The sequence below is a fragment of the Microtus pennsylvanicus genome, chromosome 14 (assembly GCF_037038515.1).
Source record: "Microtus pennsylvanicus isolate mMicPen1 chromosome 14, mMicPen1.hap1, whole genome shotgun sequence".
Classification (NCBI taxonomy): domain Eukaryota; kingdom Metazoa; phylum Chordata; class Mammalia; order Rodentia; family Cricetidae; genus Microtus; species Microtus pennsylvanicus.
Window position 1 is genome coordinate 39,751,279 of NC_134592.1, and position 205,927 is coordinate 39,957,205.

The following is a 205,927-nucleotide window of genomic DNA, read 5'->3' on the forward strand; positions in this document are numbered from 1 at the left end:
GAGCCCAACTGCAGCTATGTAGCAAAGTGGAGGCTAGCTTGGGAGCTGCTGAAAAGAAGAGCATTAGCCAGGCGGTGGTAGCGCACACCTTTAATACCAGCACTCAGGAGGTAGAGGCAGGCGGATCTCTGTGAGTTGTTTTAGTATTGTTTAAACTATTATTAATGAAATTTACTCATTTATTTTACATCCTGACCACCATTTCCTTTCCTTCTTGTCCTCCTATTCCCTTCCCCCACCTCCCCTGGATCTCTGAGTTTGAGGTCAGCCTGGTCTATAGAGTGAGTTATAGACCATGCCTAGAAAAAAAAAGGAAGAAGAAGAAGAAGAAGAAGAAGAAGAAGAAGAAGAAGAAGAGGAAGAGGAAGAGGAAGAGGAAGAGGAAGAGGAAGAGGAAGAGGAAGAGGAAGAGGAAGAAGAGAGAAAGTGAAAAAGAAAGAAAGAAAGAGGTTAAGGTGCTCAATTTTATATGCATTTAAATATGCATTTAAAAAAACCTTTCTTTGTTTACAATTCTGGGGCCTGAATTAGAGCTTTGCGAATGCTATTAAGTGCTCTGTCACCGAGTCACGTTCACAGGTCTATGTGCATTTTGAGACTATGCTGAGGACATGGCTCAGTTGCTAGAGTGCTTGCCTACATACACAAAGCCCTGGTTTTGACCCCAGCAGGGATAAACTGGTCACGGTGCTGCACACCCGTAATCGCAGCTCTCCAAAGGGGAGGGTCAGAAGTTTGAGGTCGGTCAGCACTGGCTACATAGTCTATTGTATGGCATCAGCCTTGCATATGTTAGACCTGTCTCCAAAAAGTAAACATAATCATGGAAGCGGGTGTGTTTATTCTAGAAAGGGTGGTGAACGGGGTCGACCAGGAGGTCAAGCTGCCAGTCTGACACTCAATTTCTACCTGTGTTATCTGCGTTGAACCTCCAAGGCTTCTGTCCTGACTGACGACGACATAGAGATCATGCCATCTATTGCGGAGTTACAGGAAGTGACGTGTGTGTAAGTCTGGAGACAGTAAAAATGTTCCCGTGGAGGATCCATTGCTAGTGAGGAGGATGAGCTCTTCCCTCACCAGACTGTGCTGCTGTGTGTCTGGCTGCACTGTGCCTTTTATTTTTTAAAATTTTCTTCATTTACTCGTTTATTAAAGTGCATGAGTGTTTGCCTACCTACATGTCTGTATACCGTGTGCGTGCCTGGAGGCCAGAAGTAGGCACTGGATCCTTTAGAACTGGAATTACAAACACTGTGTGGGGGCTGGGAATCGAACCCATGTCCTCTGTAAGAGGAACAGGTGTTCTAACCACTGAGCCATCTCTCCAGCCCCTGCACCGTGTTCTTAAGCTGTTGAGACACCAGCACGAGCATTTGTTCATTTGTCTTCCCTACTTTCTCAGTCTGAGAGCTCCAGACACTGAGAGCAGTGAGCCTGTTGTGGCTGCTGCTCTTCTTCCTACCTTTTGCTTTTCTGATCCTCTCTCTACATCAGGTTGGAAGGGTTCAGAGTTTTGACAGGAGGGAACATCATACACGAACAAATGTTTCTTAGAGAAAAAAAAATCAATAAAGAAAGCTTAGAGTACAGGGAAGAGATACGGGCCCATTTTGCATGGAGATCTTGAAGTATGAGGCAAGCTGGATGCCAGCAGCCGAGCCTGTGGAACTTCATACAGTAAGAAGTTCAGGATATAAAAAGTGCATTAGGCCAGGTGGTGGTGGTGCACACCTTTAATCCCAGCACTTTGGAGGCAGAGTCAGGTGGATCTCTGTGAGTCTGAGGCCAGCCTGGTCTATAAGAGATAGTTCAAATCATTGTATAAGTATAGTAGAATCCCAGTGAATTATTGAGGTGAATTCCATAAAATGACATGAAATTCAGCTAGACGACAAATCGTCGGGTGAGAAAGAGAAGACTGAAAAGTGTGCAGCGAAGGACCCACTTTATCAGCGAATGGCGGTGTGACAACTGCTTATTTGTAAAATAGTCTAGGTCCTTAGCACACAGTACACACGGGTTCCAAAATTAACAATGCACATTAGAATTTAGTGAAAAAACAAATTAGAAAATAATGTCTACTTTCTGTGTGGAAACTTTTTTGTTTTGTTGTTTTTAAGGAATAGACTTTTGTGTATCAGGCCTGGAGAGAAGGCTCAGTGGTTAAGAAAAGATACTGCTCTTGCAGAGGATCTGAGATCTGTCCCCCGCACCTGCATCTGGTGGCTCCCATCACTTGTAACCCCAGTTACATGGCCTACTATCCTCTTCTGGCCTCCATGGTTACCTGTATGTAGATGATACACATAAACCCATGCAGGAACATACACATTTCATAAGTAAAAATAAAGAAATCCTTAAAAAAGAATCTCATGTAACCAGTCAGTGGTGGTGCATGCCACCATAATCCGTAATTCCAGTTCTTGGGAGACAGAGGCAAGTGGATCTCTGTGAGTTTGAAGCCAGCTTAGTCTATAAAGCTAGTTCCAGGACAGTCAGGGCTGCACAGAGAAACTGTGTCTGGAAAAGCCAAACAACAACATTAAAAAATCCAAACAAACATGTATCATTGACCATATATCATCGGTGGGATTATGATTGGTGTCATCATTTACGAAAACAACTCTTTTTTTTTTTTTTTTTGGTTTTTCGAGACAGGGTTTCTCTGTGGCTTTGGAGCCTGTCCTGGAACTAGCTCTTGTAGACCAGGCTGGTCTCGAACTCACAGAGATCCGCCTGCCTCTGCCTCCCGAGTGCTGGGATTAAAGGCGTGCGCCACCATCGCCCGGCCGAAAACAACTCTTGCCTGCTTGCCTGCTTCTTCTTTTAGAAACATACTCTAGAGGAAGTTCAGGACAAAAGAGATGAGTCCGGGAATGCTGATAGCCCCAAGTTCAGAAGTTTAGGATGCAAGAAATATCGGAGCCAGTAAAACAAGAGGCAAGTGAACTTCAAAATCTTTGCAAACTGGATACTAAGTAGCAGCGAGAGGAAAGACCTATTGTTCATGTTAGCATGGTTACATTAAAAACACAATGCTGAAAAAAAAAACTGGTGGTGGTGTCACACTCCTTTGATACCAGCACTCTGGAGACAGAGGCAGATGAATCTCTGTGAGTTCAGGCCTGCCTGGTCTACAGAGTGAGTTCCAGGACAAATTCCAAAGCTACACACACAAAAAAACCCCCCTGTCTCAATAAACCAAACCAAACTAAAGACAAACCAAAACAAACAAAATGAAACAATGAAAACCACAGTGCTGGGGATCTGAGAGACCACTTGGAGGTTAAGAGCACTAGTTCTTAGGACCCATGCCCAGTTTCCAGCACACACATGGCAGCTCACAGTCTGTAACTCCAGTTCTTGAGAATCCAACGCCCTAAAACAAACCAAACAAATGAAATAATATTTACTGAAAGCCAAACATCTGAAGCTCACATAAAAGTTCCATGTTGTATATTTATTAAAATTGTGACACCTTGGGAATAGAAAAGAACCAGACCCAGATTTTGGTATCTGTGGCAAAGAGGGAATATGGGCGAAGGTTACATTGGAAGCATCATCCATGTTTTCCGGGCTTTATTTCTAGAGCTATGTGGTGGGTATGTGGCTTGTTATTGTGGCTCTCTGTAAGTCTAAGATGGCTCGTGAAAAAAGAAAAAAGCCTGGCAGTGATGGCACACACCTTTAATCCCAGCACCCGGGAGGCAGAGGCAGGCGGATCTCTGTGAGTTCGAGGCCAGCCTGGTCTACAAGAGCTAGTTCAGGTCAGGCTCCAAAGCTATAGAGAAACCCTGTCTCGAAAAACTAAAAATAAATAAATAAATAAAAGGATAAAAAAAGAAAAGAAAAATATATAAGTATTAACCTTTACAAAAATTAAAACAACATTTAAATATGAAATCTAATTTCTGCCACTAACATCTCCAACCCATGCGGAAAGCTATTCTCCAGTAGCAGTTCCGTGTCCTTCATTCTACCCAGAGCCCTTTCCACATATTTACGTTTCCTCCTAGCATCTAGGTTTGTTTTATAAATGTGTTTATTTATTTTATACACATTTATACCAATGAGAGACCACTCTACCCATCATTCTGAGCAGCCTTTTTCCACTTGCTATCTAGACATTTCTCCATAAGACAGAGAGTGCCTTCTATGTAATGGCTGCACTCCCTCCCACAGCAGGGCTGAACTACGATCTCACTAGCGTTCAGCTAATACCTACTTAAATTGTTTCCACTTGCCATTAAAATTCGACAATGAATGTCCCTGGTGAACCTTAAAAGTATTTTTGTATGAAAGATTTCCAGAGGGATGAATTTCAAGAGAAAGAGTTTCTGAGAATTTATGCTTCAAAATGAAAAACGTCCCAAAGGAAATAGAGTATATTCTTTTATGTGAAATTAATATATAAAATTCATGTACATAAATCACAACCGCACTAAAAGTGGAATCAGAAAAATGAGCAAAAAAGCACCAATAGTTTTCAAAAAAGGAAATATAAAAGACTAATAAACATATAGAAGATATTTTGACTCTTCTACCTGTGTAACTAAAAATATTAGTAATTTCAGATTTTTGGTCCATAAATTTAGACAGAATGAGAGAGTGGGTAATGAGACTGGTAAGATGGCAGAACCTTATCAACAACTTAAAACATATTTTAGGCTATGAATTCTGCTGTAACTTTAATCTGAGGAAATAAAGACGCTGTAGACAACAGCTGGGTGCATGTTAGGGCTGTTCTATTTTCTCTTTCCCCCCCTAAAACACACTCGGGAATATCAGAAGGCTCCCCAACATTCCATCTGTACAGCTCCATACTGACTGAATCAAGCACGGGAGCCTGAAGATTCCAGTAGTAAGTTCGGCAGCGGCTACACGGCAGATCTTACTGTGCTGCCTTGGGAAACATAGTTCTGCCTGAGAAGAATGACACCCAGTCACCCCAAGGGACGAGGGAAAAGACCCGAGGGCTTGCACAGCCTGCTGCCAGTCCTTGCTTGGTCATAATTCTCACAACCTGCCGCGTTCTGCTTACACCGGCTCAAGGAAGTCTTGGCTGTGGTGAGAAACACCAAGTTCTACCGTGTAGCTTCTTATCCCTTGACAGAGGAAGGAGGAAATGAGCTTTCCTTTCCAGCACTGAAGGTCTACTTGGAGGAAGCAGCGTGGAGGGGAGGATTTGATCCTGGGGAGCACTTCGTAAAATGGAAACAAACGTCCCGTGTGACCCATTTTGCGTAGTTCCTAGTGCACAGTAAAGAGTCCCATAGTGTTCATTTCAGCCACACATACACCCACTGAAATTGAAAGAGAACAGCATGACCACAAGCCAAGAGGCTGCCACAAGTTTGTGAAGCAGTCTATAGTTTCCTCAGAAAGAAAAATCCTGAATGTTTTTTTCTAATATGTGAAATCTGGATTTTAAAAGCGATGATGCCATAGACGTGTGAAAAGGCCATGACGACATGCAGGCATTTCCCAAGAGCCGGGGGGCATGCACTTAAGCGTTTGGGGTGAATACACGATGCATGACTGAATAAAATAATGAAAATTTAGTGCAGAAAATTCTCTTGATTAAGTGTGTGGAGGGCTTGCCAAAATGTCCTGATCATCTCAGGAAGGCAGTGACTCCTGAGGGTGACCGTTGGCCATCACTTGCCTGTGAGACCACTGGCTTTTACCTAATTATAACTTTTTTCTTCTGCAAGGTCAAGATAACTGGCATTTTATATTTCCAATGAGTCTCTCCCAGTGTTTGGTTTTCTTTTTTTTAATTTGTGTGTGTGTGTGTGTGTGTGTGTGTGTGTGTGTGCATGCACATGTGTGGAGGTCAGAGGACAACCAGCAGGGGTCAGTTCTTCCCCTCCGCCATGGATTCTGGGGATTGAACTCAGATTGCCAGACTTTCACTGCAAGCTCTTCAACACTGGGCCAGCTCTCCAGCTACCAGTGCATGTTTTTAGAATTTCTTTCTTTTTTTTTTTTTAAATAAATACTTTATTCTTTCTGCCAGTGGGTTTTTAAAAAAATGGGTCAGCAACCTTTCAAATCTGAGGATATATACTTTCTTCACTTAGAAATACCATCAAAAAGAACACTTTCAAATACTGTGACTACAGCTTCTACCTTTCTTTTCCAGGCTCTTTAAACCCTACTTCTCCAGAAAGCTTTCTGTTCAATAGAGGGAGGGTGTTTGTATCCGTGCTATGATCTTACTCCACCAGCCAAGAGTCTTTTCCACCAAAGATAGAACGGGTGTTCTCTGTGTTTTTAGAAAAAAGGAATATCAAGAGAAGCAGCTGCAAAAGCGTCATGGTTTCTGGTTTCATTTTTTTTTTCCAAGACAGGATTTCTACACAGTCCTGGCTGTCCCAGAACTAGCTCTGTAGACCAGGTTGGCCTTGAACTCAGAGAGCCACCTGCCTCTGCCTCCCAAGTGCTGAGATTAAAGGTGTGTGTCACTATTGCCTGGCAATCATGGTTCTGTATGTTCTACACAGCACCACGTTCAGAGCAGACTGTGAGGAGCCTAGGGAGAGGGAGGCAACAACATGGGAATTCTAGCATCTTTCTTCTACCCAAGTACTGAGTGGGTAGATGACCTTGGAAATGAAACGGGTTTTCTGTCTCTTGGTGTCTGCATCTGTAGGGCAGGACACGGGTGCTTACACAGATGGGATATTTTTAGGATTAGACAACTCAGTACATTCAAACTGTAAATTGTCTGCCGAGGTCACTGGCTCATAGTGTTCAAAGATTATGAGAGAGTTCATGTTGACATTGAGGAGAGATATGGCCCATCATTTCTACTTTCTTTCTGTTTTGATTCTCATATAGGATTTTTTGTTTTGTTTCGTTTTGGTTTGGTTTCCTGACACTAGATTTCTCTACATAACAGTCCTGGCTGTCCTGTGATGTGGGAATACCCCTCTGTATGCTATGAATATGTTTTATTACCGTTGTTTAATAAATAAGTTGATTTGGCCAATAGTCAGGCAGAATATAGCTAGGCGGGAAATCCAAGCAAAGATACAGGAAAAAAGAAGATGGAGTCTGGAAGATGCCAGCAGCTGCTGGAGAAGCAAGATGTGAGGTAACAAGCCACGAGCCTCATGGTAAGATGTAGAATAGAAACAGGTTAATTTAAGATGTAAGAGCTAATTAATAATAAGCCTGAGCTTATTTTTAATTTTAATTAATATTATTAATTTGTAATTAATAGTAAGCCTCAGAGTAATTATTTGAGAACTGGTGAGCAGGAGAGAAACCTCCATTTACAGTCCTGGAACTCACTCTGTAGACCAGGCTAGCCTTGAACTCAGAGATCTGACTACCTCTGCCTTCACTCCACTGAGTGCTGAGATTAAAGACATGCGTCACCACCACCCTGCCCTCATCTGGGATTTAAACTCTATATTTTAGTAGTCTTTCCTCTATAAGATGAAGAAAACATTGTTAACTTTCTCTTCAGTTACTTGCACATGTCATCTGCAAGTCAGATACAGTGTGAAGAAGTTTGATGTTTGGAAGAACTGAGTTCTAGTTATGATTCTATTTATTAAGAACTGTCTGGCATTGGGAGACCTTCCTGAGTCTAAGCTTTTAAATGATAAAATGCCAAAGAATGTATCAATGGAGTTTAGTTAGTGATGCCTATGCAGGTACACTTGTAGTGCATGCTTGTAGTTACTATTACTAGTATTCAAGATTATATGAGTGATCCATGTGTAGTGGTGCATGCCTTTAATTCCAGCACTTGGGAGGCAAAGGTAGGCAGATTTCTGTGAGTCTGAAGTCAGCCTGGTCTACATATTGATACATAGTGAGACCCTGTCTCGAAAACAAAAACAAACACATTATATGCATTGTTTTTGTAGGTTTATTTTATAAAAACATTTTTATTTTATGTGTACAAATTATGTTCATGAATGTATGTCTGTCACTACTTGTGTACTTGGTACCCACAGAGGCCAAAAGAAGGCATTGGATCCCCCGGAAACTGGAGAGAGGTGATTGTGAGCCACCATATGGGTACCAGGGATCAATCCTGGGTCTTCTGTAAGACTAGCAAGTACTTTTAATTACTGAGTCAACTGTAGCCCCAAGCCCATATTTTTAATATATCTGCTTTGAGCCTGAACTTGAAAAAATAATCTGAGTAAATTAGCCTTGATAAATTATACTATAAAAGAAGTCCTGGCAGGTTCGCTTAAACTGATTCCCTCAAGTCTAAAAATAGATTTCATCTAAATTATTGCACTTATTTCAACATGTAGAACATCTTACAACTAAGGCTTAAAAGTAAAGAGAGGCTATGGTGGTTACCAATCTGGTTTGTGTCCCTAGTCTGAATTCTTTTGGGAGTAACTCACAGAAACCTAACTCTAAAGTAACTTAAATCAGCAAGGGAATTTACTGATCTGTATTCCTGAAACGAACTTCAGGCTTTACTGGATCCAGCAGTTCTAAGGATGAAACACGTTTGTCAAGTTTCTTCCAAATGCTTGACTTCCTGTAAGGTAGTTCCTACTTAAGTCACTTCTATGGTTGATGATCACAACAGTTAAAAATCAAATGTCAAAGAAGATGCAATTGGCCCGAGTCATGTCCCCACGTCCCCAGAGGGGATGAAGAGGGAAGCGTTATGGTCAATTTTTCAAAGATCAAGTGACAGGAGGGAGGGTGTGGTCCTCCTAGGGATTGTAAGGTCAGGGAGGGAAGCAGATACCATCACACTAAGGCTGGCTAGACGATCTCTAAAAGTCAGGCTATGCCTAGAAACCAGGGCCTTGGTTCTTCTTCTGAGACACAGTCTCTTTGTGTAGTTCAGTGTTGTGTGACTGTTTCCTTTGTGTTGAAGGTTCCCTTCTGGAGGGAAGAGAAAGTTTGGTCAGCCTCAGGAAGTAAATTAAACAGTTAAAGCCTAGAAAGTAAGTCAAACTCACTAGGCTCAGGAAACTCCTGGAAGTTAGGAGACTCACAAGCCCCTCCCCAAGGTTATAGCTGACAATTGTTGCAGAGAGGAGAGTTTCTGGCTGTTTGTGCTGTCTGCGGATTGTGCAGGTAGCTCCAAGGATGCTGTTGTGTGTTGTCTCCTGAGCTGGTGTAGGGTGTTTTGGCGATGTAGCTGCTTTTGAGTCAGCCAAGTTCTTGTGAACAACCCCTCACTCGTACTCCTGGAAGTAACCCCAATGAACTCACTGTTTTGCTAGGCCAGACTTGAGTGAAAACCAATTTAGACCTACATTTAATTTAACATCTTAAAATTGTCCTCAGGTTTGTTGAAAATACTCCAGGACAGATTCGAATATCTCAACATCATGTTTTGAAACTCATCTCAACTGTAGGCTGAGTGACCTGCAGAGTCTGGAGGCTTCAGCATTTCTGTGGTGTTGGGATCTACCTCAGTGATCTTCTGATTTAGGACCGAGACCTCAAGGACAGAATTATCCCTCTTCCCTCTCCTGCAGCTGGATAGAGATACCTCTCCCAGGACTTGTCTGGATCCGCATCATCAGATGGGTGACAGCTTGCTAGCAGAGTTTCTTTCTAGAGATAATGGTGATCTTGGCACATATGCTGGATTGTGTGAAAGTCATTACCCAGGCACCAGTAGTACTTTTTGATGGTGACCTGGGCTGCCTTCTTCACAGTCTTGGTGTGAATGTGGCCCATGATGGCAGGTTCCAGAAAAAGAACAGATTAATTTCCTTCTAAAAATGTTTTTATTAGCAGATATTAATTATACATAATGGGTTTTATTGTAACATTTTAATATATGTACATAATGAATGTATTTAGATCCTATTCATACATAATCCCACCCTTACCCTTCTTCTTCCATTCCCGCTGCACCTTTCTTTCCTAAAAGAGACGCTCTTCTCATTTCAAAAAAACCTTTTTTGTTTGTTTGTTTTTTTCTTCTTCTTATGCTGCTGCAGTGAGTTTCGTTAGTGTTGTTGCAGGAGCGAAGCCACCTTCCCAGAGCCTATCCCACTAAAGAAAATGCCTCTTCCTTCCTCCAATTAATATAAATTATAAATTACCAGGAGTGCTGGGGCCCTATGCACCCCTCCTCCCAATCCATGATGGTGCAAACATCTTAAAGAGTGTAAGTGGACAAAGGCAGATGTTACATGGCTAATCACTTGACATGGCCATATGACACAATGAAAATGTAACTAGGAGACACGCATACAGTGCGTTCTGATCATATTCCCATCACCCCCCATGGCTCCTCTAGCGTAAGACGCAATGAAAATGTAACTAGGAGACACGCATACAGTGCGTTCTGATCATATTCCCATCACCCCCCATGGCTCCTCTAGCATAAGACGCAATGAAAATGTAACTAGGAGACACGCATACAGTGCGTTCTGATCATATTCCCATCACCCCCCATGGCTCCTCTAGCATAAGACGCAATGAAAATGTAACTAGGAGACACGCATACAGTGCGTTCTGATCATACTCATCTAGCTCTACTTCCCACCCTCTATCCCTTTACCCCATTTTCATGCCTTTTTAATTGTGTTTATAATACCATAAGTCTGACTCTTGCTGCTCATATACTCATGGGTGTGGGGCCGACCAATGAAGCTTGGGTGACTTCCCAGGGGCTACACCCTTGAAGAGAACTGACTCTCCCTCCCCGGGAATTATTCCTTTGTCCAGTTCTGGTGCCCCACCTGGGGTAAATTCCTTCACCTCTCCCTGGAAAAAGCCACCCAGGATCTCAGGCTGGATTCAGACTCTCCCTCTGTAACACAAGCAGGCCTGTACTTCCCATTCTCCCACCTCAGCTTCCCAAGTGCTGGGATTACAGGTGTGTGCCACCATGCCCAGCCCCCTAGTACAGGTCTGGGAGTTACAGGAAAGAAGAGAGAAGCTGAGAACAAAAAACAGTTTTAACCTCTTAGAAATGATGATCGAGATCAACTGATCTTTTTTCAAACAATTCAGAAATGCATAGATATTGTAAAATGCAGCCCTGCTGTTGCTAATGAATGCTCCCACACACGCTCTAACACTTAGCGTGGAAGTGCATGCCGCTCCTCTCCCAGCTCCTCGTCCTCTTCCTGTCACAGGAGGTAAGCTAGAATAAAATTACGAAGGTCAGCAGGGGGAAAAACTTAACAGTTTCTAGATAGATAAAGAGTCTTAAAAAGGGAAAGGACGATTGTGGTAATAGTAACTATTGAATAGATAATATGCCAGGCACTGTAGTAAATACTCGTTTAAGTCTTAAGACTAAGCCCCGAGTTAAAACTGAGTCTGCTTATTTATTTTTGAGGAAACCAAGGCTGGGGCAAGCTGGATGACCGCTGACCCCAGAGTCTATATTCTCATTATGCTCATTCTTAGGTGTGACTTCAATATTATTTAATTGTGCGAACTGACAATTTCACAAGCAAAAGTATTTCTTGATGTATTATTTTGTGGTTTAGTCTCTGTGAAATAAAGTATACTTGAAACTTGCTTTCTTTTCTTGTTTTCTCCTGAGTGTGTGAGTGTGTGTGTGTGTGTGTGTGTGTGTGTGTGTGTGTGTGTGTATAAGACCAGAAGTCAACATCAGGTCTTCTCTGGCATTTGCACCTTATCTTTAGAGACACAGCCTCACACTGGACCCTGTTCACCAGTTGGCTAGACTAGCTGGCTAGTGATGTCTGAGAAATCGCCCTTCTGCCCTTCCTGTGCTAGGGTGGCTCATGCACATGACCACACACAGATTTGTTGTTGTTGTTGTTTTAATTGTGGGCGCTGAGATCTGAACTCAGGTCTTATACTCTCAGGGCAGGCACTTTATGGACTGAGTCATGTCCCTAGCACTTCCCCTCCCCTTCTTCCCCTTTAGTGTAAAGCCTCTCCCTTCCTGAATCCATCACAGAAACTCAAAATAACTGGGCAAAGGTCCTGCGATAGGCGCTTCTATCTGTTTAGATTCCAGCCCAGCTGCTGAGTAGGGAACTAGAGCCCATCGCCATTTAAACCCCAGGCCATAATTAGCCACGTTAGCTGCACAGGAAGCTGTAAAAGAGCTCCAACCTTTCAAGTTCATCTGAAAATGTAACTGCAGTATTAAAATCATGACTCAAGGAAATGTCACCGCCGAAGGAGTTTCCTAGTGGATAAATGCAGCTCAAAGAAATACGACATCAGTTCCACAGGCAACAGTAGCTGTGTGGATTACTCCTGTCCCCGTCCTCCTAAGAGAGCAGCTGTTGTCACAGCTTTCCCAGGCTTCTCACCTCAGTCCATAACCAGCTCTGTGTACTCCTGCCTCCCACCCCCGGCAAATTCAGTTAGTTTATCTCTGAAGAGGATGCCTAATAGGTAATCAATCCCATGATGCTGCAGCTTGTCTTTGCACTCCTGTAGTTTACTAGGTAGCTACAACTTGATACCGGTGTCTTCCAATCACGTGGTCAAGCTGCCAACACCCTCCTGATAAGCTCAGCTTTGGGATATGCATAGTGAATGCTTTCATCTGGTAAAAATGAACTGAATTGTGTCACGTGATCATGGCCTCCCCACGGCTGTAAAGCTTTTCTTCTCATGCCTAGAACAGCAGTATCAAATTTTCTTTGTTCATGCACTTGCATCAGCACATTTTTGGGAGGACATATTCTAAATATATGTATTTGTTCATAAAACAGGCACATTAGCTTCATTATCTTATGAATCAGTCATAACACTTGTACATAGGATATATATGAATCAGTCATAACACTTGTACATAGGATACATAGTTCACCGTTGCTGACAGTGGGACTCTTGTAAGGTTGTCTGCTTTGTGGGTTTAGTTTAATTAAACCTAGATAATACACTAATTGAATCCAGCAAGCACAGGATGCCACAACAGGTAGAAGAGACCCTTTCTACTTTCCTCTGGTGACGGGCACTCCCTGCTTTTCCCTGAGAGCATCGATGTTGCTCTAGGCCAATGGTCCATTCCACGGAGTGCAGGGCCCATTCATTCTGTTTATAAAATATTGAGCTTAATGCCTTTTAAATTTAAACATAGATGCCCTCATTATTTCTTCCTTCTGCATTGCAAGTGGATTGCCTTGCACTATCCTCGGAGTACACCCACTTCCCCTGGGATCTCTTTATGAAATTATTGGTCCAGAGAACAAACCTCATATAAGCAAGGATGCTTCCACATTAAAAAAGACCTGCTCATTTCAGTTGCTCAGCTATTTTACAGAAAATGAAATGACTTTGAAATGGATTGTCTTTATAGACACCCATAATTTGCAAGCACAATCCTCACTCTACAAAATGTGAAATGTTCTAAGCAACAGCTGTGAGCATTTCAAACGTGCACTACTTTTGAACGGTTCAACTGTTGCCAAGGGAAATTGAGTTGGCTTCAAAATCTTCCTTCGTTTTAATTTCGCATTTACCAATCAGACATTGAGGAAACAGGCTCTGCTTGGCTAGGATATTAAACATTTCTAAAGACCGAGGTATGGGAATAGAAGTTACTTGAAGGCAGGAGCTAGACAGGAATTCAGGAGTTCTATGTAAGTATGAAGCCTAGGGTAATGAACTTTGTTAGAGAAAAACAAAATAAAACAAACAAACAAAAAACACCAAAAAAAACAAAACAAAACAAAAAAACCGGACACTCAGCCAGTCAGAGACTAATTGTCTGAAGTCAATAGGGGGAGCCTGCTTTCATTTAAGTCATCTTTCTGTGTTTCCCATTTCAGCTCAGGGCAGTAACATTCTTTTTCATAGTACAGAATTATTTTTCTACCCAAGTGAATAGAAGTTTGCAACAAATAACATAAACAAGAAACGCGAATGCATTGTTATCATTTGTGCATGTGATAGAGAGCTTTATTTATATGTGTAGTCCCTAACTGTCCAGAACATGCGACGTAATACTGAGAGGGAAAACTAGTCTACAGGATGAAGCATTCTAGTTTGAAAGGGAACATACGTATATGTAATAATATATATGAAATAATAAAAATACTAAAATTATAACAGAACGATAGGGGTTAGCTCCGGTTGATGGATTATGAAAATTATTAATTCTTCTGTATGCCCCTTTCCGGTTTTCCAAATTTTGAGCAACTGGTAGTTTGATGCTTGTAGTTAGTTATTAAGGTTTTTTCCCCTCCATAACAAATGTATGCAGCTTGCATTCAAATTGACTGACAATCTAAGAATATCTTCTGGAAATGTACCATTTGGCCTAGGGTTCACCAACGATACAAAACCACATATGTAAGAAGTATTTTAGTACTCGTTCTAGATAGAGGTAAGTCATCTCTATAAACTCAAGGCTCAAACTGTCAATTAAAATCTGTCAAGTTGGGGGCTGGGTATTTCGGAGCCCAGAAACAGCGAATGCGGGTAATCTGAATGCGAGGCTGCAGTCTGGTGACAGCGCTCCCATCTGCAGAAGCAACCGGAGCGCTGGCCTCTACCGAGAACGGCAGGAGAATCAAGGAGCTGATAATCAGAACGGATTTTTTTGGGGGGTGGGGTGGCTAAGAGACCAGGTGAGAGACCGACCCGTGGCCAGGCCTCCCCCCGAATGAGCGCAGGCCACTGGGGTGTTTTCGGCCGGCTTCCAGCTCCGCGACGACACGAGTGGCACAGGGGAGCGCGGGGTCCGTGCCGAGTGGGGTTCTGCGGGCTGAACCGTGAGGCACCGGGGCTGCCGCACTGGGGCCCTAGGAACCCCCAGTGAAGACGCTCGCCGTCCACAGGGTCCCGCCGTGTGGAAGCTCCAGCTTCGGGACGCGCCCGTGGCGCTCCTCTCAGGCCCAGCATACGCCGCAGTTGCCCAGTTCAGACGCCCTGGCGGAAGCGGCGGCCGAGCCGCTCGAGCTCGCGGCTGCATCCGGGTCCCCGGCGCCTCGCCCAATCGAGGGCCTCGTCTCTTCACACCCCTCCTGTTTCTCCGCCCCTCCCCGCGCCGCCAATCCCCGATCAGATCTCAGCCGAACATGCTGGCTGGGGAGTGAAGGCGCTCGCGGACCAATGAGGTCTCGCTTCCCGTTTGAAGTCTCCAGTGGGCGGGCGTCGGAGGCGGGCTCTGCCAGCCAGGAGGTTCGGTTGCGCGTGTGCCATGGACTCAGCCGCCCGGTGATATTGACAATAGGAGAGAGAAAGGGGCACTGACGGGGACCCTGCGCGGGTAGCGAACGGCGGCTCTGGCAGCGGCGGCTCCGGCGGCTCCAGCTTCCTCCTCCCGACTCCCGCGCTCGCTGCCGCTGCAGATCCAGGCTTCCTCCCTCCTCCCCCTCCCCGCGTCGCCGCCGCCGCCGCCGCCGGGTCCGGTGCAACGAGCAGAGGCGCCGCCCGCCGGGAATGTGAACGAAGAGCCGCCGGCCGAGCCGCAACCGGGTCGGTGCCGATTTGATGGGACGGGCCCGCGGGGGAGGCTCGTGAGGCCGCCGCTGCCACTGCCGGAGCGCTGAGGTTTGGGGCCAGTCGAGAGGCCTAGAAGCACCGCCGCCACCGCGGAACCGGAGGGACGTCGTCCCGGACTGCCGTAGCCCGGGGCTCTCCGCCGCTGCCCGGACCTCCCCCTGTGCGTCCCGGGCCCCCGCCCGCCCCCGCCGCGGCCCCTTGCCTCCCGCCCTCCCGGTGCAGCCACAGATCATCTTCGATTCTTCCCCAGGAGCTTCAAGGTAACTTCAGCTCCCGGTCCCGTGGCTTGCCTCTCGGGGAGCCTGCGGAGCGGCGGGTTCGGGAAGGCCAGGCCCGGGCGGCCGAGGGGTGCGGCGGGGTGGGGTGCGCGGGAGCAAGCGCCCGGCCCACTTGTCTGATCTACCTGCAGAGGCTTCGGAGGCCACCACCTCTCTTCCACTCTGCCTTCCCTGCTCCTTTCCCCGCCGCTTCTGAGGCGTTTTCTTGCCCTCCTCCCTTTATCCACTGGCGGGGGCGGGGGGGAGCAGCGAGGAAGATTCTGTGGCCGCGCAGCTTCTCCAGGGCTTGGGGTTTACGTGAACATACCTACAGACAAACAGGCCACTTCCCTGATCCCTTCCTTCCCCTTGGAAAAGCCCCGGTTGCCTGCTGTGCCTGCTGTTTAGAGAATGCTAAAGCTGAGGGCGCAGTGGCCCAGGTGAAACCTGTTTCCTTCCCCCCGTTATCATCAGTTCTGCAATGCTTTGGAGTTGTGGAGATCCTTGACATTTATTCTGAGCTGCGTGCATAAGAGGCAAACGATTAAAAAGAAAGCTACCATTGTTAAAGATAAGGGAAGAGAGAGACAGGATGGATGATGGAAGAACGAGGTTTGCAGAAATCCTGTGTTCCTGGGATTAGAATGAAATCTAAATAATCACATGCGAGATCGCAATACACGCCCCTAAATTTACAACTGTAGCAGTGTGATGTGGGACTTCTTGCTGATGGTGATCATTATATTTGAAAGTAATCTGACATTTTTCGGCAGTATTTATAATTTACAGTTCCTTTTTTTTTTTTTTACCTGTCACGTTACATTTAAGGTCAAATTAGATAGCAAAATAGATAACAAAGCAAAATAACTTTCTAATGAAAAAAGCCAAGAAGTCTTCAAAATTCCAAACGAAACCTTAATATTGCACCCCTCCCCCCTAGGTTTATGTTGTTTTTATTGGATCCAGGTAATCCACATGACTGTTTGGCCTTACAAATTGGGGAGACAACGATCTTACTCTTTGGGAAGTTAGAAAGGCACTTGTCTTAGGTGTTGGTGTGACAGCTGAGTGATTGCGTTTTAGCACTTGAGTGTATGCGTTCTGTCTATCCCGTCGGCCATCAATCTTTCATGGAGCCTCAGTGCCACCTGGATGATGACATCTGTTTAGTTTGGTGGATGAGGCTGAGCTTAATGCTTGGGACTTTTAGCATCTATCCTTTTGAATACTTTCAGAAGATTCGAAAAGATTGCAGAAAGCTGTTCTGGGAGTTCCTTCGGTTTGATGGAACTGAACAATATTTAACTTAAGCTCAGCTTCATCTTGGAGGGCTGCGAAGTTATGTTTTCAGTTCAACTTGGTGCTAGGTTTTATCATAGTTTTGTTTATTAAACTTGAATAACTTAAGATGGATTCATTAAAAAAAACTTCTTTGAAATAATTTTAATTACGCCTCTTGTGTGTTCTCTTTCAAGTAGTGTGTCCTCATTTGCAGTGTGGTAGCTCATAATAGCAATCACAGCACACTGTACTGAAAGTCCTGTTTAGGCAGAGTCAGTAATTGTGCATTCCACCTTGCTGTCAGATACTGTCAGAGTTTTTTTCTCTTTTTCTTTTCTTTCTTCCTTTTTTTTGAAGAGAAAATCTCTCACACTGTGTGTCCCAGGTTGGCCTCAAACTTGCTATGTGTAGCCTAGGCTGGTCTTGAACTCATAACCCTTCCTGCCTTAATCTTTTGGGTGTTGGGATTATTGGCTACATACCTTGCTTCATTTGTGTAGATTCTTGAAATGCAGAAAGGGTTTTAGCCCATTCATAATAATGTTGGGAAAATGTTTCAGTGGACGTTTTTCCAGCTTCCGAATAGCTTCAAAATTACTTCAGGAATCCCAAGATGGGAAGAGCTGTGCAGACAATACAGACACTTGGAGTCCGGCTAACGTCTTCTTAATGACTAGAATAGAGCAGTGATGCGTTAGAGCTCTGATTTTGTTTAATGGCAGCCATGCTACTTTTTATATTTTTCTCCTTGACAAGACTTTTCTTAATTGATTTTTTTTTTGGTACATATTCTCATTTTCATGAATATTGTATATGGGAATTTTAGAACATGTACAACACGAATACTCTGACCTTGGGACCATGTTCACGTCAGTTCTCTCTCTTCAGTAGGGATATGTCCTCAGCACCAACTACTCCTCCATCAGTGGATAAAGTAGACGGATTTTCTCGGAAGTCCGTCAGAAAAGCCAGACAGAAGAGGTCGCAGAGCTCCTCACAGTTTAGATCTCAAGGCAAGCCCATTGAGCTCACACCTCTGCCGCTGCTGAAAGGTAAGGCCCCTGAGCAGGTGACAGCTCCACACTCTCCTGCTTGGTCAGTGTCTGCAGAGCGATTCCTATCTGCTAACCTCAGGCGTGTAGCTTGGAGGGTTAACGGGTTTCAGACCCACAGTTCCTGGGATGGGATTAAGGCTACCTGCTTTTCCTTTTTAAAGGGCTCATCCAAAGAGACTTATCATGCTGTAGGTGAATTTCCCCAGTTGATACGCTGGAAAACGAAATGGCAGAAATGTCTGCTGTTATTTTTCCTCCCAACATTGTGTGTGTGTGTGTGTGTTTGCATATTATGCACACGTGGAGGTCACAGGACAGTTTGTGGGAGTTGATTCTCTCTTTCCACCATGTGGGTTTTAGGGATTGAACTCAAGTGGTTCCATCTGGTATCAAGCACCTTTATCTGCTCAACTGTCTCATTGGTCCCATCTATGTTTTTAAATTCTTGATTTACGTATTGACATCTGTTAATTACACTGTCTTGGTGGAAAGTAGACCCCATTAAAAGAGGTAGTAAATATTGAATTTTAAAGATCCAGGAAGTAGATATTATAGGTAATAACACTCACCTAAAATTTTATTTATTTATTTATTTATTTATGGTTTTCAGCACAGGGTTTCTATGTAGCTTTGGAGCCTGTCCTGGAACTAGCTCTTGTAGACCAGGTTGGCCTCGAACTCACAAAGATCTGCCTCTCTCTATCCCCGCCCCCACCAGATTAAAGGTTCACCACCACTGCCCGGTTTGCATTTGCATGTAAGAGGCATGTATGAGAAAAATATTGACACATGTTTTATTTTATTCTCGCTCCCTCCCTTTTTGAGCACGCCCAATTAAAATAGACATAGGTGTTCCATTAATCACCCTTGGGATTAAAAGTGTGCACTACCAGGCCCAGCTCATTAACCATTTTTAAAGTTTCAGTTCAGTGGCAGGAAATACATTTCCATTGTGTGTGTATCACAACCATCCACCTACCACTTTTTCATGTTCTCTGTACCGTTTTCCCCTGTCAGCCCCTCACAACTTCCGTTCCTCTCTGTGCCTCTGTGAGGGTCAGTATTTGCCCTTTTGTGCGTGGTTTATTTCACTTAGCATGATATTGGTTCATGCATGTTGTAGCATCTTCCAGTGATTTGCTCTTTTCTCAGGCTGAGCAGTATTTCAGTGTATATGTGCATGCAGCAATACTGTTCCTTATTTCTTCAGTCATCTTAGCTGTTAACGTGAGTCTTGTTAACACAATGTGGGGTCAGGGTCTAGCAAGGGTTTCCTGTGTAGGCCTCTGTGTCTCTGGGAAAGAGCAGCGGGAGTAGAGGAAGTGCAGAATTGAGGAGTGTGTGTTCTTGGGCTTTGCAGGAACTGTGAGGTGCTGAACTGATGCCTGCTCTACTCACAGCAGATCGCCTGATTTTTTTTGCCTTATGTTCTTACCAATTTGTGGGAAGTAATTTACAGACTAGAAAGAACATACAGGAAGAATTTCCTTTCTAGGATTTTTTTTATGGCATTATTTTAGGAAAACCCAGAATAAACCCAAGTGAACTAACTGTACATAAATGCTAAAGAATCGATATGGACTTAATTTTCTATAGCATTTCCCTAACTAACTCAGGCTTGTGTGAATACAATATGCACTGTGATCAGATTTTGTTAATATTCTTTTTTGTTTTTAAGATGTATTTTTGATCATATGTGTTAGTGTTTTGCCTGAATGAATATTCGAGTGTGTACCATGTGGGAGGTCTGACTACTTGGAAAATTGTAACAGAAAATGAAGAGAAAGTTTCTGTTTTGCATCTTTTGTTATAGTTGTGTCCTTGGTGTTATTTTTTTGTACAAAGCAACAGTCGTAAGTGGTCCTGTGCTCATTATCTCTATGAAAATGATATGCTGACCTTTACACATACACATTTTTGAATTTTCTCTATTTTGTTATCAAAAGTGTTTTTGGAACCATAAGGACCCATCTTACTGATAAGGAAACTCCCGTAGAAGTTCAGTGCTTATGTATTTATCTCTCTGTGTGTGTTTATGTTTATCTGCTTATTTCTCTATATATTTTTAAATATTTGTTTATTATGTATACAATATTCTGTCTGTGTGTATGCCTGCAAGCCAGAAGAGGGCACCAGACCTCATTACAGATGGTTGTGAGCCACCATGTGGTTGCTGGGAATTGAACTCGGGACCTCTGGAAAAGCAGTCAGTGCTCTTAACCTCTGAGCCATCTCTCCAGCCCCTGCTTATCTATATTAAAGTCAAGATTTGAACGACATCACTGGTAGCACATGGCTGTGACAGCAGCACTGTGAGTTTAAGGGTAGCCTGGCCTTCACAGTGAGACCTTGCTTCAAAGAAACTAGAGAAGCACTGAAGCCTCCCCACAGCGCTGTGGATGCTCTTTGGACCTGCTCCAGTTCAGAGAGCCCTTGACAGTTATCCCGGTGGGCGAACTCAGCGCTTAGTCAAATAGGGAGCAGAGGTAGCTCTGCTTTGTGGTTCTTGCCCCTCACCCTGTCCTTTTCACGCCTTTATTTCCTTATTTCTTCCTCTTAGACGATTGTACAAGTTTAGAGTTGAGTGAAAGAGTTTTGAAAAACTCTACCTCTTTGAAGATGGGATTATAATGAAGGTGGTGTCATTATTTCTGTCTCCATAGTTGTTTTTTAGATTATTTTGTAGATACTTCAGACATTCAAGAACGATGGTGACTGGAGGCACCATTCAACCAAAAGAATTCTTTGTCTCTTTGTGGTAAAATTCTTTTCTAATGAAAATGCCTCTTAAATTTTGTGGTACTGGGAGAGAACCCAGGGCCTTATGTGTGCCGGGCAAGTTCTGTGTCACTGAGCTGTCTCCCAGCTTCCTTTCCTTTTTTATTTATTTATGTGTGTGGGTGTTTTGGCCTGCAGTGTTGTCTGTGGACCATGTGTGTGCAGTGCCCATAGAAGCCGGAAGAAGGCGTTGGATCCTCTTGGACTGGAATTATAGATGGTTGTGAGCTACCATGTGGGTGCGGAGAATAGAACTCTGGTCCTTTGGAAGAGCCATTCCCTTAAGTGCTGAACAATCTCTCCAGCCCCTAAAAAGACTTTATTTCTGTGCATGAGTACCTACAAGTGTCTCTGTGTGTCTGGGAGTGTGTGTAGGTTAGATGACTCTCTTCTTTATATCTTGAGTCCAGAGCTCCCTGATTTGACTGTCTAGCTTTTTTCAGGGATCCCAGTCTGCTTCCTGGGAGCTGGTATGGGCCACATGCTTGCCTGGCTTTTATGTGGGTGCTGTAATCCTGCAAGTGACTTACTCACTGAGCCATCTCTCTAGCCCCTAAAACCACTTAGACTTCAGTCCCAAAAATGAAGCTTCGATTTTTATGTTTAGAGTAACAGTTTGTAAGAACTTCAGAATTACCATCAAGATCTAGTTTTGTGCCTTTGTAATGACTGGATTCTTTTATCTTCTACATCTACCTTGTGGAGTGTAGAGTAGGATGTGGAGTATAATTGCAGGTTTGTTCAGATATATTTGTGAAAAGAACAGTTTTTCATAGGGTTTGCATCTGATATTTTAGTGTTTCCAATGCACTTGTACATTGTACACAGTCCTGTGCAGGAGAAGCTGTGCTGGCCCGCAAGTGTTGGCTTGTCCACCAGTCATGTTATCTCGCACAAGGAGCTCCTTATAAGCCTTCTCTCCTGGCGTATAATGTGAGGATGGCACAGCTCTGGGCCGTGCCATGTTAGTGAGGGCCACTGTTATCTGAGTTGGAATTTAAGAAGACAGTGTGTGAGCAATATGCCAGTCCTAAGATGTTTTCTTTGCAAAAACTTGAAATCGAGTTTCTCAAAATGCTGAAATGAACTTAGTTTTGCATTTTTTTTCCCGAGAGTTTCTCTGTAGCTTTGGAGCCTGTACTGGAGCTAGCTCTTGTAGACCAGGCTGGCCTCTAACTCACAGAGATCCGCCTGCCTCTGCCTTCCAAGTGCTGGGATTAAAGGCGTGTGCTACTACCGCCCAGCAGTTTTGCAATTTTAAACTTCTTTCAAGCCAAAAAATTTAGTTTGTGAATGTTTTCAATATATTGGATGTCTTTGGACTTTTCTCCTGTTACTGGCATCTTGCCATATTATTAAGAGCAAGTCTTTTTTTTTTTTTTAAAGATTCTGTTTTATGTGCTCATGCATATGTTTTATATGTGTATGAGCATGTGTGTACCATGGAGTATGTGTGCAGGTCAGGACAGTTTGTGGGGGTTGGTTCTCTCCTTCCCCCACAGGGTTGCATAGGTCATCAGGCTTGACAGCAAGCACCTTTACCTGCTCAGCCGTCTTGTCTCCCTCTTATCTGTTTTTAGGTGAAAGAATTTTGTAATACCTTCAGGTTCCCAAACAGATATCTGATATAAAACAAACAGAATCATTGATGTTTGTATCATCAATTGCATGTATTCTTTAGGTATTTACATTTGTGTATATATAAAAAAATAACTGAATTCTGCTTTGAGCTAAAGGAATATTTATAATCACTGGAGGGAGCATAGTAGTATTTTTCTTTCAGGGAAGAAATGATAAAGATTTTGCTTAAAATCAAGTGCCAAACTGTATTTTCAAGTGTTAAAGATTTTAACAGTTTATTTGCTTTTAGGTAAGAGTATTTTACTCTTATAATTTTTTTAGATTTATTTTTAGTTCTATGCATGCGCGTGTGTCTGTGAGTGTGTGTGCACAAGTGTCAGAGGCTGGAGGAGGGTGTTAGACTCCTGGAGCTGGAGTTTGAGACAGGATACTCAGTGTGAGTACTGGGACATGAACTCAGGTCCTCTGCAAGAGCAAAAAGACTCTTATCTTAACCACTGTCTCTCCAGCCCTGGGAACATTTTTTTTTAAAAATATATCCTAATTATTTACTTTGTGGCATAGAGATTTATCATACAGAGAAGTGGAAAAAAATAAGTGTTCAGAACTTGGAGCTTAAAAGTAGAGTGCTAGTTTGGGTCGTACATTTCTGTGGTGTCTGATAAGCACAGGCTAAATAGTCTATGCTTGAGATTCTGGATTTTGGAATGTTTGTATCTAGTTATCCCCTGAAGAAAGCAGTGATTAGAAGTATTGCCTCCTGCTTCCCTTGCAGCTGAAAAATTGGAGTAAAAAACATTTGAAGTTTAGTTTTAGAAAAATCTAGTTGTAAACTTTCTTAGCTAGACATGGTGTCACACATCTTTAATCCTAGTGCTTTGGAAGCAGAGGCAGGCAGATCTCTGAGCTTGAGGCCAGACTAGTCTACACAGAGAAACTCTGGCTTAAAAAGCAAGCTAAACTGAAAGAACTTGAATTGGAGACATTCTAGGGTACTTAAAACCTTCTTCTAACCTCTCTGGGCACTAGAAATGCACATAGTGCACATATACACATGCAAGTGAAACACTCATACATATAAATTAATATACACATGCAAGTGAAACACTCATACATATAAATTAATATACACATGCAAGTGAAACACTCATACATATAAATTAATATACACATGCAAGTGAAACACTCATACATATAAATTAATATACACATGCAAGTGAAACACTCATACATATAAATTAATATACACATGCAAGTGAAACACTCATACATATAAATTAAAAAAACCAACCAAACCCCCAAAAACTTAAGATCTCAACTTGGTCAGATAGGAAACAATGTGAAACCTTTGAAAGTGCTTTGAGGAAAAACCAGACTTCAGAAAAGTTACTACTGAAAAGAGACTTGTTTAGATGAAAATAACCAAAACCTTTTTCACTGTAGTTAGTGCAGATAGTTCTTGTCTGATCAATCTCCACAACGCAAGCACTGATACATTAACCTCTGTGCTTTTGTTCATTTCTAATTACTGGAATTTCATGTTTGTTTTTCTTGCTGGATGACCAGATGGTAGAGGTGGTGATCCAACATTCAGCCTTGCCCTTCTCAGCCTCCCAGGTGGGCATATTCTCAGCTGGTGTGTTGTCTGTTTGCCATTGGTAGTTTAAGGTTATCAGAGTGTCTTCATTGGTAATTGGAAGTTGTGATGTGTTGACAGAGATTTTTGTTTCGCCTGGTCCCACATCTGTTCAGCCCCAAAGAAACACACAGAAGCCTACATTAATCATAAACCGGCTTATTAGCTCAGGCTTCTTATTAATTAATTCTTACATCTTAAATTAGCCCATTATTCTTGTCTATGTTAGCCACGTGGCTTGGTATCTTTTATCAGTGAGGCGTTCTCATCTTGATTCCTCTGGCTTCCTTTGTGACAACCGCAGACTGAATCTGAACCTTTGCAGACAACTGCAGACTGAACCTTCCTTCTTCCCAGAATTCTCCTGTTCTTGTTGCTCCACCTCTGTTTTTTGCCTGGTTGCCCTGCCTATACTTCTCCCTGCCTGACTACTGGCCAATCAGCATTTTATTACACTAATACAACAGACAAATCTTTACAGGGTACAAGATCATTGACCCATAGCAGTGATGTATGGTTGTTGAGCAGCTGCTGACTTGGGGGTTTCATCTTGATTTTCCTTATCTTTTTCATTGCTACCTTCTCCAGGATGTCTTCGGCATAGAAGGCCCTGCAGGATTGTAGACCGTAGCTCCTGTGCATATTCTGACTCTCTGAGCTCTCTTGTTTTCCTGCACCCTGATTGTCAGTGTCCTCCATCAATTCTCCTTACACAGGAGGGCTGGGATCCCGTGCTAGAGAGCCATGGAGGGTGTCTCTGCCATGGTAAGGTGAGATTCTCCTCTCTTGGCAGGGACTTGGCCTTTGGAGGCTTCCTCACTCTTTGCTCGCACTTTCACCACTCTAGTAGGTGGAACCCTGTGTGTGCATGGATAGATTCTTTAGTGGCTTGTGCTGCAAGTGTTGGAGGGCCTGTAAGGTTGGCAGCATGGATACCCTATTCTCCCTCAGTGACATGAAACTCTCTCTTTTGTACGTCCCTGCTATTTTCTGGAGTTATTCTTGTAGACTGAAGCCTGGTATACATGTATCAAAAGCTCAAAAGAAACCTTACCTTCATTCTGTTGATGAATGCTACATATCCTTAAAAGTTTTTTTTAAGTCCTGAAACCTTTTTGACCCTGATAGCAGGTGCTCCTTGTGCTGCTGTCTGTGGTGTCATGCTCCTTGTGAGTATTGCTGAGGCCTGGGGCTGGTGGCTGCTAGGTTTTGGTCCTGTTGCTCACAGTGATGTCGATGGCTGGCTCTGAGAAGTGGCTGTGGTAAGGTTGTTCAGGACTCTCAGGTCTACCCTTGTTTCTCATGGAACACTTTGATTTCTCCAGAGTTATACTGCTAGCCTGCTGTTAACCATAGAGTTGAGTAGCACATTTTTATGTGTTGTATGGGTTAAATACTGTAAAAAGGACACGAGAAGCATAGGAGACCATAGCTAACTACGTGCTGTAATTAACCAGAGAGACAGACTACTCACTGGAGGTGCTACATAGCTTTAAGCAGATACCGTCAGGTCTGGAGTTCTCAGCAGGCACAGTAGGAAGTGGGTATGAAATTATAGTAATGCAGTATGGACTGGGGCTAATTTTATGTAGTTAGGATTTAATAATGGGCTTTCTTTTCTCTCTCTCCTTAAGTTACTGGGTCGTACTATTCCAACTTTTATTTTTTTTATTCTGGCTGGTCTTGAACTTGTGATCGATCCCTTTCAGCTTCTTCAGTATTGGGATTATGGGCATGCACTACTACATCTGATTTAAATATTTTATTTTTATGTGCCCTTACATTTCTCTAGTTGTGAGTGGCATCATGTACAATCTGTGTTTCTCTTTCTAAATTTTGATAAATATTGACTTTTTATAAGGTTTATGTATATTTTATGGTAATAAGTGATAAAGTAGATAATGCTGTATTATGTAATGTGCTCATGACATTTTCCCTTAGGTCTTGGTATTTCTGGGCTATGAATTTTGTTTGCCTATTTTTAAAATGTTACAAATTTTTCTCCCCATACCATAAAAACATTTCACATATAAAGTGCTTAAGTCTGGGTTATTCAAGGGTCATCTGTATGTGAAATGTCTTAGAGCTGAGACCTGTGTCTAAGCATGAATCCCTGTTGTTTCATTAATGACTTATAAACATCGCACATGAGTAATCTTAGATAATACTATATATTATTATAGTATTATATAGAGCATATATGTTTTGACTGCAACTCAAATGTTGAATAAGGTCAGGTGGAATTTTCCATTTGTGACATCATGTTTGTGCCCTCAAATTTGTGGATTTTGTAGTGGTTTGAATTTTAGAGTGTTAGGTTATGGATTTTCAGTCTCAGTTCTTTCCTGGAGGAGGTTCATGGGTTTCCATCTAGTTGGGACCTGTTCACTGTGCAGTTTCAAGAACTCCCTAGAATCACAGACCTTTCTTTTGAAAGAAAGAATTTGTTGCTTTTACCAGATTCTCAGAGACTCAGTGCTTCAGTTCTTGCTCCCTCTCACTAGACAAATGCCTTGACTTAGAATGAAGTGTTGAGAGTTAGTGTGGGTATTGTGTTAGTTGATGTGCATGTTTATGTGTAAAACATTTGAAGCTATAAAAAAGAATTATTGCATGGGTCTTCCTAGGATGTAACCAAGACAGGCTATCTAAATACTGCAGTGCCCAGTGATTGAGCCGACTGGTTTACATGGAGAACTTTCTTCCTTGACTGCTTATCTTTCTTCAAGCTTCCCTCAGATGGGTCCTCTTTGAAGTGTCTGCTGCCCTTTTGTCACCTCCCTCCCCACCCCATTTCTGTGGAGACAGGTTCTCCTTAGCTCAGGCTGGCTTCAAACTTCCCAGGTAGCTGCAGATGGCCTTGAATTCCTTATTGACACCTCTCAAGTGCTGGGGGATTGTGTGGTTCTTGACTGTCTCACAGAGCTTTGGCTGACCTTGAACTTGTGACCTTATCCTGAGTGTTGGGGTTGCTGCTGTGAGCCACCATCTCCACTTTCCTATTATTTCTTATAAATTTCTGAAAATTGTTCTTGGTTGATTTGTTGTCTGTCTTCTTTCATGATTAAAATAATTTTTTTGTGTAGAAACCTTGTTTCTGCCCTGTCAGTGGCTGTTAGAGACTTATACATAGTTGGCATTCAATACATATTTCTTAGTGATGTGAACATTGTTAGTTGCTGGGTAGGTTGATATTTGCCTACCCAATAATAGTAAGATTGATGCTTGCTTTTTCTTCCTAAGTAGTGAAGTAAGAAAACTAAGCTATTTTTAATAAAACTAAGATTTAATACAAAATTTATTTTATTCTTGGTACCACTTTATGAACCTCTTTGATGAAGTCTTTTAAGGTTTTTTTTGTTTTTTTGTTTTTTTGGTTTTTTGAAACAAAGTTTCTCTGTTTAACAGCCCTAGCTGTCCTGGTTCTGGTCCTCTGTAGAGACTGGCCTTGAACTCACAGAGATCAGCCTGCCTCTGCCTCCTGAGTGCTGGGATTAAAGGCGTGTGCCATCTTCGCCCAGCTGAAACCATTTAAAATTTTAAAAAAGATTTATTTTGCTTTATGTGTATAAGTGTTTTGCCTACATGTATGTATGTGCACCATGTGTTTGATTTTTCTCCTTCAAACAATGGGATCTTATTTGCGTATTACAGTATACCTAAGCAGGTAGTGAAAATCTTCATTGAAAAATGTAAGTTGTGAGCTTTTGGGTGAGTAGGAGGCCTTCCTCAGTGAGAATGTAGACATGGGTGCCGTGCACTTGGATTGAATTCCCGGCCTACTCCTTGCTGGTATTTGACTCTTCTACCTTGTCTTTTCCTCTTTGGAATTGGGGGAGTATTAGAACCTACTTAATAGAGTCAGATTAAATGTATTTGGTTCAGTGCTGGACGCACTGTAGGAATTCAGAAAGTTAATGGTTGTAATTATCAGAAAAACTGCGCAATGGGAAATGTTTATGCGTGTTTTTCAGTTGACATTTATTCCTTTAATACATTGCATGAATTATTTCCATTGAAGGAAGGACAAATGGAGCATGCAGAGCTGTGAGAATTAGGATTAAGAGCAGAACGGAGAACTGATTCTTACGGAATAATCTCCACATTGTTATGCATGCAGCTTCAGTTTTGGATAAGCACCTGGAGTGGGTCGTTAGTGGACAGTTAGAAGGCAAAATTGTCATTGGGTAAATGAATTTTAGTAGTTGTCTACTGGGACAGGCTCTTAAGCTTAACTTACCTTGGTAATTACTTACTTTAATCAGTAAATATAACTTGAGAATTTTCTTTGTATTTGGGCTGTCAGGCAAATCTATAGACAAATAAGTACACAAGCATAGACCTTTAGGAAGGGGATGCTTGCAGAATAACACACCTGGGTGTTTACCAACACTTACGCTTTGCACCTCCTGTCTCTGACCCATCTACCAGCACCCATTTGGCAGGGGCATAGCTTTATTTTAGACAGAATCTTTGCTTTGGGTTTTAAGCCACAGTAGTTTTGTAGCATTTTGCCTTGAGACAGGAAGGCAGGAGGAGTCCAATGAGAAAACATTTTAAAAATTGTCTTATTGAACTTTTTGTGGTTAAAACAAAGTCTGATTAAGAATTTTTTCAGTATAAGCAGTATCACATGTCTCAGGTAGCTCTAATTGGGAAGGACTTCTTACTGGTGTTGGAGAAGGTCCTTGATCCTCTCAAAATTCCAGTATTTTTGGTTCTTTACAGACTCCCATTTTTGTCTGGGCAAAGTTTAGAGCTTTTTTTCCAGATTTCCAGAGTAGTTCTCCAAAGGCTAGGAGCCGCTCCTGCTCTCTGTGCATTTTGCCAGGGAGGAAAGTTTGTCATATAATCCATCTCTGTACAGGGCGATCTCATGACTAGAGGTTTCCTTTTTTGTTTGTCTTTCCTAAGTTTTATTCCTTTTAACGCCAAACAGAATTATAAAAGGTGTTTTTAATTATTATTTTAATTTTCTAGAAGGTGTTTTAAGGTAGAAAGCACTGAACGACTATTCTGTGCTTGCTTGGAGTTTTTTTTTTTTAACTTTTAATTTTTTTTGTTTTTTTGAGACGGGTTTTTCTGTGTTCTTGTGGAGTCTGTCCCTGTGGAGCCCACTGTAGATCAGGCTGGCCTCAAACTCACAAAGATCCGCCTGCCTCTGTCTCCCAAGTGCTGCTGGCACCACCACTGCCTGGCACTTGGAGGTTTTTTTTTTTCTTTTTTTTTTTTTTTTATGTAGCACTGACTGGTCTGGAACTTGCTGTATAGATCAGGCTGACCTAGAACTCACAAAGCTCTCCTTGCCTCTGCCTCCTGAATGCTGGAATTAAGGGTGTGTATCACTTAGAGATTTTTGTATCATTAGAAAAATTAAGCTGAATGAATAGCAATATAGTTGAATGTGCTTATGAATGAGTAATTTTGCTCCTTGGACCAACTGTGGATCTAAAAGTTGAGAAAGTAAATGCAGATTGTTCTTTCTGGCAAAGAAATAGTGAAGAAGACACAATTTGCTGCTTCTGCTATCTGCCTGCCTGTATACTCTTGGGGTCTCATTTAAGAGAAAAGTGTGTTTGCTGGTAACCAAGGTCAGTAAACCAGAGAAAGAGGGGAGGGGAGAGAGGGAGGGGGAAGGTTGGGAGGCAAGGCTTCTTAGGATCCAATGTCTTCTCTATTATAGCCATTAACAAATGAAGCCAGGTGAGCCCCGAGGCTGACCTAGGATGTCCCTTGTGCTGTGTTGGGATGGTTTACTGACTTGCAAGCACCTTGAAAGTTAGGAGGAGATTACAGTGAGCAGGAGGAGCAGAGCAGGAGAGAGGAGGGGCTGGCCAGCAGTAACACCTTGGGGTGACAGGGAGTGGCCCAGGTCAGTCAAGAATCTGGGAGTTGGAAGAAGGCCTGGTAGGAAGCCTGGGTGACTTGCTGTTTCCAAGAAGGCATGCACAAGAGGGAGGAAGGCTGGCACACTAGAAGGGTTTGCTCTGCCAGTCACCTTTCTCCCTTTGTGGGGAGAGTGTATTGGAGGAAAAGGGTTGGGTTAAGTCTACGTGGTAATCTCAGTTTTCTGAACTAAAATTCAGTTTTTGTAAACCCGGCTGTGAGGAGTAAGAGTGGTAGTCTCCAGTGTGTAACAGTTGCTTAATGAACATTTTTCCTCTTAATCTTCCTGTTTGCCATTGATCTTTCTGGGAGTCAGCCTGATGGATCAGGGTCTTGTCTGAGAATCTGCAGTGTCGTGGGAAGAGATCTGGTAAAAGTTCATTCATTGTGTGGGCATCATGAAAGACATAGTTCACAGTGATGTAGATTTTATTTAATCCAGGGTTACTTGTACCTGGAATACTATTCTAGTAAAGCATAAAATCTTAAAAAGAGCATGGAAAAGATTGAGATTTGGTATTTTTCTAGGAAGGTATTGCCTGTTAAGTAAGGAAATACAATCTTTGTAATTAGGCTCTTGCCCCAGGAGACATGCCTGGCATGTTGTTGGGGTACTTCTCTCTAGATCTTGGAGGCAGGACAATGACACGGGTGGTCCAGGTTCCTGAGAGGTTGTCTGTCTCTGGGTAGATCCTAGGGGCGGGACAATGACACGGGTGGTCCAGGTTCCTGAGAGGTTGTCTGTCTCTGGGTAGATCCTAGGGGCGGGACAATGACACGGGTGGTCCAGGTTCCTGAGAGGTTGTCTGTCGCTGGGTATGAATCATAGCTGTTGCATGTCTTGCAACTTTTTGACAGAGTGGTTTGAAATTAAGAATAGTAAGAACAGAAAAGAAGAGTATTGTGAGGGCAGAGAGACTGCTTTTAAGCATTTGACTCATCCTATTAATGTTTCGTAAGCATGCATCAAAAAGACTGATACTTATCCCTGATTTGTGAACAAAAGTCAAAATGAATTGGAAACAGATAGGGGACTTTGGAAGGGAGTTTTGTTTTCTCTTTCATGCTATTTTCAGTCCATCCATCCATCCATCCACCCATCTGCATACTTTGCCCCTTCATCCTCATCTACAATTGATAGAACTAGCTAGTGGTTTGTTTTTGGTATTTTTTTTTAAAAAATGAGATTATATTTCTTCCTTCCCTTTCTTCTCTTCAAATCCTCCCATATACCTCTCCCTGCTATCTTTCAAATTCATGGGCTTTTTTTTTACTACTTATTATTGCATGCGTATATGTATATAGACATACATGTATATTCCTAAATGTAACCTGCCTAGTCCATATAATGCTATTTGTATGTGTGTGTTCAGGGCCAACCATTTGGCAGTGGACAAACCCAGCTCTTCCTTGGGGAAGACCACTTCTCCCATTCCCAAATTTGCTTAGCTTAGCTGCTTTTCTTTGTGTAGGACTGAAACCTCCTGGGCTAGTTAGTGCTTTAAAAAAAGTTTTTTTTTTTTTTTTTTTAATTCTAGGTCACAGTGGCACATTCTTTTAAGTAATCCTAGCACTTGGGAGGTTGAGACAGAAGGAACAGGAAATCAGGGCCATCTTTTGCTACACAGTGAATTCTGGTTCATCCTAGACTGCATAAGACTCTTCAAAATGCAAAAAAAAAAATAATAATAAAGGACTGGAGAGATGGCTCAGGGGTTAAGTGCACTCGCTGTTCTTGGAGAGGATCCAAGTTTGGTTTCCAGCACCCACATAGAATGGCTCACAACCACCTGTAACTCCAGCTCTAGGGGATTTGATGTCCTTTTTCTGGCCTCTGCAGGAATCCCCAGTACATGTAAATAAAAGAAAATAACTCTTAAAAATGTTTACCTTGCTATATCCTGCCAACATGAAAATTAGAATAATTTAGCTAAGAGCTTGCTCCTGTTCTTTTCAGTTAATTATAATTTTTGTTAGTGTGTGTGCGCGTGTGGTTTGTGTTACACAATGTATATGGAGATCAGAAGTCAGTTTTGTGGAACTGCTTCTCTCCCTCCACCTTTGCATTGGATTGAACTCAGCTTATTAGGCTGGCAAGTGCTTTTCCTGATGCTGTCTCTTTAGCTCTTTGTTTTGTTTGTTTCTTGAGACAGAGTTTTGCTATGTATCCCAATGTGGCCTGGTCATAGACTTTCTGTCTCAGTGCTGGGATGGCAGGCAGGTACTGCCATGCCAGACTATTGTGTCCTATGGTTTTTAGTGCTCACCTTCCAGCTTCGGGAAGCTTAGTTCTGTCAACCTGTTACAAGCTAGAGTCATCTGAGAAGAGGGAACCTAGATTGAGAAAATGCCTCCATCAGATTGGCCTGTAAGCAAGCCTGTGGCACGTTTTCTTGATTAATGATTGATGTGTGAGGGTCAGTCCATGGCTGGCAGTTCCACATCTGGACAGGTGATCCTGGGTTGTATTAGAAAGCAGGTTGAGCAAATCTTGAAGAGCAAACCAGCATGTTCCTCCTTGGTCTCTGCTTCAGTTCCTACCTCCTAGTTCCAGCCTTTGGTTGCTGCCCTGACTTCCCTCTGATGGACTGGAACCTGTAAGCCAAGTAAACCCTTTCCTCCACCTGTTGCTGTTCATGGTGTTCATCACAGCAACAGAAAGCAAACTAGGATAGGGAGTAATCTTGGGTTATCAATAACTCTATCACTGTGCTTTTTTTGTGGTTATGGAACCCAGTGTCTTACACAAGCAACCTGCGCTGGAGCTCCATTACTGAGCTGTCCTGGCATCATCGTGTTCTCAGAGGCTTTAAAAACACGTGCTAACAAAGCCATACAAAAGCACTGCTGTTAGTAGTGGTGACTACACATCATTTAGAAATAATTTGTAATGGTGTCTTCTGGACAAAAAGCCAGATGTTATCTGCAGAAGACCTGCACAAGATTGGGCCTGCCAACATTCCATTATATGTGGGGGAGGGGCACATGCGGGGCCCCACCCCTTCTCCATGGATTATGGGCTATTATTTAATGGTTGTTTGGAGAGGGGTAGCATTTTTCTTCAGTGGTGAGGCCACTGATAAAGTTGCCTGTGTTCCAGTAAATAATGCCCTACCCATGTTCATGCAAGTAACCAAAATTAAGCTGTGAATGGTTCACACCCACACACAAAAGACCTCAGAGTAGGAATGGGGCTTGTTGGGAAGAAACAAATGAGTCTTTAAACTTTTTTTCCCTTTGTTTGTAGCTACATATATGTGTCTGAGTGCAAGTGTGTGCTTGCTGTGTATTAATGTGGAGGTCAGAAGATAACATTGGTCCTTGCTTTTCATTTTGTGTCAGAATCTCTTGTTCACCACTGTATATATCAGGCTACCTGATCGGTGGACTTCTGAAGAACTTGGTTCCACCTCCTGTCTCAAATGTGAGCTTTAGATTACTGATTGAAGTTCCTGTATCAGGTGTTATGTGTGTTCTTGGGGTCTGAACTCAAGCTTTCACAGCAGAGTTTCTTGTTTGTGTGAGACGGCATCTCTAGCCCAGCCCTCCTGGTGTAGACCATTCTAGTCTCTACTCAGAGATCTTCTTCCCAAGTGCTGTGCTCAAAGGTGTGCACCACCACACCTGGCTCACACAGCGTGCTTTTTAACTACTGGTCCATCTTTACAGCCCAGAAATAAAGTTTCAGTATGAGAGGGAGGACAGCAAAACAAGGTAATGGTATGAAAATGATCAATTTATTTATTATGTACATAAATGAAATTGTAAAGACTTAAAAAAGAAAAGAAATAATGTGCAGACTGTTTTAAAAAAGCTTAAAGACACTTTAATCAAAAGCAAGTTAAGATGAAACTTTAAAACACAATAGCCTCAAGTTGGTATGTAGCTGAACTTGGGGGAGCTATCTGTAAGTTTTCCATTGTGTAGATCCCTGTTGTTGCTGAGAAAATATTGCTCAGAGTTTGTTCTGCAAGACTGTTGTGTAGAGCTATACTGTATTGTATTTAGTTTATGATTTGATGTTGTTAAAGATAGTTCAGCTAAACTGGAATTTATTTGAGGTTTTCTGGTTTAGTGGAGGATTCTGGGAATGAGATACTTTACGAATATTTAATTTCCCCCTACTTTATTTATGTGTTGTGTGTACACATGCATGACAACTGCTGGCAGTAGACTCTTTCTTCCCACTGTGTGTTTTCTGGGGATTTGAGTGGTCAGCCTTGGCAGCATGTGTCTTTCCCCACTAAGTCATTCTGCTAGCCCTACATACTTTTGTCTTAGGAGTGCACTATACTTAAACTCTTGAATTAAGGTGAGGCTTCCATGACACAAATTGAAAGTTTTTTTTTTTCATAATAACATGTTTGTTATGTTGCCACAAAAGGAGCCTATGTGACCTTGCTAACTCGGTTCTTCCAGGGACTTCAACGTCTCATTGAAATATTCTTGTGGACTGTGGAATTCAACTCATTTGTTCAAAAACTTTTGTTGAGTCCTCTGATGGACCAGACACTCTCCTGGAGAATGTAGTGGTAAGCAGAACAGCATGGGTCTCTGCTTCTGCAAGTGACCAAAAGTTACCAGTTCATACAGAATTCTGACAGTGATGAGTTCTGTTGGAAAATTAAGGGACTTCTTGGAGAAAGTAATGTTTATGCTGAGATATAAAGATGGAGGAAGACTGATGAATATTTTTCTTTCTTTGAGACAGGGTCTCATAACTTACTATGATGCTGAAGCTGGCCTTGAACTCCTGATCCCAGTTGCTGGGATTATAGTCATATTACTATGCCTGACTGAGATTGGTCTTCTAAAAAGGCCATTAGGACCAGAAATCACATTGGATGAGGTTATTAAAGTTGTTAGGAGCCAAATCATGTAGACTATGGAGTTTGTCCTTCTTCTCAGGGTAGTTGTATTTCCACAAAAAACATAACTCACCCATAGAACCCCCTCTATAGACAGGAAGAAGAGTGTTTTCTTTTCACTTTTGTATGTTTTGTATGTATGATGTGTGTGTCGGTGTGTGTGTGTGTGTTTGTGTCCATATGGTTGGTTGATGGGATGTTCAATAGCATGATAGAATATTTCTTTGAGATAGCCTTATTATTGGGTTTGAAATTTGTTAAAGTTTATTTTCTCTTTTTAAAAAATAGTACAGGTCATCAAACTGTGTGTGGTAGGCAGTTGCTCTACCTCTGAGCTACATTCTTAGCCTAGAGTTAGGATTTAAAAAGTTGTCATGAGCCAGGTGGTGGTGGCCCATGCATTTAATTCAGGCACTTGGGAGGCAGAGGCAGGCAGATCTCTGTGAGTTTGAGGCCAGCCTGATCTACAGAGTGAATTTCAGGACAGCCATGGCTACACAGAGAAACCCTGTCTTGAAAACAAACAAACAAAATTTGTTATGATAACATTGTATTTGTTATCTTTTATGGTATTGAGGTGTCTTTGAAAACAAATCAGTTAATCAATTGTTTTTTTAAAAATATTGCAATTTTCAATCTGAAAATATAAATAAATCATGTCTTTCTAAAATTAAATCCAATCTATAGTTTTTATTTTATGCTGTGTTGATGCTACAAGTTGTTAGCTACCAAGCCATTATATTTTATACTCTTAGATTTCATGTGGTTATTTAATTTTTGTAATTTTCTTTTTATTTTTGAGAAAGGGTCTTACTCTGGGCTGTCTTCAAATGCATTTGTGGCAGTTGTCCTGCCTTTCTAAGTGCTGAAACTGTAGACCAGAGCCGCCATACTGGCCTCAGTGTTTTAGAACTGTCTTAGCCACTTCTTGGAAAAATGAGGCACATGATACAATAGTATAATAGTTGATTCATTTGGAAAGTAAAGGTTTTAGAGGATTTCCTGCCTGCCTGCCTGCCTGCCTGCCTGCCTGCCTGCCTGCCTGCCTTCCTTCCTTCCTTCCTTCCTTCCTTCCTTCCTTCCTTCCTTCCTTCCTTCCTTCCTTCCTTCCTTCCTTCCTTTCTTTAGAGCTAGAGTTACTGGATGGGTAGTGGTGGCTTAATTCCAGCATTCGGGAAGCAGAGGCAGGCAGATCTCTGTGAGTTCGAGGCCATCCTGGTCTACAAGAGCTAGTTCCAGGACAGGCTCCAAAGCTACAGAGAAACCCTGTTAGCATTTGTCTTAGTTAGGGGTTCTATTCCTGTGCTGAAACACCGTGACCAAAAAGCAAATTGAGGAGGAAAGGGACTCAAACAGGGCAGGGACCTGGAGACAGGAGCTGATTCGGAGGCGATGGAGGAGAGATGCTTATTGGTTTGCTCCTTATGACTTGCTCAGCCTGATTTCTTAGAGAACTCAGGACCACCAGCCCAGGGATAGCAACACCCATCATCCCATCAATCACTAATTAAGAAAATTCCCTACATGCTTACTTATAGCCTGGCCTTATGAAAACATTTTCTCAATTGAGGTTTCCTCTTCTCAGATGTCTCTAACTTGTGTCAAGCTGACGTGAAACAAGCCCGCATAACATCCTAGAAGTTCACTCCGTAAGACCTTAAATATCAGTAAACCACAGCTAGGCAAGGTGGTAAACATTGGTGCTCTTATGATTATTGTGCAGTTTAGAAATAATTGAAGATTTTAGATATGACAAAGTGGAGAAGTTAACTTAGCTCATCTTATCACTAATTTAAGTTCTTCATATCATAGCTGGGTGTTGTGGCACAAACCTTTAATCTCAGCACTTGGGAAGTGGAGGCAGATAGATCTCTGTGTGCTGTGGAATAATGCTCCTGTATACTGTAAGGATTTGTCACTGGTATTAGTTTAATAAAACACTGATTGGCCAGTGCCAGGCAGGACGTTTGGTGGGGCGACCAGACTCAGAGAGTTCTGGGAAGAGGAAAGGCAGCCAACACAGAGGAAGCAGGGTGAGGATGCTTTACTGAGAAAAGGTGTACCAAGCCCCATGGCTAAACATGATAAGAATTATGGGTTAATTTAAGTTGTAAGAACTTGTTAAAAATAAGCCTGAGCTAATAGGCCAAATAGTTTATAATTAATATAATTCTCTGTGTGTTTCTTTGGGACTGAATGGCTGCGGGGCTGTGCGAGACAGAAACTTCCATCTGCATCTGTGAATTCTGGGCTAGCCTGGTCTATGTAGAAATTCCAGGCCAGCTAAGGAAACTCTTATCTTTCCCATCTCCCCCCAATTTTTTTTCTGTTACAACAAAAATTGTCAAAACTTTTCTGTAGATATAGTCTGTGTGTGAGTGCTTTCCTGCTGGAATTGGAATTGAATTTTTGACATTTTACCTGAGGTAAAGAGATCACCTTAAATCATTTCAAGCTCTGACTTTTGGAAGGTTCTAACCAGGTAAATAAAAGGATTGTAAGATTTGGAGCTTTTGACAGTCAATGCCTAAATGATTAGTGGATTTCAAGAATGAGTTTAATCATTTTTATAGTTAGTCAGATTGCATACCTATGACTGTGAATCTATACTTGATATTAAAATAATCTTTAAAAGTTTATTAACTTCTTATGTCAGACATAGAGCAAACAAATGAGTGAGCATAGTTGCATGTATGCCATGGTGTGCATGTGGACGTAAAAGGACAACTGTTTGAGTTAGTTCGTTTCCGTGTTGTTGAAGCAGGGTCTTTAATGTTGCTGATTGGATTCACTCTTGTGTATTCAAGCTAGCAGGCCTCTGAGGCAACTCCTCTGCCTCCCACCTTGCTGTAGGAGTGCTGAGATGTTAGATAGACGCGACCACATCTGTCTGGCCTTTCCTGTTGTTTCCAGGAATTGCATTTAGGTTGTCAGGTTTCCCAGCAAGAGTTTTACTCACTGACCTATCTTCCTGAATTTGGATGATGCAGTTCTTCAAAGTTTTAGTTAATGGTTGTTTTTTTTTTCCATTTGTATTAATTCTCTCCTTCCCACCCATTTTCTCCAGATTTGTTTATATGCTCTTTTCAGAAAGTAATTTCTCTGTGAGAAAGTCTTTGAGACTCTTTTCTGTCTTTCAGTGGGAGCAAATAGGATTTGTTTCTTTCTTGGTGGCTAGTCATGAAGTTTTGTCTGACTTATTTGGAGAACGTTGAGTGGTTAATAACATCCTCCAAAAGTATGGCAGTTGTGAGGGCTGTTGTGAGTTAGTGTAGCTCACACTAAGAATACTGGTAAGTGTTATAAATACTATATTTACATATAATAAATGTTATATATAATATTAGCTGTCTTTTTTGGTTGTCATTTATTTATAGATGCTATTTGTTACCTGATCTTATGACTTGGATCTCAGAGTTTGTGAATAATATCTTTTTGTGTGCTGTGTTTAGAAATGTGGGTGTTTGTTTTTAAAAATCTATTTAGCCTTCTTGATTACATCAAGTAACATGATAAATCACTTTATAACATTTGCTTAGTGAACTTTACAAAGCAGTTAAAAAGAATTTTTGGCTAACATTTGGAGGCTGTCAAAATTAGTACATTACTAAACCTCAAGACTAATCTAGCCAAGCGTGAGCTCGATGTGTTATGACAGATGTTAAAGCTTTGTGTTCACCTGTCTTCTCCAGCTGGTGTGGCAAGTTCGAGTGGGTGGAGACCGGGAATTGGATGTGTGTCATGACACTGGTTATCATCATTGTGAAATGGCAGGGGCCACTGTTGGTGGTTGCCAATTACAGTTATGTAGCTAGTGGGCGCCACCTGGACAGAAAGGAACTAGCTATTATCCTAACATTTTATGTTAAGTGGGAACATTGAAGCATCTTTAAAAAAAATCTACAAAGTATTTAGGAGTTGTGCAAAAGTCTTTTTGCAGCAGGTGGCCTAGAATATGTATTTCATGTGCTAACTTTTTGATCATCTGTGAATTTTTACTTAAGAGTTATTTTTAGGAGAAATAAGGATTTGAGCACGTGGTAATTTTGATTAGCGTTAAACCTGTGTTTAGTTAAATACCCTTAGATGTGTTTTCCTTCTTCCCTCTAGAAGTTACGGTTATTACAGTATCCACTTGTAATGAGAATTATAAAATATACTTGTCTTTAACCAGCCTTTAGCTTCTGCCAAGATGAGAAAAGGCATAGACCCTGTTCATTTTGTCTTTTCTCTTTGGACAAATGACCTCAGGCCTGTTTGCCCATCTGTGAAGTGGTGAGAGCGTCTACCTTGCAGGACTCATGGATGAAGGGATAAGTGTGGAGTGCCTTCAGCAGTACTGACCGCTGGTAGGTGTTAAACTTGGTCAGGACAGTGGTGATGGACAGTGCTCAGGTCCTATCCTTGAGGTCAGGATCCAAGGCTACCCTTGCTAGTGTATTTCTGATATCTGGGAAAGTTCCCCACTCAGTTCTTGCTGAAGAGGACAGCGGTTCTTTGTGTGTGTGAACCAGTGCTGATTCTTACTACAGTGTCTCTTTCTTTGTATGCCTTCATTTTCTTGTCTGCTTTCACAGTGCCTGCTGAAGGTGTGGAACTAGCTCAAGTGTCTCTTATAAATACAGGGACTTGCGGTTGTGATCTCTGGTTAGCCTGAGAGGTGGTGTTTTGTCAGAGCGCAGTCTGAAAGGCCCTGGTTCTCCAAGGTTGCCAAGCACTGTGCAAGGTGCTGGGTGAACGTTTCCTTTTCTGGTTTTGTTTTCCATCTCTTCAGCTGTGTGTGAAGCTGACAGCGCCTGGGATGTAGGAGAATCAAGATCAGCATTTATTGAATGAGTGGCAGTGTGCAGATATCAAGATTTGTGGGGTCTTTATTGGCTAACATTTATTTGACTGCCTTGAGGACAGACTCAGCTAATCTCATTGCAGCCTTGGCAATAAAACCAACTCCATTTCCTGTCACATTTGTGGCTTACGCTGGATAGAGATTGTTATTCCACAAGAATTGCTGCTAGGATTCACCTGGAACCTTTTAGCTCCTTTCCTTGAAAAGGCTGCAGGAGACTGCGGATGGGACATAGGCTGGAGGACATGGGCTTCATGTGGTCTTGGGTTGGCATGGGAGCATGAGTGAGTGGAAGAGGATCCAGAGAGAGAGTGTATTCTGTTCCCTTCTCTTTCCCTTGTTTGAGACAAGGTCTCTCTGTAGCTCTTGCTGTCCTGGAACTCTATGTAGATCAGGCTGGCCTAGAACTCACAGATATCCACCTGCCTCTGTCTCTTGCTAGGATTAAAGGCGAGAGCCTCCATGAAGCCTGGCTTCCCTGTTGTATGAGGCTGCTTGTTTGTTCCTGGCTGCTCAGCCCCCAAATAATCATACAGTAACCATATTTTTGCAATACTGTTTGGCCAATAGCCTAAGCGTATTTCTGGCTAACTCATACATCTTAACCCATTTCTATTAATCTGTGTATCACCATGTGATTGTGGCTTACTGGCAAGGTTCTGGCGTCTGTCCCTGGCCGTCTCACTGACTCTGCCTTCTTTTTCCCAGGATTCAGTTTTGTCCCCCGTCATCCCCCCCCCCCCCAGCTCTACTCTACCCTATGAGGCCGAGCCAGTTTCTTTAGTTATTAACCAATTGTATTCACAGCATACAGAGGGGAATCCCACATCAGTTCCCTTCTGTCATGGCTTCTCACTTGTACCAGGAAAGATTGAACCAGAAAGGTTCTATCTACTTTGGTCTTGTCTAGTCTTTTTTTCCCCCCATCTTTTTTCTTTATTCAGATAGATAACCAGTCTCTTTACGTTTTGTTTGATATGTGCTCAAGAAATTTGTTTGATTTTAGATTTGTTTTATGAGTGTTCACCTACTTGTCTGTATATGCACACATGTGCGTCTGGTGCCCACAGAGGTCAGAAGAAGGTGTTGGATTTCCTGGAATTACAGTTACAGATGGTTGGAAGCCCCAGCAGGATGTGGGTGCTGGGACTTGAACCCAGTTCCTCTGCAAGATCAGTGAGCACTTTTAATCCCAGGTCAGGAAATTTTAAAAGCTGCTTTGTATATTTAAGCAGGTGCAAAGAAAGGGAGGGGGGTTTGAGTTTGCTATTACAGGAATCCCTCCTTCTGTCTCCTGCTTCCTGCCCCTCCATAGTCATTATACTTTTTTTTTTTTAAAGATTTATTTATTTATTGTGTATTGGGCCAAAAGAGAGCACCAGATCTCATTACAGATGGTTGTGAGCCACCATGTGGTTGCTGGGAATTGAACTCAGGACCTTTAGACAAGCAGGCGGTGCTTTTAACCACTGAGCCATCTCTCCAGCCCCGTCAGTATACTTATTAACATACAGGAAGCGTTTTAAGTGACCTGTGCTTTCATTCCAGTGTCTGTGTGAGATTAAGAAGTAGAAGGATTTGATGGGTTTTCAAATTTTTCTGTTTGCTTAATGTTTTTCTTTAAGATGCGTTTATTATTATTTTTATGCGTATAGATGTTTTGTTATTTTTTGTTTTATGTATATAGATGTTTTGTTATTTTTTATTTTTTGTGTATGGATGTTTTGTTTTCATGCGTGTCTTGTGCAAAGTGTGCATGCAGTACCTGAAGAGGCCATAACATAAGTGAGTGTTGGATCCCCAGGAACTGGAGTTACAGAGCATTCATCGTGAGCTGTTAGTGTGGGAATTGAACCCAGGTCCTCTGGAAGAACAGAGTGCTTTAACCACAGTGCCACCTCTCTAGTACCCTCTTCCCCCATTTGAGAGAGATTCTTACTCTATCCCAGACTAGCTTGGAATTCACCACTCTGTAGGCCTGTTCTGGTTAGCAGGGGATGTGGTGCTTTGGGCAGAGCAGGTCTTGAAAGGTCCTCGATAAGGGCATGATGTTATCCATGTAAGTGGTTGCCAAACAGCTTTATATGGGAGGAAGACTTTACTTGGTTCATAATGTTGGCTTGGAAGAGTTAATGTAGGTTTTGTTCTGTGCTGCTGGAGCACAAATCCACTCTGTTGTTAGCCCTCAGTACCTAGGCCCGGACGCCAGTGCTGAGCGCCCACCCAGACCTGCAACAAAAAAATTAATAACACACACACACACAGAGGCATTTCTCTCTTTTTCTCTCTCACACTATCAAACTGAAAGCTGTGGCACCTGACAACTTTGAAAAGAAAGCTGGTCTAAAAGAGACTGAAGGACTGTTAGCAGTTTACCTTTGGGGAGTGGGAACAGAAAGTTTTACTTTCTACCTTAACACTAAACTAGTAATTAAAATGTAGTGTAGTAATGTTTCTTAGATCTGACTGTTTTCCAGTAGGGATGAAAATGGTATCCATGAGCATTGATGAGACACTGAGGTCTTTGTACAGTCACCTCCATTGTGAGATATAAAGAGCATTTCAGTACAGCTAAATGCTTATTCCCTGTTGTGGAGTTAGTGTATTCACACCTATCTTTCCATCCTCAACACCTGCCATCCGTCTACTGTATGTCAACTAAGTACAGTGTGAAGCCTGTTTGATAAAATTGCTTTTATTTTCATGAGTTTAGTTGCTGATCAATCTAGATAATATGTTAGAGAAGCATTATCTATATTATTGTTATTATTATTAATTTTGAGAGAGATTCTCACTTGCTCTGTAGACCAGGCTGACCTTGAACTTCCAGAACTCCACTGTCTTTTGCTTCCTGAGTGCTGGGATTACAGGCATGTGCCACTATGCTTGTCTGAAAGGCATTATTTTTGGTGTTCATGGGAAGGCAAAGCACTTAGTTATTTTCAGAACAGGTATGTGGGGCATTGAATAAACAAACTCTTCTGGTGTGGAAATCTTGATTCTCATTGCTTCTTGAGAGTCTCAGGTTAATGATTTTGCTTCATACTAACTCAACTCCGCTACATTTGAGGGAGCTGAGCTATAATTTGTGCATTGTGCCCTTTTGAGCTTTTCATTGCTACATCAGTGCCATTCCCGTCCCATGCCAGCTTACTTTGCTGTTGGAGCTTGGTATCTGTCTGGTGCCTAGTTGTTTGCATTTAGGTTGGAGCATCTCAAGCTTTGGGGTGGCCTTTGCTGCTTAACAAACCCCTCCAAACTTGGTTTAAAATGACAGCTGTTGTGGGGGTTCTTGTTCTCTCTGGACTCCCTTATGCAAAACATCAGTCAATGGCAGTTTAGAGTCTTGCCCACCTATCTGATGGATAACTGATGGTTGGTCAGCTGTGACTACAGGCATTTGTGGGCTCCAAGAGTCACCTTTTCCAGTTGCTGAGCTTGGTCTTTTCCACTTGGTGGACTGTATGCAGCATGAGATGGCTGCACACATGCTTGAAGTTTGTAGGCTTTTGTATACATCATGCTTGGCATTGGTCTTTGGGCCAAAGCAAGTTACTAGGGCTTCAGAAATTCAAGGGTAGAAAAGGACTCCTTTTTGTGGGGAGGCATAAATCCAAGAGGGAATGAAACTGGCCCCTTCTCCATCCACGAAGGAATGCTGCTGGGCTCAGTCTGTGTAGATAATAGCAGATGCTGTGAGTTTTAGAGTTCAGCAGCCTTATCATATCCAGAAGACAGTGCGAAGCAGTATTTTAGTTTGATAACTTTTCTTCATAGACATTTATCTCCATAGATTTGGGCATGTAATCATTGTATACCTCTAGCTGATGTAAGTGTGTGGCTATGCATCTGTTGTGTATTTTGGAGAGGGTGGCTGATGGGTTAGACGCTCTTAAGTCAGACTTGGAGTAAGCCTCATTGCACTTGTGAAATCCCAACAAGCTCCTAAGTCACTTTTGCTCATCTGTATGCAACTTGCCTGGGTCACACTGGGTAAGGCTTCGGCTGGGTTTTAGCTAGCCTGGGCATACAGTACTGACTTCCAAGTGCAATTTGTTTCTCAAATGGCTTTTCTATAGCTGCCTGTTAGGTCTCATGTCTGAATTCAAGTTCTCAGACAATTACCACTTGTTTATAATGTATAGCCAGAGTCTCATTCGGAACAAGAGAGGATGGGATTGTGCAGGAAGAAAGGCATCTTGGTCTTGTAAAATATCTGAATCACAGGATATTAAAAAATAAAGGCATTTATTTGTTTGTTTTTGAGATGGGGTCATACTATATCCCAGGCTGGCCTTGAACTCACTGTGCCATCAGGCTAGCCTTGAAATCAAAGCAGACCTCTTGCCTCATCCTCCCAACTGTTGAGATTATGGGCATATCACTATGTCCAGTCACTTTTATGTTGTATGTGCATCTTTTTTGGTGTGTATACAGTGTATGTGTGTGTACTCACTGGTAGGCAGTGGTTGATGGCAAGAAGTCTTCTTAATTGCTTTTCCATATTTTTTGAAGCAGGATTTGTCACTGGAACTGGAACTCACTGACTTGACTGGCTGGCTAGTTGGCCCCTTGGATGTCTCTCTTCTTCAGCCATGGGGAACTTTATATGAATTTTAAAGTTAAATATTTGATAAAACTAGAACATAATGAGCCGTGTAAGCCGCTGTAACAGAACTATTTACAGTTCACAGTGGGATGATCCAGAGATTTTAGGCAGTATCTGTGTAAATCAGCAGAAGGGTCATTTGTTTAAGAATTGGAAAGTTAATCTATAAAGAACCGAATGAATTTATTCTTCAGACCTTTGATTTGGAAACATTGCTGGTTTTCATATCAGTAATAAACTTTCAAAGTGTAACTAAGTGTAACTTTGAAAGAAGAGCTGAGACATGGAGCTTTGCTGCCCTAGCTTGCTTCCTTCTTGCCATTCTGCTAGCCCTCTCCTGGAGGGCTTCTGTCTGGAGGCGGAGGGGAGCTCATGGATGCCCACTCTGTTGTGTTGTCCCAAGGCCGATTGGGTTTGAAAGCTGAGAAGAGAAGCAGAAGGGGTTGCAAACACTTGCTGGTAATGATGGGGGAGAGTCTTCTGTTTTGTGTTAATTTCATTGGTTAAATAAAGAGACTGCCTTGGCCCTTTAACAGGACATAAAATTAGGTAGGCAGAGTAAACAGAACAGAATGCTGGGAGAAAGAAGCTGAGTCAAGGAGTCGCCATGATTCTCCTACCGGACACAGACACAGGTTAAGATCTTTCCTGGTAAGACACCTCGTGGTGTTACAGGGATATTAGAAATGGGTTAGATCGATATGTAAGAGCTAGCCAATAAGAGGCTGGAACTAATGGGCCAGGCAGTGTTTAAAAGAATACAGTTTCCATGTAATTATTTTGGGTATAAAGCTAGCCTTGCGGGCGGCTGGGTGGTGGGACACAGCCCTGCCGCTCCTATTACTACAGCCAACAGGAACTACCAGCCTTCTAGACTCCTCTTACTGGAAGAGTACCCATAAGCTAGGTTGTAATCTGGTTTGCCATTATGATTTAGTGCTTTTAAGTTGTTAGCCCTGTTTTGTGTCTGTTAGTGAAAAGGGAGTGTTGAGAAGGCTTACAACAGCTGTAGCTGGTCTAAGGCCTAAGTGGAAGCGCATTTGTTAGAGGTCTGGAAGGAAGGCACTGCGAGCATAGTAGTCAGCACCGTAGTGTGGTGGCGTCCCTCTGGCCCATAGGAAGGGCTCAGTCATGGATGACCACAAACTGGATCAAATCTCTGAGATAGACATTCAGTGGGTTTTAGTAAGCTCCCATATAGAAGAGCAGTGAGCTGTAGAGACAAGCCTCTGGACTTTGGGATCCAAGGTTAAGCAGCTTTCAGAACTGAGGCAGGAAGGATGCTACTGTACCAGATCACAGATACAGGGTTGGCCGTCCGAAATTCACGTGCAGTTTGGGGTTGAATCTCAGTTAGACCCAGGGTGGCTAATGAGGCAGTGTTGGGATTTTGGGATCTGTGCATTAAAGTTCTAGGCTGGATATTAATTAGTGTCTTTGGCAGTTAATGGTTGTAGCCCTAATACCCCTGGGTATCGCAGTGGGTCTCTATATGAAAGGAAGATATGTGGCCTGGTGAAACAGGAAATGCTTTAGGCCCATCAGAACTTTCTTGGATGTATGTACACCTTGCCATGTGTTCTGTCTGGAGGTGCAATGGGCTCCAGATAGTCCACAGCTGCTTATAGTTGACCGTGTTTCCACAGCTCATACTTTTTCTCACAGGATGCATGTGAAGGCAGCTGTGGAGAAGCTGACCCTGACCTGGCAGCTTCACTGAGTCTACTTTGCTATAGTCATTCACCTCAGGATGGGGACATTAATGACCTGTGTGCAGTTGATGACAAGATTGAAGCCAGTGCAGAAGACATGGGAATTGTTATCATGGACTCCTCAGCTTCCTGAGTCATGTGACCAGAGAGAATGCCGTTCTTGAGCACCGGGCGATGGAAAAGGTGGAGAAGGGCCGGCAGCCCAGGCTGCTGTCTGGGAAAGCTCCCTGGCCAGGTGTTCTCGGTACTGCCAGTGCTCTGGAGTTTCTGAAGCTGAGGCTGTTGGTGCTGTAAAAGTCGCACCGTCCTCAGACACATGATAGGTGCAGGGCAGCTGATGTTTAGAGGAGGCAAGCTTTCTTAGCATTGACTCTTTGAACCCTAGAGCAGAGGTTCTCAACCTTCCTAATGCTTTGACCCTTTAACATAGTTCTCCATGTTGCGGTCACTCCCAGCCATTATTTTCATTGCTGCTTCATTACTGTAGTTTTGCCACCGTTATGAATTGTAATATAAATAACCTGTGTTTTCTGATGGTCTTAGGTGACCCCTGTGGAAGGGTCATTCGATCCCACAGGTGTCGTGACCCACAGGTTGAGAAACACTGCTCTCGGAGCCTGAACTATGGTGTGTGAGGGTAGCAGTGTGACTGGTGCCAGGCAGCCACAAGAAGCTTCTCAGTATTCACGAGGACTGTAGCTGGTAGTGTCAGTGGGGTGTCTGGAGTGAAATAGTAGGGCATTGCGTGAGTGGACAGTGCTGCCAAGCGTTGTGTGTGGGAAATGGGCAAAGAGGGAGAAGCATGAACCTGCTGTGCCAGTTACCTGTGCTGGGATCAGACACCACAACTGCTTGTGGGACAGCTTATTGGCCTACAGTTCCAGGGGGAGAGCTAGTGATGGTGGGGAAGCATGGCAGCAGGTCCTTGTAGTGGAAAGCTGAGAGATCACGTCTTTAACCTCAGATACGGAGCAGAGAGTGAGCTATAAACTGAGTTCACTCCCAGGGATGTTACTTCTCCAGCAAGGCTCCACCTCTTAAAAGTTCCATAACCTCCCCAAATAGTACCACCAACAGGGACTAAGTGTTCAAATACCTGAGGCCATCGGGGACAGTTTTCATCCAGACCACCACACTTGGTACCAGAGGCCAAGAATGCAAGAAGAGAACCCTGCAGTTTGTAAGGGGCAGGTGTGAGAAGAGTAGGTTGTCCCACAATAAGCTGGATTCCTTGGAAAACCAGGAGCTACTCAAGCTAGGAGTCTGCTCTCTACTGGAGCAGAAGCGTGGGGTTCTCCACACTAAGTCCCCAGATGGACACTGTTCCAACTGAGCCACTGCAGTGCCCCTCCAGTGACCCTAGGCACAAGAGAATCCATCGTGCCACCAGACTCCTGCTGTGGCTTTGAAGACTTGTTTTTATTTAGAAAATTCAGAGACTTTTGAATTTTCTAATATAGTACAGATCAGCTATCCTTTATTCAGAATGCTTGGGGCTAGAGGTGTTTCTGATTCTTTGGGAGTTCTGATATGCTTCCTCCCCCAATTTTGGAATATTTGTATATACATAATGAGATACTTGAGGGTGGCATTTGAGTATAAACAGGAAATTCAATTCTGTTATATATATACCTTATATACACAAAAAGTGATTTCGTATTTTTTTTTTGTGGTTTTGATGAGGACAAACCTGTCATAGGATTGCCCAGAATTCAGTACTAAATGAACAAGGTTACCCAGTGAACAGGCAGAGACTTTGACTTCTATTGTCCAGTGTGGTGGCACATGCTTATAATCCTAGCATTCAGGAGGCTGAAGTAGAATAGTGAAGCCTGGCTCACAAAAACCTTTAGAATTTCCGGTTAGTCTCAGCCTGAAGCTTTTCTTTCTCAGGCCTGGTGTGTTCAGAAAAGCGATTGTCCCAGTAGGAGGTGCTTTGAGATTTTCCACTGGCTTCTGAAAGAGGACCCCTCCCCCCCAGGTAGCTAACTGCTAATTGAGGGCCAGTGCCAGGAAAGAGTTTACAGAGGGGAAGCTGGAGCTCCTCGCTTCTTTGTAAAGCATTTGGGGAGTTCCTGAAAGCCAGCAGTAGCCGGGCAGTGCCCACTGCTTGCTTGCCTGAGCTGCTCAGCCGTTTCCTCCTCAGCCGGCAGTGAGTGACAGGAAACAGGAAGTGATCCTGAATGTTGACTAGTGCTGTTCTGCTGTGAGCAGTGTGTTTCCTTCTGGCCACTCCCTCCGCTCCTTTCCCATCCCCTAGCATTCATTATCTAAAATATTCAACCTTTTGTGTGCGGTGGTGTGAGTATGGTGTGTGTGTGTGCACGTGTGTGTGTGTATATGTGCACGTGTGTATGTATGCTAGTGGACAATTTGTGGGAGGGAGTAGGTTCTCTTCTTTCACTAGGCTTGTGGCAGCATCTTTATTTCCTGAGCAATCTTGCAGCCCCCCCACCTCTCTTTTTCAAACTGCTACTTATTTATGTGTGTGTTCATTGTGGGTTTTTATTTTATTTTATTTTTTTTTGAAACAGGGCTTCTCTGTGTAGCTTTGGAACCTGTTCTGGAACTCAATCTGTAGATGAGACTAGCCTAGAATTCGCAGAGATCTTCCTGGCTCTGCCTCCCGAGTACTGGGATTAAAGGCGTGCGCCACCACTGCCTGGTTTAACTTTTTATTTTAACACTCTTATTTAGTTATAACTTTAATAGCATACAGTTTTTTCATTTCAAGTATATTGTGCTCTCTTGAGAGTTTTCACCGGACTGTACAAGCATCACAGCTACCCAATTTGAAAGCATTTTCATTCTTCTGAATTTCTATAGCCTCATTCTGATGTCTCCATCACTGCCACCCCCAAATGTAGCTGCCACTAATTTACTGTCTGTATAAATTTGCCTATTTTGCATGTGAAATAAGTTTAATAATGCAAAATATGATTCTTTGTGATTGATTTATTTCACTTAGTACTGTATATTCAAGGTTCCACCATGTACCAATTTTTCCTTTTTATGGTTCAGTAATATTTCATTGTAGCAGATTTTCTTTAGTAACAGTTGGTGGACATTTGGTTTGTTGCTACGTTTTAGCTTTTCGGAGAAATTCTGTTAGGGACATTTATATTCAAGCTTTTATGCAGTTTCAGTTTTGGAGAGTAAATACTAGGAATGGAATTCCTGGGTAACTGTAACCTTTTGAGGACCTGTTTGGCATCGGCAGTTTTTCAAAGAGGCTGTATCATTTGACATGACCACTAGGAGTGTGATATTCCATCTCTACATCCTTGCTAACAGCTTTCTAGTTATTGCCGTGGGATAACTGACACTTCCCTGAGGATGCCGAGCATCTTCTCATATGTTTCCTGGTTACTTGTGTCACCTGGGTATGTTCTTGAAGAAATGTCTGTTCCAATCTTCTGTGTTTGTGAGTTTATTCTGTATTAGTTTATTATTGAGGGGCCAGGATTCCTTTTGTTTGGCTACAGGTCCCTAATCTGAATAGATTTTTGTCAATCTTTTCTTCCATTTAGCAAGCCATTTTTCAATGTTTTTTACTTTTTATTTTGCTGACTATCTATATTTTTCTCACTGTTCTTACATTTCTAACTTTTGCAGAATGCTGGCTAAGACTCTGAACATATAATGTCATGGTTAGTGGGCATTTATTAATTTTTGACAGTTTCATATATTTTTATAAGGAATTTTAGTTGTTTTGACGCCCACTCTCCTCTGTATCCTGCACCCTCTCCTGTTGGAACTCTTCTTAGCAAGTTCCCTCCTACTTTATGGTTTTTGTTTTTGTTGTTTCTTTGGCGGTGTAGGGAGCGTGGGTTTGAGACAGGATTTCTCTGTGGAACCTGCTCTGTAGACCAGGCTGGCCTCTCTAGATGGCCTGCCTCTCCTCCCGAGTGCTGGGATTAAAGGTTTGTGCCACCACCTCCGTGCTCTTTCGGGTCTTCTTCTCAACTGAACTTTCTTCAGGGCATGGGTGGGAGGTTGTAGAGCAAGGGCAACTAAGTTCTCAGTGACTACACCACTGAAGAAATGACAGCCCTCCTCCAACTACTGGTAATTGTCTTTACCCACAGGAAGCGGTGGTCCTCATGGGCTCCTCTGCCATCCGTGAATGAATGTCGTGGGCCCAGTCTTGTACAGCATGTGTGCAGATAGCCACAGCTGTAGTGCAATGGTTATGTCACGGCCAGAAGATGTCTGTGCTGTGCAGGTGTACTGCACCCTTCCCCATCCTCTGACTTTTCAGGGTCAGTGTTCCCTGAGCCTCAGAGCAGGCTTAGCACTCCGAGCTCACTTACTCTGGGCACTTTGGGTTAGTTATGGGTTTTTGCCACCGTCCATACCCACTGCCCAAGAAGCTTCTGTGATGAAGGCTGAGTGCAGCCCTGATCTCCACTGGTGAATCTGAGCTGGAGTGATGGTCAGTGTTGTCAGCTTTGATTGGATCTGAACCCACCTGGGTAGATTAGATCAGCTGAGGTAGGAAGACCCACTGAAGGATGGTGGCACCAGTCTCTGGGCTGCAGTACTGGACTGGATGACAAGCATTCATCTCCCTCTGCTTCTGACTGTGCATTCAATATGACCAGCCTGCCACTCCCCGCCCCCCAGTTTCTGCTGCCATGGTTTCTTTTCTCAATGGACTGTTGTTACATCTAACAGGAAAAGAAACTAAGATACCTCAGTTTTGTCTCAGTTATTCCATGAGGGTACTGTTGACAGTAGGCAGGTCACTGTTTATCCTGCCATACCAGTCCCTCTTTGGTTAAAAAAAAAAAAGTTTTCTCCCCAAAATGTAACTGATTATCTCACGTCCTTCTTTACAAAATCCACCCATTTCCTATCCATAGGGATGAATTTGAAACTTTTGTTTGACATTTAAAACTTTTCCCCAAGCAGGAGGCCCTCTCTGTCCCCTCCTTTTTCCTTTATCCTTTCTCCTCTTCCTTCTCTCCTCCCTCTGTCCTTCTCCTTCCCTCCCTCCTTTTTTTGGGCCAGGGTCCTGCAATGTAGCCCAGGCTGGCCTTAAACTGCTGATCCCCCATCTTGACCTTTTGTGTGCTGGGTTTATAGGTGTGTACCACCATGCCTGGCTAAATTTCTTTACCATGTTTTCCTTGACTGACTTTGCCATGCTGACTGTCGCCTAGGACTGAGACAGTCAGACCTGTAACTTCATGACTGCATGCTTATCTCCTGCATTAAGAACAATGTCTTCCTTACCCCTTCGCTCTCTTAACCCTTTCAAGGTAGTGACTCTCTGCTTGGTCTTTCTGAGTCTAGAGAAGTGTTTATTGTGCTGTGAAGTTCCTACTGTGAAGTGCATGCTTAGTGATAGGTGTGTGTGAGTGTGTGCTTGCCACTGTAGGCGTGCCAGAGGACTAGTTTCTGGATTAATGACCTCAGGTCTTTAGAGCAATAAGTGCTTTTTACCTGTTCAGTCAGTCTCAACTGGCCCAACAATACCTTCCCTCCCTCCTTCTATCCCTCCTTCCATCCTTCCTTTTGTTTGGTTTTCCAAAACAGAATTTACCTGTGCAGCTCTGTCTTAGAGCTTGCTCCGTAGACCAGGCTGGGCTCATGATCTGCCTGCCCCTCTTCCTCCCCAATGCTAGGACTAAAGACCTGTATCATCACTATGCCTTTTTTTTTTTTTACTAGCTTTTTATATGAAGCCCATAAACTTTCCCATTGTAGATTCTAAAGGTGAGTAGTTTTTTTTTATGTTAAAATATTTCTTATTCCTCATCTTTTAAAATTCTTAGCCAATCTCTTGAGTGTTGGAGTTTCATGTATTTTGTAACTAGTTTGTGCTGTTTTCTCCTTTGCCCACTTTACCCCACAGTTGAGGGTTGAGTTTCTGGCATGCACAGGACAGAAGTTGAGTGTAAGGTAGTTAGAAAGGCTGCCCAGGGCATGAATGTCTTTGTGACCACTGTCAAGTTCAAAGGCGAGGCATTTGGTCTAGAGTGTCAGTTTCAGTTTCTGTGGACCAACTTAGACTGATGTGGAGCGCATGTGGTGGCTGTGAGGAGTGAAGTTGTGGAAGGATTCTCCAGCATTGTCAATGACTGCAGATGGACCGACTCCAAGATCACAGCTGCCTGGGGTGCTTGTTGAGTGTGGGAAGGGGGTGGAGGGTTGAGGTAAGGGCAGGGCATTCAGTGTGTCTAGCTTTATGTGTGTTTATAATGTATTCATTATTGTGTGTCTGTTGTGATAATAGTTGTATAGATAATTCCTCATTTTCAAGCAGTCATTAATTTTAAACACCCTTTAGAGCTGTAAAACTGTTTTTTGGCATCGTTAGAAACTTCCTTGGGTTAGAAACCCGACGAGATGATCTTAGTAGACTTTGTCTTCCCTCTGAAGGATTTCTTGATTACTTTAGTTCTTACTAATTTCCAGCTTCCTGGTATCAACTTGTTTATTCAGGTAACCTTGTATTGTAAATTTGCAGAATGCAGATGTATAAATCACCCAAGAGCACCTTAGTAACAATGATACATTAGAATCAACAATAAGAATATATATATTACTTTACATGGTAAGTAAATTGTTCTCAAGAGTTACTTGATTGACTTCTTGGATGGGAAGTTTTTAAAGATTATTTATTTCTATTTTATGTTCATGGTGCTTTGCCTGCTTGTATGCCTGTGTGAGGCTGTCAGAAGCCCTGGAGCTGGAGTCACAGTCTTGAGTTGTCATGTGGGTGCTGACAAGTGAACCTGGGTCTTTTGGAAGAGCAACTAGTGCTCTTAACTGCTGAGCCATCTCTCCAGCTCCCAAGGATGAGGAATTTTTAAAGTTGGTGCCAAGGAAAACTTTTGGCCAGAAAAGCTAAGGGGTATTTAGGGGAATCAGAACTTTGAAATAGACTCCATGCAGTGTGTTTGGGTCTTGTGTGCAGGTGTCTGCTTAGGTAGTGTCTACCTGTGGTAGATTCTTCATTTGGAAGAGAAACTTGGAAGTAGCTTGGAGAGTTATATTTGAAGCCTTCCAAAAGACCTTGTTTCTGAGTAATGAGCTGAGGTCTTCAGATCTGGGGCTGAGAGACTCTCGAATGTGATTTCAGAACTGCATGCTTAATCAGAACTTCAAAGAGCTTGTTTTGTTTTGGCCTTGCCCATCAGAGCAGGCCTTTCTTAGCAAAGCACATTTGGGGTGTAGGGCGGATGCTGCTTGAGTTGTTGGGCTTTTCCCAAATGGCTGCCTCAGATTCTGCCACTTGGACCTCTGAAAATAAGGGCTTTCAAGGCCCTTATGTAATTCTCATTATTTCATTACACCTAAGAGGAGACAAGTTATTTATGATGTTCAGATATGAAAGTCATTAAAATATGTAGTACACTAAAGTGCTTTTGGGCGGGGTAGTAGTAGGAAGCCTTAAGCAATGTCTTCCTGCAGTGTTCACACGTGATTTATATTTCCTGTCTTTGCCCTTACCATGTACCTCATGCCACTTCCTTGCCCTGAACAGTTGTTGGTAAACTGCTGTGTGAATTAAATCTCCTGGGAAGTTGGTCTCGTTTGCTCTTCACCTGTGCTCCCCAGTGGTTCTCATTCCGTGGATCTCACCTGGCATGTGCAGGCCAGATGGCTTGGCTGGGAGCCACAGACCAGACTTGGAGTTGGACTTGGCCCACTGCTTTTTTTAGTCCTGCTTGGACCAGCTGGTCTGGCCCCAGCTTGCTGCCCCACACCCTGTGTTCTTGATGGCTTCAGTGCCTTTGCTCTGTTCATTTCCCCCAGAAGGAACTTCTCTGTCTGTAGGGCTCAGTGCTAGAGGTGGGCTTCCTGATCAACCTTCCTGTACACATCACTGTGTGTGTGTGAGCTTAAATATTGCCAGCTTTCCAGTGTGGTTCTTAGAGGTCTTCATGCATTGGGCCATCCTCATGAATTGTCCTGCTTTACAGCGAGTACTCAGCATTGACAGATTTGCATTGTAGAAGCATGTACTGAGCCTGCTATTTTTGTGTGTTTTGAAGGTGAGGTTTCACACTGTTGCTCTCATTGGTCTTGAATTTGTGAGTTCAAATAGTCTGCTTTCCTCAGCTTACTGACTACCTGGCACTATAGCCTACTGACTACAGTACCTGGTACTGCTTTACCCTTTTGTTTTATTCATTCATTCACTCATTTAATTATTTTTCTCTATGTAGCCCTGACTGTCTTGGAACTCACTAAGTAAACCCACAGAGATCCCCCTGCCTCCCCTGAGTGCTGGGATTAAAGGCGTACATACTCCACCATGCTCTGCTAGTCTTTGTTTTTCAAATAATGTTTTGAGGCAGGGTTTTTTGTTGCTTGTACTTACTGATTGTTAAGGCATGTGCCACCACCACATGGCTGAACCTTACATTTTTAAAAATCAAATTGTATTTCTGTTTTGTGTGTTCACATGTGCATGCTGTAGTGCTCAGGAGAAAATAGAGCACACCTGTGGTATCGGTTCTTCCTTCCACCGTATGGGCCCTGCCCACGGGTCCAGTCCAGGTCTTTGGGTATCCTGACAGCAGGGATATTTACTTGTTGCACCATTTCCTAGGCTTCCCAGTTAGAACCTTTGAGCTAAGTTTTTCTGAATCTTCCATTCTTAAAGAAAGTAAAACAATGTGGTGTGTTAAGTTTTTTGGGGGGCTCGGTGTTCGGATTTTTTGTTTGTATTGTTTTTGGGAAAGTTAGAAGAACTGACAGAATGTTTCTTCCTTGTAGTTTAATGAGAGTATTCATGTTGAACCCCTGCATTTTGGAGACTGGTTTATATGTGCACATTTCTCAAGTTGCCAGGCTGCCTTCTTATCCTTTCTGGCTTTCAAGAAGACAACAATCCACACAATTCCTTGCTGTTTCAGCACATAGAACAGAAATTTGCTGTTTTGTACCTGCATGGGTCCTTCAGCAAGACCCCAACCCCTTTGGGTCATGTTAGTTCCCCAGTAAGATGGGACTGGACCCTAGCATGAAAACATCACTTTGATTGTTAAAATTTACACTCCTACCCTCATTGCATTCCTTATTTTTTTGTTCTTAAGCAGGCACTTAGGTCATCTCTGAATTGTCTTAAACTGTATTCCTATTACTTTAGTGGAAAGTCAACTTCCTGTTGAGTAAATTTCTCTCCACTTCTGTGTCTGGATTTGTCGCTGCTCCCTCTGGTCCCAGATCTGTTAGTCACCCTCCCGTTATCCTGGTGAATTCTTACCTGTCAAAGTACAGTTCCAATAACAACTTTGGAGCATCCTTTGCTGGCCTCCAGGAGGTGCCCTTTTCTGTATTCTTGCAGCATCCTTAAATGTTTTTTTTTTTTTTAAACAAATAACACCCCCTGCCCTTCAGGTTCTCATTGTGTAGCTCAGGCTGGGTTTAAATTCATCATACTTCTGTATTGGCTTCCTTGGTGCTGGAATTGTAGGTGTGTGCCATCACACAGACTGCTGGGAGCTGCACGGGGTGGCACTAACGTAGTGGCTCTAATCTGTAATCCTAGCATTTGAGAGGATGATGTAAAGGGACGATGAGTTTAAGGTTGTCTGGGCCACATAAAAAATTCGAGTCTGGGGTGCATAGTGAGACATTGTCTCAAAACAATAACAGCAATTCATTTTGCATCTTTGACTCCCCCATGTGTGTATATATGCACGTACATGCATGTGTGGGAAGTTTGAAATCAATCATGTGCCATTTTGCAAGACTAGTTTGTGTTTGGAGACAGGATCTATCATTGGTCTGGAGGCCACTGAACTCCAGGGCTCTGCAGGTCTCCAGCCTTCCCAAGACTGGAAGTCCCAGTTTGTGCATCATGCCTGGGCATTTTAAGTGGGTTCTGAGGTTAAACCGTGGCTCTCATACTTGTACAGCAAGCATTTTATTTACTGATCTCTCTCCCCGTCTCATTCTCATGCATAGATAGATGAAAAGTGAGCTCTCCCTCAGCTGCAGAGATGATTTTATCACTTCAGACATGGTGGTGTGTTTTCTTTAAGCTCCCTCTCCCCTTTTCCTGGTAGTGGCAGTGTCTATATTTGTATGTATTAATGGTTTTGAAAATAATTCTAAATAGGTTTTATTTCATTATTCACTATTATAAAAATATAAAGCGTATTATTTTGTAGTGCTGGGGGTGAACTCTGGAGCCTTGCACGTGTTAGACAAGCATTCTACCAATAAGCTACATCTACAACCTCCATCATTATCATTTTTATTTATTATTACCTTATTTAATTGGAATATTGTTCACATGCCACATAGTTCACCCAATTATAGTGTATAGTTATTTAGTTTGTATTGAATGCTGAGAGCGTATACCCATCATCACGGTCCAAATTTAGGATTGTTTTTATCACCTCAAAATGGAATTGTGGCCCTGACTCAGTGGTAGACATTTGCATAGGTGCATAAGGCCCTGGTGTTGTACAGAAAAAGAGAGGTGGGGATGCTATGGGGGGGTGGGGAGGGGAACAAGTGTGCAGTTAAGTGTGCCAGGCACACTACCCGCTCCTGGCCTCAGGCAGTTACTATTCTACTTTCTGCATCCTTGGGTTTATGTGTTCTGGACATTTTATGTAAAAACATTACCATCGTTCTATGATTTGTAAGCATGTTCCCAGCAGACTGCAGGGCTGCAGTGACTGGGTTTGTCTTGGCTTTTTTCTTGCAAGCTTCACCTATGCACTTTGTAAAGTGGGGGATGATAGTGGTTAGTGTGGTAGATAAACGAGTTAACATGGAGCACATTCAAGGCTGTTTTGGCCCTAGTAAGGAATCTGTGAGTCTTGGCTCCTGTTAGGCTAGGATCTGCCATTTCTAATTGATTCATTTCCTGATCTTCCATGTTGGTGTTTATTCTGTCGGTGTTGTTGCCAATTAACCTTCAAGTACATATATAACAATTATTCAGACCAGTTCTACTGTGTAGTCCTAAGTAAATCCTGAGTTTAGAGTTTAGTTATTCTAATAGTCTCTGTCCTGTCACAATGGCTTAAGCTGGAGAAAGAAGCTGCAGCCTTTTGGCAGTATAATTATGTGTCCTCATTTGGCACCTCGGTGTATTTATTTGTGTGAGAGATGGTGTTCTCATCTGATTTAAAGTCAAAGTAAATCTAGGACATTTGCTTTTGAAAGCCATGTTTTTCTTTCATTAAAGTGAGTTTTGTTTCCTCAAAAGTTGCTTTTGAGAGTAATAAAAAAACCCCGCATTTTTCCTTTTAGACTTTTTTTTTCTCCAAGATCAAGGATGTCTTAGTTTTTTAAGAAATATTCCTGGTATCCAAGACATTCCCATTGTTACCACCTAAAAAATGGCCAAGGTTTCATTTGAGCTATTGACGGGGGCTTCAAAGAAACTGTCGAAAATAGCAGTGCATTTTCAAGATAAACTCAACACAAGGTGCTGATCACATCTAGGTTCGCGTGTGAGGTTGCTTAATGCCAGACAAAAACTGGAGCCCCTGGGCTTAGAACCAGAAATCTGGGGTCAGGACTTGCCACCATTCTGCTGAGCTTCCTCTCGAGAACAAATGTAAATGGGTTTACTCTTTCTGGCAGTTGGCCTAGAATACCTGTGGAGCTCATCCAGAGAAGAGCAAGCAGCTGAGTGGCATATGCCTGGAATCTCAGCTATTTTGGGAGGCTTGCGTGAGCTAGAGTGAGGTTAGGCCAGCTTGTGGAACTTAATGAGACCCGGTTTCAAAAGGGTGGTGGTACAGCCTAGTGGTAGATAGAGTACCTACCTAAGATGTGCAAGACCGTAGGCGCAGTCCCCAGGTCTAGACAGGCAGGCAGGTATGTGTGCACGCACACACACACACACACACACAGTCCCTAGGTCTATGCAGACAGGCACACATACACACACACACACACAGTCCCTAAGTCTATATAGACAGGCAGGCAGGCACTCACACACGCCCCCCCCCCCCCCCCCCCCGGTCCCCAGGTCTAGACAGACACGCATGCACAGTTCTTTGCACCAGTAGGAAGACTGTGGAATAGCTGTCTAAATGGGTTCTGTTGCACCCTTTCCACTGTTGATTTCACAGCCCTTCAGTTACATTACATCTGCTATATTTTTACGTTTCTGCCATCTTGTGTATTTTCTTTTTCAGTTAACTTTATTCTTGGTACCTTCAAAATTTTAGCAATTCTGTGTCCTAAGGCTTTTTTTTTTTTTAAGTGAGTGGTTCCAGCTCTGTAAAAATAATGTATAAAAGTCAGGTGTGGTGGCATATAGCTGTAATGCCAACACTTGGGAAGTGTAGACAGGTAAAAGATCAACGTTCAAGACCATTCTTTATTTACATACCACTCAGGGTCACATGAGACCCAGCCCCCCTCCCAATTACCTCTAAAGTAAATGCCTATATATAACTTATTTTTTTTTGTGGCAAAATAATAAATTGTAGTCTTATGGGAAAAAAGTTTCTGCATGTAGCTAGGTGGTTTTCTGTTTCATATTCTGACATCCTGCTCAATTATGGGCCACAAAAGCTGCAGTATTGTAAGAAGTTTTTGTAAGGTCAGTCATCCATCCAAAACATACTCTTAAATTTCAGACTAAATAAATGTGAAGTGTGGAGTGTGAATGTGTTAGCATTTTATAAATGTATATAGGGAGTATGATTAATAAAATTTATTTGAAAACATTTCTATGTTTATAACACTTGCCATTTATAAAGTGGTATTTATAATACAATTATTGTGTAAAGATCTAAGGGTCTAGTAAAATCTTCTCAAGGTTCATATTTGGAAAGTTTAAGAAATACCTTTTTCTAAAACCATGCCAAGAAATCAGTGAAATGGTTGGCGGTATCCGGCCTCTCATCCGTGTGTACTTGCACACTCACATACATGGCAAGTGTGCATGTATGAGGTAGCTTTGTTATAAACTTATATAGCTTTGTTAGAGAACTTAACCAGCTTTGGCTTTTTTTTTTTCACAGAATGCAGGCAAAACAGCAATCATCGAAAAAAAGCCCCCAAGTTCTGTCTTAGTAACTTTTTTTGCTAAAACACAAGATCAAGGAAGTTATATGGAGAGGATCTTGCAGTTTCTTTGGGCTTTACTGTTCCAGAGGGCTAAGAACTCATCACTATCATGGTGGGGAGCATGGTTGCAGGGATGGCCCTGGAGCTCTGAGAGCTCACATACTCACCCACAAAAAGGAACCCTGGAGAATGTGTTGGGGGTAGGAGGAGGCTTTTTAATCCATAAGCGCCCGGCGCGCCCCCCCCCCCATGACATACTTCCTAATCCTTTCCAAGCAGCCGCTAATCAAGTATTCAAATGCCCAAGACTTATGGGAAAGTAGTCATCTCAAGTCCTTTCATCCTACTTAAAAATGCCGTTTAAAAGGAAAGAGTGTAACTTGGTTCCTGATAGGGTGATTAGTTTTGCTTAACTCAGTTGGCAGAGTCAGTAGTTGTCCAAAACGTTACTGAACACCAAATATATTATCTTCTAAGTAAATATGAAAGTGACATTTGTTAATGTTTCTGACAAAGGAAGTATTGAGCAGTAGGGAAATGAGATACTAGAGGCAAACTCTGAGTGCCTCTGGCTAATTAGGGAGGTGTCATGTGACAACTTGCACTTATCTTTGGTTCACCATTACAATCTCCTGGTAAACTGAGCAGATTTGTTTTATTTAAATTGCTTGTTCAATATTCTTTTGTTACTTTTTTTTTAAAATTGTAAAGTTGGCATGGGCCCTGGGTTTCATAAGGACATTTTCATAGAGGCATGTGAATATTTGTGAACATGTTCCCCTGCTCCTGTATCCCCTTCCCCACCCTATTCTCCATCCTCCTCACCTCCCAAGTGCTGGGATGATTGGCATGTGCCACTACGTGTAGTGTAGTTAGTTCCTTTGGGGCCGGGGGTGTTCTTGACCCTGTGGTGCTTTGGTGGGGAGCCCAGTCTGATGAAGTCTCTGGGAGCCAGCCTGCACCCAGGCTCTAAGTAGCTGACGTGTTCAGAGTTCCTTTTCCTTACTCTTTCAATGGAAAAGGAAGACTTTCACATTTATGCGTCTTTATAAAATGCCTTGAAATGGTATCAGATGGGCATTGTATGTTTTGATGATAGCAGCCAGAGTAAAGGTCAAAATGTCATGGAAAAATGGCAAAACAAGCAGGAGGGAATAGTGATAAGTTTATTTTTAGCAGTTTAGAATGTTCCATTTAGAAGCAGTTAAACTGGCTAGAGTTGGGGCAAGGGGAGGGGTGCTGGGCAGTTTAAAGGCCGCAGCTATTATGGTGAGTGCCTGACATTTTGTTTTGAAGTGTGTCAGCCTGTGTATTTTAAAAACCAGAAAATCCCTTGTAATATTGGGTTTTTACAGTGTGTCTTGATAAAACAAGTATTTCAAATGTAGACTTGAGATTTAAATTTTTGTTAATTGTTAGGTTGTCAATCTTTTGGACATTTGGCTTTGGTTATTCTTTCAAGATTTAAGTAGTAAAAGAAAAGCCATGTCAGTAAATTTTGGTCCTTTTGGTCAATAAATTGAAAAAAAAAAAGGAATCACGAAAGTTCATATGCAAAGATTCTATTAATGTAAACTATAGATTATTTATTAAATATTTATTAAAAACAAATATTCTACTAATTTAAACTTCTCTCCTTCCCCACATAGACTGGGGATTGAATCTGTGGCCAAGGCCTGCTCTGCTGCCTCTCTATCACTGAACTGCATTCTTGGCCTTACACTGCTGTGTAGCCAGACCTAAGGTCTCTACGATTTTTATTTTTATTTTTTTGAGACAGGGTTTCTCTGTAGCTTTGCAGTCTGTCCTGGAACTAGCTCTTGTAGACCAGGCTGGCCTCGAACTCACAAAGATCCACCTGCCAACTGCCTCCCGAGTGCTGGGATTAAAGGCGTGTGTAACCACCGCCCAGCTCATAAGATTTTCTTCATCAAAATATTGAGAGATTTGAATTCTGTTCCAGAGGTTCTTGGTTCAATTTCTAGCTCACATGGCAGCTCACAATTGTCTGTAACAACAGTTACAGGGTCACAAGGATGTTTCCTGCTTCCACAGACAGTTTGCAGAAATGGTGCACAGACAAAAACATGCAGGCAAAACACCCCAAAACTTAAAAATACATATTAAAATCTCTCGTGCATACGTGCCCCCATCACCCCACCCCGTGTGTGTGTTTAGTAGTCAAAGGGCAGCCTCAGGAGTCAGTTTTCTCTGTTACTGGAAAATTTGGAGAGTACTGTTTTGGTTGCTAATGATACTGGGAAAATCAGGAACCTTCCTGGGGTTTTTAGATGCATTAGAAAAAAATTTAAGAGTGGACTCATAGAAGCTCAAGGACAAATTTATTAGTGTTTAAAAGGGAACCCAATGGCAGACAAGCCATAAATTTTAGCGGCTGCCTGGAGGAGACTGGGAAAGATTTGGGGTGGGGTATGCAATTTAAGTTAAGTTGGTATGGAGGTCAGCCATCCTATCTGACAGACAAGCCAACCACATGAGAGAGAGAGGAGCTTTAGAGTAAGAAACCCCAAAATACTGGAGAAAACATGCTTAGAAGAGAGAAAGGAAGAAGGAAAACCTGTGCTTGTGTTGAGTGATTCAGAGTAGCAGGCAAACTGACATAGCTGATGGCTGTGTAGGAGGTGGGAATTCTGGGAAGGAAAAGCACGTGATTTCATTAAGGAGATAATTATTCCATCTATCTCTTTAGCATGGCTAAAGGTGAACTCAGTAGTATCTAAGGGGTGGTCCCTTAGCCAGGTCATTGATCTGCCCAACTGGAATGTTAGGTCTCTACCCAGGCCAGAGATCTCTTTCTCTTCACTAGAAGGAAATAGTTGTCTCTTAATGGGCTTCTGTGGTGTCATTTCTACCTTGTGGGTCCCAGGGATCAAACTCAGGATATTAGACTTGGTGGTGAGCCATTTCCTGGCGATACTTGAAGGAATGCTTTGATCTGTAAATGACATTTGTCAAAGTCTAGAGACTTACCATGGCTGTGATACCTGTAGGAGAGCTTGTAGAGGGTGGGAGAATAGCGGTTGTATTGGCATCTAGTAGGCAGGCCAGAGCAGCCCCCACTGCTTAGAATGAGCAGGTTGAGATTATTACTAGTGTGAAGTTCAGCAGCCTGGTGCTGTGGTTTGTGTCTTAAGTATTCCCAAAGATCTGTGTGGTAAAGGCTTTTTTCTTAGAACAGTACAACTGGGAGGTGGGTGGAAGGTTTAAGATGGTGGAGCCTAGCAGGGAGTCTTTGGGCCATTTGGGGTGTGCCCTCTAAGGAGATTGTGGGGTCCCAGGCCCTTCCTTCTGTTTTTGCTTCTTGGCCACAGGTGAGTTCTTTTGTTGCTCTGTGCATTTTGTCATGATGCCTCTCCACGGCCCCTAGCAATGTGTTCAGCGAATTATGAAATGAAACTTGAAGAACTTTGAGGCAAACTTACTTGTTTGTCTTTACAAATGACCTCTGGTGTTGGTTAGAGTGATGGAAAGGAGGAGCTGGGGTACTCCATGGTAGAGCTGTCTGCTGCCTTTACTTGGACACAGCTTACCCCATTTTGTTTGACCATTTATCAGACTTAACCTTTACTATGTCAGGATATTATTTCTACAGCAGTTGGCTACTCCTGGAGACTGGTGTTCATTTCCAGCCATCGTTTCTGGTTTTTTATTTTTGTGTGCTGTCACACATATAGGTAAAATTAGGCAGAATGAACCTTAGTATTTTCTCTGAGACTATAGGAAGAACCTAAGTAAGGACTTACCTTTTGGTTTTGGTAAGGCTCCTGGTAGTTTTTAGGCTGGAAGAATTGGCTGTCATTACTTAGCCAATAAGTACTTTTCTGCCCAATTGCAAAAGTAAAACAAACATTTAGCCTCAGTCTTCACCCCATATATAAACAAAACACATAATACTCTCCAAACAAAACAAAGCACTTAGTGGTCCAGGGAGCATATATAGCTATCCCTATTCAACTTTTCGTGTTTACAGTTGGCCAGGACTAGTTGTGAGAAGCCCAACTGCTGTTGGGTCTAGGGTGGGGGAGGGTGTCACGCAAAGATGGGAACAGACTACCAAAGTCTAATAAACTAGAAGCAAACTTTATTCCAGAAGCCAGATTCCAGGAAAAAAAAAATAAAAAAATCTCCATGGGGGCACAAAAGGCTTATCAGCTAGCTGAGACCACACCCAGAGATGGATGTTGTGAGGCTGTGGCAAAAAAAGGCCCACTTTTTTTTTTTTTAAATAGTAGGGGCACCACGCATTAGGTCTGAACAAAAGAATTTTTACAATCTCAAGGTAAACTCAGATACAGATTACGTTACCTTGCAATCTTTATTAACAGAGTTTTCCAGTTAAACAAGTGTTTGTACTTAACCTATTGTCTTCCTTGGTACTTCCAGGTAGTGTTTACTGAAGCCCTGTGCTCTCCCCTTTGATGCTGCCAGGTTCACATAGCAGGGATAATGCATAACCCAGGGTTATATCTATCTCCTAAAAGTTACTCAGTTCATATCTGTCATTAATCAAGGATGGCTGGGGTGTTAGGCTCTCATTTTACAGAGAGCTGCTTCGGCCTTGTAATCGAGCTATGGGTTGTAAAGCAGAGTAACCCACTGTTAACAGTTAATCCTTAAACTGCTGAGAAAGATGCTGACAGTCTGCTCTCATTCTCCTAGGCTTACAACTTTATATTTCTTTATTTCTACATTCTTACTTTTGGAGTCTACATTTTTATATTCTTATTCTTGGACCCTTCAACTGACATGGTTATCCTGATTGCATTCCAAGTGAAGGCTTGGGGAGTCCAAAGGTTTTGAGTCCTCAGATCCTTTTAAATGCCAGGTTCTTCCAATGGGCTTGATTTAAACCTGTCATGATGCTTTAAAAACCTTCACAAGAGGCTTGAGAGCCATAGTGACATGGACTTCTGCTTGTTTAGTGGGGACTTGAAAAAGGCCAGATATATATTCAACCACATATCTCCAATCTCTATGTGAAAAAACAGCAAGTTTTGAGTTCTCAGTTGGAAATAGCTGCTTGGGGCAACTTCTTGTGAAATTAGTTTCCCAAAAAAAAAAAAAAAAAAAAAAAAAAAGAAAATAAGATATTCTATTCTTTTTCCAAAACAGTGTAGGTTTTGGTTTCATGTAAAGCCTGCATGAAAGTGTAAACATTGAGTGTACTGTTCATTTAGATATATCTGAGGTTCCCGCTGTGTGTGGTGAGCACTGCAGGTCATGCCACAGAGCAACAGAATGGCTGAGCTTACCATCCCAGAGCAGAGAGTTTCTAGGTAACTGCAGGGCTAGAGTGAAGTTTTCCCGCTTGCTTTTGTGTCTGTCTTTGTCTACTTTGTGTCTTTGGTTATCAGTGCTCCACAGTAAGAATATGATGAAAACCACAAACATAAACTACATGCATAATTTAAAAATTTCTAAGCCAGTCCTAATCTGAGGTGCTTGGGTGGGGCAGAGGGAAGAGGATGATAAGTTCAAGCTTTATCAAATAATAGCTTTGACGTTTTAGTGAGAATTGCCTTAAAAAGTACATGGTTATAGGAAAGATTCTTTGACATAATAAATAGTATATATTGATTGAGTTTAGTGTTGTATTTAAAGATGTTTGAAAGCTGAAAGTCTAATCTGTGAAGAATTAAGGAAAAAATTTCAAGACATTAAAAGCCTAAAAATTAAAACCTAAAACATAGACTAGACATGGTGTCTCATGTCTGTAATTCCAGCACTTGAAAGGCTGAGGTAAGATTAAGAGATGGTAGTTAGTTTAAGACTGGCCTGGGCTACATAGTGAGTCCATCTGTTGTGCAGGATGGACTCTCTGAACCAAACAACTGCCATTTTTGTGAGTTCACCTGTGCCTGCTTGCAAAAAGGCCACCCCACAGCTGGATGTGGTGGCCTACACCCTTTAATACCAGTTTACAACAGGCAGCGGCAGGTGGATCTCTGAGTTTCCGACCAGCCTGGTCTATAGATGGAGTACCATCACAGCCAGGACTACAGAAAAAACAAACAAACAAAGAAACAAAAGCCCCAAACAAATAACCATAAAAGGATCAAGCTGAACTTGTTGACTGTTGACATCTCACAGAATGGGAGGTGGGGAGGGTCCGGTGACTCTGGTGTCCAGGCATTGCACAGGAGAGGGGCCCGAGCATAGGTCAGGGGCCATTGGGGTGGTTGGGTAGAACACCATTTGTATGGCTGTGGGAAAGACTGCTGGGTAAAGAGTTTCTACTCTAGCCTTTGGGGGTCATCACACTCCTGGAAGTAATCCTTCGCTTGTGCTCAGTGAGTAAGCCCAGTTAACCCAGTGGTGCCAAGGATAAACTTTGGTGGCGCCATAACTTTGTTTGTTGTTGGGACCTTAGGGAGGGGGAAGGCCTTGTTTACTTCTCCCTTAGGGAAGGAACCTCAGTAACACCATCTTGAACCTCAGTGTGGAACCCTGTCTGAAAACGACAGTCAGCCTCCTAGAACATAGATGCACCTCCCATGTTTAAACAGTAGTTGCCCAGCTGCTTTTCAGAAAGTGTTAAATCAGGTTTTAAATGCCCATATAATTGGCACTGAGGAAGTGATTTAGCCACCCTTTTCTATCCTCTGCACTCCTTACTGCTGCTTCAATCATTCCCTGCTCCTGAGAAGGACTCTCCCTGAAAGAGTCAAGAGCTGTCTCCTAGTGGAGTCCCGTGGCTGTGACAGTGTGTTGAGGACTGGAGCTGCTGGTAGCTTCCCTTTGAAGAACTATGCTTGGTTGATGGCCTTACAGAAACAGAGGCAGTATGTTCTGCTTTTGTTTCTTATTTTTCACTTTTTTTTTTAAAAAAAGAGTTATGTGTGTATGAGTGCTTTGCCTGCCTGCCTGCATGTATACTTCATACATATATGGTATCTGTGGAAGTCAGAAGAGTATTGATTGGGTAGATGTGATTTACCATGTGGGTGCTGGGAATCAAACCTGGGTCCTCTGGAAGAGCAGCCAGTGCCTTTGACCTTTATGCCCATAATTCCAGAGCTTTGGAGGTAGAGGCAGGACTTCAAAGTCATTCTTTCTACATGGTAAACTACCTTGTCTCAAGAAAATGAAATTACTCTCCTATCCCCAATAAACTAAACAAAACCAACCTATTGAGTCAAATTAAGTGCTGTAAGAATGGTGTGAATGGGAAGGAAGGTGGAAATCTCAATCAAACAGCCGTGAGTCTGTTGGTGAACACTGTATAGGCTTTTACAGTGTCTATGTGTGTGTTATAGCATGCAACCCAAAATATAAATAGTGATACATCTACATGATAGATATTTATTTGTGTGTAACTTAAGAATAGAGAATGTTTGTTTTAGTATTTGTTAGATAACCTACTATTTGTACAAATGTTTCTACTCCTGAGTACAATTTTAAAAATAGTTTCCCAGTAGAAATGCTTTAAGAATCTGTGAAAAGAGGGGGAGGGAAGTTGAGTGGGTTTAGGAAGTGAAGTGCTATAACTGAATGTCATTAGGACAGTTCCTGAAGAAAATACCTCTGGGGACATTTTCCATCAGAATTGTGGTCAGTGTGTGCACAGTCACACAGACAGAAATAGATTATTTCTTACATAACACAGAATGGAAATACCTGATCATTTGTCATTTGTTTGCATATAAATAAGGAAGAAGGTTATTCTCATGTCATAGTTGCTAGTATGCTTTTTTAAAACATGAGAGAGAAAGAGAGAGAGAGAGAGAGAGAGAGAGAGAGAGAGAGAGAGAGAGAGAGAGAGAGAGAGAGATTCTCTCAACATCAGGCTTGTGAAGCAAGCATCTTTGTCTTCTGAACCATCTTGCTGGCCCTAGCCTAGGCTTAGTAGTCCAGACCTTTTATGAGTCTGAGTGACTCTAGGCCAAAATTACACAAAATAAATGGATATCATAAGCAAGATATGGGTAGTAGACACGTTTGTAATCCCAGCTGTTAGGAAGTGGAGGCAGGAGCATCAGAAGTGCAGGATTATCTTTGGGCTACATAGTGAGTTGTAGGCCAGCCTATGCTACTTGAGATCCTGTCATAAAAACCAAACCAGACCAAACCAGAAGTATTGTCAGAAGTACACCCTTTGAGGTGAGGTGAGCAAACCTGCCAAGTTTGCTGTGGGCAGCTTTTTTTTTTTTGGTTGCTACTTGGATTTCTTTTAAATTCAAAATAAATGTTTAGCATATATATGCTTATGTGGCTTTTGAAATATTAGATTATAAAAAAATGAAGGCTGTTTCCACCGTTTCTTTTACTAGTTGGAGAAACTTGTAAAGGAATTCCAAATAGTCTATGTATGCAAGGGGGCACAGTGAAGAAACTACGGGCATGGGCACTTCATTGCATGGTTGAAGTTTTTACTGTGGATAAGAGAGCAGAGAGAAAAAGAGGCAGACTGGGCATGGCCAAGGCTGTCTGTGAGAGAAGGGAGAAGAGCACGCAGTGAAAGGGTAAGAGGCTAGTCAGAGATAGAGAGAGGCAGTCCAGAGCCAGCCAACTCTGAGGAAGGTGAGGGACTGTGGGGGGCAAGGGTCTGGGGCCTGGGGCTTCTTTGAAAGGGGTGCTTGTGAGTAGTGACTGTGGGAGCCTGAAGGCTGAATGCACTTTGATTTGCAGTCACAGGTACAGGACAGCAGAGAACTGTGCGTCCCTTCTGCCAGAGGTAAGGGAAATGACTCCCTCAGCAAACCAGAACCAGTTTCTGAGGAATGCTAACTTTTATCTTACTGCCAGGAACCGGCTTGATCTTATTTCTGGAAATTTGGACAGACTGAGACCTAACAGTCTGGGCCTGGCTTTAGCCCCTAGGTTTGACTTTCCTGATTTTTAGAATAAATTTTGACTACTACTTTTTGGCTTGAATTTTAACTGTTTGTTCTTTATTTATTGTGTGTGTGTGTGTGTGTGTGTGTGTGTGTGTGTTTGTGCTTGTGTGCTTTTGAAAATGGTTTATAAATGCACATTCTTGTGATTGCCTCATTCTTAAACTGGCTTTGAGTGTTTGTGGGCAATAGACTCTATATGCTTAACATAAAAATAGGTGAAAATAGGTGGTTTCTTTTGTTTCTTTATTTTTGTTTTTGTTTTTTTTTTTTGAGACAGGGTTTCTCTGTGCAGCCCTGGCTGTCCTGGAACTCACTTTGTAGACCAGGCTGGTCTCAAACTCACAGAGATCCACCTGCTATTTGCTGGGATTAAAGCTGTGCCCCACCACTGCCAGGCAAAAATAGTAGTGTTACTATAGGCAAGTTCTTTATGGAGAAAGAAGTGGCCAGAGGTTCTTGTGCTTCTTATAATCTGTATAATCCAGAGAGAGGTAGGGAAGGGAGGAAAATGTCCATGTATTCTGATATCCTTGACTTCCCTTCATAGAGTCTTTAGTCTACATCTCCAGGTTTAGCTTTTTCTTCAATGCAGTTTTCCTTTTCTAGCTACTGCTGGGCACTTCAAATTTAGCATGCCCCAAATTTCTCTAGGATCTTTTCATTTTAGGGAAAGGCACCGTTTTCTCCTTTATGGCCCAAGTGCCATCTGTTTGGCCCCTAGCTGAGCCCTCCCTGCATGCCCGCCTCTCCCCACCCCCATCCTTGGACTTTTCTTCCTGTTGCAGAAGCCTCCAGGAGGTCTGTGCCCCCATCCTGGTACTTCTGTAGTCACCTTTCCTGGAAGCTGTTAGAGCGTGCCTTCTACGGCCTCTCTGTGCAGCTCCTACTGTTCCCAAGGTCACTGACTACAACCTCTTCCCGGCTAGCTGCAGGGCACTGAATGTTTTTGCTCCTAGTTTCCTTGAAGGCCTGGGAAGCCCTTCTTCCTCTTGTGCTTTTGACCAGCATCTTTGACTCTGCACAGGTGGCTTAGATGCCACCTCCCAGATAGAGAGCTGAGTATCTCTTATCCCATCGGACTTTCTCCTCATCCAGTATTTACTGCACTGTAGTCATTATTAGGGAGTGAGTTGTGAGCCTGTCCCTGTTGTCCCTTGTTCTCTCCTGCTCATATCCTTCTGACATTCTACTCTGGGCTGTTCTTGATGCTTGTCTGTGTACACTCCACCAGAGCAGAGCTTCATCTCTTCTGCTCATTGCTGTAAAGTTGGCACTGTTAACTTTGCCTCACAGTCTAGTCAGTAGTTCTCAAACTTCTTAACACTGTGACCCTTGAATACAGTCCCTCATGTTGTGGAGATCCCAACCATAAAATTACTTCATTACTACTTCATAACTGTAATTTTGTTACTGTTATGAATCATAATGTAAAATATCTGTGTTTTCCAATGGTCTTGGACGACCTCTATGAAAAGATCACTGGACCCCCAAAGGGGTCAAGATCCACAGATTGAGAATCTGTGGTTTAGCGGTTGGGGAAGGCATGACAGGATGCTTACAGTAGCTGGTCGTACATACCCTGTTGTCAAGAGCTTGGGGCACCAGTGGGGCTGAGCTGTAACCCTCAAAGCCTTAGTGACCTGTTTTGTCAGCTAGGCCCTTCTGTACTGCATAAGTTCCAGAACTTTCTGGCATAGTGCCACCAGTTGGGAAGTGTGTGTGTGTGTGTGTGAGAGAGAGAGAGTGAGAGAGAGAGAGAGACAGAGAGAGAGACAGAGAGAGAGAGACAGAGAGAGAAAGAGAGAGAGACAGAGAGAGACAGACAGAGACAGAGAGATAGAGACAGACAGAGACAGAGAGACAGAGACAGACAGGCTTTAGATTTAACCATAACAGTCATTCTTCTTGATATTGTTGGGAGCAGAGAAACTACCAGACTTGTAAAATAATTGGTTTTCTAGGAGTAAACTATTACCAGGATGTCAGTTGGCCCTAGCTTTGGTGAGAGAGGGGAGGACGTGAGCTATGTTGAGGTGGGGATCATGAGCATTATGTCTTCCTTGGTGTGCGTCTCCGTTGTAAAGTTCCAGAACTTTCTGGCATAGTGCAGGGCAGGTTTTGAGAGGTTAACTGAAGGAGGACTCAGCAGTTCAGAGTCAAGCAGTTTTTCAGACAGATGGCATTTAGGTGAGAAATCAGTGCCTTGGAGGTGAATCTCCTTCAAGTTATGTGTGGGGCAGTTTTGACAAAGCTTGGTAGCTTTGGAGCCGGTCGGTCGTGGGGCTGAGGGTTTACTGTGGGATCCTTTTCTGCCTTTTGAGTATAATCATTTATGTAACAAAGTAACACAAGGCACATTTGCCTGTAGAAGGTGCTCTGCCTGTGCCTTCCAGTTGGAAGGTCGTTGTCTTTGGCAGTTTTAACACCGTCTTAATTCCAGTACTTTAACAATGGTTTTGTTGAATTTGTCCAATAACAATTATTATGTTAAGTTGAGACAGAAGAAATTACCAAAATCTGACCATTTTTGATCTATAAAGTTGGAAGTTTTATACAGTTCAACTTAATCTTGGACTGTATGTATTGGTTTATTCTCTGCCAGTTTCTTTTCATTGATGTGAATAGTAATTTGCTGGCCCAGAGATACTTTCTCGGGCTTTTCTGTTCTTTGGGACGGTTGTTTCTAGGCAAGATTTGTCAGGAAGAATTTAAATGTGCTGACAGTACTCTGCTGGGTGCTGCCTAGACTGAGTTAAGTCAGCAGCCACTTCTTGGCTTTATTGTTTCAGCCTTGGAGGTCAGTGTTGCACTTGGTCTCTGTTTCTAAGGGTTTATTTAGCAAAGTGCTGTGTGAACAAATGAACATGTTTGGGGTAGACAGGTGGAGCCGTCATCTTTATAACACCCAGGAGCTTCACTTAAAGAGACATTAATCTTCCAGAGAGTCCTGAGTGCAAGACTGTGCACTTTGGATACAAAGCCAGGGAATGATGGACAGGAAACAGGTGCTGCTCTTCTCTCTTCAGTGAGATCATAAGAACCTAAAGAAGTGAAGAAAGACACCCAGCATGTTTTGGGGCTCCTGGAGGTGCCAGAGACGATTCAAAAGTCTGTGAAGTCATACTTTGTAATAATACAGATAATATATGCTTTTATTTTCTCCTGAGTGTACTGTGGGTTTTCCAGAAGCCATTCAATATAGCAGAAAATTAAGCCAGACTATTTGTACTTTGTAAATGAGCATTGAATTTACAAAAGTACAAACTGATATAACTACTACTAATTTGTTTTGAAAATAAAATTCCTTTAGGACTTATATGGACTGTGGATATAGCCCAGTGGTAGTGTTTGCCTCATTGGTACAAGGCCCTGGTTCAGTTCCTAGCACCACTTTATTTACTTATTTATCATTTTAATTTTGGGGGGACAGTTTAGCTGTGTAGCTCAGGCTGGCCTGTAACTCAAACAGGCCCATCTGCCTCTGCCTCCTGAGTGCTGGAATTAAAGGTGTGCTCCATGGTACCCAGCAAGCGCCATGATGGTGTTAAGTGTATGGGTGAGTAGCTGTTAAAGGATCTGGAGTAGTCCCAAAGGCTGCGTGTGTTTGTTTTGTTTTTCATGTTAGTTATTTAATATCTATGTGTTGATATTAAATATAGGTTTGGTTTGCTTGTCATTTTGTGGCAATGCTGGACGATGGTGGAGCATGAAGAAAGAAGGGCCTACCTGAACAGAGTTAGGCCACTGACTTCTTGTACTCTTATCTCTGCTATGAAAAGCACAAGGACCAAGTAGCCATAGACAACCTTTCTTCCTCTATTACCTCTGATGATAAGAAAACAAATTTTCTTAAAAAAAAAAAAAAAAAACAAAACCCAAAACAAAACTGAGAATGAAATCCAGGGACTTGCATTTGTTGGGCAAGCATTCTGCCACTGGGCCAAGTCCCAACCTCTAAAATAAGCTTTAAAGTTAAAATATCTTAGCTGGGCGGTGGTGGCGCACGCCTTTAATCCCAGCACTTGGGAGGCAGAGGCAGGCGGATCTCTGTGAGTTCGAGACCAGCCTGGTCTACAAGAGCTAGTTCCAGGACAGGCTCCAAAACCACAGAGAAAAACAAAACAAAACAAAACAAAAGTTAAAATATCTTCTTTATTTTGTGTGCATATGTGTGCATGTATGTGGGTTCAGCTATGGTGTGGTGTGAATGTGAAGTCAGAGGACACCGTATGTGAGTTGATTCTTCTTTCTCCCACAGGTATCTTAGAGCTAGAACTAGGGTCCTCTGGTCTGGCAGCAGACACCTTTATCCACTGTGCATCGCACTGGCCCTGTCTCAGGTGTTTTGTCAGAGTGATGGAGAACTACCCAGTACAAATTCCAGGTGTCTAGATGTGTATTTCCAACTCTATCCTTCGGGGGGGGGGTGGTGGTGGAGGGGAGAGGGGAGTGGGGTAGGGGAGAACGACTATGATTTTATTTTTCCTAATCAATAAGAAATAGTTTGTTAGACATTTTTCATGATTTTTAATACACCCTGTACAGCTCATTTAATTAATGCATCTTATCTTTATTGTGAATGCCAAATCACACAAAAATGGAAAGAGCTCTCCTAGGTAATTTGTGAATTTTTTTTGTTTTTTAAAAGATTTTTAGTAAAGAATTGATTTTTGCCTTCTCCACGTGTGAGTATACACATGTACATGTGTGTGCACACACAACACACATACAGAAGTGCAAATGTAATCAGTAAGAAAGTGAAACGAAACAGTGCTGCTCTGCTTCATTTTAAATTCCATGGTGTTGCAGCTCACTGGATTGAATTTTAAGAGTGATATAGAGCATGCTGTTAGAGTACACAGAGCAAAAAGTGCTTTGTGAAAGAAAATTCTCCCATTGGTTACAGTTGCCATCTTTCATTGGTTTTTCTCTGCTTGCAATATATACCAGTGACTGTGTTCAGCTTTGCACAAAAGGCTGGTAAAGGCTGCTGACAAAGGGAGTGTCACTAAGAATGTTGACTGTACCTACTGAGTCACCTACAAAGATAGCATAGTGATGTTAGTATCAGTGGCCGCTGTGTGCAGAGTGCATGCATGCTTCCTACTAAGTGCTCTGTACCCTCCTTATTCCTTGCATGCTCCCTACTAAGTGCTCTGCACCCTCCTTATTCCTTGCATGCTTCCTACTAAATGCTCTTGCTCTCCTTATTCCTTGTCACAGTTTGTTCCAAAATTGGTGTTCTTTCCCCTTGGCTGAATACAGTGAAGTGCCTTTAATCCAGTGGTTCTCAGCCTTCCTAATGCTCCTAATGTAAATATCTGTTTTCCAATGGTCTTAGGTAACCCCTGTGAATTCCCCCACCCCCATTCCCACCTCTTTTCCCCAGCTGAGGACTGCTACTTTATTCAGTGGAGGGAACCAGGTTCTACAGTTCAGACTCAAATTACTATATGTGCTTGTTTCCCCCTGAACTGTTACCTTCGTTGCTGAATTTAACATCTGTGGACCTTGTTTGCCAAAGACCTGAAGTTGTCATTTGATGTGTAGTACCTTAGTTGAAACAGTCTTGGGCCTACTCTACAAGGCAGGTATATATGCATCATTAAACTTTTGTGTGGTTTTCCCCTTCTGCCCTTATTAGTGGTTTCAGCATATGATCAGCTACTAAGAGAAATAATTTATAGTTTTTTTTTTCCAGAATGGTTATTTTTCCATTTAAGGTGAGAGAACAGTGTGGAGTGGTTTGTTCATGCTTATGCTGAGAGCATTTGGGATTTACAACTCTTGGCCCTATATAGATTTATGGGTTTTCTGATTCCTTATTTATTGATTTAGAGACAGAGTCTCACTGTGTAGTCCTGGTTGGCCTCAAACTCCTCATGGAGACCAGGCTGGCCTTGAATTCACAGGTATCTATCTTCTTGCCTCTTGCTTCCCGAGTGCATTTACCAAGAGTTTTTCCAGTAAGATCCTGTATTATATAGACAAGAGACCCATAAACTTATGACCACTCACTTGCAAAAGGAGTCAGTGTATTTATTTACAGTTAATGTATATAGATAAGGTATCTATAATGGTTTGAATGAAATTGACCTAATAGATTCTATCTTTGAAAGTTTGGTTCTCACTCGGTGGATTGTTTAGGAAGACTTAGGAGGCATGGCCTTGTTGGAGGAGGTGTGTCATTGGAGAGGGGCTTTGAGGAACCTCAGAGTCCACACCAGGCCCAGTCTTACTCTTTCTCCCCTGCTGCAACTGTGGACCAGATGTGATCTGTCAGCTCCTGCTCCAGAGCTATGCCTGCCTGCTGCCGTGCTCTCTGCCATATGGTCAGAGGCTCACCCTCCGAAACATAAACAAGCCCCTGATAAAATGCTTTCTTTTATAAGTTGCCTTGGTCATGGTGTTAGAATAGTAATTGAGACACTGTTCAGTTTCCTGTTCCTGCCTTTACCTTATGCCTGCTTTCTCTGCCTCTGTTGCTTAACTTGGTGTTTCCCTTCTTTCAAAAATGAACCAAAACAATAGAAAATTATTTTAATAAATAGATTAAACTAAAACCTTTGACAGGTATCATTTAACTTATTTCATTTTTGAAATTTTATGTGTATGGGTGTTTTGCTTATATGTATGTCTATTTACTATGTGGGTGCCTGGTGCCCAAGGAGGCCAGAAGAGGTTGTTGAATCCTCTGGGACTAGACTTACAGGCAGTTGTGAGCTGCCATGCGGGTGCTGGGAACCAAACCTACATCCTTTGTAAGAGCCACCAGGACTCTTAACTACCAACCTATTTCCCCAGCCCCTAACTTAGTCATTCTATTTCAAAACTTACACTTCCTGTTTTTATTATGGCAGTCTCTATTATTGGTCTTTTCTCTTTTCTCTTCCTTACCTTCTTTTGCTTTTGTCATTTTTTTTATTTTCATTTTATATGATTACTGTGAAAATTGAGTCGTACTGGTAGTAATCTATAACTCACGGAATGTTGTCACGTGCTTGATGTGGCCTATAGAAACTTAGCTCATTTCACCTGTTAATGGCGAGAATAAACAGGCTTTGGTGCTGTGTTTCTCTATAGCTGCTGCTGTGACTTTGGCTAAGATACTTGGTTTCTGTGTACCTTACTTTCTCCATTTGTAAACTGTGATATTAGTAAGTAATTTCTGTAAATGTTGTTTGACTCATTGTAACGGCCCAATGTCTGCTAACTGCTGTTAGCTTTTGTTATCATATCATGGCAAGCTGGCATTTTCAGACATGTATTGGGAATCCTCAGTGAGTGCTAGTTATTCACTATTTCTTCATTTGCTTTTAGAGAGTGTATCAGGTGGGTTTCGCTGAGGTGGATGTCTGCACCACCCCTCGCCCGCTGCCTCCCTCCCCCCCAAGTTTTGTTCTGCAGTATGGCTGTGTAGTCCAGGCTGACCTCACACTTGCGATTCTCTTGTCTCAGCTTCCAGAATATTGGGATTGCAGGTGTGAGCGTCCATGACCAACCTTCACTGTCAGCCCTTAATAGCAGTTGGCACTCAGCAACTGTGTGAGCCTGGACATTTACCATCTCCACATACATCATACATAGTCTAACCATGTATAAAACAAAGTATGGAGCTGAGTGCTCTTCCTTCTTTCCCCCTTCCCTCCCCTTCTCTCCCCTTCCCTCCCCTCCCCTCCCCTCCCCTCCCCTCCCTCCCTCTCTTCTTCCTTGACATTTATTTATTGTTTGTGTGTGGGTGTGCGTGTGCTGTGGCATGTATGTAGAGATCAGAGAATAATTTTTGGTGTCTTGTCTTTCCTTCTAATATTTTCGTCCCAGTGGTAGAACTGAGGTGTTGTCAAGCTTGGTGGCTAGCAGCTTTACCCACTGAGTCACCTCCTTCCTAGTCTGGATGTGTATTCACTTACATGCTCTCTTAATTTAAATGGTAATGATCTCCCTCCCTCCCTCTCTCTCCCTCCGACTCTTTGCATGTGTACGCACCTGTGAGGAGCACAGGTTGACATCAGGTATCTTCCTCTATAGTTTACCACCTTATTTTTAGAGACAGCGTCTTTCACTGAACCGAATCAACTAAGCTTTGTTAGCTGGCCAGAGAAGCCTCTTGTCCCTACCTCCCTAACACTGAGATTACAGAAATGTACTACTAAGCCTGGCGTTTATGGAAGTGCTGGGCATCAGAACTCAGGTCCATGTGTTGTCTAGCAAGTAGTTTTACTAACTGCTTGCTTGTTAATTATTTCTGGTGTGTGTATGTGTTTGTGTTTCTTTTAAAAATTATTTTGTAGTAGTAGAGATTACGGCCTTATGTATGAGAGTCAAGCACTCTGCTACTGAGCTATAACCATGCCCTCCAGCACTTACTTTCTTATGAAATACTACAGATGGTGGTTACTTCGTCTGTGATGTACATATTTAGTAGTTTATATAGCCTTCATGAATGATATTCCTGGGAACAGCCCATTAGTCACCTCTAGTCCTTGTAAATAACTATTTTAAATGAAGATGTATTAGATATGTGTGTCTTAAAAAAATAAGTGACTGCCAGCCACTGTAATGATCTGTGTTTTCATTAAGGTAAACAGTGCAGTAACAGAATACATAAGCTACAAAAAAGTCTCTCCAGTAAGACTGATGAGTAATAGGGCATAGGACACTTCTGAACTGATAATCATCTAGTGGTGAATGTAAGCTTCACTTGGCTAAATAGTTGAATCTGATTTGAAGTCTTAGTATTTGAACCAACTCTAGCAGGGAAACCCTTTGTTAGGGTATAATAATGTACATTTGTGTGGAAGGAGTGATTTTTGTGTAGCCCATAAAATATGCCTTGAATGTTAGAATTTTGAGTAAATCATGCATCCTTGATGAAATGTACATTTCTCCACTGCAGAGAGATCAAACCTAGCCAGCATAGTTTCCATGGTTATTAGGACTGTGAACGACACGTTTTCATTAAGAATGCTTAGAAACCTTGCGGGTCTGCGCTCCTGTTCCTTGTAACCTGCTCACTTGCTCATTCACACTGAATGTCTTCTTGGCCTGTCTCCTTCATGCTTTCCTTAACTCCCGTTACTAACTGGGCATATCACCTATGTGGGTCTTCATGACCTTAGGCTGTGCTGGTGAAAACAAAGATTTGAACAGTCAGACTCACCACCCTAAAACTCATGTGGAACTAACCAATGACAGGTGTTCCAGCACAGAATGAAACAAGGACACACTTATTACCCTTCTGAAACACATGGACTGTGGATGTCTTTGAAGCACCAGTGTAGGTGCAAAGGGAGTGCTAATGCTCGAAGACAGAGATTTTCTTCGAGAGACCTTAACAGCATAGGGGGATCTTTTAAATATCAAGAAATAGCAAGCTGGCTGGAGGTTATGGTCACCCTTGCCTTTTGTCAGGAAATAGATGACTTGGTGCCTGCCTGTGTTGACGGCTACTGAAAACGTTAACTCTCACAGATGCGCCTCCACCCCAGCACATGCTGTGGATTTTAAACTGTTGGAGTCGTTGGCATGACTTTTAGCAGAAGTGGAGTAGTGTGTGGGGGTACCTTTCTAGCTGTGTGCTCGTAGGGATGTCACATTTCTGTGACTATTTCCTATATGCAAAATAATACGTCTTGCAACAGTGGGGAGCAGACTTAAGGAGTTAATACTCTGAACTGCTGCAAATGGAGACTGCAGCGGAGCGAATGCTTAGTAAGTTTTTGCTATTATTATATACACATGAAATGACTGGGAAAGGATGACTCATTCAGGAATTTCAGAAACTGTTCCGAACCAGGAATTAGCTCTTCAGAATGTGAATCCCCCACCTGACCTGTCCTCAGTGACCCTTGTTTATTTTGGTTTCTCATTCAGTAGCAAATGCCTTTGACACTGGTATTACAGATCCTTGAGAGAGGCATGCTGTATATAAAAGATGAGCAGTTTCTGAAGCATCCTGTCCTTCCGACCCCTCTGGATATGTGGGTCCTCTATGCATAAGACATCTGGTTTCATCAGAAGTTTGAAGCATACATTTCCCCCCCAGTTGAGATTTTTAATTTACTTATATTATATGTGCATTGGTGTCTTGCCTGCATATATGTCTGTGTGAGGGTGCCAGATCTCCTGCAACTACAAACAGTTGTGAGCTGCCATGTAGGTGCTGGGAATTGAACCCAGGTCCTTTGGAAGACTAGCCAATATTCCTAACTACTGAGTCATGTCTCCAGCCCTGAAGCACACTTTTTTATTTGTTTTCCATATCCTAGTGAGCCTGGTGCCTGGTGTACAGATAGAAGATAGAAGAATTTTTTAAATGTTTGAGAGTGCCACTTAGAACAGTCTCTTCTAGCCAGGCCGTGGTAGTGCATGCCTTTAACCCAAAACTTAGAAGGCAGAGGCAGGCAGAGTTCTAGGCCAGCCTGGTCTACAGAATAAGTTTCAGTACAGCCAGGACTACACAGAGAAATCTTGTGTCGAATCCCCCCACCCCAAGAAAAAAAGTCTCCCCTGAGCTTGTTGCACTGTTGCCATTGTCAAGGGGCGTTGTCATCTGCGTGCAGTGCTTGATAACTTGAGTGCTTTAACTGCGTGGTGGGGCAAGAAGCGGCCTAGAAGCTATCGCGTGGTTGGCTTCTGCCTGCTGTGACAGCTGGGTTGTTTCACATCCCTTGTTTGCACTGCTGCCCTTTCTCTATCAAGTAAAGGAATCTCAGTGGATCATAATAATTAAACTCTACATTATTTTATTTGAATGCTGCTTGAAAAACTAGACACACCAAAAAAAGGGAGGGGAAATTGATTGTACCAACAAGTTAGAAATACTTGCTTCTTTCTTTCTTTCTTTCTTTCTTTCTTTCTTTCTTTCTTTCTTTCTTTCTTTCTTTCTTTCTTTCTTTATTTTTTGTTTTTTTGAGACAGGGTTTCTCTGTGGCTTTGGAGCCTGTCCTGGAACTAGCTCTTGTAGACCAGGCTGGTCTCGAACTCACAGAGATCCGCCTGCCTCTGCCTCCCGAGTGCTGGGATTAAAGGCGTGCGCCACCATCGCCCGGCTTGCTTCTTTATTTTTATGATGCCGAGGATTTATGTGTACCGGCATGCTGCTGCTAAACCACCCCCTCAGAAAACACATTTAAAGTTTTCTGTACTTGAGTACTGCTTGAACTAGTTTGTGTTGTTTTGTCTTTTGTGAAATTCTTGAGCTGTCATTGAGAATTTTTCATTTTTTAGACTCATTCTGTTTATTAACAGTAATTTAGGAGCTAAAGTTTATTGAACATTATATGTGTTCTAAACGACTTCCAGGTGCCCCTTTACTCGCTGCCGTATTTATAGATAGTACTACAGGGTAGGTGCAGTTCCGCTGCCCTGATTCAAACATCAGAGCCTCAGCCAAGCAGTGCCAGCATGGGATCCAGGCAGTCTTAACTGTTGCACTGCGTTACCCACAGTAGCTCAGCAGGTACATGTGAAGCCCGTGGGAATCCAGCTCTTCTTGTTTCAGACTGGGTGGGCATGAGCTGCACAACCACCTCAGCCACCTGGAAGAATGCAGAATGAATTCATCCCCCCCCCCCCCCGCCAGTCTAATTTATCTGAAATCTTAAATATTTCTGTGATGTTTTTTTTCAGAATTACAGTTGGTAGATTTTTGAGATGTGCATTTAGTTTTCCATTTTAGCTATCTGCTGACTGTGTTTAATCAAATGGGCTCAAATTTCCCACACTTCATTTGGCTCATAAACAGTAATATGTTACCTGAAAGGGAAAGTTGTTTCCAGGGTAACAGAAGAGGGAATGTTTGAACTACCCAGTGACATGTTTAGATAAGTCCTAGGGTCTGACATTGAACATAGAAATGCTGAATTTATGAAAACCTGGGGCTTAGAAATGCATCATCAGTGTGTGTAGCTCCAGACTCCAGCCTGTCTGTCCCAAGGAAGCCAGTAGCAGGAAAGGGGCTTGGGTGTTATATCTGAGCCAAAGCTAAGGTCACATCTTAACCGTTGACTATATTAAAACACCCTTCTATTCTGAAAGTGCTTTCCAGGCACTTTTCTGCCTTTTTAAGAATCTCTGTGTTATTTCTCTCCACATTTTGGTTTTAGAGTTGTACAATTACATCCTGTTTACATGCATACTGAAATACATATATTTGATTTCTCTATTTCAGGTTTGAATAATAATGTCTTTATGTGTACTGGGATTTTAAGTGGATATTATTTCTCCTACTTGATTATTTCAAATTGTAATTCTGGATTTGCTCAACTAATATATGGCTTTACATTCGCATTTAATGTATGTTAAGTAATAGCCATCCTAAATGGAGCACAAGGTGGCTCCATAATTAGGGCCTGTATTACATGCTGTCACTAGGTTTTATTACTCAGATTATGACTTTAATTATAAATGTAAGCTTTGATATTTTTGGGATTAGAGGTCATTCGACTTAGTGCTGTGTCACTTTTAAGAGCTTAAGGTCTAATATTTAAAAGCCCCAGCTGATGAGCACCTATGCTCATCATAATATTGGGTTGATGCTTTATTTTCTCTTTTGGTATTCTAAATCATATTTTAAAAGTTTATGGTGTATATGAGGAGTCTGGACTATATGTTGTAAATTAGCAGCTCAATTGTTCATCTGGTCGTCTGTCTGTCTGTCTTTCTGTACACACTCCCCCTCCCCATTGTTTCTAACCTCATATTGTAAAAACAGTTCATCTCATTCTGGAATAATTCACAATGATGTTAATCCTCCAAACAAATGGAAGTACTTAGACCAGTTTTATCCCTGTAGAAGTAATCTCCTGAGAAAAGGTCTTCAATCAGTGGAATTTGAAAACAGTGTCGCATTTTATTGGGAAGTTATTTTGTGTGGGTCGTGTGTCATATAACCAAATACGTGCTTCCTGCAGACCTTTTATTCTGGTCTTTCATATTTCTTCACCTTACAGGTGTGGCATATGTAAAGTAATCTTTGAAGTTTTTGTTGCTTATACTTTTGGGTGAAAGAATGGGCTTCTGCCACACACATCCGGGAAATTTGTTGTGCTGACTACCTTTAATTGTATGCTCAGATCTGTTGCTGTCGTAAAGACAGCCATGGAAGAGAAGGCAGAGTATGATCGTGTATGTGTCTAGATAGATAGCATTTGGTGTTTGATATTACTAGAATACAATATTAACAAAAATTTCACATTTCTAGAAATACTTGAGAATTTATTTTAAAAATGCTTTTAAAATAATTTTGAAGCTATATTAAAATGTAAGGAATTCCCTGTAGAAATAATCATAAGAGATAAAAGTAGAAAATTTGCTCTCTTTTGTGTCTCATAGATACTTTATAAGTTTTTGTCAAAGAATTTTTTTTCCTAAAAGCACGTCTACCTTTATGGATAGCCTTTCATTTAATCCTCACTCAACTTTGTAAAATATATTTTCTGTTTTACAGATAAGAAAACTAAGTATCACTTAGTAAACAGTAGAGGTGTAAAGTCTAGGACAGAATCCCAAGGTGATCCCATGCTCTCCATTTCTTGCCCCTCTGTCCACTAAAGTTCTATTTAGGCCCATTTGCTTGGCTGACCCCCGGTTCCTCTGCATACTCCCCCCCCCCCCCCCCGTTCCTTTACATACTCCTTCCCCCTGGTTCCTCTGCATACTCCTTCCCCCTGGTTCCTCTGCATACTCCTTCCCCCCTGGTTCCTCTGCATACTCCTCTCCCCTGGTTCCTCTGCATACTCCTTCCCCCTGGTTCCTCTCATACTCCTACCCTCTGGTTCCTCAGCATACTCCTTCCCCCTGGTTCCTCTGCATACTCCTTCCCACTGGTTCCTCTCATACTCCTACCCTCTGGTTCCTCTGCACATTCCTTCTTGCTAAAGGGTCCTTGCATTTGCTGCTTCTTTGAGTAGGATGCTTTCTTGTAGACATCTTCTTTGCTGGTCTCCTGTACCTCCTTTGAGTATTCTTTCTCAAATCAATCTCAATCAATCTATTCCCTCCCTCCCTCCCTCCCTCCCTCCCTCCCTCCCTCCCTCCCTCCCTCCCGTTGTTTTTGAGATAGGGTTTCTCTGTGTAACAGTCCTGGCTGTCTTGGATTTTGCTTCATAGACCAGGCTGGCCTCAAACTCACAGAGATCTGCCTGCCCATGGCATGCACCATCACATCTGGCTTCAAATTCCTCTTTTCAGGTGAATTCTATGCTCAGAACTCTACCTCCCAGCTCCAGCATATGTAGTCTGCTTTGCCTCGTGCACTATTACCCCCAAGCATGCACCATATAATGTAATAAATGTGTTTATTATTTTTAGTCATCTCCCTCCCTACCTCCCCTAGAATATACTGGTTAGGAGTACTACATCTCTAGCCCTAGCTGGCCTTGAACTTGAAGAGATCTGCCTGACTCTGCCTCCTGGGTAGTGGGATTTAAGGGCATGTGCCACCATGCTGGGCTTAGGTTAGGGCTTCTGTGTCAGTGAATTCCCTTGATAGGTGTACAGTGGCTGTTTAGTGAGTGGGTGAATGAATGAGTACATAGGTTTTCTGCAGCCAAGCCCCGCCTTTTCCGTGGGTGCTGGAGATGGGATTTGAGTCTTCACACTTGCAAAACAAGCCATTTCCTTAGCCCACTGTTTAGTCTCTTTTATTTTTAATTTTAAAAGTTATTATTTTTTATTTTTGGTGTGTGTTGTTTTACATTCATGTATAAATGTGTACCATGTGCATGCTTGCTACGTGATCAGGCCTGAAGGTGTCAGGTCTCACAGAACTGGAGTTACACACAATGAGCCAGCATGTAGATGCTAGGAATCAAACCTGGGTCCTTTGCAAGAGTATTAAGTGCTCAAAATTGCCACGCCATCTCTCTAGCCCCGCCCCCAGTATTTATTCTTTTTTAAAAAATATTTATTTACTTATTATATATACAATATTCTGTGTGTATGCCTGCAGGCCAGAAGAGGGCACCAGACCCTCTTACAGATGATTGTGAGCAACCATGTGGTTGCTGGGAATTGAACTCAGGACCTTTGAAAGAGTAGGCAGTGCTCTTAACCTCTGAGCCATCTCTCCAGCCCCCCAGTATTTATTCCTAAAAGTCATCTAGTTTTTAATCATTTTAGAAAATTTTAGAATTTTGCAATTTTAGAAAATGAGGCAGTCTTTTACTTGATGTTAATAGGAAGACACAGTTTTATGTAAGCTGGCTTCTCTACTTTTTACATTCATAAATTTGTATCATTAAAAATTAACATAGTTTTAAAATTTGTGCTACAGGACTACACATTAAAATAGTTTTTTCTCTTAAATATGTTACTTATATTTTTCTCTATTGTTTAGTATAATTTTCTTTCTAGAGGAAAAAAATTTAAGTTACAATTGATTTACATGGGAGAAATAAAGTTCAGTATGTGTACTTGAATGTGGCTAGCCAACTTGCACCAGGGACCCCCTCCCTGTCTCTGCCTCCGGTGTGCGGGGATTCCCAACACTGCCCTTCCTGCCAAGCTTTTTCCGTGGGTTCTGGGGATCCCAACTCTGGTTTTCATGGTTGCACAGCAAGTACTTTATCCACTGAGCCATCCCTCCAGCTCAGCAAGCTCCAGGAATTCACATATGCAAAATGCTGCTGGTGTCTCCATCCTTGGAAATAAGGCCTCAGGAAGTGAATTAATAATGGAGACACTAACCTTGTAAGGGGCTTTGGTGGCTTCTGTCCTGTGGTGAGTTGGTAACAGGAAAGTAATTTATACCTATAATTAGAGGTTGAAGAACTTAACAGTATTTCATTTCTTGTGCCGTCAAGCTTCAGTAATTACCTTGACATTAAAAGGTGAAGTTTACAAAGTGTTGGGAACAAAAATATTTGTCAGTAGTGTGTGTGACCACAGACTTATGTCCGCATCTATTTTTTTTTCTGTTTATTCTGTTAATTTTGCTTCCTAGGTCATTCTAGTGTGTGGTTACAGTAGTGACCTTTGGATTTTGTTTATAAATTAGACCATGTGTATTGGCTTTGCGGAAGAAAACTGAAGAGCCCCAGGAAAGAATAATAAACTCATGTTCATTATCTAAACTGGAGTAATAAATAATATAATTTGAGAACTAAGCTAGGTCATCTCTGTTATTCATTTGTTTAAGACTAGTTGTAGGCTTTTCAGTTTTACAACATACTCGTATTTGAAGGCAGGCCAGTGTAACTCTTCTTAAAGAATTCAGTAATCATGACAGTGAACAGATTCTAGTTCTAGTAATGATGGCGGTGGTTAGTGACTATTATTTGTCACAGCCACCACCACCACCCCTCTTGTGGGCCCTGGGATAAGACTGTTGGGGGCGGGGAGGAAAGGCAGAAACTAAGCTCTTATTAGCGATGTTGATTGTGATGTTGGGCAAGGTTCTCGACTGTTCTAGACACCAGTTCCTTCAACTGCAGTAATGGTAGTGGCTGCTCACAGGACATTCTGGGAGTTAGAAGCTTAATACATGTGTTGTAATGCTAAGTGTTCTTTATTACAGTGCTGGCCCCTCTCTTGTGTCTGGACAGTTCCATATCAGCTCTTTTAGTTTCCTGTGGCTAATAGCTGTGTGCTGAGGGTTTTGGTAGTGTTGTTTTTGTGTAAGCCATTCTATGAGCTAAATTTTGAAGCTGTATAGAAAAGTGGGCACTAGTATCAACAAAGCATTTTGAAAGCTTCCCACTAGATTGGCAAGAGTTCTGAATGCAGCCAACGCTGCCTTCAGCTTTTATGACCAAGGCCAAGAAGAAATGCTTTCACTGGTGTAGATTTTTTCAGGGCCCTTCCTTGGCTAAAGAGACTGAAAGTTTTCATCACTGCCCTTAAACAAACAAACAAAAGGGGTTTCAGAGGTGGAGGGAATAAAAGGATTTTAAAGTTCTTGCTTTAACAACAGTGATTTTCAGCCTTGGCTACACATGAAATCATCTAAAATGCTTTTTATGAAATGAAAATGCCTGACAGTAGAAACTGATAACGGCACCCACTACCATCTCCATCAACAGCCAATTTGAATACACAAATAAAAATTGGAGGTGAAGAATGCAGTGCTTTAGTTACCAGTCTGTTTTGGATTAGAGTCTTGCTTATTTTGTATATTGAATGATTTTGAATGTATCTTGAATGATCACATTATGTCTGGCTCTAGTTCCTAAGGCTGAAGCCTGATTTTATTATTTGATGCATTATAATAGTTGTATCCTAGGCAGTGGTGGTACACGCCTTTAATCCAAGCATTTGCCAGGCAGATCTCAGTGAGTTCAAGGCCAGCCCAGTATAAAAAAGATAGTTGTCTTCTTTTGATGAAATATTGATTGTTTGTGACTTACTAGGTCAAAATGCTTTTTATGAAATAAAAATGCCTAACAGTAGAAGTGATAATGGCACCCAAGTGAACATTTTCTTTATCTTGTTAATGGGTGGCAACTGATGGGGAGATGGATGCAGTGAGATGATGCTAGAAATATGGAGAAGCATCTACTGCTAAAAAGGAAAGAGGAAGGGCTGGAGAGATGTCTCAGAGGATAAGAGCATTCCAAAGGTCCTGAGTTCAATTCCCAGCAACCATATGGTGGCTCACAGCCATCTGTAATGAGGTCTGGTGCCCTCTTCTGGCCTGCAGACATACATGGAAGGAATGTTGTATATAAAACAAACAAACAAACAAATATTTTTTTTAAAAAAAAGGAAAGAGGAAGACTGTGGTTCAGCTTTGCTGCTCACTGCAGTGACTTCTTCAGTGAGAACCCTACCTTCTGGAGATGGTTTAACTTTAGTGGCCTTCCAGATTGATGGAACCTGACCTGGTGGAACCTCATACACTCTAATAACTAGGTCAGTTTATTCTCCCTGAGAGTCATTGTGCTAATGACCTTCATGCTATTATGTAACCACTTATCAATTTCTTGTTATTAATGGTTATGATTTCATGGAACTCTCTGTGGGTCAGGATGGCTTTTGTAGGCCAAAGGATTCCATTGGAAAATAGTGATAAATTTGTTGATTGCCTGCTTGGCAATTCTAAGATGACCTTAAGTTTTAATAATTTATATTTATTTCTAAAGGTTAATATTTTCCTTCAATCTTAAGTTACTTCAGAAGTGTTTAGATGTTGGGTGATTTTGGGAAGTAGGTGGCAACTGTTGGCTTACATATTGTGGTCAGAATGTGCTGGCTGGACACGACCTTCTTTTTGTGATTAATGAGATTTCTCTCTTTTCAAGTGCAGGGGAGCAGTGTACCTAGTCCTCTCCTTCCTTTTAAACTTATTTATTTTTATGTGCATTGGTGTTTTACCTGCTTGTATGTCTGAAGGTGTTGGATCCCCTGGAACTGGAATTGTAGAGTTGTGAGCTGCCATGTGGGTGTTGGGAATTGAATCTCGGTCCTCTGAAAGAGTAGCCAGTGCTCCTAACTGCTGAGCCATCTCTCCAGCCCCTCTCCTCCCATTCAAATAAGTGTTTCTTGAAAGAGTGTATTTGCTTTTGGAGTGATCCATAGATATTAAACTTCTACTTCATCAAAATCTTCTGGACTACCCAGCACTCCTCTGGTCCTTGTTCAGCCTATCTTTACACAATCCACTAGGACTAGGGAGATAAGGGAATGGAGATAGGGGCAGCACAGCTCTGGAGTGCAGTCCCAGGGTCAGGCTCCTTGCTTGGATCACCGGTGTCCCACCAACACCACAGAGAGCAAGAGGGATGAGAGGGGGAGAGAGAATGGGAGACTGACAGACTTGTTCACGTTTCCCAGGCTGTTGGGAATGCTTGAGTTCATGCTATCCTGGCTCTTCAACTGATTTTATAGCTCATTCTTCAGTTGTGATGGGAAATTTTTTTTTTTCAGGCTGTTACTATACAAATTGTTGAAGGGACGCCCCCGCATCTTGTGGTTTGTCCTGCCTGCTTATGTTCTTTAATGAAGTGAGGCCTTGTAAGAAGAATTTAATCTGTGATAAAGGATAAAGAATAGAAAGCGAAGCCTTTGCTCTGTCTGGGAAGCTCTGGAGGCAGCTAAGTAGGAACACAGTGTGCTGCTTGATGAATGGGGTTGTGCTGGGAGCGTACTTGAGATTCTCTCTATTTTCATCTGCCGCTGCCATTACATGCGCCCTGTTTTCTGGAATGTAATCTTTGGCTCTGTGCCTCTGAATGCTGCGTGGTGTGGAAGAGTCCAGGCTCTGGAGCCACACAGCCTGGGTTTGAATCATGTCTCTACTGTTTATTAGCAGTAGGATTCTGGGCAAGATACTGAATTTCTCTGTCTTGATTTACTCATCTATTAAGTTGAAAACAGCACCCATTCATGTATATTGTTGTAGAGATTAAATGAGAGTTAGTGTGTCTAAGTGCCTAGACTAGAACACAGAATATACTCAGTACATCCAATAAATATAAGTTGCTATTGTCTCATCTAGTAGGTGGATAGCCTGCATCAGATTTGTCTGATGGATCAGTTCGCGTTAGTAAAGAATGGATTCCAACTGCTTACCATTAAAAAGCTTCTAAATGCCAACTGCCTGAATGCTTTGAATTGTTAAATATGTAAATCTGTTGAGTGACCACAGACATTGTTTTTGCGTGAATGATAGTTTGCTCTTTAAAAAGCTGTCATTTACTGATGTATCAGACTTCCTATGTACTTGTAAGCCTTCTCCATGTGGACAGTCTGGTTTGGGGGCTTTGTTTAAGCTATCAAAATTTGGATTAATTAAAAATCCCCTGAAGATTTTAACCTTTAGCTGATGTTGCGGTAGTAAGCATTTTCTCTGTTCCATTTACCTCCGTGGTGTTGGGTAAACTGGCCAGGTGCCCTGGAGTCCTTCAGTAGCACAGAGGCCATGTGGGTGTGGCTAGAGACCCAAGCATTGTTTCCACTTCCATAACTCATCATGAAATCTTAATAATCATCTTGCTCTCTTTTTTTAAAATAGAATGCCACCTGCTTACCTCTAAATGTATTCTCAGTATTAATGAATTATTCACTTGGATGCTGGCAGTAGAGCCTGCTCTGAATGTGTCAGTTACTTGTCTATTGTGACAAACACCATGACCAATGCAACTTAGGGAAGAAAATATTTACAGGGCTGAGTTCAGAGGGTGAGTCGGTAGCCATCATGGTAGATTGTGTGGAAGCAGGCAGGCAGGGTCAGTCTGCAAAGAGGAGGCAGAGAGCTGATGGGGGAATAATTTTGGCTTTTGAAACCTCAAGGCTAACCCTTGTGACACACCTCCTCCAACAGGCTACACCTCCTAATTCTTTCCAAATAGTTTCACCAAACATGGACCAAGCATTCAAATAGATGAGTCTCTGTGGGCCATTTCTTCAAACCACTACACCGATCCTAATTCTCATTGCCATTCACGGGAAGCTACAGCATAGGGTAGGGGTGGGTAAAGTAGAAAGAAGTGGGAGAAGAGACTAGCCAGCTGTAGATCATATTCCTTCCTAGTTGGAGAATTTTAACCCCAAATTTCTATTTCACTTTTAGAAATATCTTTGAGCTAAATGTGTGAGCTATTCTCTCTCTCTCTCTCTCTCTCTCTCTCTCTCTCTCTCTCTCTCTCTCTCTCTCTCTCTCTCTCTCATTTGAAATCAAATTGATGGAGTTGGCAAACACTGCTAGTTGAATTATATCCTTAGAGCAATTTGTTATGGTATGGGATTCAAATTTATATTATTCAGGTTCTTGTTTTGTTTTGTTTGAGAAAGAATCATTACAAAGCCCTGTTCTAGGACTCATGTAGTCCAGGCTGGCCTTGAACTCACAGAGATCCACTTGCCTCTGCTTCCCAAGTGCTGGGATTAAAGTCTGTGATATTACTTCCGGCTATACTATGCAGTTTAAAAATATTTTTGTTTATTGTGATTTTCATAAAATGATTTTGAGAACATTCACTCCTCATTTTTTCCTCTAAGTTCTTCCATATCAACTACCTCGCTACCCTTCCCTCAGCTTCAGTTTGTGCTGTCTCAGTATTCCTGGATGTAGGACCGCCCACTCGGTCACTGTTGTCCTACCAGGAGCCACATACTTAAGAAAACTAACTTCCCTCCCCTAGAAGTCATCAGCTGTCCATAGCTCCTCTGTTAGGGAAAAAGGCTTGTGAATGCTTTCTCCCCACTCCATGCTAGACTATTGCCCGGCTTGGTCTTGGGCAGGTCTTGTGCAGACATCTACAGCTGAGTTCATGAGTGCATGGTCCTTTCCTGTCCAGAAGACAGTTTTGCTCTGGTTTTTTCTGATGCCTTACTTTAGAATCTTATTTCTCTTCCCTCAGGGAGTCAGGCTTGGTAATAAGCATATTTAACTGCTTAACTATCTTGCCACCACCTCTGGCGCCCCCTTTTAGATAGAGTCTCATGTAGCCCATGCTGGCTTCAAGCTTGAGGATGCTCTTGAACTCTTGATCCCTCTATTGGCCTAAGTGCAGGGATTGCAGGCCAGTGTTAGCACTTGTGATTTCATGCAGTGTTGGGGATTGAAGCAAGGACTAGTGTAAGCTTGGCAAGTGCTCTACCAACTGAGCTATATCCCCTAGCCCCTAATTCGCTGTATGTTTGAAAAGAGAATAAATATCTATTCTGAAAACACTTAACTATTCTAAAATTTTATTTATTAATTTTACTAATAAACATAGCACACACGTAGAGCTCTGAAGACAACTTGTAGAGTAGGCGTTCTCCTTCCATTATGTGGGTTTCCAGGGATTAAACTAAGATGTCAGGTTTGTGGGAAACGCCTTTCCCTGACTAGCCATTTTGCTGGCCCTCTGAGGATATTTCAATAAAGATGTAAGAGGGTTTTTCTCACTGCTCAAGAAGAACATGGGTCAAAAGATAAAGACTTCAGTGAAATTTTTTCTTATGTTACCACTTCTGATGTGCTCTTTTTGTGTGTCTGCTTGGGTGTGTGCATGTGGAGACCATAGGTCAGCTTTGGGTATGTTCCTCAGAAGCCGTTCACTTTAGTTTTCGAGACAGAGTCTCTCCCAGGGACCTGGGGCTTACTTACCACCTAGGTAGGCTAGCTGGCTAGCAAGGCCCAAGGACACTGCCGCTCTCTGCCGCCTCAGTGAGCTGTTACAGATGTGCATTCCCATGCCTACCAGCTTTCCTGTGGCTGTGGGGGTTAAACCTGGGTCCTCATGCTTGTATGCAAGCACTTTACCAACGGCCATGTCTCTGCGTTGGCATACTTTTGGCATTATTTCATTTTGTTGTTTTTCCGTGTTTATTTCACAAAGCAACTTCATGGAGCCCAAACCTAAATAAAACAAAAACAGAAGAAACTAAAAGCAAAACCCACATGTAGCCATGGCTTTAAACACCAAAGATGTCAACATGAAAAGAATAGACTGGCATTTCTGTTCTGCAGTCTTTTGGTAAATGAATTTAAATGAATCAAAAGCTGGTGGTTTCACTTTATAAGGGAAAGTTTGGCCTTTTTCAATAATTTTAGATATTAAGGATATTGGCATTGGGGTGTTTTGGGCTAAACTTTATATTAACCTGCAGGTGGCTCTTGGGATCTAGTCAGTTGCAGAATAGCAAATGCAGTCATTTGTGTGGGTCTCTGGTGGGGTGTTTACGGTGTCTCCTGCCTGTGTGTATGCTAGCAAGAACACTGTTGTCTTGTTCTTTTGAGTTCGCTTTTGACGTAACTTTCTCAGAGAATTCCTGTTGCCTGGAATTGATGACAGACTTACACCATTTCCTCTTTTTTTCTCAGACGTTCCAACCTCAGAGCAGCCTGAACTGTTCCTAAAGAAACTTCAGCAGTGCTGTGTCATTTTTGACTTCATGGACACGCTATCTGATCTAAAAATGAAAGAATACAAGCGCTCCACTCTTAATGAACTGGTGGACTACATTACAATAAGCAGAGGCTGTCTGACAGAGCAGACTTACCCTGAAGTAGTTAGAATGGTGAGTTGCTTCTTTCGCCGCTGACACTCTTAAGCATCTTCCATAGCCACTTATGGGTGTATTGATTGCAGTGAGGTCACTGAGGTCTCTTCCACAAACAAAGGCCAACCTCCCGAGAGCTAAATGCAAGCACAGCACTAGGATTTGAAGAGCATGATTTCATGGTGATGAAATCCAGACCATCTCACCGACTGCAGCACGGAAGGAGTGACCTCAGAGTGTGAAGCTGAGGCCAGTGTGCGTTGGATCTCTACAAAGACACAGGAGAGAGAATCAACCAGTTTAAGATTTGTTTGAAAATATTCAAGCCTGTTGAGTATCTCAAGTCCTGCCACCCTTTCATTGTGGCATATTAGAAATGGCATTATACCTAATAAAATTGTGATTTAGAGAATCTAGTTAAGGCCTCTCTCGGCTTTCTGATGAATCCCGCTCTCCGTAATTCCCTTGAAGTCAGGAGCGATGCCTTTCATGATGTGAGAACAGTGGCACTCTGTGTGCTCCTTAGGAATTACAGGAAGAAACATTTGTATAATGCAAACAATTATATTCTGACTGTGTCATTAATTACACTAGCTTTTTAAAAATCAAGCCAAAATTTGACTGTTAGGTTTCTGTGGTGTGGTTGCCTTCCTTAGTGTCCGAGAAGATTATGAATTGAGAGGTCATTGTTTTGGGGAGGCGGGTGGGAGGAGTGGAGAAGGCTGGTCACTTGATTCATGCAGTACAGCTGCAGAGGTTCGAAAGCTCCTGAGCATCATTGGGAAGCCCACTAGAGGAGCAGGCATGTGGAATGCCTGCTCAGCATTGGGAGGGGCTCTCAAAGATGAGCTTGTGATAGTGATTGGTATGTAACAACCATATATATCTGAGGGGGAATGGGAAAGAAATATATATGGGGCATTAAATATATATATACATATATATATGAGTTGGATTTATTGTTAATTTACAGTAATATGTTATCAAGAGTGTTTTGTAAGTTAGCTGTTACTGTTGTTGCTTTTTAGCAAAGAACACTTATACCTCACAGGGGACATTTGGCAATGTCCAGAGCCATGTTTGGTAGTCACAGCTTATGAGAAGAGAGTAATTCTAGCATCTGCTAGGTAGAGGCCACAAATACGATGCTGAGCATTTTAAAAGAGGGAAGAAAGCCCACACAAGGAAGGTTGGTCTAGTCTCATATCCCACCAATTACACTGTTGGGCAGTCCTTTCCAAACCTCCCAGCCAGACAGCGTCTTCTCTTGCCCACCTGTCCTCTGCAGAGCGTGCACTCTTGGTGTGAGCTTACCTGTGTTTTCAGAGACACTCAGCTTATAACTTTGTTCTGTGTCTTTCTGCAGCTAGCTTATGAGGACAGAAGCATATGCTGATGGGTTTGCACGAATACTTGTGTAAACACACTAATGATGTGCTGCACGACTTTCTGTACATCCCTTCTTTCGCTGAGCAGTTCATCAGTACATGTAAAGCCACACTGTTTTATAGCTACCTGCATTTCAGTGTATGAATATAATGTGTTTAATTAGCAGTTTACCCTTTTAAAAGGGTTTCTGTATGTTGAGTGATTTTTTTTTTATTATGTTTTTAAGGTTGTAGGCTTTTACTTTTATGTAGACAGCAAAATTGGAAGTGCAGAGATTTCCCATTTGCCCCAGTTCCACTCATGTGTGGCCTCTGCTATCACCATCCCGAACGGCATATTTGTTACAATAGGTGAACTACACTGGTACACCGTAGTCCACCAGAATCTGTAGTTTACTTTAGGCTCGTGCTTGGTTCTGTGCCTTCTCTGGGTTTGGATGAAAGTCTAGTGATGTGGATGGACCATTACAGTATCACATAGCAGCTTCATGCTGCCATTGCTCTCTTAAGAACTGCTGGCCTTGTTGCTGTTTTCATAGTTTTGCTTTTTGAATCGGGAAGATGCCCTTTTCAGATTGCCTTCTTTCCCTTAGTAGAGTTTTTGGTTTCCTCTATGTTTTTTCATTCTTGTTTTGATTTTTGAGGTGGGTTAAATATAATCGGTTGGCTTGGAAGTTGCTCTGTGGCCTGGGCTGGTCTTAAACTCTCAGCAGCCCTGCATCAGTCTCCGTAGGGCTGGAATTAGGGTGTGATGCCAGCTCGTTCTTCTTTGTGCTCAGTTATATCCCGTTGTGTGCCTCAGCCAGTCTTTTCATTCACCTACGAAGTATCTTGGTTTCAAGCACATTTTGGCAGTTACAACTAAAGTGCCCCTGGAAATCTGCATGTTTGTGTGGGGCATACATTTTCAGATCCTTTGGGTAGACAGTGAGGGGTGTAATTCCTGGGTCTTAGGATAAATATTTTGTAAGTCACTGTCAAACTAACTCCCAGAGTGACTGAAACGAGAGCCCCGCTGTGCTGTCTCTTTACCAGCATTTGATCTCCCTCTCTCCCCATCTCACCCCTTCATGTACTTTAGGGTTTGGCCCCTAATTCTAATTCTTGTTTCCCCCACATGGCTGGCTTACAGTGTGCCACTCTTTCTGACAGGCTCAGTGCTTTCTCCATCCTTCAGGTCCTCTGCTTCTTGGCAGTCCACTCTTAGGGAATGTGCTGTCCCCTTTTTTTCCCCGAGTAAGAGATAAAATGTCCTAGAGAGGAACTGTCACGTATGTCTTAGGCTCTGTTATGCCTCTTAGCTGAGCCTAACTGATTTCAGAGATTTCAGGCTCTGAAATTGTAATGAAGATACTCTATCATTCAGTTATATTGAGCCATTAAACATACTATTTAGCATAATGCAAAAATTCCTCGTTTTGTGAACCAGCTTATCCTTCGCCAGCTTTAGTCTCCTAAGAGAGTCCATTGTTTCCTGCCCTTCATTCCCATCTCCTTTAAGCCATTTATATTGCTTTAAGACATTCTTGAGCCCTGCTTTAGGCAGCTTTGAATAGGTTTCATGCTTACTGTTCTAGAGTACTTCAAAGTCACTTTGTGTAGGGTTCTTGGATGTATATTGTCTTTTCATATATAATTTGTAGAATTTGTTAACAACTTATTTGCTATGGCACGTATACAATTTGGAATATGTATAGATAAGAAGTTCTTATGATAGAATAGAAAGTAAACCCCCTTGATGAATTCAAGGGCCACCTTACTTTATGTCTGAGAATTGTTTGTTTTGGGGGTCCTCAGTTTTCATATGGTACTGAGAAGTCTGCCTAAATAAATGACTGTGCCGTGTGCACATTGGTATTCACAGGACTTCAGTGTGTGTGTACAGGCTAAAAATTTAATAAGGCTTGGAACCAAAGGTCATTTTGGTTGTCTCTCCCCACCTCTAAGGTTCTTGTGTGCAGAGATTCTGGTACTGCTTATCTCTCTGTGTCATGCCTCTCTTGGGGTGGGGATCGTGAAGATTACCAATAAAGTGTAAATCTCTTAGACTAGTCCCTATCACATGGCAGAATATTTAGCGTTTGTTTTGTTTTCTGAGACAGGGTTTCTCTGTGTAGCTCTGGCTGTCCTGAAAAACTCACTCTGTAGACTAGGCTGTCCTCAAACTTACAGCGATCCACCTGCACCTGCCTCCCTAGTGCTGAGATTAAAGGCTTGCACCATCACTAGTAAATAACATTATTATGTTTTGCTATTAGATACTTGAATATGCATGGTCCCTGTTTATAGTTGCATTCTTTATCAGCTGGATGTATTCAGTTCCATTGCCTTAGTTTCTCTCAATTTCTGTAGCTCCAAGATGATCCTGCCTGGGGAGTAGTCACCTGCCCCTACCTGCTCCTCTTTCTTGTGATTGTGAAATGAAACCACTTTGCCTGGATAAGGAAGTCGTAGTGTTTTTAATGAAATGCTATCTGGGTTTTGAAAACCAGGATGAGTAATGAGTCAGGATGACATGGCATGCTGTCAGCCTTAAGCTGATCCAACCTGTTGGGACTTATACTTGGAGAGTTGGTTTTCTTATGAGGGATAAATGAAGTAGAAAGGAAGGTATGAGTTTGGGAAGCTACTTTTACCATCCAAATGAAGTCTGGGCACCACCCACAGGCTACTAGAATGAAAAAAACATTTTATGTGTACATATAATCAACAGCATATCATACAACCTACCTTCAGGGGAAGAGTGGTTATATAGGGCAGAGTCCCAGGGAGAGCGTGTGGAAGCTGTTGCCCGTATTTCTCATCTTAACTAGTGATGAGTCTTTGGTAACTCATTTTTCTCCCAAGCTTCAGTTTCTTCTCTTCTTAGTGAAGGGAGCTGATGATATCTCAGAATCTTCCGGTTCTGAAGTGGATGACTTTTGACCGACACTATCCAGGTCATTTAGAATGGCTTTCTCAAGGTTTACTAATCACTTCCCAGAGTAGCTGCTCACTTAGGTAAGTGGTTTCTTTTCTGTTTTTGTGGTGTCTTCTCTAATGGAAAAGGGTATCAGGACCTTTCGTTACTTTAGTTGTTGTATTGCACTCTACATTCTCTCTAGGGTCAAACTTTTGTTTTTATGGCATATTTTTTTTGAGTTACACTCTATTTATAATGTCTTTTGGTTTTGTCAAATTTATCCATTTGAAATATTTCTTAGAATTTTTTTGTCTTCCAGTAGCCTATTCATTTTTATTTATTTAAATTTGATCTCTCTCTCTGTAATTTTTTTTTTTTGTTTTGTTTTTTCGAGATAGAGTTTCTCTGTGTGATAGTCCTAGCTGTCCTGGAATTAGCTCTGCAGACCAGGCTGGGCTTGAACTCACAGAGATCTGCCTGCCATTGCCTCCTGAGTGCTGGGGTTAAAGGCGTACACCGCCACTGTCCTGCTGAACTATGTAGATTTTATATCTATATGTGTATTTGCATATCTTTTCTAAAAGTACTTCATTTGAGGGTACTCCAAATGTGAGATATAGTCTTGTTGGTAAAAGCATTGGCTTTGTTAGTTCTAGGTGGTATTTATTGAATGACTTAATACCATACTTTTACTTAAAAAAAATAAATTGCTGGTGTTGAGTGTCAAACCTAGGACATTATATATTCTAGGCAAACATCACTGCATTATATAGTGGCATTTCATTTGTATTTTAATAAAGAAAGCTTGCCTGAAGATCCGAGAATAAAACAGCCCCACTGATCAGCCCTATAGACCAGGCAGTGGTAACACACACCTTTAATCCCAGTAGCCACACTAGTTGCCATAGAAACCAGGTGGTGCATGCCTTCAATCCCAGTTGTGCACACCTTTAATCCCAGCCCTCGAGAGGAATATAAGATGGGAGGAGACAGCTCTCAGTCTCATTCTGAGATTCCTGGAGGCAGAATCGCCATCTTGGACTGAGGTCAAGGTAAGAGCCTGGCTGCTTTTGCTTTTCGAATCTTTAGGTTGAACCCCAGTATCAGTCTTTGAGCTTTAATTAATCGTGCATCAGCACTGAGCTATATTCCCAGCCTTTGGTTTGTTTGAGACAGGACCTCGGTATGTAGTGTAGGCTGGCAAGAACTTACTTTGTAGCCTAAGTCAGTCTCACTTTATGATGCCTTAGCTTCTTCCCAAGTGCTGAGATTACGTGTGTGTGTCACCTTATCCATATTAATGTTTGGATGGTTAAAAAAAGCAGTTATTTCCTGCCAGCAGTAGAAAGTGTAATATGAACAAATTAAAAGATGTTATACTAATAGAATTATGTATTAGGAATTATGTAGGGAAGGAAGAGAGAGAGAGAGAAGGTTGATTCGAGGTAGGTGTGTGTGGGGTCATGGCAGAGTATCCAGAATGAGGAAAGCTTTAATAGGATGTGAAAAGATTTTCCAGGTGACTGAACTACCAGGGAATCCCCAAACCACTTGCTATACAGGAGATGCTGTGCCATGTTGTTGTAGCATTAACAGTTGTTTGTGTGCATGTGCGCAAGTGAGCACCAAGTTTGGGCAGCTGAAAGATGTTAATGTGTGTCAGTTTGTGGAAGTACCTCGTAGACAGTGGAGACCCATCAGAAGGCTTGAAGTAGAAGACTGGTATATTTGTGTGTGTGTATGTGTATGTGTATATATATGTATATATATATGTATATATATATATTTGTACACATATACATATATGTTTGTTTGTATTTTCTTAATTTTCTTTTTTAGTTTTTCGAGACAGAGTTTCTTTGTGTAGCTTTGAACTGTTTTGTGGAACTTACTCTGTAGACCAAACTCACAGAGATCCACCTGCCTCTGACGACCCCCCCCCCCCCCGTGCTGGGATTTAAGGCGTGCGCCACTACCACCTGGCTAGCATTTTATATTTTAATAGCAGTAGAAAAGATAGAGTGTGGTAAGGCAGTATCCCTAGGGGAGTGTTGCACTGGCAAAGATGTGCAGCCGTAAGCCAACAGCAGGTGATAGGGTAGGAAAGCAAGAAAGGGAGAGAGGGAGGGAGAGAAATTCATGAGAGTCACCTAGAAGTGCAGAAAAGCCACTTATAGTTTATGTGGCTATTTTGAGAGGAAGGAGATTCGATGGCTGTGGCATAAGCCCCTGTGGTGGTTTAGGTGGCTGTGGTCATTGTGGTACTTCGTTAAGGGACAGCAGGTTTTGCTTGGAAGCTGAGGAGTTGAGTTTTTGTGGTTGCTGTTGAAGTTCCTGTGGGAAGCCTAATGTGGAAAAGCAGATACAGAGCTGCTCCTTGTCACCATGGGGATGTGCAGGAGGCAGGTACAGGGATGGGACACTGCTCTCTGTTCCATGGTCTAGGTGGCAGCAAGGTGGTTGAGGAGTGGGCAGAACGAGGAAGTTAAGACCATGGTGACAGACAGTGATTCCTCCTGTAACAGGGACCTTAGGATATGCTGGCTTCATTTGAGTAAAATATTACCATTTTTTCCTACAAAAACTACAGAACTTTAGCACATGGTCACTGCTGTATTATTTTCATATTTTGTTTTTATGACTTGACTAGTCTTGGTTTCAAGCCTGCATTGTTCCCAGTGTGTGATTAAATCTCTATGTATACTGCAAACTGAGGATATTCGAGTTTCAGAGTTAATGTAGCTTTAGTATAAAGTATATTGAATAGTCTTTTCCTTCTCTTGAGATTTTCCTTGAGTCGTTCATATTGTTTCTCGGCCACTAGTCGCCCCCCCCCCCCCTTTCAAATTATATCATGTCACTTGATTATCTAAGTGCTCATTGTTTAAAAATACATTCTTGGTTTAACTGGAAACTATAGCTCTGACTAGCCTCTTACTAGACTAATACAGTTTTGTGGAGAATTAGAAATTCTCAATTAAGGGCCTCCGAGTCTGCCTACAAATTAATTCAGAATGTTTTGTTAACTTCACTGTGTATCCTGTTGACTGAAAGATAAAGGACTTCTTGTTATTAATATAGCATTAGCTTATTAAATGCAGCATTGGAAATGGTCACAGATGGGAATGTAAGAGCTTGTCGCTTGTCATGTTTTGCATTTGATAGTGAATACAATTATACCCTGACTAGATTTTGGAGATAACTAAATGGCGCTATATGAGAAAGGTGTTTGCCAACTAGAGTTATTGGGAAAATTTGAGAATGGGTAAGTTCAAGATATATGTCTGCAGAAGCATATTAGAAATTTAGATTCTTGGTACATAGGAGAGAGGTTACGACTATAATAATGCAGTTACTAAAAGACATTTTTAGAGAGAATAGAGAGAATCAACTAGGCAAGGCCAGAGGCAGATGTTACACTTTACCGTTTGTCCGAGGAACAGAAACTGACAGGTATTTTGCCTTTCCTTAAACTGTCACCCTGTGCTACTCTGGTTAATGTTCCGTTAGCAGTATTTATTGTCTTGAGGTACGCAGATTTATTTCTTGGTGTTACTGAACTCTGTGATATTGACTGCAGTTTTATGTGTGTGTTCTGTGTATTTTTATGTGGAAGGAAAGATTCTCAAATGGCTTAAATTGGATTTTGCCATATGTGCATTAACCATCTGCACTAGATGTCTAGGTGAGAGCGTGAAACTGCCTGGAACTGGAATCTGCTCTGTGAAGAGGTCTTTCTCTTTGTTCCCCAGTGATAGGGACTGAGACCATGCACTTTTTCCACTGAAACTGCACCTTTAGCCCCCATAGGAGGGTCTTTGTTCATGTATTCTATATTGTAAATGTATGTATAACTGTTTAGGTTTTCTGTTTATTTTTATTACTGTGTATTAATTATAATAGGTTTCATTATAGCATTTTCACACCTTGACCTATTTGGGCCATAATTCACTCCTTCCTTCTCTTGCTTTCCATTGTTTCCCTGTCTGCTAATCCTCTTTCTCTTCCCAGCTAGCCCTGCTTCTACCTTCGTGCCCCTTTCCTTTTTGGGAGCATGGGATCCCATGAGTTTGAGTAGTTACAGGCAAATGGGCCAGGATGTAGGGGTTTGTTACACGTTCCTGAGCACCTCCACCACTGGCCATGCCGTTGAAGGAAATGTCTTCTTCCTCCATCAACTGTTAATTACATAGAAATCCTCGTGGAAGGTTGGGGGTTCAGTGAGCCCCTTCTGCTCTCAGGCAGTCTACACAGTCTTGTGCAGATCTTCTGTAAGTAGTACAGTTGCTGGTTGTTGAAGAGTGCAACAGTCATGCCATGTCCCGAAGCTAGCATTGCACACTAGTTCCCACCCACTTTGTCCAGCTTCTTTGGCCTTTCTACCCCTCCTTTGATGGTCCTTGAGCCTCAGAGGAGGTGATTCAGATGTCCTGTTTATGGATGTATTCAATAGTCATTTGACCTACAAAAATACTGGGGCTAGGAAGATGGCTCAGTGGTTAAGAGCATTGCCTGCTTCCAGCCAATGTAAGAGCACTTGGTGGTTTACAGCCATCTGTAACTCCAATCCTGGGAGATCTGTTGCCCTCTTCTGACCTCTGAGGGCACTGCATGTACACAGTGCACAGATGCATATGCAAGGAAACACCCATACATATAAAATAAAAGTAAATAATAAATCTTATGTGTGTGGTGTGTCTGTGTGTCTGTGTAGAGATTTGTATATATAAGTGAATGTGCCTGAGGAGGCCAGAAGAGGGTGTTGGATCCTTTGGAGACAAAGTTCCAGGTGAGTGTGAAGTGTCTGGCATGGGTGCTGAGAATTAAACTTGGATCTTCAGTAAGAGTAATCTGAACTCTTAACTGCTGAGCCATCTCTCTAGCCCTAGTCATTCATTCTTTTTTTTTCTGTTTTCTTTTTTAGATTTTATATGTATTAATGTTTTGCTACATCTATGTGTTTGTTTAGCAAGTTTGTGCTTGGTGCTTGCAGAGGTCAGAAAAGGGTCTTGGATTCCCTGGCATTGGAGTTATAGATGGTTATGAGCCACCAGAGATACTGGGAACTGAGCTCAGCAAGTGCTCTTAACCACAGAGCCATCTCCCCAGCCCTTAATCATTTGTTCTTAATGCTTGACCTTTATTAGTCTCTGTTGTCACTACTGATCACTGCAAAGGGAAGACTCCATGACCAGAGCTGCTGGCAGCACTATCCTAAGGCCATTTGCAGGTGTCTTGAAAACAGTTTGACAGGTGCTTTATGTCCGTTTTTCAAAACAGCAGTGTGGCTTCCCACTAGTGCTGTGACCTCCCCGGCCATGGCCTTTAACTGGGTTCATGATACCATGTGTGGATTCTGTGCTGTAGGACAGGCAACAGTCAGGAAGTGGTTGGTTACTGTCGTGACAGACTGGCCACTGTTGCACGAACAGGCTGATCCTGTGGGCTGGACAGGGTTGCTGCATGTGGTCTACAGCTGCATGAGACTATTACCGCCTATTCTCCCCTTGGAGCCTGCATAGCGCCTTTTGATACCGTGAAGGCTAGGCTGCAGGAGGTTTCCAGGCCGAATCTAGTTTGCTTTCTTTGTGTTCTACCAGAATGGACAACCAATAGCAATGGCAATTGGGTTATTTGGGGGTCTCCAGGAGGCTCCCTGACCAACAGCTTTTAGGGTGGTAGTCCACCCCTGGCACTGGGATTTTCATTTAATAAGCTGTTGCTTCTGGGAGCAACTTTATCTTAATGTCAGTTTGGGTAGGTTGTTAATAACAGTTAACACAATTAGAATTTCAGTTATATATTAATTTGTGTATTTGCGTGTGTGTTGCCTCTGTACTATGCTTTTTCCCTTAAACTTTTTCTTTTTCTTTTCTTTGTTTTTTTGAGACAGGGTTTCTCTTTGTATTTCTCACTGTCCTAGAACTAATTTTGTAGACAAGGTTTGGACTTGAACTCAGAGATCCACCTGCCTCTACCTCTTGAGTGCTGGGATTAAAGATTTTGCCACCATGCCTGGCTCCCTTGAATTTTTCTGAATCTAAAGATCCTCCCTCCCTCCCTCCCCTAAAAGGTTTTGTATTTTGTGTATGTGGGTGTTTTGTCTGCATATGTGCACACCTGAAGAGGACATTGGATCCCAGGGGACTACAGTCATGGGCTGTTGTGAGTCACTGTGTTAGTGCTGAACTTAGGACATCTAGAAGAACAAGCAACCAGTGCTCTTAACCAATGAGCTGTCTCTCCAGCCCTAAATCTAAAGATTTTTAAGTCCTTTCTTGTATTTTTGGTTGCTTTTGACAAGGGCAGCTGATATGTTGATTGTGGGTAGCCATGTTCACTCTTTAATGGAGAAAAACTTAATTGTCTTTTGAAAATTTCATGCGTAGTTAGAATGTGTTGATCATACTTCTCACTCTCTTCCAGCTTCTCTGTAAGTCACCTACATAATTTTTCCTAATACATTTGTGTATTCATGCCCTTCCTGTCTTAACAATTTATTGTCCCTCAAGAATTCTTCAGAACTTTGAGAGGGATTTTAACTATGATTAATTTTAATTTTCTTAAATCAACAACCTGTTTTACTTAGGAAATAAACTATTTGCTTAATTTCCAAATTGTAGCCCTTCTAGCCTAATTGCTTTAACTAGGTTGTTCCATGTTTCCAGTATATGTAATGTTCTTTGAGAGGTGTGGCCTGTCAATCACTGATATCTGATAATATCATCCCACTGTACTGAGAATCTACTTCTGTGTCCCGTCCGTGACCCCCCACCCCCTAAAACTGGCAGCAGAGGCATGCAGAGTAGTTAGAGTACTGCGTTCAAGGTTGTAGTGTCTCTCCCCAGCCTTTTAACTTACCCTTGGAAATGAACACACAGTTTATAGGTATAGCAGTGCTTGAAAGTCCACTCGGAAGGGGGACATTGCAGCACGGATAAGAGGATCTTAAACGGGCCTAGCTCTTGGCATTTGTACGGTATAGTTATTTCTTTGCCGAGAGACGGGAGAGGTGGGAGGAAGGGAGAGAAGGAGAGAAGGATTGATTCTCCCAGAAGAAAGCAGTGTGGCTTGCACCACACTGGTGGGGGATTATCAGGAAAAAGCAGAGAAAGCAAGTGTCCTCAGCATGGAATTCTCAGAGACTGTAATGCCTGAGGCAGGAATTTGGCAGGAAAAGGAGGAGCAGGTCATTTCCAGGAGGGAGCTGGCTCCTGACCAGTGTTTAAAGGCAAACCTGATCTGTGAGGAAGACAAGATGAGATGTGCTGCCCAGTGACTTCTGAGATTCCCCTGCAGTGTGGAGAGAGGATAAGGGCCCTGGAGAGCGAAAGCACACGTGCTCACCAGAGTTGCAGAGCAATGGAAGAGAAAACAGGATGTGTCCTGGCAGAGAGCGGCTATGAGCTCAGGGATGACACATACAAGAAAGATGCCTATGAGTAAAAATAGGACTGGCTATGATTATTTGATAAGCTGGAGAGCAAGTAGACTTTTTAATAAAATGTCTGACCAAGCCGTAGTGAAGATATTTCTGGGCCCTTGGAACTATAGGTAACAGAAGATTTTATTAAAGAATAATTTTGAAAGCCAGGCATGGTGACACATGCCTTTAATCCCATCACTCTGGAGGCAGTGAGTTCAAGGCAAGCCTGGTCTACAGAGCGAGTTCCAGAATAGCCAGCGATATACAGAGAAGCCTTGTCTCAAAAAACCAAAAAAAAAAAAAAAAAAGGGACTAGTTTTGATACATTGTGTGTTGCCTACTGCGCAGGAGTTGAGCCCATTAGTGGGTGAGGCAGAACACTGTCTGGACTAATGCAGGCACTTCCTTTTCAGGGTCTTTGGTGTTTTCCTTAAAAAACAACAAACAAAAATAAAAACCCAACAAAGTTCAAGTTTTGTTACGAAGAGATGATAGAGGTGCTAGAAAATGGAGCTTTTTAGTCTGTGATGCTCTTGATAAGAGTGTGGGACTAAGGGGACCCTAAGGTAGTGATGTTGAAATGGTGTGTGAGCCTGCAGCAGGCTGCTATCTACAGGCAGGGTCTGTGTGGTAGATGGATGGCATGTGTGCATTAATTTCCAGAAACTAGTTTAGGGCATTGTTTGACCAATGAAAGGTCAGAGACCAAGAAACAGGTGCTCAAGAAGAGGTGGTGACAGTTTGTCTTTTTTAGTGTTAGCCTGCCTTCCTTCCTTCCTTCCTTCCTTCCTTCCTTCCTTCCTTCCTTCCTTCCTTCCTTCCTTCCTTCCTTCCTTCCTTCCTTCCATTTTTTTGATTGAATTTTACTTTATGTGTATGAGTGTTTTGCCTGCATGTATGTCTGAACCACATACATGCATACAATGCCCACAGAGGCCTTAAATCCTCTGGAACTGGAGTTACATAGGTTATGATTCACTAATGTGCATGCTGGGAGTTGGACCCAGGTCCCCTGGAAGAACAACCAATGGCTCTTAGCCACTGAGCCATCTCTTCATCCCAGCATAGTGTTTCCAAGTGGGAGGAAGGACCCTTGGCTAGAAGTACACATCAGGAATAGATTGTGCTTTCTTTTAAAATTTCAACTCTCAGAGGCTTTCTTTTAAAATGCCATTTTTTTTCATAGCGTTAGCTGATTTTGAATCTCCATGTTCAAAGGAGTTGTTCAGCATTTGTGTTCAAAGGAGTTGTTCAACATTTATGATCTCAAAAAAAAAATCCCATGTTAAAGCCAAAGAATTCTTTTATCAGTTTGTAGGTTTTGGCTCTCAGTAACTTCCAGTTCTCCAGGTTGAGCATGCCTGTCTCCTGGCCTGCCTGAGGGGGCTGTGGTTGGGGGAATGGGGGGATAGGGCCTGTCTGCAGACGCCAGTGGCACTAGGGTCCGTGCTGTGTTTATGCAGAGTGAACACTGACTGCTGCGGTGTTTACACCTCGATATTTGGATTCTAAGATTTAATATCAACAATCTTCACTTTTGGATTCACTGCTACATTTCCAATTTTGGAGAGAATGCAATATAGTCATGTCTGCGTGAAGTTTTATTTCCCTGTGATGGTTTTGTGTGGGGATGACAGCTAGATAACTAATTCAACATCCTTGTAACCATTTCATCGGGTAAAAAGATGTCCTGTGTTTTGAACTAAGTTTAATGTTGAAATAGAAGCCAATTGTATTAGGGGGTTTGTGGTTGGACTTGTAGCAGTAGGAAAGTCAGGGACGAGTCTAGATCACAGAGAGAGAGCTTAGCAAGCCAGGAAGTCAGATGTGGGCAGGAATTCACGGGTACTCTTGCATAGTGTGTGAAATAGACATATGTCTTTCCTTTTCTAATCTGTGAGGAAGGTCTCTGCTCTCCTAAGGGGGACAAGACAAGCAGTTTAGCACACGATGGTGGCTAGTTAAGTCCTGTTGTCCTGCCCTTGTCAGATGGCCCAGAGTGAAAAGAAGTGGAGAAGACTGTGGAAATTATCTCCCTGTATTTGTTTCCGTATGCACATCACAGAAAATCATTATTTAAATTTGGGTACTCGGTACATTTTCTTTTTTAACCAATTTCATCCCAGTCTTCACTTTCTCCTTTAAAATCTCAAATTTAGGCATAGTTAATGTTTTAGGCAGTGAAAGTTTGATGAATTTAATAATTGTATAAAGCCCAGGATAACTCCAAAGGTCCAAACAAATAGCAGCCTAATGAAAGAGTAAGAAGGTAAGAGGCGCACCCTTCCGGGATAAGCGGGGTCAGGGAAGCAGTTAGTTCTGAGCAGACCCAGTTAAGATGACGTTAGTGCTGTTCTGGACTGAAAGTGGAGGAATGAAGGATATCCACAGGCCAAGGTGAAAATAGTGGCCTGAAAAAAAGCTGAGGACAGTTTGCCAGGGACGAATTCTGGTGCTGACATTTCCTCTTAAGATTCGTGTGCCTTTCATTTAAGGAAAGGGCTACTCAGATCCATTCATTTGAATTCTGTGTTCATCTCCAGACCCTGAATGTGCTTTAGTGTTCTGCTTTGTTCCCGCTAAGACCCACTACGTCCACCTGCGAGGCAGGAGGCTTGTGTGGCTCTCTCATTTTGCTTTGGCTAAGATTAGAACAGCTGCCATTTGGTTTTCTTGCTGTTTCATTGGATTCTTTCCCAATAAAAAGGGATTGATGTATTTGCATAAGGAAATTAAATTATTGGATTAGCAAGAGTTATTGGAGGATGGAAGAAATATTTTAATAGGAAATTAGTTGCTGACTCTTTAGAAAATAAATCGAACATGTGCATAGGTTTATTTCCTTTACCACGTAAAATCTCACTAAATTTGTGAAAATAAGAGGTGAGGACATAGAAAATGGGGAGAGATCACAGAATCAATGTTTTGCGAGCTGGGTAGCAGATGAAGTTGCTTTCACTACCTTGACTGATCAGAGAAAGGTGGATCTGAAGCCGTGGCAAAGGGGCAAAGGTACCCTGGAAGTGATCTAAGTCACTCCCCTTAACAACAAGGAGGAGACACAAAGAAAGGGTGCCTGGGGACAAAACCCAGGGGCTTCTAGAGCAAAGTTTATCTAAGAAGCCATAGCTAATGGTTCTTCACACTCTCTAAACCAGGTAGTAAAGTGGTTTCTCAAATAATCCCCTCTCCAGAGATGCTAAAACTTAAGAGCATTAGCACTTGGGGACTGTAGGCAGTGTCAGAGAAGGGGGATCTTTCGGAAAGTAGGGACTACTCTGAATGAGAAGATCCTTAAGCATCTTTCCCAGCTTCCAGACTACCCTCCTGCCAAGTCACAGCTTAGATTGCCCTTCTCTGGAACATCATTCACTGCAAGAGAAAAGATCCAAAGGGGAATCCACAGAGATAATGGTGAAAAGGAATCAGCCCAGCCATTCTCAGTCCTGAAAAACCCACTGTCTCTGTCTCCTTAGAGGTCCCATTTAAAGTAAAACTATAGTGGTATAGAGAGGGTTAGGGCACAGCTGTGATCTGACAGTAACACCACTATGAGTTCCATAGCTTCCAGCTTAGTGTAAATGGCATCAAAGGCTGTGTGCAAGTGTATACTTTTATACATCTCTGTATATCAGTCTATATGTACATATGCATGTGTACACATACTTATACATACACACGCACATACACACACATTGGTGGGCCTGCTTTCTTTCAGTATACAGATAGCATGTATCTAAGTTCTTAAGAATAGCTGTAGATTTTTTAATTCATGAGTGTTTTTCATTTAAACACTCATGTGTATAAAATGTATTATAATTTTTCTTTTTCACTGTTTATATTCTTGTCCAAATTTGTGGGCATGTCTACCTGCCTCATGCTAGAGATCAGATTTTCTGTTGTTATATGAACATTTAGGTTGTTTCCTTTCCTGCTATATGAATAGTGCCTCTGTGAATTCTGTCCTTATATCGATATGTATTCTGAGTTTTTGGCTTTCTATTCTTGATCGTCCAGGACATGTTCCTTTTTTCTTTGTGATTGACAGGGCTCTTATCCTTCTGAAACCCAGAATATAAAGGGACTAAATTATTTGCCGAAATAATCACATGCTTAATCTAATTGCACTAATCGTCATAAGAATTACCAACTAAACATTTTCAGGAGGCACAGTAACAATGAAAACACATTTTTTGATTTTGTATAAATATGTATGACATATATACCCAACGTAGTCAGAAATAAATTCAAGGATTATTAATTTTTTTGAAGATAGGGTCCATGCTATGTTCTCACACCTCGCAAAATGAAGCACTTGACAACAGAAAAATAAGGAAAAATGGTTTCGTTATTAGGAACTAGGACAATTGGACATGCCCAAGGTTTTTTTTTTTTTATCTCTTTCATACTGTTTTCTGAAAATGTCGATAATATTAAATTTTTCTGATCAGGTAACTTGTTATAGTTTTTTTAAATTGTTGTTTTCTTTCATCATTTGCCTCTCTAGGTTAAAAAACACATTCTATTCTATGATGTTCTTTCTGTGTCTTCAGAAGGTATAACAGAGTTGTGCTGTGTTCTAGAAAGCCTGTAATCCAAGTTTGGTATGATGGTGAATATGCCCCAAGACTGTGATCTTTGGAAATCTTCTTAAATCCACTTACGAAAGATCCTGAAGTTTTTATGAATGCATGTTTCTTTGTCACATAAGCCATGCAGAGTCCTTAGCTGGCGAAGGTCTCCTCACAGGCACAGAACTCTGTCCACAGATATAGTTGTATGCTAAACCGTGGGACGGGAGCCCACTCGTGTAGTGTTTCTGATTGTCTTCTTGTACTTGTGAAACAGTATTGGTAGATACCAGTTGACTTTGGAAACAGGGCATTCATTCATTGGTAGACACCATTTGACTTAGGAAGTCTTGTTTGATGGAAGTTAACATGGTCAGAATAGTAACGTCTTGAAAATTAAAAGTATATTAGTAATATTATTTAACATTAAAATTATAATATTTAGTCATTTCTGATAATTCTTTGAACAGTTATATGCTTTGGGATTTTTGTCCTTATTTTTAAGATTTATCTATACCAATTAAAGGGGCAGAATTAAAGAGATTGTATTATTATTATTGTGTGATTATTAATGATTTTGTGGGGGTTTTTGTTTGTTTGTTTTTGAGACAGAGTTTCTCTGTATCTTTGGCTGGCTGTCCTGGAACTCACTCTGTAGACAAGGGTGGCTGTCCTGGAACTCACTCTGTAGACAAGGGTGGCTGTCCTGGAACTCACTCTGTAGACGAGGCTGGTCTCAAACTCATAAAGACCCGCCTGCCTCTGCCTCCCGAGTGCTGGGATTAAAGGCGTGCGCCACCACGCCTGGCCCATTGATGATTTTTAAATATGGTGTTGCTGCAAGTAACTTGATACTTTATATTTTTATATATTTTGTATATTTATATATATTCATGTTTATTATCTTAATGTTAGTAAATGTATTAGGATTTTAGTTCTTAGTTCAATATTTATTATTAGTACAAGTTTTAGTATGTTTTAAGATAGTTTTACGTGTTCAGACTTAAGTCTGATTTAGAGACTTAAGTCATATTTATATTCTTTATTTTTTTTTACTTCTGATATTATTGTTCTCTAAAATGGCATATATGGGAAATGCTGATGACCTATTATAAAATTTTCCTATTTTTTTCTAGGTACATTATTACTGTATTTATTTGGGTTCATCATTGTTGACAAATGGTTATGAGAATAATGTATAGGGTTTAGGTTCAACATTGTATTTACTGGGTTCTCATTTGGATTGTGGGTGTTTGATTAAATCACTTAGTGACTTTTCAATATATGATTGACTATTGGATGAACAGGTAAGTGAATAAGCTAGAGGAAAAACTCAGGGATGTTAATATTGTTACTTGTATGGGGTCTTACTCTGACTAATGCCAGATAAATAATAGCACCTCTTTATTGCATGAATTATTCTCTAGATAAGACCATCTGGATGGGTTTTCTTTTTAAATATTTACTTTTATGTAACCTCAAGAATCTACTTTATGCTTCTCATGGCATTATTTGTGCTTTTATAGTTGATTCACTTGAGTTTTGATTAAAGGGGGAAGAATGTTCTTACGGTCAACCAGTTCTTCTGTTATTCGATAGTGGTGGTACTCAGCTGTCCAGAAAATACATTATAGAGCACAGAGGTGATGATTTAGGTCAGTTTGTTATATTGTGATACAGGGAGGTCTCCAGAACATGCATCACTTCCTAGTGTACCAGAATGATAAGTGTTGATGGTGCTAAGATATGTGTAACTAAAAGAAATCGAAGTACTCATTCTTAAAAGATTAATACTTACTATGCATTGTCTTTCCCTGCTGTTCTGTTCTGTAACCAACTTGGTCAATGCTTCAGGAGTAGTTACTTCGTGCCAGCCACAATATGTTTTATAATGTACAAGACACAATAACAAAATATCAGCCAAAATCATGTTGTGAAGTTAAGTTTCTATGGTGATGAAAGCGTAGGGGAGTGAAGCATTTTGGGCAAGGGGCGAATAACTTCAGAGTAACAGTTGTATTTTGCTATTATAGGCCCCAAGGTAATAGATTATTTAATTGAAAATTGATTAAAATTTTTTTCTTTTGCTAATCAGGCCAAAAATGGGAATTTTGTAGTCTTCTCTTTTACAGTTGGTCAGTACTTTGAAATCTGTTTTGTTCACAGTGGTCAGCAGTAGCCTAAGTTTCAGAAGCAGCAGCAGAGAGGCAGGCCCTCATGGCCCAGCACAGTCTGAGGAGATTTCCTCTCCCTCAAGGGCTCTTCCTAGCAATAGTGTAATTTCAGGTTTATCAGATTTAGCAACTACAAATACAGAGTATCTAGTTAAATTAGAGCTTCAGATAATTTTTTTAAAAATAAGACTGTCCTAGATATTACATGGAGTTGACTTTAAAATGTCTTATTTATATGAGATTAGGTTTAGCTAAATCTTCTCTTTCTCTTTGTCAAGCCTAGTTATTTCTATTTGTTAGGTGCCAAGCACTGAGAAACTGCTAAGGAGTCCTTGAGGGGCTCAAAAATGTGAGCAGAAGAGCAAACAAGGGATTTAAGGAAGCAACATTAGAGTGGAGAGGCTTGGAAATGCCAAGGATCTGAGCCAGGAGTGGGGACTTCAGGCAGGGACGCTGATGTGTGAGTGCTTGGCGTGGCACTGGTAGGCCAAGAACCCAAGAAGGAGCTTGATGGTGAACAGGTGGGGTGGGGAGGTGAGGTAGTACCAAATGTGAAAAATGTCATCGGGAAAGGGGAAGAAATAAGCCATCCTTGGGAGTGTGGTTGGCGAGGCTGTCTGTGATGTGCCCTAGACACTATTCGAAGACCTCTATGCTCCGTCCACTCAGTCTGCATACTGTAAAGGGAAGAGTCTGGATAAGAATTGCTAATGGTTTGACTGAGGGTTTTACAAGCCCTGAATTTAGTCTCTGGCCTTGTTTTCTCCCTTTCGGAGGGCTATACAGGCTTTTACCCAGCTTCCTTCCATTCCTTAGTCTTGCTCTTGTGTCTTCATGGCTACTCTTTGGAGGTCAGGCCAGGGTTTTCAAGTCTTTAGTTGGATTATAATATTCAATGTTTATTATGTCTTTGGGATGAAGATGAGTTAGACTTCCTCAGAGATTTGTGTTTTATACTTTTGCTTTATACTAATACCGGTATAAATTAAAATAAAATAGCTGAGAAAACCTAGTATACTTTGATTAGCTTATTTCATGTGTGTTTTGCCTGCATTTATGTATATGTACCACATGCATTCCTGGAGCTTGAAGAGGTCAGAAGAGGTCAGAACCTACAGAATCGGAGTTATGGATGGTTGTGAGACACCGTGTGGATGCTGGGAGTCAAACCCAGGACCTCTGCAAAGAGCAACAAGTACTCTAAACCACTTAGCAGCTTTCCAGTTCCCTAATATACTTTGAAAGTTTTCTTGTTCATTTTTGATAATTTATTCCTGAATTAATAAAATAGAAAGCTTACTAGTGCCTCAAGTATCTCATATATTTAAATAGAGAAGGTTTGGTTTTTAACTTTGGAAATTTTCATCTAGCCACACAAGCGCATTATAGATCTTTTGTGTGGTTGAGCATCATCTGGGTGGTTGCTTGTGGTTAGGATCTACTTGTGTGCACATGTGGTGACTGTCAGCTGGACTGTCGGGAGTCACTGCCAGTGGTTATGAATGCTTTAATGGAAGCAAGTTTACAATCTAGAGTAGGGGACTTTCACCTTGTTGGGGTGGGAGCTATGAGGGGCCCTTTTTCCATATTAGGTCCCCCATAAAAACTGGTCCAGATAAATCAAGTGCTATAAAGGTGACCTCTGCTCCCCATCCAGTAATAACTTGACTTCATGGTCAGTGGTGCGGAACTCAACTTTATACTTAAACTCGTCCAGTCCTTAAGTCATTCATGTAGGACCTGAGGCTTTGTTTTTCAACTCTGGATGTTTCCATTCTTGGCACTACAGTGGTATACAGTCTGTTAACATGAGGTGCTGTGCAATGTGCTTTGTAGTGATAATGCAACTAAATTCTTATTAGCAACCTTTTCCTTTCTATTTTAGTGTTTCCCTATAGCCACAGTATTTAAGTTGCACACTATTCCTGGAATTGATGGATGTTTCTAATTAACTGAACAGAAAGTTAATCCCCAATTTTATACTTTAGAGAATGTTGCAAATGAAAGCTTTATGTAGCCCTTTCAGCCTAGTCTTAGATTAGTTTCTTGGAGGCCATGCCATCTTGTTTATATATACTGTGTTCCAGGCTGGACCAAAGCCTTGGCCATTCACTGCCCGTCTTTCTCTTTGCTGGAGAGCTCTTTACTCAGGCTGTGGAGAAAGTGTAGCAGTAAACTAGTGAAACACTGAAGAAACGGCTTCACTTTGCTGTTCTCTTGATGTAGTGGTAGATGAAACTGACCAAACCAGAGGCTTTGAACACCGCTCTGTCATATGTGTTCTTCTGAAGAACCTGCACCTGGAAAACTTAAATTGAAATATGGTTAAAGTAAAACTGTAATCTGTAGCTTTATAAATACATCTAAACTTTTTTTTTTTGGCGCAAATGCTTATTGAATACCTTGGAGGTATTAGGAACACAAGTGTATTGCAAGGTTTTTAGTTCTTATGGCTGGGCTGAGACAGATCAGAAAACAGATGGCTGCTGCAGCAGGTGGTCGGCGCTTAAGAGAGCTGGCATGTCCCAGGCCACACACAAGTTCTAGGGTCTACTCAAGTATTCTGTAGAATAGCCGTGAAGACAGCCAACACTGATGAGAGCCAGCTGATGAATGGTAAAGTTATCAAACATCTCCCCAAAGTCATTTTAAGTATGAATGACTTATTCAGATAAAAATGTGATTTCAAATTGGGTAAAGGATTTTGTGAATTGGAATATGGCTGGCCGACTGAAGAGACATCTCGGTGGCTAGGTGTTTGAAAAGCCATTAGTTTCTTCTTAAGTACACGATTTCATAATTGCTAGAAGAGAAAGTTTTATATAACAAAAATATGTACTCTGATATTTCCCCCTGTCATTTGTGTACAAAATATTGTCAGTCTACCTTCTAGAGTCCTGGGAAGACCTTGACATCCTAGCTTCCATTGCTCCTCTGCTGGGCACTGACTGCCACTAGGAGCCGAGTTCTTCTGCTCCCAGGGGTTATTGGAACTGCTACTTGGCTATGCTTCTTGGCTGCCATGTCTGCTTTGGGCGCATCTTTTCCACCCTCTGAATGGTATTCACTGCTTTTGCCTGCTTCTTACTCTTTAGTTTCCTCTTTTAGCTCAGAGACCTCCCCACAACCTCTCGTTCACCCCTGCTTTCATTGTGCACTTTTTGGTCTACTTTGTTTTTAAATGTTGGGGTGCACAGCCCTTCCCAAAGTGATCCAGTAATGCGATGGCATTAGTATCCATATACACAAGTTCTCACGTGTCTCCAGTCCCGAACTGTCTGCTTCACAAGTTTAGGTTTGTCTGTCTTAATGCCTTTAACACCCCCAAGTATTTCTACCAGAACAAGCAAACAAAACAAAAACACTTCTTGTTTTGCCCACTCTTCATTTTCTGGAAACTCATCCTTTGTTTAAAGATTTATTTCATTTTATGTATGGGGGTGCTGCCTGTATGTATTTTTGTGTACATGTCTGGTGCCTGTGAAGTTCAGAAGAGGATGTCAGATCCCCTGGAACTGGAGCTAGTGATGAGTGTGAACCAGCACTTGAGTGCTGGGAATCGAATCTGGATCCTCTGGCAGAGCAGTAGTTCTCTTAACCAGTGAGCTATCATTTCTGTCAATCCACACACATAGCCTCTTTTTTTCTGGCACCCTCTAGTTTGAGCTATCTCTGTCATTTTTATACTACTTAAACTCTGTGAAGCTATGAGACTGATTTTTTTAAAAACCAAGTCATGTGACTTCTCTGTATACGATCCATTAATGACTTCCTGCTTGCACTTCCAATAAAATTCAGTCACTTTTTCATAGCTTACCCACCTGAGCTGAGTGTTCATAACTGGGCAGTGGGGATATTACTTACAACTTTAACTGAAATAAAATTTTCCTGAAGGAGTGCGTGGACTTTTAACTTTTTCTATTCTTTGTTCATTATTATTTCCCCAGTGCTTAGGACAGTGTGTGTGTGTGTGTGTGTGTGTGTGTGTGTGTGTGTGTGTGTGTGTGTATTATAGTTACTAATAGGTGTTTGAATGAATAAATACACTTATGGGTCTTCTAAAAGCCTTTCTTCCTCTGTGTTCAAATCAGCACATCAATCAGGTGTAGCACTTTAATCCAGGGTAATTTAAGTACTCTGGAGGCAGAGGCAGACTGGTAGATCTCTTGAGTGTAAGGCCAGCTAGGGTTATCTGGGGAAACAAAACAACAGAAACAAAAGCAGCTCCTTACAGGTCAGCATTTGCCCCCTGTGTAGAAAGTCCTGCAAGGCTTCTGGAGTGCTGTCACCGTTCCTTTCTCCCATTCTCCACACGTCTCCATTGTTCCTTGTTTCAGTCTTCAGGTCAGAGGATGTGCTTGATTACAATGTTAGGTGAGTATGGAGGAGGAGAGACAGCATGGAAATGAAAACGGGACCATCAGAATAGCATTAATAAAGCATTTCAGAAATAAGCGTTTTGTGATGGGAATCCTGAGTAGTAGTAGTAATAATAATAATAATAACAATCCTATGTAGTAGGAGAGATATTGAGTTGTCTTCATCCTCAGTTCAACACATTTCTACTTACAGTAAGTATTTAATTTGGATGTTGCCTGTGGCAAAGAAATGCTATGTTCATCAGATTTAGACACAGATACAGTGTATCCTGGACTTCCATAGTAATTTGTAAACCTTTTGAGGCAAGATTAGGTGTGATTTAAAAGGCTATTAGGAAGGTTCTTAAATTTCTTTCCTGATTCCTTTTTTGGGGGCGGGGGTTTGTGCAAATGCCAGAAATTTCATTATGAGGTAACAATAAACATATAAATTGTGAATTGTAGATTGTGAGTGAGGAAGAGAAAGTGCTCACCGGCCATTAGTACTTATTTGTGTGTTAGTGTAGTGGACTAGTTAGAGACACACTTGACTGGTAAGTAAACCATCATCATCAGCGCTGGTGGGACTTGTCCACTCACAGGGGTCGGGACGGCAGTGAGAATGCCTGGTGTTACCTTGGGGCCTTCCAGCTTTGCCTCGAGGTGGTTCCAGCCTGGAGCCCGTGGAAAGAGGTTCCTATTTTCAGTTCTGTGGCATTTCCATGTGCACTGTGTCCCCAGAGCACCTGCCAAAGGTACTTGGAGCTGATTGCTGCTTGTTTATTTTTAGGTATCTTGCAATATATTCAGAACTCTCCCTCCTAGTGACAGCAATGAATTCGACCCAGAAGAAGATGAACCTACCCTCGAGGCATCGTGGCCCCACTTACAGGTACTTTGGCTTTTCATTTACGTTATGAAAGAAAACTCCATTAACTTCCCCTATTAGCATGGGGATTCCTTGAAGGAAGAGACCAAATTAGAAGACATAGTGGCAAACTGAAAAATGCTATATGTGTTTCTTTCTTTTTTAGTATTTTGAGACAGGGTTTCCCTGTGAATCCCTGACTGTTCTGGAACTAGCTCTGTAGATCAGGCTGGCCTCAAACTCAGAATTCTGCCTGCCTCTGCCTCCTGAGTGCTGGGGCTTTTGTGTTGCTTGTGCTTGATAATTAGCATGCTAGAAGAAGGGAACAGTGGGCTTCAGTGCAGTAAGTACTTTTGCAGGACGACGTTTCAGGTCCAGCCACAGGTCCTTTTCAGAGCCTTTCTGTGACCCCGCCCACTGGGATTTCAGTTAAGAACAAAACTGTTTTCATATTAGTATTAGCTGGATATGACTAAGTCATGGGATACTTACCTCAGTTTTAGCAGTAGATGCGGAGATACTTGTATGCCTTGTCTTTGCGATAACAGTGAGTGGGTTTCCTTTCCTTTCTAGTGGTATCAGAGACAACAGAAGCTGTGCTGAAGGTCTGTTTTGGACCACCGGAGCCTTTTGTAGGCTAGTGGCAGGGATCATTGTCTGTTCCAGGGCTGGTCAGGACCACCAGAGCCTTTTGTAGGCTAGTGGCAGTCTCCTACTTTGTGTACTTACACTTTAGCTGACACTTTTCAGCTCCTTGTTTCCTTTTGCCCTTTCTTGAGCACAATATTCCTCAAAAGAAGAAAACAGAAGTTTGACTCTGTTGACCCCCTAAAGCCATCTTTCCACTGAGTTTGATAATAACAGGAAGGAAGGGAGGGTGGAAGGCAAAGGATGTAGCCTTGTCCATCTTCGCCCCTGGGAGAAGCCACTGTGTCTTTGTGCCTGTTTACTCACTGACATTTTGAGGGGTGAGTTGAAAAGGCCCAGAGAGATCTAACAGTCTATGCTCTCCCCACTCTAGAGACTGACGTAGATTTGCCACTTGGCCTGTCCCCTTTGGTACCAATAGGTTGCTACGGGTACACTGTGGGCTGTTTTTCCTGGTTACCGGGCTCTTTCCAGGGCTGTGTTTTTTTGCAACATGTCCTCAGGCTTGTAATACTGTGTGGTCCTGTTAGAGGTGCCAAGGTTGGGCAAATTACGTTAAACACTATTTGATTTCTTAGGCTAGATGTTTCTTTAGCTGCCTGGTGGATTATCTGTGCTCTAAGATCTGTAAGCCTAATGTGCTTTGCATACGTATATCTACAAAATTGGAAAAAGAACAGAACAGAGCCCTTTGAATGGTAGAATTTGTATCATGTTTTATTCTTTTTTTAAAAGAATTCTTTAATGACTTCTTGCATGAGCATAATGAACTTCCTCATCCTCTTATTCCCTCCTTCTGTCACTGAAACTTTTCTTTTTAACAGGTCTGTGGTCTCCCTCCCTCCCTCCCTCCCTCCCTCCCTCCCTCCCTCCCTTCCATCTTTCCTTCCTTTTTTTTTTTTTTTGTTTTGTTTTTGAAACACAGTCTTGTAGCCCACAGATCTGCTAGTCTCTGCCTCTTGAGTGCTGGGATGTGCATGTGCCACTGTGGATTGATTTTTTTTTTTTTAATAAACATGCTGCGTTGAATTAGGGTTGCTTACATGAGCATAGGTCAGGGGTTTTTTAGTGGGACAAGGGCAACTTATCAGTGGCTACACCACTGAAGGAAATGTCATGTCTTATTTTCTTTTCCGAGACGGGGTTTCTCTGTAGTCATGGCTCTCCTGGAACTTACTCTGTAGACCAGGCTGCCCTCGAGAGCCTCCTGTCTCTGCCTCCTCAGTGCTTTCATTAAAGCGAGTGCCACCGCAACTGGTTGTCACATCTTATTCTTGATGCTTGTTGGGCGCCATCTATCCTGGCCAGCGGGGGTACCAACGGTGGTCCCTGATAAACCTAGGGAGAGGAATGAAAGGACAAGAGACACGAGAAATGACGGCAAGACAGGATTTCTGATCAAGCCGTCCCATTTATTATTTCCTCAGAAGCTGTTATATAGCAAATGGGCAAAGGGGGGAAGGGAAGGGTGTCAGGGGGGAGTAAAGGGTGTCAGGAAACTCAGGTCTGTTGGAATTCAGGTCCGAAGACATCCCTAGCTGATAAGAAAATACTGAGGGTCTGTGATTGTTGACTAACAAAGGAAAATGCTAATAGATTCCAGAGCCTGGTGCCTACAGGTCTCTGCTAGGAGATAAGATGCCAGGTTGGTTTCCTAGACCCTGCAGAGGGGATAGAGGTAAATATTTTTCTTAACTTGTAAGCTTACGATGACTGTAAACAAAGTGCAGATCTCAAAATACAGGTCTTTGCTTCCAGCAATTCTTGATGCTTGATGCCAATTGGATTTGACTTTTAGTCTGAGAGAAAAATAATTAAAAAGCTAGTCTCTCTAAGAATGTACTACATCTTGTGGCCTGCAGACCAGCGAAGGACTAGGATTCCCTTGCCCTTTGCAAAGCATTTTCATCACTCTCTTAGACATCAGTTTCCCCTAAAATCCAACATGGACTTATTTCAGTTTATCTTCCTGAACTTAAAAAAATATTAAAACTTCATTATAAAGAGCTTGCAAATAAAAGTGTACTTAATGATATAAAATAGAAGGCCAAATTGATTTCTTAAACTACTGCTTTAATGTGTATACCATATCCTAGCTTCACTGACTTACTGGTTCATATGAAGCTGTAGCAATGCTGAGGACTGACAATGAGACTTTTGCCCTTTTAGATTCAAAGTCAGAAATGTTTACAAAATGGACTAGCTTTATGTGTGCTGACATATTGTTCAAGCCTATAATACTACCGGTTCTTTCTTCGCTCTGAGGGAAGCATGTCTTAAGGTTGGATCCAGTGAAAGAAGCAGCAGATATGGTGACACATGCCTCCGATTCCAGCTCATGGGAGAGAGGCTGGGCAGTCAGGCTCAAGATCATCCTCAGCTATATAACATGTTCAGGGCTACACAAGGCTATATGAGCTTGTCAAAAGATATACAGGTGAGGTCAGAGTGCCTGCTTGGCCTCATTCTCTGCAACTTCGTGACATCCTAGTGCAGGCTCCAGGCTTGTATCAAGAGTCGTAGGTTTCCTTTGGTTAGCCTTACTGCACAAATTAGCAAACTTTCCATTTCTCAAGTGGGTGGCTGTAACTGACGAGATCATTCAGGGAATCTCTTCAGCCTGGAAAGACGGCTGAATGAGAAAGTGCATGCTGCACCTATCTGGGAATCCAAGTTTGGTCTTGGAACTTAACAATGGAAGGAGAGAAATGACTCTTTTGACTTCCATATACAGAGCACATGTGCGCCGCGCGTGTGTGCGCGCACACACACATGCACCCCACAATAAATAAAATTTATTTATTTAAAATTAAAACAACAAATCTCTTTCTCTTCAAATAGATTATTGATGTCATGATCATATCTCAGTAAATTCCATGTTTTGTCTGACTTGTTATCCTTGAAGTGCTAGGGATGAGCCCCGAGTTTTGTTACATGCTGGGTAGTTCTGCTTAGTCAGCATCCTCTGCCTTTGATTTTGTTTTTGTTTTGTTTTGTTTTGTTTTAATGTGGTCTTCCTAGGAAGTTTTGACTGGCCTTGCTCACTGTGTAGCCCAGACTGCCTCTGACTGGCCATCCTCCTGCCTCTGTGTCCTGAGTACTGGAGTTGTGTACCACTACACCTGTCTAATAGTTAACCTTTAAATTATTATAACATCTGATTCTTTTCTGACCAAAGCATAGTGTGGTGTTAAATCTTTTCACTTTTGTGAATTCCATGATTCACCACATGCTTCCTCTTCTGGACCACATTTTAGAAGAGAGCAAAGTGTGACTGTTGGAGGATAATAGTAAGAAAATGACATAATTGGTTAGTTTGTAGGTGGCTATTCTTACAGTCCAGCTAACTGACTGACTGTTCTACAGAACTGTTTTAAATTTGTGGACAGGCAGAGAATTACCGAAATAGACAGCAGAATATCAAGTTCACGTGGTATTTGATCAAATATGTCAGAGGTTTACTTGTATACATGTTATTTAATTTTTTTTCTAGTATTTCTATTGGTGTATTTAAGCTAGTATGACATAGTTGCCATGGTCATTGTTTGTGTGTGTTTTCTGAGATTAGATCTGCCTTCCCAGTAGAATACAATTTTGTAGGACCTGTTTATAATTAAGGATGGTTTTCAGTGCCTTCTTGTGAGACTTGATGCCAAGAATGTTAACTTTTTGCTCATGGACCTTTCTTACGAGACCTCAAATAATAATTTATCCTCGTACCCCTAGTTTTTCCCTTTAGAAACTCTAGAGAGAGTTTTGATTGTGAGGTTCAGTTTTTGCTTATTTCTAAATGTGTCTGAAATGTTTCCACCAAGTCACTTGACTCCGGTGGAAAGGCTGATGGCCAAGAGCGGCCTGGGAGAAGGATTCAGGGCAAGGGTGGTTTGACTGAGTCTGGAATTCTCTATGTAAAATCAAGAGTTGAAAAATGAGTGTTTTGAAAAGAACAGTTGTGTGAGGAGTAAAATTTCAAACCATATTGTGACTACAACACCACCACATCACTGGAGAAGACTCCCCCTCCCCTTCGAATTTATACAACACTCACATCACTTTTTAATAAAAGCTTTTAGTTACATTTATTATTTGTGTGTAAGCGCATGGACACACACACACACGAGTATGTGTTTGGGGGGTGTCAGAGGACACCTTGTGGGAGCTGCTTTTCTCTCTTTTTGCCGTCTGGGTTCTGAAACTTGAACTCAGCTCATTAGTTTTGGCACCAAGCACCTTTTCTCACTAAGCCATTCACAGGTCACTGTTCATTCTTTGACCACAGTTCTATGGTATTGTCCTTTCTCTGTGTTTATTGGTTACTGCACTGTTTGAACTATTCATTATAAAAACATGGGAATTGAATTCAGGACCTCTGGAAGAGCAGCCTGCGCTCTTAACCTCTGAGCCATCTCTCCAGCCCCCCATAGTGAGCTTTTCAGCATGCCAAAATTTAAAGACTGTTCTTGGGAGGGAATAAAAATGTGATCTTAAAAAAAACAAAGATACTGTGAAGTAGGATTCATCAATATTTGAAAAGTCTACATGAGCCAGAGAGCCAATAATTCCTCCCTGGAAAATGACCTGTGTTAGGAACACACACGATCAAGGTCCATCCAGACTGTTGGATAGTTTATTGGTATCATTTCAGACTCTGCATTGCAACCCACTTTCCTACTTTTTACCTTTTATGGTGTGTGTGTGTGTGTGTGTGTGTGTGTGTGTAGTGCACATGGCTTTTGGAGGGTAATATCAGGAATTAATTGTTCTCCATTGTTCTTTAACCTTATCCTTTGAGGCATCGCACCTAGAGCTCAGTGGTACACTAGCCAGGTTGCTCTGATAATGCCCTCATCTTTGCCTTCTGAGACTGGAGATATAGGTGGCCCATACGCCCACACAGCCTGATATGCGTCAGTTCTTGCTTGAAGGATATGTACTCTTAACTTGTAAGCTAAACTACAACTCAAATTTCAGAAATGACAGACAGTTGTTGAGTTTTGATGTTTTCATTAAAGAAGAATATCTCTGATTCTGAGAGAAGACGTTAAAATACTCTTTTCCTGACCTTAAGTTTTTTAAAAGTATATTTCAATAAATCACAGATTGAATAGTCAAGAATATGTAAATCAGTCTTCTAATATACCGGATATTCAAGAGTTTTACAGAAAACATAACCAATGCAATGCCTTATTTATCTTATTTTCTCAGGTCAGTGTTTTCCTAAGTAGACAGCTTGGCCTTAAACTCACAGCCCTCCCGCCCCCATTCTCACAGTTCTGGGAATTCAGGCGTGTGTCAGAACACCTAATTAAGTTCTTTTCTTTATAATACAATTTTAAAATTATATATATATTCTTATGTTAACATGTAATGAGTTTTATTGCAGAAGGAAATGAAAATTTAACAATTTCTCAGCGTTTCCTTATACACACATGAAACACATCTAAATTAAATGTTCACACATACACACATATTTATCTCATAAAGCTTTTTTTGGGTGTGTCTGTCAATTTAAGTGTGAAAGGAAAAACCACAAATGTTGTTTTTGGCAAATTATGGAGATTATGTTTGTCCTGTACAGAGGTTTTGCATGTAGCATTACATTTAATCTTACTATCATCTCCATTGAAAAATGAAAGAAACAGAATTTAAAAGAATGAACACACGTCTAGGTTATACAGTTAGTAAGGGGTATAGCTGGGCTTCTAGCCCAGGGTTCCTCTCTTAAGAGTTTTGGGTCAGTAATGCTGCTGTCTAGTCTGGTGTGGCCTTTAACATAGTTTATTATACAAACAAAAAAATAAATATTGATCCTGCACTGTTTATCAGAACAGTTATTTGAGGTTGCCCCTGCACATGTGACTATGTTGTTTCCAAATGAAGATACTGAGTGACACAGACATTGCTTAGAAGAGTGAAGATGATACATACTTTCTTAAGGAAAATCTGTCAGTGATTATGAACAATCTGGAATGTTTGGGTGTCTTTTGATCTGACAAGTCCACTTTTAAAACTATTAACTCATGAAGTAATTGAAGAAGTGTATGTTCTGTATAATTCAAATTGTGGAGTGCTTTGCTAGAGAAACCCTATAGAAACTACTTAAATACCTGAGCATAGGTGATTGCTTAATTATGAACAGTGGAATTCAAATTATTAGAAATGACTTACTTACTGAAAATGATGGTTTGAATACTGGCACAGATTATTCATAATGTACCATTTAAATGATAAAGGTAGCTTCATCAAAATATGCAAAGATTTATATATAGTACAGATACATGTTTTAGAGAGGGAGTGTACATAAGCTAGCAGTGGACTGACAAAATAGCTCAGCAGGTCAAGTTGTTCTTGCCATCAAGTTGACTTGCGTTCTGTCCCGGGACCACACAGTGGAAGGACTGAACTACCTTCCTACCTACCTGCAGGTTGGGGTTGGGGCGAGAGATGACAAACTGTGAACAGTGGGATTCTCTATAAAAGGTGAGAATATGGATTTTTATTTGCTTTGGCTGTATTTTTTGCTTTTAATTTTAAAAGTTAAATTTAAAAGTTAAAAATTATAACATTAAACTAGGCGGCACATGCCTTTAATCCCAGCACTTTTTTAATCCCAGCACTCGGGAGGCAGAAGCAGGCAGAAAGATCTCTGTGAGTTAAAGGCCAGCCTGGTCTACTCAGTGTGTTCCAGGACAACCAAGGATACCCAGAGAAACCCTGTCTTAAAAAGCCAAAACCCAAACCAAACCAAAAAAAAAAAACATATAAAGCAAAACCCTATACAATACTAACTGTATCACAGGCCAGGCCAGCACGACTTGTGGATTGATAGTTAAACTTAATTCCCTTAGCCCTGTTAGCTTCAGTGTAATGTGCTTCTTGTAGATTTTAATGTTCTTAATGAATTCTAATTTGAAGTTAACTATGATATTTTTGTTACAGCTTGTATATGAATTTTTCATACGATTTTTGGAAAGCCAAGAATTTCAACCCAGCATTGCCAAAAAATACATAGATCAGAAATTTGTATTACAGGTAAGCATTTTTTTTTGTAGTTGTATGCATGTAATTTATTTACCAACACTTTACTTCATTTTCTCAGATACTGTTAAAAACAACAACAATCTTGCTGGTGGTTGTTATTTTGCCTCTTAATTATATGAGGTAGTTTCTGCTCTTGCCCATTAAAAATAACAATGCCTTTTAAAAATTATTTGTGGTGGAATTTACCTCCATACTAAACACCAGGAATACCCATTCCTAAGTCTTTCTAAGTTGCTTTCTTAAAAGTTTAATTATAGAAGAATTTTATTTATATGACTGGTTTGTACAATTTCTAAAATTTATATTTATGGCGGTGGTTGTGGTGCGGTGGTTGTGGTGCATTCCTTTAATCCCACTATTTGGGAGGCAGAGACTGGTGGATCTCTGAGTTCAAGGCCAGCCTGGTCTACAGGGTGAGTTCAGGACAGCCAGAGCTGCTTAGAGAAACCCTGTCTTGAAAAACAAACAAACAAACAAACAAAAACAAAAAACAAAACCCAAAGAAACAAAAGCATTATTTATTTTGTGGACGTGTGGCTTCAGACGGGTATGTGTATGCCACAGCTCTAGTAGAGGGGTCAAAGGACAACCCCTCTGGAGTCATTTCTCCCTTAGTCTTGTGGGTTCTATAAATTAAAAACTCAGTTCATCAGTCTGGGCAATCAGTACCTTTACTGCTAAGTCATCTTGCAGGCCCAGTGTATGAATCTTTATGTTGCTTTAAAACTTACTGTCTAGAAAAGGTTTTTAAAAACAAAACACTTTAGACTATATCTTTATCTATTGAAAGTGAGTAGGTGAGCTGGGGTGCAGAGCACAGGTAATAGAAATATTACAATATTTATAACTATTTAATGACTATAACTGGGAAATAGCTCAATTTAACTCTTTAAAATTTTCCTGTAGGGATTAATTCCAGCCTGTCTCATCTGGGGCACCTTAGGGAACCTACTTTTCTGATTCCTTATTTCACATCTTGAAACTGTTGACCATATCTTCCTTTCTGCCTGGGGTTTGGGGCGCTTTGCTGAGACTGAATTTTCGGGAAACACCTCCTTGCTCCTGTTGTGTTCTCCAGTGGATGACACTGGAGAAGTGTGGTGTATGGACTGCCTCTCTTTGGACAGGGAAGAAAATACCTGTCTCCCACCAGTGTAGGAGGCCGCTTGTTTGTTCCCAGCTGCCCAGACTCGAAGTAACCACACAGAAACTGTATTAATTAAATCACTGCTTGGCCAATCAGTTAAGCATATTGATAGCAAGCTAGCAAGCTCTTACATCTAGAATTAACCCATTTGCATTATTTTATATTTAATCATGAAGTCTGTGGCCTACCGGCAAGGTTCCAACTAGCAGTTTGTCTTTCTCCTCTGTTGGCTCCATGGCGCCTCCTTGCTTTTTCTCCAGTCTGCCGACCGCACAGCTGGCTTCCTGATGCTTTTCCCTCTAGACCTGTTTCTGAGCTGTCTTGTGTGGTTTGTTCCTACCTTGGGGCCTGCTAGGCTACATAATACTTACCAGCCTTTGGGGCTGAGGAGCTCCCTCTAATAACTGCTGTCGCCCCATCCCAGCCCTGCCCCTCTTGCTTTGCTGTGCCTTGCCTGACCCTCATTTGGCCATGCTTCCCACTTCTGATTCAAATCTCCACCCTCCTCTCTCCCTGCTTTTTTATCCAATACCCAGACTACACCTAGCCTTTCTGTGGCTTGCATCTTAAGACATTAAAATATCCTCATCTTCTTTTTCACAAAACAAAATAATATTTTCCTTGTATATTTTCTTTGAGCAAACCTTTTCTTTTCTTTTCTTTTTGTAAGGTCCCAGGTAACATTAGTGTACCAAAATTTAAAGAATTATCATCGAAAGTAAAGGAAAATAGTTGGTTTTTTAATACATTTTTTTTTGACATTTATTGAGCTCTACTTTTCTCTGTTCCCTTCCCTGCCTCTCCCCTTCCCTCTTCAGCCTTCCCCCAAGGTCCCCATGCTCCCAGTTTACTCAGGAGATCTTGTCTTTTTATACTTTCTACTTCCCATGTAGATTAGATCTATGTAAGTCTCTCTTAGTGTCTGCATTGTTGTCTAAGTTCTCTGTGATTGTGGTTTGTAGGCTGGCTTTCTTTGCTTTATGTTTAAAACCCACCTATGAGTGAGTACATGTGATAATTGTCTTTCTATGTTTGGGTTACCTCACTCAAAATAATGTTTTCTAGCTCCATCCATTTTCCTGCAAAATTCAAGCTATCGTTATTTTTTTTCTTCTGCTGTGTAGTACTTTTTTGTGTAAATGTACCACATTTTCCTTATATCCATTCTTCGGTCAAGGGACATTTAGGTTGTTTTCCAGGTTCTGGCTATGACAAACAAAGCTGCTATGAACATAATTGAGCACATGTCCTTGTTGCACTATTGAGCATCCTTTGGGTATATACCCAAAAGTGGTATTGCTGGGTCTTGAGGAAGGTTGTTTCCTAATTTTCTGAGAAATCGCCACAATGACATCCAAAGGGCTGTACCAGCTTGCATTCCCACCAGTAATGCAGAAGTGTTCCCTTTTCCCCACAACCCCTCCAGCATAAGTTGTCATCAGTATTTTTGATCTTGGCCATTCTTACAGGTGTAAGATGGAATTTCAGAGTTGTTTTGATTTGCATTTCTCTGATGACTAAGGATGTTGAACATTTCCTTAAGTATCTTTCAGCCATTTTAGATCCCTCTGTTGAGAGTTCTCTGTTTAGGTCCGTACTCCATTTTTTTTTAAATTGGATTATGTGATCTTTTGGTGTCTAATTTCTTGAGTTCTTTGTATATTTTGGAGATTAGACCACTGTTTGATGTGGGGTTAGTGAAGATCTTTTCCCATTCTGTGGGCTGTTTTGTCTTGTTGACCATATCCTTTGCTTTACAGATGCTTTTCAGTTTCAGGAGGTCTCATTTATTAATTGTTTCTCTCAGTGTCTGTGCTGCTGGGGTTCTATTTAGGAAGTGGTTCCCTGTGCCAATGTGTTCAAGTGTACTTCCCACTTTCTCTTCTATAAGGTTCAGTGTGGCTGGCTTTGTGTTGAGGTCTTTGGTCCATTTGTACTTGAGTTTTGGTCATGGTGATAGATATGGGTCTATTTTCATTCTTCTACATGTTGATATCCAGTTATGCTAGCACTACTTGTTAAATAAGTTTTCTTTTTTCCATTTGATATTTTTTGCTTCTTTATCAAAGATCAGGTGTTCGAAGATGTGTGGATTGATATTCAGGTCTTCTGTTTGGTTGCATTGGTCCTCCTGTCTATTCTTATGCCAATACCAGGCTGTTTTCAGTACTGTAGTTCTGTAGTAGAGTTTGAAGTCAGGGATTGTGATGCCTCCAGAAGTTCTTTTATCGTACAGGAATGTTTGAGCTATCTTGGGTTTTTTGCTTTTCCAAATGAAGTTGAGTACCATTCTTTTGAGGTCTTTGAATAATTTTCCTGGGATTTTGATGGGCATTGCGTTGAATCTGTAAACCTTTTATTTTCTGTAGATGCTTTATGATCTCAAAATGTTTTGGTGGTTTCAACAGGAAACTTACTAAGTTAAAATTTATTCCAGCCACAAGATTTAAACGTGTTTACTGTTGCAATTAAATGTAAATCTTTTTCTTTCCCTAGCTCTCTTTCCATAAGTGAATACAAAAGACAAAATAAGGATGGAACTACTTTACTGTGCTGTAGTGGCCATAAGTGTACCATGCCATAAGAGCTGAGAATGGGCTCTTCTTTGTACTTGCGGTGTGACTGCCAGCAAGTGTTGATATTTGATTCCTAAGCTCTAGTCTACTCATTCACCGTGTAGATTGCAGGAAGAGCAGGATGGTAGAAGGCAAAATAGAGACACAACCCAAATGCTGTTGCTTGATCTGCTTTGTTCATTTGGGAGTCTGGATACAGTGAGTTCTTACCTTCAATGTAAACACATTGTTGATGCCTCTGAGACTTAGTGTCTTCTTGTGTTATGTCACAAGCGGGCTTGCTATGGAATGACTTGTACAGGTCACTTGCTGGTTCCATCTGGGAAATCACATTGTTATGAAATATCCTTTCAGACCCTTTTCATATCACAATGTATGTTTGATTCTAATATTAGCTTAATATTAGAATGAACCTTTTGAATATTCAAACCTTTTGAATATTCTTTTAGTGCTGTGAATTTAACACAAGACCTCACATTGGCTAAGCATATGTTTCACTACTAAGCTGTATCCCAATTTGAAACAAATTTTTAAATCTGTGTGAAACTTATAGTACAAGTATAAAAAGCAGGCTTGAATGAATGTTGGAATGCAATATATTCCTAGGTGGTAATAAATTTGCCATCATTCTGGAATTCATTTTGTAGCCAAAGCTGGCTTCAAACTCAGAGATCCACCTAAGTCTGCCTCCTGAGTGCTGGGATTAGAGGTGTGCACTGCCTTGTCTGGCTAGCATAGTCCTAATTAAAATTCTATTTTTTTTTTCAGTTAAAAACTTCATGGTTCATGGTATACCAATATCCACCAATAGGATGCTTTAGATAATAAATAGTTCTTAGGACTGCAAGAAAAAAAGATAATCTATTAAGGTGTATTAATTTAAACCATGGTGTTGGGACAGGAGAAGGAAATACAGCAGAAGATGGAGGGGAGTCTTCTGAGTAAGCCAAAATCCATCAGAAGATAAGTGCCACTGAGTTGACAGACAGATACACATGGCATCTTGTTACAGGAGAGACCCGCTTGTTTAGCTTAGCCCTGAAATAACCACACATAAACTGTATTAATTAAAACACTGCTTGGCCCATTAGCTCTAACTTCTTATTGGCGAACTCTTACATCTCAGTTTAATCCATTTCTATTAATCTGTGTATCGCCACATGGCAGTGGCTTACCGGGAAAGATTCGGCATGTCTGTCTCTGGTGGCTCCATGGTGTCTCTTCCCAACTCCGCCTTTCTTTCTTCCAGCATTCAGTTCTGTCTTCCCTGCCTACCTAAGTTCTGCCCTATCAACTAGGCCAAGTCCGTATCTTTATTCATTAACCAATGAAAGCAACACACAAACAGAAGGACCTCCTACACAGCATCTGGTCATTAAAATGGTCGAGCTCTGGAGGAAATAGTATTCTGACAAGTGTTGACCCAGCAGTTCCATCAGACACAACCAGATGTGTCTACAGAGATACTGAATGCTCCATTGTTGATGATTACACCATTAGAAAAAAACTTAATAGGTCTTCATCAGGAGTTGGTTGAAAAAACTATAGACTTTCACATAGCAGAATATTCATTAGTTAGTAAAAAGAATGTGAGCAGTGGCACACAGGATATGTTTTGAAATGGTGCGTGCATGTTATAGAATCCCATAGTTTGTACGTCTTGTCTGTTATTTTAGGGGAAAGGCATGTCTGGTTTTTGTCTTAGTGCATTGGTGTGCCTCTGCAGGACCTCTCTCATTTATGTACGTGTTGTACTTCAAGCTCCCCAGTGAATGCTTGAAGCCACAGACAGCATTGACCCCTGTATGCAAGCACTGCGATAGAGTGATGATGGCCACTGAGTGACCCTCCGTGGATAAAGAGCGATTCACGTTTGGGGTCGGAGGCAGTGGGACGCTGAAGCTTTCTTATGATAATCCCTCAAAATGGCTATTTAAAACTTAGGAATTATTTCTGGAATTTTCTATTTACTATTTTTGGATCATGGTGTAAAATTGAGAGCAGATATGTGGTTGAGACAGAAACTGCCTTATTTGAGACTGGATAATTTTTAAAGAGCAGAAATTTGCTTTTCACAAATCTGGAGATTGGGCAGTTCAAAAATCCATGTGCTGACATCTGGCAAGCATCTGTCTGTGTTCTCACGTGGCAAGGGTGGAAGGTAAAGGGTGAGAGCTGGGCCTTCCCCAGACAACATGTGTATCATTGTGTGACTGCACTCATGGGTACTGTTGCTATCTCAGCTCCTCCCAGATGGTTCTACCTCTGTGGTATTGAGGAGCAAGTTTCCAAAATATGAGTTGGGGGGGGGGGGGCACTGTTAACTATAGCGTTATGCACTAACAGTTTTGGAAGGAAATAGACCAGATTGTTGGTAATTGTGGGGTGGGTGTGACTGTCTTCCCACTCTGTGACTTACCTAGCTGGTTTTGCATTTAGAAGAATTGTATATGCCATAACCGTCAGAAAGAGGTGTGACTGTCTTCCCACTCTGTGACTTACCTAGCTGGTTTTGCATTTAGAAGAATTGTATATGCCATAACCGTCAGGAAGAGGTTTCTGCTGCAAGTGCATTCTTACTTTGCTTTGCGTTTTTCATAAACCTCTGCTTACTGTGTATCAGCCTTCCTGAGACTATATTTTTGTAGGATTCTGCCCTTTTATGATGAGTATTCATTGTTTTTTTTTCTTCCTTTCAGCATGTGGGTATGCCTCTTAAAATCTGAGCTTGCTTTCTGTGGTGTCTCAAGGGCTTTTTATCAAGAAACAGAGTGGATTGGTTGTCAAGTGTGGAGGCTGATTTGAGTTCAGTCTTACTTGTTATTTGTTTAGAATAGAGTCTCACTGTGTCACCCTGGCTGGCCTGGAATTTGCCATGTAGACCATGCTGGCCTCAAATGTGTGACCATCTTCCTGCCTTTGCCTCCTGAGTCATGGGAATACATGCACACGTCACCAAGTGTGCTTTGCTGGTTTTCGTTGTATGACCTTAGACAAGTTACACAACTGCTCTGTCCATCCGTTTCCTCTGGAAAGGAGATATCAAAGAGACACAGTATGTTGTATAATGTTGTCAGGATGACTGAGCAAATGTTGTACAACTGCTCAGGACAGTCCCAAGAAGGTAGTAAACACTGCTTATATGCTACTAGTATTTAATTTAGGATCAACTTTGTTTTGAGAGCCTTTTTACATTGTGTTTTCTTTAGTGGCTTCAGGTGTGAAGTTATCCATTATTAGCCTGCATTTGCCTAGCATGTTATAATTATTTCACACCTGACTTTTACTATAAAATTCTTGGGTACCCTATGGCTTAGATGGTTCTTCTTAGTCTATCTTCTTTCAGATGTCATGTGTGTTTTCTTATGTCTCTAAATTCTTTGTCATTTCAACATTGCCAACTGATATATTTTTTTTCTAAACAGTGTTGTATCCGAATGTGTGTTAGGATCAGGAATGGAAGAGTTGGGTTAGCCTGCTTAGATGTTTACAGAGAGGCAGTGTGGGCATGAAGGCAGAGTGCACTGACCCCTCTGCAGTCCACTCCCTCTAGCCTGTGTCGTCTGGACCAGACAGTGAGCCAGGCACATGTCCTGGCTCCTTGGATTTATAAAGAGAAGCTGGAGGTCTGGATTATGAGTGGATTTCCAGACAGAACAACCTGTGTCGTTGAGTTTTGTTGCAGGGTTTTGAAAGTTTTCATCAAGGGCCTTGTTACTCATCCAGGAAATGTTTGACTGCCCTACTTGAGCAACATGGTGATTTTATGAAAAAGATTTACAGAACCTTTATCATTTTTTTTAACTGTACTCATCTACATCTTTGTCAAAGATGGCTACTGCGTAGTATTCCGTGTGTATGGCAGAGTTGCTTTCAGATTTACATAAGCTCCCAGCCTGCCTCAGCTATGGAACATTTGTTCTCAATAAAGATCATTTTCATCTGCTTAAGGGGTCTTGGGAAATGTTTTCTTCCAGCTGCCGCTGCCCTTGCCCCCCCTTTTAGAAGCAGACTGATTGCCAACCTTGGATTGTTTCATCGGGTGAATCACTGGCTCTTTAGTAACGTGTTTCTAAGATTGCCTTCAACCACTCTCTAAATCTGAAACAGTCCATGGTTGCTAAGAGACACACAAGTCAAGTATCCTATAACATAGCTACTGCTGGAGATGGCTGTTTAGTAATTTGTACTTTACATTCGCAGTTATATTTAGACATAATTAGCATGCAAATTATGCAAATCATTAAGTTTGGCCTCAAAAGTGACCTTTGATATTGTATATTTAAAACCTCAAGATAAAATTGGGCATGGCCCAAAGCAAGCTGTGAATGACTTTTAACTTCTTGCCTGAAGTGAGTTCCATGAGGCCTTATCCAAGGCCTTATTGTATTCACTCCAATACAAAGATATTTTCCAAACCAGTTCCCTGAATATGTCACAATGTTTACATTTATCTCCCAGAACCTACAGCAAATAGGACTTTAGAAAATCTATTTTTGCCAGGGGTGTTGTTATCTGTTACCAGCTGACAGTGAGACACTCCCTTCCTGCGTCACCTTCAGTCCAGCATTAGCTCAGAACCTGTAAAAGGGTCAGTGAGGCTTGTCACCAGGCCTGTCTGTACAGAGTTGTCCTCTGATCCTCACAGAAATACGCTGTGGCATGTACCTCTTCTTCCCATCATAACATACAACAATAATAATAAAATTAGTTCTTAAATGTACATTTGTATTTTTAATTACGTATCTGTGTGTGGGTATGACATGTGTGTACAAGTGCCTGAGTAGAGCAGAGCCTTTGGTTCCTTCTGGGAACTGGAATTACAGGTGGTGGGCTGTAGTTGTGGGTGCTGGACTTGAACCCTGGTCCCTTGGAAGAGCATTATATACTCTTACTTGCTAAGCCACCCCTCCGCCCTAGCACAATATCTTTTCACCTGTATTTTAAAGGGCTTAAGACTTTGGTTCCTTCTGGGAACTGGAATTACAGGTGGTGGGCTGTAGTTGTGGGTGCTGGACTTGAACCCTGGTCCCTTGGAAGAGCATTATACACTCTTACTTGCTAAGCCACCCCTCCAGCCCTAGCACAATATCTTTTCACCTGTATTTTAAAGGGCTTAAGACTTGCTGCTCTAGCTGCTGCCTGCAGGGCAGCTTCCCGGGCAGACTGCATCTGCAGGTGGGCTGTCTCTGAGAGCTCAGATTGCTTTCTTTTGGAATTCTTGATGCTTTTCTGAAAAGGAGCACTCCCCCCCCCACCCCCCCGTGAGCTATGTAGCCATTCCCTATGTATCTCCTAGTACCTTATTCAATAAAACAGGCTCTGTGTTCAAATGCTGATCAAAAATCAAATCGGTTATATTAAAATGTAATCACAAGATTTTCTTCAATCAAGGGGATGATGACGTGCTTTTCTCTTTTGGACAGAATGAGTAACATTAGGAGGAGAATGTGATTTGGGGAGTGTCATACTTGAGTGACTGAAACCCATTGGGCCTTGAAGTCAGAGGTGCTCTATGCTGAGGCCAGCGTGTAACCTTGTGATGGCTTGTCTATGCTATGCCTTCTAGTGGTGGCTGCTGATATTCTAGGGGTGGCTGCTGATAGTCACCTCACGTCAATATAGCATTTAGATTCATGAACTCCCTGCTTCCCTGCTGGGGATTGAACCCAGACCTAGGCAGGTACTTCTGAGCTGCTCCTAGAGTCCTGTCCCCAGGCGGCTGTTTGCTTGTTTCTGGCTGTTTTTTCTGTGTGCCTCGCATGGTCCGGGCGAAGTTCTCAGGGATTCGGGTTTTCATTTTAGGATAGCTATTGCCAACAGAGCCAGAAACATGGGGCTTGAATTATAGCACGGTGTCACTTCAGATGAAGACATTACAATACCCATTTTATTCATTGTCTACTTGAACATTTTCTTTCTTAAGGTAATGTATAGAAAACACTTACTATTTTGGTTTGCTTGTGCACATGTGAGGTGCACAGCGGTCAGAAGACAGCTGCAGGAGTCAGTTCCTTCCTGCTACCAGATCCAATTTAGGCCTTCAGAATCAGCAGCATCTTGTGTGCATCTAAATCACCCTCACCCCACTCTACTTTTCTCTATGTGGATTACTTACCTCCCGAGTGTTGAAATTAATAAGCCTGCACCATTACACATGCATTTCTCAAACATTTCTGGTGTTCTCAAAACTGCTACTTTATATGGAGAAGGGCAGGGCAAACGCTTCTTTACAACTGTAATTTTTACTTAATCTCCCTCCCTCCCTCCTTTCCTTCTTTTTTAAAAATGGTTTTTAAAGTTTCTCTGTATAGCCTCGGCTGTCCTGGAATTTGCTTTAAGTCTTAATGATCATAATGAGTATTAGTGACTTTGAAAGTCAGTTTTAAGTATCAAAGTATTGCCTATTTTAATAATTGAAATATTTTATATAGTTTATAATGAAAAGTAGCAAACTTCTATTTCTTCCTTCTCCAAATCCATAGTCTTATACCCTAGAGATAGTGGTATTCATTTTCTAACTGTTTGCGTATATTTATCCCCTAGTTTTTTCAGACCAGGCTGGCCTCATTCATATCGACCCACCAGCCTCTCCCTCCAAAATGCTGAGATTAAACGTGTGCACCACCACTCTCAACTCATGTTTCTTTTTAAAACATCTTAGTTGATTGAGAATTCTGTCTGTGCTTTGATCATATCAACACCCAGTTTCTCTCAGGTTCCTTTCCCACCCACCCAATTTTGTGTTTATCTTAAAAAATATTTAAAACAATTTTAAAATAAAGATTTATTTTAGGGGACTGGAGAGATGGCTCAGAGGTTAAGAGCACTGACTGCTCTTCCAAAGGTCCTGAGCTTAATTCTCAGCAACCACGTGGTGGCTCACAACCATCTGTAATAAGGTCTGGTGCCCTCTTCTGACCTGAACGCATACACACAGACAGAATATTGTATACATAATAAATAAATATTTTTTTAAAGATTTATTTTACTATTTTTATGTATATGTCTACACGTATGGGAATATGTTTGTGGGCACCTGCATAGGCCGGTAGAGGACCTGAGCTGCCTGATATGGGTGTTAGAATTGAACGTGTGCCCTCTAGAAGAGTATAGGCTCTTAATCACTAAGCCATCTCTCAAGCACCCTCCCCTACTTTTTAACCCATAAAGACCATTTCATGCTGCCCACATATTCTTGGATGTGTGGTCTTCCACTGAAGTGTGGTCGCTAGCTACCCTTTTAGATAAAACTAACTTCCTCTTCCAGCATAGAGCTTTCTTTACCCTAAGGATAACAATTGTTGGAGGTTTCACTCGGTTTTATTCCTTTGTGCTGTTCACACATGACCTCTGTGGGGGACACACACGCACGTGTGCGCCAGTCTCTCTGTTCTCTTTTTCTTCTTTGGAGGCCTCCGTCCTTGAAGTCATGCTCATCCTATTCAGATCTGTACTAGTTCCTTCCCTAACTATATCCACAGTGATCATTCTGAGACCTCCTTTGTCAGTCTTTGGGGACATGTATTTGTTCACTTATCTTTGTCTTATTTTCTAAGAAATACACACACACACACACACACACACACTCTCTCACACTCTACTTACATTTGACTAACTATAAACTTACATTAATTTGGTAATCTATCCTGCGTGTTTAAGGAATTGCTTCACTGACTTCTGACTTCCAGGGATGGTACTGAGAAAGTGAGTAGAGTACAATATGCTGTCCTCGTTAGAGACCTTGAAGCTTTTGAGATCTTTGTCTTTAACTTCAGAAATTTCAGAATAGTGTATCTTTGTATTTCTTGTGCATGGCCCTTCATGAGCTCTGTTTAGAGAGGAACATTTATAGCCCTTTCCCTTAGGAGAATTGTACCGAGTTCTTTCTTAGATACTGACCTTCTTTATGTTATCTTCCTGTCTTTCTGGGTTGGTTGGTTGCCTCCTGTCTCTGCCCCTGCTTCTGGACCTGTTATTGTCCAGGTGTTTTCTTCCCTCCAAGTGTTTCTGCTTGCTTGCAGAGGGCTAATTTTGACAGTCTTAATGTTACCATCCTTCTGCCAAAAATTATTTCCATCACATTTTAAGTTTCCAAAATCTCTTTTTGAGATTATTTATCTGTTGTAATATTTTTTGTTTGTTTATTTCAGGAATCTAATATAGTCGTATCTGAGAATGTTGAACGTTCCTTTTTTTGCAAATATTTCCTACCCCTTGCATTGTTGCTGTTTCTTCTGAGTTGCTCATTTTGGTAGAATGTCTACTGATTCTTCGTGATAATCATCATTAATTACCCTCATCTCCCCGAGCCCACTCTCTGCGTGTGCTGTAGGTGGTGTGCATGTGTACATGTTGAGTTTGCAGTGTGATGCTCGGTAGGTGGTGGCTCACAGTAGGATAATTGAGCAGGGCCTTGTCAGGTCCTTCTTCTGCCCGCAGGCCTTTCTTCAGGATCCCAGTGTACCCTAGAAGAGACCTACTGATCTACCTTACCCCAAATTGGGAGCTTAGAGAAAAACACTGGCTAAGGCCTCACTGAAGTATGAAGGGTTTCACTTAATCCTATTACTTCAGTAGTGTTTTGTTTAGTAGTATTTGATATCTGAGACTAGTCCCTTGCTCATGTTCTTTGGCCTTAGACTGGATGTGTTTAGTATACTGCGAGGCACGGGGTGCAGAGGGTATTGACGCCTACAAACTCTGAAGGTGCCCTGGTAGGTGCTTCTCATACCAGAGTCCTCAGAGAGCATGCCTTCCATTCTTAAACCTCTGAAGCAAGTGTCTCTGGTGGGAACTGGCACCCTGTTAGCATTCCTCCCTGCTGGGAAGATGGAAACCCTTGGTGGAATGAGCAGGAGGAAACTTGCTACTTTTTGTCCATTTCCCAAGTCGGAAAACCCACATAAGTCTGACAAGTCCGAATTGTTCTCCAGGTTCCTCTGCTAGGGGAAGGAAGTGGGGGGCGTGGGGTTGGGAGGTGAGAAGTGGGGGTGGGTAAGGGGAGGTAGGGAGTAAGTAAAGTGGTGGTGGCTGAGGTGGGGGTGGGATAAGGTGGGAGGTGAGGTGGGGGTGAGTGAGGGTTGCTAAGTTTGGCAGGTGGTGGTGGGTAAGTTGGTGGCAGGGTCAGGGGAGGTGGGGAGGGAGAAGTCCTTCATTGTTCTCTGTTTCGCTGTAGATTGATTAGTTTTAAGGTTCAAAGCAGGGCTTTTAGCTAAGTCATCACACAATTTATCTCTGTTGGTCTCGGAAGTTGTTTTGTAAAGCTTGGACTCAGCGTGTCGACATGTCTGTCTTTGTTTTGTAATCAATTTGGAAACTCTCGGTTTTCTTCGACAAGTTGCCTGTGATATTGGGGATGTCATGATTTATAGATGTGGGATACGGTGTTTTCTTAAATTGTTTTGTATACATGTTAGGTTTTCGAAATAACTCACCCAACTCCTCACCTCCTTTAAAGGTAATGCCTTTCATGCCGTTACCCTTCCGATGTCTGCTTCCTCTGTCATAATGCTGTCAGAAGCGTGTTGTTCAGGCCAGCAGGAAGCAGCCAGGCCTGTCTTTCTTTGCTGCAGAGGATGGTGCATTTAACAGGACACTGCAGAGGCTTTAAGTCAGGGTCCTCCTTAAAATAGATTTTTTTTTGAGAATCTAATGAAATATTTAGTTAAATAATCTTTGTTTAATTATACAGTTATTAAACTCTTTAAATTAGCAATACAAGAAGCTCAGTTGATTCAGGTTTTGCTAACATTCCACCCCCACAAACCTCTTCTTACGTTGGTTGCATATTACTCATTAAGCCCCGTTGCACCACTTAAAGTAGAAACCAGATTAAAAAATAGAACTTGAAAAGGTTAATTTCCATGACCAAGGAATGGGATGCAGTAGATGGGTTAGATAGCTTGAGTAGTTTTGAGTGTCTCTTACCTAAGAGATAATGAGCACATCTGAGGCACACACCCCCTCCCTCTCCTTTCTGACCTGTTAAGGCCACCTGTTTTTCCTTTCTAAGTAGAATGCGTTCCTGTGCAAGTAAATTGTTAACTCACTGGTTGCCTCCCATAGTTAGCTGGAAGTCTGTGTCCCGAGCAGCAAGGGGCACATGGCAAGAGGAAAGGGCTCACACATACTTGTTTTTTGCTACTTGAGCAGCCATACGACAGTTATTGCAGAGAGTATCATCAGTCGGTTAGGCTGCTGCCTTCCTTACCCCACAATCCCTTGGGAAAATTGCACTGGTTTAGGTGTGATATAAGTGACCCCACCCCCATGGTCTTCTGCATTTGGAGGTTGGCACCCAAGGTGGCAGTTTGGGCGAATGATATGGAAACTTTAAAATGTACGGACTAGTGAGAGAACCTTAGGTCATTTGGGGCACACTCTTGGAAGGGATTATAAGATACAAGTTTCTCTTTTTCTCTGTCCTGGTTGGAGTTGTAATGTAATCACTTCCTTGTCATTTGTAATTGATGACTCCCTTATCAGTGTGGTTAAGGGCAGTCCTGGCTGTGTATGCTATGTCATTTTGGACATTCAGCCTTCAAAATTGAGATAAAAAAAAGCATTCTTTTTCACAAGTAGTTTGTGGTAAGTGTTTTGTTGTAGTGACAGAAAGCTGATCAGTAAAAACACTTGTCCCAGTTCTTTTGTGTCTCTGTTTGGGGAGGGGGTTGGCTAGCTCTCTCCCTAGAAGCCTTCTCTGTTACAGTATTTCTTCCAAATAGAGTAGATAAATCCATTATGCGCTTGTACAACATCTTGAACTACTTATGCTGCTTGTTTATTTTTATCCACTGTTAGACTAGACTCTGTGAAAGCAGATTATGTCTGACTTGCATATCACTATATCCCTGGCACCTCCTTGCCCATTTGTTGGCTCTTAATATATACTAATAAAGATTTACTCAAAATACCCACTTGAGAACAAACTGAGAGATGATAAGCACTGCGAAGTCCAGCTTGTGCACTGTTTCGCTGTCCACTTAGAATACTATCCTTCAGTTTTTGCTTCCTGCCATATTTGAAGGGCTTTATTTTTAATTAATTAATTTTGCCCAGAACTGTCTTTCTTCAAACAAAACCTTGTTTATATGATTATCATCCCCTCTATACTGTGAGACTCAGCCTCACATCTCTGTCACATGGATTTATGTATGAATAACTATATGCAATCATGCTTGCATAACACATAGCCTTTTGTGAGGACAAAGGTAGGCAGCTTTTATTTACATGCTGAGTTGGTTTTGTTTTATTGCAACGGTAATGAACATATTAAGAATTAATAACATTCAGGAGTGCTTCCAAGTTCCACTGTCATTTCTACAAAATAGCAGATTTGTCAAATTATAGTTTATGTAACATAAAGTTGCCCTTTTGAAGTTTACAATTCAGTACTCTGTATCTATATGTTTAAATATATGTATGGGGCGGATGCATAGGGTTCAGGTATGTGTCCACATGTATGTTCATGCATGTGGAAGCCAGTGATCAGTCATTCCACGGGTGCCATTCACATTTGTTTGCTTTGAGACAGTGCCTGTCATGGCTTGAAGCTCACTGGTTAGCTGGCCAGTGAGCTCTACGTATCCTATTGCAAGCATGTGCCCCCTGGCTTTTTACTTGGAGCCTAGAATTGACCCAGATCCCCTGTCTCTCCAGCCTTCCAATTCAGTAATTTTAAGTATGTTTACAGGACTGTGCAACTATCCCTGCAGAATATTATATCATCTCTAGACAAAATCATTCTTACACCAGTTCTGAGTATTTCATATAAATGGAACCGTGCATTTTATGTCCTTTTGTGTCTGATTTCTTTATTTATCACAATGGTTGGCAGTCTCATCTGTATCATGATAATATTAGGATTCTCAACTCTTCATTTTCTTTTTTTTAAAAAAATATTTATTTATTATGCATACAATATTCTGTCTGTATGAATGCCTGCAGGTCAGAAGAGGGCATCAGATGGTTGTGAACCACCATGTGGTTCCTGGGAATTGAACTCAGGACCTTTGAAAAGAGCAGGCAATGTTCTTAACCTCTGAGACATCTCTCCAGCCCCACTCTTCATTTTCTTTATGAGCAGTGTTCCTCCTCCCACCTATTGATGGGCATTGTGTTTTTAGTATTGCTTCTATGAACAAGTGTGTGCAACTTTTCATACTTTGAATCACTTGTATGGATATATGCTTTCTGTACTGTCCGTCACTTACTTGGGAATGAAGTATGGACTGTGGAACTACCAGACAGTCTTCGCCCTGCACCATCTTACATTCTCGCCAACAGTAATGGAAGCCTCCAGTGTCTTTACCAACACTTTCCTTTTGAGGCTGCATCAGATGAGTGCTGTCTTCCTTTGGTTTGCATTTTCATGGTTAATGAAATCGAGCACTTTTCCATGTATCCATTTGCCATTTCTATATCTTCTTTGGGATATATCTTCTCAAACATCCTTTGTCAGTTTTCAAGTTGTTTTCATTTTCTCAGAAATTTTTTAGCATACATTATTTAGACACAATGAACTTCATATAATATATAATTTTATATATTTCTAGACAGGGTGTCTCTCTATAATAGTTCTGGCTGTCCTGGAACTTGCTCTGTAGACCAGGCTGGCCTCAAACTCACAGAGATCTGCCTGCCTCTATCTTCCCAAGTGTTGGGATTAAAGGCATGTGCCACCACTCCCTAGCTCATATATAATACATTTTGATCACTCCCCCCCATTTCCCTCTTTTGTCTCTTTTCCATTTCTGAGTGTCTCCGTCTTCTCAACTGGCCCCACTTGTTCATATTGTCTTTTGGGCGGTAAGCTCAGTGAGCTTAATTAGGATCACTTACAGGAGTGCAGTAGCTCTGCCACTGAAGAAAAATGTCACTCCTCCCCCAGCAACCAGTCACAAACTGTACCTCCTCAAGGAAGGGTGGGACCCCATGAACTTTTCCTCTTTTGCCTCCTGTTATCTTCCAGTTGGAATTGTGCTGTGATTGAGATTTAGTAGTTGATTATATATTGTGGGTACTGCTAGCCTTTTGTGCACATACTTTATTTCTGTAAGTTATCTTTTTTTACTGTCTTTAAAGCACATATGTTTTTAGTTTTTTCCCTCTTTTTGTTTACGCATTTCTTGGCAGTGGTTTTAAAAAAAAACCACTTGATTTGAAGTTGTGATTTATTCTTGAGTTTTCTTCTATTTGTCATTTACTTGTGTCTTTAGGTTGATTATCTATTTTGAGTCCATTTGAATTTGTAGTATGAGCTAGAAGTGTGACTTACTTTTTTATATGTGTTATATGATGCTCTGGTTGACCCAGCATCATAGATTAAAGACTGTTTCTTTCCATACTGAAATGTCATGGCATCCCATGGAACCAACTGAGCATGAATTTGAAAGTTTTTATATAATCTGTCACATGCCAGGAGCACACGCGTGATTACTGTAACTTTTTATTGAGTCTTAAAGCTGAGAAATGTGAGTCCTTTGGTCCTCTTACTACCAAGATTGCTTTGACTCTTTCAGATTATTTGTATTTGTATATAAATTTAGATTCAACCAATTTTGTTGTTGTTGATTGTTTGACACCAGATCTCATGTAGCTCTCTTTAAACTCAATTTCAAGATCTTCTGGACTCAGCTTCCTAAGTGCTTGCATTGTAGGTATGCTCACATGCAGGTCATACCCCCCCGACCCTCCCCACCCCACTGGTGTTTGAACACAGGGCTTTGTGCATAGTTCTTGGCTCTCAGCCATTGAGCTTTCTTCCTGTGTCTTCGGTAGTCAATATAGCAAAAACAAGGCCCCTGTGATTTCTTACAGGGATTGGGTTGAATATGTAGTGGCCCCTGCCACTTGGCCTAAGACTGAACTTGTTTTTTTGTTTTATGGCATGAGACTTGAGACCATGTTATTAGAATTCTGTGGCTAACATTATAAATGATCTAGAACCTAAGGCATGCCATTCATACGTCCAGGCGTAGTACATGTCTGCTTTGAGCTCTTCCACCCTGAGTATACCTGTGTAATCTCCCAGACTAACAAGAGCATTGCTGGGGCATTGGGAATTTCAGAGTCTGCTTTGGGTTAGGTCATTTCATCTTCCTGGGCCTTAACTGAGGGACTTAACTGGAACATGAACCCAGGATGTCATGGACTTAAGGTATTCACTTCCTGGGTTCAAATACCAGTCCTAATGCTTCTCACTCTGACACCACCAGCAGGTTAATTAAGTTCTGTACTCCAGTTTGCGCATCTGTAAGGTGAGGATAAAACCTCCTCATAGAAGGATTGACCTGTGTAGATTGCGTAGGAAATGGTTGGTTGATCGATGCTGTGAGCACTGCTTTGGCTGTTCCTGTTCCAGCTGCTGTTGCGTACATCTCCTCCCTGGCTGTACAGCTTTGACTCAGCTGGCTTCCCAAAGACGACTGCTGTGCCAGGGAAGAAGGGGACAGAGGGATTATAAATAATGAACGATAGAATTTCTAAGTCATTTACCAAAACTGTCTCTGACAGCTTTTTATTCTACCTTCATTTACAACAGCTTTTGGAGCTATTTGACAGTGAAGACCCCCGAGAACGGGACTATTTAAAAACAGTCTTGCACAGGATTTATGGCAAGTTTCTCGGGCTTAGAGCATTTATCCGAAAACAAATTAACAATATTTTTCTAAGGTGAGTGGATGATGGGCAAGCAGGAGAGCAAAACTGATGTTTTTACAAATGTTAAGTAAACCTCCAATAGTTGAAGGAAATGTGCTAACTTCCTTCTTGCTCCCCTGCCTATTCCTCCCTCCCTTCCTTTCCTTCTCCTTTCTTCTTTCTCTTCTCAGGTTTGTTTATGAAACAGAACACTTCAACGGTGTAGCTGAACTGCTGGAAATATTAGGAAGGTAAGCATTTGCTGTGAGTTGCGGATTTGAGTGACTCTCATTCTGCAGGTCATGTTCAGGTGGCAGAATGGAGTGCTGACTTGGATCTCTTGCTCCAAGAACCTTGTGTCTCTCTCATTTGTGCTTAGCCTGTTTCCCAGGTGACTCAAAGACTCACCTTTGCTCCTTTGTTCCACAATTAGATATTGTTAACTACCCCACAATGAGAAGGAGCTCACAGCTTACTCAGAGACAGCGTGTCTGATTGGCTGTCAGGCCAGTGACAGCAAAGGTTCTCATTCGCTAGTCTTAGCTTGTGGGTTACCTGTCCTTTCTCACAACTGTTGAAAGCAGATTTATAATGAATTGAAAGATTGTGTGCCCAGGTATGGAGTTCTAGGCAGCTCCTGGCCTCAGAGGAGGAGCGAGGCAGCTGTGGTGTGAGGTTCAGAGCTGACAGAGCTGGATAGTGATGGCCTAGTCTTTCCTCCTAAGAGGAGAAACGGGGGTGTGTTCTCCCTGCTTCCTCTCAGTGACCTCCCAAGCTGGGCAGAGGCTTCAGGGATGAAGAGAAATGGTGTCTAGAGAAGGGAAGGGGATTTAAAGATATCAGGCAGGTGAGGTAGTGCTCTCTGGAGGCAGAAGGCCTGTGTTTGAAGAACAAGTTATCAGGGTGGGTGCTAGACAGAGGAACAGAGGGAAGTCAAAACATGGGTTTGATAGGAAATTTTGAGGTACTGTCTGCCCGTTTTTGAAAGCACAGCTTGCTCTGTTGGATATTCATAATCAGATTCACTTTCTTTTTAAAATTCCTACTTAGTAAATTATCTTTAGTTGAAGTAACTAAAAAGTCTTGACTGTCAGTGGTGGGAGGGGTTGGCTATGTTTTTTGGACAAATAAAAACTGAGGGGTAGCCAGCTCATAGCAATAGTTTGTCTGGGTTCAGTATGTGGGACGACATTGCTAACCTGCTTTTTCTTTTTTCTAGTATTATCAATGGCTTCGCTTTACCACTTAAGGCCGAGCACAAACAGTTCCTGGTCAAAGTGTTGATCCCTCTACACACTGTCAGGAGTTTATCTCTCTTCCATGCCCAGGTAGGACCTTATAGTAAAACCTTTATTTTTATTTTTTATTTTTGAGACAAAGTCTTCCTTTGTAGCTAAGGCTGGCTGTGAACACGCAATCCTTCAGCCCGCCTTTGAAATAAAATCAAGTTTGTGGACTTAGTGTTTCTTAGGATATTGGTTTTCCTTTTCCTTTTTTTTTTTATTTAATTTTTTTTTTTTAAAGAAAAAGTGTGCTAAAGGTTAAAAATGGTTAAAAACGCTTCCCGGGGAAAATGATAAAGCGTGCATTTTATTTTTTACACACAGTAGAATCTTGGAACTATTTTAAAGGTAGGAATGGCCTTTGTTCCGTCTTATTTCATAGCTGACTTCTGTGTCCCCAATGTTAGCTGCTGCAAAGACTGCCCATAGCAGCATGGATGTGAATGTAGAGTGTAAGAAGGTAATGAGTGGAGTGAGTGTGGCCACTGTGGGCCTTCCCGGTGAATTGGATGTGCTCCAGTACTGGTCCCCGCGCCCTTTGCCCTCGTCTGCTTTCCCTCTTCTCATTTTGTACACACAGTAGACACTTGCACAAGTAGGCAGACCTCTCAGTAGTTTCCCATCTTCCTTTTATAAATCCTTCATTACTTTGAAAATCACCTTGTGATCCCAACACTTATAAGACTGAGGCTAGTGTTGGCAATAGTTAGTTGTCTCAGAGAAGATCAGATACGTCCATAAAAGGAGTAGCGATGGCAATCAGCCTCTGTCACATTCTCCATAACCCTGTTCTGAACACTGCAGTGCATGGTAAGCGTGCCACGGGAAGACATAATTGATCTAGTGATAGTTTTAATTTTAGTCCTAAAGCCTCTGGCTCCTTTCTCTTTTGAGTTTGCATTAAAATGTAACACATTTTTCTAAGTAGTGTTCCTTCTTAAATGTGGAACTCTGTATTTTGAAGAAAAAATTCATGCATATGTTCCAGATTTAGCACACCATCAAAATGCTGGTGTTTTAAAAGGGTAGGTCTCCAGTTCAGGAATGTTTCCGAGCCCTCTAGAAAACATCTCTTTAGTCTGTGCTGTAGGATATAACATTTTGTGATTATTTGAAAACATTCCTGTTGAGACTGGAGCACTCCCCAGATTCTGACTATGGCAAAGTATATCCTGTGGCCCTTTTGGGAAGCTGTGTTTTCAGGTCCCGTGTAGGCAGTTGCCTAGGTTTTTAGAAAAACACTTGCTTCCCCGTAGAAACTAAATCCCATAACCTGAGATGTCAACTGTCTGGCTGTAAATGAGATCCTCTCAGAGTGCACTGTGTCAGCCACTTTCCATCAGCCTCAGAAATCTTAGACCTCTTTTAAGAAAAAAATTCCTCTGGAGTCTTGTTGCTCTGTCATTGACTTGAAACACAGCTTTTAGCTATAGTCCCTGCTACTCAGGAAGCTGGGGCAGGAGAATCATTTACTCAGGAGTTCAGGACCAGCCTGTGCAACATAGCTGGATTCCAATTCTAAATGAATAAAATTTAAAAGCCTTATTTTTCCTGAGAGTTTAAATGAAATGATTGTATCATTAAAACCAGATCCTGGGGCTTTTGAGATGTGTTGTGCCGTGAGCACTCAGCTTTTGCAGTGTGGGATTTAACATGCTGTCCTTTCTCTTTTTTCTCGCCCAGCTGGCGTATTGTATAGTACAGTTTCTGGAGAAAGATCCTTCACTTACAGAACCAGTAAGCTATTTATATCTTTCCATAATGTTAAAAAACTTAAGAAAAAACATTTTTATTAAAATGATGTGAAACATTAAATGTCTCTTGTTTTTTCTCCTTTTCCTTTATAGGTTATTAGGGGTTTAATGAAATTTTGGCCTAAAACATGCAGTCAAAAAGAGGTAAGTATTTAACATCAGAGAATGCCAATACTGAAGGAAGTCTTTGCCTAGTGCTCAGTGGGGCTAAGCATGCACAAACATATGCCTCATCTAAAGCAGCTTTGTAGGTCAGTGGCAGTCAGTGTTCTCATTTTTTTTTTAAGTTATGAACTGATTGGCCCATTAGCTCAGGCTTTTTATTGACTCTTATAACTTATATTAGCCCATTATTCTTGTCTGTGTTAGTCACGTGGCTTAGTATCTGATTCGGCGAGGCAGAATCTTGCTTCTTCTGTGGCTGGGTCAGGAAGGCAGACTGGTGTTCTCATTTTTACTAGATGTAAAAGTAGCATGTAAGTAGATGTTAAGTAGCATACCTAAGCACACTGAGTAAGAATGTGCCAACAAACCAGAACCTGCTTCCCGAACTCTAAACCACGAACTTCTAGTTACTGTAACCCCTGGCCACGCCCCATTGTGTATCCAGTTATTTAGCTTGATCGATAGCACATTTATAGTGACTTTGCGTAGCCTGGAAGGCTACTCTAGTGCTCAGGGGTTCCTGGGTACAGTATCATAATATATAGCAGACGTTGAACTTGTCATGCCTGGGAATGAAGGACCATACAGTCACCTAAACAGGCATGTAAGGAGGAGTGAGTCCCCAAGTAACACCTTGAAGGGAGCCTGACCATCTCTACACCTGTCTGAAGCCTTCTCCTCTGGCCTAGAAACAGAGGCCACCTGTTAGCTTTCTGTTCCAAGACATGGACATGACAAAGGACACAGTAGATGGAAAGAGCCTCTCCCTCACATCAGCTGTGGTCCTAGCCCTGCTCTAGAGCTTCAGGAGGTTACCCCATTTCTTGACAGCATGAAGTAAAGAGAATCTCTTCATCACTGCACCTGTACCTTGAGATAGGATAGAAGCATCCTTCTTAATACTTTAATCGCCTAGTTGCTTTTCCCAGTGTTATTTTTCATGAATAAATAGGTAACTGGCATTTATTTGTTATGTTTCCATTCTATTTATACAAATGTCTAAATCTATTTGTCTCACTCCATTGTGTGATCTTCAAGCTTTCTTGTGCATACAGCCCCAGGCCATGAGATTCACTGTGCTCTAGAGAGAGAGGAGGAGGAGAGGGAGAGAGTATGTACATATGTGTGCATATCAGCATAGAAAACGGGTCAGTGTGTGCTGATGTGGTTCACGTGGTACTTTAACATGAATGAGTTTGCTGTTTGTCTCAGGCTTGGAGAGCATAGCAGAATGAGAGCTTCTTGTCAAGTGACTGTCCTGTGGTGATGGGGACCAATGCACATAAGTCCAGGAGGGTTAGCCATTATTTTTAAAACGTGGGGTCAGATGGAGTGTTGGTTGGTTGTTAGCAGTGGGCAGAGTCCCAAAGGCCTGAAGGGGGAGAGGCCAGTTTGCCTGGGGTCCCGGAGCCTCCATGTAGTTAAGATTCTTGGTGCTATCAGTAATTTACTTTAACAGAATACCCTTGCTCAGTGTGGTCTTTGTGTGTATGGGGTAGGGGTGGGGTTTGCACGTGGAGGCCAGAAAAGGACTCTTGAGACAGTGACTCGCCGTAGAATTTGGAGCTGAGCTGCAGCCAGCAAACCCTGGAGATCCTTCTGTCTCAGCGCCCTGTAGTATTGGGGTTGTAGGCATATAACCCACTTGTCTTTTTATGTGGGGACCGGGAACATGAACTCAGCTTTTCATGCTTTCATAGCAAGCCTCTTACCTGCTGAGCTATCCTCCTGGGCCAAAATGAATAGAATAATATCTGGTTCGCCTTCCTTCCTTCCTTCCTTCCTTCCTTCCTTCCTTCCTTCCTTCCTTCCTTCCTCCCTCCCTCCCTCCCTCCCTCCCTCCCACCCACCCACCCGCCTTCCCTTTCTTGACTTTTTGTGTGAGTTTTTCTTAAAATTGTAAGTAAAATTGATCATGTGGAGTTTTTAGTGATGGATTTATATATATATGTTTTTTTGCTTCTGTGTATAGGTCATGTTCCTTGGGGAGCTGGAAGAAATCTTGGATGTGATTGAACCATCACAGTTTGTTAAAATCCAAGAACCTTTGTTTAAACAAATTGCCAAGTGTGTTTCTAGCCCCCATTTTCAGGTTAGTAGTAAACAGAACATGAGTCAGAATGGTGTGTGCCATGTGAACCAGTTTGGAGAAACTTCGTTTGTGTTGAAAAATAAAGCCACCATGGGCACTAGCTACATTTATTTATTTGCTTATTCATTTATGGGGGGGATTATGTGTATGTGGGTATGTATACATGAACGCAGTGTTCACAGAGGCCAGAGATGTCTTAGATCTCCCTGGAGCTGGAGTTATAGGTTTTTGTGAGCTGCCTAGTGAGGGTGTGGGGAACTGAATTTGGGTCTTCTGCAAGAGGCAGTCGGTACAAATACCGTCTTAGCGACTCAGCTACTTTGTCTTCATTTGGGATTTTCTCACAGGCTGACTGTACTGTTAACAAATAGTCACCCGACCTGAACACCTGTCCCTAAGAGGCTCTATTTCTTAACTTCAATTCCCATAATACCCTGCAAGAAGGCATGATGGGAACACAAAGCCTAGAGCAGTAAAATGTCCTAACTTGGGTAAATTAAATGAAGTGAGCCGCTAGGGTTTTGCCAGTGTGTGAGGAGTATTTGTAATGCTTAGGAGGAGAGAAGCTGAATGTTACCCTATGTCGTCTCTCCCACTGTTTTGGTAAGACCCTTCATGCCTTGCTCAAGGTTCCAAACTAACAAGGAAGTGTGGTTGAATTTTAATTTGAAATGTGGCCTCTTGCTAAAAAGGCTAAATAAAGCCCATGACTTTCCATGGCCTGCTCTGCCTCCTTGTGGCTGTTTGAGGAGAACACAGGGAAGGCGCACCTTGATGTGTGCTTTCAAGGAGGCTGCTGGGCTGTGGAAACTGCTTAGGAGAGAAAGGGACTAAAGTTGAATGCAGTGCTTACTTCTACCTGGTGGCTGCCTCGCTAAATGTCCACCCTGCAAATCCAGCAGACTCACCGTGCTGCCCACCATTTGAAAATACTGTCCAACAGCGCAAAAGCACACTTCTCATTTGAAGGCCAGATAGAGGCCCTGGCTCTTACTGTTTTTAAATCTAAAGACATGTTAGTAGTATATTAAGCTAGTGCTTATACCACTAAGAGACCAAACAGGAAAAGTAGCTGGAGCACCATTCTGTGAAGCGTCGGTCTGGATGCACTAGAAAAAGGTTTAGGACAGTGTGTAGAGATTTTGCAATCTGTCCAAAACATAATTTCTAAATTTACATAAATAAAGCCATTTGAGTTCAAGTCCAAGGTGAGTAGCTCAGCCCACAGATCAAGTTAGAGCATGGCAGCATGGAGGACAGAAAAGAGGGATCCAAGACAATGAGCAAATGACCCGCTTCTCCAGGCAGACACCACCATAGAAGGCCACAGCTTTCCAAGCAGCACCACAAGCTGCACCACAAAGCCTGAAGCCATGAGCCTGGGGACTGGAGAGATGACTCCGGGGTTAAGAGCACTGGCTGGTCTTCCAGAGGACTCAGGTTCAATTCCCAGCACCCACATGGCAGCTCACAACTGTCTGTGACTTTAGTCCCAGGGGATCCAGCACCCTTACACAGACATACGGGTAGGCAAATCACCAATGCACATAAAATAAAAATTACTAATGGATTTAAAACAAAACAAAACAGGCCTGTGGGGACATTTAAGACTCAAAGTGAACTAGACCTAAGCCAGACAAGGAGTTCTGAAAGCTGAGCTGGGCGAGGGTGTGTGTGCAGAGTAAGGATGCGTGGGAACTGTACAGGGAAGAGCGAGGGAATAGGTGGGATGTGTAGACTTGGAGGAGAGGATGATTAACAGGTAGGGAAAACTTTTCCTTCCCAAGCTGGTGAACCGCCTGGCGACTTCCTGAGAGATCATAAATCTTCACGAAATGTAAAGAGTTATTAATATTTAATTATACCTTTGATTGAATGATTTAAAAATAGCCTTTTAAAATACTTTTATTTGAAAGGATTATAATTTGTCCTTTTCTTTCCTCAAAGGTGGCAGAAAGGGCACTCTATTATTGGAATAATGAATACATCATGAGTTTGATAGAAGAAAACTCCAACGTCATCCTTCCCATCATGTTCTCCAGTCTGTATAGGATTTCAAAAGAGCATTGGAATCCGTACGTGTTCAGTTTCCTTCCATCCTTCCCCTCCCTCTCCTCCTGCCCCCCCTTTTGCTCTTCTCTTCCTTCCTCCTCCTCCTCTTTTTCTTAGTAAAATGTCCTGCAGCTCGCTGTGCACCAGATGCTGTGCCCATTGCTAAAGGCGCCCACGTGACAAGATAAAAATCCTTCCTGAAAATTTGCTGGTTGGGAGACTGAAGAGCAAACAAATATTTCTGTAAAGAAGTGCTATTTGGTTAAAATACCTGTTTACTTGAGAGGCTTTCTGGCCTGTGTGAAGGCCCCAGATATATTTGGGGATTGTGCTAGAGCTCCAAAGGTTCCACATTGGCTGGCAGGCCTCAAATTAAACTTGGTCATTTTTCTAAGGCGGATCTTACTGTACTGGCCTGAACCTCAAATTCATGACCCCCCTGCCTCAACCTCTAGAGTGCTGCAGTGTGGCAGTGCTTGACTTCATTTGGAATCCTGATGGAGATGGTGGTGACAGGGATCCCTGTAAAAAGTCACGTTTTAAAAAGGTGTCTGTCACGTTCCGAGGTCTGTAGGCTCCAGAGGGCAAAGGCATGAGTGTGCAGTACTAGAAAAGGGAGCAAGGCCTACATGAGCTTTCTGCAAGGACCTGTCAAGAAATGCTGAGGGAATGTAAGGAGATGGTCTGAAGAGATCTACATTTTATGGGAATATCCATTTCCTAACAGCTAGCTAGGTTATTGGATGGTGGGGGAGACAAAATTTTATAGTGTAGGACAAGTTGAATTTAGCCCTAGAAGAGTTAAAATATTGTATAGCAAGATACGTTTGCATGTCTGTCTATGCAATAAAGTTATGTGGCATTGCAGGATTAGTAAGTGCAGTTCAGTTTATCATATCTGTCTTTTAAATTTTTGCATAGTTATAAAATAATGTTTTCTTTTAGTTTTCTAGCTTGTTCTATATTAATAGAACTCTGAAGAAGAGCTGTTTAACACCGTCATACAGAATTCTCCTGTGGTCTGGAGAGAGCTATAGGTAGTGCCTGTCAGTTACTGTCCAGTTTCCAGTGCTTCTCCAGGGCTGTCCTTGGGAAGAAGACCATTCTTGAGCTTTAATGTAGTTTTCCTTCTTCTGGGCACCAAGCAGAAGCCGCAGCATACACCAGACTTCTTACTAACATGTGGCCTCATTTTTTTAGAGCTGTCTTCTTAGTAAGATTGGGGGGGGTTGTTGCAAAATGGAAGCAACCTTGTATAGTTTTGAAATGGGAGACACCATTCTTTTTGCCGAGTCTGAAGCACTCAAGTCTGTCACAGCACAGTTCTCACGTGGTCTGTATCTAGAGTGCATTCTGCCTGATAAGAATAGTTGAACAGCTTGGCCTCTTAGCTGTGTAGTGCTCCATAGCCAAGAGCATCCTGCACCAGCTTGGCAGCTTTCAGCAGGGGTAATGGGTCAACAGAAGAGCTAAGCAGGAAGGGACAGATGAATGTAACCCCACAACAGCAGCTTGTAGGGGCTTTACCGCCTGTCTTTGAACACGCGGTTTAGGAGCAGTTTCTGACTTGATGTATATTATTACTTTGAAAGTCATTTTTAACCACCTGTTCTTGTTTATAAGGTATAAATGGTTGGTCTGTCCGTCTTTGTTGTTTCTTTATTTTAAGATAATCTCTGTATATAGCTGCAGTGACCTCGAACTCTCAATGCTCTTACTTCTGTCCCCCCAAGTACTGAGATTACAGGTGTACACCATCAGCGTGTGTGTGTGACTACGCGCGCACACACCTGCCTAAGCTATGTTCCCAACCTCTAAAGCAGTAAAGCAGCTTTATTTTTATACTGGCATTTTATTATGCATTGGCCATACAAACATGTTTTAATAATTTGGAAGGGTAACTTTGGGTTTTAACTCTGCCATCCCTCAGGAAGATTGTGAACAGTAAAGAATTCAGCTCCAGATGTGGGCTAGGAAACCAGATGTGGTGAACATGCCCATAGTCTCAGCACTAGGTAGGCGGAGACAGGAGTATCAGGAGTTCAGAATCATCCTTAGGTACATAATGAGACTTAGGCTAACCAGTGCTACATGAGTGTGGGAAATGGATTTGTAGGGAGCAGTGGGGGTAATAAGGTTGGCAGAGAGGAGAGGGTTGGAGGGTTAAGATGATCAGAATGCATCTTATAAGTGTATGAACTTGTTAAAGAAAAACTTCAAGTATTTTATGTATATATAATAGAGGAGAAGCTGACTCATGCCTGCCAGAAATGTCCTGCTTTTCTGTTCAGCGCCCCACTGTGGAAGACTAACAATATATTCTCTTCTCTGCCTCACAGGGCTATTGTGGCGCTGGTGTACAACGTGTTGAAGGCCTTCATGGAAATGAACAGCACTATGTTTGATGAGCTGACAGCCACATACAAGTCAGATCGTCAGCGGTAACTTTTTAAAGCTCTTTTGTCTGCTGTGCATAAGGCTCCAGAGTCCTTTCTGAGCTCTTTGCTGAAGTTGCCTAGTTGCCCTCAGATCCAAAACAGCAGCCTGGTCCTTACACATTCCACCCCTGCGTGCGAGGCTGCGTGCACACTAGCCGTGTCCTCATCAGTGCGCTGCCCAGTAGACAGTCCGTGATGGTGTGGTGGTGGTGGACCTGCTTCTCTCCCCTTGTCTCTGTTGTACTACAAAGTTCAGAAACTGGCACATAACTGGACTTTCAGGCCCACTTCAGGGAACCACTGGGTTCTAGTCAGTTCTCTGGGCTGACTGTTTGCTAACTCACCCAAACTAGAATTGGGCTAGCATACTTTACTCCACCACAGGAGAGACTGGGCACTATTTGTCCAGAACTTACGGTCTAATCTGGAAACCAACAAATGCATTACAACCTAAAAGAAAAGAATACAAACTTTATTGGTCTTGTATTAGCAAATCGTGAAGTAATTAAGAATAGAATGGAGCAAAAAAGTCTTTCTTGATTCTCCCATTGAATTTTTGTTATATTAAAATAAATGATATACTATATAATAATATATTAAATGTTAAATATGATTAAAATTATTTATTATTTTTCAAGGCACGGTTTTTCTGTGTAGCACTGGTTATCTCAGAACACACTTTGCAGACCAGGCTGGCTTAAAACTCAGAGATCTGCCTGTCTCTGACTCCCAAGTGCTGGAAATAAAGGTGTGCACCTCCATGCCTGGCTCAAGTTTTGTTATAAGTATAGTATGTTCAACTTGCTAAAGAATGCTTTTTTAGTTAGGGTTTCGGTTGCTGTGAATTGCTTTCGTTTCAGAAGTTTACTCCATTATCATCATGGCAGGAAGCTTTGTAACACACAGGTAGACGTGGTTCTGGAGAGGTAGCTGGGAGTTTTCCATCTAGATCCCAGGCAGCAGTCAGACACACACAAGGCCTGGTTTGAACATTTGAAACCTCAGAGCCACCCCTCAGTGACACACTTCCTCCAACAAGGCCACACCTCTTAATAGTGCCACTTCCTGGTGATCAAGCATTCAAATCTATGAGCCTGTAGGCCATTCCTATCCAAACCGCCACAGATGTAACGAAGAGGTTAGGGGAACACAGAGCTCTTTGTGGTTGGTTCTTTGACTAGACTCTGATCACAGGAAGGTGAATGCCAGCTTTGTAGGTCTTTAAGACTCCCAAAGTGGGCATGTGGGGATGTTCCACTTGGGATTTTACTGGACCTCATGGAAGGATGTTTCCTGCTATTGTTTTGCCTCTTTGCTTTCCTTATTTAGAATGTGTTACTGGGTTTTACCAAGGAAAAGGGCAATGGATAGAAAGGTTTGAGAACAGAGGACCAAGGCAGAGACCGTTTTTAAGTTACCGGATATGGTTTATGGGAAACTGTTTAATCACAGAATATGGTTTTAATTATAGTATTGTTTTTAATTACAACATTGAGATTAATGTCAATTCTGTATTACCAGTTGTTAAAAATTATTAAGTTTATAATGACCCTCCATGCTCGACAGTTAAGCTAAAATCGTAGAAAAGTTATTTTTTTAAAATACCTAAGGGGGACTGGAAAGATGGCTCATCTGTAAGAGGATTTACTGCTCTTCCAGAGGACCCAGGTTCAAGTATAGTATCCATAACAACTCCCAAAAGTTCAAACTTCAGTTTCAAAGGATTTAACCTGCTCTTTTGGCCTCCTTTAGGATTAGGCATACACACAATGTATAGACATATGTGCAGGCAAAAAATATCTAGACACTTTAAAAGTGGGGAGGGGAATTAAGGGCACATTAGAATACCATGGTGAACCATTAAACAGTTCACAGTGCATAACACTTGCCTGTTAGGGCAACAGAGACCCTATAATCCTTATTATTATTGTAGTAAACAGGGAGTAAGTCTGGGTGAAATCTTAGTAAGAATATTGGAGGAGCTTCAGTGTAAGTAAGTGATAGGGTGTGCTTGACTCAGTACGCTCACACACACACACAGCCTTATTGCAAATTAATTGATCCATCTTTAACGAATTTCCTCAATGAAGTTGTTTTGTGATCTTTTATTATCTAAGCTAAATAGTTCAATCACTTGAAAATAGATGGAATTCACTAAGGGACTAGGAATAGACAACTGTGAGGTTGACCCGATAGAAGGCTAAGGCGGTTGATAGTAAATGAACTTCCTTAATGAAAGTTGATTTTATTTATTTGTTTATTAATTTTTTAAAACAAGAATGATACTTTGCCAATGTGCAAAAGGCTGTTGTGAGCCGATACAAGTATTGGCTTCTCCACATCAGTGAGTCACTGTTAATCAGTAACTGAGCATGGGGTCTGAGGCTGTGGTGGAAGCGAAATAGGAGGTTTTACTTGTCGGTGGCAGCAAGTTGATGCTTTCAGTTCCCAGCAGATTTTTTAAGCATTACAAATCAGAATGGTGGGTGGAGTAAGCTTTTGACACTGTTGCATATGGGTGCCAACACTAGTGCTATGTGAAATGAAATGGGAGGAGAATTTGACAAGATTCCGAGCTTTTCAGGATGCTGAAGTCTTAAAATTCCCACCGACAGAAAAACTGGGAAAAATAAGGCTTGGCACTCAATGCATCAGAGATATTTAGACTTTTGGGAACCAGATGTGGTCCACATCTCTAATCCCAGCATCTGGGATTGGATGCTTCCAGCAACTGGAAGCCAGAGGAGCAGAAATACGGGGCAGCCTGGGCTACATGTGACAACAAAAAAAGAGAAGTATCTAGATTTTTTTCCAGTATATAGTTGCATTTATATGAAAGGGCAGTAAAAGAAAATCCATAGACACATGAGACCTGGGTGCCAGGGTCTGGAGGAAGAAGTGGGCAGCATGATTTCTTTTTTGGGGATGGTGGGAATGTCCCTAAGCTGAGACTAAGTTTAACCTGAGTTGTCAGTATGAAAGTAGTATGGCTGCTCAGCGTCCACTCATCTGGAGAAAGAAAGGACACACAGGACAAATCACATTGCACACTGTAGGGCCGTTGAACTGAGAGAGCAGCTTCCATAGGAGAAGATGATGATGTCATGATGCCAGCTGCAGTTTAGGGCAGTGTGAGCTGCCACAGGATGAGCTGATTTCAGTTGGTGGAAGTTCCCAAACCCTTGTTTCCTCTCTGCCTCTGCCAGACAAAGAAGTCAGAGGCATTAAACCTTATATAAAATTTATGTCTGTGTACTTAAACCAGCGTTCTCTGAGACCATTTGTTTAGACTAATATTATCTTCAGATTGTACTGTCAAACAAGTGATAATTGCCCAGCCGCTTACTTACAACTGAGAGTCTAGAGTCTGGAAGCCAGCAACTTCCCTTTCTAGAGACCGACTCACTCTAGAGTTTAACCCTCTTCAGCCTTCATCTCCTTCTGTCTTACTCTTTATTAAAATACTAGTTGAGCTTTTTGCCTTTTGGGAAGAGGTATATGTTCTCTCTGTAGCTTAGGCTAGCCTTGAACTTTCAAGTAATCCTCCTGCCTCAGCTGTATGAGTGTGGGATCACATGTTAAAATTTTCTAAAATATTTGTTTTTATTTTTTCTGTGCATGAATATTTTGCTTGCATGTATGTATGTGCTATACATGTTTGTCTGGTGCCTGCAGAGCCCAGAAGAGGACTTTGGGGCCCCTAGAACTGGAGTTACAGACATTCATGAGCCACCACCATGTAGGTACTGGGAACTGAGCTTGGTCCTTTGGAAGAGCAACCCTCGGCTCATAGCTGCAAATCCCTCTTTCTAGTACCTAAAATATTTTTCTGAATAAATCTCAACTTAATTTAAAAGTAAAAAAAAAATCCATGATGATTGGATACTTTTCTAATGTCCCTTATGCCCTTGAATGAAGTTGTTCTAGTTCAAATTACTACTTAAGTTTAAAGACAGTTATGCCTGCTGAAGTTCACACTGTGCAGATTGCAGTTAAAATAGAAATCATAGTAAACAAGGTCTAAATTGCCAGAATATTAATTATTAAGTGAAGAAGTGATTATGGTATATGATTCAACATCCCTGCAATTGCAATGGGAATGTCAAATTGCGTAGTTTTCTTAGAACTTTTGTTTCGCTTTGTTTTGTTCTTTAGTTCAAGGAGAATGAAACTTAATTTTTATTGGTTTTCTGCTTAAAAGTTTATTTTTTCTGTGTATATCCATGCACATAAAGGGCACACATGTGTTTGTGTGTGTGCCGCATATCTACAAGGGAGATGGACAGAAGAGGATGTTCAGTTTCCCTGGAACTGGAGTTATAGATGGTTGTGAGCTGCCATGTGGATGTTGAGAACTAAACCTGGGTTCGCTGGAATAGCCAGTGCTCTTAACCACTGAGCCATCTCTCCAGCCTGATTTTCTATTGTTAGAGAATTTAATATAACTTTGCTAAGTATTAGTGATTGCTGAAATAGTGTTTAACATTGGAATTCCATGCAAAATTCACATTATCCATATTAATTTCTCTGAATAAAGAATATGCTGTTGCTGAAGTGGGATATGCAAGGACCAGTTGCTTGAGTCTGAGGCAGCAGAGCTCCCGTGCTTAGGAATGGTTTGAATTTGTGACTTCACTGTGTTATCTTGGTCTACTTTTTACCAGTTTATTGCAGTAAGCTAGCAATGAACTGAATTAGGTTAGTAGATGTGAATTCATGTGATGAAAAATTTTAAATAAGTGTGAATGTGTTTATAGTTTTATGTTCTTTGATTATGTACTTCCTACTTGATTGATATTAAAGCATTTGTTTAAAAATAACACTGAAATTTCCAAATGTCTTTGGCAAAATTCAATTGCTGAACCTATTTTGGCTTATCCAATTGTGGTAAACTTTGCCAAACAATGTAGTCTGAAGTTCTGGAAATCACTGGTAAATTGGTATTTAACCAAGTTTGAAGGCTTGTTCACTTAAAATTTTAATACACCATAATACCAGTATCCACAAAGTTTCATGTAGATCATTAATACATTATATCATAAAATATAAATATACTTTGATCATATGTTTTCAGAAATAACCAGTTTCAGTATGTATTGTATGGGAAAACTGGACACAAATGAAGGAGAAAATGTATTTTCTTGATCTTGTCCCTTTTCTGTCAGTGTTATTTCCAGCATCTCTTTTGAGTATTTATTTGGAAACAAATAGAAGGTTGGGTTCTAACAAGGCTCTGAGCATTTAGAAGCCATCAAACACTTTGGTTTTAAGATATACGATACTAGAAGCCTTCTCTAGTTTTCTCAGTAATTGTGCACTGTATTATAATTTATACTGTATCTGCAGATAAATGGATGTTAATGTAAACCTTAAAAGTCTTGTTTTCTACTCTGTACTATTTCTGTGTCAGTGAGAGTGTCAGCATAGACCCCACATGAGGGAGAACCCCAAAAGGAAATCCCAAGAAGCTTGCTGCCAGGCGCTTCAGAGCCTCTAGGGCCTCTGTGAGGGAAAGGCTATTTCTAGTGGGCAGTCTCACCAAACCCTGTCACAGTTGTTGACACTGTTTCTGTTTCTTCCTCCAGTGAGAAAAAGAAAGAAAAGGAGCGTGAAGAATTGTGGAAAAAATTGGAGGATCTGGAGTTAAAGAGAGGTCTTAGGCGCGACGGGATAATTCCAACTTAACAGCGATCTGACTGCGACATCACTAACCCATGGGGTCACACGCTTATGTAGTAGAAGGATGGAGCAACAGTTTTCTGTATTGTGCAACTTTACAGTAGATTTCACATTTGTCTCATTATTACAGCAGCACTGTATATACCTGTCTCTAAGTAAAGGAAACATAAGGACTTCAATCCAAAGTTTGGACAGTAGATGGACTTCTCAGAACTTTGCAAACATAATCATTGTTCTAACCCTCTTAAAAAAAAGAAAAAACAAAAGGTCTTCAGAGATCTGTTGGTGAAATTGCTATGTTAAAATTCCATTATCAGGAGTTCCTTATTTATCACTAGCAGAGAGTATGATACAATTTTCAAATGTGAACAATCTTAAATTTAGCTTGTCTTTCTGCTAAGCTGTTAAATGTATTTATAGTAAAAGAAGAAAAGATTGTCATTCTTTATAAGTTTGTATAACACCCTCCTCTGGACAGCTTGACTGTAATTTGACATCCTTTCCTTTTGCACACCTTCATGAGTCAAATGTCCACGTGGAATGGGGCAATGAATTACAGAGGTCGCTGGTGAAATTTGTCTGCTGGGTGAGCATCTTCCCAGTGCCCAGGTGTTGCCAGTACTCCTTTAGTTTTCATATCAGGAGTAACAAGAGAGGGGGTGATAAGCATAGTAGCAAAGGGAATGTTGGGCTGTGTATCAGATATGGTGAGTCCAAATCAATGTCTTGAATCCTTTGAAAACGGGCAGCAGGGCGCGCAGGCTCCAGCCCCTGCAGCACTAGCTGGAGTCGTCATGGTGCACCCAGACCAGAGACAATTTAGACATGTCAGAGAAACGTCCTTTCCGACCCTATGAAGTGAGAAAGACAGAACACTAAGCATATAACCATGACGTTGAGCACCAGGACTGCGCATCCAATTGGGAACCGAGTGGAGCAAACAGCACGAACTGTTTGGAGTTGTTGCCTTACTTTCTAATATGTACTTATAAAGTATTTCAGCAAAAGAGGATGCAGCCTCTGGGAGAAACAAAACATGTTCCAGTGTTTTTTGTAGATTCTCGTTCAATAGCTCATCACAGCGCCAGCCCTGTTTTTAGCCAGAAAGGATTCAGGATCAACATTATGCATTCTGATATGGATGCATATTCCTAACTACTGTATTTGTTACCAAAAGTGGTTCTACAAATGCTACTGAAAAAAATCTGGAAATTCCTAATGTCCTGAGTATTAATAATAAAGTTTAAAAAATACTTTTATATCAAAGGTGCATCGTGACCAAATTGTTTAAGAAATAAACACAAAACTAGGGCTATACTCTAGGTGTATCTTATTGGCTCTCTGTTCTGTATTAAAGGAAGAATCTTGCTTGATAGGCAAATTGCTGATGTACTGGTGTGCAGTATATACTTGCCCCATGTGGTTGCATTGCTGTATATTGACAAATAAGTGTTGGGGGATTTGTTTCCTGGGAAGCTCTTGCTCATTCGAGACGGCAGCAGCGAGCCCATAACCCTGAACCATCATGTCCAGCCGTGTTCATGACGTAGAGCTGATTCTGTGTTCATATGTTGAGTTGTGATCGTAGCTAACATGAACACATGAACTGTTGTTGCTCTCGTAGAAATATCGTCTAGATTGGGCTTGTATATTTCCTTCCTTTTAAATGTAAAGTAGAATATGCTGCTTCGTTGTTTGCAAGGAAAAGGAGGGGAAAAGCCATTGATTGACCTTTCTCACTAATCAAAGTAAACTAATGATGGGTGATATTTTCATCTAGGTACCTTTGGGTTTTTTTTTTTTTAATGCCTTTGTTGATTCTCAAAAGGAAACACAGTGTTTTGTTGTTGTTGTTTTTTAAGGTGTGAGACCTCCAAGTACAAGATGGTTCTGAGGAATGACGAGGGTTTTAAAGAGCATTAAGGAGGGTCCCGTGTTAGAAACGTACTGGAGCAGAGGTGCAGGTTCACACATTGATGCTAAACCGTAGCCCATCTCTTCTTTTAGCTTTTCTATTTTAGCCGTTACTTTAGATTTTCATTACACGTATCTTTGATAGTATAAACTCTGCTTGCCATGACCTGTGCCCCTCGGGATGAAATATGCTCATTTGAGACGGGCGAGGTCAGGACCCCTCTCTGCACCACGTCCTTGTCCTCTGCGCTGAGGGCGGACAGTGCCGGCACCCTGTCTGTCAGTTTTGTCTGTTGATCATTCCCAGCTGAGAAGAATAAAGCTAAGCTTTAGACTATTTAAAGATTTGTGATTAGAGCTGTCTAAACTCACAGGGCAACTTCTGAGTAAAAACACTCCTCTTTCTTTTTAACCGAAAGTGACAATATGACCCCTGTCATGTTGTGTGTGGTAACGAGAAGCGAGCCCAGGTGACCTGATTGTTGCACTATGTGACATATTTAAGGACACACTTGCTGCGTTTGCAGCAGCCCCTTGTCTGACCTTCCCTGGGCAATCCTGCTGTCGCTTTCGTGAGTTAACTATGACAAACTCAGCTCTGTGTTCTATTTTGTTTGCTTCATAGTTTCCAGAACTATATATAAATATATTTTTTCAATAGCAAATATTGTAGTTAGTGAGTGGTGACCACTCCAACCTTATCCCTACCATATTGGTTTCAGGGATAAGACTTAGAGTGTCCTTGGGAAAAAAAAAATGAAAATTTAATTTTAAATGTTGTGATAGAATGATGCCGAGGCCGCAGGCCGCAGGCTGCCACGCTGTGTGGGTGAAGTGATCGTCTCCTCTGGACCAAGCGTACGCTCCTCATTGCGCTCATGTCCCTGTGGTCCTCCCTCATTGTCCTTTGCAATTTCCATTACATTTTGTTCTTCCTGACATTGACTGTTTTTTTTAATAAAATAAAAAATAAAGAAATAAATAATCCCCTGAATGTGACTGGATGTGCAGGAGCAGAGCAAGCTCCTCCTCCCTGGGCTCTTTGCCTAGGTAGCAGAGTCATGTGATTCTGTACCTCCTATACGTGCCCGCTGCGGCAGTCCAGGGTGCAGACAGACCTAGAGAGTGCTTGGAATCGCACCTGCTATGCCGAACACACAGCCCTAGGCTCAGTCACATTATGGAAAGGGAAATAAAGTATACTTATAGCTTTAAAAGCTGTTTTATGTCTTTGTGGGCATGGGGGGGATCATGGGGGATGGGCAGTGGGGAGGATGGGAGGCTGCTGTCAGCATTACCAAGTTTTCTTTTCGTGCTTTGTTTTCCCTTTTAATTGGTTGCATCGATCTGGCCCAGGAAATGAGGAGCTTCTCTCCTTTGATGCTATCACAAAGCGATGGTCGCCTGTCACAGAAAGGTGGCGGCAGGTGTGGTCTGTGGCGTTGTGTTTGCACAGGAATAGCTTTATTTTTGTATTCCGGCTCAGCTGCTTCGGAGCAGAGTTAGGGATGAGCCATAAAGGACTTTTGTAATAAGTATATCAGCAATGCCTTTTATATTCCTCCACGTTTAATTTTGAGAACCTGAAAGGATTGTGCATCTCAAGAGGAAGCCGAGCAGACCTTGAGTTTAGCGGAATGTTAATCTGTGCTGCTTCTTGTGCGCGATAGCAGCCGTAGTCTCTCCTGGAAACGAACCCCCATATTATGATGTCTGTGATTACAGGTTTCCTTTGCTCCTTTCCTCTCTTCCCCATCTCCTCTATTTTCTTTATCAGTCCATTCTTCTTTTTTTTTTTAAATTACTTACTGTAAATAAGTTGTAATCTAAACCTCATGTATCAATGGGGGACTTTCAAATATAAATATTACCAATCCATTTTCTGGTTGTTGTCTGGTTTTTGATCGGAGTCCCCGTGAGAATGACATGACCATTCCCTTTGGCTTGAGGATTTCACTCGGCTCCAGCCTCCCCTGGTTATTTCTCAGTTCATTGTTGTAGCAGGAGAGGGCAGCAGACATTCATTTTCCCTGCTAGGAGGCTGCGGTTCTTGATTGGTTTTGAACTTAAATGTGAGCAAGTGTGTTATTCTTATTTTTTTAAACAGCATCTGTTCATGCCTAGGTGTGAAAACTGAACCATGAATATGAAAAATTGCATAAGAAAATTATAAACTGGTTCAACCAGACAATGAAGACTTTTGATCCTCTGCAAAGTTAAAAATGCTCCAAAACGCTTTCAGTCCCGTTGAGCCGTACTTCTTCCTTTTCAAAAGGCAGACTGTAAGTGGAGGCTCATACGTTGGAATTAAGTGTTTATCTTTGAAAATGATTTACTCTCTGTGAATGTTAACAGACTAAGCAATGTGATCTTGCCCTCCATGGCCGTGGAGAGACTGCACTGTGGGTGTCCCCAGTAAATAAGCAGCGAAGGGTGCAGGAGCCTGGCTGGCTTGCTTTTGTGTTGCCCCTGTACTAATGTGCTTAACTGAGTTTTGAGGTGTGTGTGTGGGTGCTATCAAGCTTCAGTTTTGAGAAAGTTTATGTCTAGGCATGTAGGACATTGGGGAGTGGCCCAGTGGCTATTACTGTAACAGTGTTCCTTTAATCTGTTCTCCAGTGTGCAGCGTGGGACAAGATTGGTGGGAATATCCCACCTGATCCTCCAGTGTCACTGGGATATCTCAAGGGGAGGGGAGGGCGGCGGAGGAAATACTTGAGCAGAACTGGCCCACTTTATGCTGGCCTTGCCCTGGAGTTCAACATGACGTTCCATTTCCTCCTCGCAGGAGTTCTCCTTGACCTCCATAGGGCAGCTGGAAGAGGAAGCTGCCCATCCTTTGAGGCCTGGCCCCAGCATCCCTTTCATCATGTCCTGCTGGGCCAGCAATCGCACAGCCTGCTCAGAGTGGGAAGTGATTTGTATGCCTTCTAAACTTGCCGCCGCCGTGGGGCCCTTTCTGTGCAGAGCATTTGCATTCTGTGGGGTTTGCTCTTCTAGCTCATTAGATTGTGTCATATTTGGAATCGTGGAACCATGGTGTTTCATAGTTAACATGAGTTAAAGAAACCGGAAGTCCTTTGGTTCCAGTTTGTGTTTTGAGGTGCAACATTTGTAGCATCTGAAGATTTAAGAGACAATTTCAATGTAATGTTTAGTTCTTTGTATAATATTGTCTCCTCTATAAATTCTTGTCAGAATGGAGGCAAAGCGATATACAGTCTAATTCCCACTTCCTTTGTGTAAGCTGGGTGTCCTGAGGGTCTCAAGTGAGGACAGCAAAGGGAAGTTAAATTTTTATTTTTTTTATGACTATGATACATGGTCATTACAGAGTCCACATTCTTGAAAAGGAAGGGTTTTTGTTTTGTTTAATATAGGATCTTATTATGTAGCACTGGGTGGTCTAAAAGTTATGTAGATCAGGCTGGCCCTGAACTCCAGAGATCTGTCTGCCTCTGCTTCCTGAGTGCCGGGGAAAAGATACACATTGCCACCATAGCGAGGCAAAAGGAAGTTTCCTTAAAATCCAAAGAATAACCTTTGTTTCTCATTTTCTATCTCAATTCCCCTCCCCCCAAAATAGGTTCTCTTCAGAGCTTTTTAATCTCCACGCCTCCATTTAGGTCCACAGCTCACTTTGGATTATTTCCTTGTGTGTAGGTTGTTAAGTGGGAAACCAGATCCTTGTTTTTCCACCCCGAGCTTGTAGTCATTTTAGCAGTGTTGTGGCAGAGTGCACTGATTGTGAACGAGCAAGCCCCGGCCTGGCCTGGCCTTTCTCTGACTCCCTGCTCTTCTACCTTGAGCGGACACAGCAAGAAGGTCATCCCTGAATGGCAGCACCTTCCAGCCTGCAGAATCGTGAGAAATTCCTCTGCAACTGCTAGAAGTTTATTTTCTTTATAAATTAGTGTCTGGAATACTGTGGCAGCTGCACAGGCAGACAAGATACAGTCCAGAAACGTAGAAGATACAGCAGTCCCTTGGTGCCCTTCTCCCTGATGGCCGGGCTGCACACCGTCTCCGCGCTCTGCTCTGCACAGTTCATGTAAGCAGAGCAGAATCATGCAAGGTGTGACCTTCCGGGTATGGCCTTTTCACTTAGCATAATACTTAAATTTTCTTATGTGTAAAGCATGCCCATGTACCATACATGTGCCCGGTGTTGACAGAGGCCAGCAGTTTGGGATGGACCTCCTAGAGCTGGAGCTGCAGGTGGTTGTGAGGCACTGTGTGATGTACGTACTGGCAATCAAGTCCAGATCTTCCGGAAGAACAATTAGTGCTCATAACCACTGAGCTATCGCTCCTAATATTAGCATAATACTTGGAAGATCATTCATGGCTGACTAATCTTTCATGTGATGGTAGCATACTTGTTTTTTTTTATAGGTTGTGAACATTTAGAGTGTATCTACCTTGGTGCTGTCATGAGCAACACTATTGTGGACGTTTGTTTGAACATCTGGCTTTGAATATTCTGGCTACATTGGTAGGGTCAGATTGTTGTTTAACATTATTTATTGTGTTGGAATAGGGGCATACTTGTGGAAGTCGGAGGACAATCTAGGCAAGTGGGTTCTCTCCTTTGACCTGGTAGGTTGTTGGGATCAAACTCAGATCACCTGGCATGCGGCAAGTGCCTTCATTCTCTGAGCTGGCTTCCCAGCCCCGCTGTTTAATGTTTGGGGGAACTGTCAAGCTTTCCCACAACAGCTAGACGAATTCCTGTTCCTACCAGCAACTGCAAGGCTCCACTTTCTCTGCATCGAAAACCTGCTACTTCTGTGTGTGTTTATTATAGTCTTAACGGGCAGGCTGCTCATGGGGAAAAAATGTTTTTTTTAAAAGTTCTTTTAAGTAGATAACCTCAGCTGTTCAATTTTTGAGTTTACTGGCTCCTAGCATCTCTCCTCACTTTTAAGGCCTCATGGTAACTTCCTTCTTTTATAAACTGATTTTACTTTAGAATTTCTGTTTGTTTTAGAATTCCTCTCAGTTGAGATCGCCTATCAATTCATTCGCATTTTCCTAAACATTGCTATGCATAATTATAACTGTCATAAAATTGTCATTTTAAAATGTCCACATCTGAGCCTGGCAGCAGTGGTGCGCATGCCTTTAATCCCAGCACTTAGGAGGCAGAAGCAGGCGGATATCTGAATTCGAGGCCAGCCTGGGCTATAGAGCAAGTCCCAGGACAACCTCCAAAAGCTACACAGAGGAAACCCTGCCTCTAAAAACAAAAAAAGTCAACATCTGATTGGTCTCCGGCTCTTATTTAATTTTTTTTCCTTGAAAATTGGTCACTTATTCCTGGTTCTTTGTATCGTACAATCTGGGGGTTTTTCATAGTTACCTCGAACATTAAATATTAAATGATGATAACTCTGGATTTGTATATATTCCTCTAAAGAATGTCTGTTTTTTTTTCCCAAGCAGATAATTAACCTGGCAGATTTGAGACTGCCAGTTCCGAGACAATAGTGCCAACCCCAGTTCACGTCCTTCACCTTCCCTGGCGTTCAGTGCATGTAGGCGTTGTGGCTTAGCCTTAGAGTCTAGCTGGCTGACACCCAAGATTCATACCCTTTCTTTCTACTCGCTCTTTCTGGGCTACACCTCGGTTTCCGGGCCTGTGAGTATTGCTTCTGGGTTCTTCTGGCCAGAAACATGGGTTTTCTAGTGGTGTTTCACTTAACAGAGTTCAGTTCCCTCTAGTGCCTCCCATTTGTGTTCCCAGGTCCTTCTCACCCGGCCTTCTATGGCGTCGTCTTCTACCACTGTTGGACATTATTCTTAGACCCCGTCCTGTGGCGCCTGTCCCTGCTCCAGTAGTCCTTGCCTTTGATGTCCTTTTTTCTTTTTTTTTTCTTCCAGAAGCCAGCCTAGGCTTCAATTGTTTGCTTAGTTTCTTCAAACCTAGGAGAGTCCCACTATGGAGCATTGCTAGCCAGTAGCTTTTTAGAAAGTGTCTTGCATTGGGTGGTTTTGAGACTCCCCCTGACTAGACTGAATTGTATGATGTTTGGGGAATGCTTTCAGAGGTGACCTGCATGATCAGGGGGTACTCCTGCCACCGTGGGGTGACTGGTGATGTTAGCCATCATTTAGTTAAAGTTGACTGTAAATTCTCATGTTTCCTTTTATGGTTACCAAATGCTTGGGATGCTGTGTGTGTATGCACAGACACTCAGAATGGAACTTAAGGCCTTATGTGTGCTAGGTAAGCACTCTACCACTGAGCTGTAGTCTCGACCTAGGGAAAATACTTCCCAGATTATGTTAATCTCCTCCTCCTCTTTATTTCTTAGAGGTTGAACCTAGATCCTTACGTGTGCTAGGTAAGCGTTCTACCACCAGGCTGCACCCCCAGCTTAAAACTACCCATTTCTACTTAAGTTTTGTTCATTTTTGTTGTTGTTATTTTGTTTTTCAAGACAGGGTTTCTCTGTGTAACAGTTCTGGCTGGCCTGGAACTTGATTTGTATATTAGGCTGACCTCAAACTCACTGACATCCGCCTGCCTCTGCCTCCCTAGCGCTGGGATTAAAGGCATGTGTCACCACCCTGCTTTGTTTATATTTTTTTAGTTGGAAGTTCCAAAAGTGTTTTTCTGTTTCTCTGGTTCCTAATACATCTATTAACTGAAACTTTTTCTGTAAAGCAGAATGGTGGGCAGGCTGCCCTTCTTAACGGACCCCTCTGGTAGCTCCAGCCATAGCAACCACCAGGCCGCTTTCCTGCCTCTAGTTTTCCCATTCCCAGGTGCCATGGTATCTGTAACAAACAAGTGGGCTTAATAACTCAAAAAGAAGCATGCCGATGGACTGTGTGGGAGTCAGAGTCTTGGAGCAGAGCTCATCATCCTCTTCATGCTTGCTCCTTTGGCTCCCATGCTCCACATTCCTCGGTCGCTTCCACTCTGAGAGTCTTATTATTTACAGCTGGCATTGCTGGTTGTTGCTTGGTTGGTTAGAAAATCCCTCAATGTAAGCCTTCTTTTTTTAAAAAAAAGAAAGAAAAACAGTGTACTCCCTGATGAGCTTGCAGCTATACCTTATTTTGAAGGGTGTTTCCAATTCCTGGATTGTTCAGTATGATCTGGAGAATGATCTAGGCTAACTGTACTTTCAGCTTTGAATGAGTTTATTGAGTCTATAGCAAGCAAAAGTCAAAGCGTAAGTACTAAGAAGCAGAGAAAGAACGAGTTCGAGACCAGCCTGGTCTACAGAGCTAGTTCCAGGACAGGCTCCAAAGCCACAGAGAAACCCTGTCTCGAAAAACCAAAAAAAAAAAAAAAAAAAAAAAAAAGAATAAGCAGACAGCAAGGCTTCATCAAAGCAGGTTCTTGAGTGCTCAACAGAGACAACTGGGGTAGCCTCAGGGAGAGAACAGACAAAGGTGACATCATCAAACTAGGGGAATAGAGGCAGCCAGGGGTGTTCCTGTTTGAGCTTTCTTTCCAAGAATGAACTTGAACTTCTGGCTTCATGTTCCTCCTGCAGACACTTCTGCAATGGGATAAATATTGCATAAGTGTTGGAGTCTGTTGGAAATGATTGACCTTCTAGCTGTTTGCAAGGATGCAATGTTTTTTAACACCGCTAGCTATCAGCCCAGGTACCAGCCTGACCCAGGACAGGGGCTTTAGAAGAGACAGGCTTAAACAGCACACGACAATCTGCCAATTTACAGGATGATTATTTGTTTGTTTCTGAGACAGTCTCATGTATCCCAGGCTGGCTTCGAACTCACTTAGTAGCTGTGGATAACACTGAAATTATGATCCTAGGGGCTGTGTATCATCCTTATAGTTTATGTGGTCTTGAGGATGGGACCTAGGACTCTAGTCGTGTTAGACAAGCACTCCATGAACTGAGCTACATCTCCAGCCACAAAACCAGTTTGAGGTTATCTACTGGGTGCTCATCAAAATGAAAAAGAGTCTCATCAAAGTACATTGGTGGGCAGTGTTCACATCATGAAGAAAGAGCTCAGAGCAGATATCCTAAGCTCTCAGTGCGCTCAAAGCATCGTGTTTGGAGGATTAAACATCAGAGTGACTTTGATTTCCCCAAAAGGGACAGTAAAATGATAGTGGGACAGTGCTCTTAAAATTAGTGGGCTGGTGAGATGGCTCATGGGTAAAGGTGCTTGCCACTCAAGCTTGGCACCCTGAGTTCAATGCCCATACATATGGCAGAAGGGATAGCTGGCTCCACGGAGCTGTCCTCTGGCCTCATATACATGCCGTGGCACGTGTGTGCCTGTGCACACACACACACCTGTAAACAGTTAAAAATTTAGGAAGGGGATTTTTCTATTTAGAAATTCTATATACTTTGAGTTCACTTGCATTTTACTTAGGCTTAAATCTGCTTGACGCTATGCTCCAGCAAAACAGAAGGTAAAGCAAGAAAATGGAAGGCACAGGATCCAAGAAACAGTGATGTCCCCTAGGAAGGGAAACGAAATAATATGGTGGGCGGTAGGCCTAAGAGTGGAACAATGCAGACTGGAACAGAGAGGAAAACTCTGGAAGCCAAGAAAACAAGCTACAAGGAGAATAACTTGGAGGCAAAAAAACGGTGTGCCCATTCAAAGGGGTGAATGCAGTGACGATGGCAGGCGAGGAAGAGACCGCTAGCTGACGAAAGACTCCTGGAGAAGCAGGTTTGTCAGAGGGGAAGTGCCATGATAGCCTCAGACCGGCAGGGCTGTCTACCTAGACACACCACTAGCTCTGACTGCTGTTTAATAAAAGTAGCGATGACTATCAGAACAGGCATGGAGGGGCATCGGGAACAAGAGAGCTGCATCCTCCGGAGATAATGTGGTCTGTTGAATGGCCACGTCAAGAAGTAGCAGTGCAAGCAAATTGGAAATGTGGGAGGAATTGCTTTCCACTTAAGTTCAAATTAATTGAAAAGTAGTCAGAAGACGAGAGGGATCACGTGTGTGCATCTGCGTGTGGAGGCCAGCCAGCCACCTCGGCTGTCATTCCTCAGGAACTGCCATCCTCGCGTGGTGACACAGGGCCTCTTACTAATCCTGGGCTCACCAGTTAGGCTAGATCCCCAAGGATCCGCCTATCTCTGCCTCCCTAGTGTCGGGATTGCCAGCGCATGCCACCATGCCGAACATTTCTCTGTGTGTTCTGCGGATTGAACACGGGTCTTCACACTTGTTTGGCAAGCGCTTCACCTGCTGAGTCATCTCCCCAGCCCTGCAACTTCATTGTTTTTTGTTTGTTTGTTTGATTTTCAGCTTGTTTCCTCTAGTGAGCATTTGGAGTATCCAAGGGTCTCTACACCTTTCAACTCATGGTGGCAGTGTTTTTCTTGATAACTTTCTCAGAATCTGTGCATATCTTTCATGGACTTCATATCGTTTAATAAAAGCCACACCTTAAGGTGCTTTAGAGATAAATTCTTCTCAATTTTGGCTCCTGTTGATGTGGCTTGAGTCCCAAATTTCCTATTGGCCCTTTGACTTGATTACAAGGCTGTGTGAGGCACAACAATGTCTCCAGAAGGGACTCCGGTGTACGAAGAGCTGTTTAATGGCGACTGTCTCTTGGATCAAGGATGAAACTGCTGTCCTGGCCTTGTTATCCCATTGCCATGGACACGTGGCTCTGAATGTCTGTATGCCTTTGGGGCCCAGTGTCTCTGCTGAGTAATGAGGATGAATTTTCTGAAAGCCATGGATATAGATTCTGGGGCTTCTGGGAAATATTACCGTGAAGTTGACTTAATTTCTATTTTCCTTTTGGGGGTGAATAGGACACAGGGGTCTTGGAATAATTTTTAGGTGTTGTGTGGATACTGTTGGGTACAAATGGCTTTTGGAGGGGACAGGGAGGGAGCATCTGGAGGTGGTTTTGTGCTTCATGATCGTAACCCATCTGGAAACTGACTACCCAGGAGGACTTTGGCCCACTGCCCACATACTTCTTCCAGCAATCTGACCTTTAGTAGAAGGAGTTGTCCCATGATAACTGTCCCCCGTAGTGGCATCTAGGGCAGCTAACCATCCAGACACACGATAAAAACCCTTGGAGCTGGAAAGCCCTTCTGGCAACCCTGTTCTGCTTCTAACAAGCCAAGTCATCATTGGAACCCCATGGCCTTTGTCCATTCCCGGGGCCACATCTCAAGGATGAGCCTGGAGATTCTGGCTCAGTCATGCTGCGCAACATTTATCCTTGGTCCCTGTGCCTGGAATGGTTTTTCCCGAGCAAATATCAAAAATGGCAAATCTGTAGACATTTATGTTCCCTGAGGAGCGTGCCTATCTAACTTCATATGCATCTCAGGAGCTTAATTTAACATGACGTTGCAAACACCAGCAGCATGACCTTATATCTTGGTGTCCTTCCGTCTCAGTGGACTGACCAAATCATTCTCTGCACAGGACATTGCCACTCTGTCAGTGGTACCATAGTTACTCATTGGTGTGACAGAACACTCGGCAAAAGCAAGGGGAGGGAGGGAGAGTTCGCCTTGGCTCCCATTCCAGGATGCAGTTTGTCCTGATGGGGAAGTCAGGATGGAGGGGTCTAAAGGCTTCTACTCACATTGCATCTGTGTTGAGAAGCAGAGGGAGAGAAAAACCATGCTTACCTCACTTTTCCTTTTTACCCATTCCAGCACCCCAGCCCATGGGATGTGCCACCCACTTCAAGGGTGGGTCATCCAACCCCAACTAATGGAATCAGGATAGCCTCACAGGCATACCCAGAGAGCTGTCCCCTAGGTGATCCTGGATCCTGTCAGGTTGATAAATATTACTAATGACCACACAAACCATCCTCAGAGGAGCTTCCATTTAATTTGTATGTTTCAGTTCCAGGCCCTGAGGTGAGTGTTCCCTCTCTGTGTGTGGCTGTGCATGTGTATTGTGGAGGTACCTGCGTATTTGTGTGTGCATGCATGTGAAGGCCACATAACATTGGGTGTTTGTTGTGTGAGAGGGCTGCCCTGCTAGCTTACACCTGAAATAATCACACAGAAACTGTATTCATTTAAATACATTTAAATGAATGTATTTAATGGCCCATTAGTTCTAACCTCTTATTGGCTAACTCTCACATCTTGATTCAACCCATTTCAAATAATCTGTGTGTCACCATGAGGTTGTGGCTTACCAGGAAAGATTTAGCATGTTTGACCTGGCAGCTCCGTGGCGGCTTTCCGTCTGCCCTTCTGTTTACGGGATCCCACCTCTTCCTTCTCACAGTTCTCAAACTCCTTCTTTCCCCTCTGTTGGTCTGTCAGGAGCAGCACTTTGCAGTTCTCCCTGTCTTGAGTCAGCCTCATTATCATTAGACTCCAGCTTGCCGTAGCAGTGAGAGTGATATTGCACCCTGGAGTCAGGTCCAGAGAGCAAGAGCTAAATTTCATGGGAACAGAAACAATGAGTGAAGAGGAGGGTGGTGGAGAGGGAAGGGTTAGTGTGTGTGTAAGTATGTGTGTGTGCGCATATGTGTGTGTATGTGTGGTCTTGACACATGATCAGGAATAAGGCGCATGATCTTGGAATATATATTTTCATTCTCTCACACACATGCACACACACACACACACACTGGTATAGGAGGTTCTTCTGTTCATGTGTTGCTTTCATTAGTTAAATGAATAGAGAAACTGCCTTGGCCTTTTGATAGGGCAGCACTTGGATGGGCGGAGTGGACAGAACTGAATTCTGGGAAGAAAGGCAGATGGAGAGCCATGGATCTTCTGCCTGAGATGAACGCTGGTTAGAATCTTGCCGGTAAGCCACAGTCATGTGGCGATACACAGATTAATAGAAATGGGTTAAATTAAGATGTAAGAATTATCCAATAATAAACTAGAGCTAATGGGCCAAGTAGTGCTTTAATGAATACAGTTTCTGTGTAATTGTTTCAGGGGTTAAGCTAGCTGGGTGGCCAGGACAAAAAGCAGGTCCTCTCTCGTACAACAGGCATTGTCATTTCTTTTTAAGGTGAGGTCTCCCACTGGCTTGGAACTCACTAAGTACACTAGTCTGGTTGGCCAGGGAGAACGGGGATGTGCAGCATTGGGATTGCAAGTACATTTCACTGTGCTGGGCTTTCTTTCCAGATAGGTTCTGAGGACTGAGCTCAGGCCCTTCCGCTTGGAACGCTCATACTTCAGCAGCTGAGTCATCTCCTCGGTCTCTCTTTTCTCATTAGAAAGGCTCTTTCCATGGTGGCTACTCCATTGTAGTTATTTCTGAGAGTATGTCCAACTTTCCAATCAACTCATCTGTTTCTTTTTGAGGGTTAATAGGAAGCAGGTCTCAGAGACAATGTCATAGGGTAACCACATTCTCAGCTGTGATAGGAAACAGATCATCTTGAAGCATCTGGTTAAAGAGAAAATACCAATTCTTTAAAGAAGGACTCAGACAATTCCTTATTTTTTTTCCTTTGGGTGTAGATTCGCTTTTTGTTAATGCTATGCCAATTTGTCTTCTGATCATCAAGCCTGGAGTGTAGATTGTTGAGAGATCAAAGCAGACTGGACGGCCGAGGCAAACTGTTTCTTTGTCTCTGCCTGTCCTCTCTTCTGAGAACTGGCCTCTCCTCCGTTCTCCCAGAGTGGGGTTGATTTGAACATGGTCTCTCCCTTCAAAGGTCCACAGAGACTCAGTGAAGATGACTCTTCCAGTGTTAATCGTCTTGAGATGAGATCATCCCATTTTCTAATTGACCTAAATACAAGCATAGGTGTCTCTGTAAGAGAGGAGAGAGAAACACACAGAGTGGGAGGGGGTACAGAGTGGAGTTATCCTGCCCAAGTCTCATGAGGCTTGCCAGGAGGTATCAGACATTGAAAATGGGGCCTGAACTGAATCCCACCCAGGCTTCAGAGGGAACACTCCCTGCTGACACTCTGAGTTTGGATTTGTAGCTCTCAGATCTGAAAAAGGTAGATGAAGGTTTGGAATTCTCCAGCAGCTACAAGAAGCAGGTGGCATAGACTTGGGGTGCTATTGCAGTGTTTGGTATGCCGGGAACCTCTGAGGTCCCATCAAGAGAAAAGCTGGAATTAGAGAAAACCAATTAGAGCTGCTGTCACGGGTCCAGGATGGCTATTTCAAGGTCTTTGAAATCAAATGAAGCTAAGACAGGCCAGGGGCTGGAGGCTACCTGAGTGTTTATTTGGCCAGAAGAAGATGGGAGAGAACATATCTCCCCCAATGGGCCAGTCTGAGCTGTCTCAATGAAAAGCCAACACCCACTGGGACAAGATTAATTTGTGCTTAGATGACCCCAGTTATGGCCAGTGGGAGACAACCAGGGCTGGGGCCTTTGGAGTCATCTGAGGTCTGTGGCTCAGAAACACCCATTAGCGTCTGCTTTATAAGGAGGCCCCAGTTCACCAGCCAGAAAGAGGGGTGCGAGCTTGAGTCTCATGTTTCATGGAATGGGAGGTAAGGGTTGTGCATATGGGACCAGCCACTTCCTGGTCTGCCCCAGGAGGATGCCTGCCATTCAGACCGCAATTCAAAAGATTTTTGCTCTTAGGCCAAGCTCAGAACAGGTGCCCTGGCCACTGTGAAAGCGCTTAGGTTAAGAAATGCTCATCTATATATTGAAAAAGTTTTTATTGATTTATTTAAAAATATTTCTTAAATTGAAATAGAATGACACCACTCTCCCCTTCCCTTTCCTCCTTCCAGCACCTTCTAGGTACCCTTCCCCCAGTCTCAAGTTGATAACCTGTTATGTGTGTATGCAAATACACAAATACAACCCAGTGAGTCTACTTTTGTTGGTGGTGTATACATGGTTTCAGTGCTGACCACTCTGCTCTGGACAACCAATAAGGAGGCTCATCCTTGGGAGATGTTAATTCTACCTCTCCCAGAGGTCATTAGCTGTCTGAAGTTCTTTGTCCAGGGGTGGGACTCTGAGTCTACCTCTTCCGCATTGGCATGCCCACAAATATTGCCGTTGTTCTGGTCTTGCTTATGCAGCCCTTTCTAGGAGAGACTGTTGTTTCTCAGTAGACTTTCTGGAATTCTGGCGCTTACAATCTTTCTGCCCCTTCTTCTACCACGTTCCCTGAGTCACAGATGCGGAAGCCATGTCACAGATGCGTCTGTTGGGACTGGGCTCTTTAGGATCATTCCTGTCTGCCTTGTGTCCAGTGGTGGTTTTTTGTGATTGTCTCCGCTTGCTGTGAGCTACAGGAAAGGTGGCTGGAGTGCTCGGAATGCTCATCTGTGCTGCGACAGAGCCCTTTTAGCCTGCAGTTGCCGCAACTTTATTAGATAGAGGCGGGCAGCTCTCAGGGAATCCGGTTTTCCTACAGATATCATCAGGCCTGCCAGGAAGGCCTACCTGACCTGTGCAAACAGAGTGGCAGCTGTTGTCTCTACTGAGACAGACCAGCCATTAACAGAGAAGGCCAGGTTCATGGCTCCGCCTTCATCTGTGCTTCTAATTGGTTTGGCTTGTGCTTATTAGGGTCACAAAAGCCTCACACCTGAAGTACCTTCTGGCCCTTGAGAAGAGGGCTCGTCTCCATTCTGGGAGGTAGGAATCACTTCAGGCCACGCTGAGGCTTCTTCCAGGAATGTGAGTGTCAGGGGTGGGTATGGTGGGACTGTTAGGAACCACTGGTGTCCCCCTGGCTAGGCCAGTTTAGTTTCCCCCCCCACCTTGTTTTTCATGACAAAGTAAGCTTCTCTTGTTTGTACAACTGTATCAGTCTGTAGAAGTTAACACTGAAAACAAAACTTGGTGGAGTTCTAGGGTGAAAGAGGAGAAGCTAGAGGGAAGAAGGGGCTCGCTAGGGGACAAAATAGCGGTGTACTCACAGTTCCCAGTCAGAGGAGCTGGGAGCCCAGGCTGTAAAGCAGCATGGCCCCTAACTCATGGGAGGAGAAGGCTGGAGACTGACGCCACAGGAGAAGATCAACCTGACATAGTTTGATGTTCACATGCAGTAGGTTTATTATTACTTGGGAATGCACTAATAGCTTAGTGTTGAAAACCAATCTTCAGATGTTAATTTGTGCCATAGTAAACACTGAGAGAGAAGACTCTCCTAGGGTCCTCTATAGTTGTTAACAGGATAAAGGAGCCAGAGAACAAAGCTCATGTTCATGAGTGAGGTTAATTTGTGCTCAGCGATTTAATGTGGTCATTTCAAGCTCACTTATGATGTTGATAGACAGAGAGGGATGGAGACAGAGTTGAAATGTCACTCCTTGTGATGATTTTATTGGCATGGATTAACTATACATGATGGGTTTCATTATGACATTTCCATGTGTGTATGTAATGGATCATTCTCCTCTCTTGTCCCCTCCCACTTATACTGATCTCTTTCCCACCTGTCTTCTTCTGCCTTTGTGTCTCTCTCTCTTTTTTTTTTTTTTGATACCCAAATTGTTTGATTAGGCTTCCTTACAGAAGCATGGCGGAGGGTCAAATACCACTTGTGGTAGTTTGAATGTAATTGGCCCCTTAATCTCATAGGGAGTGGCGCTATTAGGAGGTGTGGCTTTGTTGGAGTGGGTATGGCCCTGTAAGAGGAAGTATGTCACTGGGGGCGGGCTTTGACATTTCCTACCCTCAGAATACCACCAGTGTGTCAGCCAACTTCCTGTTGCCTGCAGGATGTAACACTCTCAGCTCCAGCAACACATCTGCCTGCATGCTGCCATGCTCCCTGTCAGGATGACAGTGGACTGAACTCTGAACTGAGCCACCACAACTAAATGTTTTCTTTGTAAGAGTTGCTGTGAGCCAGGCAGTGGCGGTCACAACTTTAATCCCAGCACACCATGGTATGCATGGGAAGTCAGAGGACAATCTCAGGTGTTGGGCTTTCCCATCTACTTTGTTTGAGTCTCTTGTGTCCACAAGGCTAGCTGGCCTTTGGGCTTTTAGGGATTTCCCCTCTCCCTTCCATCTCTATTGGATCTCTATGAGACTGTAGACATGTGCTTCCATGTCATTTTCTGTGTGGGTTCTGGGGATCTGAACTCAGCTCCTCACACTTTCCTGGCAAGTGTTTATCTACCCCGCCATCTCTCCCAAGGTTTAAGAGACTATCTATCTATCTATCTATCTATCTATCTATCTATCTATCTATCTATCTGATTTTTATTGAGCTCTACATTTTTCTCTGCTCCCCTCTCCTCCCCTTCAATCCTTTCCCATGGTCCCCATGTTCCCAGTTTACTCAGGAGATCCTGTAAAAGGCTTTTTATATTTTAATGATATCTAATTGACAGCTTATGGACATGAACTGGTTGAGTAATTGTGTAAAGGGAATTGCAGATGCACCTGGAGGATGTGTCTTTCACATGTAGGTCTGCAGGGGTAGGCCATAATAGCTCGGTTGGTGAAACACTTGCCTAGCATAGATGACAACCTGACTTTGACCAGCAGCAGTACTGATTACTCTGGTATGCTGGGGAAGGGCTGTTAATCCCAGGACTCAGGAGGTGGAGGCAGAAGGACCAGAAATTGAAGGTCATTTTCAGTTATGTCATGAGCCTGAGCTACATGAAATGAAAGCAAAACCAGGTTGCATCCTAGGGAAACCACCCCCATATCCAGTCATGGGAGATGTGAGCTAGACACCTATAAGAGCCTGTGAGAGAAAATCCTAGGAATGGACTTGGGAGCAACTTTTATCGGGCTTACTTCTCTGTATTATGTGATTCTGAGTTCTGGTTAAATAAGTTTTATTGGCGGCCAGGGAGTGGTGGCGCACGCCTTTAATCCTAGCACTCGGGAGGCAGAGGCAGGTGGATCTCTGTGAGTTCAAGGCCAGCCTGGTCTACAAGAGCTAGTTCCAGGACAGGAACCAAAAGCTACGGAGAAACCCTGTCTCGAAAAATCTAAAAGAAAAAAAAAGTTTTATTGGCCTAAATACCAGTTGAACTTGTTATATATAGCACTGGGTTTGGCGGGGGGGGGGGGGCTCTCCCATTGTTTTCTTTGTCTCAGTTTCTGAAGTTTGTATACTTCACTAACATTAACACCAAAGGATGAAGACTATGATGTAGAAGCCACCTTCAGCAAGATGACAGTCTGATGGCAACTTTCAGTGTGACTTCCTTCATTTATAAAATAGATACGGTAATAATCCTTATCTCAGAGTACCGTTCCCAGGTGGAATTAGTGTAAAGCAGTCAACATAGAACCTGGAACTAAGTAGAACCTACAAACATGAACTGCAAACAATTTGATGTGAATTTTTTTTTCTTCTTATTGAGTGCAAGAAGGTGTTGCGTTGTTGGTTGAATAGAAGCTTGGGTTTTATTAACATCATTCTCTTCTGAATTTGACAGCCTCATGAAGCAACTCTAAATAATCACATTTTTGAACCTTCTAACAAATACATAATCTAGTTCTGTCTTAGTGAACTCAGCCGTGGCCTTGTATCATCACAACCTGCCATCAACTGAGTTCTGTTGGTCTCATCATGTCAGATGTCATGGGACTGCCTCAGATAGAAAGCAGTGGCTTGTGTGATGAAGGCATTTATAAGTAATAAGATAGCTGGCAACTGGGTAATTTCATGCTTCACTGAGTTGGGGACAACTGTTCTTATCATACTGGCTTTTATTGACAAGTTTGTCTCCTCCTGCTCTGGGCATCACACTCTCAAATGGTTGAGTCAAGAAAGCAGAGTTTCTTTTATATAGGTCACTTTATTATCAAGAAAATTATTTTCTAGAAGCCTTCCAGGTAGTTAGTTTCCTGTCTTCACTTAAGGCAAAGAGACCTACTGGGAATGGCATGAGATTTTGAAATCTGAAAGCCCATCCCCCAGTGACACATCTCCTCCTAATCCTTTCCAAACAGTTCCACTACCTGGGGATAGAGTATTCAAACCTAGGAGTTGAAGGGACCATTCCCATTCCAACCATCACACATAATGCTTATCGGTGGTTGGATCAAAGTGATTGAATTCTGTGGAATAAGGAGTCCCAATCAGATGGGAAGGAAGATTTATTCCATGACAACAGAGACTGTAACTCATTCTGCCCCTGTTTCTCTCTAAGATACTCACCCCACCCCCTCCCAGAGACAGGAGTTCTCTATGTAGCCCTTGATGTCTTGGATCTCTAAGATCCTTTTAAAGATGTATTTATTATTGTTTATTTATCTTCTTGGATACATAGAGGTTGATTTCGCTCCTTGCCCTGCTGTTGTGACTTGAATTCGAAGCATCTCCCACAGACTGTTTTGATTGCTTAGTTTCCAGGCGATGGTACTATTTCAGGAGTTCATGGAACTGTTGGGAGCTGGGTTCTATTTGACCAAAGTTAGTGGGTCTTTGAAGACTAATAACTGTTCTCTGGTTCTGACTCATCTGGTTCCTCCTGCCATGAACTACTCTGCTCAGCTTTCCTAACCATGGACTGAAAACAACAAACTTCTGAAACCGTGAACCAACATAAACCTGTCTTTAACATTTTCCTAGTACGCATTTTGGTCAGAGCATTGTAAGGTCGTCAATACAGCTTGCTTCCAGTTAGAACAGAGCCTTCAGAGTAAGCTAAAGTCAGTAGAATGTGGATGGGGCTCAGGTACCAGGCTTGCATAACTCTGCGTGTCCTCTTTGTGAGGTGGTCAAGACCGCATCATGAGGATGGATTTCCTGTCTCTCAAATTGCAAAGCCCTGTTTACAGTCTCTGTTGTGCCACAAAGATATCAGGGCTGCTGTTAGCTGGTCCTGGTTGATGACTAAGTCTCAAGCCCATATATCCCTCTGGAGATTAGACTGGCCTCAAACAAAAGCTAATAATCCTCTTGTCTTAGCCTCCTGAATGAGCCATGCTGGCATGTTCTGTTCCATTCTGACCCCCGTTCCCTTGTAAACTATTTGTCTTCCGTGTGAAGATGGATGTGATGGCTGCACATGTTCCCAGAAGAGGAAGAGGAGGCTCCAGATGGAGAGAGCACAGTGGTGTGTGAAAGCAGGGTGTGCTTGAGGAATAGGAAAATTTAGCCAGGAACTCCACCCCCCCGTCTTCCTCCCTCCCCTTCCTCCCTCCCTCCCTCCCTCCCTCCCTCCCTCCCTCCCTCCCTCCCTCCCTCCGTCCCTCCATCTCTTCCTCCCTTCCTCCCTCCCTCTCTCCCTTCCTTCCCTTCTTTCTGTTTTTAACTTTAATTTTATTTGTATTTTTTTATTTATTTAGAAACAGGGTTTCTCTGCAGAGTCCTGATTGTCCTGGAACTCACTCCATAGACCAGGCTGTCCTCCCATGTGCTGGAATTAAAAGTGTGTGCCACTACCACCTGGCTTTTAGCTTTGTGCATATGTATATATGTCTCTGTGTGTATATGTCAAGTATGTGTGTGGTTATCTGTAGAGACCAGAAGGGGGTGACAGATCTCCTGGAGCTGGAATTGTAAAGAGTTGTGATGTGACTGATGTAGGTGCCGAGAACCCAACTCTGCCTCAAGAACAGCCAGGGCTTTTAATCTCGGAGTCATCTCTCCAGTCCCCTGTCCCACCCCATATGTCTGTCTGTCTTTATATAGGGTGACAAATATACCAGGGAAAAGGCTCTGTTAATCTGCATGATAGTGTGGAGTGGAAATGTAAAAAATAAAAAGTAACATTAAAATATTATCAAAGCAATAGAGCGTAATGGTCAAGGGGATAGGATCTAGACACTGACTGAGTTCAGACTCTGGCCCCACCACTTTGGGCCATAAGCCTTTGGACAGGTTATGTAGCTTTAGTTTCTTCATATATGAAATAGAAATGATAGTGTGGGAATATTATTGTGAAGAATGAAAGAGACCATAATGCTTAATAATTGGTCTGTATTGAACATAGAACAAGACTTTAAAAATTTGGGCTGTTGTTGTTGCGCATGGCTTAGCAAAGGCTGACGTTTGGCTAAGAAGGATTTGTTTTAAGCCCTGCCAATGTGCATTTATGTACCATGCTCTGTAGACATTAGAATATTAATTTTAATACTCAGAGACAAAATCTATTTAAGTGCCTTGTTTAGTTTCCCTTAAAAATCTCATTTTCAGGGGACCAGAAATTTTCTTGTAACCCCTTCCAGGGCTACCTTGAAGAATGTGCTGAAGCCCCCCCCCCCAGTTATTATTTTTATTAAGTCTATGTGGCTGGAAAGATCACTGTAATTTGCTACTTTTAATTCCCCAAGGCCAATGGGAGTCAGTGTGAGTCAGCTGCTTCCCTCTCTAACATGTCGTAGCTGCTGTGCTCCTATCCTCCTGGGACGCGTTTGAACACAGGCACAGGACCATGGGCTCTGGGAGCTGGAAGAAACCTTCTGGAAATTCCCATCCAGCTCTCTTGCTTTCCAGATAAACTCTCCCAGGCTCCGAGTGGGTGGTGTCTGATTTCCGTGCTGTGCCCCTCTGACAGTGCTGTTCATGTTCAGGGCTGAGAAGTAAGCATGTTCCATCCCTTCTTCTGAACTTCAAAATAATAGGGAAAGAAGATGCAAGAATCTGACAGGATGAGAGAAAATGCTGGCTTTCTTACCAAGAGAAGCTAAATTAGATTGTATGGCTTGATAGGCAAGCAAACAAACGGCACTTGCTCCGAATTGAACCCCTGCACCCCCAGTCTAGTGGCTGTCTTCCCCACGGCTGCTCTTGCCTTTCTCTCTGGCCAGTGGATTGGATCAACCACTCCGAAAGCAGAAATGCCTGTGCCTGATTCAGCTCCTCTCATAGCCGAGTAACTGGGTGCTGACCAATGTGATTGAAGAGGAAGTCTGTGGGAAACTTCTATTGTACCTTTTCCTCTTTAGGAAAGAGAGATACAAGGCTGGAGAGACGGCTCAGTGATAGAGAGTGCTGGCTGTTCTTTCTGAGGATCAGGGTTCGAGACCCAGCACCCACCTGTTGGCTCACAATTGTCTGTAACTCCAATTCCAGGGGATCTGACCCCCTTGTCTGATCTCAGTGGATACTGCACACATGCACAGGTAAACACACATAAAACTTAATAAAAAAAAAACATTAAAGAGAGATGCTTGCACTGAGACGCCTTCTTTTCTCTCTCTTCTGCTCTGTTTTAAGCACAGTGGCTTAAGTGAAGAGGCCTGTCCCTACTCAGAAGACAGCAAGGCAGAGGGACCTGGCTCCTGATGACCCTATTGAATGACATCCCCACTGTTGGAGCTTCTTGTTACTGAACGATGAGAGGCTTCTGCCCCCTTTTATGGCTTGTGCTTGGAACTCAGCACTGCTACCACCCGAGCTGATAGATCTCCCAGGAATCTACCAAATCAAGGTGTTGAGCCGCCATCTTTATTTTCCAGTAAGAGAGACTGGGAGCAGAGTGTAAGGGTTGGGTGTGTGTGTCACAAGCATTTCATCAGGCCTGGGAAAGTGCGAATGGACCTAAGTTCTTTTCATCCCCCGAATCCCACCATAGCATTAAGGGAAAGATTAGATTGGAGCTAAAAGTATAGGTCTTAAAATTTTTAAAAATAGAGGCATGAGATTCATAATTATGTGATAAATGGAGCTGTTGGTGTGGTGTGAGTGTGTGTGTGTGTGTATGTGTGTGTGTGTGTGATAGTCTTTCTAAAGCTTTCACACTTGGCTCAGTCTGCTGCGGGCTCATCGATTTTCAAGACAATTTAGAAAATAGAGCATTAACAACAGCGCTGGGCATGCTTGAAATATGCCTCTTACTTCCAGGGTCCTGGACATGCACGATGCCAAGAGGATGACGCTGGTGATTAGATCTTGAGGCACAGTAATTTTGTTATGAAGTTTCCTTCTTTCCTTCGCCCCCAAGGGGAGAGGATTATTGCAATTACCCCACCATCCGTCAGGCTGTCAGAAAAGCCAGACTCCCTTTCCCCCAACGGCTAGAGAAGAACCGAGAGATGACAACGCATGGCGGGCTGTCAGTCAAATCGAATTTTCAGACTCTTCATATTTTCCAAAGAGGAAAATACTTCATCTTCTCCTTCTTAGGTAATCAGTTAATCATAGAACCCAACCAGTCAGAGGCAGGCACTAAGAGTCAAGAGGCAGACGTGTGTCCCACCAACTCATGTGGGAAAATCCTGTTCAGACTGGAGGTCCAATGTCCTGTGATAGGAAGGGAGGTAGGGGAATTGAGGCTGACCTGCTGCCCAGGCCAGTGCCTCCAGGGATCTAGTCATCTAGGTATGTCTACTCACACATGGCCAACTCAAAACTCTTGGCTTTTTATGAGGACATCTTACTGACACCCCAAACTCTCATTTAGATATGGAGCCAAATCCTGGGTGTCTTACCATTCACCTTTCTGGAAACATTTGTCAAACTCTATGAAGACTGATAGATTTTTAAGTTGAGAAAAAATGGGTATAAGTTCTCCACTAGCATTAGACGTTTCTGTGTGCACTCCCTAACTGGCACGGCTTTCTCTCCTCAGACACTGGGGATGAAAACATGGGCAGAAGAATCTAGCATAACTGCTTCCAGCTAGTAGAGGCACGTGGATGTTGGCCCTGCAGGGAGGAGGTCCTAGGCACAAGAAGCAAGAGGGGCATGGACTCCTGTGTCACACACGTGAAGGGTCAGGGAGGGCCGAGGAAAGAAAGCATCAACTAAGCCACTGCCCAGATGATAAGTAGAGGGTGGAGCAGCAGCAGCTGAGGAGAGGACAGGGCCCAGCTTGGGAAGGGGTCAGAGGAGGGGCAGGGGCTGTGATAAGAACCTTGCTATGGAGTGTGTTTTATATTAAATTATGGGGAGCAGTGAAAAGTGTCAGAGCCTACAAGGCAGAATGTAACAGGGAAAGATCTTTCTAGCTATAGCAAACCAAGAAGGAGGAGATAGGCACCGGTAGCAAGGTCATCAAGGGTCCTGAACTGGTTAGTCTGAGGGGTGTGTTCATGGTCAAGGGTCCTGAACTGGTTAGTCTGAGGGGCATGTTCATGGTCAAGGGTCCTGAACTGGTTAGTCTGAGGGGCGTGTTCATGGTCAAGGGTCCTGAACTAGTTAGTCTGAGGGGCGTGTTCATGGTCAAGGGTCCTGAACTAGTTAGTCTGAGGGGCGTGTTCATGGTCAATGGTCCTGAACTGGTTAGTCTGAGGGGTGTGTTCATGGTCAATGGTCCTGAACTGGTTAGTCTGAGGGGCGTGTTCACGGTCAAGGGTCCTGAACTGGTTAGTCTGAGGGGCGTGTTCACGGTCAAGGGTCCTGAACTGGTTAGTCTGAGGGGCGTGTTCATGGTCAAGGGTCCTAAACTAGTTAGTCTGAGGGGTGTGTGCATGGTCAAGGGTCCTGAACTGGTTAGTTTGAGGGGCGTGTTCACGGTCAAGGGTCCTGAACTGGTTAGTCTGAGGGGCGTGTTCACGGTCAAGGGTCCTGAACTGGTTAGTCTGAGGGGCGTGTTCACGGTCAAGGGTCCTGAACTAGTTAGTCTGAGGGGCGTGTTCATGGTCAAGGGTCCTGAACTGGTTAGTCTGAGGGGCGTGTTCATGGTCAAGGGTCCTGAACTGGTTAGTCTGAGGGGTGTGTTCATGGTCAAGGGTCCTGAACTGGTTAGTCTGAGGGGCGTGTGCATGGCCAAGGGTTCTGACCTAGGCAATCTCAGGAGTGTATGTGGTGTGTATGTGTGTGTGTATGTGCACACACGTGTATGCATACACGTGTAAGTGTGTATGTAGGGATATGCCACAGGTAGGTGTCTACAATAAATATTCAGTGATATTATTAACAGAGATGGGTAAGGCAAGATGAAGCAAGTGGAATGGAGTCTGGAAAGAAAGATAATGAATTGTCTTTGGGAGACAATGTGCTGGACACCCATGTAGGGAGAAGTAGGCACTGAGGCCCCAGAGTCTGGGATTTACAGGCGAATGCTCACTCTTCAGGCTGTTTCTATCTGTGCTGTGTGTGCTGAACCTCTGCTGCTCTATTTTGCCTCACAATCTTGGGTTAAAGGCCTTCGCTCTGTTCCAGTTTTGAGTCTCCATCGCTAGTCTCTGGCTGGTGTTCTGGGGTTGGGTCAGTAGGGGGATGGGTATCACTGATTCCAGAACCAAGAAGCCATAGGCACAGACAAAAAAGGTCTTAGCCTTACAAATCCTGCTGGTGAATGCTCTCATGGCTGTCACAGCTTCATGACCTTTTACTGTAGTTTCCTGCCCTCAGCCTCTGCCTGGTAGGCCTGGGTTGCTGTTTTCTTGCTTGGATGCTTCGTGATGAGATCCTCCCAATGTCTGTGAGTTTTATTAGCTTCTCTTCTGGAGTTGATTATTATTCTGGCTTCGTCGTTCACCGAATGTCAGGGCTATCTCTACTTGGGAGGCATTTCTCTCTCTGATTCGGTTTGACACGTCTGCTCGGCCACAATTCAGTCAGCCACGAAGGCACATTCCAGAGCCCCAGCCTCTCAGATAAGTCATTTAGGCTCGGCAGATCAGAAATCATGGTTCTGGGTAAATAAGCATTTTGGTAAATTCTTAAAAAAAAATCTTTCCCATGAGCTTTTTGCTACCTTATACGTAAGAGGTTTTTGTGTGCCAGTGGCCTAAGTTCATTGGCAAAGACTTGGTTATTTGTTTTTTAAAATGTTTTATTAAATAAAATTCTTAGACAGTTTGATGGATGAGTGAATATTGGTTGTTTTCATCCCCATTACCCCCACCCCCTCTCCTGCTGACACCCCCTTTTCTCAATGTGCCTCCTTCCTACTTTTAAGTCATCTTTTTGTGTGCTGCCCACTGAGCTGAATTAAGGATGCTTACACAGGCATGAGTTGGGTGTAATTTCCCAGAGCGTGGACAGCGTGTCAGCAGTTAAGCATTGAGGAAAACGCTGCCCTCTCCGTAGTGGCCGCTAACTGAGGACTTTCACCGAGGCCTCCCTCAGGCCCTGGCCCATCCCTGCGTAATCTCAGCATGTCCAGTCTGAGGCCGGCCGCCACATCCAGAGGACATCTTTTGTTTGCATAGCTAAACTCTGACTCTTACATCCCTTCTCTCTCGTGACGTCCCCTGCACCTTGGAGGAAGCGGCACAAGTGTTCTGTGTAGGTTTGACCAATCCACCATCGCTTAGTCTTTACGTCAGGTATGAGCATGCGCATTGGCCTCAGCCAGCTATAAGGAGTGTCTCTGACCAGGGCCCCGTGCCTCGGTTATTTCTTTAAGCTGGACCCAGTGACACCCCACTGCGGGCTGTGGTTTCTCACTGGACAAGTGCCTACAGCTACTCGTGATGGCCAAAATCAGAGCAGAATTTGAATCCCAGTTCTCTGCCTGTGTGGCTGGAAGGCTGGAAGTGGTTGATTCCTTTCACAGGTTTGGGCCTTGGTTTTCGTGTAATGTTTGCGATTAAAACTTCATAGTCTGTTAGAAGATGAGTAAGTAAGTCACAGGAAGAGGGCTTAGACACTTAAACACTCTAGACCCTGTTACCATGGTTGCCAGTGAGGTGCCTCTGAGCCCTTGTGCTGTGGTGAGTTTGAATGTTTGATGTTCTGTGAACTATAGGATGCCAGACAGTTAGCATGAAAACACCAACCCACCAGAGCTTGTCAAAAATTACACATTGAGCTGAGCGGTGGTGGCACACGCCTTTAGTCCCTTGTGAGGCAGAGGCAGGTGGATCTCTATGAGTTTGAGGCCAGCCTTGTCTACAGAGTGAGTTCCAGGACAGCTGGGGCTACACAGAGAAATCATGTCTTGAAAAACCAACCCCTTCCCAATGATATATTGAAGCATAAGCATGTTGGGTTAGATAAATTCAGTTTTATTTCTGGTAGTTAAGACCCTGGGTCAGTTATTGAAATGAATTCCTTCTTTTCACTTCACCCCGACGGTGCAGCTGCTGGAAACCTCAGCATGCCCGTGCCTTGTGCATTTGAATTCTGTCAGCGTCTCTGCCGAATGCGCTGTATCCTGATTGGCACCTGTCGGCTGACGCCAGAGGTGGCGCCGCCTCCTCCGGTGGTCATTTGCTCCAGCTCCTCCGGTCACTGTGCCCACAGGAGACGCTCAGACCACATCCTGCCTGCGGCTCCCATCCTCATCCCGATTCTTCCTTGGCAGGAGTCGGTCTAAGCTGGGAGAAACGTTGAAACTCACCATGCTGTCTGCTGTGTGTTTGGCGATTCATTCAACAGATGGGTTCAGTAATTAATTTAAATAATTGCCCCCCAGGCCATGTTGTCACCACTGAGGAAACAACAGAGGAAAGGAAAAAGACCCTCATTTACGTGTAGTTTTCTCGGCCTCGAATGAATAGCTTCCTCTCCCCTGCTACCTCCCACAATATTTTATTTTTGTCTTTTTAAAATTTGTGTGTATTGTACGTGTCTATGTGTATGTTTGCACACATTTAATTCATGTGGGGATGTCCACAGAGGCCAGAGAGGACTGGGTTATATATTGGCATCTAGATGACTGGATTCTTACTGTAACAGTTTCCTAACAAATTAATATGAAAAAGGTCAGAACTCCAAGTGGAAAATGAGAAAAGGATTATGAGCCACGCAAGAAAAGAAAAGGGAAGTGTGATTGGGTCTTCGGTCTGGAAAGATACTAGAACTCATTCATAAAAGCCTAAAACACCACTGATAAATAAGAAGGATGACTCTGGAGTATCAGCTGCTCTTCTGCACGGAGGGTAAGGCTGTTGATGGGCACACTATGAAGAAAATACTTTGATGGTCTAGCGAGTTGCATTGCCATTCCACATGGCAATTCCAGTTCTTGGAATTTTTTTTTTTGGTATGGGCTCTATAAAGGTAAATGATTCATGCTCAATGTGTTTCATCACAAACTTTATTTAAATAAAATCATTGTCTCTAAAATTGCTTAGTAACTGTAACTCAATCATTCCATGTAGTGCATGCATTTCTTGTATTTCCCATGCTGTCTAACCTGGGACAGGGCCTTGAGAGCCTTGTATGCTTCATTGGTTTCCTGAGTCTGTGAAGTTTCTAGTGACTTTTACGAGCCTGGCGGCTGCCCTGCTCCCCCCAAAGGGAATATTTCAAGTCCAAGGAACAGCTGTGCATCACCAGATTCCCAGATTTATTCATAGCCATACCATATGAACCCATTGGAACTGTACCACTCAGGGAGATGCTCAATAAAACATGGAAGGAAAGAGAAAGTGCTGGCCCACAGTAGGTGCATGATTCATGTCTGTGAATTGAGGAATGGAGAAAGTGCTTGCCACATAGTGGGTTCTTTATTCATATCTTTGAGCAGAGGAATGGAGAAATTGCCTGGCACACAGTAGGCTTTTGATTCACATCTGTGAGCAGAGGAATGGAGAAAGTGCCTGGCACACAGTAGGCTCCTGATTCATATCTGTGAGCAGAGGAATGGAGAAAGTGCCTGGCACACAGTAGGCTTTTGATTCACATCTGTGAGCAGAGGAATGGACACAGTAGGCTCCTGATTCATATCTGTGAGCAGAGGAATGGAGAAAGTGCCTGGCACACAGTAGGCTCCTGATTCATATCTGTGAGCAGAGGAATGGAGAAAGTGCCTGGCACATAGTGGGTTCTTTATTCACATCTACGAGCAGAGGAATGGAGAAAGCACCCGGGCACATAGTGGGTTCTTTATTCATATCTGTGAGCAGAGGATTGGAGAAAGCGCCTGGCACACAGTAGGCTCCTGATTCACATCTGTGAGCAGAGGAATGGACACAGTAGGCTCCTGATTCATATCTGTGAGCAGAGGAATGGAGAAAGCACCCGGCACATAGTGGGTTCTTTATTCATATCTGTGAGCAGAGGATTGGAGAAAGCGCCTGGCACACAGTAGGCTCTTTGAGTGCTGTGCCAGGAAGACAGGCTCTTCTCTTCCTTTCCCCACACATGGGCACACTAGTGAAGACTGTGGGGCCAAGACCAGGAATCTTTTCTGAATACAGCCAATATCTACCAGATAGAGAGTTCTATGGCTTCAAAGCATAGCTAGCAACAGTCTTGCCATTGTCTGTGGGACTCTTGTGGGATTACAGAGGAAGGGCTTGGGGACCCAGAAGCCTTGTGGACTCGTGCCAAGGCGAACACAGGACACACTTGCTATAAAGAATGCTTCCTTGTGGCTCATCAACCCCCTTTCTGTTCTTCTTGGTTAGACATGTGCCTGCCCTGCCCTGCAGAGCCACGGCATCCAGAAGTGGCAGAGTCAGGCGGAAATAAAAACAATTCACTTCAGCCCGAAATGACGTGCCCCTTAATTCAAAACAAATCTATGGCAGTCGGCAGACACTCCTTTCAGATGGTTCTGGAGAAAGGCTTGACTTGTCCTAGTAAAATCAGACACAGGCTTCATTATTTTTAGTCGTGTTAGAAGAAGTTACCATAGCAACGACACCATCATCTAGGACAAATGTTATCTCTCGGAGTCAATAACGCTAAGAGCTGTCCCACAAATATCTAGTGTTGTCAGAAGAAGAAATGGCTTTCCAATAAAATTAATTTCTTCTAAAAGTCTTCCCTATTCATCTTCATTTGTGAGCCCAGAAGTTTCTTTCTTCACAAATAAAGAGACAGGAAAAGCAATATACAACTTTGTAAGGGCCAAGGCTGACCTCGGTTTTATCTGTTTGTAAGAAAGTGATTGGTTCTATTAGTTCCTTAAAACATGTAATTTCATTTGTGGCTTTTAAATCAGCCGCAGGAGGCACAGCAGTAATGAATTTGACCCTTGGGCAGAGTGTGTGTGTTCTCAGAGAACAGCAGGGGAGCCACATTGGAGCGTGGATGCTTCTGACCTCTTGGAATGTCTTTTTATGTGACAGAGGAGGCAGCTTAGTCCCTGTGGAGCAAGGCGGGCACTCAGAACATGCTGCCCAGCCTGGTCAGCTTGACTGTTCGCATAGATTTACAATAGGCTGACTCCTTTAGCTAAGGTAAACTGAACCTTAAGGGTTAAACGGACCCTTCAACTTTATCTTCTTCTTGGGCTGAAAAAGCACAATAATTTCGGTGTCTGATCAAAGCACCATGGGTTGACTGGGGGAAGGGAGTTGAGTCCCTCCACCCCCTGCTGCAGGATTCTGGTTATAAATGCTGCTAAGACCTCACAGCCCCCCAAAGATTTTGCCTCTTCTTGTCTTAGACTCCTTTGTACCCAGCCCTGTGACATTTAATATCTGTGAAATCAGGGTACACTTAATATTTCTTGGGATGGCACAGAATTTTCTTGACAGTTTTTAATTTCTTGGTGGTACATGATGCATTTCCCTGGATGGAAAGGGAAGTGACATTTGCTGCCTATATAACAAGTAGCAAGCACAGTGAAAAGCAACGTAGAGACCTAATTTGATTGAATCTTTAAAAAAATATTTATTCTATTTCTTATGTGTATGAATGTTTGTCTGTATGTATGTCTGCACCACATGTTTGCCTGATGCCAGAAGAAGGAAGAAGAAGGTGTTGGATCGGCAGATAGGTGAGATTATAAAGAAAGATGGTATCATGATTTACAGTTCTGGAAACATAAAACTAAGGGACCGCATCTGGAGATGGCCTTCTCAGTGACCAGAGTCCTGAGATGATAGAGGGTCCCAGAGACAGAGACAGGTGGCACACATGCAAGCATATGCCTTCTGGTTTGTCCCTCTTCCTATAACATCAGTCGGATTCAAGCTTGGGGTCTCCACCCTGGGTACCTTATCTAATCACCTCCCTAAGACCCCTCCTCCTCTTTCCCTCCTCTTCTTCTTTTTCCAGAATCATACCTTTTATAAGGCAAGCAAGTCATTATAGTCTAAGTCCATCATCTCACAGATGACCTGACAGAGGTCCCATGAGGAATTGGGGGCGTTTAAAAGATATGTGTTTATTTTTATCTTATGTGTATGGGTGTTTTGCCTGTGTTGCAAGAGGGGCCGCTTGTTGGTTCCTGGCCGCCTGGCTAGCTTAGACCCAAAATAAGCACACAGAAACTGTATTAATTAAAATACTGCTTGGCCCACTAGCTCTAACTTCTTATTGGCTAACTCTTATATCTTAACCCATTTCTAATAATCTGTGCATCATCACAAGGTTGTGACCCATCAGCAAAGTTTCAGCATGTCTGTCTCCAGCGGCTCCATGGCTTCTCTCTGACTCCACCCTTCTTTCTCTCAGTATTCAACTTAGTCTTCCCAGCCAGCTAAGTTCTGCCCTATCAACAGACCCAAAGCAGCTTCTTTATTTATTAACCAATAAAAGTAACACATAGACAGAAGTACCTCCCACACCATGCCTGTGTGTTTGATTGTGTACCATGTTTATACCTGGTGCCCAAGGAGTCAAGAAGAGGGCACTGGATCTTTTGGGACTAGAGTAACAGGTGCTTGTGGTCTACCATGTGGGTGCTAGAAACCAAATCTAGGTTTGCTGCAAGAGTAGCAAGTGCTCTTGACCACTGAGCCAAGTCTCCCATCCACTTGCTTGTTTGCTTTTTCAGCACGGCATACATACCGTGTGAACTAGGCAATACAACGAGTTTAGCAAACGACCAGATGAGGTTCTCATCCTCGTAGATGTTATAAGTTAATAAAAAATAAATAAGCAAATGTACAGACAAAGAAGGCAGTCATGTTGGAAGCAGGGTGCCTGTCTTGAGTACACAGTTGCCTCAGGAACAAGCTGGGCTTACTAAGGAGGGCTCTTTGCCCCTGGTTTCCTCTTTATGTTTTGAAGGTGTTGGTTTAATGACCGTGCTCCAGCCACTCTTAGGCATTTTTTTTTCCAAACCATGTGGAGCACTTGGAGCTCTGGAGTCTTGAGGGAGGTGGATCTAAAGCCACCAATATCTGGTTCTGGAAATAGAAAGCCAACAAAGAGATAGAGCAAGAAGTACCTACTATCCCAGACAGAGGTTGAAGTCTGCTTGAGGAGACAGCTGTGCAGTTCTTGGTGATCTGTTGATTTGCATTTCTCTGGTTACTCAGGAGGTGAAGGGTCTTGACAGACACTCCTGGCTGTTTGGATTTCCTGATGGGCTTGCTCACAACCTCCGTCTTTTCCATGACTTCCTCTTCATTTTGGACAGGGAGAACCAGGATTGATCCGCACCTTACAGGTGCATCAGGCATTGCTGTAAAGGCTGGGAGACCCACGAGTGCTCTGTGAGACATCAAGATGCTATGGCAGTTGAGAGGCCCATGTGCGACGGCCATGCTACCCGATGCCATTGGAGCACTGCTCACAAACAGGGTGACACATGGGAGAGCATGCTGACAACTCCAGTGTAGCAGATGAGCACCCCACTTCTTTGAAAAATTAAGAAACTTCCCAGCATTTCATACATGTATTCACATTTCATACATGAATACAGCATTTCATACTGTATTCACAACATATTCATTCCTCCTTCTACCCCTCAAGTCCTCCCACGTTCCCCTCTCTCAAATCTGTGGTCTCTTCCTCTTTATTTATTGTTACACTTGCACGTCTACATAACCTATGAGTTCATTTAATGTTACTCTGATGCACATGTGTTTAGGACTAATCCCCTTGGCCTAGATAACCTATCAGGGAGCTCATCCCTGGAGAAAACTTTTTTCCTCTCTCATCAGCCATTGGTTTTCTGTAGCTCTTAATCTAGGGGCGGGGCTTTGTGAGATTTCTCTGTTGGCACTGGCATGTCACCTGGTGCCGTTATGCATATCTGGTTTAGGTAGCCATCTTGTTGAGATTTCATGGGTACAGCTTCTCTTTCATGTTTAGAAGACATTGTCTTGCAGCGGGCATCCCAGTCTATTGGCTCTTAAGCTCTTTCTGCCCCTCCTCCACAATTTTCCTTAGGTTCAAGGGTTGTATTGTCGATGAACCAGCTGGGATGGGGCACCCCAGTCACTCCCTGCGTTTTGACTAAGTGTGGATCCCACAAAAAGAAGCTTTTTTGATGAGAGCTACACTTACCTGTAGGTATAAGGATGAGTATTTAGGGTACGGTTAGAAATTATGTTGGTTTAAGGGAATGGTATTAGTAGCTCGTGATCTCCCCAGCCATGGGTAGTTGGCCACATATGCAGTCCCAGGTATGAATTTCCTCCTGCAGTGGCTTGAAAGGAAATGACCCCGTATGGAGTGGACTGTTAGGAGGCGTGGCCTTGAGGAGGAAGTGAGTCACTGTGGGGGTGGGCTCTGAGGTCTCCTTTGCTCAAGCTGTACTCAGTGTGACACAGAGTTGCATCCGCTGCCTACGGATGAAGATGGAGAACCCCTACTTCAGCACGGTGTCTGCCTGTATGCCACCATGCCACCCCCAAGATGATAACAGGCTAAACCTCCGAACTAGAAGCCACCCCAATGAAATGTTTATAAGAGTTGCCATGGTCCTGGTGTCTCTTCACAGCAATAGAATCCCTGACTAGGTCACCTCCTATTGAGAAGACCATATGTCTAATAAGATAGCTGTTGGTTCTTCCCCAAGATAGCTTGCTGGGCTGATCATCGTTTTGGTTCATAGGTTCTATGTCTGGGTAGGACTACTGATTGGTTTTCTTTTGTGAAGTTTGCATTGTACCTTCTGATACTCTGAGATATGCTATAGCTTCCTTATGCCTTTATCATTTGGCTAGCATATGAGATGCTCTCATATCTTGACTATTGTAAACAGTGCCATAAGAATCATGAGGATGCAGGTGTTTTTGTTGTGTGATGGTTTTGATTCATTTGGGTATATACCCAAGAGTGGTGAGGCTGGTTCTATGGTAATTCTATTCTTTTTAAGGAATCTTTGTACTGATCTCCATAGTGGCTGAGCTAATTTATATTCTCAACACTTTTTTTCTGAACATGTTAATGAACATGTATTGTTTTCCTGGTGACGGCCATCCTGATGGTGGCAAGAGAATTTCAGTGTGGTGTTGATTTGTATTTGCCCAGTGGCTAAAGACATTGAGGATTGCTTTAATGTATTTATTGGTCATTTTAAATTCTTTTGTGAAGTGTCTATTCAGATCATTCACCTGTTTACTAATTAGAGTATTGTAGTAATAAGGGTGGCGGGGCTGCGTCCCCAACACCCCAGCCGCCTGCTCGGCTAGCTTTTGCCTCGAAATAACAACACACAAACTGTATTCATTTAAACACTGCTTGGCCCTTTAGCTCTAGCCCTTACTTGCTAATGCTGATATCCCGATCAACCCATCTCTAATAATCTGTGAGCACCGGTCTTACCGGGAAGATTCTAGCCTAAGTCCATCCTGGGTCTGAGCTGGGGCATGGCGTCTCTCTGTGGCGTCTGCCCCTGAGAGGAGAGCTGTGGAGTCTGAGCTCACTTCCTCTTCCTCCCAGCTTTCTGTTCTGTTTACTCCTCCCACCTATCTTCTAACCAATGAGGACCAAGCAGTTTCTTTTTATTTAACCAATGACCTTCCTCCATCATTTCCCCTTTTTTGGTTTAAACAAAAAAAGGCTTTAACTTTAACATAGCAAAATTACATATAACAAAACAGTTATCAAGTAAAAGTTACAATAATCTTTATCATAACTAAGGAAAACTATAACTATAACTAACTATTCTTAACTCCATCAAAGACTCCAGAAAGATATAATACTACATAAGCAAACAAGAAAAAAGCAACTTTTAAAACTCTAAAAATGACAGAGACATCTCTCTGCCTGGACAGTCACCCAAAGTTCCTTTGTACCGTTGGGGCATCCATCTTCAGCCTTCAGGCCCATGGTATCCAGCAGACATTTCCATAAAGCAGGAAAATTCAAAGTCAGTTCAGTCACTATCTGTTGTGTCCTGCAGAATGTCTCGCAGACTCTTTCATGAATCAGGAACCCTGAAAGATTATCTCACCTTAGGCAAGTTCAGTAGTCCTCTCTCTGTGGGTTCTCTGTGTCCAGTTTATGCAATAGTCCAGGCAAGAGCAGTTTGCTTTTCTGCCTACTCGACTGATTTTTTTTTCTTTTTAAACTCTGACTCTAGGATATTTTGAAATCACCTTTGTAACCTCTTCAGTATTTCTCATTTTGCTTAGGACTGTTCTGGATGCTTCCAAAGGCCCCAGATCTAACCACCATAGTTGGATTAAGTTCCTACCCTCTTATTTACCTCACCATGGGGATAAAATTTCAACATATGAACCCTTGGGGGACACACATTTAAAAATATCCAAATCATAGCCCCCTTGTCTCTTATTTCATAGACTCTAAAGAACCTGAACATTGTAAGTTATTCTCCATGGTGACAGTGAGTCTGTGTTAAGATAAAAATGGAACCAAGCTAAGGAAGATGCTTGGGACCTGTGCTCAAAGACAAGACCTACATCACGCTCTCATGTGACTCCAGTGATGGGAACCTCAATGTAGATGGAAGGGAAGATGGTAGATGCACACATGTTCTAGAAGACCTAGGACTCAAAGTTGCCTTTGCAATCACATTCCCAAGCTCTGTTTCTGTCCTTGTGGAGATATGTGGCACAGTAGAATGCCAAGGTGGCAAAACGTGACATCTGACAACCATCCCTCTCTTCTGTCCCCTTTACTTGGACGGCTTGTAGTTACCTTAACGTAGCGTTCTAGGCAGCTACTTCTGTTGGCTATACTTGTTGAGAGGGCTTAGGGAAACCTGCTTGCTACTCTCTGTCTTGATAGAAGTAGGTAATTAAAGAGTGACTGAGCCTCCGACTCCTTCAATGTAAAAAGGAGAAAATGAGAATTCTTTAGAGTATTCCCAAAGAACTGAGGACAGTGCATGCTACTGTCCAGCAGATTCCAGCTGTAAGAACACGCTTGGTCACTACAAAGGTAATCAATCACTGGGCTGTCACTGCGGGTGTAGAAGGCAGTGATGCCAACCGAGCACACCGCATTACCAGACACTCAGGGACTGTGGAAGAAGGGGGCTCTTGGCCTCTCTTTGCTGCCTGTCTTTATTTTGTGAGATCACAGCCCAGAATGAATATGCCAAGTCTAACGGGCATGAGCAGCCCTGCACAGGAACACTGCTCAGGGCAACAGTTCTTACTTGCTGTTTAGCTCTTGACCCAGCAACTTAGGAATACCAAAGCAAGGTGAACAGTCTGTTCCCACAGTGTCCTGGGTCTGGCTCTTCCGTGTGCAGGCTGCAGGGCTGAAGAAGGTCCTCTGTCCACGTCGACTCGCACCATCTAGAAAATAACCTGATTCCAGGGACCAGTGATGCAGTGATGGATTCGCTGGTCTCTGTTACGTGTTCAGGAGAGTCAACCTTTAACGAAGGCTTTATTTGTTTTTAAAAATCTTTCTGTGCAGAAAGTGGGGATGCTTTAATTTTTTTTTAATTTTGTGTCACCGGCCATTTAATACACATCTTAAACGCCTCTGGGTATGTCGTGATTTCTGTGAAATGTAATCTCCCCAGGGCACAGATTTCTGCTTCATTTACTTTTTAGAACACCCAGAAAAGGGCCGCGAACAAGCAGCTTTCGAATCCGTTTACATGCTACCATTGTAGAATGGACCATAAACCAGGTCCCCTATTCGTAAAAAGGACTGCGCTGCTGTAAGACCAGAAATCTAAGATGTTTTCACTAAAGCATCATTGAATCTCCTGTGCAGTACACATAGATAACTATTTATTTATTTTAATTTTAAAATCATAACAGTAGATGACATTTTAAAAATCTGACTCATGTTAAAAAAAATCCCAAAAAGCATGTAGAAGAAAAGAAAAAGTCATCTTTAATTCCCATGTATGAAGCCAATCATTTCCAGTATCTCTGTATTTTGCCTATGTGATTCATTTAAGACTTCTAAATTTTCTCTCCATCTGTCAGTAGCGATGCCATGTTGTTTCCATGTAAGAACTATTGTCCTGCTGGTTTTCAATGCTGTAAGTGCAAGGCAAGAACTTGCCAGAAGTTGCTCATGGCTTACTGCCTCAAAGGCAAGCTATGTTACTATGGAGGAAACTTGGATCCATCCAGGGCACCCGTTCTCTCAGAGCCAGGTGACCCACCTCTGACTGTCTCTTCAGGATTACGTCACCCACCAAGGCAACTTTCTGTTTCATTCAGTGATGTCAAGAAACAAAACACCACCCTTGACGTGAATCAGTTTTGGAAAATAGAGACTGGCTTTATATTCCACGGCTTTGATGTGCTTAGTCGTTCCTGTAAGAATCTGCCTCTCTTTGGCTGTGATTGACAAGACCTTCCCTATATATTTGAGTAACCAGGCAGCCTGATAACAGAAGACAGAGACACTTACTTACCCAGAGCAAACTTTTCCCACTCATTGCAACTTTTGAAGGAAGCCTTGACTCCAGCAAGCTCAGGTAAGTTCCTCTCCATCTCTCACTTCCTTCTTCCCAAGGGGAAGCCCACAGAGGCCACATGTCAACATACCAGCAAGAACCGTAAGAACAGCTTCAGACATGTGGCTCGTACTGAGTGGCACTGCCCTGGTGGCGTTTCACAAATACGACATCCAGGTGTGTTCTGCTCAGTGGGTCAACCACGAAGGGCCCCATTCTGTGCTACTAGAGCACCAGAAAGGGCCAAGGACCAGAGGGGGCAGACTCTGAGGTGGATCGTGACTAGCTTTCCACCATTTGCTGCTAAACTGAGTCACACTAGGGCCTTTGCACAGCAGGAGCATAGAGCAGATGTGATCTCTAAAGAGCAGAACACATTTTATGAGTGGCTACCACGCCGGGCCCCAGGTTTTATAATATCTTCTGTATGTTGTAGTTTAGTAACAACACACCAGGATATGCTTATTATTAATTTATTATTAATAATACTTATCTACCTTCCCCATTCATTCCCCATCCAATACAAATGTGTGTAAAGCTCCTAACTTGACATACATTCCCTGAAGCTGGATAAGAAAGAAGGTGCGTGTATTCATGTACTGTTGTGGGCTTGGCATTTCTTTGGCTGCTACTCTTAATTTTTATTGGGATGAATTCCTTTCACATACAAGTCGGCTCCAGGAGCTGGGGTTCAACAAGGAAAAGCCTGAGACCATGTTTTGAGGGTAGAGTGTCTGGAGAGAGGTACTATGTATCTACTGGTATTAGTTTGGGAGATGCAGTTGGAGCTGGACAATTGCTTGGCTCATTTTTTGGTTTTTTTTTCCGGTAATCCTTAGAGCAAAGTCTCTCTTAGAGTGACCAACACACTGTGGGCTGCCCCACTGTGAACAGTTGGGTATATTCATCTTGTTTCTTTTCCCTCCTTGGGACTAGCATGAAGCTGGCATACCTTGTCCTTGGTGCCACGGTCCTCCTCCTTCTGGGTGGCTGTAACTCTGTCCTCAGCACCTCCAATGGGAACCTGCATACCTTTGTGGGCTGTGCTGTGAGGGAGTTCACATTCCTAGCCAAGAAGCCGGGCTGCAGAGGGCTTCGGATCACCACTGATGCCTGCTGGGGCCGCTGTGAGACCTGGGAGGTAAGCAGTCCAAAGGGCTTAGATGGCAGTGTCCTTGAGTTCAAGGGTTCACTGTTTCATGACTGAGGGGATGCTGGGACATCTGCCCTGTCCTCTGTACTTTAAAAACCCGATTGCACTATTATTTGGTTCATCCAAGATCTGAAAATCATGATGGGGCTCCTCTCCATAGAGCTGGTGAGATTGGAGATGAAATTTCCATACTTCCGTATGTTTGGGAGCCATCTCTAGGAGGTCAGGTGCTACGGTAGAGGTCACAAGGAAGGATTGGGGGGGTGGGGAGGCACTGCAAAATCAGAGACAATCAATGCAAAGTTGAAAATAAATCACTGGTCCAATCTGTGCCCACATCTCCTTCCTGTATTTCCTCAGCTGTGAGGAAGTCAGGCAGGTATCCAAGAGAACCTGGAAGTTAGGCCTAGTCCCAGGCTCTGCCGCGGTTCTTTTCTCTTAGCTCAGTGACAGGTCCATCCACTCCATTTGCATTCAGTATGTCTAGCCTTTCACTCAGAGTGGGTATACAAATCTCAGAGCTGACTGAACTGGGGAATGTGTTCCGGATGCCTGGCTGCACTCACCTCCTCATGACTTGGGCTTCAAGATGCCAGGTTTAGCAAAATCGAAGCCAAACCAACTGCTCCCCTGGCAAACCAAACAAACAAACAAAAACGCCACCAACCTCCTTCCCCCTCAAACTCCACAATCCGAAGAGAAGTCAAATTTAAAAAATAATTCAGGAACTTGGATAACTTGAATTTCAGATCAATAACACTTTATTCATTTGGCGTACGTCTGCCCCAAATACTGCATGGGACAGATTTACAAAATTAAAAAAAAAAGTTAACTGAGTACCTGATTTTCCTAGAGTCCAGAATACTGTGAGTTAAAGGACACAGCACAAAGAGAGGAACTTAGATGCTCTACCTGGTTCTTGGAGAAGGCAGTTACTATTTTTGTAACATTGAGGCAAGAACTTCATCTTGATCTGGCCTGCTTGTCATCTGTAGGCGTATGTGTGTATACATACCTATGCATGTATGTACTTATACTCTTTATATGTGTGCATCGTCATCTATTTATCCTATGTTTCTATGTGCCTGTATGTGTATGTACCTGCTTATGTATGTATCTGTATATGTATGTACCTGTGTGTGGATGCATGCATTATCTATCTAATCTCCCTCCCTACTCCCCCCCCTTTTTTTTGCTCAGACTGTCCTTTGTAAGACTGTCATTATTACATTCATTATTACATCCTTATAATTGGTAATTGCACTTGTAAGAGCCATGATTACATGCATTGAACTCTGACTTTTGCCAGGGCTTGTACATTACACACAGCACCTCATCTAGCTCCAGGACAATGCTCTCGGGTTGGTGTTTTGCTTTATAGAAAAGAAACCGGGGCTCGGAAGCAATAAGGGCTTTCCTTAGGTCTCCAGTCGTGGTAAAGCAGGCGTGCACAGCAGAGCTGACTGTAGGCTTCAGGTTTCTCACTCTTGATCTTTGTATTTCCTCTAACAATATTATCCGTGAATTCAAGGTTTATAAGAGGTGAAGGAGGATGTGCACAAACCCTCTAGTCATCAGAACAGAGTACCAGGAAGCCGCCTGGCTCCGCTCTCTTTTGTTGGTTTAGTAACAAGTAGTTATTGTGAATCTCCTGAGTGCCAGGCTGCCTGGGTACCAGAGTCTGGTAGCTGACCTAATGGAGCTTGCTGTCTAGATTAGGAGCAATGTCACACGAAAGTGAGATGTAGAATATGGCATCTGGAGTGAACAAACACAACAAGCCCGAAACCAAAACCAAGCAGGAAGGGGGAAGGAGTTCCAGGCCATGGGGGTGGGTTGAAGGAATTGAAATAGGATCAGGAAACGCTTCTCCCGATGGGTTGACATTTGAACAAAATCTGAAGTTGGTGAAGGAGGTGTGTGTGTGTGTGTGTGCATGTGCATGTGTGTGTTCAGGGCAGAAGGAATAGCACATGCAAAGACTCTCAGTTCCTGGTTGATCTGAAGGAGGATAGAGAACGCTGTGCCTGGAGACTGGAGGGGGATGGCCAAGGTCGGGACTACAGCTCACATCAGCAGGAAAATACAGATACAATGGACAAGGACTTGAGAAAAATCCTGATGTCTTTGCCATTTTAACTCTGAGCGCGGGACGGAAAATGACTGGGGCTTTGAGAAGAGGTGTGCCATGACTGACTTGTATTTTAAAAGGCTCACTTGTGTTGTAAACAGATTGTAGAGGAAAACCGTGGGAAAGGGGAGACCGGTTATTTGCTGGCTAAATATTTACCAAGTGCTTCCTGTGTTTCCTGGACTTCCGTGGAAACTCAGGCTATGGTAGTGAGCAAACAGGCTTCCAGCCTTCAGGAGTTTATTCGCGGTGGGAGAAGTCAGAGCAGAAGTAAACAACCAGTAGTGGATGGCTCCAAGAGCAGGAAGCAGGATGCTGCATTCTAACGAGTTTCCTGTTTTCTACCTGCGGGGACAGAAACCCATCCTGGAACCGCCCTACATTGAAGCCCATCACCGAGTCTGTACCTACAACGAGACGAAGCAGGTGATTGTCAAGCTGCCTAACTGTGCTCCTGGCGTCGACCCTTTCTACACCTACCCGATGGCTGTCCGCTGTGACTGTGGGGCGTGTTCGACGGCCACCACTGAGTGTGAGACCATCTGAGGCCAGTATTGTCTTCAGAACACACTGGTGGCTCGAGTGAGCCTCACAGATGCCCTTGCCCAGGAATGTATTTGCTCTAGCTCCTGCCTTCAAGTACGGTTCAGTATGGGCCAGCCTGTCCCTTGCCTGGCTCAGGTCTTCCTCTACCCAGTTTCGGTGGTGTGTGTCCAGGTGCACCACACTCAGGCTAAAAATGTCAAGCAACATTGACCCTTCCCCAGGATGGTGTCTCTGGTTCATGTGTCTGTAACTTAGGGTTTCTTTGCCTGACGTTTGGAGCATGATTTGTATATTACAACCCTCCCTCAGTTTTGATTGACATCGTGGTGTTTATTTAAAGGAATTGGATATCATTAAGCGATAGGAAGCCTCTAAGTTTCCACATTCTGCCACTGAACTCCAACTGGATTTATGATTAAAGGGCAAAGTATAATCAAAACCAATGTACTTTCTTCCTTGCTCAAAAGAAAACCCAACCGTGAGTGTTCTTAGAGAGACCACTCTGCTTCCCTTCCGACTGAGCAATTACCTAGATAAGAGGCAAAGACAGTACTGCCTGCTACAAAAAAAAGGTGTTTGGAAGTGGGTATTCCTCTCCTAAGGAAAATTCCCTCCGTTCCTTTAAGATCCTTATTGAAGTGTGCACTAGCCAGTTAAAACAAAACAAAACAAAAACAAAACTAAACTAAACTCACAAAATACATTTAGAAACTATCATTTAGGTTTAAAAATACCAGAGACTAAATTCATGGCTCGAGTGTTTTCCCGCACCCACAGGGGAGTGACCAGTTACAATGACCCTTACCTGTTTAGTGTATCTTAAACGTAAATGGCAATTTATTAGACTTGGAATCCAGAGTGTTTGTGAGGTGAGACTGCCCTGCCAGCTCCCAGGAGAGAGGCTGTGCTTGTCTGGCTCTCGCTTTTGCTAAAATCTCACAGCAGCTGATTCTGGGACCTTCTTTTTCAACTCAAATTCTATGCACACGATTTTAGTTTTGACATTTTGGGGCTTGAGTTTAACTGTTCTTTTTTAGACTATGCCAGGAGCATCTATACTGGTATCAATAAAGTGGCCTCCTGTCATCTGAATTCACACAAACTTTTAGAAAAGTCTTTCTAGTTTGTATTTTGCTTGGTATAACAATAAAGGCACTTGGAACTTTGAAGCTCTTTGATTGACATTCATTTGGAATTTCATGTTTAGTAAGGGACACAGAAGACTTGTGGTAGCATGAATCCTGGGGTCCTGTCATCTGCAGCCCCTGTCGGGCACAGCTGTGAGCCCTAAGTGCTCCGTTGATGGAGGAATCACTGAGTCCGTGAAAATCTACAGAGCTAAGGTCGAGACTGGTGCTCAAGCCCTGGGATGCTGGGGTGAAGGTCTGGGACAAAGGACTGGAGCAAAAACCACCGCAAACTGTAGCAGCAGATGTGTTGGTAGAAGAGAAAGTCCTTGCACAGAAAGCCATTGGTTGGTTGTTGTCTCTCCTAGGAAGGGGTGCTGCTTTCGGTCAGCTTAGGGGTTTCCTTACATTTCAAGGAGCCCTCCTCTGTTTTTTTTTTTTTTTTCTGGGGCAAACCTCTTGCCAGAGTTTTGGGAAAGATGGGCACAGCCTTAGTCACAACTCTGGCAGGAAATAAATAAGACACTTGACCAGAGGAGAAAGGGTGACACACTTCACTTGTGCTTTGGAAGTAGTGGGCACCCTTAGGGTGCTGTGATGGGAAAGGGTGCGACTGTTAAATGCCAAGGCAAACACAGGAGAAGAGCCAGTGCCCAATGGGAGCTGTGTTCATTGGTAGGAGGCACAGCTGTTTGCCAAAGTGAGGCATGGGGGAGGGGAATATCCCAGCCTACACCAAATGGGGATATTAATTGGTAGAGATTGAGAGTACCATTGATTTGGTCCTCTATAAACTCTGGTCTTCTAGGAAGCAAGTTAAAGGAGGGTAAGAAATGGATCTAAGGATAATGGCCATATGACTTCTTAGGTAGGGTTTTTATTGTGGTGAAGAAACCCCACGACCATGACAACTCCTATAAAGGAAACATTTAGTTGTGGTGGCTTGCTTATAGTTTCAGAGGTTCAGTCTATTATCACCATGATGAAGAGCCTGGTGCTGTGCAGGCAGAGGTGCTGCCTACATCTTGACTTGCAGGCAGCAGGAAGTCAACCGAGACACTTGGTGGTATCCTCAGGACACTTCAAAGTCTGCCCCCATGGTGACACACTTCCTTCAACAAGACCATACCCACTCCCACAAAGCCATACCCCCTCATTAGTGCCGCTCCTTATGAGATTATGGGGACCAATTACATTCAAACTATCACAACTACGTTTGGGGAGTTTCAGCTACAAAGTGCAGCAGGCAGTAATGGTGGCCGCCAGGACAATACGTAGGCTGTAGTGTCATGATGGCTCATATTTCCCTGATGGGAACTGCTGTGGGATACACGGAAAGGTCTGTGCCCACTAATGTCGGAGAGATATGAAGGCAGGGTGACGGTAGTTACAAGGACTCTGACATTGGTTGATTATTAAGTATAACCAAAGGCCTTTGGGCGCAGTGTAGAAGCTGCCTTAGAAGAGGCAGAGGGGAAAAGCACATCCATGATCTAACTGGGAGAGCAGTCCAGTCATTTAAGACTGACTCTCCTAGCACAGTTCTTCTGTTTTCACTCATGGTCCGATTAGGAAGGAGAGAGACAGACACAGAGGCGGCCTAGCATGGCAATGAGTAGGGGGATGCCCTTGATGACCTCCGGGCCCACTGGCTCCTCCTTGCCAGAGGACAGCGGGTTCTACTAGATGAAAGGTCACTTGGAGGACTTAAGGTGGGCGGGCGTTGTTTTATTATAACTGTCTTCTCAACTAGTGTCCATGATTCCTATAGTTTGGTACTCCTGCCTGTGCCTCCTAAACGCTGGGGTTTTAGGCATGTACCATCACACCCATATTTTGTGGTGCAGGGATATTGAACCCGGGGCCTTGTGCCCACTAGAAAAGTACTCTGTCAAATGAGCTGTAGCCCCAGTCCCTACAAATCCATATATTCCCAATGATAATTGGAGACAAGACTTGCTTTCGGTTGGCGAGGAATGGAGGTCTTTACTGAAGGAGCTATGGGATAATGCAAACCAGAGGAAGGGGGAGAAGGTACTGGGCACTGGGTGTGGAGCGGGATGATGAGAATACAGGCAAATGGGGGGGGGGTATTTAGGATGTGTAAGTGTAAGAACAGTCAGAGTTTGTCTTGGTGTGCTCTTGGGATGGCTTCTGCAAGCTTGGCTTCTATCAATGAAGAGGAGAGGATTTAACTATGCTGATGGAGTACCAAGGAGCCAAAGATAAGCATAGGATGGGGTGTTATCCTATAGGACCAGAGGGCTCTCCAGATGTCTGTGTTCACCTGAGTGGTTCAGAAGACACTCTCTTTATCCAAGAATCAAGGGCTGCTTCAGCAAAGGGCATATCTACCACAGAAAAGTTCCATCCTGCCTGTCCTCTATAGGCCAGGGGAAGCTGCCTGGGAACTCTGGGCTTCTAGGTGTCAGCAGAGGGGACAGGATTTTGCAGAGCAAGGACGACCTTGCTGCCATTGCAGACAACAGAGCTACAATATTGACTAGAGGCCTGTGACCTGCAGGGTCTGTGGTCCTGCCCAATAGGCAGTGGAGTTGCTTTAAGTATTTAAAAAAATTGCAATAGATATGTAGTATGATGAGGAAATTTACTAAAGAAAAAGAGGAAAACATCGGTCAGGATCTATAACAGTGAGAATTCCAAATCTTTTTTTTTTTAACTTTTCATTTCTCCTCTCTCCACTGCACAGCCTTCTGTTTCATAAATATTTATTAACTCTAATTTTGTAGGAAGCACTGTTTTGGAAATAAAGCTACAAATATTGTTGCCATTTATAGAACTCCCATGTTTATGAGTTCTCAGGTGTGTATGCACGTGCTTGCGCACGGGTGCGTGCACGCATACACACCCTTACCCATATGCACGTGGAGGCCAGAGGTCAGCCTCTGGCATCATTTCTCAGGAGCTCTCTATCTTGCGTTGTGAGAGGGCTCTCTCTGATCCTGCAGCTCAACTGTTATGCTAGGCTGGCCGGCTGGTGACGTCTGGGGATTCCCTTCTTTTCTCTTGCCTCTCCAGAGCTGGGATCCCAAACATATGCTAGCAAGCCCAGTTTGTTTTCTGGTGTGGGTTCTGGGTCTTGAACTCAGGTCTTCATGCTGGCAAAGCCCTTACTGGTTGAACCATCTCCCTAGGCTGCCTTCTTTAGTCTGTGTCAACCACACTACTAAATATTGTTAGTATCATATTATCATTGCTGTTTTATGGATGATGAAGCCAGAAAGGCAACATATCAGTCACTTGCCCATGCTAGCACAGCTAATAAGCCACATGTATCTGGTACATGCTTTGAATAGTTATGGTCCCCATAGGTTCATGTGTTTGGATGCTTGACCATAGGGAGTGGCACTATCAGGAGGTGTGGCCTTGTTGGAGGAAGTGTGTCACTGTGGGAATGGGCTTTGAAGTCTCCTGTGCTGAAGCTACGCTCAGTGTGATACACAGTCTCCATGTGCTGCCTGTGGATCAATATGTAGAACTCTCAGCTCCTTCTCCAGCACCACGTCTGCCTGCATACTGCCATACCACTTGCCATGATGATAATGGACTAAATCTCTGAAACCGTAAGCCAGCCCCAATGAAATGCTTTCCTTTCTAAGAGTTGCTGTGGTCATGGTGTCTTACAGCAATAGAAACCCTAACCAAGGCACTGTCTTCTCTGACTCAGCTCAACCGTGTTCTACTGAGGCATGATGCTTTTTGGGAAAGTTTCTTCTGAGTCATTTCTGCTTGGTACAGTCTGAGTTGATGGATGTCAGACTGCTCATTAGCATTTTCTGTTTTTTTCTGGAGGCTGGGTCACTCTGTGGAGATTGGTGTGTCACCTCAGGAAATGGCTGGTTCCTGTAGCACAGATTATATCTTACAGGAGAAGTGTCTGAGGGAGAAAAGCAACCATGCCACAGCAAAATATGAAAGAAACAAGAGGTGAGGGTTATGGCTTTGACTTGGTTTCCTAGGTGATGTAGAAATGGATGCTGGGGATGGTGGTCCAGGGCCTCCCAGACCAGCTCTCAACAAATGGTTTCTGAGCAATTCCTTATTAAGAAATATATAGATTTTGTAGTTAACAAAAGGCAAGGAGTAGGGGGAGTTCTTTTCTACAGAGCAGTTTGGTTGGGGAATGTAAATCCTCCCCGTTCCCTTCCCTGATCCCTCTCTGAGACAGACTCTTGAGTAGCCCAGGATGTCCTCCCTGTGTGGCCAATGATGGTCTTGAACTCCTGATCCTCCTCTTTCTACTTTCTGAGTACTTGGATTCCAGGCATGTGCATTGTGCTGGGTTTGTATGAAATGGAACCCTTCACGGCCCGTTTCACTCCTGGCTTCTTGACCCTACCTGGCTGAAGTGGTAATTTATGTTTCCCCTCTTCCATATGAGCAAGACATTAGCAACGTACTAAGTCCTTCTATGATGGCCCAGTTAGCTCAACAGATTGATTATGTTTTAAACCAATAAAATCATTTCATAGACAATGAGTTATGTACCCAATTAAAAAATAATGCACATGGATAATTTGCATTTTATAAAGTTTTTTTAATGAGGCCTACTTCTCTTTGTCATTCAAGATATATTTATTCCAAAAATTATGTGCCCCTTATCCCAGGATGGTGGCATTGCATATGCCTGTCATCTCGCACTCAACAGACTGAGGCAGGAGGATTAAGAGTTTGACGCTAGCCTGGCCTATGTGACGAAACTGTATTTTTGTTTAAAAACAAACAAACAAACCTAGAAACAAAATATTATGCTCCAATATTTCTTGGTTTTCTATTTTATAATTTTAAACAAACTACTAAAAGTAACTTTTAAATCTATTTTTAAATAAAATTTTAACTTTTATTTTCTAAAAAAATCATATTACATTTATTTTTTACACTTGTGTATACAGGTGTGCGTTTGTGTGTGTGTGTGTGTGTCATTGCCATTGAGTTTATATGGTCAGAGGACAACCCAAGGATGTTAGTCCTCTCCTTCTACCTTGTAGGGTGTCTAGGGACTGAACTCAGGCCAGCAGGCTTTGTGGCAAGCATTCCTACCTGCTGAGCTACCTCCTGACCCTGCTGAGACTTTCTCCTAATGGAACATGCACTGGAGCCCAGTCTGCTCCTAATGGAACATGCACTGGAGCCCAGTCTGCTCCTTATTTCCACGATGGATCTTCAGGCGTTTCTGTCACAAACATCACCCTTTGGTTCTACAGGTGGAATGAACTGGAATGGGATGTTGGCCAGTCAGTCAGGAGGGCCTCGTGTCTGGGTGCTGTGATCCTGAAGTGTCTGCAGGGTGTGCAAAAGCTCTCCAGGTGGGTGACATCTAACGGAGCTAGGGAAAGAACAAAAGGATGAGGGAGCAGGGTCAGAGCTCCGTAATTGGCAATGGAAGGCAGTACTTCCCCAGTGGGAAGGGCTCAGAGGGCTTAGTCTAGCCGTCTTTCCAAGTCTTTACTATGAGCAACCCCTGAACTTGCTGACTTTGCACTTGACTCTGAGTTCCTTCAGCATGGAGGAGAAGTGGGCATGAAGTCCCACCCTAAGCCAAGAAGCCATTTGCAATTGATGGGTGCTGGGAGAGGGAGAATCAGTTCTCTTCAAAAAAAGTTGCGCTGGGTCTGTCAATCACACTCCAGGGCGGGCCTCATGCTCAGGGCAATACACATCAGTATATTTTTTTAGAAAGAGAAAGGAGTTGAATGGGGAGAGAGGAGGGATTAAATATATTGCATGGAATTATCAAAGAAAAGCAAGACCTTCCCCAGCAATCCCTGAACCACTCCGATAAATGACAGACAGCCCTCGGAAGACAGCAAAAGCTGTCTGGCTTTAACAGGAATATTGGCATTGTAGAGCGGAATCTGAAGGCTGGCTTTTAGTGATGTTGACAATAGGGTTACAATCAAGGAAAACAGGTAAAGTCACAGATGCAAAGGGTTACCATTTGAGAGAATGTGTAGTCTCTGGAAGCAAACTCTGTGCATAAAAGATATTGGCATGCTCCAAAGTAATTGTCTTCAGGAAATCCACTTTTTTTTTTTTTAAAAAAAAAAATTTACAATGGATTTTTATCATTGCTTCATTTGTGGTAAGATCTAGGAAAAGGGATTTATATAAACACTACAGTAGAACTGCTGAGTGTCTTCTAAACGAAGATGTCACACTTTCTCCAGTATCTGTACATGTCTTCTACGAATCTGCATACATTCAATACGACGATACACCAGTAGGATTCGCTATAGATGGCAGCTGATCCAAACAACCAAAATAAAACTCAATAAACAAATTACACAGATAAGGTAATTTAGTTATTAAATTTAGCTGTTTTTCCTAAAGGTATCATCTTTTTCCACTTGAAAAATACATGCCACAGTGCCTCTCGAATCATCAGCTTTCTACTGTGTTGGCCAAGAAACAGAAGTCTCTATGTCTACTCTCACTGGGATAACATAAGGATAGCAGGAGAAAACTCTATGAGTGGTCCAGACAAGATGTTGTCTTACCTGGAAAAATATATGTTTTTTAATTGATGCCTTTATAGTCTAGGAAATCCACTTTTCGAAGCAAGCACTTGACTTAAGGTTTAGCTGTTCGTAGACATGTTCTTTCTACCTGAAGTGTGTGCTCTTTGTCTTTGCTGTCTACTGTGTGAAGAGGTGAGCCATCAAGTTAGGTGACCCAAGCTGACAGGCAGTTCCATTTCCTTTTGGAATATGCTTATCACTATTAAAATACGTGGTGGTGGTTTGGGAGCCTTAAAACATCTGGCATTTAAAAACACTTTGGAAATGTTTCAGGAAGATTTTTGCTCAGCTTTTGGGGCCTGCTTGAGCAAGCTCAAGAAAACTATCATGAAATGTCTCCCCATGGACACATTAACTACTCTAGACGAGAAACCAAGTCCAATAGAAGCAGCCTGCAAA

At 42.6% G+C, this 205,927-nt stretch overlaps 2 protein-coding genes across 3 annotated transcripts; both read left to right on the top strand.

Annotated features, from left to right (window-relative positions):
• Positions 1-15,530: 15,530 nt before the first annotated feature.
• Positions 15,531-157,228, top strand: Ppp2r5e (protein phosphatase 2 regulatory subunit B'epsilon). 2 transcript variants are annotated; one of them, XM_075948748.1, is made up of 14 exons: positions 15,531-15,662; positions 17,829-17,992; positions 90,528-90,724; positions 114,316-114,417; positions 121,981-122,073; positions 140,351-140,481; positions 140,640-140,699; positions 141,668-141,776; positions 143,415-143,468; positions 143,579-143,629; positions 145,623-145,742; positions 147,690-147,817; positions 150,134-150,235; positions 155,818-157,228. In XM_075948748.1, the coding sequence occupies exons 2-14, from the start codon at positions 17,836-17,838 to the stop codon at positions 155,915-155,917; spliced, it is 1,404 nt and encodes a 467-aa protein (XP_075804863.1). In that variant the 5' UTR covers positions 15,531-15,662; positions 17,829-17,835; the 3' UTR covers positions 155,918-157,228. The 2 variants fall into 2 exon arrangements, with proteins under 2 accessions (XP_075804863.1, XP_075804862.1); XM_075948747.1 differs by having other exon boundaries at positions 15,532-15,662; positions 17,832-17,992.
• A 37,741-nt stretch (positions 157,229-194,969) lies between these two features.
• On the top strand, positions 194,970-197,862 carry Gphb5 (glycoprotein hormone subunit beta 5). The gene is made up of 2 exons (XM_075948403.1): positions 194,970-195,173; positions 197,674-197,862. The coding sequence occupies exons 1-2, from the start codon at positions 194,970-194,972 to the stop codon at positions 197,860-197,862; spliced, it is 393 nt and encodes a 130-aa protein (XP_075804518.1).
• Positions 197,863-205,927: the final 8,065 nt, after the last annotated feature.

What these genes read in the sequence shown, in the direction of transcription:
- Ppp2r5e (XM_075948748.1), top strand. Translation starts at nt 17,836, where the DNA reads ATGTCCTCAGCACCAACTACTCCTCCATCAGTGGATAAAGTAGACGGA. An exon ending in TTTCTAGCCCCCATTTTCAG is followed by an intron (nt 145,743 to 147,689) that starts GTTAGTAGTAAA and finishes CTTTCCTCAAAG; the next exon opens with GTGGCAGAAAGGGCACTCTA. An exon ending in TACAAGTCAGATCGTCAGCG is followed by an intron (nt 150,236 to 155,817) that starts GTAACTTTTTAA and finishes TTCTTCCTCCAG; the next exon opens with TGAGAAAAAGAAAGAAAAGG.
- Gphb5 (XM_075948403.1), top strand. Translation starts at nt 194,970, where the DNA reads ATGAAGCTGGCATACCTTGTCCTTGGTGCCACGGTCCTCCTCCTTCTG. An exon ending in GCCGCTGTGAGACCTGGGAG is followed by an intron (nt 195,174 to 197,673) that starts GTAAGCAGTCCA and finishes CTGCGGGGACAG; the next exon opens with AAACCCATCCTGGAACCGCC.